General features: G+C 39.2%; 1 long non-coding RNA gene and 1 pseudogene across 1 annotated transcript; one reads left to right on the top strand and one right to left on the bottom strand.

The window, feature by feature from the left end:
• Nucleotides 1-78,927: 78,927 nt before the first annotated feature.
• Nucleotides 78,928-213,913, bottom strand: LOC100991208 (uncharacterized). Its single transcript, XR_008625282.2, has 5 exons — nt 213,794-213,913; nt 212,712-212,810; nt 192,720-192,778; nt 183,941-184,028; nt 78,928-81,829 (listed from the first exon to the last, which is right to left on the bottom strand). It is a non-coding gene; the product is annotated as an uncharacterized LOC100991208 (long non-coding RNA).
• A 61,048-nt stretch (nt 213,914-274,961) lies between these two features.
• Nucleotides 274,962-277,121, top strand: LOC100972406 (little elongation complex subunit 2-like; annotated as a pseudogene).
• The last annotated feature ends 11,237 nt before the right edge of the window (nt 277,122-288,358 follow it).

Here is a 288,358-nt window from a genome sequence, read left to right as displayed (position 1 = left end):
CATATTCTAGATTAAAAGAAAATAAAGAGACATAAAAACTAAACATCTGATTTTAGACTAAATCCTGTAATGAAGAGAAAAGTACTATAAAAAAGACTGATAGGTCATTTGGCCGGGCACAGTGGCTCATGCCTGTAATCCCAGCGCTTTGGGAGGCAGGGGTGGATGGATCATTTGAGGTCAGGAGTTTGAGACCAGCCTGGCCAACATGGTGAAACCCTGACTCTACTGAAAATACAACAACAAAAAAAAATTAGCCAGGTGCGGTTGTGCACACCTGTAATCCCATGTACTTGGGAGGCTGAGGCAGGAGAAGCCTTCGAACTAGGGAAGCAGAGGTTGCAGTGATCCAGGATTGCAACACTGCACTCCAGCCTGGGCAATGGAGTGAGACTCTGTCTCAAAAACAAAAACAAAACAATACAAAACCAAAAAGATTGATAGGTCATTTGACAGAATTAGAATACTGATGGTAGATTGGATTAAAAGATTTAATCTCATTTCCTGAAGTTGGTAACTGTAATGCAGTTCTGTCAGAGAATATCCCAATTCTTATGAAATATGCATGGGTATATTTACAGAGAAAGGACAGCCAAATGGAAAATGGAAATGGATAAAAATGTTAAAAATAGATGAATCTTGAGTTCCTCATGAAAAGAACTTGGAAGTCACAACTTTATTCTAACAAGTATAAACTTGAAAAAAAAAGTGAAAAATCAACAAGTATGCCAAGAGCCATAAGAAAAATTAGGTCAAACTGCTGCCTCCAGATTGAAAACAAAAAGGCATATACAGAGAATCACACCATACTGGAGCAAAATTCTCTGCAGGAACCAGTGCCAGGGTAAGGAAATCTGAAATTTAATTGATAAATTGTTGGAGGATCGGTGTGAACAAGTCTGAGAGTTAAAAATTCCATGAAGTTCCAGTTATAGGGAGCCCCCATGCTTTTGTATTCTTATCTCTCAAGGTTGACCAGGTTCACATAGTAAATATTGGAGAAAAATCCCCCAATGCTTCCAGCAAGGGGAGGGGAAAAGAAACCATTTTGAAGTATGCATGGCACTGCATTCTGCCTAATGACGTCTACCCTGAAGAGGAATGAAATAGAGCCTAACTTGACAGGGTTTTAACATAGTCTAACTAACCTGTGAAAGAGAAAATGCACAACTGCAGCCAACTTTAGCTTCCACATGAGAGCAGAGAAATACTCAACTATAGCCCATCTAGCCATCCTGCCCCCACTTAAGAGTGGGAAATCAGAAACATTTGTGAAGGTTACAGTCCAAAGGCATAGGTTCACCAAAAGACTGAGACCTAATTATAGGACTGTAGAACATTTACACTCTCCCAACATTTCACCACTACATTACAAAAGGCCTAATTACAGCAGCTCCTTTTATCCAATACATGTCTGGCTCTCAAAAAAAAAAAAAAAATACAAGGCATACTAAAAGGCAAAAAACAAAAAACAAATACAGATTGAAGAGAAAGAGCAAGCATGAGAACCAAGCATGATAAAAACGGTGGGATTATCAAACAGGGAATTTAAAGCAATTATTATTAATATGCTAAAAACCCTAACGAATAAGGCAGACAGCATGCAAAAACAGGTGAGCAATGTAAACAGAGAAATGAAAATCTTAAGAAAAAAAACAAAAAGAAATGCTAGAGATGAAAAAAAAATTCTGTAAGTTACAAGAAATACTAAAAGAACATGGTTGATGATGGCTCATGTCTATAATCCTAGCACTTTGGGAGGCTGAGGGCAATAGGCTCACTTGAGTCCAGGAATTTGAGACCAGCCTGGGCCAAAAATCCAAGACACCTGTCTCTACAAAGAATAAAAATAAAAATTAGCCAGGCATCGTGGCATGTGCCTGTGGTCCTAGCTCCTTGGGAGGCTGAGGTGGGAGGACTGTTTGAGCCCAGGAGGTTGAAGGTGTAGTGAGCAAGTGCCTGTAGTCCTAGCTCCTTGGGAGGCTGAGGTGAGAGGATTGCTTGAGCCCAGGAGGTTGAGGTGCAATGAGTGTTGATTATGCCACAGCATTCCATCCTGAATGACAAAGCATGATTTTATTTTCAAAAGAAAAGAAATGTTAAAAGAAAATCTTTAGGGAGAGGATGAATAATTTAAGTCAGAAACTGGAGTTTATAGCAAGAAAGGAAGAGCATTGATTAAATAATGAGTGAAGGTAAATTAAAATTCTTTATTTTCCTTATTTTTGATTGGCCTGAGATTACAATTTGTTCAAAATAACAATAGCAATAATGTATTTTATTATATATGCTTATGTATCTATCTTATGTGTGTATATATATGTATGTATGCTTATATGTAAGTGAAATGAGTGACAGCAATGATACAAGAAATGGGAGGGAGGATTTAGGATTGTTATTATAAGCTATTCATACTATTCTGAAGTGGTAAGTGTTGTTTCAAAATGGGTTTATATTATTTGTAAATGTGTATTGCAAACTCTAAGAAATGAGAGGAAATTGAATCCTATAAAATGCTCAATTAAATACACAAAGGCAGAAAAAGAGTGAAATACAAAAATAGAAACAAAGAACCAGGGAGGCCAAGTGTGGTGTCTCACACCTCTAATCCCAGCACTTTGGGAGGCTGAGGCAGGTGGATTACTTGAGCTCAGAAGTTTGAGACCAGCCTGGGCGACATGGCAAAACCTTGTCTCTAAAAAAATACAAAAATTGGCCAGGCATGGTGGCATGTGCCTGTAGTCCCAACTACTTGGGAGGCTGAGGTGGGAGGATCACTTGAGCCCAGGAGGTCGAGACTGTAGTGAGCTGTGATTGCGCCACTGCACTCACCTGGGCAACAAAGAAAAACCCTGTCCCAAAAAAAAAAAAAAAAAAAAAAGGTCAACAAATAGAAAGTATTACAAATACAGTTGATATTAATCCAACTATACCTGTTATTACCTTGAACATCAATGGTCTAAATGTACCTATTAAAAGACAAAGATTATCAGAATGGATCAAAAAATAAGACCCAAGTATATGTTGTCTACAAGAAACTCACTTTAACTATAAAGACATATAGATTAAAAGTAAATAGATGGGCCAGGCGCAGTGACTTACGCCTATAATCCCAGCACTTTGGGAGGCTGAGGTGGGCAGATCATCTAAGGTCAGGAGTTCAAGACCAGCCTAGCCAACATGGTGAAACCACATCTTTACTAAAAGTAGAAAAATTAGCTGGCCGTGGTGGCGGGCGCATGTAATTCCAGCTACTTGGGAGGCTGAGACAGGAGAATCACTTGAACCCGGGAGGTGGAGGTTGCAGTGAGCCAAGATCGCACCACTGCACTCCAGCCTGGGCAACAAAGAGAGAAACTCCGTCTCAAAAAAAAAAAAAGGAAGTAGGTGGAGAAAGATACACTATACTAGCACTAATCAAAAGAAAGCAGGAGTAACTCTGTGAACTTTAGGCAGAGCAGACTTCAGAACAAGGAAAGTTATCAGGAGTAAAGAAGAAGAATATTAAGTGGCGATAAATGGGTCATTTCTCCAAGAAGATGTAACAGTGCCTAACAGGCAGGAGCCTAACAACAGAGCATCAAAACGTGTGAGGCAAAAATGGATAGAAATGCAAGGAATAGGTGAATCCACTGTTACAGTTGCAGACTTCAAAAATAGATGAATATGCATAAAAGATATTTCTATTTTTTCTTATTTTTAAATCTTTCTTTAAGATTGATATTTTCAAAGAAAATATTCCCATTATCTATAAAACACCACATATTGGGGCTTACACATACACACACATACACATATATAGACAAATTTGTATTTTGTTTATTTTTCCTGAATATAGTATCTACATTGTACAGACTACAGTCATTAGAGAGGTGTCTGTTTTGACTTCAGTTGGACAAAGCTCACTTTGGGAAACTGTGAGGCATCCTAGGGCATAACTCACCCGAAGGGCATGAAAACTGTAGAGTCACAGCAAGTTCAAGCAAGTGAAAATGTGGAGAGATCCTGAGTACAGCATGGGGTCTATACAGAGGTCTAATGGGATGATAGAGATCCTGAGTACAGCATGGGGTCTATACAGAGGTCTAATGGGATGTGACAGAATGTGAGAGAAATGCAGGTCCGTCCCCACCCTCCCCTAACATGACAACGCCCTGAAGCTTCAGAGAGTCATAGCTGAATCAGGGGACAGAGGGTTCTGGTGCCCAATGGATGGCAGAAAGGGGAGAAAAAAGGAAATATGGGGCATTGTGTGATAGCTGGTAACACAGTTGGCTGTACTTGCTTGAATCACTCACCAACACTCTGAAAACTATGAGCACAGGGGAATAAAGTCCAGCAGAGACCATGATTACAGCCCCATTTAATACCCACAGGCAGATGACCTCTAGGGAAGCTTAGTGCATAGGTGGATGTGAAGTCTACACCTCTACACTTTCCTATGAAACAGGCAACTGGTGCCCCAGTCAAGAGGCAGGCCCAAAATCACCATGTGAAATACAGGCAGATTTTCTTAATTTTTTCTTTTTACATTTATAAACACAAAGGCTTCAAGCAGAACAGAAAATCAATGTAAAACGAGAAGGTGAATACAAGTCTCCTGCTTTTACAATCAAGTATTCTGCCCGGAGAACACTGCTTTGGGGAAAATAAATAAAAAACAATGAAAGCTATTCATCAAACAGACACCACCCCTCTACTCCTCCCTTTACAAGAACTGCACTGCACGGGAAGCTGCTTTCTCCCATCACTGATCACACCAACACCCACTGAAAAGAAATAAGAAAATCTCCTCAGCTTTTTATCACCTACCTGTGGGAAAGCTTTTAGAAAGACGCTTCCTTAGACTTATATTATTTGGGGAATGAGAATAAGGAAAGCTTGGAGAGAGGGAGATGGTGGTTTAAAAATATCAGGATAGGTAATTAACAAATATTGAAAAGAGTATTTCAACTGAGAAGAAGAAAGAAAAAATAAGAAAAAGGAGAAAAAGAAAATAAGATTATAAAGAAATTAATTTACCATGCCCTGGCCTTCTTTAAATTGATATTCTATTTAGACTGCCCACTGCAAACAAACAAAAAGAGAAAGGAAAAAAAACTAAAGTTTTGGCAAGACAGTACTTTTTAGTGTGCTAGAGGTAATTTTTAAATATCTTGCTTAAAAACTAATGAACTAGTGAGGCAAGAATGTGGGCTTCTTTCTGTTCCCTATGACTCTGCCTGAGTCAGTGGATTTATAAAGAGCAAAGGGTCGCTCCTGAAGTTTCTCCAATGATGAAATAACCACACATACCCATATTTATAAATCAAATGTTATTTCTTTGTGAGTTCAATTTATAAAATTAGTAATTCAACACATATTTACTAAGAAGGCCTGACTTATTTTTTAAAATGTTGCTTTTCCTTGGAAGTTAAGGGTTAGACATATCTACAAGGAAATCTGAAAAGTGATTTTACTAAAACTTTATATATCCATCTCACAACCTACCATGTGGCCATGAAGATACTCTAACACAGATAAGGTTGAATAAACTTGCAGTGTCCCCTTGGGTTGTTCATGTAAAGATGCTGGGCTCACCTAGCAGCTGTCTAACATCCTCCTCTAGTAACCATCTGACACACAGGAGTTATTGACCATTGCTGATGAAAAGCAAACGAGGAGAAAGTCAGCCCACTAAACACACATGGTGTCCTGCCTTTACCTGGGCCCTTACACACCCTCAATTCTATCATCTATACCGAACATGCCACACCATCCTACCATCAATAACTCTCCTTCCCTAGAAAAACTTTCACAAAACTTTAATATTGGCTCCTTTTAAAAATGCCTTCTAAGCCTCTTTTCTTGCAGAAAATAAGCCCATCTCTTTTGGGGGGAAAAATAAGGTCAGGAGGCAAGTCTCTGAGGTTTCTCCTTCTCCATCTCCCTCTATTAAAAAGGGTTCATATTGGTATCTTCTTGGTTGACGTTTCTCTTCAGCCCTGGGACGTTGTCGGTAGCCATGTTCTGTGACACAAAATGGAAAACAGAGAACATTGATTTACAGCTAGAGAGAAGAATGGAGCAGAGGTATATAGATGAGCAGGACTGAGAAGAAAGGTCTTCCCCAATTCCCTTTAACGTTGCTGTCCTCAGTTTCCTTTTGTTCATAATTTCCAACTCAATTCCAGGCGGTTCAAGAATCCTTCTCAAAATATTTCATCTTTGGTTACTTGGTTTTAGATTCATGACACACAATATCTTAACTACCATAGCCACTGTAAAATGTTCTATGTTTAGGAAATGTTACATGTTGAATTTTATTCTCCAAAAGATATGCTGAAGTCCGAATCCCCAGGACCTGTGAAAGTGGTCTTATTTGGGAATAAGGTCTTTGATGATGTAATCAAGTTATGATGAGGTCGGACTGAATTAGGATGGACCCTAATTTAATATCTGGTGTCTGAATAAGATGAGGAAAATTAGGACACAGACACATAGGAGAATGCCAGGTAAAAACAGAAAGAGACTCCCAGAGGAAAGACAGTGGAATGGTGACAGAGGTGGAGATGGGAGCAATGCACCGAAAGCCAGGAACACCAAGGATGGCTGGACATTGCCAGAAACTAGGAGAGTGGGGAGCAAAAGTGACCTCACCTTGATGTCAATCTGCCACGGTGACTTCTGATCAACCCCAGTCTTGTGAATGCCTCCTGATTCCTACTTTACGTACTGTCCCTCGTGTAAATGTCAACCTTGACATTATTGCACAAATCATAGGCTGTGACGTACCTGGCATTCTTGCCCCTTCTGGAGGGCTGCCTTTAGTTATTCATACAGACGATGTACACCTTTTCCCTATGAGCCCTGGGTCTGGGGGTAACAGGTGTAGAGATCTGCCTATCTGCCTGTCTTGCTGCCACCCAAGATTGCGCTTCTGTCTATAAATTCTCCAATAAATCACCCTCTACTGACAAGCTGGATTTGTCTGCCTCGCTCTTTGGTTTCTCAGCTGCTTTGGCATTTGCAGACCACTTTCCATATACAGTCCTTCCAGGGAACAGAGAGAGACATGGAATAGATTCTCCGTCAGAGTCTCCAGGAGGAACCAACCCTGCTGACACCTTGACTCTGAACATCTATCTGCCCGAACTGTGAGAGAAAACATTTCTCTTGTTTCAACCACCAAGTTTGTGGAACTTTTGTTACAGCAGCCGTAAGAAACTAACACAGGAGACATATTAAGAAGGTTTTCTGCTGGGACCCTGAGGCTAAACGTCAAAGTGACAGGCTCAAAGCAAAGTCACAGATCTGGCAAGTAGAAGGCCTAGTCCTGTGATATTTCTCAGATGTCATACAACTATTACATATAAATGACTCCAGCTGAATTTCATATACCTGTAGATTAGTCTTTGATTGACCTCCTGCTTCTAGGTAATACTAGTTTATCTTTATTTTAATCAGTCAAGTTTACAAAGAAATAAAAAAATTATTAAAAACAAATATGTTAAGCAAGAGGGTGTAATGTAGAATGCTATCACTGTCACGTATGACATTCTGTGAAACCTCAAGGCAGTACTTGGTGGTGACGATATTATAGGCACTATTGCCTAAGCGATCACTTTAAAAACAAACCAAGCCTCGCTGAATCTTTAAGGTTGTTTGTCTCGTTTTCTGATGGATTTTGGATTGTATTAAAGTTTTTCTTTTTCATGAGAACACAAGGCACATTAATGTTATGAGGGATACAGGCCAGGCATGGTGGCTCACACCTGCAATCCCAGTACTTTGGGAGGCCGAGGCGGGTGGATCACAAGATCAGGAGTTTGGGACCAGCCTGGCCAACACGGTGAAACCACATCTCTACTGAAAATACAAAAATTAGCCAGGCGTGGTGGCGGGAGCCTGTAACCCCACCTACTGAGGAGGCTAAGGCAGGAGAATGGCTTGAACCCAGGAGGCAGAGGTTGCAGTGAGCAGAGATCGTCTATTGCACTCCAGCCTCGGCGACAAGAGCAAGACTCCGTTTCAAAAAACAAAACAAAAAACAAAACAAAAAAACAAAAAATGTTATGAGGTATACAAATACAAAGAAAGGAGAGGACAACGATTGCTTGTGTGCAGGTTCTATACCAAACATTATGCTAAGCACTTTTATATCCTTATGTCTAATTTATGCAGTACATACTATTATTCCAACTTTATTTTATTATTTATTTATTTTTGAGACTTGAGTCTCGCCTTATTGCCCAGTCTGGAGTGCAGTGGTGCGATCTCAGCTCACTGCAACCTCCGCCTCCCGGGGTCAAGCCATTCTCCTGCCCTAGCCTCCCGAGTAGCTGGGATTACAGGTGCCCGCCACCATGCCCGGCTAATTTTTGTATTTTTAGTAGAGATGGGGTTTCACCATGTTGGCCAGGCTGCTCTTGAACTCCTGACCTCTAGTAATCTGCCCACCTCAGCCTCCCAAAGTACTGGGATTACAGCTATGAGCCACCGCACCAGCTATTCCCACTTTAAAAAGACCCTGGGTCTCACAAAAGGTATGTGATTGACCCTAAGTTGCATAGTAAGTGGTAGACCCGAGTGAAGTGTCTGCCTGAAGCCACAACCCATACCCATTCCATTCTACTGAGCTGACTTGGCATTTGCAATCAAGGCCAGAACTTAATACACAGACTTCCTGCTGAAGAGCAAAATGGAATAAAATAAATGTAGGTTTAAGAAGGAAAGTCATCACAGCACAGAAAAACCAGAAAGGGTGTTATGAATAGACTAGAGTCTTGAAAAGTTCTTGGAAAATAGCAGATGAGATGAGATTGATTTTTAAACAAAAGGTGAAGCCATAGCCCAAGACAGCAGAGAAAAATGTGGGTTTCCTCCCACTCTGGAGTAAATCCATAAAAGGAAAAATATAGGGCTATGACACAGGGTGACCAGGGGATGATTTAATAAAGAGACTTTTTGAGACAGTTGTCTCTCTTCTCTGTATGCAAACAGAATGTCTGGTAGACATTACTTGTGACCTTGGAAACCCCATGACCTGCTCTCTAAGGAAAGGAGGCTGCTTGTCCAAGAAGGCCTCTCCTGAAGACAGTGGGACCCACGGAAGAAGCAGAGCCTAAGAATACGGTTCTCCCCAGTAGAAAAAAAAACAGAAAAACAACAAAAAGAAAAGCAAAGTTTCCACCCCAGACCAAAGCTCTCCTTACTCTGCAAACTGAAAAGTCCCCAAATGGCTGCATGCTCCGATTGCAGATTGAAAGACTGACTCCCTGACTGCTGGGAGAGACATGCAGCTGTCAACTGCAGTTCCCCAGACGTTTGGCGAATTACCTCAGGCTGAAGAAAGCCACTTGCTGAAGTCCGGGCCCCCTCCCTCCGGCATCTGTCTCCCCATGACTAGCATATGCCAGGGTATAAAGACTCTCTCTGTTTGGCCTCCCTGGGCAACTGTGAAGAGCCTGTCCAGTTTCAGACTGCCTTGGGGGTTGGCTGAGGCTTGATGTTGATTGCGTCAGTGTCCAACTTCTCTCTCTACCCCACCGTATTTTCTTCCCTTCTCCCACAAAAGTTGATTGCCAGAGAATCTGAATGTGCCTGGGATGCAGGGCCAGCTCTCAGCACCCAAGACATCTAAAGATGAAAACCACAGCAATGGCTGTAGTAGAGCAAGGTGGTACCAGGGTTTCTAGGATAACGATAATTTATTATTCCTTGGGTTTGAAATTTCTTGTGTGTGGGTATTAGTGTCAAATAACTAAAATTTGAATTTCTTTAATGAAAATATAAATTGCTTTTATATGATGAATATAGCTACTCAAAAACACCATATGTTACAGAATTCAAGGATTTTCCTTGCTGACATTTTCTTCGAGGAAAAGCTATCTTTAAATGTATACCATACTTTTAATAAGTGTTTAAAGTTTTATTTAAAATAGCATAACAAAAGGACTTTTTTTTTTTTTTGAGACGGAGTTTTGCTCTTGTTGCCCACCCTGGAGTGCAATGGTGCGATCCTGGCTCATGGCAACCTCCCGGGTTCAAGCAATTCTCTTGCCTCAGCCTCCCGAGTAGTTGGGATTATAGGCATGCACCACTATGCCCGGCTAATTTTATCTTTTTAGTAGAGACGGGGTTTCTTTCTCCTTGTTGATCCGGCTGGTCTCCAACTCCTGACCTCAGGTGATCCACCCACCTCGGCCTCCCAAAGTGCTGGGATTACAGGCGTGAGCCACCACGCCCGGCCAAGGACATTTTTTTGAAAATTCAAGTTGTCATATTTTAATTGAGATTCCATTTAAAATTAATCATATCTAAATTTCTGACCAGAAATGTTTATTTTCTTCTTTTCATCACATACGAATATGATGTAGTTTTAGTTGGCCAAATTTCTCCTCTTTCAATTAAAAGCACTAGACTTAGAATCTGGCCGCTATGGGAAGTTTGTTTGCTGTCATTTTGTTTTAGTTTGTTTTTTCCCCAGAATATTCTGAAAAGACTTGATATTATTGGTCAAAACCTAATTGCTAATGTTCTGGCCAGTAAATTCAAACCAGGTATATGGTGGATCCAGCTTTGTTCTGTTCTTCATGTAACAAAAGTACATTGACCAAAAAAAAAAAAAACAAAACAAAACGGCTAATGTTGGATAATGGTTTTTGCTCAAGGTGTTCCATGTGTTTGGCTGTGGAATCGGCTAGAACTTCAGCAGTCGTCCAGGAAAAGCCTGCAGGGCAAGGACTGTGTGTGCGGACCGCTCAGCGGGCAGTTTGGAGCCGCTTTGCCCTGAGTGTCAGGCCAGAGCTGGCGCGAACCTGCAGGAAGCTCCTGCGCTCCAGCGGGGGTGCGCACTGGGGAGGGAGGCAAGAGCCGTCACCCGCGTCTGCTGTCATGGGGACACGCTGCCTAACTTCCCGATTGAACCATGAGCAATAAACCAGATAAAGCCAGGGTGCTCTGGAACGGACACGCGTAAGGAGCTGGCCACCTGCGCGGCTCCCTTGCGTCCTTCCGGAGTCGCATTGAACTCAGACGGCAGATCGCGCGCCCCCACGCGGCGGGGCGGGAAACCTGCTGTCCCGTGGGAAGGAACCACCCGGGGGCGCCGCGCCTGCCCAGCGCCTGCAGCCCGGAAGAAGTCCCCGTGTCCCGGGTCCTGATGCGGGATCTGAAGCGGAAGCGCGGCCGCAGGGCCCGGGATCCGAAAGGACGAGGAGGAGAGGAAGAGACCCTGGGGCTCAGCCTCAGCTGCCAGCAGTGGCAGCCTCCACCCCAGGGAAACAGAGCGGCCCTGGACGGCAGAAAGCTCAGGTGGAGCACGTTACAGCGATTTCAGCCCATTTGCTCCACTTCTTAATTGACGGCGGTTGGCCGGTTCCTTCCTCATTATACTCAATGAGTTGATATCTCTCACCAAAGCACCCCCGCTTTCTCTCTCGAAATTTCTTCCATTAAGAAACTCAGACTTGTTGCAACCTAGCATTTGTCACATGCCTGCTCTGTGTCTGACAGTGTGCAAGGGAGCGTGAGGATGCAAAATAAGACTGACATGCTTCACCCCTTAGGGAGTCTAGTAATTTTGGAAAGACATGATCCATGAAATCTTTGGAGAAAGATATAAGACAAGATATAATCAAGTGTCACGATGCAGTAGAGGAAGCAAGTGCCACAGCCCGTCAGACTAGGTAGAGATCTGGGCCAGGGACGAAAGAGAAGATGGGGCAGGGAAGGCACCAGGAAGGAGGAATGGGTCTGGATGAGAAAGAAATTACACACAATCCATTTAGGACGTGGGATTTTCATAGAGGGGGGCAATGAGGACCCCGGGATACCCTGTAGACTTCTGTGGGACACAAGGGAGAGGCTGCCTCTGCAAATCTGGTCACTATGAGTGATGGTTGCTACCTTTAAGGCTCGAGGTACATGTATCTGACCACTGAGAAGTCTGCTGGTCACAAAAAAATATCATTAATGAATAATATGGGATGGTCTATCTCACAGGTGAAAAAGCTGAGACAAAGAGATTTTATAAACAGATTGATGCTGCTTACTTTCTTCCCAATTTTATGTACCAAGATTTTTGGTGAGGAATCAGGTATCTTCCCTTAAATTTAGCATGCACTAGTTCTTGGCACATTAGAAACAGAAATAAATAATTAGTTGTGGATAACTGAATGTACACTTTGTAATACACTGAGAGCTATTTACTAAAAAAATTAAATTTTAAGTTCAGGCTTTTATAGAGGCAAGAAGTGTGTAAAAGCAAACATGACACCTCCCACTGCTGTCGTTCCCAGCGTGTCGTCATGTCCGCAGCCAGCACAGGGAAGCCTGTTGTGCTCCCTACGATAAGCAAACAACCAAAGAGTGGTCACTGTCGTTCCAGTCCACAAGCTCAATGGAGGCTTGAGCCACCATTCCTATAAACTGCTGACTCCATAAGAAAATGACTTTATTCCTGATCTTTGCAATAGTGATTATATTATCACTTTCAGATGTGATAATTATATAAGAAATCTATTGTTTTGCTACCGTGACTAAACTAGTGATAGCCTCAGTAAGCTTGTTGATGTTGCTTCTTTTTTTCTTACCTGTTGAGTGTTTTCCACGAAGACAGAAGAAATGAGTGTCACTTCTAGCCTTACAACAACAGCAAAACCCCAAATAAACGGTGAGTTAACAACTTTTCTGGAACCCACCAGAAAGCTGAGCAGGACAACCAACGGTCCTGAAATCTAAGGAGAGAGGAGCCTCCAGGGGGAGATGAAATGCCAGCACTGTTTTACCTGGGCAGATTGAGACCAGTGCGAAGAGCTCAGCACAGGTGACTGGTTGATTGATGGGGACTGAGTGTGCCTTGCTGAGGCAGAGTAAAGCACTAAGGGCCACATATATAGGGGAAGTCCATATCCTCTTGCAGAATTTTTCTACCTGAATCAGATGAAAATTAAAGAATCTTGAGAAAGTTTGTTTTGTAGTATAGACTGGGGAAAGAAAACTTTAACCACTGTAGGAGAAGCAAGGAATTTCACCAGGATCCTTCCCCCATGTCTCTTGTGAAACCAAAGTTTTTATCTGTGTATATGTGGTGAAATGGGGAGTGGTGGTGCAGGATTCACATGGAACCCAGGCCTACAGCAGCTAGAGGAAAAGTAGGGCACTGAGAAGGCTACCCCCCACCGACACCCAGGGGTTCACTGCCTGCCTAGGACTGAGGCCTATCCAGAACAACAGAAGTTACACCCATCCACACATGCACACTGCCAATGAGCAAGTCTCTAGCAATATGTAACTTACAAGAAGGAGACAAGCCAGGCCCAGTGACTCATGCCTGTAATGCCAGTGCTTTGGGAAGCCAAGGGAGGAAGCCCACTTGAGCCCAGGAGTTTGAGACCAGCCTTGGCAGCATAGTGAGACCTCATCTCTAAAAAAAAAAAAATAAAAATTAGCTGAGCATGGTGGCATGTGCCTATGGTCCCAGCTACTCAGGATGCTGAGGTGGGAAGATCATTTGAACCTGGGAGGCAGAAGTTGAGATCATGCCACTGCACACTGCAGCCTGGGCCACAGAGCACAAAGTGAAACCCTGTCTCAAAAAAAAAAAAAAAAAAAAAAAAAAAAAAAAGAAAAAAAGAAAGAAAGAAAAGAAAAAGAAAAGAAAAGAAAAAGACCCTCTCTGAGGCATAGGTGCATAGGTCACAGGGAAGACCAAAAGCAAAAGGAAGAGACATAAAAAAAATCCCCTGGCCCCTGGCAAAGCAGCCACAACCCTAAACCCAATGTATCTCCAGAGGAAGTTTAAACCTGTGGTACCTAAAAGTGACCGTAGCACAGCAAACCTAAGCCCAGTTCAACTCCTAATTAGATTAATAATTCAACTCTCCACACTAAAGACCTACAAGAAGGAAAGGCATGCTCATTTCTAAGCAGGAAAAAAAATTTCATGTTTACAGTTTTAAAGAAGATGCCCAACTTTCCCCACAAAACTTAAGATACACACAAAATAACAAGAAGAAAACAACACTCTCCCAGGGAGCCAAGCAGGCTTAGCTATGCACAAACCTTGGAAATTTATTAACCTTGATTAACATGTTAAAGGCTGTAATGGAAAAAGCAGACAGCATGCAAGACCAGAAAGGTCATTTCAGCAGAGGGATGAAGATTTAAAAAACAATTGGATGGAAATACTAGAAAAGAAAAACCTAATAGAGATGAAGATTGCCCTGAAGTGATTATTAGTAGACTCCAAACAGCTGAAGAAAGAATTAGTAAAGTTGAAAAGTCTGTAAAAATTACCCAAAATGAAATGCAAATAGAAAACATGGAAACAAACAAATAAGCAAACAAAAACAGAGTACCCATGATCTGTGAGACAACACAGTCTAACATATGTATAATCAAAAGCTCAGAAGGAGAAGGGAGCCAGGCACAGTGGCTCACGCCTGTAATCCTAGCACTTTGGGAGGCTGAGGCAGGTGGATCACCTGAGGTCAGGAATTCAAGGCCAGCCTGGCCAATATGGTGAAACCTTGTCTCTACTAAAAATACAACAAAATTAGCCAAGCATGGTGGTGCGGGCCTGTAATCCCAGCTGTTCGGGAGACTGAGGCAGAAGAATTGCTTGAACCTGTGGAGCAGTGAGCCGAGAGCATGCCAGTGCACTCCAGCGTGGGCAACAGAGCAAGACTCCATCTCAAAAAAAAAAAAAAAAAAAAAAGGAGAAAGGAAAACAAGGCAGAAGGAATATTTTAAGAACTAAATACCTTTTTTTAACTTGGAAAGTTAGTTCCTCTAAAGGCTGTATCTCATAAAACTTCACTCCATGTAATCTAATTTATTTTTTTTTTCAATGCTTTTCTCTCTGCATGTTCTCTTGGCAAGTGATAAATAACATAAAATCTAAACTACATTTCTAGTTTTGGTGTTAAATACACACCTCTTGCCACTCAGATCTTTTTACAGTGCTTGACAACTAATAATGATTCCTAAAGGAATTCAGTGGAACCCTAATCCTGGGAGATAATCTACTAGAAGAAAAAGTTATTCAGGACAATAAATTTGAAAAATTCTGATTACAATCTCTGTATGAGATTGAACACAAATCAAATGATGAAATGTTCTAAAAAAGCTTTACAATAAAAAAAAAAGGCTTAATGGTTTTAACCCAGCATTTTCTAAATCTGTTTGACCATACGTATTTCTTTCTTTGGAACATACTACTTATTAAAATTGTGTGAAATTGATGTTAAAATGAATCAATTTTAGGTAATTATAATCAAGGCCTTTGTTCTTTTCTAATTTTCTTTTCCTTTTTTCAGGTTTATTTTGGTCTATACAGACCTTCTATCAACTGGTACCCAGCCATTTCTCAAACCACATCTTGTATTGTTCTCCACTGTACTTGCCATATTTTAGCCGCAGTTTTGTTATCCCTTAAACGTTCCAACCTCATTTCCTCCGTAAGAACTTGGCACTTGCTGTTCTTTCGCCTCGGATGTTTTTCTGTTAGATATTTGTATGGTTTATTCTTTCATCTCATTCAGGTCTCTGGCAAACGTTACCCATTCAGACAAGTCCTCATTAGCCACCCTTTCTAAATTACCATCTCACTCTATCATTCTTTATCCCTTTATTTTCTTTACTTTTCTTCATAACATTTATTACTACCTGACATTGTATTTCACATTCTTTGCTTCTCTCTGACTCCTAGAGAAGAATGTAGATTTCATAAGGTCAGGGAATTTTTTTTTTTTTTTTTTTGAGAGGGAGTGTCGCTCTGTCACCTAGACTGTAGTGCAGTGGCGCGATCCCGGCTCACTGCAAGCTCCGCCTCCCGGGTTCACGCCATTCTCCTGCCTCAGGCTCCCGAGTAGCTGGGACTACAGATGCCCACCACCACGCCCGGCTAATTTTTTGTGTTTTTTAGTAGAGACGGGGTTTCACTGTGTTACCCAGGATGGTCTCGATCTCCTGACCTCATGATCCGCCTGCCTCAGCCTCCCAAAGTGCTGGGATTACAGGCGTGAGCCACCGCACCTGGCCAACGTCAGGGAATTTGTTTCTATCTTAAGGACTACACTCTTGATGCCTAGAATTGTAACTGCTGTCATTCTAGAATGACAGGCACTCAATAAAAATGTTTAAACGAATGAAAGACGAATGGATTAGTCTGAACCACCTCTATTGGATCTGTGTTCTTCTCTAATTTATCCCTAATTGGCCTAGCTAGCCTATGTCGTATCAGACTTGTTCAGCTTTCTAAGAGGTGATACACAAATTGAAAAACATTCTTTCTCTTAGTCTTAATTGTTAAAAGATAAGTCAGTATAAAGTAAAGACTGCCTGACTTCCACACTATAATTCTATCGGCTACTTCTTTTTTTCTGGATTGGTCTTGCACTAATTTATGTAATGTAGGGGCATCTGAAAATGTACTCTGCTAGTAAAAGATCTTAATGCTATGTAGCTTTGCCTAATTTTTAAGGAAAAAATATATCTTTCTCTGGGTGATTATCTCAGTCTCAAACCATCTTTACCAGTACTAAACAATTTTAAGCTACCAGTGCAAAAGAATTTGTGTGCATTTAGAAAATATGAACCTTATGCAAGCAATTCATTATCTTGGAAAGTAATTTTAAAACAACAAAGTGGAAGAACATCGAAATGTATATGACAGAAAAAACTATTTAAAGCTCCATATCAATTATGAGCCTAGGTAAACACACAGAGGACATCTATAATACAATATAAAATAGATCTGGTCTTCATCCCACGGTCCCATGTTTCTGGTACAGAGCTGCAAAAACCCTTGGAATTTCCAGCGTGATGGGAAAATTTCTGTTATGCTAATGAGGCAGCTCCCGGTGGGGATGGAGGGTGCCTAGATGGCTTCAGGATTGGGATTGATACCCAGAAAGGCCAAACTTGTGTTTAGAGAATTGGAACTCTGGACCAGCCTGACCTCTGGGGAAAGCATGGGTGCTGAAGGTTGAATTTAATCACCTGACCAGTGATTTACTCAATCATCCTAGGTGATGAAACCTCAATAAAAGCTCGGGCCATTGAGGCTCAAAGGACCTTCCTGACTGGTGAACCTGTAAGTGAACCAGGATGCTGGCATGCCACGACTTCCCAGGGACGAAAGCTCCTGGGCTCAGGACTCTCCTAGAGCTTGCCCTATTACTTCTTCATGTGGCAGTTTATGTATATTCTTTATAATGAAATGATCATTCTAAACAGCACTTTCCTGAGTACTGTGAGCCATTCGAGCAAATTTTATAATGAAATGATAATTCTAAGTAGCACTTTCCTGAATACTGTGAGCCATTCTAGCAAATTATTCAATCTAAAGAGATTGTGGGAAGCCCTGAATTTGTAGCTGGCTGGGCAGAAGTGTGGTAGCTTAGGGATACCCAAAGCTGTGGCTGGTGTCTGAAGTGGAAACAGTCTTGTGAACGACTTTGCTCTCAATATGTGGGTCTGTGCTAACTCCAGGCAATAACTGTCAGAATTAAACTGGATTACGGGACACCCAGTTAGTGTCAGCAAATTGATGTCAGAACACAGCATACTAACAGAAAACTTACTTATAAGATATAAATGTTTACACAAGCATTTTGCCTTTCATTCATAATAAAAACTTTTGATCATTCTTATAGTATATTAAATTATTTCTTCTAAAAGTAAAGATCAACCTTTTGTGAATTATTTCCTCATTCAAAAGTAAACTAATATGTTGCATAGACCTAAGGTAATGGAGAAAGTAAATTCTTTGAACTTTAATGAATTATTTATCTTTCCTAAAATTTAAGACCATTCAAAAACTAATTTGTTTTAAACATTTGACTCAATTTTTAAAATATTTTCTTTTATTTCAGCAGTTGAAAATTGTGATATTTAGATTTTTCACTTTCTATTGTTGTTTTAGAGTAACATTTTACAGCAAATAATTCCATGTTTCTCTCTAAAATAATATTGAAAAATTTGAAGAATTGATGGCATCAAACATACATTTCTCATTCTGCTGTTCAATATTTTCCTCTTAGTTATTCTTATTTTTATCCTGGCTCCTATACAATAAAGATTCAGTATAGATGGAAAAATAATGCCAAATCCAGAGGTTTAAGGATAAAGGTTTGTTACTCTAGAAGTAAGCAAGGAAAGTTAAAAATTACCATCTCAAATGGAATGACTCAACTAGACATTTGGAAAACAAACAAAAGTTAAAGATAAAAGAAGCTAACTCATTTTTAAAACTAAGCACATGTAAAACCTTGAAATAATGAAAAAGAAAATTCATATTTTTATTTTAAAAATGTATAATTTAAACTATATTTACATAATAAAATCTATATTATATATAACATATATTACACATGTATGCTGTGTAGAAGTGAATGAAAACTGCCCATGAATTTGAGCTGAGGATTTGAGACATTTTGAAATCAACTCTTCCTCAATTACAAAATTCAGCTTTTAGAATAATGAGAGTCAGCATAGTGTGATATTAAAGTGTAAGTTTTGAAATCAAACATTTTGATTTCACATAGATTCAGCTATGTGAATCTGGGCAAGTTACATTTCTCCTCCTTGGCTAAGCCATCTGTAAGAAGGGAGGATGTTATGATAATTGGGGTGCAGATTACTTATCATGCAAAATGGCTAGCTCATCATTGGCACCTGCAAATGTTAGATAATTTGACCTGAATAACCCTAGACTTCGCAGTCTGGGACTATAACTGATGATGTGAGAGAAATGCTTGGAAAAGAAAGCTGGATTTTTAAAATTGTTGTGAACAATGTAATTGATATATTTTAATCTTTCCATCCATGAAACAAAGAGTGAATGTTTTGCCATTAAGCTGTTTTTTCTAAACTCCACGCCTCTCTGAGCCTGAACCGCACACGCCCATGCTTTACCAGGGTCACGCAAGCAGATGCTGGAAATGTGCTTTGCTCCAACATCACTGTCAATCATGGGAATCTCCATTTCTACTTTGCATTTTTTTCTGGGAGAATCATGTCAAAATTTTGTGGGGAAAGTGAGAGGAAATCTCTAATGTCTAATATACCATTTTTCTGTGCATTCTAATCCATACAATTAAAGAACATGGGAAACCATTGAATTGGGTCTGTAATGGAAACATGGGATTGTCTTTATCCATGTCTGTTGTTCAATGGTTCATCATTATTGGTTATTGAACTGAGTCACAAAGGAAGCTGGATGGAGCCTGAGAAGCAGGCATATAACGTTAACCTGAATTTAAATAAGAGTCCCTGAAACAATACCCTCGGACATTTCTTAAAGTGTCAGATAATACAGCAAAGTCAATGAAAATGTCCTTTAAAATAGTCACTACCCACTCATTTCAGGGAAAATGCCTGGAGGAGTTGTTATGGCTACTGGTTTTATTTCTGAAAGTCATTGATTGCTTCTTGAAATGATTATTTTTCAAAGACAAACAAAATGTTTGGCACTTGTTTGTGAAATTAAATTTTTCATAGTCTGTGAAACACCTCAAAATCAAATGAAATATTTCTTAGGCTGAGTAGCTTTTCCCATTTCGGAAAGAATGTTAGGCTGCAAAATCTTATGTGATTTCGTTTTCATGGCATTTGCCAAGTTAAGTGAATCTGAATGTGAAAGTCAGTTGATATTAACGATCCTAAGAAGCAAACTGAACAAATCTGGATTTAGACTTCCTCTTAATTACTTTGCAATTTATCCTCTTGGCTGGGTTCAACTAAAACCCTGTAAGTGTTGTCAGCACAAAAAATGAAGCTCCCTTCTCTGGCTTAATCTTTCTTAAACTGTTCTAACAAATTGGTGTTACAGTTGGGGTTTTTTGAACAATCTTCACAGGCATATAAAATGTATCTTCTAGGCTGGGATCAACAGCTTTGCACCTGCCCGTAACTTTGTAAAGCTTCATAGTCACTTTCTATCTGTAATGAATGGAAAGAGCTATCAGTCTGGCAAGCAACAGCATGAAGGATATTGGCAATCCAAGCTCACGATGCAATCTGAATTTCAAAGTGCACGAGAACTTTTGACGAGGATTTTATTTAATTTTATTTTCCCCAAGTATAGTTTTTAAATCTATGCCGCACCTTCTGCTTTATTTATTTATTTATTTATTTATTTATTTATTTATTTATTTATGTAACAGCACAGTCTATGTTTACCTGAGTAAAATAAAATCTTCTACTTGAAAATTGGAATAAATCAAAGTCCCTTGGATTTCAGCCTCTAACTAAGAGAGATTTTGTTCTGCCTACAAAACAGAAAATAGCAGAAATGTTGAGCTGCATTGACATAAAAATCTTATTATAACTTTCACATACCTGACTGCCTCACTTTTGTTTCCCTTTCTTCAATATTATAATTTTCTCCCCCTCTGTAAACATATTACTCACAACACAACAGAAAGACATAAATCAGGACTACAAAATGAGACATGAGAGGTCGGGGCACATTAATCACGTGTGGGGCAGGTGATTTAGCAGAAAGTGAGGGGGATTGATGAGGTCTCAGTGCTGTGTGGTGTGACTGCAAGGCTTCAGGCGAGTCTTTGTATGCTTTTGTGCTCTCCTCTGGCAACGTGTGGATGAGAATGCAAAGACTGGTTGGTTACTCTGAAGAATCGATATGATTATAACTATGTTGGCTGCAATTTATTAAATTTGTATTGTTTGCCGAGGGACTATTATAAATCTTTACATCAATTAATTTTTAGGACATCCATATAAGGTGGCTACTATTATCCCCATTTAACAGATAAGGCAATTGAAGCACAGGGATTCAGCTCCTGTTCCTAGCCACTGTCAAGATTGCTTCTCAAAAATGCACTGGATCAAATGCCACTGGATCAAAATCCATGTTCAATGTTTGTTTTCTTTATGCTTTCACTCCAGAAAGGCCTTGCTGGATTTCTCCCCTCAGTCTATTAGCATTAGATCTTGTCCTTTTTTTCCAATCACATCTCTACACAATGGTCCATTCTTCATCGAAAGGAAGCATAAAAATAGCTTCCCCTGGGTCTTTAGGTCTTCATTTTTGAAGGCTCCTATCATGTAAAGCTTAGATTAAACAAAGTTGTCATGCTTGTCTCTTGTTAACTCATCTTTTATTATAGAAGTATTGGCCATGACCCTTGTGATGGGTGAGGCGAGGCATCACATCCTTTAGCACCTATAATATTCTGTGTTATTTCAGTCTCTTTAGAGTTATTGAAGCTTGTTTTACAGTCCAACAGATGGTCTGTCCTGGAGAATGTGCGTTGAACTTCCTTGAGAAGAATCGGTATTTTGCTCGTGTTGAGCAAAGTGCTCCATCAATGTCTGTTAGGTCTAGTTAGTTGACCATGTTGTTAACATCTTCTACTTCTTTTTGATCTTCTCCCTAATCACCATACTCATTGCTGAAATGGATATTAAAAACCCGGCTGTTGAAATGTACATTTTCCCTTCAATTCTGTCAGGTTTTGATTCATGTATTTTGGAACTTGTATATGTGTTTATAATTGTTATGTCTTCCTGATGGATTGACTCTTTTATCATCATGAAATTCTCTTCATTATCTTTAGCTACAAATTTTACCTTCTGGACTATTTTGTCTGACTTTAATATAATCACTTCAGGTTTATTTTGGCTACCGTTTGCTTGTCTTTTTCTATCCTTTTACTTCCTATCTCTGAATCCAAAGTGTGTCTCTTTTAGATAGCATACAGTTGTATCATTTGTAAAAATTTATCTGCTAGTGTCTGCCTTTAAATTGTAGTGTTCAATTCATGTACATTAATATAATCACTGATAAGGTAGAATATGTGTCTACTATTTTGTGGTTTGTTTTCTATGCATCTCATGTCTTTCCTTATATATTTGCTGACATCTTATGTCAATCCCATTGTGGCCCATGGGTGAGATTTATTTATGTATCTCATAGAAAATATGAACATGTCCAAAACTGAATCTATATTGATCTCCATTAGGTTCTCTCTTCAGTGTTTTCTCTTTTAGGAAAAAGTAATAGTATTCATTCGCTTATGTATGAAACCTAATTGCCATTGGTTACATTTCCATCTTCTTCACTCACCTCATCTGATGACTCACAAATATCTACACATTCTCCCTATTGAAATCATGCACCTTTCCTGGTCTCTGGCCCACTCACTCAGGTCTGACCACTGTCACAGCATGCCAGTTCTCACTCTACATTCCAGACTCAATTCTACAACTAGATTGATATTTCAAAAATGCAAGTATAATTATGTCAGCATAAAAATCTTGGTGGTTTCCCATTGCTCTAAATTTTGCAATCCTTGGCATGCTTTCAGCTACCCGCCTGATGCATTCCCTCCTTTCTGCCAACTCTCTCACCTTGAACCTTGCCCCTGACCTGCAAAGCTTCTTTCCATTATCTGATCACAGCCTCCTATCACATACAGCTTTTCCCTGAGAAACACTTTTCTTTTCATCTTCTCCTTTATCTAACCAGTTGCCCTCAGTACTTAAGGTTGTTATCTATTAATTATTTTGTACCCCCAAAATAATTTCCTGAAACTTCTATTTGAATTATCTTCTAATATTTACTTTCATAGAATTCTGTGCCCTTTTTATCATACCACTAACATCATTTTTGATAATATTTCTTGTCTCTAGTCCCCAAATAATCTCAAATTTCATGAAAGTATGGACTTTTAAAGTTTTGTTTCTTAATATATTTTAGCATTTTCCAGAACCTAATAGTTACCAAATAAATACTATGAATGGATGAATGAATTAATTAATGCCCTAATTTTCCTGAATATTTCATTTTAAACTTGTCATCCATAAGTTGTTTAACTTTTAAAAAATTCTCTTTAGAATTTCAGTTTGTACTGACTCTTGGAAAAAGAACCAACTCACTCAATTTTTAGATGATGTCTCTAATTGTGATAACATGGATGGAATGCGGTGCACAAACCTGAGTCTACCCTACAACCCCTACAGCTAATTTTTTCTGTTATTATAAAGTCCTATAATGTGTCTTCTCAACTCTCAAACTTTTGAATTTAAGAGTCATCTCAAGATTTGAAAGCCATTTCTAGATGGAATATGAATTGCCAATTCTGCTATTATTCTAGGAGTTAAGTTTCTTTAATTCTATTACAACTTTTTAAAAAGTATGGCTTCCCAGTAATTCATGTGAGAAGACATGAGTTTTATACAAAGTACATAACAAACTAAATTTTCGCTGGAGTAATTGTTCTAGTGACATGAAATAAAGTCTTCAATATACAGTGTGCTGTAATGCCTATCAAGCCCCAAGCCTGGCAGGTTGAAGACTATTATTCATATACAGGGTGGAACATGCTTCTTAAATGTGTGAGTCTACACTTATTCATGGTGAAACACATGGAGCTCAAAGCCAAACCTGCAAACTCCCGGGCTTCATTGACTCGACAGCTCACTTTTGAGATGTAGATTTTAACTATTGATAGTTAGAAAACGTAGAATAAAATTTCAATTCTACAAGCCAATCTTTCTGGAAGATGACTACCTGAAAAATCATTTCGGTGATTCATTTAAAATTCAAGTTTATGGGCTTGTATTAAAATGACAGTAGCATGGGCTACCAATGATCAATGTTTTGTAACATTAACAGAGAGAAAGGCTGTTAGACACTGTAGATCCGATACAACACTACTCTTTACGTGTAACTGTAGGATGTAAGATTTATCTTTGAAATAATTTTATTTATAAAAATTTTGCTATAATTAGTTTACACACAATTTTAACAAATATATCACTTTATTTGAAAAGTAGATGGCTCACGCCTGTAATCCCAACACTTTGGGAGGCCGAGGCAGGCAGATCACAAGGTCAGGAGATCGAGACCATCCTGGCTAACACAGTGAAACCCCGTCTCTACTAAAAAAATACAAAAAATTGGCTGGGCGTGGTGGCGGGCACCTGTAGTCCCAGCTACTCGGGAGGCTGAGGCTGGAGAATGGCATGAACCCAGGAGGCAGAGCTTGCAGTGAGCTAAGATCTCGCCACTGTACTCCAGCCTGGGTGACAGAGCGAGACTCCATCTCAAAAAAAAAAAATTAAAAAAAAGAAAAGTAGAATGGTGTGTAATATACAAAAGTTAAAGATAAAAGAATATAGATACACTGTATTTCAGCAAAGACTTATTGAGTTTCAAAATATCCCCAAATATGGACTCTAGCACTTGAGAAAAACAGCAGAGGTAGGAAGGTCACTGTGACCTCTCCCTGCTTCTTCTGTCCTGAAAACCCTCATGAGACAAGTGTCTTGCTGTTTAGCCAGAGGGAAGGACTGTCACATAGGGACTCTAGCAAGAATCCAAACAAACAGGCCTTCATAAGTTCCCCTAGTTTAGTGCCATTAGACCATACCCGTTTGTCCTCCAGTCACACTTCCGCATGATTGTCCATAAAAACACACAGTTGTCCCTGGGTTTTCAGGTCTTCATTTCTGAAGGTTCCCATGTCATGTAAAACTTATATTAAACAAAGTTGCATGTTTTCTCTTATTAATTTGTATTTTGTTACAAGGGTTTCAGCTATGAACTCTGTGATGGGTGAGGAAAATATATTGCTTTTTCTCTCCTACAGACTAAACATTTGGCCAAAAATTTATTTGAGATAAATTGCTGTCTTATGAGATTTGTTTACTAGAGCGATATTTTTCATTTAGAATACAATTTGCAGAATCCAGTTTGGAGACATGAATGTAAATACCCATTGTCATTTACACATTGAGAGCTAGACATATGTGTAAAAACCCATTGTCATTTATACTCGGAAAGCTTTCTTATTGTGTTTTCCAGAAAAACATCACATCAGACAAATTTGGTTTTACAAAACTGAATACCATATTTAACATACTCTATGTTTTAATGTATGTGGCTTTATTCATAGTATATATGAATTTGTGCAACACAGGCATGTTACAATAATGTTAAATGTTATAAAACAATTTCTTAATGGTGTAATAATGTGCGTTTATAATTCTGTCTATATAGGGCTCCAGCTTTTAGACCTTTTTATTTTAGTTTATTGAATTTTGAAATTTTACTATTTCTGCTATGGACTAGATGGATATAAAGTACATTGGGGAGAAATTGCAAAAAAAAATATTACTCCTTGTAAAATGTAATACTTGTGTGGCCTCTCAGGTGCAGGAAATACAGTTATTCTAGGTTAGCTTTTCCCCACAGGAAGGTGGACTCTGGAAATAGCAGGGGAGAGTTGGAAATAACTGGTAATAACAATGGATGGGTATGGCATTGTTTTGTAGTAGTTGTGAAAAGGGGTTGTCTTCTCATTTTATAATAAGAGGACACATTCTACATAAGGTTAGTTTGCCCTCACAGGTCTTCTCATTTCATTGACTCCTTTCTTCTGTCGAATACTCAAAATAAATAAACCAAGGATGGGAACTGAGTTCTATATGTCTGCTCCCTCTGTTGGAACAGTGCAGATACTAAACCTTTTGCAATGTAGGACCTAAACCTCTAAGTCTCTTAGGAACACCTTGACTTTCTTTCTTATTGTTGCTGAAAATTATTATAACAAATGTTATTTATCAAATGCTTACAACATGTCAAACCTATTTTCTGCATATTATATATAAAATGTCACTTAATCTTCATGAAGAACTTGCAACCTAGGTTCATGTTATTATCTTTAAATGGAGAAGTCAAGACTCAGTGAGGTTGTCACAATCATCCTGCCTTTAAGCTAATGAATTATAACACAAGGAGTTAATTTTGGTCTGTCAGACTCTAATGCCAATGATATTTAAAATTATTACCAAAACTATTTTTTTCAAAATTTTGCAACACTGAATTCTACATCAATGATTTTGTATGTTGGTCAAGATAGAAGAGTGACTAGCAGATAATTTCAAGCATTCTGCAGGTTAAAATGTGTTATAAATACACAGGACTGAAAATTGAACATTATCCAGCTGCCATGTGAAGAGTAGCAGCCTGTGGAACTGAGAAACTGAGATTCTAACTCTGTCACAGTCTTCCTCTGCTTCAAAAGTGCAAAGGATGAGTTCATGGACCCTAAAATTCTATTTAAAACTATTATATTAGAATTTTGGATTATAGAAATATGAAATAAAATTTTGCTAAAAATACCACAAACACACAAGATTTTACATGGCTTTTGATTTTGTCATTGTTTTACAGAATTTTAAATGCTTCTGTAGGAGACAATGGAAAAGTTCCTCTTTGCTCTTTGAAGATTTGCTGAAAAATCAACTCATAGAAGGCAGGCTAATAACAGAAAAGCCATACAAATTTATTAACATGCACAGCATGGAGATTCTTAGGACAATGATTACTCAATAGCCCAATGGGATACAGATGCGTATATGCCCTTCTTTTTATGAGAGGGGAGACAGGAGGAACATGGAAATTTGAGGGCTAGTGATTTTCAGAGGAAAATCAATGGACTTGGAGAACATACAATGGCCCAGGGCACGGTCAGTTTGGCCTAGAAACCAGACAATGGTTTGTGACAAAAATCTGTCCAGCTGTGTTGACAGACTTCAGTCCTTTTTCCTGTGACATGGGAGTTAATGGACCTCAGGGGAGAAACCAGTGGTAACTGCTTTCTTCTTGGGTGGATCTAAGCCTTGGGCAAATGAGGAAACTTCAGAGAACACTCCATCCTCTGCTTTGGGAGAGACAGAGGATTGAGAGTTGGGAAGGTAGCAGGAATTCAGAGAGAACTGAGGCTTCTACTTCAGTTCAACATGTCAAAGCGCTACATTTTGGGGTATCAGTTTCTGACCTCCAATGTTTTACATGTACTGTATATTGATTTATGCTATTTAAACTATTCTGAACATCAGGTAAGTGTTGGCTGAACTATTAATTCCTATGCAAAACAAAACTATCACACCTAACTAGGTTTATCACAAATTTACAAAGAGGAATCAACATAGTCCATTAAATTTATCTAAAATCCAGGCAATTTACTAATTAATACTTTATCTTTCTAAATTTTATTAGCAACCTGATTCTTAAGATGTAGTAGACAATCGAAAACTATTTTATTACAAGACTATGAGAATTTGATAGAAAAGCTGTCTTCCAATTGAAATAACAAAGAAAACTGTTTCTTTTATTAGCAAGTTAATAAAATGCTCCCTTTTGAAAATATACTTTAGGCGGTGAGTGGCAGCAATTGTTGAAGAGTTCTCTTCTTAGCTATTCAAATGTAATCTACAAGTAGGGAACCCATTGCTGGGGGAGGGAGTTTTAACAGGACTCCCTCTTACAGCATGTGCAAAGTTGGTCCCTATGGAAAAAGAAGGGACATTTCTTTGGGGAAAAGGGCCCAAACTAAGAAAGGGATTATGACTGCAACTACTTTTCCTGTTGATATTCAATGGGCTTCTACTTGTAGTCATGCTTGCGGTTTTCCAAAATCTGTGGCTCCACTTTCCATCATTATCCAGGCATCATCAGGGCAGAAAAAAACGTACGAAACTACACAGAACTGGTCTTCGTTAGTGACAACACACAGCTGTTTTAGAAACTTTGCCAATAGCAGACTGACAAGACACTAAAGTTTAGAGACAGTCAGTCCTGACTTCTTTTGGCTAAATAAACCCCGAAGATGTGGTAGCAGATTTTCAAGGAGGGGATACCAGGGTATATCTCTATCTCTGGGGTTCAGGACACACTACCCCAAAATATGGCACCTTGGCATTTGAGAAAACAGCAGAAGCAGGGAGATTACTCGGACCTTCTCCTGCCCTTCTCCAAAGCAGGTTGTATGACTTTCATTCAAAATGTGCCCTTCTATACCTGGAAGAAAAGAGCATCCTTATCTCTGAAGACACAAGGACACAGAGAAGCACATGAACAAATAGGCCTTGCTAAGTTCCCCAAACAGTTGTCCTCCAATCATATTTCTCTACAACTACTCACTCTTCTTCAAACCTAAGCATAACAATGTACAGATTTACCTGTATATTTCAATTTCCATTTATGAAAGCTCCATGTCATATAAAACTTACATCAAATACATTTGTATGTGTTTCTCTTAGTAATCTGTCTTTTGCTACAGGGGTCTTAGCCATGAACCTAAGATGGGGGAAAAATATTTCTTTTCTTCTATAATCTCCACCTCTATCTGTATTTATTTATATCTGAAATCTCTATGTAACATATTTCAAAAGAGGTACAATTGATTAATTAGAAAAATAACATTAAAATTTTACTGGATGATGAGATTACAAGTAATGTTTTCTACTGATTTCATTTTCCAAATTTTCTGCAGTAAAGGGACAAGGGTTTTCTTTTTAGTATTTCATTAAGCAAATGAGAGTGAGAGCAAGATAAAGAGAGAGTAAGGAGACAGTACGCAGAATACTTAAACAACATAATTAGCTGATCAAGTGAACATGGCGCCTAATAGTTGCATAATATACATTCTTTTTAATAACTCATGAATCATTTAAGAAAGTTGGCAAAAGGCATTTCATAAACAAAGTTTGCCAATTGTCAATTGATTTCTATCTCTAGACCAATGACATTGGGTTAAATTTTATAACAGAAAGATAACATACCTCTAAATAATTCACAAAACTTAAAAATTATAATGAAAATTAGAAAGTATTTGAGCTAAGTAATATGTACAATTGACTGTAATTCTAAATATGAAAACGTGATGTGGCTAAAACAATAGAGGAAAATTTATAGCATCAAATGTGTATTATAAAATGTATATTATAAAAGAAGAGATGGCAATAATTATGTATGCAATTTAAGAAATGTGAAAAAGAAACAAAAAGAGGAAAATGATATAACAGGAATCAATTGATCTAGGCATACGAACTGGCTCTGTGAAAAGACTAACAGATTAACAAATGTTTGCTGAAAGCACAAATAATACTAGAAAGTAAAAATAAATAATTATATATGAAGACATCATTGCAATCAACCAACATAATCAATTTTAACTGATACGTTTGAAATTTTGAGGAAATAGATAAAAGTGTGAAAGATTAGAAAGAAAACAAACTTTCTTTGAATATTATATAATTGTCTGTGTAGAAAATCCAAAGGAATCTATAGACAATTTGTAAAGTAATAATAAGGCTTAGAAAGGCTAGTGAAAATATGTCAACGAGTTGGTGGGTGCAGCGCACCAGCATGGCACATGTATACATATGTAACTAACCTGCACAATGTGCACATGTACCCTAAAACTTAAAGTATAATAAAAAAAAAAAGAAAGAAAGAAAAAAGAAAAAAAAAATGTATTCTATAAGTCAACAAATAAATATTTTTTAAGACTTCATTTTTAATAGAATTGAAAATATGGTTGTATTTAAAAACATGATATGTGATACCTATATAAATGTTTAAGTTTATTAAAAGATAGTAGGAAGACCTATTTCTAATAAATGAGAAGATATATCTCGTTCACGGTTTGAAAGAGTTAATGAATAATATTTCAAACTTCTCTAACAGTATCTATAAATTTAATGCACTCAAAATCCAATACGCTTTCAGTGTAAATTTATAAGCTGAATCTGTAATGTATCTCAAAGTATAAACATTCATGACTTATCAAAATCCTCTTGAAGAATGCTAACAAGGTGAGAGGGGCTGCTTTACCAATTATTTGTTATCAATTTATTATAAATAATAAAATTTATGACAGTATGGTAATGAAACATTAACACTCAAATGATAAAAGAGAATAAAGAGCCAAGAAATTACCTCATATAGAAAATTGAGGACTGCCATGGTTGTGCAGATCCATAGAAAAACAATGAGCCTTCCAATAAATCGTGATCATATGATTAGAGATATGACCCAAGAAGAAAAGAAAAGGATGAGAGACAGAGGGATAAAGTGGAAGGACAGGGAGAAGGAGAATGTGGGAGCAAAAAGGAGAGCAAAAGAGAATGGAGGAAAGGAAGGAAGAAAGAAAGGAAAGAAGGAAGGGACAGATGGAGAAAGGGCAAGAGGGAGGGAAAATTGAAGAGTAAACGAAAGAGCTTAGACTCCTGCCTAGTACTACTCACAAAACTCAATTTCAAGGAGACTAAAGACAAAAAAGTGAAAGTATCCTTTCGATCTTGAAGTAGGAAATTCTTTTAAGCATGATGTAAAAGAAAGAAAATATTGTAAAGTTAATAAATGAAGTTGAGTATATCGAATTAAAAATTATTGTTTATTAAAGAATATCACAAAGAGAATAAAAGAACAAGATGAACTTGGAAACAATGTAATTGCTTTTGACATAATTTACAAAGGAATGATTTCCAGAATATATAAAGAGATCCTCAAATCTATAAGGAAAAGACAGAAAATGTAATTTTAAAATGGGTAAAAGAAAAGAACAAGAATATTACAACTGAGAGATGGAAATTATAAACGAGAGGATGATTTTTTTAAATGCCAACTCTTTAGTGAACTGGAAAATGTAAAATAAAACCCCAATTACAATCAACTCTCACCAGATGCACTGTGATTAGTCTGACAGGATTAGTCTGGCCGTGTGTTTGAAGCACGGAGGAGAGATGTCCTCAAACTCACTGCCAGTCTCCCCTCAAGATGGCTGTCAGATTTTTAGCCACATGAGTAAAATCTCAAGAGCTAAATGAAAAATCCTCCAAAGACAATAATGAATATCCTTCCATCTTTGCTTGGTGGGGTGAGGAGATAGGGAATTGCCAGGCTCTCAATTAAAAAATTCTATGAAAGGCACATTCACAGACTAGAAGCAAACTAGAAATAGACTGAGTGGTGCTGAAATTGCCTCAGCACAGACCTGATTACATCATAGTGATCAGCTTGTCACCCTATCTTCCTCACACAGGAACAAGGAGAACTTCTAGGGAAAATTAAAATAATCTGCCATCTTTTATATATGTCGGAGGTATAAAATTAAAAATAACCAATTACCATACATATAAACAGGCAGAAAAATGTGACCAATAATTCAAAGAAAAAAAAAAGACAAAATCAGTAGGTCCATTGATGACAATAGCATTAGAATTACACCAAGAATTTTAAAATAACTAAAATAATTATTATAAATATGTTAAATAGAGGAGACAAAATAAATGAACAAGGAAGAATTGTGATGTATAAGTGGAATTGTAAGAAAAAAATAGATACACTAGAACCAAAACATATAATAACTGATGTTCATTCAATGCATGAATTAATTGATATAAAGACCCATTGGATAGTTTAACAACAGACTGAACACAACAGAAGACAATATTAATAAACTCTACAGTAGGTCAGTAGAAAATACCAAAGCTTAGTACAGAGAATAAAGAATGAAAAGAAGAAAACAACGCACAACAGACATATAAAATATGTGATCGGAATGTCTCATGTATGTGCACTGAAGTTCTAATGATGAAGGACCAAGAGAGTGAAGCATTAGCAGTATTTGCAGAGATAAAGGCCTTAAAACTGATAAAATACATGTGTTTATGAAGCTCGGCAACTCCCAAGCAAGATAAATACAAATAAAACCACACATAGGCGTGTCGTAGTCAAACTGCTGTAATTCAAAAGTAAAGAGAAAAATTGCGAGGACATTCATGGGAAAGAGGCACATCATCTTTTAAGGAGTATTGTTGCCTTGAACAAACTAAATACACAGAAAAGAATGAAATGGTATCTGTAACGTTCAGGAGAAAAATATCTTGTCAAACTGAAAGTCTAAATCCTGCTAAAATAACCACCAAAAATGAAGGCCAAATGACAACTTTTTTTAAGAAATTACAAATTGAGAAAATTTAAAGTTTACCAACAGATCTGAATTACCAAGAAATACTACAGGAAATATGCCACGCTGATGGAAAATGATTCAAGATGGAGGGGCAGAACCCTAGCAATGAAGGAAGGACAACTGTGTAGGTAACTTTAAAAGAATACTGACTGTAAGTGGAGTTAAAATGTTGTAGGCCACATACACTTTTTAACAATTGCTAAAACCATTATACTAATTTAGAGTACACTCTATCAAGTCGGAGGTGCATGCCGTAAAGAGCAACCACTAGAATTATAATGTAAACAACTAATAGAAGGGATAAAATGGAAGATTGAGAAGTGGATTAATTCAAAAGAAGGCAATAACAGTAGAATAAAGTAACAATTAGATAGTGCAAATAGATAATAAACTGAAACATTCTCTATATAAATCCCACTCTATCAGCAATGGCATAAAGTATAAGGGTTGGGCTACTCTTGGCACACTGCCTATTCGGTATCCCTGCTCTGCAAGGAGCAGTATATATATAAAGGAAAATAAAAAGTATAAGGGGTGAAAACATTCTACTTGAAGACAAAAGCTATGAGACAGGATACAATATAGGATCCAATTATGCACCATTTATAAGAAACATAAATATATGGACACAGATGGATTGAAAGTAAATTACACACACAAAAAAATTATATCTAGACACTAACCAAAAGCATGCACATAACACTTTATTAGCATAAATGCTAGGTTATACCAGTGCATGGATGTATGCAAAAAGTTATTGTAAAGATTTGTAAATATGTTCACAAATTCCTTGACACCTTCTCCTTGAAGAGTTAGAGCCTAAGTCCCTTTCCCTCGAACATCGGTGGGACGTAGTGGCTTGATTCCAATGAATACGTATAAGGAACGGTGGGGTGACCACAGGGACTAAGCCATAAAAAGCTTCCCCTTCACTTGTCCTCTATGGAGAGTTTGCCCACTCTGGGGAAAGCCAGATGCCATTAGTGAGGACACTCAGATAACCTTGTGCAGAGGTTCACACAGTAAGGTAACAGCAACCAAGTGACTTCTTCATTTTATAGCCATGAGAGTTCCAGAAGGGGATGCTCCAGCCTCAGTGGAGCCTTGAGATGACTGTGGCCCATGCCAGCATTCTACTTGCAGACACAAGAGACCCTGAGCTAGCACTAGTAATACCTGGCTGAGCGACTCAAACCCTGTCCCACAGAAACTGGGGGATAACAAGTGCCCGTTGTTTTAAGCCATAAAGTTCTGCATAAATGTTATACAGATATCAATAACTAAGATATGGGCATTGGGCTATGCATTCAATATCTGTGATACACACACACACACACACACACACACACACCCCTTAAATCTTACATAGCACCAAATAACTAAAATCAGCTGAAAACACAATCAGGAAACTGATAAAAGGGGCAACATTTTGGGAAGAAATAAAATTGTTAATATTGTGTTTTTAAAGGCCAGGTACCTAGGTAATGATGACATTGCTAATTCTATTATTCTTCATCATGGATAAATTTTAAATAATTCATAACATTTCTTCAAGCTGCACAGCCTAATGATGTTCACTAAATGTTGTTGATGGAGAGATCCAGCTAGGGTATTAATTGCTCACTAATAGTTTCTTTTCTATTTTTTTTTTTTGAGACAGAGTCTTGCTCTGTTGCCCAGGCTGGAGTGCAGTGGCACAATCTCGGCTCACTGCAAGCTCCACCTCCCGGGTTCACGCCATTCTCCTTCCTCAGCCTCCCCGTAGCTGGGACTACAGGCACCTGCCACCACGCCCAGCTAATTTTTTGTATTTTTAGTAGAGACAGGGTTTCACCGTGTTAGCCAGGATGGTCTCGATCTCCTGACCTCATGATCTGCCCGCCTTGGCCTCCCAAGGTACTGGGATTACAGGTGTGAGCCACCACACCCAGCCAATAGTTTCTTAATAATAGTGAATTATGGGAACATGCCTATTCTATCCAATTAGGGATTTTCTTAAGGGAGACTGTGCCAGAAATTTTTTGAGTACAAATTCATTTTTAGTTTTTAATATATTTGCATTAAAAAGAGACTAGAAATTTAACATATTTTTTGTCAAGTTGTCATGGCTTTTAGAATAAAAAATTATTGGTAATTTTTGGGAAAAAAATTACCATTTTTTGAAAATGCTATTGCCGATCGCAAATCATAAAATTGTTTCTGGCAACAAATGTACAAGCAGAGGAAGTGGTTGAAGGGAATTATATACATAGTATGTCTTTTTTTTCCCTTTTTCCTGTGGTTTAGCAAGTTGTAACAAAACTGCATAAAATTGAATTTAGGAAAGTGTATCTCTATTAAATTGAAATTATATAGAATTATTTTCAGCTGGTCAGGCCATTTTTGGTACACAAAACAACATTTCTAACCGAAAAATAGCAGCAAATGAGCACCTTGCAAATGTTCATAAACACAATCAACAGTTCATTATGATATCAAGTATCACACAGTAAACAGGATCAAAACCAGACACAGTAGATAATTATAGCAGTGAGAATCAGCTTAAGTCCAACCTATCTTCCCTGATGCCGACCTCCTTCCTGTTGCTTTTATCACGAGTAAGTAAAAGATGCCATTCTTTCCCTTTCTTCCTTTCCCTTCTAATTGTCACTAATTCTAATGTCACTGTTTTCTAATTCTAGTGAGTCACAGAATGCTGTCACCTAAAATAGAAAACGGTTATATTTAGGTTCATATTCTTTACATCCCTTCTTTCTCTTGATAAAGACCATGTGTGGGGTGGAAATAATCCTGATTCATTGTGTGAATATAATTCTGTATCGAAATTTACTCATTTTATAAAGTTAGCCTTTTCTGTATTAATTTTGAAGTGCTTGTGCCTACTTGGAGTTTCTCAATTGGTTTTGATGTTTTCTGTTTGCTTTTTGTAAAGGTTAGGGGGAAGAGAAATTTACATTTGTTTGGATATTTTAAAAGTCATTATTCTTGTGGTTTCTTCCTGGATTATCCATATTGAAAAAAATCCTCGTTCTTGTCTTAGCTTGGTCTACCTTTAATGTTATGCCAAAGTCTCTTATTGGTTGTCTTCTGACTTTTGCTAGGCTTAAAGCTCTCATTGCTGGTTTCGCTGAGATAAATAAGATAGCTGCAAGTATGTCTCTGCCTAGGCTGAAAATGAGAAACTTAGTAAGAAATTGTACCCATTTATTTATAAATTTGCAAAATTAAAAAAAAATGGTGAAGAGTATTTTTTATTCTTTTTGCCACATGGGGTTTCATTCCCATAAAAGTAACCAAATAGGAAGAAAGAAAAGAGTAATGTGATTTCTTCAGAGATGACTGAGTGCAAGCATGGTTTTGTGTCCGTGCTTGGTTTTGATATATAGAGGCAACTGTCATTTATTCTTAATTGCACATCTTGTAAAATCTAATCCAACATTTGTTTGTCTGGGTTAAAAAGTGGAGAATTAACCTGAAAATTGTAAATATTTGGCCATATCAGTGCAAACAGAGTTATCTGACTTTTTAAAATCCTGCTACTTTGTAGGCAGTAAAGACATCAGTTTGTAGGAATTCTTGGAAAAATGAACAATAAAAAAAATTCCTCAGATTTGCCTTGCAGAAGAACAGAAAGGGCAGAGTGGTACATTTCAGGTAGATTATCCCCAAAGTCCTCATCATGTGACTATTGAAGCCCTGTTTATAAAATAGCAAGGACATGAAATAAAACTATGTTGAATGTTTTAAAATATATCAAGCTTCATGAAGGGTCTTTGGTTGTTCGTTGTAAAGAATACAGGGCCAGTGAGGTTTATATTATAATACTGAGTCTGCTCTCATTACAAAATGACCTGCTGAGGAACTCTATATGATAATGAGTAACTTTTAACTCTTTAATCTAAGTTTTCTGGGAACCAAAGACCATTCTCTGCTTATAATTTTAGAAATTCTATATACTTAAGAAGAGCTGAGGCACCAGTTAAAAATAATCCATATGAGAAAAGAAAGAAGGAAAGGAAGGATGGAAGGAAAAAAGACACAAAAATAAGAAGTGAAATAAAAATAAGATGTTATGAATCATAATTGAGAATTTAAAAAGACAATATTTCAAATACTTTTCTATTGTTATTTTAAAATAAAAATACAAAAATTTCTTCACCTTTGGAAATATAATTAAGTATAATCTCATAATTACATATGAAATATATCTTCACATACATCATAGGATAATAAACATAAAAAAACTAGAGAAAAAGAAATTACACATTTCTCAGATAGCTGTTCTTAGAATATGTAACTCCATGTAAAATTTTATATGACAAGGTGCCAGTAGTACTGTTTTAAATGAAAGGTAAACTTCATATTCTTATAAAAGAAGAAATATCCCATTATCCTGGTTCTCATTTAAAAAATAAGTAAAAATAAATAAAATAAAGAAGAAATAAAAATAAGCATGTTTGGACCAAGATTTAATTAAGTTCACATAGGCGTGTTCTGAAAGATATCATATATCAGAATTACAAGTTAAATTATAGAAGTAGATTTTCCAGGTAGAACTAAAGAATAATTTTACCAATTGGCACTTTGGAATATAATGGTCCTAAAGGGACACTAGTGCCTCTGCTCATTTCTATACCACTTCTTTCTGTAAAGCATGATGTGTACTGTTTTCCAAAGTGGCCGAATGATTCTGATTCTCTTCACCAATGTCTGAGAATGGTGGTTGTTTTACTTCCTCATCGGTATTTGGGGTTTGTCAACCTTAAAAGGTTTAAGCTTTCTACATGTGTGGTGGTGACTCCTGGTGGTTTTTATGTGCATTTCCCTAATGATTAATGATACCGTACATCTTTTCTTGTGTTTATTTGCCATTTATACATGTTTCTTAGTGAAGTGTCAAACATTTTCCCCATTTCCTCTTTTTTTTTTTTTTTTTTTTTTTGAAACAGAGTCTTGCTCTGTCACCCAGGCTGGAGTGTGGTGGTGTGACCTGGGCTCACTGAAACCTCCCCCTCCTGGGTTCAAGCGATTTCCCTGCTCAGCCTCCTGAGTAGTTGGGACCACAGGCGTGTGCCACCATGCCCGGCTAATATTTTTTATTTTAGTAGACACAGGGTTTCACCATGTTGGCCAGGATGGTCTCTATCTCCTGACCTCGTGATCTGCCTGCCTTGGCCTCTCAAAGTGCTGGGATTACAGGCGTGAGCCACCGCACCTGACCCATTTTCCCTATTTCTTAATTGAGTTGATTATATTCTTCTAATCAAGATATATTATGTTTCTGGATACAGACCTTCATCAGATACCTGCTGTGCAAGTTTCTTTGAACTAGGGGTGGCTTACCTTTCCTTTTCTTAAAAGTCATTTAAAATTTTTTCCCATTTTTACTAATTCAATTTATCAATTTTCTGTTATAATTTGTTCTTTTTGTGTCCTATCTAAGAAATGCTTACCAAATCAAGGTCATGTTTTCTTCTAGGAATTATTGAACTTTAGCTCATAAATTTAATAATCCATGTAAATTTAATTTTTTAAATGGTATAAAATAAGGGTTGAAATGAATTCTTTTTCATATAAATAACCCAATGTCCCTGCATCATTTTTTGAAAAGACTATTCTTTCCTGTTAATTACCTGGCAACATCTTGAAAAATAACTACGTATAAGTCTGTTTCTGACATCTCCATTCTGTTCCTTTATTCTACATTTTATCTTTATAGAAATACCACACTGTTGTAAACGCAGAACTTTCTGGTGAGCCTTGAAGTGTTCTCAGCCCTGTGATTAGCTCTGTCTTTAGTGAGTCTATGCCTCTGGGAAGCCACAATGCTTCTCATCTTCTGCCCTCCTCTTCTTTTTTTTTTTTTTTTTTTTCAAGTCAGAGTCTTGCTATGTCACTCAGGCTGGAGTGCAGTGGCACCATCTCAGCTCACTGCAAACTCCACCTCCCGGGTTCATGCCATTCTCCTGCCTCAGCCTCCTGAGTAGCTGGGATTACAGGTGCCCAGGACCACGCCGAACTAATTTTTGTATTTTTAGTAGAGATGGAATGTCACCATGTTGGCTATGCTGATCTCGAACTCGTGACTTCGTGATCTGCCAGCCTCAGCCTCCCAAAGTGCTGGGATTACAGGAGTGAGCCACAGCGCCCGGCCACCCTCCCCTTCTTCTTAAGTGGAACAGAAAAGCTTGAGCAGCTGGGGTTGGGACTCTCCCCTTGCCCACCTCACTTAGGCTCTAAGAAAATCCTAGCAGGTTTGGCTCTGTTAGTTTCTCTTGAGGGGAAATCTTTTCCAAAACTGAATGTTCTGCCCTGTTTCCTATTTCAACCTGGTTCCTTTTCCCCACCCCCTGCTGGAAGTACAAGGGGATTTTTCCCTAATCTTCAATATCAGGTCCTGGTGAAACTCCTGGAGATACAAGATGTAAATGTACGGCTGCTTCTCTATGACTGGGTCCTCCTGCGGGTTCTAATTCTCACGCTTGTCCACGTCTACCTTACAGAAATTTGTCAATTCCAGTTCAGATTCCACCACTGATTCCCAAAGAGTTCTTGCTCTTGACTTTCTGCTCTGGCACACTGTGATTCCTGTATCGGCCTTTCTGTCTCTCCAATATGGGGGCAGTCCTTTTCCCCATGGCTTCACTTCTCTAATGAATCTGAGAAAAGTTCATTTTTCAGTTTAGCTTTTTAGCAATTGTTAGGACAAAGTGTCCTCTTTTTTAGTGCTTAATACTCTGTTTCTAAACTTATAAAATAAAAATAGAACAGAATAATCTGTAGAGGCAAGAGATAGCAACAGTCGTTGGAAGTGGCCTCTCGGATCCCTACATTTGTCTCTGTGTATCCAAAGAGCTGCAGCGCTGGCATAAGTGGTGTTAACCTGAGCATCATTTAAATCTCTGGAACAGCAAAGGGGTACAGTGGAGATGACTTCGTGTAACTCAGGTTGAATAAAAGATTCATCTTGGGATGAGCAAATTGGCACTTGGGTCCCTCAGGGCAGAAGCCACGAAATAGTCGAGACACATTATTCTGGGGACATGGCGATATTTACACGGAGACCAAACTTGGAGTAGAAGTAGCACTCGGGCATCGCGGTGAGGTCAACTGGTACAGGAACGTGGAGTACAGGTAGCATTCGGGCATTGCGGTGAGGTCAACCGGTGCAGGAACGTGGAGTAGAATTAGCACTCGGGCATCACGGTGAGGTCAACCGGTGTAGTAACGTGGAGTAGAGGCAACATTCGGGCATCGCGGTGAGGTCAACCGGTGCAGGAACGTGGAGTAGAGGCAGCATTCGGGCATCGCAGTGAGGTCAACCGGTGCAGGAATGTGGAGTACAGGTAGCATTCAGGCATCACAGTGAGGTCAACCGGTGTAGGAACGTGGAGTAGAGGTAGCATTCGGGCATCGCGGTGAGGTCAACCGGTGCAGGAATGTGGAGTAGAATTAGCACTCGGGCATCACGGTGGGGTCAACCGGTGTAGGAACGTGGAGTAGAGGTAGCATTCGGGCATCACGGTGAGGTCAACCGGTGCAGGAATGTGGAGTAGAATTAGCACTCGGGCATCACGGGGAGGTCAACTGGTGTAGGAACGTGGAGTAGAGGCAGCATTCGGGCATCGCAGTGAGGTCAACCGGTGCGGGAACGTGGAGTAGAAGTAGCATTCGGGCATCACGGTGAGGTCAACCGGTGTAGGAATGTGGAGTAGAATTAGCACTCGGGCATCACGGTGGGGTCAACCGGTGTGGGAACGTGGAGTAGAAGTAGCATTCGGCCATCGCAGGAGGTCAACCGGTGCAGGAACTTGCAGTGGTCGCCCTTCTTGCACAGCCCCCAGAACCGGTGCTTACACACCACCATCATCTTCCCTTGGTCATGCCAGAAGGGGCAGTTTCCGTTTCTCGTAGAGCCCTTTAGTGAAGAAGTTGCACACAGCTGAGCCCGACTTGTCCTTGCCCTGGAAAGACAGGAGCCCAGTGCCCTTCTGCATCTCATTGTGTGTTTCAAAAGGACACTTTGTCCTAACTTGTTGTCTAAGGTGTTATCTCAGCTCATTGTCTCATGACTGAGAAAATTAAGGAGCATGGGTGAAAATGAAAATGGTGAGGTTGGAGTGAAAGTGTAATGAACAAAAAATGAAAGCTCTCTGCAGGGGAGCGGGGAGCCAAGTGGTTTTCCGTTTTTACAGTTGAATCCCAAAAGTTTATATAAGAAACTCCTCTCAGTTCTGTAGCTATTTGCATAACTTTTCTTCATCTGAAAAGCTGTCTGCTCCACTCCGCCTTGTCTGTGTAGTTGTGGGTATGACTCTAGGCAAGCACAATGCACTGCTTCTCTTGTTTGTAAAACTGCGGGTTTGTTTTAGGGAAGCCCCCTCCTCCCTGTGCAAGTTCTCACCGAGCCCACTGCATACATGTCTGAAAAGAAGGGGAAACTTTTCCTTGGGAGCTGGTTAATCACACGAAGAACAAAAGGCTTCTGTGCCGGACCTTGCGTGCTTGTCTGTGCCGGTGCATCCTGAGTTTTCCCCAGGCTGCTCTATTTTTGCCTGTAGCTGCAATTTTTCAGGCAGGCTGCTTCTCCGAGGACCAGCCTTAACTGTTTACCTAACTGATTTTTCCTTTTCTTCTCCCTCATTACTTTCAAACTTCTTGTACAGAACCAGAAGTCTCAATTTTCTTTTTAAAGAGGCTAAAAATTAAGAACAGGGTCTTTTATATTTACTCACACTTTTCCCATTTTGGTGCTCTTTATTCCTTTGCATAGGTAAAAATGTCAGGCTGGGCTTGGTGGCTCGCGTGTGTAATCCCAGCACTTTGGGAGGCCGAGGCGGGCTGATCACGAGGTCAGGATATCAAGACCATCCTGGCCAACATGGTGAAACGCTGTCTCTACTAAAAATACAAAAAATTAGCTGGGCGTGGTGGCCTGTAGTCCCAGCTACTCGGGTGGCTGAGGCAGGAGAATCGCTTGAACCTCAGAGGCAGAGGTTGCAGTGAGCTGAGACCCCGCCACTGCACTCCAGCCTGGGTGACAAAGAGAGACTTCGTCTCAAAAAAAAAAAAAAAAAAAAAAGTCAACCTGTTATCATTCCTTTTGCAAGAGGAATCAATTCTGACATCATTTGTTGTGCCTATGTTTGATAAAACTCTTTTTGTTGACCAGGAAAAATCTTATTTCACCTTCATTTTTCAAAGATATTTTCACTGAGTATAGAATTCATAGCTAACATTTTTTAGCACATTAAAGAGGCCATGCAATTTACTTCTGGTTGATGTGATTTCTAGTAATAATTTTCCGCCACATTTATTTTTATTACTCTGTATATAATGTGGTTTTTTCCTGGTTTATTTTAAAATTATCTATATTATTGGTTTTCAGATATTTTGTGTTTATGTGCTCAATTAGTTTTTATTTAAACAAATAAATTTGCAAAATTGGGGTTATACATTTTTAAATATTTTTCTCCCTTGAAATTATCTATTAGAACTCCAATTGCAAATGTGTTAGACCACTAAATATTGTCTTAAAACTGAATGAAAGATTGTTCTTTTCTGTTCAACCTGGTTTTCTTTGCATTCTGTGCTTCATTTTGAATAATTTTGATTGGTAGGCTTTCAAGTTTGCTAATCTTTTAGATGCTTTTTCTATAATCGAATGTAATTGTCCTTTTTGACATGTTTTTTATTTCTCGAAGTTCCATTCCAGTCTTTTTATATCTTTTATTTTCTCCATATTATGTTTATCTTCATTTACTTCACTGAGCATAACCATAAGATTTATAATAATCTTTTGAAATCCTTTTTTACTAATTTGATCATCTTTGTTATTTCTGCATATGTTTCTGTGGGTTTATTTTTCTCCCGGTTATGAGCCAAATGTTGTTAGTTTGCATGCCTGGTAATTTTTTACTGGGTGGTAGACATTGTGAATTTTATGTTATTTGTGCTATTTTTTTTTTTACATTTTTTAAAGAGTTTTGGATTTTGTTTAGTCACACAGGTAAGAACCTTATGGGTCAGTTTTATCCTACTTTATCCTATTGAGCTTTGTTAGGTTGGGTCTAGAACATCTGTATTCTTGTGCTAGTTTAGCACAATTAACTAATTTAACCCTTCTACTAAGGGATGTGTCTTTTCTGGATTCTACACTAACCCCATATATTATGAAGTCCCTACATTCTGGCAGATAGGACATGAAGTATTCCTAATGCAGTTGCCGTAGAATTATTTTGCCTACTGCTTTCTTTCCCCAGTCTCATGGAATTTCCTCTCATCTCTATTTTGCAACAAAACAAAACAAACAAGCAAAACTGGAAGAGTCTCTTCTGAAGATCTTGAAAGTTCTCCCGGTATGTATCTTATTCTACCAAAGTACTTTACCTTTCAACTTCTGGATACCTCAGCCTCCTGAAATCCTGAAGCTGTTCAATCCACTGCTCTGGATACCTCAGCCTCCTGAAATCCTGAAGCTGTTCAATCCACTGCTGGGCTTTAGTTCAGGTTCCCTTCACTTTGCTATAGAAAATTCCTCCAGACATAAATCTTATCTCATTTGTTTTCTTCCCCCATCAGGTGTTTTAGTCTTGTGCTGTTTGTCACCTAAAACTGTTGCTTCATATCTTTTTTTCCAGGTTTCTAGTCAATTACTCTCAGAAAGCAATTTCTGTAGCTGTTAATTCTTCATGGGCAGAAGTGGAAGTCTCCACAGTGTGTCCAACTTATTTCAGTATAATCTTATTTAATGCATTTGCTTTGATGTTTTCTGATGTGTTTGATTTGTTTTCCTCTAAATTCTGCTTAAAAGTCTTTTCAGGAGGTGGTAGTGTTGAGCCAAAAATGCAGAGCATACAACTGAGATTCAAAATAGTATTGGGAAACAGCTACCTATGGGTCCACTTCACTTACTTGACAAAATTGTCCTCATTTTTCTAATCTGCAGAATAAGGATATTCATATCCATCTTGTAGGTTTGCTATATGGAATATAAGACATATTTTTAAGTACCTAGGGAACAAATTTAATAAGCTTAATATAGAAAAAAGAGATATTGTGTATCAGAAGATTGTTAGATAAAGTATTATGGTAAGCCACTAATTATTTTCAATATATACTAACTTAAAAAACCTACTTTATATATAAACACAAATTCCAAGAAGCAAAACCCTTATACTCTAGATTAGGCCAATGCAATTGACTGGACATTATAATCTTTTTGCAATTGTATCAGCGAAGAAAGCTGTTTGAACAATCATCATGATGTAACAGCTGATTTTGCTTATAAAACACATTTAGTGTTTCTTTCTCTCTCCCTCTCTCTCCTCTTTACCTATTGAGGGTGAAATGACAAAATTATTGAACGTGCATCAGGGCATTGTTAATATAAGTGGATGTGTTACCAAACCTGATTTGCAGTGTATTTATTATTGTAATGTTATAACTAAGTACTATATAAATTGATGCGAAATGCATGTGAACAGTTGTATTTAAGACTAGATTAAGTGCTTTGTAAAGACTTTAAAGGTGAAACAAACATATCTGTGATCAAATTTTTGTTGGCCAGATTGAAGAATTAGTGGGTAGGAGGTGTCAATAAGGAATCTTAAAAAGTGTGAAGAAATTTGTTCTTCACCCAAATTCCTATGTTTTTAGTTCTCATTAAACAATATTTTGGATAATACATTAGCTATGATTTGTGCCATAAAATAACACAGAACTCTTCTCAGCAGGTCCAGAGTCAGAAGAAAATCCATGACCTTAAAGTAAAAACTAAAAAAAAAAAATTTCAATCATGTTAAAATTTTCATGTTAGTCGTCTTTTTTTTTTTTTTTTTTTTTTGAGACGGAGTCTCGCTCTGTTGCCCAGGCTGGAGTGCAGTGGCGCCATCTCAGCTCACTGCAAGCTCCACCTCCCGGGTTCCTGCCATTCTCCTCCCTCAGCCTCCCGAGTAGCTGGGACTACAGGCGCCTGCCACCACACCCGGCTAATTTTTTGTATTTTTAGTAGAGATGGGGTTTCACCGTGTTAGCCAGGATGGTCTCGATCTCCTGACCTCGTGATCCACCTGCCTCGGCCTCCCAAAGTGCTGGGATTACAGACGTGAGCCACCGTGCCTGGCCAGTTGTCTTTTTTAAACAGAATTTACAGCTTATTCTAATGACATCATACAGATGTTTTATATTATTATATAAATGAAACTTTCAACACATTTCTCTACCCTTACTCTACTTCTCACCCACTTCCTTGTCTTTTTTTCTTGTACAGGTCTACCTCCCTAATCTTCAGTCCCATTTGAGGGGAACAATTCTTTTACTCAGTTTTCAGCTTTCATGGAATTTTACACTTAAAATTATTCCAATAGTGGTAAGTAAATGGTAGCTGCTTTTAAAGCATCAGACTCTTATGGAAAAAAAAATTATGAACTCCCAATGGCCAATCCAAGTACAAGTTCTTGGAGTGAGAGGCGTCACAATGAATAAGCACACAGGGGCTCTCAAATGTTAACGCATATTGCTGCTATTACCAAGCACTCAGGAGGTTATTTACTTCTTCCATATTGACCATTTCTGATGCTCTAAGCGTTGAAATAAATGCTAAAGATACCAAGTGATACATACTCCAGAAAGGATTTAAACAAACATATCAATAATTTTGGTAGTATGAGTTCTGTGATTACCAATTATATAGATTGGTAGGTGAGCTCACTGTAAGGACCCTTGACTCATTTTGATGGGTATTCAAGGAAGATTTCCTAGAAGAATTAACATGTAATATTTTTTGAGGAACAAATTACATAAAGATATGAACCCTTAGGTGCAGAGGTTTGGAAACTGATCCAAGACAAGACAGAGAGGGGACGGGGAGAACACGTGTAACACTCAAGGAGTGAAAAGTAGTTGAGTGAAATTGTGTCATAGACTACCAAACTGGCATGGGAGGTTAGACCATGAATCACATGACCTGGTGTTTTAAAATTACCCTAAAACTAAAAATCTAAAACTTCTGGTAAGAAAATGAGAACATACATTTTTTTGTGTCTGACAAAGATCATTTTATTCATTAACTACTGTCTATGAGATTAAGGTGTGTGAATCCTGAATATCTGAGGCAGGTCTCAGTGAATTTAGAAAGTTTATTTTGCCAATGTTCAGGACAAGCCCATTAACAGAGAGAAAGGCCCAAGGGGGTCAGAGCACATTTTGTTTATACATTTTAGGGAGATCTGAGACATCAGTTAACATGTATAAGATGAGCACTGGTTTGGTCTGGAAGGGCAGGACAACTAGAAGCAAAGGTGGGAGGACTCCAAGTGGGGAGGAGGCTTCTGGGTCATAGGTAGATAAGAGACAAATGGCTGCGTTCTTCTGAGTTTCTGATGCGCCTCCCCAAAGAGGGCAGTCAAGTATGCATTGATCTAGTGAGCAGGGGGGCTGACTTTGAACAGAATGGGAGGCAGGTTGGCCCAGCTTGACTTTGCCTTTAGCTTAGTGGTTCAGGGGCCCTAAGATTTACTTTCCTTCCACAGGTGTTACAATGATGTTATAATACCTCATGCCAGTTTTGATTGTCCTGATTATACTTTTTAAATATTTGTATGTGTATGTGTTTATAAGGAAGGCATGAAAGATACCTCGCACTGTGGCCCTCCTGAAAAGCACCTCCCCTCCACCCAATTTATAGATAATTCAAAGGAAATTCTTTTTTACCATATATATATATGCACATATATATACCATATATATATTTCACATATATACCATATATATATTTCACATATATATACCATATATATTTCACATATATATACCGTATATATATATATTTTACATATATATACGGTATATATATTTTAGATATATATATATACGGTATACATATATATTTTACATATATATGGGAAAAAAGTAGGAACCAAGAAAAAAACATGAATTACTTGTTTAGTTCATGTATTTATCCAACAAATATTATTTATTATTTGAGTGTCTACTATGTGTAGACACTACAACAGGTACTAGGTATTTAGCAATGACCAAAACCAAAAATTCACTTTTACATAGAAAACAATCTATTTATACACAGGAAAAAGATTCAATAGACTTTTCACACATGAAAAATGCAAACTAAAAGTTTTAGTATATCATAGCTTAATATATCACAGAACTTTTACTTCAATTCACATTTCTTAACATCTTGTGAGACCATAACTGCACTTTATTCTGAAAAACCTCTTCCAGGACGTTCATATACCACAGAGCCTTGGAAGATACAGGTCCCATTACCTTACAGAGAGAAGAGCAGGTTTGTTTACAGTCTTGAAAAATAGAGCTCCTCCTTCTGAAGCAGAGCAGGAATGCTGAATGCCCACGATGAGAAGAGGAGATTCCCACAGCTTCATTTGTGCTGTACCACAGTCTGCTTGGCAGGCAAGTGTCACCTGGCTCTCTTCACAATGCCCTGTGTTTAGGCTTCTGGGACCCAGAGTCAAGTGACTGGCTATTGCTTCCAGTAATAAACTGTTCTTTGCCTCTGACCCAAAACCTCCTGCTGTCTTGAAACAGTCATGAAAATGGAACAGGCTAAACTGTTAGCTTGTAAACAGGGTGAACTCTCAGACAGTCACAATTATTGATAACAAGTATCTCTTTATCTGTAGTTCAAAATGAATTTCACCTGGGTGACAAGTCCAAAAGCATCAAAAGGTGATAAAGCAATGATTTTAGGTTCTTGAAATTTATATCAAGAAAATTATAAAACCACATTGAGAGACAGAAATAATATCTGAATAAATGAAAAAACATACTAATAAATAATAATAAAACTATGTTAAAACTATAGTAATAGAGGAAGGTTCAAGATTATAAAAATGTGTTGTGCTCAAATTAACATTTTACCTAATTGCATATCAACTACAATTCTAATAAGCTATTCTATTTTATGGAATTCCTACTGGGAAATCAGAACTTGAGGGAGCAAGGGCGGAATAAGGGTGAACAGTGACACACCAATTTTTACACTTTCTAAATTTAATTTTACATGGAAAATGTTTTTACATATTACATATATTGCTTTATTAATTTTAAAAATAAGTAAAATGATTAGGAGTTGTTTAACACTCTTACAAATAATGAAAATGACTAAGAAACTATAATGTATTATTCTTGGCAATGAAGTTAGAATCCACTATAAATTATACAATAAGGCTTTCTTCTTCACTTTAAAAATGTTAGTAAAAATAGTCTACGTTTTTTTCATGACCATGAACTTTGATAGACAGAAAACACATATAAAGTTCATGTCAATGGTTATGATAACATAAGACATCAAAATGTTAAACTCAGTGACTAGGTTATTTCTTTTGCGATGTCATCAGATAAATTTAGTACATGAGATGGCACATTTTCTGTTTTCTATTTTATGACACATTTTCTACGTTTCTGTATTTTTTGTTTCCTATTTTATGTCATGCATTTTCTATTCATAAGAGAAAAGATGACAGTTTATTCTGCGTCTTACAAAAGAAGAGCAAAATGTTTCTTGTCATCTTTATTCATTTTTTAAAGAAGAGAAAGCATGTGCATTAGGCTTGTCAATGAGCTTTTTGATGCTCTGTTCTCTATTTATGAGTCTCTGACCTTCTGACAACTTTGATTACCATAAAATAAAATCCAGCAGAATACAATGATAAAACCATTTAAGCATTTTAAAGTTCTTGCTAAATTTCCTATATTCAAAGATTTCAAAATTCTAAGATGCCCAGAAGATCTAATTTTTAACTTTTAATTCCATTGTTATATTCAGCTTTAGAAGTCTGAGGTCGTATATTTATGTAGCATTTATATATATATTTATATATTTTATATAATATGTATATGGATATCTATATCTCTATATATTCATATATATACATATTATATATAATTAAATAAATATATATATTCAACTTTGAATTTTGATAAAGTTCACTGAAAATATCAAGGTATCAATTTCTCTTTGGTTTTGTATTTATCTTTTATCATATTCCATTTTATAAACTTTAATTTGCCATTGAAAATACATATGCACTTAAACCCAAAAATAGATATTTGACTTGAGTCAATATAACCTATGCATCTGATTCGAGCCTTAGGTCAGAACATTTGAGGAGCATGATCCGGGCAAGGGCAGCTGTTTTTAGAGATGCAGAGCTCTCACCCAATCTTCTCTTTTAAACTCTGTGCATCATTTTAAGTGCAGAGAAAATGGAGACAACTAGTGACTTCAGAAACCTACTAAAATCATAGATATCTCAAAGAGGAGAGAGCTATATTTATATATATATAAATTGACATATATCATATATGTATATCTAATATAACACATTTGGAGAAAAATCTTAAAGTGATTTAATAATAGCATGCAAATTTCCTGGAATTATCTTTCATCAAATTAGAATTTCATGAAACGTACAATTGAACTAGGACATACCTATGGAATTATTAATCTCAAGTCTTACTTTCTAGTTACTTACTGAGGTTAGACTCTTTCTCATTTTTTTCTTCTTTTCTAGCCTAATCTTATTTTCACCTGTCTTTCTTTTTCTCTTTTAACTATGACTTAATTCATCAAAATTGGTTCTACTCTTTTAGCAATTTACTTCTTCCCTTTCTTTGAACTCTATTTCGCTTTAACCATGCCTCAAAGCTAGTGAATGAAATAATTTAATCAAAACTTTTATTTAGAATGTAATATTTTGACACATTTTTAATCAGTTTAAAAAATAAGCTATAAATACTCTTGGATCCTTTAGTAAATTGCCAAGTCTCTATCTTCATTAGCCTATAATTTCTATTTCTCCTAAACCATAATGGTTATTTTGTACATGAGAGTAAATTTTCATATATTTTCAATCAGGTTACACTTAAGGAATTACCCTACTTTCTGGAATTTGGACCAAGCTTTGTTTTGATTCTGAGTGTTATTTCAGCATAAATCAAATCCAAGCAACTTGACCAAATCATTGTATACATTCAGTTAAAAGGAAAAACAAACTTATAAAATACAACCCAAATCACAGTTTGTCTTAAGTTGACATTATTGACTGAATGTAATTTCTGGATTATTTAACTATTTTGATTTCTTCCTCAGATGTTTTGCACATAGAAAAAAATATGTAGGTGTTAAAAACTGAAATGGATTTTTAAAAATTATCAGGAAGTCTTTTCCTATGTCTCAAATACAGGTGTTCCACAAAAGTTTGTTTCCATGATTAAAGATAAAAGTCATAATGCCTTCCAGAATTAACTTCTTTGAAAATAAATCTCTGGTTATATTTATGTAGAGTGAATTTGTTTATTTAAAAATATATCTTGTCTCCTAAAGTAAAATTAGAATTAGTAAGAAAATTTGTATTAGAAATATTAATTCTGTATATAAATACACCAACAAGTAAACACAGACCGAAATTATACAGTGTAATAGAAATTTTTAATCTGGACTGACCCTATTTATCCCTCAGGTGGTTGATAAGTTGAACATTAAGCTGTAGCTTAATATTTAGTTAAGATTCACCAGAAACTATCACTGCTCTATATTCTTATTTTATTTAATTTCTATAAAATATTTTAATTTTTTGGTTTCATTTCTAAGAAATAAGCTTATAAGTAAATTCTGCTTCAATTAAAAAAAAAAAAAGCTTAAAGCAGTGTGGTTCATACTGCAGATTACATACAGCCTGAAAGTTGCCCATGAACAAACATTGGTAAGTTGGGATCAGCATTAGAATAGAATACAATAGAAGAATAGAATAGAAAGAATAGAATAGAATAGAATAGAATAGAATAGAATAGAATAGAATAGAATAGAATAGAATAGAATAGAATACAAAAGGAAATATCAAAGTATCTGCCAAAGTAGTATTGTCTTGTGACTCTTTTACTGAAAGTATACATTTCTGCACTTACGTTTCAAGATGTAGTTATGTCTCTTTCAGAAGATTGTGGTCAAAAACCTTGAAAGCCACTGCTTGAGAGAGCAAAGTGGCTAAGGCTAAAAAAACAGTGTGATCAGGAAAGCATCTGTTGATGGTAGGCAGAGGTGACAAGCTAAGCCTCTGGCGAGGGACTGTTATTATCTACAAACATTCATAAGAGGTCTTAAGCAGAAGAATCTGTGCAACTCCAATAGGCCAAACCTCAACCATTCTAATACATCTCAGCAGAATTCTGACCTCTCTCTGGTATTTCAACTTCTCAGTTTAAGAAACACAACAATTTGGTTGGTCTGAGAAATGATACTGAGAAACATTTTTATGGGATTCTGTTTCAGTCTTCTCTGTAACATGGATTTCTCTTCTTGCTTTCACTTGTTCAGCAAGAAAATAGTAATTGCTTCAATCACTTGTGATCATGAAAAGTCTAAGGTGGCCCTTCTGAAAAATGAGGCTGGATTTGTTGATGTTTGGATGAGGTGAGGCTCTCGGGCAGTGAGGTGGTAAGAAGTTTTCCCAGTGCTCTCACTGCTGATGGGAAGATGACAGGAAGTTCTTAGCAAAGAAAGTAAGTGGCAACCCCGTCTTCATAATCCCCATGCATGGCCCCACAGGCGGTTCTGTAACCGGGTACCCACATTTTTCTAAGAGATAGTTTTTAAACATTATTTTCTCTTTTTTTCTCCTTTCCACCTTTTCCCTGTTTCTTAGCCCTTTGGAAATGTAAACACAACCTTTCACGGCCACCCGCCGCAGACATTTCCTGCAGAGCAAGTTTAACTGTGTGCTCCAAGAGGGATCTCTCCTAGAGAGTTGACAGTCTATTAATTTGCAGACCAAAGCACGGCCCCTGCAGCCTCAGAACTTTCATCCACCAAGAGGGCATGTGAAAAGCAAGTCCACTTGGCCACTTTGACAACTTATTTCTGCCCAGGAAGGCACCAACTCAATTGCCTGGTACATAAGGCACCAAGCTAGCAAGGGGGACCCTGTTCTTGCTCACCTCCTCCACTACCTTATAAAAGTACCACTTTCTGCTCCAAAGGTGAAGTGGCATATTTAAAGGCAGGACGCTGTGCCCCTTCCTCAGGCTGGCTTCGGAATAAATTCACTTGCTTTGTACCCAAACTTCACTCTTGTTAGTTGGGCTGTGCATGCGGCAAGCAAGTAACCCACATTTCAGTTACAGTTCCCTCAATGCCCTGTGAAAACGTAATATTGAGTCCAGGCCCCATTCTGACTCCTCAAGAGAATAAACCACTGTGAGTAGCTGGTCTGGGTGCCCGACGAGTCTCTTGCCTTATGCCTTTCTGCTTGCATTTTTCTTGGCTCTATTTTTCCCAGCACTGCTTTTTCCAGGTATGATCATCACTGCACAAATCATTTTACTTACATGGATGACAATTTAAATTTTAGCCAACTGCCTTCTCAACCTTTTTCAGCTGCACAGGCCATTCATATCCATGTGTCACCAACATGACAACTTTCTGCTGCTGGGAGCTCAGGAGCCTGAAACTCAGTCCCCTAGTTTGGGGATGCTCAACTCTCTCGGGATAGCTTCTTACCCTGGATCCCTTCATTATAAACCATCCACTATTGTTTACCCTTAAAAACAGGTTCTCAGCTGGGCACGGTGGCTCACGCCTGTAATCCCTGCCCTTTGGGAGGCCACGGTGGGTGAATCAGGGGTAAAGAGATCAAGACCATGCTGGCCAACATGGTGAAACCCCATCTCTACTAAAAATAAAAAATGAGCTGGGCCTGGTGGCACACGCCTGTAGTCCCAGCTACTCGGGAGGCTGAGGCAGGAGAATTGCTTGAACCCAGGAGGCAGAGGTTGCAGTGAGCCGAGATGGGGCCATTGAACTCCAGCCTGGGCAATAGAGGAGACTCCATCTCAAAAAAACAAACCAACAAACAAAAAAACAAAAACAAAAACAAAAAACAGATTCTCAAAGGCAGACATTAGACATTAGTAGTTTATTAGCTCTAAATGTAGTTCTGACTAATTCAAACCTTCCTTTGCATATCCATGAATACACAAATCATTCTAGATTTTAACTTCCTCTCTTGGCCTCTATTTTGTAAATAAAATCGCTCACCTCCATGAAAAGATCAAACAAAGAGCCATAGACATAGAGGTTACGCACTGCACCAGGTTGAATAGAAAAATAATTTAATCAAAATATGTTTGTTCTCTGTTGTCTGCCAGGATCTAATCGTTTGAGACAGCACTCTTCCAGGTGAGAGGGGCCACTGTCTTTATTTCAAAAATAAGACAAGTCTGATATTTCACACACATCTTTCATTTTGAGAATCCAATATCACTCTGTCAAAACCACTAATGGAATGTCATAATAATCTTTTTAAAGTAAAAAATTCAGGCAGAAAAAAAGAATTGAATGATTTCAGAATGCCTCTTCATTTCCACACAAATATGGCATGTGTGAGTCATAAAATAATATTGAACCTAAAGTATGTTATTTTTTAAATATCTCATAATATTTTTAAAAATACACTTTCCTTTTAATCCTATACTCTAGGTAACCTCTTCAGCCAAAATGAATGTAGCCAGTTCTAAAGTCAATGCAGCTTTCAAAGTCACATTCCAGAACATGGCTACATGGCCCCAGTGTCCTAGTCATTTTAGGGATATCTGCTAATTGAATATCAATTAGCTGAGAATCAAATAGTTTAATTAGAAATGCATTTAGGAATTTGGGTCTTATTTCTGCTGACAAATACAGAGCATTAAAGTTTGCAGCTTTGCTGCAGAAACCACTGAGTGCATGCTAAGCCTGAGGAGGAGCAGGGAGAGCACATCTTTTTAGATCCTTCAGCATAATTGGCGACACACAAACAGAAGCTTGAGCAGCTGTGAGGACTGTGATAATTCAACCAACCCCTTGCCTCTTGGGATCGTCCCAGGTCACGTCATCACCACAAGTTAGCGTCCCAAGTCATCTTATAGGAAGATGTACTTAACTATTGACAGGTCATGGTACTATACATCTATCATTATTCATGATATTCATTAAAATCCTGTCCTTAGTACACTGTCATCTCAGGCACCACTCTCCCTGGCCTCCCCTCCACTGTAGGGTCTTCACATCACTTGGGAACTGATGACTCCAAATTTTTCTTTTCTATCCTGGCTGCTTCTCTGAGCTTTAAAGGGACATCTCTGTGGGACAAATCTGTGGGATCTGCCAGCACATCCCACAGGCATGACAAGCTCCACATATTCAAAACAGAATTCAGCACCTTCTTTCTACATCAACTCCTTCTCCAGTTTCTCTTTCTCCATTAGGGAAATAATAACCCACTAGTCACCCATGCTGGAAAATGGAGCAATTCTTGGCTCTTTCTCTTAGCCTCCATATCCAATAATTCACCATGTCTCAATGTTTCTTAAATTGGACCTTCCATTGACCGGGCGCAGTGGCTCACGCCTGTAATCCCAGCACTTTGGGAGGCTGAGGCGGGCAGATCACGAGGTCAGGAGATCGAGACCATCCTGGCTAACAAGGTGAAACCCCGTCTCTACTAAAAATACAAAAATTAGCCAGGCATGGTGGCGGGCGCCTATAGTCCCAGCTACTTGGGAGGCTGAGGCAGGAGAATGGCATGAACTCCGGGAGGTGGAGCTTGCAGTGAGCGGAGATTGTGCCACTGCACTCCAGCCTGGGTGACAGAGCAAGACTCCGTCTCAAAAAAAACAAAAAAACAAAAAAAAAACTGGACCTTCCATCTTCATCTTCTTCATTTATTAAGTTCATGTTTACCGAATGCCTAATATGTGCTAGCACTCCTAAAGCTGAGTTTTGAGTTTGATTTGGCCAAGAAAACAAAGCAAAATCCTGCCTTTCTCAAGCTTAATTCTAGTTGGGGAAGACAGAAAATAAACAATGATTATAATACATTGGCTATCAGAAGCTGGTACCCAGGATAGAGTAAGATAAATGGAACAGGGTAAGGAGTATTAGGAATGTAGAGGAGATTAAAACTTTAAATGGAGTCTGGGCATGATGGTGGGCACCTGTAGCCCCAGGCAATTGGGAGGCTAAGACAGGAGAATCACTTGTGCTCAGAAGTTTGAAACTGGCATAAGCCTTGATCACACCACTACACTTCAGCCTGGGTGAAGGGGAGAAATCCTGTCTCAAAACAAACAACAAAAAGCAAAAAACAAAAAAAAATCCCAAGCTTTAAATGGGCTTGTCAGTGTAGGCCTCATTGATGAAGTCATAACTGAGTAAAGACTTAAAGAATGTATGAGCTAGCCATGAACAAATGGGAAAAGAGTGTCCCAGAAAGAGGAGGACCAAGTCAGGGTGGGTGTGTGGTTGGAGGAACAACAAGGAGACCAGTGAGGCTGGAGATCATGGCCTTAGGGGTGACCATCCTTCTTACTTAACTTCCAAATAGCCTCCCTCTCTACATTCTTACCAGCCATCAGGGTTATCTCTCTCCAACTACGATTATCATGATTCTCCCCTTTTTAGACCTCTCAATGGCTACCCATAGACCACAAGAAGCAGTCAAACTCTTAACTGGTGTATAAAGGTTTCCATCATCTGCTTTATGTTTTCTATAGGTCAGTCTCATTCTTCCTCCCATCTACTTTATGTCCAACAATACCAAACTCTTTGTAGTTTCATAAATACTAGTTTTTTGCCCCTATAGCTTGATGTTGTGCCTTCTATGCAGAATACCTATCCCTCTTCCATTTGGCTAAATATAATTACTATACTTCATCATTAACAATCCCTAATACAGATTAAATTCACTGAACCCCCTTTTTCTACCTATGCATATCTTCAACATTGCTCTTATTAACTGTTGTAACTACTGAGAGGCGAAGCTGGCCGGGCTTCTGGGTCAGGTGGGGACTTGGAGAAATTTTCTGTCTAGCTAAAGGATTGTAAACGCACCAATCAGTACTCTGTGTCTAGCTAAAGGTTTGTAAATGCACCAATCAGCACTCTGTAAAAATGGACCAATCAGCACTCTGTAAAATGGATCAATCAGCACTCTGTAAAATGGACCAATCAGCAGGATGTGGGCAGGGCCAAATAAGGGAATAAAAGCTGGCCACCCAGCCAACCCGCTGGTGTCCCTTTCCATGCTGTGGAGGCTTTCTTCTTTGGCTCTTCACAGTAAATCTTGGTGCTGCTTGCTCTTTGGGTCTGCACTACCTTTATGAGCTATAACACTCATTGTGAAGGTCTGTGGCTTCATTCCTGAAGTCAAGCGAGATCACAAACCCACCAGAAGGAAGAAACTCTGGACACATCTGAAGGAACAAACTCCGGACGCACCATCTTTAACAACTGTTAACACTCACCTCGAGGGTTCATGGCTTCATTCTTGAAGTGAGTGAGACCAAGAACCCACTGGAAGAAACCAATTCTGGACACACCATGTTATAAATGTATGCCATAGGTATATGTCATAAACATATGTCTGTATGAAAGTCTTTTATCAGGACCTGTCTAAGCTTCTGAATTACAAAAATTGTGTACCTTGGCTATAGTAGATGCCCAGTAAATATTGTAGATGAATGATTATTATCATGTCTAACTGCCTGTAAAACAAAATAGTGATATCTTAGGTGGACTTTAAGATGAACTTTTTTCCTATTGTTGCAAGATAAAATTACAGTTGTTTTCTGGCTGCCATAGGACTCAACCTTTTAGTCTCATTTAGCTGTCAAAATGTATGTGCATGTAAAACCACCTGTTTAACCATGTTTTACTAAAATTCTAAGCATAAGGCGTGCATTCCTTTTTAAGGGCACATGTGGTTTAACTTCTTTTTTTAACTTTTAAGTTTAGTAAAAGCGCAGGTTTGTTACATAGGTAAACTTGTTTTGTGGGGGTTTGGTGTACAGATTACTTCATCACCCAAGTTTTAAGCCTAGTACTCATTAGTAGTTGTTCTTGATCCTCTCCCTCCTCCGACTCTCCACCCTCCAAAAGGCCCCAGTGTGTGTTGCTCCCCTCTACGTGTCCATGTGTTCTCATCATTAGCTCCCACTTATAAGTGAGTACATGCGGTGTTTGGTTTTCTGTTCTTGTGTTAGTTTGCTAAGGATAATGGTCTGCAGCTCCATCCATATTCCTACAAAGCACGGGATCTTTTTCTATGACTGCATAGTATTCCATGGTGTGTATGTACCACAGTTTGTTTATCCAGTCTACCATTGATGAGCATTTAGGTTGATTCCATGTCTTTGCAGTTGTGAACAGTGCTGCAATGAACATATGTATGCATGTGTCTCTATAATAGAATGATTTATCTTCCTTCGTATATATCCCCAGTAATGGGATTGCTGGGTCAAATGGTATTACTGTATTTAGGTCTTTGAGGAATCACCACACTGTCTTCTACAATGGCTGAACTAATTTACACTCCCACTCCCAGTGTATAAACATTCTTTTTTCTCTACAATCTTGCCAGCTCTGTTATTTTTTAACTTTTTAGTAATAGCCATTCTGACTGGTGTGAGGTAGTGTCTCATTGTGGTTTTGAGTTGCATTTCTGTAATGATCAGTGATGTTGACCTTTTTTTCGTGGGATTGTTGGTTGCATGTGTGTCTTCTTTTGAAAAGTGTCTGTTCATGTCCTTAGCCTACTTTTTTATGGGTTTTGTTTCTTGTAAATTTAAGTTCCTTATGATGCTGGATATTCAACCTTTGTCAGAAAGCACACATTCTTTACATTTAAAGAGGTCACTGCTTAATAAAAATACATTGTATTTAAATATATGGTGTATATACTTCCCATTTATCAATAACCTCTTTTACATTTGTGAAACCCTTTCCAACATACCTTCCAGAAGCTGACTGATAATCCTGTCTTCCTTGTTTCCACAAACACACGGTGCTGGTTCCAGCCCCTGCACCACTGTGCTAATGCTCTCCTCTTCTCTTTCTTGGTGCATCAGCTTCTTTTTTCTCTATCTTAAGATTTATCTCTAAATGTTATCCCTCTTATAAACATAACGGAAGCTCTGCTGCTTCACTGAACCCCCTTTGCTACTCACATCCTAATGAGGTCTCTCTCTCCACCTTTGTGTTTCTATTCTTCTTTCACAAAACAGACTTTTGGGGTCACTGTTTGGATTTCCTATTTATCTTGTGTTTTGGCTTCATCTTCTGATTGTAAGATACAAGAAGGCAGAAATTATGTGTTATTTTCCATGTGGTCATCAGAGTGAATATTTGCTGAAGAACTTGGAGTGCCTAATACTAGAATGAGATAAAGAGTTTTGCTAGTTATTTGCATTTGGAGATGGTTAATTAAAGCATAAACAGTCATTGTCCCAAGCCAATCTGGAATTCACCTCTGTATAAGAAGAGTAATGGGCAAAATAATTCATTGAAGACAAGTCCAGTTTCAAGATTCTTACGTCAAGCTTCAAAAGGAAAGTAAATGAATATATCTTAATGAGAGCAAAAATCAATGGAAGAAAATGGCCATGTGATTTTGTCTATCGTACGAAGACAGCTTTATTTCCTTTCTATTTTTTTCTTTTTGTTTAGCAACTCTAAGTTCCAGTTAATCTCTTCTAATTGCAGTTGCTTAGTAGTGATTAATGATGATGCCAACCAAGGGGCAAAGTCAGGATTTCACCTCAATTTGAAGGGTTTATACTTCAGTTCTCTCTTTTCTTTCTCTCCTGACCTTTTCTGTGGAAGGTAGAATATTCTATGTACCCAGATGTGCCATAATTTCTTTGTTGAATACCAGAGTCCTTGCATTAACAATATGTAGAAATACAATAAATCAGAGGGATATTGCAGCATATTTTCCCCAAGAGGAACATTATTATGTGCAATAAACATGTAGAGAAGGACCCGCAGAGCTGGAACCCAATGAGCTGGTTTTCAACTGCCTGGGTGTGAAGAGCTAGTTCCTCTTTTAACTATCGTATTAGAAAAAGCTATGAAGAGAACAGTGTTTAAACACTGTTCTACCAAGTGGACATTGCTGACAATTACTTCATTTTGCAGGAGAAAAGCCCTACAACCTGATTTTCTCAGATAGTAAGTTTGTATTTTATGCCCCTTTATCATTTTCTAATCTTTGTAAAGTGAATTGATCTTAATGGCTATATGTGCTTATGAGTTGATTAATTTATCTTGAAGTGACTTTAAGACATCATGTTGTCTGTCTTTCATTGGTTTTAAGTCGACTACAACAAACCCCTCTCAATAAGTCAGCTCTATTCACTTAATCTGTTATAGATCTGAATGTCACCCATAGAATTAGTGTTAGCATTAAGCGGTCTCCCACACACTGTGTTTTGTAGCCTGGTCATTCCTCTGCACAATATGATTGCCTTCACACAAATACTAAATGCTTGAAAATTTACCAAGGGAAGTGGTGTGGTCCCGAGATCGAGGATACACGCTCTGGCACGAGCGCTTGGGTTACGTTCCTAGTTTCATTGTTGTTCACTTTCTCTTTGCCTTGCTTTTCCCACCTGTGAAGGGCAATAAGCATACTTATTCCTGAGGGTTAAACACTAAATAAAACAATATATGTACCTACTTATCTCTATACCACTATACCTGGTCAATAATAAATGCTTTAAAATTTGCTACTGTTACTATGATAAAATATTCATCGTTTAAAAAATTTAAGTTGTTTTAGAGGCGGGATCTCACTGTGTTGCCAAGCTGGAGGGCAGCGCCATGATCCTAGCACATTGCCTTCCTTCCAGGCCTGCGCTCAGCCAATCCTCCCTCCTCGGTCTCCCATGTAGCTGGGACCACAGGTGCCGACCACCACCCATGGCTCTCGAATATTCACCAGCTTCACTTACTGTATCTGTACCCTGTACTTAGTGACCATGTAGCTGGGACCACAGGTGCTGACCACCACCCATGGCTCTCAAATATTCACCAGCTTCACTTACTGTATCTATACCCTGTACTTAGTGGGAATAAAGCCTCAGACTTATTCACACCATGTTATTTTCCTATTCCATGAAATCGCATTGAATTACTTTTGTAAACTGTAAAGTGCTCTGTGAAAAAAACTTTAAATGTAATTAGCATTTGAAAGGGTAATATGAGGACAGAAATGGTTTTGACACAAGGAAACCGTAGAAAAAGATGGAAGGCAAATTCAACTCCAGCATCCTTTTTCCAGTTCCCTCCTTTATAATGTAGATTATATTTAGAGAATATAATCTAAGTTCATCTCTTTGTGGTTATTCAGTGAGAAAAGGTCCATGAGAGATTTCTCACCAAACAGGCTGAACTGAACAAATCCGGGCCAGTCAGCCCTTCACAGAGGGCAAAGGACACTGCTGCCCTGGGCACAGGCTTGGCCAAGTATGTGCACATCCTGACCAGCATGCGAAGTGTGCCTAAGGGAACATGCACGGCCCTGACCCTATGCCACACATGCCAGACCTGATGTTCACAACAGTTCTAGGTGCCCAGCTCCACTGTAAACAAATCCCAGCAGCTGTAGAGTGATTTGCAGAGGGCATAATCTAGGGTGGGAAAAAGCTTGAGGGACTTGGATCTATTTAAATTTTAAGTCTTAATGTACATATTACCTCATTTGTGTCTTTAGTGTGGAAAAATTTAGTTACTGATGTTTAGTTTTGTTTCTGGTTTTGCCCCAGTATCTCTTTTTTGTAGAATATTGTGAACCGCTGGAGAAAAATAATGCCATAATCATTTCTTTTTTCTCAATACCTTGCCCACATCCTGGCACAAAATAGCTGCTCAATCATTTTTCAGTTACAAATAAATACAAGAAATTTTGCAAAAGATTGTCTTTGGCATTTCTTCCAAAGGTATATATGGAGTGACTTCAAAATGTGGTCAAAGCTCAGATTTCACCGAGAGAAATCCTTAGCAACTTTCTGCTGTACCATGGTAAGGATGAAGAGGGGGACTGACAAAACAGCATGCTCATTGTGAACCCTCTAGCATTTCTGTCTCATTCTGAGTGATTCTGAGAAGATTCAAGAGGTTATCTTAAGACACCATTATTATCTTCCTTTCCAATCAGAAGACCTTTAGACTTTACCAATATTATAAACCCAGAGAAAGGTAATTATTCTATGAAGCACTATTCAAATATTTTTTTATTCATGATAAAACATTTAATATCATGCTATTTTCTAGGGACTTCATTTTGTTATTTGTCTGTGAGTGCCACATATTAAATACTCTAAGCTAACATAGTTTTAAACTGTATAACAACATACATATAATAAAATTATATTGATTCAAAAATTTTAATGTGTAGCCTGAACACTCTTATAGTTAGGCACAATAATAGATTTAACTGTATTTTTAGTTCATTAAACAAAATGAATCATAACGATTTCATATTTATGCACAAAAATTGCATTCTGTGCAGGTTATATGTATATGGACAAATGATCTCTTATTGAGACTGAGTCATCTCAAGAGGAAAATTCACTGTAAATTTGGTATGAGTGGCACTATGCAAACTGTATTCTGATATATTATTCATTGATAATAAAGCTGAATAAAACTTCCTTTTGTGATGTAGAAATGCTCCCTAAGTATATTTTGCTGTATGCAAACACAAAGAGACAGGTGTCCAGCTGATTATTGCATATGGCTGTCATTCTAAGAGCTGCTCATATAAGCTATTTACGCTTTTGGGTGTGGATCATATCTGCCTTGGAACATATGTCATCCTTAGAGTCTGTTCAGCATCTCTACAAATGGAAATTATTCTTTAATTTAAATTATTTGAATTATAATTGTATCAAAAGATATCATGACCAAATATGAGTACATATGTATCTCAGGAAGCCTTTAATTAAAAAAGAGAAGACAGCAGGTTGAGAGCCAGGCAAGAAATAATTACAAAAGAGACAGATATTTGATATTTGGTTTCCTAGTTCACCTCAAACTCAAAAATTTCTTAATGTTTTAGGAGATTTATAAAAATCAAATGTTCCTTATTTCCCTACTACAAAAACTTTACTTTTCTGACAGTAGATGAAAAGAAAAAAAAATTGGCCTGGGATCCAGTTTATATTTTACTATGGATTTGAGTCTTATTTAATTTATTTTCTACTCTGCCCAATTTATCCCTGAAATTTGGTACATGCATTCAACGAGTATTAAATACCCCTCTTCCATCTGAGCTCAGCTTTTCCTTCCCTCCTTCCTTTTTTTCTCGCTCTCTCTCTTCCTTTCTTCATGTTTTCTTCTCCTTACGTTCATTTCTTTCTTCCTTCTCCCACCCCTTCAATCCTTTCCTTTCTTTTTCTATATCTTCTTGCGTTTTTTTTTTTATGCCTTATATTCTTTGCAGTCCATCAACTGTTTTCAACCCTCGAGCTAGGAACCACAGCTTAATCACAACTTAAAGCTATCACTTTGTACCCCTCATTCAACAACTTCCCATGCCCTCCCTCCCTCCCCCTGCTGCACGACAGAACAACTCTAGTCAGTACTATACTGTATATTTCAAGATGACTAAAAGAGTACATTTCAAATGTCTCGCCATAAAAAATGATCGGTAAACGAGATGATGGATATGTTAATTAGCTCAATTTAATCATTTCACATTGTTATATATCAAAATATCACATTGTACCCCATAAACATATAAAATTATGATTTGTCAATAAAAATAATACTAATTTAAAAAACGCAAAACACAAAAGCTCTCACTTGACACATTCCTAGCCCCAGTGCAAAGACTTTTGCTGAGGCGGAAGTTCTGTTATTCATCTGCCAAGGCAATATTGTCAAAATTTCCAGATCGTAAAAATGACCTCGGGATCTAGCTGACACACAGATAGCCAGAACCAAGGGAAAATGTATTTTAACAAACTCCCTAGATGATTCTTACGAGGAAAGTGCTAGAAAAGGCTAATCTAGATCCACCCCTCAGTCGATGCAGGATTTTTCTTCTTGCCATTCTGACCTGCCGTCATACAATACCAGCTTCAGCACACCTATAAATATTTCTTTTAGGAGAAAGCCTATTCCATTGTTAGACCGCTCTAATTATACGGGAAACAAAAGTCTTCTTATGTTGTTCTTAACTCCATTTCCTATCTTGCAGATTACAGTTTTATCATGGGCACATACCGCTATCATTAAAAAACTAGACTAATTGTAGAGGAAATCAAAAGCACTGTAATACACATGATTTGACAGGAACAGGGCTTTGCTAGCAGGGAAGAAATGAAAATGGGATCAAGTCTTCCCAGCAAAGGAAATTAACCAACAGGAGTCTGACAATTACAGGCTTATTTTTAGAGACAGGTGATATGTTTTGAAAGTTATTAAGATGTAACCTCTTATTCATCTAGAAACCTAAATTTTTCTCCTTGAGAAAAAATCTTTAGGAAAGCTACAAAATGTTGTTACCTCTGACAGGTGAGTTCCCAGAGAATAATGCTATTATCACATGATTTTAATCAGAAAACTTCAGTTTAAATTTCGATTAAGACACAGTAATCCTGCCACCTTGAGTAATTGATGGAACTTCTCTTAGAATTAGTTTTTCATGTGTGATATATAATAAGGCAATTCTGACATACTTAGTTGTAATAAGGATAGAAGGTGCTATGAGGATGAAAAATTATAAACTTCGTTCAGTAAGTATGTGAGCGTTGTCAAGCAATGTCACTAAACTGGCTATAAGATGTGTCTCTGGTAGAATTCTAGTACTGATTAATTGAAGAGAAAAAAGAGCATAACAATCCATTGGCATGCAGCACGCATGTGTCTAAACTTACCTATCTCTAGAAGTCACACCTCATGTTTTTAAAATATCGTTCTACTCTCAACAGAATTTTTTTATCCTTATTAGGTTTCACGTATTTATTGGTGTGGGAGAATAGAAACAAGAAAACCAGGCAGAGAAAAGACTGAGACTTCAAACCGAAATCAGTCATCACTTCTCTATATTGGCCAAGCAAGACCATGGAACAATAGATTAAGGTGTTATGAATGTAAAAGACAATATAGGAAGCTGCATGAATTATTGAGGCTCCTGAAGTCATCCTACATCTGTCTGCCCAAAGAAAATGCATTCGGGAGAATTGCCTTATTGCACTTTGTGTGTGTCATTATACTAAAAAAGTCAATTTTTAAAGGAGACAAATTACATGTTCATTTTTCTCTTTATACACAATATATCAATGTACGTATTCAGGAGGATACATCAGTGTTGGATTTTTTAATAGGAAAAAACAGAGCCTCCCCCACCCCTGCCCCGGCCAACAAATTAAACCCTGGTTCTGACATTAGCTAGCTGTTTATTCTTGATAAAGACACAGATAAAGTCAATGATCACTGAAAGATGCATCTAGCTTCAACCTTGATTTGTACACGCATTTTTATTTAAAGAAAATGTTTTAAAATAGAGATAAACAACTTGAGCACTGAAGTAAAACTGAGGAAGGACACAAAAATAAACATGGAGTCGTATTTTGAGTTCATTATGTCAAGTATTCCTTTCAGAGAACAATGGCAGGTAAAAAACAGATTAGATAAGATTTCCGATATAACATTAGGACAAGTGATGTCAAAATTTTAAAAAAATTATTTACTTACTGTTGTTCCTGATAAAATATTTTTATAGTAAACCTAATATTAGCATTTCTCATTTAGTAAAACAAAGGCAAATTTGATTGCGGTTTGAATCTCTTTTAGTTTTTAAAATACTTCTAATATGTGTAAAAAAGAAGTTTAACCCTAAATTATGTATCTCATTTTAAACACGTTATTTAACATTGCTGAGGGCTGCAAAATATGAAGAGATTAGAATCAATTTTCTGAGCACCTTCCGTATCCAGGGTACCAGAGAAGAAAGAAGAGGTCTTCAAAGTTCAATGTATTGCTTATTGAACAAATACTGAATGAATTCCTCACACATGCCAGGGAAGGCTGATCTGTAGCAGCATTGTTATATAAGTGCTGTAAAGGAGATAAACATGTACTATGGAAAAAAATCAGATTAATTCCAGCTATGAATCTCTGTAAAGGTTTAGGTAGGATGCAACCGAAGAAAGCATTCATGAACTAAATCTGAACAACTCTACAAAATCATATAAATGAGCATATAAATGACGCTGAGCATATAAATGATGAAAATTAATGATTTCAGGGGAATATACAGCCATGTTTCCCATAACAATGTTTCAGTGATGAACCTCATATGTAATAGAGGTTTCATAAAATTATAATAGATATGTTTAGATACACAAATATTTACACTGTGTTAAATTGCCTGCAGTATTCAGCACAGTAACCTGCTGTCAGTGACATTCTGTACAGGCTCATTGCCTAAGCAGTAGGCTATGCCATACAGCCCAGATGTGTAGTAGGCTATACCATCTAGGTTTGGGTAAGGGTACCCTATTGTGTTCCCACAGAGAAAAAACCTCCTAACAGTGCATAAACTGTACGTACATTGGAGATGTTTTTCTGTATTTAATTTCAGAATCTATATGAATGACATGATTGAAAATTTCCAAATAAACTAGTTTACTAGACAGTCATCGCACCAATATTTTGTATGTTTCAAAACAATTTCAGCTGTTTGCTTAGGATGTTTAATGTAAGTAAAATTTTTCTGGGGAAAAACATTTTTCTGAATAAGAGGCAAACTTCTTATTTATAAAATTAATATTTTTATATTATTGACTGGGTTGGCTTTTCTTTCTTTGTAAAAAATTTCCATGAATATTTTTATAAACTTATAAATATCAGATTTTACTGATATGTTTTTCTGAACAAGCAAAATGGTATAATTAACATTTGAGCAATGATTTTGATTCCATTCCTCAATTGTGAAGTCAGTGCACAACACATGTGTCTCTAAATTTTGTGAGAATCATCTGGATCGAAAAATGTTGGAAGATTTGTATTCATAATTAACTTGTTATTCAAAAATTTAATTTCATGAAGTGACCTAATAATATCTTTATTTTTATTCACCTTTTGTTCATAATAATAATACAGTCATTATCATATACAAATCATTGACAGAGATAAAACTTCATTTTTAGTTTTTTGTCACTAGACAGATATGTTTTCATTTCTGAGCTCTCTTGAGTATATTCTAGTACTACCAATCCATAAAAATTTCATAATTTTGCTGATTCAATAGTATACCTCTGGTATAAAAATTAGATGGGATACTTCTCATTTGTATTTTAATATCTCATCTCTCGAGTTGTTTGTATCAATTTCTTTTCTTGAATTTCCGAAGCAGTCTCCTGTAACATTTTACTGCTTAAAACTTAAAACCCCCATTTCTTTGTTCTTGACTTCAAGCTTTGTATAACTCAAGTGTGACAACTCTAGATCCCAAAACTTATCTCTGAAAGGATTTATATGTTAGCAATTTTAAATTTTAATTTCTTCATGAACATTTATTGAGCACTTACTATATGCAGTGTACTTTTAACATCTTTCATCTCATTGTACTTCTCAGAAAATGATAGTCACACATCTTCTTAAATGTTTAAATTATTGTTGCTCAAATGACACGTCATAAAGAATTAATGGAAAGTACAATGAGATGAAAAGCATAATGAGTACAAAGAGAAAAGTAATGTTTGATGCTTGCCATTTTGAAATTCGCTAGAGGCAGTCTGTCACTGTGCTCATCATTTTCCCTTCTAAAGTGTCTCTTGAATTTACCCTTTCTTCTCGAGTCTGGCTACTGAGGCTGAAGCTCAGACTTTCACCCTTCATGCCTGGAATGTTACAGCAGCTCTTTAACTGATAAATCTGTCTCTACCCATTCCTTCTGGAATCCATCTTTCATGTGATAAGCTTTCTAAATCACTAATATTGTCATGCCACCCTTCTACATACCACACCCTATTTTCTTCTGCATAAAGATCAAACTCTCTCATCCAGCCTTAATGGTCACTTATAATTTTGTGCCGTTCTACTGGTGAAGCTTCATTTTCTAATTTTTCTCAGTCTGCATACACTACCTCTGTCAGATTTGACAACTCACTTCATTCCCAACTGTATTAGTCAAGGTTCTCCAGAGAATCAATCAATCAATCTGTCTGTCTATCTATCTATGTATCTATCTATCTATCTATCTATCTATCCATCTATCTGTCTATCATCTATCATCTGTCTGTCTAATCTATCGGTATGTGCATATACATATGCGCACACTAATTAACATGGGCATTGGCTCACATGCTCATGGAAGCTGAGAAGACCCACCATCTGCCCTCTGTGAGCTGGAGACCCAAGAAAGCCTGTGGTGTAATTCTGCCTGAGTCCAAAAGTAGGAGGGCTGATCATGTAAATCCCAGTCTGAGCCAGAGCCTGGGTGGGGAAGTGGGGGATGTGCTGGTGTACATCCTGGAGGTGGAAGACCCGAGAACCAAGAGCTCTGATCTCCAAAGGCAGAAGATGGAAGTCCCAGCTGAAGGGAAGACAGAATTCATCCTGTCTCTGCCTTTTTGGTCTATTTGGACCCTTAATGGATGGGATGATGCCTGCCCACATTGGTGAGGGCAAATCTTTACTTGATCTGCTGATTCAAAGGCTATCCTCTTCCAGAATCACCCCAGCAAACTCACCCAGAAACGATGCTTTATCTGCTCTCTGTGTATCACTTAACCCAGTTAAGACACAGAATTAACCACCATAGCAAGACACACTGTCTCTCGCCAAGCTCCTGCTTTGTAATTTGCTTCTTTGGAATGCTTCCCCTTCCCTGTAGCTATCCAACCACTAACCCATCCTGTAAAGCCAACACTGAACCTCACTTACTCTAACGGTTCCAGCACATCCCAATGTTCTTTCCCTTTCTGAATTCCAGTAACATTTATCATCAGAATCTCATGGCTTGTGACTCAATTGCTCCTGAAAAAGGCACTGGAATCAAACACAGGCACACTGGGTTCACAGTTCAAAGACACACATTGTTCACGGTTGAGCCTTCAGACTGTTGCTGCCTCCCTTGTCCTCTGGTATGGCAGTCACCACAGCCTCCCAGTGACGGATGATGTTTCCTTCTTCTCCCTTACTCTGGAAGCCCATGGGAGGCACCCTACTGGTGTTAGCTTCCCATGCCCAGTGCCCCCGAATCACTGCTGACACATAGCAGTCTCTCGATACATGTTTGAAGATTGAATGTCTGCCATGAATTCTAATCTAGGGCTGCCTTATCTGTAAAACAGAATGAAGCCCTGCCCTGCTTAGTTCACAAGATCATTTTGAGTAGGAAGAAAAGGAGGGGAAGAGCTTTGTAGTTGTAAGCACTATAGAAATATTATATACTATATGATATTGTGTATATAACGATGCTTTCCTAACTACTCTCTTTGAGGCTAGAAACTGTCTTATTTTGACACCAATGTGCACACTTGACTACTAATATTCTGTTGGCTGATGTCATACTTTTAGTAAAATTTATGCAAATTTGTTAATTAATTATAATTAATGTAATATTAAAATCATTCCTTTCTATACTGTTAGTATATGTAAGTGTCTCCTATACGTCACAGTGCTTAAAACAACAAAATCACTGACATTCCAACTCTGAACAACCTGAGTGTTTCCATGAATTATATTTGTATATGTTATATCCTCTGCACATAAAAATGAAAAAAGATACAATTTAAAACAAAATCATTAAGATAATCACCTCCTAGGATAGAAAACAGAGCCAGGGAACTCTTGTTTGGCATTAGGAGGAATCTCTACTTTGAATAGAAAGAGTTAGAAGAACTGGATTTTGATCTCGGTTCTACAGACATACTGGCTAGATGGTGGTGAGCAAATTACTCATGTTCACAGAACTTCACTTTCTTTCCGGGAAAAACATAAATTTCAATATAATTCTTGCTCTCATGTTGATATCACAGATTAATGTAAATAAAAGGAGAAAATATATGTTGATATGTTACTTTATGAATGCAAGTTTTTAAAAAATTTAAGTATCCGAATCTCACACTATATACTAATATATCAACAACACTATTAAATAAAATATTTTTATAATGGTGACTATACAAAAATACTGACTACATGAAAAACTTTGGGATGGAATACACATATGTTTGGGGTTATGTTTCTGAGTACTTTTGGTGAAATGCGTTGATTTGAGTAAATGACACATACAAACCATTTTTACAAATCAGAATGCCTTGGACACAAGGATGTTTTCCTTTTTCTTGATTATCTTTCTAAGTGGATTTAGCAGATTAGCTAATAGCAATTTATTTCTGCCTTGTGTGAAAAGTAGGTGTTAGGTGTGAAGAAGCCAATGAAAAGTAACTGTCAGCTTTTTTTTTTTTTAGACAGAGTTTTGCTCTTTGTTGCCCAGGTTGGAGTGCAATGGCGTGATCTTGGCTCACAGCAACCTCTGCCTCCCGGGTTCAAGCGATTCTCCTGCCTCAGCCTCCCGAGTAGCTGGGATTACAGGCATGCACCACCACGCCTGGCTAATTTTGTATTTTTAGTGGAGACAGGGTTTCTCCATGTTGGTCAGGCTGGTCTCGATCTCCCAATCTCAGGTGATCTGCCCGCCTCAGCCTCTCAAAGTGCTGGGATTACAGGCGTTGAGCCACCGCACCTGGCCAGTAATTGTCAACTTTTGATGGAACAACTTTAACAGAAAGTCATGACTCTAAAGCAAGTCCTGCTATAAAGAATGATAGAGAAAGTGAGTAAAACATGACAAAACCCCAAAACAACAAAAAAGTATATGTCCACAGTGTAGACATGAAGTGGAGGTGCTGAAATTAGCACATCAAACCTTATCATTAACTTTTGTCAAAACAAAAGACTTTAATTTTGGAGGTGAGGTGGGGTAGGCAATTCCTTCAAGTTGTGGTCCAGCAGGAGCAACATCATGTCTTTAGCATTGCATCCAATGTGGGGAAGGACACGGGTGTTCTGAGTCACTGTAATAAAGGAGGAGTAGTTGATATCACATTTTTCTTAACACAGCTGAATATTATGCTTCTTTTGTTTTTATAAGTTTCTAATGTTAAGTGCCTAATTGAATTACACAATACAGGTTGATAAACATGGATTAGGATAGACTAGATTTAATTCCTCTGGATTGCTGAGAAGGAATCTATCATCATCATCATCATGGCCAGGCACGGTGGCTCGCATCTGCAATCTCAGCACTTTGGGAGGCTGAGGTGGGTAGATCACGAGGTCAGGAGTTTGAAACCAGCCTGGCCAACATGGTGAAACCCCGTCTCTACTAAAAATACAAAAGTTAGCCGGGCGTGGTGGCGGGCGCCTGTAATCCCAGCTACTCGGGAGGCTGAGGCAGGAGAACAGCTTGAAACCAGAAGGCAGAGGTTGCAGTGAGCCGAGATTGTGCCACTGCACTCCAGCCTGGGCAAAAGAGCGAAACTCTGTCACAAAAAATAAATAAGTAAATAAACAAATAAAAATAATCATGCTATGAGGGCCCTTCTGAATCATTAAAAATAGAATGTATTTATCCAGTAGGGTCTGAATTCCATGTATTATTTACTTTGCAAAATTTGGCAACCCATGCCATATTTCACTTTGGGTACCAAAGACATAAAGTAGAAAATAACATGGTGTATATTTGGGAAAAAAGGGAAAAGACCGATCCTGAACTTTGCATTTAGCTGGATTTTCATTCATATCTAGTTTAGACCTTTCCATGGCAAGAAATCTTATTGCCATTGATTATCCTACTGTCTCTTTTTCATTTTCCTCCAATTAATGTGGGCATCCAAGACCCTTCTACCCATTAGTTTTTCAACAACCTACTTGGGCCCATTTTGCTTTGCATTCATTTATATGGTGCTACGATGTGAATGTGCCTCCTCCAAAGTTTATCAGTTGGAAACATAATTGCCATTACGACAGTATTAAGAGGTGAGGTGATTAGGATGTGCATACCTCGTTTTATTGCATTTTGCTTTATTAAGCTTTTGAGATAATTCATTTTTTAGAAATTGAAAGTGGTGGCACCCCTGCATCGGGTAAATATAGCAGTACTGCTTTTCCAACAGCATGTGCTTAATCTGTCTCTGCGTCACATGTTGCTAATTCTTGCAATATTTCAAACTTTTTATTTTATATCTGTTGTGATCTGTGATGAGTGATCTTTGATGTTACTATTGCAATTGTTCTGGGGCACCATGAATTGTGCTCATATAAGACACTGAACTTATTAAGTGTTGTATGTGTACTGACGGCTTCATCAAACAACTATTTAACTATTTCCCCGTCTCTGTCCTTCTCCTCAGGCCTTCCTACTACCTAAGACACAACAATATTGAAATTAGACCAATTAATAACCCTACAATGGCCTCTAAGTTTTCAAGTGACTAAGTGTTTTTAGTCTAGAAATGATTAAGCTTAGTGAGGAAGGCATGATGAGAGCTGAGATAGGCTGAAAGCTAGGCCTCTTATGTCAAGCAGTTAGCTAAATTGTGACTAAACAAAAAGCTTCTGATGGAAATCTTTTCCAATGAGTACACAAATGATAAGAAAGCAAAACAGCCTTATTGCTGATATGGAGAAAGTTTGAGTGGTCATGAAAGAAAACCAAACCAGCCACAATATTCCCTTAAGCCAAATCCTAATTCAGCACAAGGCACTACTCTTTTCAATTCTGCGAAGGCTGAGAGAGGTGAAGAAGCTGAAGAAGAAAGGTTGAAAGCTAGCAGAGGATGGTTCATGCAGTTTAAGGAAAGACACCGTCTCCATAACATAAAAGTGCAAAGTGCAGTAGCAGTGTTGGTGGAGAAGCTGCAACAAGATATCCAGAAGGTCTAACTAAGATAATTAATGAAGGTGGCTACACTAAACAACAGATTTTCACTGGAGAAAAAGCAGCCTTCTATTGGAAGAAAATGCCATCTAGAACTTTCACAGCAAGAGCAGTCAATGCCTGGTTTCAAAGCTTCAAAGGACAAGTTGACTCGCTTGTTAAGAGCCAATACAACTAATGACTATAAGTTGAAGCCAGTGCTCGTTTAGCATTCTGAAAACCTTAGGTCCCTTAAAAAGTACATTAAATCTACCTTACCTGTGCTCTAGGAATACAGTAACAAACCCTGCAAGATGGCACATCTGTTTATAGAATAGTTTACTGAATATTTTAAGCCCACCATTTAGACCTACCGCTTAAAAAAAAAAAAAAAGTGCTTCAAAATATTGCTGCTCATCAACAATGTACCTAGTTACCCAGGAGCTCTGAGGGAGATCTACAAGGATATAAATGTGGTTTTCATGCCTGCTAATACAACATCCATTCTGCAGCCATTCTTGTTCCATTCTGCAGTGCATGGATCAAGGAGTAGTTTTAAATTTCAAGTCTTATTAAGAAATGCATTTTGTAGGGCGATAGCTCCCATAGATAGTGATGGATCATTCCTCTGATGGATCTGGGCAAAGTAAATTGAAAATCTCAGAAGGATTTACCATTCTAGATACAATTAAGAACATTCATGATTCATGGGAGGAAGTCAAAATATCAACATTAACAAGAGTTTGGAAGAAGTTCATTCCAACTGTCATGAATGGTTTTGAAGAGTTTAAGACTTCGGTGGAGAAAAATCACTGCAGATGTAGTGAGAATAGCAAGAGAACTAGAATTAGAACTGGAATCTGAAGATATGATTGAATTTCTGCAATCTCATAATAACACTTTAATAGATAAAGAACTACTACTTATGGATGAGCAAAGAGAGTGGTTTGTTGAGATGAAATCTGCTCCTGGTGAAGATGCTATAAACATGGTTGAAATGACAACAAGTAAATTAGAAAATTACATAAACTTAGTTGATAAAGCAGTGACAGGGTTTCAGAGGATTGACTCCAATTTTGAAAGACGTTCTTCTGTGAGTAAAATGCTATCAAATAGCATCATAGACTACGGTGCAGTCTTTTGTGAAAGAAGAATCAGTTGATGTGGTGGCTTCATTGTTGTCTTATTTTAAGAACTACTACAGCCACGTTAACCTTCAGCAACCATCAGACTGATCAGTCAGCAGCTGTTAATATCAAGGCAAGATCCTCCACCAGCAAAATGAAAATGACTTGCTGAAGGTTCAAATGACTGTTAACACTTTTTGCCAATAAAATATTTTTAAATTTAAGTATCTATTTTTGTTGTTGTTATTGTTCTTTTTCTTCATTTTGCTCTCCTGTGAGGAGCCAGTTAAAAGCCTACTTTGATAGTCTGAGGAAAGCACGCTGTTGGCTTAGACCATGACGGTACTGATAGACATAAAGAAAAGTGGGTAGATTGGAAGATATTCTGGAGATAAAGCTAACAGGATTTTTTAAAAGTATCTAATTTTTTAATGTAATGATACTGAATATTTAATAGACTACAGTATAGTGTATACATAACTTTTATATGTACTGGGAAACCAAAAATTTTGTGTAATTCACTTTATTGCAATATTCACTTTATTGAGGTAGTGTGGAACCAGACCACAAATATCTCTGAGGTATGCCTGTGTTGACGCTGTTATCTCAGAACTGGGCTATCATGGGAGTTGGTTCCTGAAAATAAGGTGAAGTTCTGCCTCCTCCTGTTCTCTTACTCTCACTCTCTCTCTTGCTCTTCTGCCATGTGTGAGGTAGTAAGAACACCTTAATCAAATGGTAAGCAGATACTAGTGCCATCCTCTTGGACTTCTCAGCCCCCAGAAACATAAGCCAAATAAATTTCTTTTCTTTATAAATTATCCAGTTTGTAGTATTCTGTATAGTAGTAGAAAATGGATGAGGACATATGGTTTATACAACTGAGTGAATACAGAAGTAATTCACCCCTCTCTCTTTCAAACTTCTAGCACCTAGCATACCTGTTAGGGAAGATGGTAGTGTGTGAGAGGAGATTTTATTTGATTTGATTTATTTTGAGATGGTGTCTCTCTCTGTCACCCAGGCTGGAGTGCAGTGGCCTGATCTCAGCTTATTGCAACCTCCGCCTCCCGGGTTCTTGTGCCTCAGCCTCCTGAGTAGCTGGGATTACAGGCACACACCATCACACCTGACTAATTTTTGTATTTTTAGTAGCACAGAGTTTCACCATGTTGGCCAGGCTGGTCTCGAACTCCTGACCTCAAGTGATCCACCTGCCTTGGCCTCCCACAAAGTGCTAGGATTACAGGTGTGAGCCACCGTGCCCAGCCGAAGAAGAGAATTTAATATGCTAAGGTCTGTGCAGTTTACCCAGAATACTTTATGTATAAAGATACAGATTAAAAATATACCTATATAGGGAGATAAATATTTGATACAGAAAGATAGATATAAGAATAGATGTAACTATATATAATAACAGAAAGATGTAACTTTCTGTTACTTTCATTAATATTGAATTGGGATAGGAGATTTCCAACATTTCAGATATTCCCATGACTGTTGCTAATAAACATAACAGTTGACCTGGCAAAATATCATGTACTTAATTAGCTATAGGAGTGATTACATCAATATTATGTATAATATTATATATATTTATATACATATTATATATGAAACACTAATTCTAAGTTAACATTCTTAACTCATCAGATATCTCAATTCTTAGTCATTCTGAATCAATAAAAGCTTACCCTTTTGCTCTCAATGGGCGCTTGATCAGTATTACTGATTTTGAATTTTACGATTTTCTTTTTTAATAGATCTTACTTTCCACCTTTTCTGTGCCTTTATTAGCAACTAACTTGAGCTTTGTTCTCACTGTGAGGTCTACTCCCTTGAACTGGCCTTATAGTTCTGATTTATCAACCTCTGTCTGGCTTCACTTTTCTCCTTAACTTAGATTGTGAGATCCATATTAAGTTTATTTAATTGTCTTCTCACTGATGCTCTCAAATCTCTTACCTGTTGGACTTTCCATCCCTGTACTCTAATTAACCCCAACTCTGTGATCATTATGGTGTTTCTTCACTGCTAGCAGCCTATTTTAGCACTGCTGGAGAAAAGTGGATAAGAAAAATCATACTAATTCACTACAGATCCCTACTGTCCAGTCCTATTTCTGTAGCTCTACTACCATGTGTCTCCTGATTCGATATGACTTCATCGTCTAAAAGACTTTCCTCCTTCTCCTTATATCCTAATCTATTTTCTCCTTCTCAGGTTTGAAATCTCCACTTTTTCATTTGACCATGTATATCAACACCATCCGAGATAATCTGTATTAATCTTCTCTATACACAGGCATCCCGTATATCCAGCCTCTTATTCTTTTTTACTGTCTCAAAGAAAAGATAAAAACAGACATATTGCCTTCCTATTTTAGTGCTTAACTCACTATCTGGACTTCAATATTAACCCTTTTTTTCTGTTCTTTAAAACTTATTTCATTAATTAATCATTGTCCATATTTCTGCCTTTCTTCTTACATTTGCTCTGCCCACAAACGTGCCTTCATTTCTCTGTCTCCTGACAAAGCCTTTCCTCAGGCTGGCAGTCTCCCAAGGTTCAATTTGTCTTGTCTTCTTGCTACTAAACCTTGTGAAACAGTAGTTATGATTCTTTCCCAAAATCCTGTCATTCTTTCACTTCTTGCATAGTGACTTTCACTACAAATACTTGATAATAACCAGTCTGGAACCCTTTGCTCAGCCTTCACTTCGATCGACTTCAATATCTGACCAGGGTAAACATCCCTTGTTTCTTGAACCTAATTCACCCTTGATTCTGCATGATAGTTTTAACTTTGACCATTCCACTATTTCTGTAAGAAGAATGGACATTATCATTTATGAAGTTCTTGCATCAGTTTATATATATATATATTTTTCTGTTATTTCAGACAGTGTTGTAATTTTTTTTAAAGGGCAGGTAAATTTTTCTTTTTTTTCTTTTTTTTATTATTATACTTTAAGTTCTAGGGTACACGTGCACAATGTGCAGGTTAGTTACATATGTATACATGTGCCATGCTGGTTATATATTTTAAAAATGTGCTCTAACAACTATCATCCTCACTTAGTTCCCAATAGCAACCAACATCTTACATTCTCTATTGTTGGTGCTGCCAGTTTGTGAATAGATCTCATTTCTTTTTCATAATCTCAGGACCTCTCTCTCTTTCTTTCCCCCCGCCTTTTTTTTTTTTAATCTTTTTTTTGTGGAGACAGAGTCTTGCTCGGTGGTCCAGGCTGGAGTGCAGTGGCACAATGTCTGCTCACTACAACTTCCACCTCCCGGGTTCAAGCAATTCTCCTGCCTCAGCCTCCCGAGTAGCTGGGACTACAGGCACCCACCACCACGCCTGGCTATCAGGACCTATCTCTCAACCTCCAAACTCATATCTCTACCTACTTGCTCATTACTGTTACTTAAATATTTTGATATGAGCAGCATAACCAAAACAAACCTTATCATTTCTATGGCCCTTATCTCTAAATTAATTTTTTCTCCTTGCTTTGAAAATATTTATTCACAGACAGTACTTCTTAAAGGAATTGCAACTTGAAACCTAAAAGCAATTCTTGATGCCACTGTCTATTTTTTCTCCTTTAGAACATCTAGTTTTATTCTGTTTCTCTTTTTCGATGCCTTCCTTTTAACCTTTCTCCTTTTCCACTTAACTGCCACTTTCTTAGATTTAGTTCTCTTTTTTCTTTACTTGGATGGTGACCAAACTTTTTTTTTTTTTTTTTTGGAGACACGGTCTCTGTTGCCCAGGCTGGAGTGCAATGGCACAATCTCAGTTCACTGCAACCTCCACCTCCCGAGTTTAACTGATTCTCCTGCCTCATCCTTCGAAATAGCTGGGATTACAGGTGCCCATCACCACACTCAGCTACTATCTGTATTTTTAGTAGAGATGCGGTTTCACTGTGTTGGCCAGGCTGGTCTCAAACTCCTGAACTCGTGATCTGCCCACCTCGGCCTCCCAAAGTGCTGGAATTACAAGCGTGAGCCACCAGGCCTGGCTGGTGACCAAACTTTTTATACCTTATGTTGTGTGGCTTTATCAAGAATCATCACAAATGTTCTATTCCTCCATCCCACTATATTTTTCAATTCATGCATAATTTTATCATTTTATTTGCTTCAATAAATCTTTTCCAAAAAGAGAAATATTTGTAGGACTACAAGACTTCTGAAATTTCTTTTATTCAGTTATATTGTTTATGTGTCCTAAGGCCCCCCATGCTATTTGTTTCTGAAATATGGAGTGCCTTCTGGGTGAGTTTTCATGAAAAATTCAGGAAGCTACATTTGTGTTTTCTTCTTTGTAATGTAACTATCTTTTAGGTATTTTCCTTTTCTTCATGAGAAACTCTGTAGTGTAACTCTTAATTTACATAAAAATAATAAATATATGCAGGAAAGGATGAAAAACATTATTATTTTCCTACTGGGGAAAAAAATACAAATGTGAATAATTAAAGATGAATCCCTGTTAGTAACAGAGCAATAGCCCTTCGTACTTAGCTTGTGGATGGAGGGAGTCCACATGCCCTCACCACGTGATGTCCCCCGAATGAGCACTAATTGCCTTTTGTCTGGCGCTAACAGGCGTCTTCTCTTAAAACCATTTTCCTGAGGCTCAAGCCCAGGGATGAGCGTTGATCTGTCTCTTTTGTCTTGTTTCTTATTTAAAGGCGTGTACTGGCGAAAAGACGGAGCACCAGAGGGTTTTGTTTTTAGCTGCATGGCTCCTGGGATCTGTGACAGAAACTGACCTTCTAGTACACCAGACCCTTAAAGAAATATCTGCCTTCCTTCCATGTCAAGGATTGACTTAAAAGGTTTTCTGGGCTAATAGATTAAATTACTCTTTAAGGCCAAAGGGCTGAGGTATGGAATTATACCTGATGTAAGAAAGAAAGAAATTAATAAGAGGATATGAAGGTAATAAATCTTCCTTTATGCGTAACACATGAAGTGTGATTTTATTGCTGAGACTGAAATATTCACACCAGGTTTTTTGGAGGTGTGCACCTGACTCAGAGCTCTCCACATAATGCTGAAAACATGACAGCTAATGTTCATTGGCCTAATACTGGTGAAATATTCCTGACGGTGCCACCTCTTCTGATACACTATTTTTTATTAGGTACTTAAAAACTTCAATGGGCATAAGAAATATAATTGAGTGTACTCAAGAGCTGTAAAGGCTATTCTTTAAAGTAAGTGCACAACATCATAAAATCTGCACCATCATAAAATTGCCTTTATATAGAGCTTGGCTTGATAGAGAAAAAAATAAAGAAACACAAGTCTGTGAGATGGTCAAGAGCAAAACTTGTTGATTTTTGCTTGTTGATTCCAGCCCCTTGCCTAGAGTATAGTAGATATGCCAATGAAACTAGAAAAATTATTTCACAATCATCTTTCAAATATCAAAACTTAAGATATACTAGATATTACTGCATTGTCTCCTAATTTGCATGTCAAAGCTCAGCTTAAACCTTCATTAAAAGACCCTGATTTGTGTTCCTCTGATTAAGTTGCATAAGGAGCTCTTTGCATTTCTACTTTTCCAGTAAATCACAAGAGGTATGACTTACTAAAAGCATAAAGAACCAGTTTATTTTATAGTTGAGCATGCTGACACCACAATTTCTGAAATGGAAACACTCAACTCGGGCCCAATTAGGCTCAGAGAGGCTCTAAGAACAGAAAAGATGATACTGTCTCTTATCCAAATTTTGAATCTAGATTAATAACTCTGTAGAACAAATGTAATGCCGTCAGTTCCGTATTACTGATCTTACTCATGATGGGTGCCTTAGTGACATCAAGCATCAAATTATTCCCTGTATAGGGACGAGAGTGACTTCATTTTAGATGCTAATCCACCACGTGCCTCCTGATGAATCTCGAGCCCCAGAATGCCTCCAAGATATTTAGTTGATGTAAACTCTTTTTGTAGAAGGACCTATTTACTGTAAGTTTCGCCTTTCCTCCAAAACCAGCCTTGGTGTTGCTGTGTCCCTCATAGACTGTGGTGCCCACAGCATTCGCTCAGCCACCTACACATTCTTCCAGAACACACATACTTTTCCGCACGATGTAAGTTCTGGGTCTTGGGGATTTTAGTGCACAGATCTAGCTGTCTTGTGGTTGCCCAAGACCACACTTCTGTCTTTAACTTCTCTAATAAATAAACAGAATAAATCCTTTATGGGCAAACTGGATTTGTCCGCCTCTTTCTTCGGTTCCTTGCATTTGAGGGGACCACTTTGCATTTATGGCCCTTTCATGGAACACCTTATATCTGCATCTACATCATTTATATCTGCACCTAGACAGAGGTAGCTATCTCTCTCCATCTCTATCATCTCTATCTCTATTGCTCTGATGGAGCCCTCAGCATGTACTTCGTCAAATAATCCAGCTCTGAAAAGCCGCAAGCACAAGAGAAAATAGCTGATTACAGTTTGGATGTGTACATTGTGTTCTTCCCAGAAAAGCATTTTGGTAGTACCTAGAAGAAAAAGGAGTAAGTCTTTTTTCTTTTAGTTAAAAAGGCAAATAATTTAATAATCACAGAAACAAAAAATTAAATATGAAAGCAGTCTTTTAGGGTTTCTAAACAATAAATATTGATTATGAAATTCTAAATCATGTATTGGAAGCAGATCTTGCAAGAGCTTTGAAGAAAAATATATTCCTACTCACTTGAGAAACTATAATGATTCAGAAGCTATTAACTTTTGTTTGTTTGTTTGTTTGTTTGTTTGTTTTTGTTTTTGACATGGAGTCTCCCTCTGTCACCCAGGCTGGATTGCAGTGGCATGATCTCAGCTCACTGCAACCTCCACCTCCTGGGTTCACGCCATTCTCCTGCCTCAGCCTCCCAAGTAGATGGGACTACAGGTACCTGCCACCACACCCGGCTAATTTTTTATATTTTTAGTAGAGATGGGGTTTCACCATGTTAGCCAGGATGTCTTGATCTCCTGATCTTGTGATCTGCCCACCTTGGCCTCCCAAAGTGCTGGGATTACAGGCATGAGCCACCACACCCAGCCTTAGAAGCTATTAACATTTTTAAATCTCTATATTCATTTACAATTTGAAGATATTATATACTATAAAAATATTTGACATAAAATAGGGGTACATTTTCTTTCTCTTACTCATTATAAAATAAACTCACCCATGAAACCAATTATAATAATCATTTAAAAATCTGTGTTAAATGAAATCTAGAGTAAATAACAGTATAGATGATAATTAAGTGTAAGTTCAAACTATTCTGAGTAAGAATTGGTTTTTATTTCTTTTCTGATGAAATAAGGTCATCTAAAGGTAAGGTGAAAGTTAGTTTGAAAAGTACATTAACATTCATTCTCATAGGTAAGAATTTCATATTCTAGGGAAAAATTGACTTATACAATCTAAGAGCCCTTCAAATATAATGTCTTCATGTTTTAATTTATGAATTTCATTTTCTTTATTATTTTCTAATTTCTCTCCTCATGTTAGTTCTGTCTTTAAAGCAGTGGACACGAAGGTAAGGAAAGTTAGAAATCACATTATTATCCTACCATTTAAAAAACAAAAGAACAATATTAAATTATCAATACTTTCATATTATGATAATTTTTGTTTATTTTTTGAGACAAGTTCTCACTCTGTTGCCCAGGCTGGAGTGCAGTAGTGTGACCACAGCTCACTGCAATCTCGATCTCCTGGGCTCAAGTGATCCTCCCACCTCAGCCTTCCAAGTAGCTGGGCCTACAGGTGTGCACCACCACGCCAGGCTAATTTATCAATTTTTGTAGAGATGGGTTTCACTATGCTGTCTAGGCTGGTCTCATACACCTGGGCTCAAGAAATCCTCTAACCTCAGCCTCCCAGCGTGCCGGAATTATAGACATGAACCACCACACTCAGCCATAAAAAAATTTTTAATGCAATTTTCTGAAGAAAGTATTTAATTACAATTACAAAATACTATAAACTATATGTCTACATTTATTCCAGTTGTGCTGTTTTTTAAAATTGCAGATTTTTATATATATATACATACATATATACAAATATGTGTATATGTGTGTATATCTTTAATAAGTGGATGAAAAATGCATTTATTTAATAAATATATATACACACACATTTATATGTGTGTGTATATGTATATATTTACACATTTATATATGTATATGTGTATATGTATATATGTTTGTAGACATATACATGTATGCAAATGTGTGTGTGTGTGTGTGTGTATATATATTTATTAAATAAGTGCATGAAAAATGTTTAAAGCTCTTTAGGCTAGATTTGACATACCACTTGGATTGGCTGGGCACGGTGGCTCACACCTGTAATCTCAGCACTTTGGAGGCTGAGGTGGGTGAATCATGAGGTCAGGAGATCGAGACCATCCTGGCTAACATGGTGAAACCCTGTCTCTACTAAAAATACAAAAATTAGCCAGGCATGGTGGCAGGCACCTGTAGTCCCAGCTACTCAGGAGGCTGAAGCAGGAGAATGGCTTGAACCCGGGAGGTGGAGGTTGCCGTGAGCCGAATTCGAGCCACTGCACTCCAGCCTGGCAACAGTGTGAGACGTCATCTCAAAAAATTTAAAAAAATAAAATAAAATACCACCTGGATTAAGGTCTGTTGTAGAATATCCATAAACTCTCCATCAAGCTACCTTCTTTTCTGTGAGACTATCATAGGATGAGATCTAAAGCCTATCTTCAGGAGAGTTTCATTCTCGGTAAATTTCAGAAAGAAGCTCTGAAGTCTAGACAATATTCTCATGGATCAGAATACTCTAGATGTTACTAAATATGTACGGAAGAATCAGTAATTCCCACGTGACAATCTAAGGACCAGTTACTTCTAAATTACCTGAGAAGCTTTGAAAACATTAGCTTATGGGTCACAGCCCTGGACCTTCTAAAAGTGATCACTCAAAGATATGTACTTTTTTTTCTTTTATTTTTTCCTTTGAGATGGAGTCTTGCTCTGCCGCCAGGCTGGAGTGCAGTGGTGCGATCTCCACTCACTGCAACCTCCACCTCCCGGGTTCAAGCAATTCTCCTGCCTCAGCCTCCCGAGTAGCTGGAACTACAGGCGCCTGTCACCACGCCCAGCTAATTTTTTGTATTTTTAGTAAAGACGGGGTTTCACCATGTTAGCCAGGATGGTCTTGATCTCCTGACCTCATGATCCGCCCACCTCGGCCTCCCGAAGTGCTGGGATTACAGGCGTGAGCCACCGCGCCCGGCCAGATCTGTACTTTTAAAGGCTTTACAGGATGATTCCTGTGCACTGCTAGGGTTTGAAATCCGTTTCACATTTTGCGGTCCCACAAGAATCAGTTGCAATAAATGTAGGGATGTTAAAAATAAATTTTAAAATAACTGCTATTCACCATTCTCTCATTCAGTCATCCTCACTTGCTTTTGGCAATCACGTCTCAGGTGGCCTTCTCAAAAGTATCTAAGTATCTGCCATTATCATCCCTCATTGTACAACAGAAGCTGAGGCCTGGACTCCAGATGAGCTCCAGGAAAATGCACCTAGGAAGTGTACATGAAGGAGTCTGATTCCGTAAAAATGCATCTAGGAGGTGTACACGAAGGAACGAAGGAGTCTGATTCCATAAAGCAATTCCCGAGAGCCTTCACACTGTGCAGTTTCCAGCAAGGAGACATCTCACCCTCTTGTGTTCCATCTGTACAATTTAGTCATGGATTGAGAGTTGCTCCTGAAGGAGATAAGTTAATAACGAGTGCATTTCATTAGTCAGAGTCTGGAGCTGACCAGCCTGGTTGACAGAATTCGAGCTCTGTCAGACACGAGAGTTCTGGGGAAGAGAGCTTGGGGTAAATTAGAATGTTTAGAGGGAGGGAGGCGGAAACAGAAAAAAAAAAAAAGAAAAGAAAAGAAACAGGAGCCTATAGTGAGGTGAGGCCAGACCAGGTTCAGGACATGCCACCCCAAAACATGGTGCCTGGGCGTTTGAGAAAACAACAGAAGCAGGAAGCCCTTGCTCACCTTCCCCTCGCCCTTTCTCCCTGCGGCAGCCATGAAACCTGGGAAGGTGACTCTCTGACCTTCTCCCTCCCTTCTCTCCTGAAGAGCCTCCTGGGAGAGCATCCTGGCTTGTCCTATATCTGGGAGGAAAGCACGTGACATGAGGACACCAAGAGGAATGTGAACAGCCTCCCCTGTCTATTTCCATTAGACCATTCCCTTTGTCCTCCAGTCCGATTTTGCACAACCGTCCAAAAAATACACAGACTCCCTGTTTATTTGCATCATTTCTGAAGGCTCGTGTGTCATGTAAAATTTATATTAAATAAATTTCTATGTTTTTCTCTTGTTAATCTGTCTTCTATTGTTGGGGTCTCAGCCATCGATCTTGTGCTGCGCGAGGGAAATCTGTTACTTATTCTTCCCTGTAGACCGAAGGTCCGTATTGGCTCTGATGGAATTTTGCTCTTCATCGTTTCTATAAGAATCTATTTTCTCTATAATTACAAATAAAGAGGCTTACAATACAATATTAATTTGAAAATTCAACTGAACAATAATTTGAATAGATAGGCAGAGTAGAAAGGCAAGCACATAGACAAGTAATTAAAATACAAAGAAGGGTGTAATTTTCAAGGCTGCAATTCTGCTGCGTGCGATTGAAGACTATGTAGGAGGAAGCATTTGAGCTGAATGGGTGAAATGTTGACAGCTTGAATTTAGGAGAAGGGCGAAAAGCAGAGAAGTGGAAAAGTGGAGTATACTTTAAGTCAACGCCAGGATGTTTTGTATGCCAAAAATGAATTGTGGCTTAGTAAGATCATGATGTGAAAAATAAGACAAAAAAGACAGAATCATAGATCAAGTTAAAAAGTTTGCATTTCATCCTGTAGACAATGTTGAACCATGTGAAGTGTTCAGTAAGAATATAACATGATCAGAACTGTGCTTTAGGAAAGCCTGAGAAAGAACGGGGGTAAGAAAACCATGTTAAAGTCAAATGCAGCAGTCTGCATAAAAGGCCTTACAACTTACAACTAGAAACCAACCAAAACCACATATTATTATTTCTGTGTAACCACAGACACTCTTCGACTTACAACGGGGTTACATCCTGATAAATCCATCACATAACTTGAAAATATCACTAAGTTCAAAATTCATTTCATACACTAACCTACCACATCATACCTTAGCCTAGCCTGCCTTAAACATGCTCAGAACACTCACATTAGCCTACCGCTGGACAAAATCAGGTAACACAAAGCCTATGTTATGATGAAGTGCTGAATATCTCCTGTAATTTATTTAACATTGCACTGAAAGTGAAAAACAGAAAGGTTGTGTGGGTACTGGAAGTACCGTTTCTACTTAAAATGTACCACCTTCTCATTATCACAAGGTCAAAAAATCATACTTTGAAACATCATAACTCGGGGACCATCTGTATTGGACCAAAACTGGATGAGGGTTCAAACTATGACACAGACATAATGGATGAAAAGAATGGACAAGATTTAAAAGTCATTGCAGAGATAAAGAGAACAGCATAATTTGTAAATACCTTACCCTTGCTTGCTTCAGAAAAAAAAAAGAAGTCCTTATCATCTTTCTGTTTAAAACAGCTTTATTGAGATGAACTTTACATATCATAAAGCACAACAACTAGCTTAAAGTGGGAAACAAGAGTTTTTAGTACACAGAGTTGTGCATCCATTACCTAATTTTAGAACATTTTCATATTTGCCAAAAGTAATATCATACCCAGACTGGTTGCAGTGACTCACACCTGTAATCCCAGCACTTTGGGAGGCCAAGGTGGGAAGATCGCTTGATCCCAGGAGTTCAAGACCAGCCTGGGCAACATAGTGAGACTATCTCTACAAAAAAAAAAAATCAGTAAATAATTAGCTGGGCATAGTGGTGTGCACTGCAGTCCCAGCTACTTGAAAGGCCTGATGGGAAGATCACTTGATCCCAATAGGTGGAGGCTGCACTGAGTCATGGTCGCACCACACACTTCAACCTGCATGACAGAGCAAGATCCTGTTTCAAAAAGAAAAGACAGGAAAGAAAAAAAAAATCTCATACCCATTGGGAGTCACACTCTATCCCTCCTCCCTCTTCTAGCCATAAGCAACCACGAATGTACTCATCATTTCTTGCTTGTATTTTCTATTGAGCTCTAAGCTATTATGAAAGACTTAGTCTTTTAATTAATACACAATACTTAATGCTAAACATTTGTTTGTGGGCTGGGAGCGGTGGCTCAAGCCTGTAATCCCAGCACTTTGGGAGGCCAAGGTGGACGGATCACCTGAGGTCAGGAGTTCGAGACCATCCTGGCCAACATGGTGAAACCCCGTCTCTACTAAAAATACAAAACTTAGCTGGGTTTGGTGGTGCACGCCTGTAGTCCCAGCTACTCAGAAGGCTGAGGCAGGAGAATCGCTTGAACCCAGGAGGCGGAGGTTACAGTGAGCCAAGATCGCGCCACTGCACTCCAGCCTGGGTGACAGAGCAAGACTCCATCTCAAAAAAAAAAAAAAACAAAAAAAACAGCAACATTTGTTTGCGTAAAACATGATATTCAAGCTCATGTCCCTTCACTCAATGTCCATCTTACACACACACACCCCACAGGTATTTCCAGTGCAAGAGAAGAAGTTCTGCTTCTCTTGCTCTTGAGAAGAGCAGAAAGGCCCTGAGGTGGCTGCAGAGACCCGCAGAAGCCACCAGCTTATGCTGTAGGAACATAGAACGCCAGAGCTTAAAGGTCCCATTACTTTTTTCCATTTCTCACCTTGGGGTTTGCAATCTTGAGCTCTGTAAGGAAACAATGGAATATTACCAAATTGTGGACGGGGCTGGCTCTGGAGGCCTGGAGGCCCTCGGCCCACACAGACCATGAGACACACTAGAGTTGGCTAGAGTCGGGTCCAGATGAACCAGTTCAGACTAAGCCATGCTTGGTATATAGCGAAAGCCTCTCTTCAAGATTGTGATGGACCTTCCATAATGCTGCCAAAATTCCCAGCAGAATCTGAGCATCCAGAGGCTTCATGCTAAAGCCTCTCCTTTCCTCTCCTCTCCGTTCTCTCTTCCTCCCGTCCCCTCCCCTCCCTTCCCCTCCCCTCTCCTCTCCTCTCCTCTCTTCTTTCCCTTCCTCCCCTCCCCTCCCCTCTCCTCTTCTTAAGAAGGTGCAAGCTCAGGAGCTTTCTGACCTCTCCAAGCTACTGCTTGATCCTAGGGTTTTACAGAGCTTGATAAATTTAGATACATTGCTACATATTTTATCATCTTACTGGTTGATTTTATGATCTTAGCTTAAAAGGACAAGTATTATAGACACTGTCTTTAACTTTGAGGAAATTCATTAAGCAAGACGCAGCACATTGACAATAATGTTTTACCATCTTCCATATGAATTTACCAAGTCACTTAAATTTCTTTCAACTCTCAAGGATTTTCTTTTCAAGATTGTTTTGAAGATTGAAAACAAGACAATGAATGAGAACATAATCTGTAAGTGATAAGTGATACTCGGTATAAATGTGCTATTTCTGCATGAAATAGTCTAGGTTTCCTTGGACTTACTGACAGGAGGATTCATGTTTAGTTCTTTGAATTTTTCTGGAGTCTATGAAGCTTTCTAATACACAGCACACTACATTTCTTACTGGGAAAGTGGGTGTTTATTAGCGCTGCAGATTCCTTCTGAACCATACCACTAGCTCACCGTACACACTCACCATTTACACTCCTCTAAAAAAAATAGTCATTTGACAGTTGGGTCCAAATTCTCTCGGCCGCAGAAGGCAACACAACTCCAAAGTCACTCACTGTCTTTTTTATCTTTGTATGCAACGAGCTGTCATTCTATTGGTCCCTACATGTCAGCAGTCCTCTTATCTGTGTTTCAGAGTCGAAGGATTTGAAGAACATGATTTCATATTTCCTTGCAATTGTTCCTTCTGATTTCTCACAGGAATCAGAAAAAAAAGACAGTATTCACACATTATTTATAATTATTAGCTGGTTACAACACCTCTCTTGATGTTTAGCTTGCTTGCAACATGATATAGAATTATGGCAACTCCTGAATTCAGCAATGTAAGGCCCTTTCAAAAATGTGCATCCAATAATTGAATTGTTTTCACTTCTTCCCAGTGCTTTGAACCTGAGTGGCAAAGAAAGCTCAATCATATTCTCGAAAGAACAAACTATTTGGAGAACTCCAGGTTCTAAAAAATGTTATATTTTATTTTCTAAAATAACTTATTTTCCAAAATTACTTTTTTGTTGTCTTGAAAAATAAGCTGGAAACAATGCCAACTCTGGACTTTTCTTTTAGAGATGGCAAAGTTAAGTAATTTCTTTTATGATCGCAGAAGCCAGTATACACAAAGCAAATCATAATTAAAGATTTTATGTAAGAATTTTTTAAAGTATCAACTGTACTTAAATATAAATGCTTAATTTTATTCCTACTTAAGGTTTTCAACAATATTAGATGTTGAACAGTTGACTTACGTTAATTAGGGTTTCCATAAAGGTTTCAGAAGGAAAAAAAATTACTATAGCACTGTAGGATTAGAGTAGAAGAGAAAATGCCATATTTTTATGTTTATATTTGAATACTCATTTAATTTTTTACCATTATCAAATAATCCTTATTATATGAACTTGTACATGTATATTTTATAAACCCTGTCTACAGGGTTTAATGTAGAATTCAGCTGCACAGAGCCAACAATTAGAGCTTTTTCATAAATATTAAAGTTATAGCTTGATCTAATGCAGTTTCTATTTTTCCAAATAGATCTGTAGTCTCCCCAGCACAGAAACTACAAAAGCTGTAGGACTTGGCTATGGTTTCCACTCGGTCTCATTGAGCCTACAGAAGCATTTTCCCTTAAGAATTAGAGATAAACAAAGGCAACCCTGAAAACACAAAATGAGCAGGGCTTTCCATAGCTTGATTGCCTCTGCGAAAGCAGCTCTGGGCTGGGTTACGGCCACTCAAAGGAGAAAGCGGCCCATCCCAGGGAGACAGTAGATTGCTTCAAATGCAGAGATCTTCCAAGGTTGACCCCCAGCAACATGCCCTAAAGTCTCTGGGTGGAAGGTGAGGAGGGTGAACTGGAACTAAGTTTGCTGATAGCGTAAGAGGCACCCACTAGTTACAAAGCATTATGGACACTGTATCTTACTTGGAAATTGTCTTTTCTTTGGGAAAAAGAATGTTTTCTCTCAATCTGCAATGCTTTACTGCCCAAAGTCTATATTTTAGAAAACAATTTCTATTTCTTTGAAGCCATGTCTATTGATAATATTTCTTACTAGTTCTGTATTTTGGGAGTATACTGTCACATAATAATGCTGCTATTGTGTTTTGTGTGATTTTAAAATATTCTTAAATTGACAAATAATAATTATGAGTATTTATGGGGTACATAGTGATGTTTCAATACATACAATGTATGGTGATTAGATCAGGGTCATTAGCATATCCAGCAACTCAGACATTCATCATTTCTTTGTGTTGGGAACATTCAATAAGCCTTTTATTTCCTTTTACTGTTGAATACTTACTTTGTCTTAAAAACATTCCTTCTTAACTAATTTTGCTTCCTGCTCTCCTTCTCAAAATGGTTTCTTTACAAGGCAATTCATACCCTTATGGTTTTTTCCTATAGTTTTAATCACCTATTTTTTTGATACCCGAAATTGTCCTTTCTGTCCCTTTGCTAGTACAAATACTCTGCTCTCCTTCAGATCCACATCCCTGTCGAGTTAACCATACACCAAGTTCAAAATGCTGCCTTTGCTCTGGACCTTTCTGTAATAAATCAGGATTTTTTTTTTTTCGAGACAGAGTTTTGCTCTGTTGCCCAGGATGGAGTAGAGTGGGGCGATCTCGGCTCACCGTTACCTCCACCTCCTGGGTTCAAGCGATTCTCCTGCCCCAGTCTCCCGAGTAGCTAGGACTACAGGCATGCGCCACCACACCCGGCTAATTTTGTATTTTTAGTAGAGATGGGGTTTCTCCATATTGCTCAGGCTGGTCTCGAACTCCCGACCTCAGGTGATCCCCCACCTCGGCCTCCCAAAGTGCTGGGATTACAGGCGTGAGCCACTGTGCCTGACCACAAATCAGGATTTTTAGATATGATATCAAGAGATTTGAATGTGACTTTCTGTCATCAACCGGAACAGAGCTGGAATCACGTGTCCCAAAACTTAAGGGAGGTAAAACAACTCAGTTTTGTATTCCTAAAGTTGACTAAAGGGAAACATTAAAAGAAATAATAGTTCATGTTTTTCAGTATTCATAAATCTTTACATTTTTAGATAATTTCCCTTCAAGAACTAACCAATGCAAATTACTATGAATTAGCAAGAGATAAAATATTCATTTTGATAATAAGTACACATTTATTCCAAATCTTATCTTCAGTCCCAGTTTATTCACAAAATGGAAAGGAGAGAGCTCAGTAGCATGAGTATAGGGGTAAAGCAATCATGAAGAAAATGCCCAAAGGAAAGAAAGACCTTTCCTGTAGTGTCCTCAGGTTAAAGGGACACTTTTGCTGTCTGTTTCTAATCCCAGATGGTCTGACCAACCTTCGTTTCTGGGAAAAGATTAGACTAGTACCTGAAATAGAAGGAAGAAAGAAACACACCAATGCATACATTGACTCCCTATTAAATTCTCAAAACTTGGTAATGATGACTTCACAGGGACTGAGAATTTCCTTGCCAATAAAATCAGATATTACCTACATGACAACTTTCTGGAAATTCATATTTTATACTCATTCAACAACAATTCCCTAGCAACACAGCATCTGCTCACTTACCTCAAAATGCAATTATATGCTTGTTATTTTATTGATCATGCATCTCTAACTTTTTGTTGGAAAAAGGAAAAAGCAACACTATCATGAGGTTCCTTCCAGGCCTGAGTTCCTGCCTCCCTCTGCCCCACGCACATAGGGCAAAACAAGGTCATTATCCTCCAAAGGTTTACAGCTGAATTAACACATCTATAGTAATGTGAGTATGTGTTCCGCTTTGACTCATTTTTCTCAAAGCCTATAGATAATTGCTAGTTATGTAAGAAAACCACAATAATTTTTTTAAATAAATTATTTTAAAAATACATTAATAATGCTTTTCTCAGGTATAATTTTTTCTTATGTCAACATTTGGGAAAGTTATTTAGTATTAATTTTCTTAGATTCTTGGGCTTACTGAGTCTTTTTTTTTTTTTTTACAGAATATCAAATATATTGTAACTTATACACAATCCATCTTTCAAAATTATTGATCAAATAATCAGTGTCAACCTGGACAGGAGATGCCCAGCAGGTCTGTCCTCAATCATTTCTGGTTGCATGTCTTTATTAATGGCTAAGGGACTGGTAGTAATGGCAGGCTTGGGACATTTTTAGTTGATACAGATATGGACATACCCAGAAATAGAAAATAGAAGAGAATCAGTATTCAAAAAATTCTTAAATTTAACAACCTGTCAGCTCTGACTAGAAAGAAAATGTGACAAAGATAAAATATTTGGCACTGTTTTGGGTCTAAAATTCAAGAATTTTAAGATTCTTAAATTCAAGAATTTAGAATTCAGCATAAAAGAGTCTAGCTGTGTCTATGAATTCAGCATAAAAGAGTCCAGCTGAGTCTATGTGTGTTCAAGAATTCAGCATAAAAGCGTCTAGACACAGCTAAAAACCCAACTCTATAAAGGGTTTTGGTTGCACGTGAGCTCAATACAAGTGACGGCTGTGATGCAGCTTCCCCAGAACCATCTGTGGGTGAGGAAAGAGAGGTGGAGACACTCCCTGGCACGGCCACTCCAAACACTACACTTTAAAGGTGGCATCGAGAAACAAGAAACTTTTTTTTTTTTTTTGAGACAGAGTCTAGCTCTGTCGCCCAGGCTGGAGTGCAGTGGCACAATCTCTGCTCACTGCAACCTCTGCCTCCCGGGTTCAAGTGATCCTCCTGCCTCAGCCTCCTGAGTAGCTGGGATTACAGGCATGTGCCATCATGCCCAGCTAATTTTTGTATTTTTAGTGGAGACGGGGTTTCATGATGTTGGCCAGGCTGGTCTGGAACACCTGACCTCAAGTGATCCACCCACCTTGGCCTCCCAAAGTGCTGGGATTACAGGCGTGAGCCACTGCGCCTGGCCATGAAACTTAAAACATTTATGTGTAGCATTAAAGATGGAAAGAGAACTTGACATATATTCATGTTCAGAATTTATAATATTAACATTGAAGAGAAAAAACTAAGGACAGAAACTAATATTGTCTTTAAAATATTTATAGATCTCTCAGGTAGAACAGTAGTGATTCCATGTGGAATTCTAGCTCAAAAAGGAGAAGTCCCAAGAATACAGATTTTTGATCTGAGGCGTGAGGTGGAGGAGAGAGATAGTGAGACAGGGAGAGAAATCCTAGCTGTAGGGTTATGAAATGGGCAACTGACAACCTTGAGAAATATTTCACAGAACCTGGAGGGATTCGTGCAGAAGTCAATGTCCTCTGAGAAAGAAAGAGTGATTAGAAAAACTTCAAGCATTAGATGGCTGGCTGAACTAGACACAACGGAAAATCCAATCTAACACTGAAATGTTATGATGTAACAAATCTAACTCATGGCTAGGTGATTTGTCTTTTTCTCTTTGAAATTTCTCTTTTTTTTTTTTTTGAGATGGAGTCTCACTCTGTCACCCAGGCTGGAGTGCAGTGGCACAATCTCGGCTCACTACAAGCTCCGCCTCCCAGGTTCAAGTGATTCTTGTCTCAGCCTCCTGAGTAGCTGGGACTACACGTGCCTGCAACCACACCCGGCTAATTTTTTGTATTTTAGTAGAGATAGGGTTTCACCATGTTGGCCAGGCTGGTCTCGAACTCCTGACCTTGTGATCCGCCTGCCTCAGCCTCCCAAAGTGCTGGGATCACAGGGATAAGCCACCAAGCCTGGTCTGTCTTTGAAATTTCTATCAGGAGAGTTGAATTTTTATCCATTGGAACAGGAAAGCAAAATGCCTGTAATGGTTAAACATGTAAATTACTCAACAGAAAATTACATTATATCTATATTATTAATAAATGTGTTCCCAAATACCAGAGAGAGAAACAAAAGTGGCTGTCTTTGAGCAATGGGACTTGGGGTGGCGTTGTAGTGAGGGGGTATTAAATAAGTATTCAATAATGGTACCACTGATTTCACTTTATTCTCACATTATTATGGTTTCTTTATTAAGAGCAAAAAATAAAAATGACTTAAGGAAATATCAATTGAGAAAAATAAATATTTTAGATTTTCCTGAGCATTTCTTCTTATTTCAAAGGGACTTTGAATGTTATCTAGTACGTCTTAGCTTTATTGATTTTTGTTAATACTCAAACTGTAACCTCAAACAAGTCTATAGTATTTCATATGGATACAAAACTAGGCCATACAAAATACATTATCTTTGCCTTTGCCTATTGGTAGAACTTGCAGTATTTGGTCAGAGAAGAAGGAAATGCATAAAACTAAACAGCTGACCTTCAGGTTGCTTTTGAAAATCCGACTTGTTTGAGCTTTAACCAAATTTCTAACAGACACTGGCCAAATCCTACGAAGTGAAAAAGCAGGTAGAAAACTGGCTTCTGTGTAGTGAAAATAATAGGATCATAAAGAAAGAAGAAGTACTGGCTAAATTTCCTCTAGTCCACTGCATTTTCTGCACAGTAATACTCTAGAAGTTTTTCTCGGTCTGTGATGTGACTTCAACCCCGCTTTTTCTCATTATTTTATTCAGTAAAATATGATAATGTCTCTTCTCTGGCATTACCATCAGATCTATTTAGAATGGGTGGTAAATGGATAGATAATAAATAGAGAAGTGAGGTAGACAAGGACAGACACAGAGCCATATAGACACACATGTACTCCCCTTTGACAGCACCCACCTACTAAAGGGGGGTAAACTCTACCATTAGAAATGCATACTGTGAGTTGAACACGTTTCCATATTTGGGAACAACCTCTCATAATATAAATGCTTTGGGGGACTCCTAACACTTTACATTATCACAAATTAAAACCCCACAAAAGATTATAGAATCAACAACATCAGTGAACCTCAGGAAAAAGAGAAAGCTTTGATTGCAAGAAGAGTGTGGGCTTCCACTTACGGTCCCTTGTGTAGAAAGCCTAAGGAGGCGGAGTATGGGCATAAGATGGAAGAAACACCTGCTGCCTGTAGCCAGGGCTGAGGGAGACGCGGCTGCTTTAACAGTGGCCCCACTAAGGATGCGCGCCTCTTATGAAGGGCAGAAAAGCCCCAGTAAAAATGCAAAGTGCAAAGAGGAAAGAGAATTCAGAAAATCCTGGCCATAGCTAATAATGGGGATATTTTCCTTGGAAAAAAAACTGGCCGTTAACATGGGCCTGGTTTAAAATAAAACCCCAATCTGATCAGGAAAAAACGAGACCTGGGTTCATGTCTGTTAGGTTGGAAGAGGGTATATTAAAAATAAAATGGAAGGCGTCAAACCAAATGTGTCTTACTTTAGTCCAGAACTTGCTGATGTAGTTTGGATGTTTGTCCCCTGCAAATCTCATGTTGAAATGTGATCCCTGACGTTGGAGGTGGGGCCTGGTGGGAGGGGTTTGGGTCATGGGGGCAGACCCCTCATGAATGGCTTTGTGCCCTCCCTGCAGTTATGAGTTCTTACTTCCCGAGACCTGGTTGTTTAGAAGAGCCTGGCACCTCCCCCCTCTCTTGCTCCCTGTCTCACCATGTGATGCACCTGCTCCCCCTCTGCCCTCTGGCATGATTGTAAGCTTCCTGAGGCTTTCACAGAAGCAGACACTGGCACTATGCTTCCTGGATAGTCTGCAGAACCATGAGCCAAGACAAAAAATAAACTACCAGCCTTAGATATTCCTTTATAGCAATGTAAAACAGACTAATGTCCTGGCCTTCTGTTATCTACCTATAATAATAACTGCAATCATCTAGCGTGTTATGACCCTGTATGAAATTAACTGTTCTCAGTGATAGGCAAATTTCTTTTCTTTCTTCTTCTTTTTTTATTTTTTATTTTTGAGATGGAGTGTCTCTCTGTCGCCGAGGCTGGAGTGCAGTGGCATGGATCTCGGCTCACTGCAACCTCCGCCTGCTGAGTTCAAATGATTCTCCTGCCTCAGCCTCCTGAGTCGCTGGGATTGCAGGTACCCACCACGACGGCCAGCTAATTTTTTGTATTTTTTTGTAGAGATGGGGTTTCACCATGTTTGCCAGGCTGGTCTTGAACTCCTGACCTCAGGTGATCCACATGCTTTGGCCTCAAAAAGTGCTGGAATTACAGGAGTGAGCTACCCCGCCCAGCCAGGCAAATTTCAATGATGGTGTTAAAGTCATAATAACGTAATAGCAAAGGCTAAATATCCATTCAAAGAAATGGCTCAAAACCAAGAACACTGTGGATTTTTATTTTCTTTATTTTGTTTTATTATCTTCATCATTTTGCATTATTTTGCCAATGGGCATATTTTCTGTAGGCATATGGGAAAATAATACCTTCAAAAAGGAAAATGTAGTAAGATTTTAAAATAGAGGAATGATAAAAAAAAGTATTAAAGGTGTCATTGACATAAGAAAGAGTTTGTTTCCTTTACCATATTAACTGTATAATGGAGTTATTCATGTACAGAAATATAACTTTAAAATGGAGGAAGAAAACATTCGGAGAGAAACTATAGAAGAAGTACAGATTAGTAGATGAAGAAATTGGCATTTTGGCCGCTTGCTGCCATTTGAATTCAAATCCGTGGGGTTGTTGTCACGTAATTAGGACACAGCAATAATACCACTGGGGGAAGAGAAGCTTAAAGTGGTATATGATGGGCTGTGGTTTTGCTTGGATGCTAATCAGTACGTTAGGAGAGCACATGTGAGACCTTGGGTACAAGGAGAGTGACTTCCATGCCTAATTAACAAAATGTGATGTGCAGCTTGAACAAAGGCCGTTCTCTATACCTTTGAGTAGAATCCTCCAGTGAACTGGATCCCTAAGGGTCTTAAAATTTTAGATCATCTGGAATTAGTAGACTTGGCGTGGGTGTTGACATTCTCATAATGAGCAGTATCTTAGCTCTAATTCCTCAGACAGCAGAGCTAAGGCAAAGGCTTAAGGGCAAGTATTTTATCGAGGAGTGGAATCCAGGAAGCAGGGGAACAAAACAGGGGAGAAGGGAGGCTGAATATAAAGATACATTTTTAAGTTAGCCACAACTATTGACAACTGGTTTCTTCATTTTGTTGATCTCCTACGGAAGTCTATGGACTATGTCTCAAGACTTTCTGGAGAAGTTATAGGAAAATGTGTATCCATTTTCTCCCAAGTTCCTTTGGTCAAAAGATTTCTCTAAAGATTTAACTTCCCAAACCTCCAGGTAGCACATTCTTGAGCGCACAGCAGCTCACCATGACATTACTCTCAATGTGCCAACAGAAAAGTCTGGAACAGGAAGTCAGAGACGAACAGTGTAAGGTTAACGAGAGCAGTTCCGGTGTCACTCACAGGAAGAATGACAGATCTCTTTGTTTGGTCTGGGTTGCTGGTCTGTTGCGTTGACTCAAACCATCACCCCTAAAGAGTCGAACCCATACTTTCTTCCTCTTACTGGACCATGACTGCTATAAGTGCCCGTTCATTGTTCTTACTGAACAGATAAGTAACAGGAGATGGCCATATTAGTCTTTTTGGATTCTACATTTGTCACTGTCTCTCATAATAACCTGGACTAATTACCTCCTTAGCTGAGTATCTTCTTTCTTTACCTCTGAGTACGTTAGTATGAGAAACCCAAAGTAATCAGACAGCAGTTCTAACTTGAAGTAACTTTATATTATGTGGAATTCTTTCTATATTCCCTATAGAAGCAGTTCCTTCTTGGGAACCATTATCCCTAATCCAGGAGAGCCTAATGTTGTGAGACTGGAAAACACAGTGATTCTTCAAGTGGATACTCCCGTGTGATGGTGAGGGGGCAACTCTTTCACCCTGTGGTCCTGAGACCTGTGTTTTCTAGACATGTCAGTCTCAGCACCATGTATTGACTGCTGGCTTAGTAAATATTCTGTTTTCTGGAGGAGAGAGTCTCGAACATACAGAGCAGTGTCCCAAGTTCCACATGAGCTGAACCTATTACAGCTATTTGACCTTTCTAGCAGTTGCTTCTTAGCCCTGTGCATCTGACGGCCATGCACACACGTTGCCACACCTCCTTTATTCTAAAATGCACTCTTTGCCCTGAGCCGACATGCAAAATACCACAAATTTTTTCTTCCTCCATAGGTTGATCATAAGATGTCTCTCTTGACACCTTCCTTAGCTGAGGAGAAGACATTGGTGCTACAGAGGTATATGATATTGCACCTGGGCTACTCATGGCTACAACTTACTTGTGTCTTCTGGATCTTTTCAGGCCTAACTCTGTAGCAGGCAGACTCTAAGATGCCCCCATGATCTCCACCTCTTGGTGCTGAATGCCTTGTGCCTCATTCCATCCCCTGGAATGTCAATGGGACCTTGACTCGCTTCTAATCAGTAGAATTTGGTGAATGTGATGGGATGTCACTCACATGATAGTTACAGTATATTACCCTGTTTTGCAGGCTGGCTTGTCACAGAGGTTCTCCTTATTGGCTTGATGAAGTATAAGTGGCCGTTGGCAGGAATTGCCGGTGGCTTCTCAGAACTACTGGCAGCCTCCAGAAGCTGAAGGTGGCTCCCAGCCCCAGCTGGCAAGAAGCTGGAGACCTTAACCCTGTGACTGCAAGGAAATGAATTTTTCCAACTTGGAAGTGGATTTTCTCCAGTAAACTCTAGATGAGAAAACAGTCTAGTCAACACCTTGATTTCTCAGCCATTGAAACCCTAAGCAGAAGACCCAGTTAATCTGTGCCCACACTCTTCATCCATAGAATCTGTGAAATAATACATGTGTGTTGTTTAAGATGCTAAATTTATGGTGATTTGTTATACAACTATAAACATCAGTACAATACTTTTTCCATCAAATATTGTATAATATATTGATGTTGCAAACCCTCAGTGTCATAAACTGACAGATCTGAACATATCCAACTCATGAGGAAAGAATGATTGGAAAATCACTTGATATCCCGCATTACGGTGCTCAGTCTGCTGGGGTCCAGTTGCACGCTAAGGAAGGCATGGCTTTTATCTAAAACCCTATGGGTCTGTTCTGCAACCCTTATATTTGGGCTTGTCAGAGACTCCATGTAGCTTCATTATCTATTACAGATACATCTAGCATCTCTGGATTTACTGAGTCATGTGGCTTAAGAGGCATAACAGATTGTGCTACAGAGCCCTCTGTTTCTCTGGATTCCACTTAAAACTGATAGTTTCCAAGTTCCCAATGTATTACTCTGTTTTCATGCTGCTGTTAAAGACATACTGGAGACTGGGTAATTTATAAAGAAAAAGAGGTTTAATGAACTCACAGTTCCACGTGGCTGGGGAGGCCTCATAATCATGGTGGAAGGTGAAAGGCACATCTTACATGGCAGCAGGTAGGAGAGAATGAGAGCCAAGAGAAAGGGAAAACCCCTTATAAAACCCTCAGATCTCATGAGACTTATTCACTACGGCGAGAACAGTTTGGGGGAAAACTGCTCCTGTGATTCAATTACCTCCCATAGGCCCCTCCAACAACACGTGGGAATTATGGAAGCTACAATTCAACATGAGATTTGGGTGGGGACACAGCCAAACCATATCACCCAATAAATAATGCTACCTCCAAAATCCATGAAGATCTGGGCTTCTGCCTTAGTAACTGGAGGTGCAACATGCAACCATTTCTTCCCTACCTGTGGCATACCTCAATCCTCTAAGAACATCAATTTGTCAAGCCCCTGATTCTCCATGAAGTTTACCTACCATCTTCCATGATGCATGTATATTTCCAGGACATTTTGGATTATTTGTACTTTATTTTATCAAGGCTCATAAAGATGATGTCATCATTTAGTGAATCAGCATGATGCCTGCCTAATATCCAGATTAATGAAGTTCTCTATAGATTGCATTTTGATAAGGAACAAGATTGTTAACACAGACCAATGAATTTGTACTTCTGTCCTTACCAGGTACAGACAATTTGTTTTCGAACCTCCTTATTGATGTACGTTGCTCCTTCCTGGGAACTACCCTCTGGACTCACTAATCAGTAGCTCCTCCCACTTGGAAACCTTCCCCATCATCGTGCCCCAGGCTTCTGTTTCACGCCTGATAAACTTCCTTCACTTCTTTATATTTATGTCATTCTACCTCTAACTCATCCTCATCCCAAAATACATCATCTATTTTAATTTCATAGTGTACGTTTAAAATTTATTAAATCCAGGACTGAAATCATTAATAAAACAAAACTTGTTTTGCTCTATCCTCTTTCCTAGAGGGAAAGGAACATTAATCTTAAAACGCTGCAAGGAGTTTTTCTAATACAGCAAGAAAAATAAAGAAAAAAGAGACAAGTTTCCATATTATACATATTGAACATTCATAGTCTGTCACTGTTGTTTTAAATATTTTCTCTGAAGAAGAAATAGTTTTACAGAGTAGAAATGGTCTAGGCTTTGGACTCAGACAGCCTTGGATTTGGTTTGCAGCTATTTTACAGATTTCACAACAGCAAGTTATGTTACATAATATCCCTGTTGAGTGGTTGCAAGAATAAATGAACTATATATGAAAATCATATATCACATGGTAGCATTTCATCAAACTTTCCATCTACCTATGCATGTGTTCCCAATGCATATTAAAATTAATTATCAAAGTTAGACTGCTTTGTGTTTTTAGAAGAAAAGATATCATTTCTTAGGGAAAATATGAGTTCATTCTCAAATCCCATGAAAGCTGTATGGTTCAGTATTTTCAATCTAAAACAGATACATAATCCACAATGCTTAGAAATGACCCTGAAAAAGTAGATCCAGAAACGTGACTCCTAGGATATCATTATACAGCGCATATATATCGCAATTTTGTCAAAAAGCAAAAACACAAAAACAAAACAGAAACCACCTACTGCATTTGAAATAAGGACAATTTAATTTTTATTTTTACAGATTTAGAAGGTACAAGTGCAGTTTTGTTACATGGATATATTATGTGCTGGTGAAGCCTGAGCTTTTAGTGTAATCATCACCCAAATAGAGCACATTGTACTCGAGAGGTAATTGCTCATCCTTCACCCCACCCCCACCCTCCCACCTTTCCGAGCCTCCAATGTCCATTATTCCACTATGTTCATGTGTACACATTGTTTAGCTCCCACTTATAAGTGAGAATATGCCGTATTTGACTTTCGTTTCTGAGTTACTTTACTTAAGATAAAGGCCTCCAGTCCCACTTATGTTTCTGAAAAAGACATAATTTCATTCTTTTTTATAGCTGAGTATTTTTTCATGGTATATATATATATACACCATGGTGTGTATATATATATATATATACCATGGTGAATATATATATATATATATCACGAAAATGTGTTTTTATATATGTGTATATATATATATATAATAAAACATTTTCTTTATCCAATCATCCTTTGATGGACACTCAGGTTGATTCCATATCTTTGCTGCTTTGAGTAGTACACATATGAGTGCAGGTATATTTTGGTGTAATGATTACTTTTCTTTTGCGTAGATACCCAGTACTGGGATGACTGGGTCAAATGGTACATCTATTTTTAGTTCTTTGAAAAATCTCCATACTGTTTTCCATAGAGGTTGCACTAATTTACACTCCCACCAACAGTGTACAAAGCATTCCCTTGTCTCCACATCCTCACCAACATATTTTTTAATGCTGTAAGATATTATCTTATTATGGCTTTAATTTGATTTTTCTCTGATTAGTGATATTTAGCAGTTTTTCATATGCTTGTTGACTATTTGCATGTCTTCTTTTGAAAAACATGTGTTCATATCATTTGCCCACTATTCAATGGGGCTATTTGTGTTTTTTCTTGTTGAGTTGTTTGAGTTCCCTGAACAACAATAATTTCGAGTTGGGGATTGGCTGCAAGGGTAATGGAAGGGCTGAGACACCAGTGAAATCACTGAGAGAAAACCCAGATATCAGGAATCCCAGTAAGGAATTATTTCTCCGAGGCTAGAGTAGCAAAGAAAAGAGGCATTTACCAGAGCTCAGGCGCAGGGATTATTTGGTTAAAACTGAAGTAACAGTGGACCTTTCTGGACGGAGCCATGGAAAAATGTAGCCACTGTCTAAAGCCCTCAGACAGTGGGGAAGAGGATAGGGTCAGGGTGGATGGGTGGGAAGGTGTAGGGAATATTTACCTCTTCCCACTCTCCCCCGTGCTTCACAATATGAAACCAGATTGAAGTAAACAATATGAAACCAGATTGAACTCTGGGCAATGCAGCCTGCAAAGAATGCATAAGAATAAACACATTCCTGACCCAACCAGGAAATTCCCGTTAAGTGGCAATCGTATAGAGAGTAGGTAAGTAGTTTTAATTCCAGATGATGGGTTTAGAAATGTGCCATTGTGGACAAAGATGTGGACCTAAAATCAATTAACAGATAGTTGATATTAAAGTTGGAGACCTGAATGTAGTTGATGTTTTGATTTGTTTATGTTCTGATTTGTCAACACAGAAATAAATGCTGACATTCTTGACACTTCACCTGGGCTTAAATTTTAAAGACAATTAAATTATCCATCTTTATATTTGGAAATTAGTATCTAGACCATAAAAAAAGGTTATTAGCTAATTTAAAAAATTATTTTAAATTGTGGTAAGAACCCTTAACATAAGATCTATCTTCTTAACAAAATTTTCAATGTACAGTACAATATGTTTGCCTATAGGTGGAATGCTATACAGAAGATGTCTAGAATTTATTCATCTTGCTTAACAGAAAATTTTCACCCATTGGCTAATAACTCCACATGATATGGAGAACAAGGCAAGGTAATTGTCTGGAACCATTGTGCTGTGTTGTTAGAATGAACACTGGACACGGTGGTATCGGTAAGCTTTGATCATTATTGATCAACATATCTTTTATTGATTGATCAACATGTTTTTGATATTGGCTATATAGTATTGATGATTTCATACTTTAGATTAAATCTATAATCATGGTACTCACATATAGGGCACTATGTTGCCATCAGAGCATCATTTTTAGGAATTTTATGGCACGAAAAAATTAGTGCTTTTCCTTCTCCAGATAATAAAAGATTTCAGCAACAGCTTTACATGTGTGCAAAGTTTTTGCAGATGCTGACTGATGCCTATTAAAATGGTAAAACTCTCAACAGGATTTGGTGCAACCAAAAGGACTCTACAGTATGCAGCAAGTGTACACTTTGTGATTCTGCAGTTTCAAACTTTAAAGGTGGCTTATTAGAGAGAAAACTTCACAAAGGCAATGTAGGAAAAGAAGTTATTAAGAATAAATCCAAATACCAGAAAGTTTAGTTTTATCACAAACATTTAGAGTTTTGAAACAAATTCTAAAGTATATTAATTAATTATTAAATTTTCTTAGTGGCCAAGTAAATGTTTGCACTAATGCTTACAATTTGAGAATCTTATTTTTCTTTCAACAAATGCTTCTTGAATTCATACTAATAGCCAGGTAAAATGCTTAGAAATTCAAAAATATAGACCATATTTCCATTCTAGACTGTTGTATATTGGAGAAAGTATAACAAAAGAGTGAAATGCAAAGATTAAAATAATAATGAATGGTAAGCCAGCATTTTGGGACATCTATTATATTTCAGAAAATTTTAATTGATACTTTGCATTAAAATATTTTAGCTAACATCCACAATAATACTATGGATTGTCTTTATACTCCCTAGTTTACTGATGAGAAGCTGACAGGCAAGAATTTAGTTAACTTGTGCAAGGACACATAGCTGGTAAGCAGAAGAGCCCGGAAGCAACCCACACACATTCTGTTGTATTTCAACATGTATGTGACTGACCTCTACATTTCACAGCAAGACTTCTTAACACCATGAATTGGGTACAGATAAATTCAGTGAGAGTTTATGTGAGAGATAACTGAGGTCTCAAAAGTATCAGGTGTTTTTCTATGTAAAAATAACACCGTATTACAAAATAGAAAAATTTTTAATCACCATAGAAATTCTTCAAAATATGCTTTACTATCCACAATGCTTCATTTTAATAGTAAAAATTGAGAATATCAATAATAACCAAAAAGATTTAAAAACTATTAAAACCTAAACTAGAAAGTAGAAAACAGATAGATAGAAAACCCATTGGCTTAGAGGTAAAGGGCAGTGCCGGGAAAAAAAAGTACTTGTCAAATAACAAGCTGATAAAACTTGAAGTTTAGTTTTAATTTTCTAGTTTGATATAAAAATAATAATTGATTTTGAGGAACCAACAACTTCTTGTTCATTCTGTTCAATAAAAAACAAATTCAAGCTACAAAAAAGCAGAAAGAAGTAGAATTCAAAAATAGAAGCAAAGGGCAACAAATAGAAAAGAATAAAAAATATTATAGACAGTAATCCAACTATATCAGTAATCGCTTGGAATATCAATGGTCTAAATGCACCAATTAAAAGTCAGAAATTGGCAGAGTGGATCAAAAAACAAGACTCAACTATATATTGTTTGCAAGAAATCCAATTTAAATATAAAGATACCTATAGATCAAAAGTAAATAAATAGAGAAAAATACACCATGCTAACATTAGTCAAGAGAAAGCAGGAGTAGTTATGTGAATTCAGAGCAGACATTAGAGCTATGAGACAAAAACACTGATAGAACCGCAAAGAGAAACAAACAAATTCACTATTATAGTTGAACACTTTAATGTCCCTCTACCACAAACGGACGGAACCTGCAGGCATGTTCTCACTCACAGGTGGGAACTGAACAATGAGAACACATGGACACAGGAAGGGGAACATCACACACCAGGGCCTGTTGTGGGGTCGGGGGAGGGGGAGGGATAGCATTAGGAGATATGCCTAATGTAAATGACGAGTTAATGGGTGCAGCACACCAACATGGCACATGTATACATATGTAACAAACCTGCACGTTGTGCACATGTACCCTAAAACTTAAAGTATAATAATAATAATAATAAGACATTTTCAGTCTAACAAGTGATATTTACAAAAACATACAGCTAACATTACATTTAATGGTGAGAAAGTGGAAGCTTTTGTGCTAAGATGAAAAACAAGGCAAGGATATTACCTCTCACCACCTCTTTTCAACAGCACACTGGAAGCCCTAACTAATGCAACGAGAAAATAAATAAATAATAAATAAATAAATAAAAAATAAATAAAACACACCGATAGAGTAAAAAAGCTGTCTTTGTTTGCAGTTGACATGATAATTTATGTAGAAAATCGAAAATAATCAACAACAATAACTTAATAACACCAACAAAACCTCCTGAAACTAACTTATCACAAGGTGGCAAAACATAAAGTTAATATACGAAACCCTATTGCTTTCCTATATACCAGCAATGAACAAGTACAATTTTAAATTATAAGCATAATACCATTTACATGAGCACACCCAAAATGAAATACTGAAGATATAAATCTAAGAAAATATGTACAAGATTTATAGGAGGAAAATGACAAAACTCTGATAAAAAAATCAAAGAACTAAATAAATAGAGACATCTCATGTTCATGGATAGACAGGCTAAATACTGGCAGTTCTTCCCATCTGAATCTATACATTAAATGCAACCCCAATCAAAATTCCAGCAAGTTATTTTAGTGTATATTGACAAACTGATTCTATGGAAAGGCAAAAGACTCACAATAACCATCACAATATTGAAGGAGAATAACAAAGCTGGAGGACAGATATTACCAGATTTCAAGACTTACTATAAAGCTACAGTAATCAAGACAGTGTGGTATTGGTAAAACAACAGACAAACATGTCAAAGAAACAGAATGAGGAGCCCAGAAGTAGACCTACATAAATACAGCCAACTGATCTTTGACAAAGGAGCAAAGGCAAGACGATGGAGCAAAAACAGTCTTTTCTACAAATAGTACTATAACAACTGAACATCCACATGCAAAAATAAATAAACCTAGACACAGACCTTATACTCTTCACAAAAATTAACTCAAAGTGGATTCTAAAACTCAAAATTATAAAACTCCTAGAAGATAACATAGGAGAAAAATCTAGATTAGCATGAGTTTGGCAATGACTTTTTAGATATACCAAAAGCGTAATCTCTGAGAAATAATTGATAAACTGAACTTCATTACAATTAAAAAGTTCTGCTCCATGAGAGGCACTGTCAGAAGAATTACATTCTCATGTGGGAGGCCATATCTGATAAGGGACTGCTATTCAAAATATAGAAAGAATCCCTTAAATCTAAACGATAAAAAAAAAACTTAATTAAAAACTGGTCCAAAGACCTAAACAGACACCCAACCAAAGAAAATATACAGATGGCAAATAAGCACGTGAAAGATGCTCCATACCATACGTCCTCAGGGAAATGCAAATTAAAACAATGAGATATTACTACTCACTTATTGTAATGGCCAAGCTCCAGATCCGTAACACCAAATGCTAGTGAGGTTAAAGAACAATGAATTCTCTTTTGTTGCTGGTGGGAATGCAAAATGGCAGAGTCACTTTGGAAGAGAGTTTGGCCGTTTCTTACCAAACTAAACATTATTTTATTATATGATACTATAATCACTCTCCTTGGTATTTACCCAAAGAAGATGAAAACATGTCTACATAAAAACTTGCACTTAGAGCATTTCTATTCATAATTGCTAAAACTTAGAAGAAATTTAGATAGCCTAGAATAGGTGAAGGAATAAGCCGTTGTACATCCAGACAATGGAAATTTTTTCAGCGTTAAAAAGAAATAAGGTTTCAAGCCATAAAATCATGTGGAAGAAACTTAAATGCATCTTACCAAGTGAAAAAAGCCAAATTGAAAAGGCTACATAATACACGATTCCAACTATATGACTTTTTTTTTTTTTTTTTTTTTTTTTTTTTTTTTTTTTTTTCCCCGAGACAGAGTCTTGCTCTCCCGCCAGGCTGGAGTGCAGTGGCGCGATCTCGGCTCACTGCAACGTCGACTCCCTGGTTCAAGCGATTCTCCTGCCTCAGCCCTCTGAGTAGCTGGGATTACAGGCAAGCATCACCACACCCAGCTAATTTTTGTATTTTTGTTAGAGACAGGGTTTCACCGTGTTGGCCAGGATGGTCTCGAACTCCTGACCTCGTTGATCTGCCTGCCTCGGCCTCCCAAAGTGCTGGAATTACAGGCGTGAGCCACCATATGACATTTTTTTAAAGGCAAACTATGGAGACAGTAAAAATAATCAATGGTTGCCCAGGCTTAAGAGAGAGGGAGACTGAATAGGTGGAGCACAGAGAACGTTTAGGACAAGAAACCTACCCTGTGTAATGCCGTAATTGTGTGTACACATCATTATACATTTTTCCAAGCCCACAGAATGTCTAACACCTAAGGTAAATTTGGGGTGAGAATGATGTGTCAATGGAGGTTAATCAGTTGTAACACCTTTACCACTCTTGTGGGGGCTTTTGATAATGGGGGAGGCTATGCCTGTATGGGGGCAGTGGATATATAGGAAATCTCTATACCTCTGCTTAATTTTGCTGTGATCCTAAAACTGGTCTGAAAAATAAAGTCTGTTCAAAATAAAAAGCAAAGGCATTCAAGAGATAATGTTGAATTTCACAAATCATAGTTTTCTCCCCTTTGGCAATCTGTTTGTGTGGGGTTTCACTCCACGTTCTGGGAAACATCAATAACCACAACCCTGAGGCTTTGATGAAATATGCAGGATCTTCTGCAGTCAGAAGCCGCACAGATTTGCGCTGTGAGTTTGCACATCACGGATATTTTCTTTATTTCTACAGAAATGGATTCAGTGAGAGCATTTTTTGATGAATTTAGCAAAGGTCACTAAAAATTAGTAGCACGATGTGTCATTTGAAAGTTCATGGCATGCCTGGTGGTAGGTTTTGGGGAGTTTTTTTTTAAAGTTTCCTACCAGTTTCTTTCTTTCTTTTTTTTTTTTTTGAGACGGAGTCTCGCTCTGTCGCCCAGGCTGGACTGCAGTGGCGCTATCTCGGCTCACTGCAAGCTCCGCCTCCCGGGTTCACGCCATTCTCCTGCCTCAGCCTCCCGAGTAGCTGGGACTACAGGCGCCCGCTACCACGCCCGGCTAATTTTTTGTATTTTTAGTAGAGACGGGGTTTCACCGTGTTAGCCAGGATGGTCTCGATCTCCTGACCTCGTGATCCGCCCGCCTCGGCCTCCCAAAGTGCTGGGATTACAGGCGTGAGCCACCGCGCCAGGCCAGTTTCCTACCAGTTTCTTAGAAATATCAGCACTTTTCATCAGTCAGGGAAAGATCAGAAATATCTACCAAATGCCTTTTTACTGGGTTGAGCAAGTGTTAACCTCCAATCTTATAATTTTGTCTTCTTAAGAGAACACTATCGTTGCCTCTCTTGCATGACTGTGTAAATTCTTCACATTCATCCATCGAAAAAAACAGGAATAAGGTAGATTGCATGCTCACTTTACTGAGTACTAAACTGTTTTTCCCGTGCTCTAAAGAATAGCTGATAATTAACTGTCTTTAAATTTAACACTTGAGAAGAGCTTAGTGTGAGGAAAAAAGGCAAATTTAGGTTTTACAAAAAATAATTCTTTAACTGTATGTTCTTATTTTGTCAGAGAACAGGCCAGGACAATTTACATTCTCGAAAGCCCTGGGCCTTCATTGTAAATAGCAAAGGTTAGACAGAAGGTTGTGACCCTTTCTGCTTGTTTTAGCACAATCTGCCCATGTGATAGAATTATAGCCTTACAAAAAAATCTACAATGGAAATAGCTCCAATGTGGAGCAAATGCTCTGAAGGACAGAGTAAAATTGCTTTTTAATATGTGCCATTATTATAAAAATAACTTTATTAATATCAAGTTGAGAAAATAATAATTGCAATAAACTAATTTTGCTTTTTCTAACTCTATGCAATTTTATAATTTAATTTAAATAAACATATCAATACAAATTCTTATGCTTTTTTCTATACGTCAAGTACATATTAGAATTACGATTCATATCTGATTATGGTCATTGATATATTTTACTTTACACAAAGATTATTTTTCTCTGATTTTGAGTTTTAGAGAATAGTCTACATGCACATAGGCTCACATGCATGAATATATACATACACACATACATGTATCTAAACACACATATGGAAATATATACATTTGATCCTTGAACAACATGGGGGTTACTGGCACACAGTTGAAACTTTTGACTCCTCAAAAACTTAACTACTAATAGTCTACTGTTGACCTGTAGCCTTACTGATAACATAGTTGACTAATGCATATTTTGCATGTTATATGTATTATATACTATACTCACTATACTTTTACAAAAAACCTGAGACTAGAGAAAAGAAAATGTTATTTTAAAACATCACAAGGAAGCCAGGCATGATGTCCTGTGACCTGCTTCAACATCCCAGCTACTTGGGAGGCTGAGGCAGGAGGATCGTTTGAGGCCAGCCTCGGCAAAATAGAGAGACCCCCCACAACTAAAAAAAAAAAGAGAGAGAGAGAGACAGAGGAAATATATTGACTATTAAGTGGAAGTGGATCATCACAAGGGTCTTAATTCTCATCCTCTTCACACTGAGCAGAAGAGGAGGAAGAAGAGGGCTTGGTCTTGCTGTCTCAGGGGTGGCAGAGACGGAAAAAATCTGCTTATGAGTGGACCATGCAGTTCAAACCCATGTTGTTTAAGGGTTAACTGTTTATAAATATACATATATATATATATATATAAATGTGTATCTGTTGATGATTTCTGATAAACAACCATGTTCTCATACCATGGGCATTTATTGACATTCAGCCAAGTAATGGTTAACAAAAGTAGGATTTTCTACTTGGACAAATTCCAGTCTTTTAGATGCTGCCATTTAAAAAAAGGGCAGCAAGAACTCAAATGTAATTTATAAATGTATATTTACATATATAATATTTTGTAAATGTACATTTTATAGTTTATGGTTATATCATATATATAATGATATGATATATATATATATATATATTTTTTTTTTTTTTTGAGATAGAGTCTTGCCCTGTCACCCAGCCTGGAATGCAGTTGTATGATCACAGCTCACTGCAGCCTTGAACTCCTGGGCTTAAGCAAAACTCCTGCCTCAGCCTCCAGAGTAGCTGGGATCACAGGCATGCCACCATGCCTGGCTATTATATTTTTATTTATATTTTATAGGTATTTTGTGTGTTCTGGATTTTTGTCATTGTTTTAAATTATTTTTTATTGTACATGCTTATGGGATACAACATGATGTTTTGACATATGTGTACATTCTGAAATAATTAAATCAAGCTAATTAACATATCACACATAACTTATTTTTGTGTTGTGGGAACATTTAAAACCTACTTTCAGCAATTTTCAAGGGTAGAGTACATTATTGTTACTACATCCGCCAAATAGATCTCCAGAATGTAGTTCTCCTAACTGAAACTTTGTAACTTCGACCGACACATTCTCATACCATTCTACTTTCTGCTTCTACGGGTTCGACTTGTTTACATTCCACATGTAAGTGGGATCATACAGTATTGTGTTTCTATGCCTGGCGTGTTTATCTTAGAATAATGTCCTCCAGGATCATCTATGGTTTTGTGACTGACAGGACTTTCTCCTTTTTTCAGCTGAATTGTATTCCACTGTGACAAAGGGGCAAGGCCAAGACAGAATGTCCTGGGGGACCTGTCACCGGACGCATGCAAGGAATGGAAAAGAAATACATTTTGAAATGTACATAATTAAAAATTGAATGAATAAAGTATGAATTGAAAATTTTCTCTCAAGTAATGGAAATTCTCTCTTTTCAAAAATATATGATATAATAAAGCATATACAAAAATCAGTACATTAACTTTGGTGGAAAATTTCATAAAATAGAATTTATCAGAATTACTGCATGTGTAGGGCACAAATCTGAAGCAACTCCAAAAACAGCAAGCATGTAAGTAACAAACCCTGTGTGAAAAATGAGATCAGCCGGGCATGGGGACTCACGCCTGTAATCCCAGCACTTTGGGAGGCTGAGGAGGAGGGATCACCTGAGGTCAGGAGTTCAAGACCAGCCTGGACAACATGGTGAAACGCGTTTCTACTAAAAATACAAAAATTAGCCGGACCTAGTGGGGCGGGCACCTATAGTCCCAGCAGGAGAATCGCTTGAACCCCAGAGGCAGAGGTTGCAGTGAGCCAAGATCGCACCACTGCACTCCAACCTGGGTGACAAAGCAAGACTCCGTCTTGAAAACAACAGCAACAAAAAAAGAAAAAACAAGATTTTCCTAAATTTGAAAACAATCCTTGAAATTTTTATGTTTCATTAACAAGTTATAATGCTAAAAATACTTTTCTAAACACTGTTTAAAATAAATCAACCATACTAGTAGAAAAATAGAATTATCTTTCCTTTTTATAGAAAGTGACATTACAAAAGCGCTGCCATTGGAAGAGGAAATTAAATACTATTCAGCCAAAAACAGAGGAAAAGAAGGATTATGGAACAATATCCGGCAAAACAACATAAAAACACGTTATTTTCTAGACTTTGTGAAGATCAGATATTTGTTAGTTTTTCAAAAGCTAGAATTTATTTTTATTTCTCTTCTCATTCTAAATAAATATGCATTTCTCTATGTAATTTGGCATTTATGATTATGTATGTCGCAAATTGTACAAATACATCCTATTAGAACCAAATCTAATGTATTCTAATTCAATGTCTCATTAGCTGTGTCCCCAATACACTTTTTCATATCAACTAACATGAGATGAGTGGAAGAGGGGAAGTCAGAGTGAAAAAACCAGTTGCGGTTAAAATATCTTATTTTGTAGCAATATTTGACTACGTGAAGGCGCTTGAACAATGGAAGCAAGTCCATGCGCTCCTCCGTCCGTCCTGCTCTGCTGCACCTGCGCATCCGCCGGCTCTCTCCACAGTTCCACGGGCAGGTGCACAGGTACTCAACCGTCAGCGCGGTTAGTGCACATCAGGCACTGTGCTAGGTGCGGGGTCGCAACGGCAAGCGAAACCAATTCTCTGTTCTCACAGAGCTTTTCCGTCAAGTAGAGAGCAAGCAAATACGAAAATAACCATGATCACCGTAAATAGATAGTTGTATAAGCTTTGCGGAAAATAAAACACGGCGTGACAGAAATGACCAGGGCCATGCAGCTTCGGATGGTCTCCGAAGGGGACTCTGCCAAGATGATCTTCGGAGACTCCATAAACAGGCTGAACACACATAAACCAGCCCTGAGGATGTTTGAGGAGACATTGTTGCCAGTGGAGCAAACGGCAAGTGCAAAACTCAGGGGCGGGCTAGTTTTAGGGGATCGGGGGTGCAGGAACGGTGGAGTGGCCCCGGGCAGGATGAAGGGGCGCGGCAGGAGATGAGGGCTGAGCAGCAGCAGTGGGCTTTCAGGGCCAGGCTAGTAAGGCTTATGGATGTTATTCTAAACGCAATGGGCTAGTCCTTCTGAATGCCCCAAAGGCACTTCAAATTCAATCTATCCAAAACCAAATTCATCATCTTTCTACCACAGGTATATTTATGCTTCCATGTGGCTGGTATCTGTTAAGAAAATCATCTCCCCTCACTTGGACAACCTAAAAAAGTTCCTATTCTTCCCTGATGATTGATGCTAGTCTATTACCAAATGCTATCGATTGGTTCTTCCTCCTAAATGTCCTTCACTAGGAACTCTTTTACATGCCACTGCCCAAGCTCCAGCTTACCCGTCTCTTACCCCTCCCTCTCTCACCTGGATCTCACCTCAGTTTGCTCTCAAAAGGCCCACTGCTCCTAGTTTTACTGCCTTGAGTTCCGCCTTCCACAGCAGCTGCCACGAGCTTTTGAAACCAGCATCTGTCATCTCTCTCTGAGTATAGACTGCAGTCTGTACCCTCAGGCCTGGAATCCAGAGCCTTTAGGTCGGCCTCTTACCTACAGCTCCAGTCTCCAACCTGTCAACCTGTCAAACACATTCATTCTCCAACAAAACCTAAGTGCTTCCAATTTTCTTTATGCCCCACTGTTTCTAAACTCGATGCTTTTGTGCATGCTGTTTCTGACATTTGGAATCACCCACCCCCTGGCTGTGCCCCTGCAGAATTCATCCTTAAAAACTGAGTTTCAGTGTCACGTTTTACAAATTCTTCCCCTGAACAGTCACACTTTCTCTCCATCTCTCTCTCTTTCTCTCTCTCTCACACAAACGCACACACACCCCACCACCTCCACGTGCCTCCTCTCTGCCTCTGTGCCACCTCTGCTGTATTTTGCGTCCCGCATGACTTTAGCATTACAATCTCTCAGTGCTGATATCCTTATAATGATTCTATACCCCTGCCTCAGGCTGTATGTGATGAGGACCCTCAGAGCTTGTGCCTCAGCAGTACTACTATCAATCAGCATAATAAAATGTTAAACTTACAGGGAATGTAAAGACCATTAAGGCGATTCCTTCGTATTACAAATGAGGAAACTGAAAACCAGAAAGTTTAAGCAGCTAAGGTCGCCACGGTGTTTTTAGAACCTAGAATGGCCTCAAATTCCCTAACTGCTGAGCTTTCAGGCACCACTTTCTTGTCTCTCATCTTCACTCCCATGGATGACACCTTAAATGAAGGGCTGATGGACAGCTATGGATCCAGGTATTTTATTTATACCAAGAACTTGATCAATATTTGTAGAATGAATGAATGAAACAACAGGATTTGCTTGTAATAATCTAGTTGATTCCGTCAACAACTGAGGGTTGCTATGAACTCACTTAACTGCTTCACTCATTAATTGTTTTGTGAAATGCTTGTTCACCACTTTTAACATGTTTATATGCCAAATACCATACTTTGTGTAGAAAAGGAAAATCCAACAGGGAACATGGTCTTTGCACTCCAGAAAACCACAGAGAAATAGACACATAATCCAAACTTTAAAGCAGAGTTAAAAGGGTTGTAATAGAAGTGTGAATAAACCAAGTACGTATTTTTAGAAAAGATCGACAGTTTTTTAGAGAAGATAATATTTGAGCTACCCATTTATTATTGCCAAGCACTAAGCTTGTTAACAAAAATAAAAGAGGGAAACAAAAGCATAAATAACAAAATGATCAACCTGTGTTAGTCAGCTTGAATTAATCTCATCACTTATAACACTAACTTATCATTCTATAAAATTAAAGATGAGTCAGTGATATTCACATGCCCATGACATTTAGAATTACTTAATTTTCCACTTTATGTATTATTAGTCTAGTTTAGTCTTGAGCACTTCAGCTTTGAAGTTTAATTTTAATTTTCTTTCTGAACCCCTTGAAATTGGAATATGTCCAGAATCTGTTTCTGATTCCCCCTCTACTGATAGGAACAACATGCTGACTTTACTTGCCACAAGAATGTTGCTATGATGAGGTTCTACAAAAATTGGTTTGGCAAATTGAAATAAAATACAAATTTTCTTCTGCTCTTAAAATAAGACTGTATCCTGTTTCACCGTTTAACAAAGCCTAACATTTTTCACTTGGTTTTTTATATTTGTTTGCTTGATCTGTGTCCAAAGGTAATATGCACATGAGCTAAACCATTCTTGGTCATGAATTTCTGGAAATCTAAAAAAGAAATGATTTTTGGACATCACTAGCTTGATTTCCCAACATAAAAGTTTATAGTGTGTGCATTAACAACCCAGAACTCTAGCCATATATTTGAGTTTGGCTTGTTTATTGTACAGAGAGCGTCTCATCATTCTTCAACAGTCATTTTAAAACAATTAATTCTCTCACTTGTTCCTACTACTGAAGAGAAAGACGTCGTGGCATTTTTCTTCCTTTAATGTGAGAACCATTTCATAAAATGAAGAAATATTGTTGGTTCTAGTAATTGAACTTTTCAAAAGAACACATAAAAATATATTTAACGTAGAAATAGAAGAGTATAATCATCATTAGATATGCAGCTAAGTTATATCTATATACATATATAATGCATATGTATATAATGTAAGCATTTATAATAATGTTTAAAATAATGTATCATAAATCTGCATTATTTTTTAAAGTACTATGAAATGCATGCCTCAATATACCCTCACAATTCAGTTATTTATGTGAAAACATTGAAACTAAATGACTTACCCAAGGTCACGCAGCTAAGTTATTCACTAAACCGGGCTGTATTAAGACAATGTTTAGACCATGTTGAAGATTATTCTTATATATACAGATTCACTCCTTACGCACAATCTTTTGTTTTGTGATTAAATTTCCAAACGGCATTTTTGACTTTTACGTTGGCTTAGTTCTAGTGGAAATTAATTTCCTCTTGACAAGCATTATGAGTTTTTAAATATTCCCTGTGCACACATTTGCCGAAAACATCATTTGGATTACATATGTTCATGGCAGAGATATCTAAGCTATATTTTTTTTTATTGAGATGGAGTCTTGTTCTGTTGCCAGGCTGGAGTGCAGTGGCGCAATCTCGGCTCACTGCAAGCTCCGACTCCATGGTTCAAGCAATTCTCCTGCCCCAGCCTCCCGAGTAGCTGGGATTACAGACACGTGCAACCACGTCCAGCTGATTTGTATTTTTAGTAGAGATGGGGTTTCACCATGTTGGCCAGGATGGTCTCCATCTGTTGACCTCATGATCTGCCCGCCTTGGCCTCCCAAAGTGCTGGGATTACAGGCATGAGCCACCGCACCCGGGCCTAAGCTTTGATCATGGATACATATCTTTATATAACTAGCACTATTTGAAGTTAATGAGATCAGTATTCTATCGTGACTTTTGGAAACGAGTTTACAACTTTGTGGTTTTGCTATGTTTTACATCTTACTTAAATATTATTTTGGTCTTATATTTTTAATCTTGTACATTTGATAGCTGTGTGAGACAATTTTATATAAATAGCCATATCAAAAAAATCTCAAAACACAACCAAATGGTACTAATTCATGTAACTAAAAGTAGCTATTCGAGTCTGTTGTTGTGATCAGTATTTTAACACCCAAGCCCAAGTGCATGATTGACAGAGCTCCTCTGGACACAGCGCATGTGAGGACACAGCTGTGGAAAGCCGTCAGCACATGGCAACAGCACTTCTGTGGAGTAAGTTTCTTCATTCCTCAACTGTGGAACAAACCAAAATGCTGAAGCGTCTGGCAGGATGTGTGGCAGCTGGAAAGTCCCCTAACCACACATTATAAAGCCCTCAAGAAGCTTGTGGTTTAACACATAGATATCATTATTCTAACATCCACGAAAATAAAATTCAATTACACGTTACTGAATATTGACTTTATTCCATATCGGGATGATTTTGTTTGTCAAAATATCCTCAAATAATGTCCCAGAACTTCCTGGCATGCAAAGCAGAAAACCTGGAGAATAATTTACCTTGTTTTCTAGTTCAGTAAAGATTTAAATAAACTAAAAAACTTAAACAAAAGGCAAAATTCCCAAAAACTGATTATTCTTCTCATTTTAGCCTGAATTCTTCTTTTGTTAAAAACAATTTACTATTCAAAGAGTGTTTTATCTTTGCTCATAAAATGTAGTCTTCCTTTCCAGTGCAGCTTTGTTTTTAGGAAGAGAAAAGATTTCAACGAAATAAGTTAAATATGCAAATATATGTACATGTGTGAACATGCACATTCAGTAAGCTATTTTGTTGCTCATTTTTTGATGAGGAAGAGAAAGTGAGTGTGTATATGAGTATGTTTTAATCTTTTCAGCAGCTCCACAAAAACGGTTGTTTTTCACTTAAGAAGTCATATCCATCCTTCACCCACCCAGATAAGGATATTTCCATTTAAAAAAAAGAAAAAGAGGAAGACTCGGTATGTCCAGCGTGATGCCTTGTTTCACACGAGTGTTAAAGAAATAATCTGCTCAGATGTGTGCAGCTGTTTTCCTTCAGTGCGCGTGGTTCTCAGCAGGGGCTTCCTGCAGTTTCCTTGCTGATGACTTCCGAGCCCATAAATCACTCAGAGAGATGACGGTGCCGTGAGTGAGCACTGCACACTGGGATGTCACCGCAAAGCTGAGGTGGGCGAGACGACGGCTTTGGAGATGAACTCTTAAGACTCAAGGCAGCCCTAACCAATCTGACCCTTACACCTTGTTACTCAGCCTTGGTGGCATGTTTATGCTGGTTGGGTCATTTTAAATTTTATTTTACGTTCAGTGCTTTTAGTATAACATGAAACAGTAGTTAAGCACTGTTAATTCTATAAAATAGTTTCTTATTCCATTTCCCTTCTAGTGGTTATATAATGGTTATTATAGTCTGTTTCTAAGATGCCTTGCTTTCTTCTTCATTTTTATTGGAATAACTAGGGTGATAAACCCGAGTTTTTTCAACAAAAGAAATTCTTAAAACTTTAGGTGGTCTTATAAAGTTCAAAATAAGTAACTAAATAAAGGGTAGTATAAGAAAATAGAAAAGTAAAGAGATATTGATAGAAAAATGTGTGCATACACACACATGCATAAATATGCAGCCTCAGTGTTACTAAAAGTCATCTTCTAGTCTGGGGTAGCTTTTCAAAAGAAAATAGAAACATATGCTACTAATTTTATGGCATTTTTCCTTTTTTTAATATTGGCCAAAAAACAGGGTTTTTATAGAGTTTTCTTAAAAGAAATACTTAAAACCAGTATCAAGACATCTTCCTTTATAAGAGGAACTGCAATCTTCATACTTGAATTGTCTGTAGCCAAATCATTCTATTTTCCATTTGTGTATTGAATCAATACAACAGTTAACTCAGTGCTATTTTATCGCATAGGAAGCATGGGAGAGTCATTTTCTTTCCCTTAGACCAAATGAGTCTGGTTGAGAGTAAGAAGAGTTTTGTTTTAGTTGTATTATTAAGCAATTGAGAGAATTCCCTGTGTTCTCTGTATCTCAGGAATAAAACATATCTTCTCAGAAGACGATGATTCCCCAAAAGTGACAGGTGGCTACAAAGTTGTTCCAAAGCACAGGAACCATATTTCTGTTCTTCGTAACTCCTAGATGCCCAGTTCAGCCTCTAACAGACAGAGTGCAATTCAAAGCATCGCAACGATACTACACTTGCTGAACTTTCCATGCGATTTCAACAACAATTGGACTCTTTATGTCCTCGGGAAGCCCTGTTAAAAAGTCTTTTGCCATTAGAGATGGACCTTCCAAGGTGGAGCTCCCCAGCCATCTGGAAAATAATCATGACCACCTCTCTGTTACTGTTGATGACTATCCCACATGTCTCTCCTCTGCAACATCATTTCATTCATTTTGTTTACAGATTATCTAACATTTCAGACCCAGTTCTCAACTCTGAAAATAACAAAGATGAATGAGACACATTCCCTGAGTTTAAGGCATTCATGGACCGTGGGACAGTCAGACCGAAACACATGACCAAAACCCAGTATTGTAAGTAAGATGGCAAGCATCAATCAAAAGACATGAGACAAACAAAGACGCAGAATACAAACCAAGATCTGAACTAGTGAGGTGACTATTTCTGTGTTAAAGGATGAAGAGTGATTATCCAATTAAGGCAGGAGAATGAGATGAGACATTCGAAATTAAGGAGAGAGCATTAGAATAAACAACACAAACAGGACCCTGTGAACCTGAAGTACAGAAACAGTATTGAGTATAGAAAATCACAAATGTAACTGGCATATTGAACCAGCCACACTTGGGATGAAAGTATCACACAGCCTCTTCACTGCTCATGAGTCCTTACATTTACCTGGTGGGCCTAGTTCTTCCTCGGGGGATAACTGAAACTCAGATAGACCTCCTGATTTTCCCAGTCAGTTCTTTAAGTTAATTATTCAAATGACATAACATAATCAAAATTTCCTGCTTGATTTAAAGTTAAAACTTCTTCCCGTCCCCACCTTTGCTTGCAGATAAGGAGAGGGGTGTGCCAGTTTCTTCTCTCACACACAAGGTAAGGAAGATTGGAAGTTAATTTTGAAGAAAATCTAGAGCCATTGAAAAAAAACACTTCAGAGTCATATCATGGACTGAATTGATACATAAGACTTCTTTGGAAAACGGATTTGGAGAAAATAAGACTAGAGGCAGAATGCTAGATTTAGTGAGGGCCTGTATTAGCAAAGCAGCAGTAATGATGGAAAGAAAGAAAAGTTAAGAAAAACTAAGGAGGTAAAATCTGTGTACACTGGGTTAGTGTTTGGATGAGGGGAAACAGGTATAATTTGAGATCAAAGGTAAATCTCAGGTTCCAAGTTTGGATGAATGGATGGAATCTGTTGCCATCCACCTCTGGGGAAGCATAGCCAGAGGCAGAGTGAGCTCAATTTTAAACATGTTGAATTTGAGAGTACATGGAACAGAAGTAATGAAAGCCACTGGGCACTTGTATGTATTAGAATAAACTACATGGTGGAAAATGCAGGCTGACAGTACTATATCAGCAAAACTGTAGATACAGACACATGTTTAAGGAGTAGCCAGAGATTGAGTGGTCTGAAAAAAAAAGAAAACATGAGAATAATTAAAGGTTATGTTATCATACAAACCACACAATTATCTCTTAGAAATTTATTGATTTTTAAAATATCTTTAGCGTCTCAATTCTATCAAGATTATTTATTCATTTTCATTTCACTATAAATATCCTACATATGTGATAAAACATTTTTTGTAAACAGATTCATCATTCCATAAATTTAAAAAATATATTGCAGTGTAAATAATGCAAGGAAAAATAACCTTGCTTTTTAAGAAACTTCCATAACTGCCTGATAAATATAAATTACCACCTTTTTTGGAGGGTGAGGGGAGTGTTAGTAACTGTTTTGTGATCAGCACCTTTCCATTCTCTGCTCTTTACCATACGTGAATTAAGCCATTTGAGAAGCTGGGTTTTGTTGTTGTTGTCGTTGTTGTTTTCAGTTATAGGAAATCCGATTTTCTTTCAGGTGTTCTCTTGCACATCCTCATTCCATGGTTATATGTAAAGACCTTGGATTTATTTCCCTCCCTGGAACTCTGTATCATTAGGAACATAGGCTGCCTTGAAATCCTCACTAGAAAGTATTATATTGGTGGTACTTGTTTGCTTTGTTTTGTTTTGTTTTTTGAGACAGAGTCTTGCTCTGTCGCCCAGGCTGGAGTCAGTGGTGTGATTTCAGCTCACTGCAACCTCTGACTCCTGGGTTCAAGCAATTCTCCTGCCTCAGCCTCCCAAGTAGCTGGGACTACAGGTGTGTGCCACCATGCCTGGCTAATTTCTGTATTTTTAGTAGAGATGGGGTTTCACCATATTGGCCAGGCTGGTCTCAAACTCCTGACCTTGTGATCAACCTGCCTCAGCCTCCCAAAGGACTGGGATTACAGGAGTGAGCCACTGTGCCCGGCCACTTGTTTGTTTTAAATAGTCTGTAGTGTTTTCTTTTATACAAGAAAATCGAAAGCCTCTTTATCTGAGTAATTATATGAGGTACAAGTTGCTGGTTATGAGAAGAGACATTTAAACTCTACAAATAAAAGCCTTTCTGCGATGAGTCAATTATTTTTCGGGTTGAATAAGTGCTGTAGGCTTTATTGCTATTAATGAGAATGTTATCAGCTTAGCACTTGAATTTTGATTCTAACTGTGTTTGCAAAAGAAACTCTTATCTTTTTCTTTATAATTTATTTGAATGAATTAATCATTGTGAATAGAAACTGAAACATTTATTTTATAATAGAACCTAAAAGGTTTATTTATCTAATGAGCTATAATAATGAGTCTCTACTATTTATATAAAACCTACTATTATTTTGTTCAGAGTATTCAAGGAATAACATACCAAATTTAACAATAAATCCAGAAATGTTGAAGTACATTTCTATCTATATTATGGTATATTATGGTACATTTCTATCTATATTTTGGTATGGGATTATGGTACATGGTATATGGTATCTATCTATATTATGGTATAGAATGCCTGGAATGGATGAATGGATAGAGAGACCAACAGAGAGATGGATACAGATTAACCAATATCAATCATCAGGTGGGAGGACAAGTCCACTTCTGAAGCTGGTGAATAACCTGTCCAGAGTTTCGCACAGTCATAGCTGCCTGACTACTGGTTTTATAAACAGAGTAAACCTTTATCACTGTCCTCAAGGACATTTCACTCAATAGAGAGAGAAAGCTAACACATAAAATGAAAAACAATTTCTAAGAGGAAAAAAAAATCACTCTTCTCTTTTCCAACAGTAATATCATTATCTTAACCCAAAACTAGTGCATCAGGAAAGCCTCACAAGATAACAGAACTATCTAGTTTTACCAACTTGGACATTTTTAGGAAACTAGGTCAAGATATGGATCCGAAGCACATAATCCTGCTGTGTGGTTTCAGAGTCAGATTTCTAATACATTTTTAACCAAGTGTGGATATCTTTCATTTTTCCTTGCAGAAAACAAAATTGTGATCCCCATAAAAACAGACTACTTTATGCACCTTATACTACTCAGACATTCTCATATTGTGCCGAGACAGTAGAAGACATGACATTTATTAAATATGTCTGGAGTAAGAGTGTCATTACTGTCTAACTAAATCATTCTGCTGACCAAATTATTCTGCGTTAAGGGACTTCAAACCAAGCAGGAATTGGAGACAATCATAAAATACTATTGGAGAGAAATATAGGCCTGCCTCACATTTCTAAACTTGGGGTTATCTTTGTCTCCCAAACATACGTATGTAATATATTGTTTTTTATCTTCTTATTTTCAAACTGTCATCTTCACAAACATAGTGAAAATATACAGATCTTGGTAGTTTAACAAACATTGCAAAGTGTAAATAACTTTTTAGAGCAAAGTAGGTCTGAAGACATCTCAGATCATACCACATGGTGATCTCCTGAAAATACTGGTAGTCAACCTCAGCGAACACTCAAGATTTACATCATTTTAAATTCAACACTGACTATACACATGTTAATAGCAAATAAAGGAGACCAAAGTTTACACACCTCTAATACAGGTCTCTCCAAACCAGATTTTAATGCTGATTATTATAATCTTCATACTTCAGATGTTACAAAATCAAATTTAAAAAAATAATAATTCATTTACTTAACATGTATGTTTGAACATTAACTATGAGATAAGCCTTAATCTGAATGCTAGAGATACCACAGAGAACAAGGCGGACCAAATCCCCTATTTCCTTAAGGCTTGTATTTTTGTGTAATATCTATATCTGTCATAGCTTCCCTGCAAGACAAACTAATGTTCATTTTTATTGAGTTATATTATAAATATTCATCATAGGCTCTTTAAGAAAACATCTTACCAAATAAACTATAATGAAAGAAAATGGCTTGTCACAATAAATATTTGGCCAATTAATAAATCAATTATTTTCCCAAATATACATATTATTAAAAATAGTTCCCCTTACATTTTAGGATTTGGGTGTGAGTCAAAATTAATTTTTATGCTGGATTTTACTGAAACCAAATAACAGCATAATTTTCTTTGTATATATAATGTCATTTAAATATTCATAACTTTGACCACAAGTCTTATTACATTTCTTACATCAAATATGTCCTTGTGCTGGCTTTAAATTCTGCTATAAGAGCAAAAACCATTCACAATATATGGTCAGAGAGCATCACAAGCTCTATATTATATAATTACCATAAAAATACAGGGGAGAAGATTTTAGGCAGTCTTACCTAATATCATGTTTATATATCTGTGGCAACTAATGAAACATGAAATGATAACTTTCTACTAAAGGGCATTTTCTAAAATATTATGGCAAATTAAGTGACAGTGGAGTATTACCTGTTTTGTCAGCTAATAATCAGATTTCAGTTGGACTACTAACTTTACCCAAAATAGGGTGTCACTTACTTGTTTTATCAGCTGTATTCTAGTTTTTCTCTCCATAATTGCAGCTAAGCTTATTGTAATGTAATTTTATTCATCTTTTATTTTCTTCTCACTTCAAACTTTTCCTTCCTTTCAGTAGTTTTGTTATATCTTGGTAGTCAAGTGAGTGATGATATAAATAACAACAGGTTTTCTCAGCTGCAATCCAAAAGACTTACAGTAAGACTGATAGTTGAATTCTCCACAGAAATGGAAGAAATGGCAATGACTTCTTTAAACATAATTACCCATAGAAAATTCTGTGTTCAGTGAAACCCTTTCAAAGGTTAAATAAAGATACTCCTAAAAAATTAAAATAAAGAGTATTCACCACCACTAGATCTGCATTAAAATAAATACTAAAGGAGGGAGTCCTTTAAGTAGAAGTAAAATAATCCTAGACATAAACATAGAAAACCGTTAAAGTGCTAAAAATTAAAGATGAGAAAAATTTTGTTTAAGCACTATCCAAAAGAATTTTTGTGCATTATGACAAGACCAAACAAGACAGATTTTAAGGCAAGAAGAATCATCAGAGCTAGAAAGAGACATTTCCTACTGAAAGAGTCAATTCTCCAGAAAGAAAAATTCTAAACTTGCATACACCTAACAACAAAACTTTCAACTACAGTGGTGTTTGGCTTAACAGTGGGAACATATTCTATGAGGTGCATCATCAGGCACATGTATTGTTGTGCAAACATCACAGAGTGCACTGACACAAACCTAGATGGCATAACCTACTACACACCTGGGCTAAATGGTACAGCCTACTATTCCTAGGCAACAACCCTAGAAAGCATGCTACTCCACTGACTACCCTAGGCCAAGCTTGTCCAACCCGTGACCCAGCCTAAGATGACTTTGAATGCAGCCCAACACAAATTCATAAACTTTCTTATAATGTTATTAGAATTTTTTGCAATTTTTTTTTAGCTCATCAGCTATTGTTAGTGCTGGCGTATCTTATGTGTGGCCCAAGACAATTCTTCTTCCAATGTGTCCCAGGGAAGCCAAATGATGGTACACCCCTGCTCTAGGCAACTGTAACGCAACAGTAAGTATTTGTGTATCTGATCATAGCTAAACATAGAAAAGGTAAAATGCACTGCACTCTGACATTATGAAGGCTCAGACAGCAATAGGCTATAGGAGTTGTTCAGCTCCACTGTAACCTTCGGAGGCCACCGTTGAATATGCAGTCTGTTGTTGAAAGAAATGTTATTTGGAGCATGACTGTATATACAAAACAGAATGACAAAAGTAAAAGGAGAAATGAATGTATGTATAATAATAGATTTTAAAACACATTTTTCATAATTAGTAGACCAAATAGAAAAAATTCTGTAATCATATAGACCAGTAAGCATACAGAAGATCCATTAGGTTGAGGAGAAACCTGACCTGAAGGATGCCTGGGAAGTACTATAGTACAGCAGAGAAACACACTCAGATTCTATTGAAATTTACACGGAGCATTTTCCAAAATGTATTTTAAACTAAGCTATAAAGCAAGTCTCAACAAGTTTGAAATACTACAATAATTTGGAATCTGTTCTCCTGACCATGGTGTAGTTACATTGGAAAGCAATAATGAAAAAGTGATTGGAATATGTCAATATGTTTGAAAATTAAGCAATGTATTTAAAAATAACGCACTAGTAAAGAAAGACAACTCAATGAAAAATCAGAAAATATTTTAAACTGAATTTAATAAAAATACATCTCAAAATTTTAGAGAGGCAGGTAAAACTGCTTAGAGAAATGTATATCTATATGGGGGCCCGGGCACGGTGGCTCACGCCTGTAATCCCAGCACTTTGGGAGGCCAAGGTGGGTGGATCACAAGGTCAGGGGATCAAGACCATCCTGGCTAACGGGGTGAAACCCCCGTCTCTACTAAAAATACAAAAAATATTATCCGGGCGTGGTGGCGGGTGCCTGTAGTCCAAGCTACTCAGGAGGCTGAGACAGGAGAATGGCGTGAACCCGGGAGGCGGAGCTTGCAGTGAGCTGAGATCCCGCCACTGCACTCCAGCCTGGGTGACAGAGCCAGACTCCATCTCAAAAAAAAGAAAGAAAGAAAGAAACAAATGTATATCTACATATTAGCAAAGAGGAAAAGCTAAAGAATGTTCTAAAGTAGTTGGAAAAATAAGAACAAACTAATCCTAACAAAAATGGGAAGAAGGAAATGTAGGTTAATCCAAAAAAATTAAATTTAAATTTGATGAAGTAACAAACATATAGTAGAAAAATTAAAAAGTAAAAATTTATTTCCCTAAAAAGACTAATAATTTTTATAAACTCCCTATAACAATTGCTAGGATCAGGCCAGAAAAGAGAAATGAATAATATATGAAATTTTTAAAAAGGTATATCACAACAGACATTACATATATTAAAAAGATAAAGACATACAATTTTTTGACCTATATACCAATATATTTCAAAATTTAGATTGTCAAATTCCTAGAAAAATATAGCTTACCAAGACTCATTGAAAAAAATCTATGTGGAATATATTGTATCTATTAAAGAAATTAAATCTGTCATTAGGAAACTTGCCACAAAGAAAACTCTAAGCCTGTATGGCTTCACCAATATGTGAATTTTTCAAATGATTCCTTAAAAGAATGGTAAAGTAAGAACTATAACTGTCAATATTCACAGACAATGTAAACCATCAAGGAGGGAACTACAGAGCAACCGAACTGAATAGAAAGTTGAAAACCAGACCGACTCGATACTCAGTCACTTGGGTCACGACGTAGGTACCACCTGAGAGTGGCTGGAAAGAGTAGTCTTTTCATTAAGTGGTGCTGGATCAATTACATATTTATATGTAAAAAAAGAAAAATAAACTTTGACCTTCACATCACACACACACACACACACACAATTCTAGCTGGCATATAGATCTAAATTTGAAAGATAAAATAATTAAAAATTCTGGAGTAAAACATAGGAAAATATCTTCATAGTAATGGGCTTGAAATTATACTCTGTGTGATTTGTATCAATGAATATACACTTTCTTTAAATAAAGTTTTATTCAAGTTAAAAGCCATCAGGGATCAGCTACAGAATTTTTTTAAAAAGAAGGAAAGAAAGAAAAAGAAAAGAAAATATTTCGGCTGGGTGCAGTGGCTCACACCTGTAATCCCAGCACTTTGGGAGGCTGAGGCAGATGGATCATGAGGTCAGGTGTTCGAGACCAGCCTGGCCAACATAGTGAAACCCCATCTCTACTAAAAATACAAAAAATTAGCCGGGCATGGTGGCGGGCACCTGTAATCCCAGTTACTCAAGAGGCTGAGGCAGGAGAATCGCTTGAACCTGGGAGGTGGAGGTTTCAGTGAGCCGAGATTGCGCCACTGCACTCCCGCCTGGGCAACAGTGTGAGACTCCGTCAAAAAAAAAAAAATTCAAATTAAGGTCTACTTCAAGAAAACCACAAAGGTGAGAGATTTATTCAGAATTCAGCAGTCTAAGATTGGAAAGGAAACAGTAATAGTATTTAAGAAAAAGTAAATGCACAAGAAATTGATTTCCAACATTTTCCATTTTTTAAAATACTCACAGAAAGGCAGAATACTTCCACCATACTGCCCTCTATGCCTATCAAAGAAAAATAATGAGCCAGAAAAGATTAATAGAAATAGGGATATCTTTAGGGAGAAAAAAACCCTTTCTTTAATAATAAAATAGAGTGTAAATCCAGCAATGCAGGCATCTCTAGTGTTGTCAACGAACTTACTTCATTTTGGAGATTAGAGGAAGAAGCAGGCTGACAGTGGCTAAGCATGAGTATTTACTGAGGCTCAGCCCTCAAGAGGGTATATTTTAAACTATAAAGCACCAATATACAGATACCAATATGGTTGTAGGCATGGGTTTCAGAAGGCGTGTGTGTGTCAGTATGGATGGAGATACAGTTGTGCTCCACACAGTGACATTTCGGTCCACAATGGACTCTGCATATACAATGCTGGTCCCATAAGATTGTAACAGAATGGGCTTAAGCAGGTCTTCCGTTTTTTAATCTTTTATATCGAATTTGTACTGTACCTTTTCTACGTTTAAATACACAAATACTTATCATTGTATTACAATTGCCTGCGGTATTCAGTGCAGTAACCTGCTGTACATGTTTGCAGCCCAGGAGCAATCGTCTATACCATATTGCCAAGGTGACTGATGGGCTATACCAGCTAGGTTTGGGTAAGTACACTCTGTGATGTTCACCAACAGAATTGCCTAATAATGCATTTCTCAGAACATATCCTCATCATTAACGAATGCATGACTGTATAGAGATGTAATGTGCTAACTCTGATAGCCTAGAGTGGTGAGGTTGGATGAGGTTCCTGAAAGGGGCTGAATGATAGAATGAAGATGTTTCTCTCCTTTCACACTACTTATAATTTAAAAATCTTAATTATAAAAGTTTGATATTATTTTTAAGTCAAAACATTCCCTATTCAAAATAATCTATATCAAAACAGGGTTACTAGAAAAGTGCAAAGTTCCCAAGGTAGTCAAAACAACTTTGCAAAACAACAAAGTTGAGGATCTTGCACGCATAGCAATCAATAATCATTATAAAGCCACAATAATCAAGACAATGTGATATTTGCCTCAAGACCAACAAATACATCAATAAAATAGAAGAGAAAGTTTAGAAACAGATCTACACATATATGATCAATTCATCTTTTATAAATGTACAAAGGCAGCTTAATAAAGAAAAATAGTATTTTTAACTAGTACTAGAACAACTGGATACCAATATACAAAAGCAAAAGCAAACAAACCAAAAAGACTTTATACCTTACATAACATGTGAAAGTTAATTCAGAAAGGACTATAGACCCAAGGTAAAGCCTAAAACTATCAAACTTCTAGAATAAGATGTATAACAGAAACTTTATTACTTTGGGTTCGAAAGGTTGCTTCATAGAAAAACACAATCCATAGAGAAAATAGTGATAAAAGAAATTTCGTAAAAATAAGAACACCTGCTCTTCAAGAATATCGTTAAGAGAAAGAAAAGATAAACCACAGACCATGAAAAATAGGAATCATATATCTAATAAATTCATTGTATCCAGAATAATCTTCAAAAATTGATAAGATCAAACACGTAAAAATTAGACAATAGACAAAAGATCTGAACAGATGGTATGCCAGAGGCATGCCACGACAAATAAGCCTATGAAAGACATTTAGTATTATTAGTCATTAGGGAAATGTAAATAAAAAACCACAATGAGATACCACTACATACCTATTAGAAAGGAAAAAATTTAAAAGCCTAATCATACTAACTGTTGATGAAGATGTGGAGGAACTGGAACTCCTATATTCTGCTACTGAGATTGTACATAGTATGTTTACTTTAGAAAGTGGTTTGGCAGTTTCTTTAAAAGTTAAACATATGCCTGTTACAGGACTCGGCTGTTCCACAATTAGGTGTCTACCAAGAGAAACAAAAGTGTATCTCTGTTCAAATAGTTGTACATGTATATGTGCACATACAGCAGATGCATTCGCGACAGCCAAAAGTTGGAAACAATTAAAATGTCCATAAACAGGTGAATGGATAAACAAATTGTGATATATCAAGGGAGTACTACTTAGCTAAACAAAGGAGCAAAAAAATGAATGTTCAAAAGAATGATGAATAAACGCCAAATAATTATGCTGAAAGCAGCCAGTATATACCGCATGTATACAGTAAATACATTTTCTATAATTTGGGGATTTATATAAATTTATGTAAAATTTATATTAATTCTACAAAATACGGTCTATAGTGACAAAAGAGTTCAGTGGTTTCCTGAGGAAGGAGGTGGGACTTGGGATGGTGTGATGGGAAGGCCTTCAGGAAACTTGTTGAGGTGAGGGATATGTTTGCTATTTTTATTTTCAGATGGTTTCATGATTGTAGATTGGATCCGTTTCCTGGGGCTATTTCACCACAAACTGGTTGGCTTAAAACAACATAAATTTATTGCCTTACAATTCTGGAGGCTGGAAGCCCACCATCAGTGTTGTTGGCAAGGCGATGCCAGTCCGAGGCCTCCACGAGAGAATCCTTCCTTGCCTCTTCTAACTCTGGTGGCCACAGGTGCTTCTTGACGTGTGGCAGCATCACTCCACCCCCTGCCTCCTTGTCATGTGGCCTTCTTCCCTCTGTGTCTGTATCTGTTTGCCAGTGTCTTTCTTATGATGACACCCCTCATTTAGGATTAAGGGCCCACTCCACTCCACTACAACCTCATCTTAGCTAATTACACCTGCAATGACCCCATTTCCAAATAAAGGCCCTATTCGCAAATGAGAAACAGGGTTTAGGACTTTAACATATCTCGTGAGGGACATAATTCAACCCGTTATATGTGCTTATGTCGAAGTCCATCAAACTGTACACTGTACCATGTGTGGTTTATTTTAGGTCAGTTAGACCTAAATAAGTCTGTTAGGAATTTTTGAAAAAACACAAGGTTTTTATAAGCAAAATATATAATAGTAGGACAAACTCTAAATCAGATTTTTTAAAAACGCTACCCTGCAGTGTAAGAGCATCACGTGCATCACACAGAAGAAACTGAAAAAAAAAAAAAAAACCATACAGGGCACAAAAAAAGAGTGACGTCATTAGAGAATTCCCCAGGAGAGAAGGGAAATCTGTCAGGAAGACAGAGTCTTATGATTTTGTCCATGGGTGTCCCAGTACATGTGCGATGCAGGACAGGCTTACTGCTTGAAAAATATTCAGCTAAAAGAGGGTCCTACACAACACAAAGTTTTGAAAGCACATAACAATACTCTATGTGTTCAAATTTCAAAGCGTTCTCTCAGGGCATAGAATGTATTTCAAACTTCTACATAGAGGAAAGAAATTGGCATATTTAAGTATCTTTAAACATTAGCACCTGTAAAATAAGAAGGAAAATTTATATACAGAAGTTGGGCCCACAGTAACCATTAAAATAGTTGTATATAAATTTATGAATACATTTTAGAATTTGGAAGAGTTAACTCTAAAATAATTGAGAGAGTTTTTAGTTGATCCAAAAATTTTAAATTTTTTTAGATAAAGTATATTTAGAAAATGACTCATATCAGTAAATGTGCCTTAATTAGACACCACCTGGAAAGATTATTTTACACCAAACAATACAGAAATCACAAGAAAAACAAATTAAATATAGGTAGTTTAAAGCATATTCCAAGCATTATCTAGATTCCATTTCTAAGAAATATTTTACATCATAAATGATTGCCCACTTCCAAACTGGATTTGTTTTTTCTTCTTGATCATTATTAGCAATATCTTTCCAGGTATAATTTCCAAGCCTTTTTTCTTCCCAAGAGCTCCTCTGTTCTAGTTTATGATGTTACCTCTAAAATGTTTGCACATCTGCTGACTTAGCTCCTGACTGGTAGTTAATTTATTATCTTATCACAGTCAGTCTGGCTTGGCTCAGTCATTACCAAGTCTGCAACTGTACTCTGAGCGAAGGAAAGCCTGGTTTATCTCGGTATCCTTACATTCAGCGCAATGTGAGGCCGGGAGACACACTTTCTTCTGAATGAGGTGGAGCCGGGCTGAGAAGCGTTGGCTCTCGCCTGATGGGAGGCCTAGTGTAGAGCCAGCCAGGCTGGTCTGGGGTAGCCTGTGTGGGACTACACAGGGGTGTAGTCTTCAGCACTAATCTCTGGATTTATCTTTATGAAATGTCATTCCATGTTCCACGTGCCACTTTCACTGGGCAAAAATCTTGTAAGGGTTGTCTAAGAGTAAATGAAAAAAATATATATGTTATCTTCATCAGTCTTAGGAGATGAATTTTTGATTTATCATTCTTTTCTCTGCTCCTAGTTCTCCCAACGAAGCTTCAGTGATCATGAAAGTCAATTTATTCCAATTCTTATGCGTTTACCAATGGCTAACAGTCCTGGGGGCTCCTTTAAGATGACATTAACTGTAATTATCTGGTCTCAAGTGAGTAAGACTTTAATTACTTTTGAAATAAGGTGCCTGAATTATATACATTGAACATACATCCAATTTATTTTACTCACAAAACAACTAAGGTAAACATTCAGTGACAGAAATACAATGTATAGTCTAATTTGGTATGCAACAAATATTTTCAACCAAGCTAATCCAGTCTCCTAGAGAAAAGACTCATCTTGCCACCAGCACAACTGGTCAATAACCATATTTACATTTCTCATATGGCCCCTGCTATGCTCGCCAAGAATAAAATCACCAGTAGATATTAAATACTTAGGCATAATGAGGTTTAAAAATATAATATTCTATTTATCTATTTCTTAAAGCAAGCATGTAAGCTATTTCTGTGTTTTTTCACTAATTAAAAAAAATTAGGCACAGAGAGCTCAGGAATTCATCTAAACACAACATAAATTACAGCCGGTACTAAAACTAAGAGTTGTGGCAAGTCCTTGTATGAAGCCTGCAGTTTAGTGTGGAACTATAGCTTGATACATAGGAAAGCAATTTTGTCTTTTTTTTTTTTTGTCATCTTCATTGGGTTTCTAGTCCTTGTCTGATAAAAAGTTTGAAATTGAAAGATTAAATTTCATGTTTTTCTGTTGTATTTTTGCCTCCTTTTCTTTTTGTTTTCTCTTTCTGACTGCCTGATTGAATCCAATAGTTGGCTATCATACATGTGTATGTCTGTGTGATAGCAAATGAGTGACTTTTCATTCCTATGGGTAGTAACTATTTTTCCATTTGTTTTGTAGAAATGGGTCTCATGATGTTGCCCAGGTTGATCTCGATCTCCTGTCTTCAAGTAATCCTCCTGACTCGGTCCCCAAAGTGCTGGGATTACAGGCGTGAGCACTGCGCCCGGCCAGTATTAACCTTAATGTGTTTCATTTTAGATTTCTGTTCTCCCTTGGGCCATGTTTTATGTACATACTCTGACTCAGTCACTTTGAAGTCTGCAAATTGTCTCACAAAACTGCATGTGGCTCCTTACAGATTGAATCTTTCTTCCCCACGTCTCCCAGGGATAATTTCAAAACATTGATCAGAAGTCACAAGCTGGCGGCCCATGAGCCAAATCCATTCATCAGATGTATTTCTATTGTGTGGTTACTGTACATTGTATAGTTTTTTTCTATAGTATGTTTGAATCATTTCATATTTAAAAATTAGGAAATTTCCTGTAGTAGCCACATTTCCTGGCTTTTTCTGGAAATGTGTGAGATTCAGCAATACAGATTTTACTTCCTATAAGGCAGGAATCTTCTGCAGGTGAGTAGTGACTGACCCAGGGCAAGTACACATCAACTTATCACATACACCAACAATCGCTATTTTTCTGACCTTGACCCACTTCATTCACACATGACGTGCCTGTTCAAGCAGCCAGTGGAAAGTGCACCGTGTGGTTAATATGCACCAGAAAGCAGGTGTGTGGCTAATTCTAAAAGTTTTCTCTCCTCACTCTGAGTTTCACGCTGGGGAACTCATTTCCAAGTAAACGTGCCTTTACTCAGCCTCTCTTCTTTCTACTGAGATGGGGTTATTGTTAAGTTCAGGGCTGGTTTCTGGCAAAATTCTGAAGCTGTTTAAGTTTACTTTATATTATCCCCCTTCTAATTTCTATACCCATTGCAAACTATTTTAGTGTATGTGTATACGTATGACATAGATGTATGTATTTTATGTGTATTCAAACCCACATTCTATTTTTGTTTCTGTGCCCTAATATTTGAATTATAAAATAATGTTGGACCAGGAAAATACCTAACAAAAAGAGATAAATCACTAATAAACCTGAAGAAATATGGCAAGAGACCAAATGGTAGAGAGAGAACAACAGGTCTTCAGGAGTCTGTAAATGGTACATAATAGATGTGTGCTGTTGACCAGCTTGCTCTGAGTTTAAATCTTTCTGTTGTTGAAATATGTGGTTAAATAGGGTTAAATGAACCCAAAGGAAACATCATAGCAACGTTGATGACCCCTATGTTGACATAAATGGTGCCCAAGTTGTTTCCTGAGGTCAAGGTCCCTGATACCCATTCAAAAATTGTATTTAATGAAATGGAGTCTAGGGCCCTCCGAGGCCTTGAGTTTGTCATAGTTCCCCAGAAATGTCAACATAGGAGGAGCTTTACAATGAAATGATCTTCGATTTGATTCGGAGGGTTATCCTCCTGGCATTGGTGAAGTCAGGAAATTCAGAAATGTCACAGAAATGATTGAAAGGTTCTGAAATCAACTGAGGTTGAGATGTGCTGGGGTGGAACTCAGGCTCAACTGTGTTCTGGAGAGTGCAGATAGTAAAGAACGCTGCCTCAGATGACTGTCCACTTGTGTCTACAGCAAAAGAGCTCAGAAATCACCAAGAGGGCTGGGCAGCAGAGTGTGGAGGTCCACCGGATTGGATTTAGAGGATGGGGATGGGGTCATGTGGCCATGAAAGATAAGTCAAAGGGAACATGGAGGACAATCAGTAGTGATGAGAGGAAATAGCTCCTATGTCACGGGATCATGAGATGGGGTTTGTGTAGATGAGCCACTTAACCAGAAGCTTAAGGGACTTAAAGCCATATGCAAATTTCCTCCTCTTCCTAATCCTCCTCCTATTCCCCGCCCCGCCCCCCCATTCCTATTCCTCCTAATTCTCATCCTCCTCCTATTCCTTCTTCTCCTCCTCCTATTCCTTTTCCTCCCCACCCCTCTTTCTTCCTTTCCTGTTTCTTCTTCCATATTGAGAGCTCAGCATTTATACAAATACTACATGAAAAGGCCTCAGTTCCTTAATGAATTAGAATCCCAAACCTGAAGTGTAATGGGATTTGGATAAAGGAACTACAGGGTGTCTATGGCATCCTAGCACCCAGAAGAGCAGGTACTGGGCTAATTCTGTGAGACTGAGGAACTGTACATCCTAGAGGGAATTACATGAATGTTAAATTTAAGTCTTTAGATGAATCCTACAAAATACTGGAGGACTGTGCTTGGACTCATGGATACAATTTTACTTGGTTTCCATTAAATGATGTACCTGCCTGATGAACAATGAAAATCAGCACTCTGAGAAAACCTCCTTTGAATAAAATTTGAAAGCTTTTATCTATATAAAACTAGCTGTTTATTAATTAGAAAGGTAAATATGGATTAAACATATCTATATTTGCATTACAAGACAAAATGACATCAAAGTAAGACAGGGGAAAGGAAAGTTCATAAAGCTCAGTTTAGTTTTCCTCACGTGACTGAAATTTGTTTTTGTTACTGAATGATGAAGCCTCTTTGACTTTCCCATACACTATGGCTGTGACTAGCAGAAGCCAGAGTCAGCCCTCTCCCATCTGAAGTTCTGCTCTTGGCCATGAGTAACACTGCATCACGGCAAGGTGCAGCAGCATCAGTTTCACCTGGGAACCTCAGAGCCAGAGACCAAACCATCCCAGAATCTGGAGGGACTGAGAGTGTCTCTTTTTTCCAAATCTGCATTAGATCTGCCTGCCAGGGTGAAGGCTGACCTGCTGAAGGTGGCCTGCCATCCCGGCCGGCCGGCCGGCCTCCTGCTGGCCCCCTCAGGCTGCCTCCTTTTAGCTTTTCCCAGTGCTCATTTCTCTTTACTCTGAATGCTCAGGTGCACACCTAAACCCTCCCGACCTCATATCTCCCTTGGTCCTGCATTCTAAGCAGCAAAGCGTCAGCGCTCAGCTGCTCTCAAGAGTGTTTTTAATGGGATCCTCTTTGATGCCTTTGATGAGATTTGAACAGTGTATAACAGTTTTTAAATTTTCTATATCATCTTCTTACAGCATTTATCTCCTCTTCTTTCCATTGCCCTAAGGAACATGCGGTCCTGGCTGCAGTCTATACTGGCTCCAGATCTACCTTCTTGTTTCCTAACGCACTTCCTCCTGTCTACAATGGCTCTTATTACTACTTCTCTGGGATTTGACTGTAGATGATTTTGTAGAGCACTTGTGTACGCAATTTGAGAAGAAATGAATGGAAGGAGATGATGTCTGAGGTGCAGGCAAAGGAAACGCCACAGAAGTTAGTCACAAGTGATGGCTATTCAAACTTTAATTAACTGCTGAAAAAAAGGGCCATCAGCTAAGAGAAGCAAAGAAGAGAAGAATATTGATTATAATCCTTTATTCAAATTATAAAATACTAGGTACAAATAAAATTTTATTTTCATCAGGACAAAGTATACATAGAAATAACACATAATCTCTGACATCTTACAGGCTGGGGAAGCAAAATGTACCTGCTTTCAAAGCATTTCACTTCCGTGTGTCTTTTTAATACATTTCATCTAGAATGTACATGTCTTGAAATAGAGATTTCAGGAAGTGACCAAGAAGAATGATTAATTAGCTCAGATTATTAAGGGGTGGACTTCAGGCAACTTGGTTAATATTGTTTGAAGATTACTTTTATTTAAACATAGATTTACAATAGCAAGGTGAACTGGAATAAGAGGAGAACTTAATTTAGCATATTTAAAAAATCTAACATATCTATCCTTTACATAAAAGACTTTTTCCAGTATTGCAAATTAAATTTTTATTTGTGGGGTGTAGTGAAACAGACTAGAGCACAATAGCTAAAACTTCAGAGGCTTTGCCAACTCAAATTCCCAGGATTTTATTTTTTTATTTTTTCTTTTCATAGTTTTTATTTTAGGTTTGGGGGTACATATGAAGGTTTGTTACATAGATAAACATGTGACATGGGGGTTTGTTGTACATATTATTACATCACCCAGGTATTAAGCTCAGTACCCAACAGTTATCTTTTCTGCTCTTCTCCCTCCTCTCACCCTCCCCCCTCAAGCAGACCCCAGTATCTGTTGTTTCCTTCTTTGTGTTCATAAGTTCTTATCACGTAGCTCCCACTTATAAGTGAGAACATGTGGTATTTGGTTTTCTAATTTTTTTTTTTTCTGAGACGGAATCTTGCTCTGTCACCCCTGCTGGAGTGCAGTGGTGCAATCTCAGCTCACTACAACCTCTGCCTCCTGGATTCAAGCAATTCTCCTGCCTCAGCCTCCCGAGTAGCTGGGACTACAGGCATGCGCCACCACGCCTGGCTAATTTTTTTGTTGTTGTTGTATTTTTAGTAGAGATGGGGTTTCACCATGTTGGCCAGGCTGGTCTCAAACTCCTGACCTCAAGTGATCTGCCCGCCTCGTCCTCCCAAAGTTCTGGGATTACAAGCGTGAGCCACCGCACCTGGACTTCATTTTCTATTCATGTATTAGTTTGCTAAGGATGATAGCCTCCAGCTCCATAACGTTCTCACAAAAGAAATGGCCTCATTCTTTTTCTGGCTGCATAGTATTCCATAGTGTATATGTACCACATTTTCTCGATCCAGTCTGTCATTGGTGGGCATTGAGGTTGATTCCTTGTCTTTGCTATTGTGAATAGTGCTGCAATGAGCATTCACGTGCATGTGAATTTTAGGTAGAATGCTTTACACTCCTCTGGGTACACACCCAGTAATGGGATTGCTGGGTCTAATGGTATTTCTGACTTCGGGTCTTCGAGGAATTGCCACACTGTCTTCTACAATGGCTGAACTAATTTACACTTCCACCAACAGTGTTTAAGTGTTCCCTTTCCTTCACAACCTCACCAGCTGCTATTTTTTGACTTTCTAATAACAGCCATTCAGACTGGTGCGAGATGGTATCTCATTGGGGTTTTGTTTTGCATTTCTTTAATGGTCAGTGATACTGAGCTTTTTTTCACATGCTTGTTGGCTGCATGTATGTCTGTTCCTGTCCTTTGCCCTCTGTTGAATCAGGTCGTTTGATTTTTCTCCTGTAAATGTGTTTAAGTTACTTATAGATAGTGGATATCAGACCTTTGTCAGATGCATAATTTACAAATATTTTCTCCCATTCTGTAAGTTGTCTGTTTACACTGTTGATCATTTATTTTGCTGTGCAGAAACTCTTACGTTTAATTAGATCCCGTTAGTCAATTTTTACTTTTGTTGTGATTGCTTTTGGTGTCTTTGTTATGAAATCTTTGCCCGTTCCTATGTCCAGGATGGTATTACCTAGGTTGTTTCCCAGGGTTTTTATAGTTTTAGATCTTTAATCCATCTTGAGCTGATTTTTGTAAAGAAAGGGTCCAGCTTCAATTTTCTGCATATGGCTAGTAAGTTATCCCAGCACCATTTATTGAAAAGGGAGTCTTTTCCCTATTGCTTATTTTTGTCAGCTTTGTCAAAGGTCAGATGGTCATAGGTGTGTGGCTGTATTTCTGGGGTTTCTATTCGGTTCCATTGGTCTATGTGCCTGTTTTTGCACTAGTACCATTCTGCTTTGGCCACTGCAGCCTTGTAGTATAGTTTGAAGTCAGGTAACATGATTTCTCCAGCTTTATTCTTTTTGCTTAGAATTGCCTTGGCTCTTTGGGCTCTTTTTTGGTTCCATATAAATTTTTAAATAATTTTTTCTAGTTCTGTGAAGTATGTCGCTGATAGTTTGATAGGAATAGCATTGAATCTGTAAATTGCTTTGTCCAGCATAGCTATTTTAGTTATATTGAATCTTCCTATCCATGAGCATGGAATGTTTCTCCATTTGTTTGTGTCTTCTCTAACTTCTTTGAGCAGTGTTTCGTAATTCTCATTGTAGACATCTTTCCCCTCCTTGGTTAGCTGTATTCCCAGGTCTTTTTTATTTTATTTTATTTTATTTTATTTTATTTTACTTTTTCTGTGTGGTGGCAAATTATCTTTCTGATGTGGCTCTCAGTTTGGTTGTTGGTGGTGTACAGGAATGCTAGTGATTTTTATAAACTAATTATTAATTATGAAAATATCTTTCTGGTTTCCATTCAAACATCCCTACTACCACATTTAATTACCAAAGTGCATGCTCTTGGAAACACATAAAACAGACCATGATTTTAAAAAAGGTAAATATCCCTAAATCACCCAGAAAAACAATCTTTTATTGGACAGATTTGCAGTTTTTAAAAAACTATGCCCAAATATTCATATTCAAAGTATAATTAAAGTTTTAGGGATATTTACTACTTTTATGTTTTCTTTCTTTTCTTTTTTTTTTTTTTTTTTTCTGACGGAGTCTCGCTCTGTCTCCCAGGCCGGAGTGCAGTGGTACAATCTTGGCTCACTGCAAGCTCCACCTCCCGGGTTCACGCCATTCTCCTGCCTCAGCCTCCCGAGTAGCTGGGACTACAGGCGCCCGCCACCACGCCTGGCTATTTTTTTTGTATTTTTAGTAGAGACAGGTTTCACCACGTTAGCCAGGATGGTCTCGATCTCCTGACCTCGTGATCCGCCTGCCTCGGCCTCCCAAAGTGCTGGGATTACAGGTGTGAGCCACTGTGCCAGGACTCTAGTTGATATTTTTACTGATTTCCAATAGCTTACTTATTTTATCTCAAAGATCAGATCTAACTGGACGTCAAATAGAGCCTGTGGACTCGCTTGGCAGCAAGCGGGGGCTACTAGCTGCACCTTTGGAGAAAGGTCAGAGGCCTTGTGCTTACAGAAGCAAGTGACCAAGAAGCAGGGGAAAGATGCTTCATATCATGGCTAAGAAAATCCTACCTAGTAGGCCGGGTGCCGTGGCTTACACCTCTAATCCCAGCACTTTGGGAGGCCAAGGCGGGTGGGTCACAAGGTCAGGAGTTTGAGACCAGCCTGGCCAACATGCCGAAACCCTGTCTGTACTAAAAATACAAAAATTACATGGGCATGGTGGTGCACACTGGTAATCCCAGCTACTAGGGAGGGTGAGGCAGGAGAATCGCTTGAACCTGGGAGGCTGAGGTTGCAGTGAGCCGAGATTGCACCATTGCACTCTAGCCTGGGCAACAAGAAGGAAACTTTTTCTAAAAAAAAGAAAGAAAGAAAGAAAAGAAAGAAAGAAAGAAAAGAAAGAAAGAAAGAAAGAAAGAAAGAAAGAAAGAAAGAAAGAAAGAAAGAAAGAAAGAAAATCCTACCTAGTAAAGTTCCTCTGTACTAGTACCTAACCATCTTGATGTGGATCTGAGGCAGACAACTTTAAATCAGTGTTGCACCACAGCATGTGACCTTAGAGAGAAGCTGCCCCGTGCCCGCTGCTCCTGCTCTCTCCACCTCACATTGAAAGCCCTAGGGAAGAATTCTCATTAATAAGACATGCCACTGGCAGTTACTCTTCAGTAGTCTATATTTTTCTAAATTTTTAAATTTTACCCCTTTTGTTGTTTTAAATCTTACCTCTATTTGTAATACATAAAAATAGGAACAAAAATAAACATTATCTTGAATATCCATTTATATATCTCTGACATATGGAATTTGCTTCTTTGAAAGCAATTAATTACATAAAAGGGCATTCGAAATCTTTTATTTGGTTTTTCCTATATTGCTCCATGTGGACTAAATGTTCTAGTTTTCCATTTATTTTCCACATCATTTCAAGGGCATCAGGTGAAATTGAAATATTGATTAAAAGTACATCATTTAAGTCAATTATAGAGACTAGCTACCTTTGCGGGTAGAATTACTCATTTTAAGTAGCTGAATACAATCAGTACAGGAGACCATTTAGATGACTAAATTAAAATTTTAAAAATCTGAATCTTATATTCACATACAAATCTCACTCCTCTCTTTTACTCTATGTCAAGACTTATTTATATGCTTCAACTTATCCTAAAGATTTACATTTATTTGATAGATTTTAAATAATTATTTCATTTTACCAATATCTCCCAAGAGGCCTAGCACTGCAAGAATATTTGGGGGTCTGTCCTATAAAAGTCCTCTAAACTATGTGTTCTTTCTCTATAAAAGTCCTCTAAACTATGTGTTCTTTCTCTATAAAAGTCCCCTAAACTATGTGTTCTTTCTCTATAAAAGTCCTCTAAACTATGTGTTCTTTCTCTATAAAAGTCCTCTAAACTATGTGTTCTTTCTCTGTAAAAGTCCTCTAAACTATGTGTTCTTTCTCTCATTTAACTGCACAGATAGAGTTCTTTCTTTCTCTTTTCTTTCCTTTCTTTTCTTTTCTTTCCCTTTCCTTTCTTTCTTTCTCTCTCTCTCTCACTTTCTTTCTTTCTTTTGGTTTTTTTTTTGTTTGTTTGTTTTCAAAGTCTCACCCTGTAGCCAGGCTGAAGTGCAGTGGCACAATCTTGGCTGACTGCACCATCCACCTCCCAGGTTCAAGTGATTCTCCTGCCTCCGCCTCCCGAGTAGCTGGGACTACAGGCGCCTGCCACCATGCCCAGCTCATTTTTGTATTTTTAGTAGAAGCAGTGTTTCACCATGTTGGCCAGCATGGTCTCGATCTCTTGACCTTATGATCCGCCCACCTCGGGCTCCCAAAGTGCTGGGATTACAGGCATGAGCCACCGCACCCGGCCTATAGAGTTCTCTCAGAGGGGAATGTGAGTATAGTTTTTTATTTTAAAAGGTGAAAACCTATTGTCACAGAATAACAAACTCATGAGTCTATAGAATATTCCCTCAAAATATCACTATTGGCTAACTGTCATAATAATGTTTAAATTAAATCTCTATATTAATAATTTATAAAGGAACATACAGATCTCTGTGCAGATATCTCCTTATAAATCACTTACATAGATTTTTCATGTCACCAGGAAAATAAGGAAAATCCTTCCTAACATATATAATATAATTATGAGGCTTTGAGTCCACGAATAGAAATCATCTATCAAAAAACTATACTATCTCAGTAAGATACAATACCACAAAAGCTTTTACACAGTAAGCGTCATAATATGGCAGCCAGAATAAGCATATGTAAAATATTTTGACAAATAAAATTCCAATTCTCAATCATGTTCAAAATAATGTACTTACATTTTTTATGTCTTAAGTTTAGTTCAGTGCTTTAGGATAACTATTGGGTAACTGGGATGCATGCCACTTTCTACTGAAAATGAGAACCAAGTATCCTTCATGCCAAAGATGGCTTTATCACTTAAAACCAGAAAAAACCTCAGACACAATAGACCCTTTTTCTAATGCCTGTGCATTGAATATCAACCACAAAAAAAGCTGAATTTTTCTGAAATTTAAATAGGAAACACTAAGTTTTCCAACAGGACAGTTTTTATTTACCTGCATGATAATATATTTTGTTCGTGTCGTATCATTAACTGACTTAAGAAGACAAAGATCAACTGATAATGAAATGCTTCAGAAAAGTCGTATTGGCCAGTAAAAGAAAGCTATTGGCAAACTTCAGAAAGAGTTGTTAGACAAAATTTTTTTCTTTCATATTCTGGTAATCAAATTAAATATTTGTTTAAGAAAATTCAGTTAATCTTTGAGAAAGTACCCGAAGACCGGTCTATAGCCCACTCTGCAGAAATCAAATTACTCTGACTGAGAAAGAATCTGTCACAGTTTTCACATTTTTAATCATCCACAAACATTACGGATTCTTTGAACTTTACCAGTATTTCATATTTGACAGGTGCATTTTTTTTAATTTTGGGAAGAGTCTAAAAGATATATAATCTTCTTTCCAGTAAGTGACATACCAACATGATGCTACGATGTTGCCTGAAGACATTTTACTGATGCTTCTGTGTTACTTTCTCAACTTATATAAAGAAGAAACATTTGAAATGTCCATTTGAAGATACGTTTGTTTGTTCGTTTGTTTGTCTGTTTGTTTGTTTGTTTTTGAGACAGAGTCTCACTCTCTCGCCCAGGCTGGAATGCAGTGGCACGATCTCAGCTCACTGCAAGCTCTGCCTCCCGGGTTCACGCCATTCTCCTGCCTCAGCCTCCTGAGTAGCTGGGACTACAGGCGCCCGCCACCACGCCTGGCTAATTTTTTGTGTTTTTAATAGAGATGGGCTTTCCCTGTGTTAGTCAGGATGGCCTTGATCTCCTGACCTCGTGATCCATCCGCCTCGACCTCCCAAAGTGCTGGGATTACAGGTGTGAGCCACCATGCCTGGCCTGAAGATACTTCTAAACATTTAATTTTTTGGAAAAGCTAACTTATTTATGCTATTCATCACCACTTGCATAGGCCCAGCATCCTACTTAGAATTAACTGCTAGGAAATGAACTTTCTTTATCACTATATGTCAACATGTTTTGTCTTTACATTCGTTATTAGAAAACTTGGAGTGAAATAAGGTATTAACTACAATAAATGAATCTAAAATAATAAACTTGTTTATTTGCTTTTTGAAAAAGAATTTTCTTGTTTTTACTCAAAAGGCATATATAGTTTCATATATACTTTAGCTTTTTAATTTATCTTAAACTTTGTGATGTGGACAGGAACAATGTAATTTATTTTGGTATATATTGATCCCCAAATCTTACGTAGTACATACATCATAAATAAGTGCAAACATGCATATGTAAATAAATAGGACTATATTTCTGTAATGGGTATTTTTAGAGAACAGTTCAAAATATTAGACTGACAATAACTAGAAAGAACAATAGAGCAATATACCAATAGGAATTATGATGTAGTTTTGATAAGCAGTAAAATATTGCTAATGTGCAGAAATTTATTATACAATAAAAGTGGCATTTCAAATCAGTAGAGGAGGTGGTTTATTTTATAAGATAGATTGTAATAAATAAATCACCATCTGGAAAAGAAATAAAGTGAGATACATACCTCACACTTTACCCTAAAATAAATTACAGATGTTAAATACAGGATACAAGGCTAAAATAAATTGGGAAAAAAGAATTTTAAAGTTTGGAATTGGAGAAGGATTTTGTAATATGACAAAATGCTCCAATATATAAAATAAACATGTTTAATTGCATAAAAATTAAAATCTATATATAAAATAATTCCATAAACAATACAAAAAAAAAACTTGGAAAAAATTACAACCATTTTAATAGCTAAGGGGTTCATATTCTTAATATGTCCAGCTTTCATGAATCATCTGGGAAAAGACTAATAGTCTGGTGAACACACGGGAAGACCATACGAAAGTGGGGGAAACCTCAACCTCACTTATAAAGGAAAAGTTACAAATTAAAATTTAATTATATAACATATTTTATCTCTCAGGTTAATACAGTTCACAAATGTTGATGACACAGTGTGTGGGTGGCACTGTGAGGAAAACATGCAGTAATGCATTACTAGTGGAAATATAGATTTATATACTATCCACTGAAGCAATTTAGGAATATTTCTTAAAATTAAAAATGCATGATTTCTTTTGCCTAATAATTTTGCTTCTAGGAATTTATCCTATGGACATACTACACACATTCTAAATGATGTCTGCACAGCAAGATTCACTTGCAAATACTTTAAATGTTCAACCGGTCAAATCAATTATGATATATTTTTATGGCCATTAAAAAGACGATGGTAACTCTTTCTGTGCTGCTGTGGAATAAAGAGAGAGAAGAAAAAAGTGTGTGTGCATGCACATGTGCTTATCTTTGTGTGAATAGATAAGTGATAAAAGAAAGGCTGAAACCAACCTGTAGGATGAAATCATTTGTGTTAAAAAAAGAAAAGGAAAACGGAAAGAAATCATGCTCAATATCTTCTCTAGGGGTGTCACTGTTTGGCTGGACTGTTCACCTGGCTACCACACACAAGTGGAAAACAAACTTTTTTTTGAGACGGAGTCTCGCTCTGTCACCCAGCCTGGAGTGCAGCTCACTGCAAGCTCCGCCTCCTGGGTTCACGCCATTCTCCTGCTTCAGCCTCCCAAGTAGCTGGGACTACAGGCGCCCACTACCACGCCCGGCTAATTTTTTGTATTTTTAGTTTCACCGTGTTAGCCAGGATGGTCTTGATCTCCTGACCTTGTGATCCACCCGCCTCGGCCTCCCAAAGTGCTGGGATTACAGGCATGAGTCACTGCGCCCAGCCCCAGAAAACATACTTTTCAATTATGTGCTTTTATATCTTTGAAAATGTGTGCCGTGTGTGAGTGTAGGCAGGTGTGTGTATTAACTTTAGTAGTATTTCTGATCCTTCCTTTTAGATATTTACTAAATGTTGTTTATAGGAATTTGAATTACATTATACTTACTTTACTAAATTTATTTTGTTGTATACTGAAAGAAAATTTGATGCATACCCATACTAATAAGTCTTATATATCAAAAGGTATCAAAATACTTTCATAGAATCATGAAACAGATTTTTTTTCTTATACAGGATACCTACATAACTCAGGAAAACATAGCATAGAATACATGACCCAGTTATTCAGCTTATTATGTATGTTAACTACAACAGGTCGCTGAAGCTCCATTTCCTTATTGTTAAATAGCTAAAACTTGCTCTAACACTTAATATTGTAGAGTTCAATGATAAAATGTCTGTAAAATGTCTTCGTCATCCAAAAAGAAATACAAATGAAAACTATTGTTATAAAAAATGTAAATTTTGTAGAAGGAAAATGTAATAAAGTGTATTACTCTGTTTTCACACTGCTGATAAAGACATACCCAAAACTGGGAAGAAAAAGAGGTTTATTGGACTCACAGTTCCACATGGCTGGTGAGGCCTCACACTCACGGTGAAGGCAAGGAGGAGCAGGTCACATCTTACATGGATGGTGGCAGGCAAAGAGAGAGCTTGTGCAGGGAAACTCCCCCTTTTAAAACCATCAGATCTCGAGAGACTCATTCACTATCATGAGAACAGCACAGGTAAGACCTGCCTCCATGATCCAGTCACCTCCCACCAGGTCCCTGCCACAACATGGGGGAATTCAAAATGAGATTTAGGTGGAGACACAGCCAAACCATATCATTCTGCCTCTGGCCCCTCCCAAATCTCATGTCCTCACATTTCAAAACCAATCATGCCTTCCCAACAGTCCCCCAAAGTTGTAACTCATTTCAGCATTAATTCAAAAGTCCACAGTCCAAAGTCTCATTCAAGACAAGGCAAGTCCCTTCCATCTATGAGCCTGTAAAATCAAAAGCAAGTTAGTTACTTCCTAGATACAAGGGGGTTCAGGCATTGGGTAAATACAGCCTTTCCAAACGGGAGAAATTAGCCAAAAGAAAGGGGCTACAGGCCCCATGCAAGTCCAAAATCCAGCAGGGCACTCAGATCTTTAAGCTCCAAAATGACCTCCTTTGACTCTATGGCTCACAACCAGGTCACGGTAATGTAAGAGGTAGGTTCCCATGGCCTTGGGCAGCTCCACCCTGTGGCTCTGCAGGATACAGCCTCCCTCCTGGCTCCTTTCATGGGCTGGTGTTGAGTGTCTGTGGTTTTTCCAGGTGCACAGTGCAAGCTGTCAGTGGATCTACCATTCTGAGGTCTGGAGGACGGTGGCCCTCTTTTCACAGCTCCTCTAGGCAGTGCCCCAGTAGGGACTCTGTGTGGGGGCTCCGACCCCACATTGCCCTTTCACATTGCCCTAGCAGAGGTTCTTCATGAGATCCCCACCCCTGCAGCCAACTTCTGCCTGGACAACCAGGTATTTCCATACATGCTTTGAAATCTAGGTAGAAGTTCCCAAACCTCAATGCTTGACTTCTGTGAACCCGCAGGCTCAACACCACATGGAAGCTGCCAGGGCTTGGGGCTTTCACCATCTGAAGCAATAGCCCAAGCTGTACCTTGGCCCCTTTCAGTCACAGCTGGAGCATCTGGGAAGCAGGGCACCAAGTCCCTAGACTGCACACAACACAGGGATCCTGGGTCTGGTCCACAAAACCACTTTTTCCTCCTAGGCCTCCTGGCCAGTGATGAGAGGGGCTGCCATGAAGACCTCTGATATGCCCTGGAGACATTTTCCCCATTGTCTTGGGGATTAACATTTGGCTCCTCGTTACTTATGAAAATTTCTGCAGCCAGCTTGAATTTCTCCTCAGAAAATGGGAATTTTTTTTTTTTTTTGAGACCTAGTCTCACACTGTTGCCCGGGCTGGAGTGCAGTGGTGCGATCTCGGCTCACTGCAACTTCTGCCTCCTGTGTTCAAGCAATTCTCCTGCCTCAGCCTCCTGAGTAGCTGGGATTACAGGCACCTGCCACCACACCTGGCTAATTTTTTGCATTTTTAGTAGAGACGGGGTTTCATTATGTTGGCCAGGCTGGTCTCAAATGCCTGACCTCGTGATCCATCCACCTCGGCCTTCCAAAGTGCTGGGATTACAGGTGTGAGCCACCGTGCCCAACCAGGGTTTTCTTTTCTATTGTTTTGTCAGGCTACAAATTTTCTGAACTTTTATGCTCTGCTTCCCTTTTAAAACTGAATGCCTCGACAGTACCTAAGTCACCTCTTGAATGCTTTGCTGCTTAGAAATTTCTTCTGCCAGATACCCTAAATCATCTCTCTCAAGTTCAAAGTTAAACAAATCTCTAGGGAAGGGGCAAAATGTCACCAGTGTCTTTGCTAAAACATAACAAGAGTCACCTTTGCTCCAGTTCCTACAAGTTCCTCATTTCATCTGGGGCCACTTCAACCTGGACTTCATTGTCTATATCGCTATCAGCATTTGGGGCAAAGCCATTCAACAAATCTCTAGGGAGTTCCAAACTTTCCCACACTTTCCTGTCTTCTTCTGAGCCCTCCAAATTTTTCCAACCTCTGCCTGTTACCCAGTTCCAAAGTCGCTTCCACATTTTTGGGTATTTCAGCAGCACCCTACTCTACTGGTACCAATTTACTGTATTAGTCCATTTTCACACTGCTGATAAAGACATACCTGAGACTGGGAAGAAAAAGAGGTTTAATAGACTCACAGTTCCACATGGCTGGGGAGGCCTCACAATCATGGCAGAAGGCAAGGAAGAGCAAGTCACATCTTACATGGATGGCGGCAGGCAAAGAGAGAGCTTGTGCGGGGAAACTCCCCCTTTTAAAACCATCAGATCTCGAGAGACTCATTCACTATCATGAGAACAGCACAGGTAAGACCTGCCCCCATGATCCAATCACCTCCCACCAGGTCCCTCCCACAACATGTGGGAATTCAAGAAGACATTTGGGTGGGGACACAGCCAACCCATAACATAAAGCATGTGTTCAGGCTAGATCATCAGCAAAATTAATACAGATGTTCCTATTTCCCAGTTCCCTGGTTCTGCCTCTAGGCACGTGTCCTCACACTAGCTATGCATCAGATGGAAGCTTTACTGCACTACCCCTCTCTCTGTCTCTGTCTTAGGAGATCCTGAAGAACTTGGCTAATAAATTAATTGTACCTCTGTGTTTCTTTCAAATCTCTCCAGACTACCTCCTCTATGTTAGGAAAAATATAACAGGTTAATTCTATACTCAAGAAAAATGCATATTGTATTAGTCTGTTTTCACATTGCTGATAAAGACATAACCGAGACTGGGCAATTTTCAAAAGAAAGAAGCTTATTGGCCTTACAGTTCCACATGGCTGGGGAGGCCTCACAATCACAGCGGAAGGCAAGGAGGAGCAAGTCACATCTTACATGGATGGCAGCAGGCAAAGAGAGAGCTTGTGCAGGGGAACTCCCCCTTTTAAAACCATCAGAAACCCATTCACTATCACAAGAACAGCATAGGAAAGACCCACCCCATGATTCAATCATCTCCCACCAGGTCCTGCCCACAACACGTGGAGTTATGGGAGCTACAAGATGAGATTTGGGAGGGGACACAGAGCCAAACCATATCACATATTTACTTATTAATAACAATGAGATTAAACTTCTTAATAAGACATAGTATCCTTTGTTCTATAATTGTGTCAGACTTTCAGGGGAGCTATTTCAGGGCAGGGGAGTCTTAAAGAATCAAGGAAGATGCATGATTACCTTAGCTGACTTAACAGAAACTACTTGCATGAAAGTAGTTAAGTTCTAAAATTGAAGCACATGTGGATAATTTTTGATACAAAAAGGTTCCATATGAATATCAAATTTTCTAAATGGAAATGACCTAATGTGATGAAAGATTGAAACAATATCACTATTAAAGTGTAACATGATTTTTAATGTCTTCCATGAAAATCTTATCTTACTAGTAATGGCCCTGGGGTTATGAGAAAGCCATACACAGTCTTTAAAGTAAAATAATGTCTAAGTAATCTTATAATGTCTATTAGGACAAGTTTTAACATAGGCTATACTATTTTAGAAAATCTGCAGTATAGGCTAGGCACAGTGGCTCACGCTTGTAATCCCAGCACTTTGGGAGGCCAAGGTGGGTGGATCACAAGGTCGGGAGTTCAAGATCAGCCTGGCCAATGTGGTGAAACCCCATCTCTACTAAAAAAAAAAAAAAAATACAAAAGTTAGCTGGGCATGCTGGCGTGTGCCTATAATCCCAGCTACTCAGGTGGCTGAGGCAGGAGAATTGCTTGAACCTGGCAGGTGGAGGTTGCAATGAGCCAAGATGGTGCCACTGCACTCCAGCCTGGGTGACAGAGCAAGACTCCGTCAAAAGAAAAAGAAAGAGAAGAGAAGAAGAGAAGAGAAGAGAAGTGAAGAGAAGAGAAAAATGTGCAGTATATTACCAAGCTCTTAGAATAGCAGTACTCTGTGAGTATGAGCAGGATTACCATTGAATGGCTGCAATAGAGCTTCCTTTTGGTAGACAGAACACATCACAGAGCTGAGAACAGAATAAATGTGATTACATTGATCAGGTACATTCAAATTCAGTTTTAAGGTTTTAAATGTTCACTTTTCAGGATTGGCAGCATTTATCTGATGTGTGCAAGTTTTGTTTGGGAACAAGGGTCCTTGGAAATTGGTGACGATGTCCAAATGCAGGATGACAGGGATGCACTCTGGGCAGTCCAGACTCCCTTGCAGAAACACTGAGGTTAGCGCTCCACCCACTTCACGTACTGTTATGATATACGTTGTGTCCCAATGACAGCCTCCATTTCCCTCATTCTTATATGCACAACCAACTGCTTTTTATAACACCAGACCAGAAAGTTCAGAAGAGCAATATTTAATGTGATTTAATGGTAGCAATTTAGATATTTAGCTAGTTTTCTGTGAAGGGAATGGGAATTGGGGGTCAAAGACGTTTAGCCTTTCTTTTTCACTTATATGAGGGTACACCAGAGGTAAAACCCTGCCCCAGAGGATATCGACTGTTTCCTATAATAGTTACTGATCTCTGTAATTTAGATTATTGATTTCTGAATCACGTAAGACTTGGTTACGAAGACTACTGTGCTTATATTGTTATTTTCATCTTATCTAGTATCTCAGATCTGTTTCTAAACAATCTCTGGCATTCCATTTTCTAGGTGATCCTTAAAACCACCAGCCAGCCCAACATTGCTACTTATTTAATGTTCCTCTCTCAACCACGTGGGAAAATGAACAATTGAGTTGGTGTTAAACAGAAACAGAAAATAGAGAGTTCAGTTGGTGTTATCTTCATTTTGCTACTGTATGGTAAGCGTTTGCTATTCATGAAAGATGTGTCTTGAATTTGTAAATACCATTATTTTAGAGACCTACAATGAGTCATTAAGAGCTTAGCATGATTCACCGATGTAGTGGGTCCCACCTACAGACCAGCCCATGGGTCACATATACTTGGGGCATTCACATACATTATCACAAGAAACTTATTAAAAAAACCCTTGAGGCAAATGGTTTTAATACTATCCCAATTTACTTTGCAACGTAGATCTCAGTGCTGCCTGTGAGAAGTAGAAAAGGAATTTTACATCCTAAAATCAAAGAATGTATAACAGACTCAATATTCATTTTTTTTTTTAATTTATTTATTTTATTGATCATTCTTGGGTGTTTCTCACAGAGGGGGATTTGGCAGGGTCATAGGACAATAGTGGAGGGAGGGTCAGCAGATAAACAAGTGAACAAAGGTCTCTGGTTTTCCTATGCAGAGGACCCTGCGGCCTTCCATAGTGTTTGTGTCCCTGGGTACTTGAGATTAGGGAGTGGTGATGACTCTTAACGAGCATGCTGCCTTCAAGCATCTGTTTAACAAAGCACAACTTGCACCACCCTTAATCCATTTAACCCTGAGTGGACACAGCACATGTTTCAGAGAGCACAGAGTTGGGGGTAAGGTCACCGATCAACAGGATCACAAGGCAGAAGAATTTTTCCTAGTACAGAACAAAATGAAAAGTCTCCCGTGTCTACCTCCCTCTACACAGACATGGCAACCATCCGATCTCTCAATCCCTTCCCCGCCTTTCCCCCGCTTCTATTCCACAAAACCGCCATTGTCATCATGGCCCATTCCCAATGAGCTGCGGGGTACACCTCCCAGACGGGGCGGTGGCCGGGCAGAGGGGCTCCTCACTTCCCAGTAGGGGCGACCGGGCAGAGGCGCCTCTCATCTCCCGGACCGGGCAGCTGGCTGGGCGGGGGGCTGACCCCCCACCTCCCTCCCAGACGGGGCGGCTGGCCAGGCAGAGGGGCTCCTCACTTCCCAGTAGGGGCGGCCGGGCAGAGGCGCCCCTCACCTCCCGGACGGGGCGGCCGGCCGGGCGGGGGGCTGACCCCCCCACCTCCCTCCCGGACAGGGCGGCGGGCCAGGCGGGGGGCTGACCCCCCCACCTCCCTCCCGGATGGGGTGGCTGGCCGGGCGGGGGGCTGACCCCCCCCACCTCCTTCCCGGATGGGGCGGCTGGCCGGGCAGAGGGGCTCCTCACTTCCCAGTAGGGGCGGCCGGGCAGAGGCGCCCCTCACCTCCCGGACGGGGCGGCCGGCCGGGCGGGGGGCTGACCCCCCCACCTCCCTCCCGGACAGGGCGGCGGGCCAGGCGGGGGGCTGACCCCCCCACCTCCCTCCCGGATGGGGTGGCTGGCCGGGCGGGGGGCTGACCCCCCCCCACCTCCTTCCCGGATGGGGCGGCTGGCCGGGCAGAGGGGCTCCTCACTTCCCAGTAGGGGCGGCCGGGCAGAGGCACCCCTCACCTCCCGGACGGGGCGGCTGGCCGGGCGGGGGGCTGACCCCCCCACCTCCCTCCCGGACGGGGCGACTGGCCGGGCGGGGGGCTGACTCCCCCACCTCCCTCCCGGATGGGGCGGCTGGCCAGGCGGGGGGCTGACCCCCCCACCTCCCTCCCGGACGGGGTGGCTGGCCGGGCGGGGGGCTGACCCCCCCCCACCTCCTTCCCGGACGGGGCGGCTGGCTCGGCAGAGGGGCTCCTCACTTCCCAGTAGGGGCAGCCAGGCAGAGGCGCCCCTCACCTCCCAGACGGGGCGGCTGGCCGGGCAGGGGGCTGACCCCCCCCACCTCCCTCCCAGACGGGGCGGCTGGCCGGGCGGGGGGCTGACCCCCCCACCTCCCTCCCGGACGGGGCGGCTGGCCGGGCGGGGGGCTGACCCCCCCACCTCCCTCCCGGACGGGGCGGCTGGCCGGGCGGGGGGCTGACCCCCCCACCTCCCTCCCAGACCGGGCGGCTGGCCTGGTGGGGGCTGACCCCAACCTCCCTCCTGGATGGGGTGGCTGCCGGGCAGAGATGCTCCTCACTTCCCAGACGGGGTGGCTGCCGGGCGGAGGGGCTCCTCACTTCTCATATGGGGTGGTTGCCAGGCGGAGGGTCTCCTCACTTCTCAGACGGGGCGGCTGGGCAGAGACGCTCCTCACCTCCCAGACGGGGTCGCGGCCAGGTAGAGGCGCTCCTCACTTCCCAGACGGGGCGGCGGGGCAGAGGCGCTCCCCACATCTCAGACGATGGGCGGCTGGGCAGAGACGCTCCTCACTTCCTAGATGTGATGGTGGCCGGGAAGAGGCGCTCCTCACTTCCTAGATGGCATGGCGGCCGGGCAGAGACGCTCCTCACTTTCCAGACTGGGTAGCCAGGCAGAGGGGCTCCTCACGTCCCAGATGATGGGCGGCCAGGCAGAGACGCTCCTCACTTCCCAGATGGGGTGGCAGCCGGGCAGAGGCTGCAATCTCGGCACTTTGGGAGGCCAAGGCAGGCGGCATGCTTCGCCGGGTGGTCAGAGCTATTCGCCCATAGTCCGTAGCCCAGAGCCGGGGCTGCTCGGCTCTCCATCCCGGGGGGCCGGGGCCGGGCTGGAGGTGTGCGAGCCTCTCATCGCCGCCTCCCAGCACAGCCACCCGAGCCGCCGCCGCCGCCTCCCTCCATGGCTGCGGCGCCAAAAAGCTCATTTTTTATTTTCAGAGTAACGCGGTTATTTAGCTTCTTCTAGTGATGAACACTTTGAGAATCTGATGAACTAAAGTTATCAGACGGTCTGATGCTCAGAGCCCATTACCTCTAAATTATAAAGATCAATAAATATCCCCAAATCTTAGCGGTTGACATTTGTATAACATTTTCTACTCTTGAAGGGCCCTAGGTCTTTGTTCTTCCACTAAATATCAGTGTGACCTCCAGCAAATCATTGAGCTTTTATTTGTCTCCTATTTCTTATCAAGAAAAGTATGTGTTAAATCCTTTTGGCTCTAGCATTCTATGGTGTTATCTGCACTATCTTATTTGATCCAACATCCTTCTACTCCTCACCACTGTAGCTATTTCTATAGATCCTGCTGACAATAACTCTTCCCTATCTACCTCTGGTTCACTCTGTATAACTGAGAAATGACAGTCCAGTAGCAAGTACTCACACCCACGCAGCCTCACACAGTGTTCCCTGGCCTTCATTTAATAAATACATTTTTCATTACTTGGCCTTATTTTATTAATAAGCACATTTTTTTTTACCTTTTGTCAGCAACTCTAAAGTTTTGCAGAATATTTCTCATTGAAATCTCAAATCCTGCTAGACTTCCGTGAGATAGTCACCCAGCTAACAAGTAAGCCTGGCTATCAGCTCAGTATTCATTCCTTCACTAGCTAATGTTTGTATATTCAGTATTTGAATAGTACAAAGAGACTTTTTAAAAAAAGTAAAATTTTGTTTCATTAGGAAAAAATATTAATCAGTTGATAAATAAAGCTTAATACTTAAAAAATTTTAATGAACTACCATGTGAAAAATAACTTTTTTTTTTTTTGAGACGGGGTCTCTCTCTGTCTCTGGGCCTGGAGTGCAGTGTCTTGATCTCGGCTCACTGCAACCTCCATCTCTAGGGCTCAAGCAATTCTCCTGCCTCAGCCTCCCAAGTAACTGGAATTACAGGCACACGCCACCACACCTGGCTAATTTTTGTACTTTTAGTAGAGACGGGGTTTCACCATGTTGGCCAGGCTGGTCTCAAACTCCTGACCTCAAGTGATCCACCCACCTCGTCCTCCGAAAGTGCTGGGATTACAGGTGTGAGCCACTGTGCCTGGCAAAAGTAACCTCTTTTTTTTTTTTTTGAGACAGAGTTTCACTCTTGTTGCCCATGCTGGAATGCAATGATGCAATCTCGGCTCACTGCAACACTGCAACCTCCGCCTCCCAGGTTCAAGCAATTCTCTTGCCTCAGCCTCCTGAGTCGCTAGATTACAGGCACGCACCACCATGCCTGGCTAGTTTTTTGTATTTTTAGTAGAGACGGGGTTTCACCATGTTGGTCAGGCTGGTCTCGAACTCCTGACCTCCAGTGATCCACCCACCTCGGCCTCCCAAAGTGCTGGGATTACAGGCATAAGTCACTGTGCCCCGCCAAAATAACCTTTTTTATTCACCATTTCTAATCCTTGTCCACCTGAGACAAGTAACAGCATGTCATGAATCCTCTAGAATTGTTTTAGGGATAATGAGAAATACGTAATATTGTTTTTTGTGAAATGCATATAAAAGAATGTTTTGCACACATGGCATCAAATCATCAGATTTTGCACCTTGATTTTTATAATTGTTATGACTTCATGTCAGTACATATAGATCCTTCCCATCTTTCTAAATACTACATAGTCTTCCATAACGTGCTTAACTAAAATGTATGCGGTCCTCCCACACAGGGTCATGCACAACACTGTGTACCTGGCCACTGGAAGATGTGCCGCACTTTTCTCTGACACTCATGTTCACAGATGGAACCGAGTCATAGAGTGTATACATATTTCATTCTTCTAAATCTAATCCATTTTTTAAGAGGTTTTATCAATTCTCTTTTTATCTGCAGTTTAGGAGTACACATTTCTCCCTGCCCACTTGCCCTTGACATGATCAAACAACGATATTTGGTCATCAAAGAAATTCCATTTCCATTTTAACATGTAGTTCCTCAGATTATTAGTGAGATTAAGCGTATTTTTATAATTTTAAAAATAATTTTGTGTCTCATTGCACAGGTCTTTCTGAATTTGCTCTTGGTATATTTACTCATTTTCCCATATTTAGTGTCCTGTCATTTCCTTCGTAACTTACCATGTTATACTCAAAACAAACAATATTTTCTCCAGTCTGTTATTTGTCTTTAGTTTTGTTTATGGTATCTTTTGCCACGTAGAAAATTGTAAAGAATGTTGAAAAGGCATTTAATGTAGTTGGAGGATATGCAGTGAAAACAATTCTTGATCACAATGCGAGATAAACCCAAGAGCTTATCAAAACATATGGTTATCCGCAATATTGGTGATGTTCAAAGGTTTCAGAAGGTAACTCCCATAAATATAAAAGAATACATACATACATGTATTCCTCTTTCTAAATTTGTAATATTGACAACCAACCTCTTCATATTAACATTATCCTCAGGTGAAGGAAAAAAAAAAATGGGGCCCAAAAATTGTTGAGTCACTGATTCCTTCATATTTTTCACTAAATCATCATTGCCGTAGTAACTTCCTGTTATTTTCAACTTTGAAAATCCAGAGTGTGATTGAACAGGTCTTCATGAATACACGTATTTCAAGGGTCAACATGAAGAAAAGATTTAAGTCTGGGGACAGACAAAGAGGGTGAGTGAAAGCTTAAGGCTGCAGGTTGGTGACCATAAGGAAAGTCCACGGCCACGCCGCAAACGGCCTTGGTGGGCCCACAGTGGCATCTGAGGCATGAGAAAGGACAGCTTTGTCCACACGGAAAGTTTGTGTAAGTCCACGGCCACGCCGCCAATGGCCTTGGTGTGCCCTCAGTGGCGTCTGAGGCATGAGAAGGGACAGCTTTGTCCACATGGAAAGTTTGTTTTAGAGGATGGAGACAGACGGTATGGAAGTTGGCAAGTGGGCCAGGTGAGAGGTGTTGATGACTTGAACTCAGATTAAAGGAGTAGATATAACGAGGAGAGAATCCTTTCAGGACACATTTATGTGACAAGAAGAATCTCCCTCCTGTTTCCCCAGAGAGGAACTGGAAGAGAGATGAGCCTTGAGTAAGATAAAAGGAGAAAGCAGGTGAGGTGGGGGAAATTTCAGCCAGAGTTCTTCGCAACTAGAGTACTGCAGCCTTTGGTGCTATGTTCATGCCTCAGCAGTGGATTATTTTCCTATTCTCAGTTTGTGTTTGCGTTTGGACCAGAGTGAGGGGGTCACAGGGGGTACATGACCGAAAGCAGCTGGATGAAGGAGAAGAAACACTCTTCCACCAGCACTAACTCAGGTGTGGAAAGAACGTAGCAAAGTAGAGAGCAGTCAGGCAAATGGTCCCCTTCCTTTTCATGTGTTTAGACAAAAGGTCACAAACTCCTTACCCATTGACTAAATCCTCCTCACAGAAATTATTTGTTTGATCTGCACAATATTTAACCTTTTGAGTCAACATACAAGCAATTCCAATGAGGATTGCAGGCTTCTATTTAAGAACTGGAAGTTTTGGAACACTGGCCCTCCCTCCCACATAGCAGCAAGCAGTGAAGCTGAAGGGGCTACTCTCATTCCTCCCAGAGTTCTACACAGTTCCTCACACCTGGCCACACAGCTTCCTGCTTACACTTCACTACCTCAGTGAGTTTCTGTTTGCTGGTTTGCTGTTGTTGATTTTTTTTTGTTTCATCTGCCTGACTTCAGTAAGCATTTGAGTCTAGAGAATCCGTAAGATAAGGATCAATGTTCATCTTTGGGATATGTCTGTGTGTATAAAAATATATATTTAATAGTTACTAATAAATACAACATAAAGAGAAAGGTCTTCTGCTGACCATCATTCTCAAAGAGAAACAGGCTTTAAGTGTCTCTGGCTAACCTAGATGCTTCTGTGAAGCCGCCGCCCCACATGACAAGTGGTCTTCAGAGTGACACACAGGACCAGAATTAACTGCAGATGACCTGTAGAAGCTTTCCCCACCACTATCACCAGGGGCACCTTCTAGAATAAATAACTCGGCCCTGGGAACTCCTGCTGAAGAAGGGAGGAATCTGTGTCTGAGGCAAGTCTAGTCTTGACAGTAGGGAGCAGAGAGTCCTGATAGCAGGTGGTGAGTGTGAGGGAGAAGACAGAAACAGGCCTTCCGGAGGGCAGGGGATCAAGGATAGGAACCGAGTGTGCTCACTCAAAGACTCTGGAATGTATCAACTCTTGAGATGTTTTTACCCTGGAATATTGGCAAAAATCATATGTTCTGTATAGTTTTGTGTGTTTGGCGTTTTTGTGTACTTGCTTGTTGTGTTTTTTTTTTTCCCCCGAGAAGGAGTCTTGCTCTGTTGCCCAGGCTGGAGTGTGCAATAGTGCCATCTCAGCGTACTATAACCTCTGCCTCCCAGGTTCAAGAGGTTCTCCTGCCTCAGCCTCCCAAGTAGCTAGAACTACAGGCACGCCCAGCTAATTTCTGTATTTTTAGCAGACACGGGATTTCACCATGTTGGCCAAGATGTTCTCCATCCCCTGACCCTGTGATCTGCCCATCTCAGCCTCCCAAAGTGCTGGGATTACAGGCGTGAGCCACCGTGTCTGGCCTTGTTTTTTATAGGCACTGGGATTACAGGCGTGAGCCACCGCGCCCGGCCTTGATTTTTATAGGCACTGGGATTACAGGCGTGAGCCACCGCGCCCGGCCTTGTTTTCTACAGGCACTGGGATTACAGGCATGAGCCACCGCGCCCGGCCTTGTTTTCTACAGGCATGGCAGCATTGTGCACATCTGCATTTTAGTTACCTACAGATATATCTTGGCTGCTTTCTATATCCTTACACAGACAGGGGCCTTAACAATGTTTCCACCCCTTTTTATATTCCAAGTAGTAAATGAATATGCTGTAATTTACGTAACCAGTTTTTTTTTTTTTCTTAACAATGTGGGAACGGAAGAGGGCAGAAGGCCTCTTTGGTGCTATGATGTTCCTAGATAATCAGTATGTTTGTAGGAGACGCTAGACATCCCCTGCTAGACGGCAAGCTGGTATTGTGAAAGACAAAGCATCAAACTATAAAAAGACATGTGGTCCACTCTGACAGCCACCTCTCTTCTTGTAACATATCTGTACCCCTTCCTGGTGCAAAGAGTGTGCTGGTATGATTCTCTGGGAATATTCTGGTAACTATTAATTGAGGTGGGTAATTGGAAAGATGTGGAAGCAAGAAAGAAAAGTGTTCTAGAACCACCTCTAGGTTCTAGGCTTGGAGGATGTTGCACATTTGACGTGCCACTAAAACTCCTGCCCTAAATGGAGAAGATTCAGGATTCTTCCAGCTCCTCAGCCGAGGGACACACGCGATTTTGGCTCTACATGGAAGGAGTGTTGTTGTTTCTTCTAGACTGGGCACACACTCCTGGAGTCACTTTCTCTGCACGGGGTACAGTGGGATTGACTCTGGGCAGCATTCAGAGGATGAAATCGTTATTTTACTCCTCTACTCTTTCATGCATTTGTTAGCTACTACTTTCTTCCTAGACTTGCCATTTACATTCTTCCCAGTGCCTATGCATTCATGTTGCCAATTGCCTATGAAAATTGACCCGGGCTCATTCTCTGGAAGTGCCCCACTGCTCCAAATTCACATCTGCTTTCCACTGAAAACTCCACTTCTTTCCTCTTGACAAATCGCAGCTGAGAAGGAAGGTTTCTTGGAATGACTACCATATCTTGCTTCACCTTCTGAGAAATGCTCGCCCTTAATAGCCTACATGAATGTCATCATGGGTGCATCTCTGGCTGTGAGACAGAGGGAGGAGTTGTAGCAAGGGCAGAGACACACGGCCGGGCTCTAGAAAGCGTCCCAACTTCTTGAAATTGGCCCAAACTGAGGACATGTTTCTGGTCCTGCTGGCTCCCACCAGACTCTGCTGGTCAGTGCTGACCCAGCAGTGAGAACACCAATACTGATGTTACCCGTTGTACGCTCACCCGATTCACACGCTTTCAAGGATACATTTTCCAGTTTCTCCACTGTGCGGACACTTTGTTTATCACCCCCAGTTCTAAGTTCTTATTATTTCACTGTGAATTAACATCTTGGCAACAGGTTAAACAGGAAATAGAGCACAACATTGTAAACCCTGCTTCTGACACCAGCTCAAGGAAACATTCAGTAGCAGGAGGGTATGGTCACAAAAAAATTACTTTTGAGTATTTGCATATTTAAACTATAGAAGTTCTCTGAGTTCCCCATTTGGATAAGCAATCCAGAATTATTTACATTTGGCTCTTTGAATACTAAATCTAATCTTTTCTGGCATAAATGGTCTCAACATGTGTATGAGGTGTCATAGCAGTGATATAATAAATTCAGATGATTTGTATATTCAAAAAGGCTTGAATTACTATGTGAGAATTACAATATAATTGCAAGAATGTGGTATCAATGTGTGAGACTAAATTTTACTGACAGACCTGGAAAATAGTTACAATAACAATGTAAATGTATATAATGAAAACATTGACCTTGTTTGAAAAACAGGGAACATGTGTGACACGTAAGTGTACCAAGAATGTGGAAAATATGAAGAAAGTTATTCTGGCTACAAATGTTTAGAATACATAACTTTACAGATTCATGTATTCTACAGAAGTTTCATGGGTTCAGGTATTGTATTCATATATAATTAGATTTTTTTGTATTCTTAAAAGGCTAACATTTCAGTAACACTTTTTCATTTAGTTGGAATAAATTTTATTTCCTTTGCCTCTTGTTGACTCCTAAAAAACAGTCATTCCTTAGAGTGACTCAATCCCTTGTATTTTTTTTCAAAGCCATTTTCAATACCATTATCTCATTTTAGACATTTACATATGATATACATAGTAGGGCGTGTGTTTTCATTTTACAGATATAGAAATTGATGCCCAAAAAGTTATGTGTCTTGCCTGAGGCACTAAAATCAGTATTAGAACCTTATTTTCTCCTTTTTCCGACTGAATAAATTTTCCACGGGATTATATTGCATTTTGGAATAGCATTTCATTATATATAGAGAGAGAGAATTAAAATAGTATATGTATAAAGACCTCACATGTCTATCAAATATTATAGTTAAAATCTACTATTTGAGCTGTTGCAATAATTAAAAGAGTTTAATTTATTCACTTCTCTTTCTCTCTTCTTGTATTTCTCATGAATGCCCTTTATACCTACATTTCTCTTAAAAAATCCATTTTTCAGATAACATCTGTGTTTCACTGTATACAATTTTATTTTCTTGGTCTCTTTCTCTCTCCTTCTGCTTTATCGTTTTTAAAAGAAAAATCAAATATCCCATCCTGTGACTTATCTTTCGGCACAAAAAAAAAACTAAACATTTGCACAACTATGGAATATTATGTCACTTTGATTGGGGATAGTATTTAGTCATATTTTAGAAGACAAATATAAATGCTTTATCCGATCAAGCAACCCAGGAAGTTGAGATAATGTGCAGAGAAGTGTGCTTGAGATAAATACAATATATATTGTTACTAATGATACAACTAGACCCATAAGTAAATGCCTCCTCAGAATCACAAAGTGTTTTAAAAATAACATCTGTAATCTCCATTAGAAAGAAATACCCGTAATAGGATAAGCAGAGCTATAAGTGAATTATATGTACTTTTTCTCTTCAGTCACCTCCAAAATCTAGAACAACATCATTTTTTACCTGAACTGGTTTCCCTAATTCCATTATTACTTGTCTCTAAAATACTTTTATACTGGCCCTATGATGATCTTTGTAAATTGAAAGGTGATCCTCTCACTCTTCTTCAGTTATACATCTCAACATCAGGCCTAACTCCATTATCAGTTTTCCATCGTAATGACTAAATGTATGTTGCAGCTAACCTGAACCAATGGCTCCTTCTGACTGGAACACACACTCTCTTCCAGGACCTTATGCTATTAGCTCCTATTTGGACATCAGGTAATCTACAACATCTCTGTCTTCCAGGACCTTATGCTATTACCTCCCAGTTGCACATCACGTAATCTACAACACCTGTATCTTCCCGGAGCTTATAGTATTACCTCCTATTAAGAAATCAGGTAATCTACAACGCTCTCTCTTCCATGGCCTTATGCTATTTCCTCCTATTTGGACATCAGGTAATCTACAACACCTTTGTCTTCCAGGACCTTATGCTATTACCTCCTCTTTGGACATCATGTAATCTACAACCCTCTCTCTTTCAGGACCTTATGCTATTACCTCCTATTTGGACATCGGGTAATCTAAAGCCCTCTCTCTTCCAGCACCTTACGATATTACCTCCTATATGGACATGAGGTAATCTACAGCCCTCTCTTCCAGGACCTTATTCTATTACCTCCTATTTGGACATCCGGTAACCTACAACAACTTTGTCATCCAGGACCTTATGCTATTACCTCCTATTTGGACATCAGGTAATCTACAACACCTTTGACTTCCAGGACCTTATGCTATTACCTCCTATTTGGACATCAGGTAATCTACAACACCTTTGTTTTCGAGGACCTTATGCTATTACCTCCTGTTTGGACTTCAGGTAATCTACAACACCTTTGTCTTCCAGGACCTTACACTATTACCTCCCATTTGGACATCAGGTCATCTACAACCCTCTCTCTTCCAGGACCTTATGCGATTACCTCCTACTTGGACATCAGATAATCTACAACCCTTTCTCTTCCCGGGCCTTATGCTCTTACCTCCTATTTGGACATGCGGTAATATAAAACCCTCTCTCTTCCAGGACCTTATGTGATTACCTCCTATTTGGACATCAGGTAATCTACAGCCCTCTCTCTTCAATGACCTTATCCTATTACCTCCTATTTGGACACCAGGTAATCTACAGCCCTCTCTTCCAGGACATTATGCTATTACCTGCTATTTGGACATCAGGTAATCTACTGCCCTCTCTCTTCCGTGACCTTATGCTATTTCCTCCTATCTGGATATCAGGTAATCTACAACACCTTTGTATCCGAGGACCTTATGCTATTACCTAATATTTGGACATCAGATGATCTACAACCCTCTCTCTTGCAGGATCTTATGCTATTACCTCCTATTGGAAATCGGGTAATCTACAACCCTCTCTCTTCCAGGACCTTATGCTCTTACGTCCTATTTGGACATCAAGTAATCTACAGCCCTCTCTCTACCAGCACCTTATGCTATTACCTCCTATTTGGACATCACGTAATCTACAACCCTCTCTTCCAGGACCTTATGCTATTACCTCCTATTTGGATATCAGGTAATCTACAGCCGTCTCTCTTCCAGCACCTTATCTATGACCTCCTATTTGGACATCAGGTAATCTACAACACCTTTGTCTTCCAGGACCTTATGCTATTACCTCCTATTTGGACATCAGGTAATCTACAACACCTTTGTCGTCGAGGACCTTATGCTATTACCTCCTAATTGGACATCACGTAATCTACAACCCTCTCTTCCAGGACCTTATGGTATTACCTCCTTTTTGGATATCAGGTAATCTACAGCCCTCTCTCTTCCAGCACCTTATGCTATTACCTCCTATTTGGACATCAGGTAATCTACAACACCTTTGTCTTCCAGGACCTTATGCTATTACCTCCTATTTGGACATCAGGTAGTCTACAACACCTTTGTCTTCGAGGACCTTATGCTATTACCTCCTATTTGGATATCAGGTAATGTAACAAAACCTATATCTTCCAGGACCTTATGCTATTCCCTCCTATTTGGACATCAGGTAATCTACAACAACTTGGTCTTTGAGGATCTTATGCTATTACCTCCTATTTGGACATCAGGTAATCTACAACACCTGTGTCTTCCAGGACCTTACGGTATTACCTCCTATTTGGACATCAGGTAATCGACAACCCTCTCTCTTCCATGACTTTATGCTATTTCCTCCTATTTGGACATCAGGTAATCTACAATACCTTTGCCTTCCAGGACCTTATGCTGTTACCTTCTATTAGAACATCATGATATCTACAAACCTCTCTCTTCCAAGACCTTATGCTATTACCTCCTACTTGGACATCAGGTTATCTAAATCCCTCTCTCTTCCAGCACCTTATGATATTACCTCCTATTTGGACATCAGGTAATTTACAGCCCTCTCTTCCAGGACCTTATTCTATTACCTCCTATTTGGATATCAGGTAATCTACAACACCTTTGTCTTCCAGGACCTTACGCTATTACGTCCTATTTGGACATCATGTAATCTACAACACCTTTGTCTCCCAGGACCTTATGCTATTACTTCCTATTTAGACATCAGGTAATCTACAACACCTTTGTCTTCCAGGACCTTATGCTATTACCTCCTATTTGGACATCAAGTAATCTACAATACCTTTGTCTTCCAGGACCTTATGCTATTACCTTCTATTTGGACATCAGGTAAACTACAACACCTTTGTCTTCCAGGACCTTATGCTATTTCCTGCTATTTGGACATCAGGTAATCTCCAACACCTTTGTTTTCGAGGACCTTATGCTATTACTTCCTATTTGGACTTCAGGTAATCTACAACACCTTTGTCTTCCAGGACCTTATGCTATCACCTCCCATTTGGACATCAGGTCATCTGCAACCCTCTCTCTTCCAGGACCTTATGCGATTACCGCCTACTTGGACATCGGGTAATCTACAACCCTCTCTCTTCCCGGACCTTATGCTCTTACTTCCTATTTGGACATCAGGTAGTATACAACCCTCTCTGTTCCAGAACCTTATGCGATTACCTCCTATTTGGACATCAGGTAGTCTACAAGACCTTTCTCTTCCAGGACCTTATGCTATTACTTCCTATTTGGACATCCGGTAATCTACTACCCTCTTTCTTCCAGGACCTTATGCTATTTCCTCCTATTTGGACATCAGGTAATCTGCAACACCTTTGTCTTCCAGGATGTTATGCTATTACCCCCTATTTAGAAATCATGTAATCTACAACCCTCTCTCTTCCAAGGACCTTATGCTATTACCTCCTATTTGGACATCAGGTAATCTACTGCCCTCTCTTCCAGGACCTTATGCTATTAACTCCTATTTGGAACTCAGGTAATCTACAACACCTTTGTCTTCCAGCCAGGACCGTATGCTATTACCTCCTCTTTGGACATCAGGTAATCTACTGCCCTCTCTCTTTCATGATCTTATGCCATTTCCTCCTATTTGGACATCAGGTATTCTACAACACCCTGTATCACAGGACCTTATGCTATCACCTCCTATTTGGATATCAGGTAATCTACAACACCTTTGTCTTTGAGGACCTTATGCTATTATCTCCTACTTGGACATCAGGTAATCTAACAACACCTTTGTCTTCCAGGACCTTATACTATTACCTCCTATTTGGACATCAGGTAATTTACAACACCTTTGTCTTCCAGGACCTTACGCTATTACGTCCTATTTGGACATCATGTAATCTACAACACCTTTGTCTCCCAGGACCTTATGCTATTACTTCCTATTTAGACATCAGGTAATCTACAACACCTTTGTTTTCCATGACCTTATGCTATTTCCTCCTATTTGGACATCAGGTAATCTACAACACCTTTGTTTTCCATGACCTTATGCTATTTCCTCCTATTTGGACATCAGGTAATCTACAACACATTTCTATTCCAGGACCTTATGCTATTACCTCCTAGTTGGACATCAGATAATCTACAACACCTTTGTATCCCAGGACCTTATGCTATTGCCGAATATTTGGACATCAGATGATCCACAACCCTCTCTCTTGCAGGACCTTATGCTACTACCTCCTGTTGGACATCGGGTAATCTACAACCCTCTCTTCCAGCACCTTATGCTATTACCTCCTATTTGGACATCAGGTAATCTACAACACCTTTGTCTTCGAGGACCTTATGCTATTACCTCCTATTTGGATATCAGGTAATCTAACAAAACCTTTATCTTCCAGGATCTTATGCTATTCCCTCCTATTTGGACATCCGGTAATCTACAACAACTTTGTCTTTGAGGACCTTATGCTATTGCCTCCTATTTGGACATCAGGTAATCTACAACACCTTTGTCTTCCAGGACCTTATGCTATTACCTCCTATTTGGACATCAGGTAATCTACAACACCTTTGTGTTCAAGGACTTTATGCTATTACCTCCTATTTGGACATCAGGTAATCTACAACCCTCTCTCTTCCATGACTTTATGCTATTTCCTCCTATTTGGACATCAGGTAATCTACAATACCTTTGCCTTCCAGGACCTTATGCTGTTACCTTCTATTAGAACATCATGTAATCTACAACCCTCTCTCTTTCAGGACCTTATGCTATTACCTCCTACTTGGACATCAGGTTATCTTAAGCCCTCTCTCTTCCAGCACCTTATGATATTACCTCCTATTTGGACATCAGGTAATCTACAGCCCTCTCCTCCAGGACCTTATTCTATTACCTCCTATTTGGACATCAGGTAATTTACAGCCCTCTCTTCCAGGACCTTATTCTTTTACCTCCTATTTGGACATCAGGTAATCTACAACACCTTTGTCTTCCAGGACCTTATGCTATTACATCCTATTTGGACATCATGTAATCTACAACACCTTTGTCCTCCAGGATCTTATGCTATTTCCTCCTATTTGGACATCAGGTAATCTAAAGCCCTCTCTCTTCCAGCACATTATGATATTATCTACTATTTGGACATCAGGTAATCTACAGCCCTCTCTCTTCCATGACCTTATGCTATTACCTCCTATTTGGACATCAGGTAATCTACAGCCCTCTCTTCCAGGACAGTATGCTATTACCTGCTATTTTGACATCAGGGTATCTACTGCCCTCTCTCTTCCATGACCTTATGCTATTTCCTCCTATTTGGACATCAGTTAATCTACAACACCTTTGTCTACCAGGACCTTATGCTATTACCTCCTATTTGGATATCAGATAATGTACAACGCTCTCTCTTGCAGGACTTTATGCTATTACCTCCTATCTGGACATCGGGTAATCTACAACCCTCTCTCTTCCAAGGACCTTATGCTATTACCTCCTATTTGGACATCATGTAATCTACTGCCCTCTCTTCCAGGACCTTATGCTATTAACTCCTATTTGGAACTCAGGTAATCTACAACACCTTTGTCTTCCAGGACCGTATGCTATTACCTCCTCTTTGGACATCACGTAATCTACTGCCCTCTCTCTTTCATGATCTTATGCCATTTCCTCCTATTTGGACATCAGGTAATCTACAACATCCTGTATCACAGGACCTTATGCTATCACCTCCTATTTGGATATCAGGTAATCTACAACACCTTTGTCTTTGAGGACCTTATGCTATTATCTCCTATTTGGACATCAGGTAATCTAACAACACCTTTGTCTTCCAGGACTTTATGCTATTACCTCCTATTTGGACATCAGGTAATCCAGAACATCTTTTTCTTCAAGGACCTTATGCTATTATCTCCTATTTAGTCATCAGGTAATCTATAACACCTTTGTCTTCCAGGGCCTTATGCTATTACCTTCTATTTGGACATCAGGTAATCTACAACACCTGTGTCTTACAGGACCTTACGGTATTACCTTCTATTTGGACATCAGGTAATCTACAACCCTCTCTCTTCCATGACTTTATGCTATTTCCTCCTATTTGGAGATCAGGTAATCTACAACAACTTTGTCTTTGAGGACCTTATGCTGTTACCTTCTATTTGAACATCATGTAATCTACAACCCTCTCTCTTCCAGGACCTTATGCTATTACCTCCTACTTGGACATCAGGTAATGTAATGCCCTCTCTCTTCCAGCACCTTATGATATTACCTCCTATTTGGACATCACGTCATCTACAGCCCTCTCTCTTCCATGATCATATGCTATTAAATCCTATTTGGACATCAGGTAATCTACAGCCCTCCCTTCCAGGACTGTATGCTATTACCTGCTATTTGGACATCAGGTAATCTACTGCCCTCTCTCTTCTAAGACCTTACGCTATTTCCTCCTATTTGGACATCACGTAATCTACAACACCTTTGTCTCCCAGGACCTTATGCTATTGCCTCCTATTTTGACATCAGATAACCTACAACCCTCTCTCTTGCAGGACCTTATGCTATTACCTCCTATTGGATATCAGGTAATCTACAACCCTCTCTCTCCCAGGACTTTACGCTATTAACTCCTGTTTGGACATCAGGTAATCTACTGCTCTCTCTCTTCCATGACCTTATGCTATTTCCTCCTATTTCGACATCAGGTAATGTACAACACCTTTGTCTCTCAGGACCTTATGCTATTACCTCCTATTTGGACATCAGGTAATCTACAACCCTCTCTCTTGCAGGACCTTATGCTATTACCTCTTATTTGGACATCAGGTAAACTACAACACCTTTGTATTCCAGGACCTTATGCTGTTACCTTCTATTTGGACATCAGCTAATCTACAACACCTTTGTCTTCCAGTGCCTTATGCTATTACCTTCTATTTGGACATCAGGTAATCTACAACACCTTTGTCTTCCAGAACCTTATACTATTTCCTATTTGGACATCAGGTAATCTACAACACCTTTGTTTTCGAGGACCTTATGCCATTACCTCCTGTTTGGACTTCAGGTAATCTACAACACCTTTGTCTTCCAGGATCTTATGCTATTACCTCCCATTTGGACATCAGGTCATCTACAACCCTCTCTCTTCCAGGACCTTATGCAATTACCACCTACTTGGACATCAGGTAATCTACAACCCTCTCTCTTCCCGGACCTTATGCTCTTACCTGCTATTTGGACATCAGGTAATATGCAACCCTCTCTGTTCCAGAACCTTATGCGATTACATCCTATTTGGACATCAGGTAGTCTACAAGACCTTTGTCTTCCAGGACCTTATTCTATTACCTCCTATTTGGACATCCGGTAATCTACTACCCTCTTTCTTCCAGGACCTTATGCTATTTTGTCCTATTTGGACATCAGGTAATCCGCAACGCCTTTGTCTTCCAGGACGTTATGCTATTACCCCCTATTTAGAAATCATGTAATCTACAACCCTCTCTCTTCCAGGACTTTATGCTATTACCTCCTGTTTGAACATCAGGTAATCTACCGCCCTCTCTTCCAGGACCTTAGGCTATTAACTCCTATTTGGACCTCAGGTAATCTACAACACCTTTGTCTTCCAGGAACTTATGCTATTACCTCCTATTTGGACATCAGGTAATCTAGTGCCCTCTCTCTTTCATGCCCTTAGGCCATTTCCTCCTATTTGGACATCAGGTAATCTACAACACCTTTGTCTCCCAGGACCTTATGCTATTACCTCCTATTTGGACATCACATAAGCTACAACACCTTTGTCTTCGAGGACCTTATGCTATTACCTCGTATTTGGACATCAGGTAATCTAACAACACCTTTTTCTTCCAGGACCTTATGCTATTACCTCCTAATTGGACATCAGGTAATCTACAACACCTTTGTCTTTGAGGACCTTATGCTATTATCTCCTATTTAGACATCAGGTAATCTACAACACCTTTGTCTTCCAGGACCTTATGCTATTTCCTCCTATTTGGACAGCAGGTTATCTACAACACATTTGTCTTCCAGGACCTTATGCTATTACCTCCTATTTGGACATCAAGTAATCTACAGCCCTCTCTTCCAGGACCTTATTCTATTACCTCCTATTTGGACATCAGGTAATCGAAAACACCTTTGTCTTCCAGGACCTTATGCTATTACCTCCTATTTGGACATCGGGTAATCTACAACACCTTTGTCTTCGAGGACCTTATGCTCTTACCTCCTATTTGGACATCAGGTAATCTACACACTATCGTCTTCCAGGACCTTATGCTATTACCTCCTATTTGGACATCAGGTAATCTACAACACCTGTATCTTCCAGGACCTTATGGTATTACCTCCTATATGGACATCAGGTAATCTACAACACTCTCTCTTCCATGACCTTATGCTATTTCCTCCTATTTGGACATCAGGCAATCTACAACACCTTTGTTGTTCCAGGTCTTCATGCTATTACCTCCTCTTTGGACATCATGTCATCTACAACCCTCTCTCTTACAGGACCTTATGATTTTATTACCTCCTATTTGACATCGGGTAATGAAAAGCCCTCTCTCTTGCAGCACCTTATGCTATTACCTCCTATTTGGACATCAGGTAATCTACAACACCTTTGTCTTCCAGGACCTTATGCTATTTCCTCCTATTTGGACACCAGGCAATCTACAACACCTTTGTCTTCCAGGACCTTATGCTATTTCCTCCTATTTGGACACCAGGCAATCTACAACACCTTTGTCTTCAAGGACCTTATGCTGTTACCTCCTATTTGGACTTCAGGTAATCTACAACACCTTTGTCTTCCAGGACCTTATGCTATTACCTCCCATTTGCACATCAGGTCATCTACAACCGTCTATCTTCCAGGACCTTATGGGATTACCTCCTACTTGGACATCAGATAATCTACAACCCTCTCTCTTGCAGGACCTTACGCTATTACCTCCTATTGGAGATCGGGTTATCTATAACCCTCTCTCTTCCAGGACCATAGGCTATTACTTCCTATTTGGACATCAGGTAATCTACAGCCTTCTCTCTACCAGCACCTTATGCTATTACCTCCTATTTGGACATCACATAATCTATAACCCTCTCTTCCAGGATCTTATGCTATTACCTCCTATTTGGACATCAGGTAATATAACAACACCTTTGTCTTCCAGGACTTTATGCTATTCCCTCCTCTTTGGACATCAGGCAATCTACAACACCTTTGTCTTCCAAGACCTTATACTATTACCTCCTATTTGGACATCGGGTAATTTACAACACCTTTGTCTTCCAGGACCTTATGCTATTACCTCCTATTTGGACATCAGGTAATCTACAACACCTTTGTGTTCGAGGACCTTATGCTATTACCTCCTATCTGGACATCAGGTAATCTACAACACCTTTGTCTTCCAGGACCTTATGGTATTACCTCCTATTTGGACATCAGGTAATCTACAATGCTCTCTCTTCCATGACCTTATGTTATTTCCTCCTATTTGGACATCAGGTAATCTACAACACCTTTGTCTTCCAGGACTTTATGCTGTTACCTCCTATTTGGACATCATGTAATCTACAACCCTCTCTCTTCCAGGACCTTATGCTACTACCTCCTATTTGGACATCGGGTAATCTAAAGCCCTCTCTCTTCCAGCACCTTATGATATTACCTACTATTTGGACATCAGGTAATCTATAGCCCTCTCTCTTCCTTGACCTTATGCTATTTCCTCCTATTTGGACATCAGGTAATCTACAACACCTTTGTCTCCCAGGACCTTATGCTATTACCTCCTATTTGGACATCAGGTAATCTACAACCCTCTCTCTTCCATGACCTTATGCTATTTCCTCCTATTTGGATATCAGGTAATCTACAACACCTTTGTCTCCCAGCACCTTATGCTAATACCTCCTATTTAGATATCAGGTAATGTACAACACCTTTCCCTGAAAAATACACCGTGGGTAGAATGTGCCGGTAACACACGGAATGATTCCCTATCTTGCAGTTTATCTCACTAATTGGGATGATTTCCTTATCTTTTTACCCACTTGGCTAGAAGCTCTTCATGATTACACAATGACTTGTTCATCATTGTATCACGGAATCTAACAAATACACGTTCAATAAATATTAGATTAATCAATGAATGTCCATAGCTACATTTTATTTCACTGTTATGAACTGTGAAAACCTTAGCAAATACAGTTGCTATCTTCATCGTGGACACTGCATGTAGAGAATGTAGGTCACCTCTGGCCAGTTAAATTTGTGCATATTTATGTGATGGGGCATGGAGAGAAAATGAGGGAGGAGTAAAATTAAAATAATGTATGTATAGATACCTTGTTTGATATGTATACCAAGTATTATAGTTAAACTCTACTATTTGAGCTATTGCAATAGATAAAATAGTTGTAGTTTTATTCTCACTCTGAACTTTAGATGTGTGCTATATACATTACATTTCCCAAATTATTTCAGTTTTAATTATAACACAGAAGACAATAAAACCAAAGGAAATATTACATGAATTAATAATATAATACAATGAAATAGCATAAGACAACATATTTTAAAACAGGTATTTGTGGCTTAATAATAGTATTCCCAATCAGGTTTCTGTCAGAGCTAAACTGAAACTAGTAAAATAATATGTCTGCTTTATGGAAGAGTATTGATAAAACATTTTCATGACTGATGATAAATTTGAGCTAGCTTCCTAAAAAACAAATTATTCAGCTACACAGTGATGTTCCCATAGAACACGTTTGCATGATCCTCAAGTTCACTGCTAGAGAGACTCGAAATAATAATCAGGTCATAAAGCCAGAGAAAGGCATTTTAGATTGCCATATATTAATAATTTGCACTGAGAAGTTTAAGAATTACAATAGAGGCTGAGCTTTAGTAATCCTTCTTGGCTAAGAATGGCAATAATTAGGAAGGCTTCAAACAGTCTGTCTCTGTAAAGTTCAGCATCGTAAATGAGAGAGAGCAAGAACATCGGAAGTTGTTCAATGGCTTCAGTGAACAGATCTAGTCAAGCAAGTTTCACCCTCTGACACAAACTGGGTTTTCCTGATGAAAATTGAAGCTCCTTTTGCAAAGAGCATTTTGATTCTTGCATACTTTTCACCTGCTTGAACAAATCGTATTGCTAAGTAGTGATGTACCTGCCTTAAATCACTTGGCCTTTCAAATTTGTTATTCATTTAGAAGCAAACTGGAAATCTTTTCAAAGTGAGCCAAAAGACAGTATTTCAAATGTTTATATTAATTTTATAACTTTTCCATAAATTATATATGGAAATAATAATAATATAATATATATTATATATAATTCAAGGCAGAATCTTGATTATATTTGAAAAACTAAGTCATTCAATTGTCAGAGGAGCCTTGAACCTTGAAACTGAATTTCTGAAATCTTGAATCTGAATTTCTGAAACATATCACTATCGCTTCCACTGAATTATGTATGTCTTTAAGATATTTTCAACTAAACATGTTTACAGAAGTTTCATTTTATTACAGTAAATGAAACCCCTTATCTGGAGTTTTGCTTTTTGAGGTTTCAGTTACTAGAAGTCAGCATGGGCCGAAAATAGGTGAGTACAGTACTACAGTATACTTGGAGAGAAGGAGACCACATTCACATAATTTTATTACAGTTTTTTTATAATCGTCCAATTTATTAGATACTGTGAGTCTCCTACTGTGCCTAATTTATAAATTAAACTTTATTAAAGACATGTATGCATAAGAAAAAACATAGTATATATAGGGTTCAATACTGTCCGGGACTTCAGACAATTACTGAGGGTCTTGAAATGTATCCCCATGGATAAGAGGGGGCTACTGTATTCTACTCCAAAATAATCCTTATCAGCATTAGGAAGAACAAAATCAATTCGAGTTAATGTAGGAAACCACTCACTTCACAATTTGGATATCTGCTTTTTCACACTCTTGGCAACTTCAGAAGTGTGCTCCTGGCTTGTGAGCAAGACAGCAATAAATCAATTCCAACTAGTACTTGACATAACTCAGACCCAACCTGGAAATCTTATGACGAGCATCCAGTCACCCTGAGCAAGGCCAGCTGCTAAGGGACCTTTTCTGAGCACTAGAGTTACCCTCACGTCTACTGAAGCCGGATTCCGAAAGGTGTCTGCTACCATGCATGATTCACTCAGCACACTCACTCAGGAGCCCAGATCCATGAAGAAGGAAGCATTTTAAAAAGTCTTGGCCGGGCGCAGTGGCTCATGCCTGTAATCCCAGCACTTTGGGACGTGGAGGCGGGAGGATCACGAGGTCAGGAGATCGAGACCATCCTGGCTAACACGGTGAAACCCCATCTCTACTAAAAATACAAAAAATTAGCCAGGCATGGTGGTGGGTGCCTGTGGTCCCAGCTACTCCAGAGGCTGAGGCAGGAGAATGGCATGAACCCGGGAAGTGGAGCTTGCAGTGAGCCGAGATCGCACCACTGCACTCCAGCCTGGGCAACAGAGCGAGACTCCGTCTCAAAAAAAAAAAAAAAAATGTCTTAAAAGGACTATTCATTCAAACTAACCAATGCTAGCGATTTGACTATTACACTTTAAGCTCTCTAATAAGTTTGGATGATGTGAAGAATGTTCAGCTTTATTACATATATCTAAAAGTTGTAGAAAGGCTTTCCACATGTCCTCAAAAATAGGACAAGGCAATTTTGTAGCACCACTTCAGTAATTTTCACCAAGGCACTTATTGAAAATATTCAGGTTGAGAATTTTTCCTGTGCTTTTCTAATAAAGAGTAGTCTCTAGTACATAAGCATATCCTCCTTTTCTTCTTTCTTCTGAAAAATACAGGTAGGAAGATAAATACTTGACCCTTAACAAACTCTGTGTGTGTGTGTGCGTGTGTGTGTGTGTGTGTGTGTGCATACATTTTAGAAACACCTAACGGTTTTAGTTTCCAGGAGTAAACTAACACTGTTGAAATCAATAAGTGATACAGTGGCATTCCCGTCTGACATGGGATGTCAATTGAAAGCTTCTTGGATTAAGCAACGATTCAAGGAAACACAAACACACATGCAAAACACACTAAGGGAAAGAAGTAAAGAAGAAAAGAAGTAAAAGCAGAAATTGCTTTCTGTCATATTTCCCATATAAATTAATGAGTTATTGTAAAGTTCCTAATGGTTCTTTGGATGGTAGGTCTTATAATCCCAATAAAATATTTATTTCATTACGAGATTTGTTATTGTTTTCCGAATTTACCAAGATTTTGCAGTGGTGCTTTCTCTTAGTACTTCTTGGATGTGACTTATGGCCTCTCTATTAAATTTCATATATTTCAAACACGTAGATAATTAACAATAAACTGATACTTGACCAAAATCTCAGAGTATGATTGTCTATAGGAATAAGAATAGTACTTATTCTAGATCAATTATGTTTCACAATATGGGACCCATTAAATCTTTGTTATTGCATTTCTTCCAAAATTATGAATAAAATGCCTGGAGATTTCCTGTTAGTCCAATTTGAAGAGCTGTCAATGTTTTATAAGCTACTTATTCTCCACCTTTCTGATGCTACTAAATAGCTTCAGAGCACACACAAGAATATTATCCTTCTTGTACTTCTGAGTTAGGATTGCTTGAACAAAGAGCTACACAGAGGAGTTTCAGCAGTACTAAAGTCCTCTCTTTTTTTTTTTTTTTTTTTTTTTTTGACAGAGTCTCGCTCTGTCAACCAGGCTGGAGTGCAGTGGCATAATCTCAGATCACTGCAACCTCCACCTCCCGGGTTCAAGTGATTCTCCTGCCTCAGTCTCCTGAGTAGCTGGGATTACAGGTGTACACGACCAAGCCCGGCTAATTTTTGTATCTTTAGTAGAGATGGGGTTTCACTATGTTGGCCAGGCTGGTCTCGAACTCCTGACCTCATGATCCTCCCACCTCAGCCTCACAAAGTGCTGGGATTACAGGCCTGAGCCACTGTCCCTGGCCTAAAACGCTCCTTGAGGCTAAAAATACTTCCCCCGTGCCACCCGTGTTATTTTGAAGCTAAAATAAAGTTCCTTAGAAGACCATTGGTATGAGTCTTTCGAGAAAACAGGACACAGTGTCTCTAGAGTGTTATCTAAGTAGAATAAATAGTGTATATGGGGATATCTGTATAAACTCTTCACCCAGATAGCCCACTCTAGCCAGGGGCAAGTCTAGGAATTAGAAAGCTTTTTGGTATTTTGAATATAAATCCTCACATTTTCTTTCACATCCTCCATGTCTTTCTGTCTCACTTCACTCTTCTTTTCCTTCTGTCTCCTAAAATGTTCAGCACTGTCCAATCCCTTCATTCCATCACCATGTCCTGACGCGTTGTTCTCTAGGCAGAGACCTTTCACATTCCCCAGTATTCTTCCTCCCCAAATCTGGCCATTTCCCCACCTATCTCCTAGGACCATCTTCCAAGCCAGACAGTGCTCCCCCGCTCAAAGGATTTTCTTCATCTTCCACTTTCTCCAAGTCTTCCGGCTAGTCACCCTCCCCTTCTGAAACAGGACTCCCTCATGCTCTCTGGACTCTGGGCTTTCTTGCTTTGTCTCATTCGTCTCTGTCTTCTTACTGGTAAACCTTTGACCTGCTGATCCTTACTCATGGGAATCTTACAGGGTCTGCCCTGGGCCAAGCACTCTGTTTTCCCTATTAACATATCCACTTTCTTTACTCAAATGACTTTTCTACTAATATCATTTTTTGCCCTACCCTCACATCTGGGCCCCTTCACAATATTTCTTTTTCTGTTGAATATGACCTTGATATTTCAAGCTCAGCACATCCTGAACAATTCATTTTTTCCATCCCATATCCATCTTTCGAATGTCTCTCTTTTTTTTTTTTTGGTACTTCTATATTTGTCACAAGTTCCCTGGCCAAAAGACTCAGATTCACTATATATTATTGTGATTATCTTCCTTCATCACTTACTTTCCATTTGTTACTGGGTCCTGTTGTTTCTTCCTTTAAAGTTCTTTTAGGGATCAGGCCCTTTTATTTCATCTCCATTGCTACAACCTGGTGTCATACGCCAGTTCTGCCCAGTCAGTCACTATCATTCTGCACATTTGCCCAAATAGTCTAATTCAAAAGGCCACTTTCTGTATATCCTCCTCAGGATTCAGACCCCTTTTCTCAGATATTAAGACCTTATCCTTACTCAGCACAGACAATTTTGAACCTACATCTTCACTCCTAACAACAAAGGCACATTTGCTATTTGCTTTCCTTTCCTTATTATTATGTCTACATTTAATAAGGAATGTCTACATTTAATAAGGAATGTCTACATTCCTTATTATTATTATTTACATTTTACATCAAGTTTTTGGGGTGTGTGTGTGTGCATGTGTGTGTGTGTGTGTGTAAAACAGATGAGTCTGGCACCAAAGGGTGAACATTGGTCACAGGTTGGGGAAGAGAAACTATAAGGATTTGGTACATTGGTATATTTCTTTTCACACAGGAGTATGTTTTTTCTCGTTTGACTCTTTGTAGGAAATACAGCTTTCAAATCAAGGTTTGTAATAATGAGGTGTAAGGGAGGGAAGTCAGTGATTCTGATTTAAAACTCGTACTCAGGCTTTAAAATGTTTTAAACGTAATGATGTTTAAACATTCTTTAAAAAAAAAAAAAAAAACTTTCCAAACTAGCAACAGAATTAACTAAGAGCAATGTCAGATATAAAGATTATTTGCAATTTTGGTATTATTACTGTTTCCACATGAGACTGTATTCAAGTTCAAGAATAAATTCAGCAGAAAAATGGGTAGGTTTTGTGAGTATAACTCAGTCAAGATATGAGAAAGACTTTTAAAAAAATTCATATGTGTAAATGAAAGAGGAGAAATTAATGGTAAGTCCTTTTAGTTTCTATGTGAAAGTTGCATGACATCGTAGGAAGATCAGAGGGCTAAGAGTGACTTACGGCAAGGCATTTCATCTCAGCTTGGTGGCTTGAAAGGGTGATTATAACTCTTTCACGTTCCTCTCCAACCCTAAAATTCTATAACTTTTAAAATTTGGTCCTATTACTCACATTCACTTTTCAAATTTTTACCACTTGGTTTATTGGAACAACTGAAAAAAGATCCAGTGTGAAAGGCAGATGATAGAAATCGCAAGGGCGGGCTGGGCATGGTGGCTCACACCTGTAATCCCAGCACTTTGGGAGGCCGAGGCAGATGGATCACCTAAGGTCAGGAGTTCGAGACCAGCCTGGCCAACGTGGCAAAACCCCATCTCTACTAAAACTACAAAAAAAAAAAAAAGTTAGCTGGGCATGGTGGCAGGTGCCTGTAATCCCAGTTACTCGGGAGGCTGAGGCAGGAGAACCTCTTGAACTCGGGAGGCTGAGGTTGCAGTGAGCCAGGATTGCGCCATTGCACTCCAGCTTGGGAGACAAAGCAAAACTCTGTCTCAAAAAAAAAAAAGAAAAAGAAAAAAAGAAATGATAAGGGCAATGTATGGATTAAACTGAGTACTTAGGGATCCAGTGCCAGGAAGAAATGCAGGGAACAGAGGTTGGAGGGCTCTGAAAACTGGGTGGTAGTTGACGCATTGAGGAAGAAGACAAGATTTTGAAGTACTACCAAAGTGGAGGAAAGCGCCCTATTTGTCTGCAGAATTCTCCGGCTTGGATTGAAGGCAACTTGGAGACAGCAGCCTCTCTTTTAGCTCTGGCCCCCAAAGCTCAGAGCTGGGAGGGCCATCCACTATCCCAAGCTTGCCCCTCTCCTCTCTCAAGCCGCGCTCTGCAGGGTGAGGACTGTGAAGGCAGCAGGTGCGGGGAGCCTGAGCTTCAAGGCAGGGACCTCTCTTTCTAAGGTGGTGAGGAAAAGACTGGCTTCTTTTTCTCTGTATCTCCTGCTTGGAGCAGCCGCAGTTGCAGGATGTGCACAGCAGAGCTGAGTAACTAAAAGCCCAGCTTTCTGGCTAGATGATCAAAACGAGGAAAGGAGAAGCTGTGGCCGGGGAGATCCTGGAAAGGGAGGAGCTTGGGAAGACAGCCTCACAGTGTGGCTTGGGCAGAGGAACGGATCAATGGCACAGGATAAAGGAACTGGACATAGACCTGCATAGGTGCAGTCAACTTAATTTTTTAAAATGAAAATGCAAAGCAATCCCATAGAGGAAGATTAGAATTTGCAACAAAAGATGTTGGGAAAATTAAACACTGTAGGCCAAAAAAGAAAACACACAAACAAAAAGCTAGACCTAAACTTCACACTTTCTATAAAAATTAACTCAAAATAGATCATAGATCTAAATGTAAAGTGTGAAACTACAACATTTCTAGAAGAAAACACAGGAAAAAAACTTCCTGTGCAAGAGTTAGACAAAAAGTTGTCATGTCTAAGAAAGAAAAAAATTGGTAATATGGACTTCATCAAACTTTCAAACTTCAGTTCTAAGTAGGGCTTGTTAGGAGGATAAAAAGTTAGCTATTGCCTGGAAGAAATATTTACAAATCACATACCTAAGAAAGAACTTTTATCCAGACCATATAAAGAATGCTGCAACCTCAACAACAGGAAAACAGGCAAAACATTTGTTGACACCTCATCAAGGAAGGTATAGAGATAGCAAATAAGCACATAAAAAGATGTTCACCATCATTAGCCATTAGGGAAATGCAAATTAAAGCTACAATGAGACATCAATGCACACCTAATAAGTGGCTAAAATAAAAATACTGACAATACCGTGTGCTGACAAGCATGCAGAGCAGCAGGCTTTCTTTCTCATGCACTGCTGATGGAAATGGAAAACAGCATAACCATTGTGGAAGGTGGTATGGCTGTTTCCTACAAAGTTAAAAACATATTTGCAATGCAAATACCCAGGCCTCCTGGGTATTTATGCTACAGAAGTGAAACACACAGTCACACAGGAATGTGAACACAGATGTTCATTGCTGCTTCATGTGTAGCAGCCCACAACTTGAAACCACTCAAACATCCTTCAACCTGTGAATAAATAGACAAACTGTGACACAAAACAAAGAAACAAACTATCAATGCAGGCAACAGCTTAGGTGGATTTGTAGGGCTTTATGCTGAATGAAAAAAAAGCAATCTCAAAATGGTGCCACCTACATTATTCTACTTATGTACCATTCTTTTTTTTTTTGTTTTTGAGACAGAGTGTCACTCTGTCACCCAGGCTGGAGTGCAGTGGTGCGATCTCAGCTCACTGCAAGCTCCACCTCCTAGGTTCAAGCCATTCTCCTGCCTCAGCCTCCCAAGTAGCTGGGACTACAGGCGCCCACCACCATGCCTGGCTAATTTTTTGTACTTTTTTTAGTAGAGACGGGGTTTCACCGTGTTAGCCAGGATGGTCTCGATCTCCTGACCTCGTGATCCGCCCACCTTGGCCTCCCAAAGTGCTGGGATTACAGGTGTGAGCCACTGCACCCTGCCCTTACATACCATTCTTAAAGTGTAAAATTAGAGTGTAAAGACCTAACAGCTGGTGCCAAAGGTCAGAGTCAGGGAGAAAGCGTGACTGAAAGGACAAAGGAGCATCTTTGCACTGCTCCTTTCAGTCACACCTTCTCATGAGACTGATGAAGCAGTTCTGTACCCTGATTCTAACTGGGACTGGGTGGTGATGGCTGAACACATCTACAGAAATCTGTGGAAACATCTTTATCCAGAAAGATTTTCAAAGGAAGACAGAAAAAGAACTATACACACAAAACAAAAGACAGAAAGAAAAAACTGAACTTAAATGCTGTTGAAATCTGTATGTACATGTGTTAATAGTATTGTACCTCTTAACAGCTTCCTCATTTGGACCATGCACTGAGGTCCTGGAAGATATTTTCATTAGGGGACACTGGCCTAAGAATACGCCAGAATTAAGTCTGGGCACAGTGGCTCATGCCTGAATCCCAGCGCTTTGGGAAACCAAAGCAGGAGGATCCCTTGAGGCCAGGAGTTCTAAATCAGCCTGGGCAACACAGCGGACCTCATCTCTACAAAAAATTTAAAAATTAGCTGGGCATGGTGAGGGGTGATTGTAGTTCTAGCTACTCAGGAGGTTGAGGCAAGAGGATCGCTTGTTCCTGGGAGGTCGAGGCAACAGTGAGCCATGATCACACCACTGCCCTCCAGCCTGAGAGACAGAACAAGTCCATCTCTCCAAAAAAAAAAAAAAAAAAAAGAATACACCAGAACTCACTATACCATTTTGCAATGTCTGGGAGGCAACGCATATTTCAAAAGAAAAGCTACAATAAAAAAAAAAAAAGAAAGGGAAAATGAATACTTAGGGACAATTAAGAGTCTACCAAATTCGATAAAATTACTTTACTGGACAACAAGGTCACACTTTCAATTTTCGTATTTCCCTAACACTTAGTAGAGCAGCTTAAATGAAATTGCATTTAATAATATGTGAATATCAGAGAAAACCAGGTAATTTAAAATTAAATTGCCAACTAAATATCTTAGTAGGATGCCAAATAGTAATTATCCTATTATCACCTTTTTATTACTTCTTAAGTTTAAAGTTTTACTACTTAAAATTATTAGCATAGGTTCCTTAAAATCAGTATGTTACTACATGCTTCTCCGTTTCTGAAAGAATTCTTAAGAAAAAAAATTAGTTGAAAAATGTAATATGTCTGTATTAACTAATCAGATAAGATATCAAATTTTGTGAGGGATATTTTACTCCTAAGATTCTAATGCACCATGTTAAGCTTTATCCACAAAGATTTTCAAAGGAAGACAGAAAAAAAATCTATTTCATATTCAACATTCTGTCAAGGACTCCATATAAACTTCTCTGAAATGAAACATTTTCATTTTCAGACCATGTGAATAACTGGTTGAATTTGGACACTCAACCCTGACCTCGGGTCCTTAGGTATATTTCACATGTTTCAGACGTGACTGATTGCCTGTTGAGTTCAATTATTCCTCCAACGCCTGAAGGATTCTGAAGAACCCTAACATTTGCAGGAAGTGACCTTGCTCCCACTCCATCATGCAACAGCTGTCAGAGATGTTTCTGTGGCCCACTCTGTCAGACGAGAAGACGATTTATCAGGTAAAACCTCTGTTGTTGGACAGTGAAATTGCAGGGCTTCATTCTTTTAAGACTCTTATTTTGGCATAAAAGAGTCCAGGTGACAATAACAAAGATAAGTGTTAGTCGTTACAATGTGAGATTTATAGATGGTGTCTGTGTCCTGCAGTAGTGGAGATAGTTGGAAGATATATAAATCCTACAAATCCTACATTTTTGCTGTATTAATAAATATTTGGATGGAAACCAGGAAACATTTTCATTGTCAATTACTTGACATTAGACTGAAAATTCCTCATGGACAAAACTTCTTATGAATCCAATTGCCCCAGCCTTGTGCACACAAGATGGCACTAGCTTGGGGGCCTGAATGGGGTTGCACTGGTGAGCAAATTAATGACAGGAAACCTACGGGAAAGGGGGTTATCAGTTGCTTTTTCTTCCCAGCACACGAAATGTACGTTTAGGTCATACTATTCAGTTTCAACTTGGGTAAGGAAGAATAGCCTAGGTGAATATATACATTTCCATTAAAAAGTAATCTTAATGCTTCTCTTTCATACCCCTGGTTTTCCTCAAGCATTTGGTGTTTTCTGCCTACCTGTCACATTGATAACTAAGCGATTACAATGTATGGCATATGTAACTGGCATAGGTTTCCTTGACAACTATGTAGGTCTCCTTCCTCATAGTCCATTCCCAGAATGAGGGTCCCGGCAGCAGCTCTCTGAAAATGAGAGTGGGGAATGCAGGGGGTGTCACCTGTAGGGTGACTGACTGAAGAGCAGGCAGGTTGGAGGCTGGGAGTCCATAGAGTTTCCAGTTTCAGGAGCACTTTTCTCTGTGGCCCAAGGGCTTGAGTGCATTTCCTCTTCTAAGAGAGTTGCTCTTCACATGTTTTATTTTTGCCTCCTTGCCTTTTGAGGAAGTTCTGCATTACCCAAGGCTGTGCTCAGCCTTCTCTCAGAGTCCAACATCTGCACCAGGAGCTTTCTACACGTAGAGCACCTGCTTTACTTCGAGGACAATTCTCCAGGCTTAATTCTGGGGACAAAGGCCCGTCGTAGCCAGGCACCATTTTGAATCAGTACCAGTCTTTGTCCTGTAATTTCTTTCTACAAATTTGAGTTATACTGCTTTACAAATTATGTCTGTATCCCCATGCCATTGACTTTATTTTCTAAAAGGCATTTCTAATAGATGCAAGGTATTCTATTTACTGTCACTACCAAAGTTTATTTAGTCATGCTCCTATTAGTGACCACTTGAGTATCCCCAATTTTATCATATTTAACATTGTAATGAAAAGCTTTATATAGAAATAGTTGCCATCTATAATTATTTCCTAGAAATAGAACTGTTGTTACAAAGTGAATGAACAATTTGATTGTAACACAGATTGACAAATTGTATTCTAATAGTTTATACAAAGTTACCCTCCCACTAGCAGTCTAAAAGGCTCCCTTTTTCCCCATTTTCTTCTGTTCACTTTATTTTGGTTTTTCTCCCCATCAATTGTATCAGTAGAAAATAATATCACTTTATTTAGACTTTTTTATTACTTATGCAATTAAGGTTTTTGCATTTATAGGCCACTTTTATACAATTTGTAATATCACTTTATTTAGACTTTTTTATTACCTATGCAATTGAGGTTTTTGCATTCATAGGCCACTTATATACAATTTGTGAATTGGCAATGCTATCTCCTTTTTTAAATAGAGAAATTATAATTCTTTACACTGATTTGTAAGAGTACCTTATGGAAAAGAATAATGACACTCATTCTTGTTTATAATAATGTTTGTTTAGTCAAGTCTATCTATTTTTTTTTTTTTTTGCTTTTCTTTTTTAAAAATACATATTTCACCAACAGCATCCAGGCTGAGAGTGAAATCAAGAACACAGTCCCACTTACAATAGCCACAAAGAAAATAAAATACCTATAGGCATACAGCTAACCAAGGAGATGAACGATCTCTACTAGAAGCACAAAACACTGCTGAAAGAAATAAGAGATGAGACGACACAAATAAATGGAAAAATATCCCATGCTCAAGGATTGGAAAAACTAAAGCTGACCCAATTGTCCCATAGACAGTTTTATTCTGGTGTTTGTTTTTTTTTTTGTTTTTTTTGGTTTTTGGTTTTTGTTTTTGAGATGGAGTATCGCTCTGTCACCAGGCTGGAGTGCAGTGGTGCAATCTCAGTTCACTGCACCCTCCGCCTCCCAGGTTCAAGCAATTCTCCTGCCTCAGCCTCCCAAGTAGCTGGGATTACAGGCGTGTGCCACCATGCCTGGCTAATTTTTGTATTTTTAGTAGACATGATGCTTCACCATGTTGGCCAGGATGGTCTCGATCTCTTGACCTCGTGATCTGCCCGCCTCAGCCTCCCAAAGTGCTGGGATTACAGGCATGAGCCACCACGCCCAGTCTAACAGTTTTTTTCTTTTTAATAAACATAGAAATTGACCCTTCTGGTCTTAAAGCTTGAAACTTATATTTGTTTTATCTGAGTTCCTTCCTGAGGAAATGACCTTCAGGCCTCTCACAAAAAGTGTCAAAGAACTGAAACTCAGTAGATCATCACATCCAGACAATGAGATGTTGGACCCCTCATTCATCGCGATTGCTTCCTGACACCTCCCTAGTTCCTGTTTTCTTACACAATGTTACATTCCTTCCTTGTTATATAAATCCCTGGTTTTAGTAGGTCAGAGAGATGGATTTGAGACTGAGTTCCCACCTCCTCTGCTGCAGCACCGGATTAAAGCTTCTTCCTTGGCAATACTTGCTGTCTCAGTCATTGGCTTTCTGTGCAGCAAGCAGCAGGACCTAGACTGAGCACCTGGTGTTTCAGTACCAAAACCACTATTGTAAAAATGGCCGTATTGCTCAAAGCACTTTACAGATTCAATGCTATACCTATCAAATTACCAACGTCATTCTTCACAGAATTAGAACATTTACTTTAGAAAATTTACTAAAATTAGAAAACTACTCTAAAATTTGTATTGAACCAAAAAGAGCCTGAACAGCCAAAGAAAGCCTAAGCAAAAAGAACAATGCCAGAGGCATCACTCTTTCCAACCTCATACTATACTATAAAGCCACAGTAACCAAAACAGCATGGTGCTGTTACAGAAACAGACACATAGACCAATGCAAAAGAATAGAAAACAAACAAATAAAGCTACATACCAACAACCATCTGATCTTTGACAAGGCCAACAAAAACAAGCAATGGGAAAGAACTCCCTATTCAATAAACACAGCTGGGATAACTGGCTAGCCATATGTAGCAGAATGAAACTGGACCCCTCCGTTTCACCTCATACAAAAATTAACTGAAAATACATTAAAGATTTAAATGTAAGACCTCAAACTATAAAAATTCTGGAAGGCAACCTAGGAAACATTCTTCTGGACATCAGCCTTGGCAAATAATTTTTAGCTAAGTCCCCAAAAGCACTTGCAACAAAAACAAAAATGGGACAAGTGGGACCTAATTAAACTCCAGAACTTTTACATAGCAAAATAAACAGAGAGTAAAAATCAGCACAGTAAACAGACAGTCTAGGGAATGGGAGGAGATATTCGCAAAGTATGCACCTGACAAAGGCCTAATATCCAGAATCTATAGGGAACTTAAACAGTTGAACAAACAAAACCCAATTAACCCCATTAAAAGATGGGCAAAGACATGAACAGACATTTCTCAAAGAAGACATACATCAAATATGTGAAAAAATGCTCAGCATCGCTAATCATCAGAGAAATCCAAATCAAAACCACAATGAGATACCATCTCATACCAGTCAGAATGGCTATTATAAAAAGTCAAAAAAACAGATGCTGGCAACATTGCAGAGAAAAGGGAAAGCTTATACGCTGTTAGTGGGAATGTAAATTAGACCAATCCACTGAGGAAGCAGTCTGGAGATTTCTCAAAACTTAAAACAAAGCTACCATTTGACCCAGCAATTCCATTACTGGGTATACACTCAAAAGAAAATAAATCATTCTGCCAAAAACACATTTACACTCAGATGTCCACTGCATCACTATTCACAATAGCAAAGACATGGAATCCACACAGGCGACCATCAGTAGGAAATTGGACAAAGAAAATGTGGTACATATACACCATGAAATACTATATGCCATAAAAAAGAATAAAATCATATTCTTTGCAGGAATATAGATGGAGCTGGGGCGATCTAAGCAAATGAATGCAGAAACAGAAAACCAAATACCACATATTCTCACTTATAAATGGAAGCTAAGCATTGAGCACGTATGGACATAAATATGAGACACAATAGACACTGTGGACTACTAGACGGTGGAGGGAGGGAGGGACGGAGGTTAGGTTAAAAAAGACTACCTATCAGGAACTATGCTCACTACCAGGGTGATGGGAACCGTACTTCAAACCACAGCATCATGCAATAGTCCATTGTAACAAATCTGCCCATGTACCTCCTACATCTAAATTGCAAGCTGAAATTTTTTAAAAAAGAAAAAACCCTATACAATAAAAATACATATTTGGTTTGAGATAAGTCAAATATTTTCCAGTATGTTAGTTAATTTAGAAAAATATTTCACTGATTAAGCCATTCAAATATTATTTTAGTTTTGCATGTGACATAAAAAAGGGAATCTGATGTGTGTGTGTATCGGAAATAGTTATCCAATTTCCTCTCATGGTTTATTAAATTTTTCATCATTCTCCACGTGTTTAAAATGCCAGCTGCACACTATACATATGGCATACATATTAATATTTTTCTAAAATGTATCTCAGGTTCCATTGACCTATCTATTCTCCTTCTAATGTCATAATCTGGCAGGGCCAGATTATGTACTTAGCTCAAATCTTACTCTGATAGCAGTGGGAGGGTGTGTATCAAAAGGCTAAGACCAGGTAGGAAAGCAGGAAGCAAAGTTGTAAACATCAGCAGACATTTGGGAGCTGGTCGGAGGGTGTGCGTGTCTGAACTCAGTGTCCGCCCTCCCTTGCAGGCTGCAACAGTCTCAAAACAGTGCTGGTGGGTTCTCCAGAGCTACGGGTAAATGTGGTTTTGCCTACACTCAAAACCCACTTGATATGTCTCTCTCTTTCTGTTATCTCCTGTGTCATTTCTGTATCTCCGCTCAGACCTTTGAGTAGCTGTTTGGCTGCACTGGGTTCTCCATTTTGCCTTTGCTCCATAGATGTCCCCTTTGAATAAACTGTAGGTCTATGTGACCTCCATCTGGTACCCTCTTACCCAATATCCCATTTCAGGAGGAAAACCATATAGGTAATAGCATATAAAAAATGTTAAACAACAGAAAATCATTTCTTAAAAAGATACTAATGATTGGGGTATTGGGAGGTTGGTAAATGAGAGATGGTAATTTTTATAGGGAGGGTAGAGAAAGCAGTCACCTCCTGCAATTCTGCCAGGACAACAGGACAAGAGATGGTATCACTCACTGATTTAGAAAATGCATAAGAAAGAACTGGCCTCATACTTAAGGATCATAAGTTCAGTTTTGCGTATATTAAGATGGAATTGCCTTTTGGTGATTCCCTGAAAGGCAGTTAAATATGTGAAGCTGTAGAAAGAGAGCTGGGAGTAAAGAACATATTAGCGGTAGTTGAACCCATAGCAATGGATGAAATCACTTAGATAAATCTCATGGAATAAGAAGACGGGAAAGGCATATGTGGAAATCTAACTTTGCAAGTATGGGCAAAGGAAAGGGAGCATAATAAAGTGTCTGACAAGCAGTGCTCAGAAACTCAGCAGTAGGATAGCAATTACTATCATAAAAGCCCACCAAGAAGAAAGTACTCAGAAGGAGGGAGTGATAAACAGCTTCAAATGCAAATAGCATGTAAACTGCCACATGTTCATCAGAATAGGCCACTGCAAAGTTCCATCTGTGACACGGGATAAAGGGCTTTCTGCAAAATTACTCAGCCAGAAAGCTGGATTAAATGGGAAATGATGAAAGGAGGCATTGCAGGCTATTCTTTAGATTAGATTGCCTGCATTAGTAGGTTAAAAGATTGAGGGGGAGAATGTTTATCATTAAAAAATAAAAGATGTTGTTTCTATATTGAGTAGCATAATCTATCAATGAAGCAGAGATTGAAGATGTGGAAGAAAGTGAGTATCATGAGAGAGGCTATTCTCCCAGGAAGTCCAGAAGAGACACACAGAGAACAGAGGTTGGAAGTGACCCAAAGACGAAGTGAAGGATGGCAGCTCCTCTCAGGCCCGAGGAATGATTTGGCGTTGATGAATGGAACAATGGTAGCATCTTAAAGAAGAAGGATTTGATCTTTAGCAATATGGGGTGAGAGAAAAAATGTTTTATCAGTCCTAAACCAAAAATAAGTTACAGTGATGAGAAGTATGTCGTTAACAGACTTATTCATTTATTCAAGTCACATTGATTATCTACCACGTACCAGACACTACTATTTAGACATAACAATTAAAATCTAGCCTATAAAATTAATAAGAAATTAATTATGAAAAATAACATTTTAAAATAATAAGTCTTTGGTGTGATGAGTGTTACCAAAAAAGTAGTATGAGAAATCAGGTTCGATGACTTTTTTAATAATTTTTTATTGAAAAATAAAAGTTGTATATATTTATCATGTACCACATGATGTTTTAAAATATATACACATTTTATAATGCCTACATTGAACTAAAATAATTCCGATACTACCTCTTTCTTTCATATTGTTAACCAGAAGGAAGAGAGTTGGACCTGAATGCTTGCTATTTGCACTTTACTCTGTGCGTCCAGTCCTCAAGTACAACATAGAGTCATAGGCAGAGTGAGACATCTGAAACTGTAGAAATGTCTGAAATAGTTGCTGGCCCAAAACTACTTTGATGAGAGAACAGATGGGTGACAGCCTGGAGTTTCTATAAGCAGTTAGGAAAAATAGTCAATGTTAGCAAACAACATCCATAGTAACAAGCCTGAAATCGCCAAGAGAATATTTTTCATTACTGATGTGTAAACATTTGCCAAAGTTATGACGAGCAGAAGCTGCTTCTCCTAACCTCGTGGTGCCCACTCCGCTGAGTGTCTTTCCAAAAGCATTTCACTGAGCTCATGGTACCTGTAGAACATCTCGTCCAGGGAGCCTTACCTTATCAAAGAGTATGCGACACTTTACCTCATGGGTGTGCTTCTAAGACATGTGTCCCCAGTCGTATAGGCTTCTTCCTTTCGGGTTCCTGAGGGAGACAACAGAAAAAACAAAATATCAGTGGATTCATAAGAATTAGTACAAAAGCCCCGAAAAACAAAAATTCATTTTGTTTACAAGGTAGGATTTGAGAACAAAAGAATAATAAGTAATTATTTCTGTGTGTAATGATATTTACGTGAATTCCCCTTCTACTGGTTTTCTACTGATACTGGAACAAAGTACTACAGACCTTGTGACACAAACCACCAGGAATGGATTATCTTCCAGTATGTAAGTCGGAAGCCCAACAGGGATCTCCTGGGCTAAAATAAATGAATTAGTTGGACTGTGTTCCCTTCTAGGGGCTTTAGGGAGACTTGATTTTCTTGCATTTTCCAGTTTCTGAAGGCCAACAACAATCCTTGGCTCAAGGCCCCTTTCCTCCATCTTCAAAGACAGGAAGGTTGTATCTCTCTGACCATTCTCACATCAGCACGTCTCCTTCTGACTCTGTCCTCTGACTCCTTCTTATACCTTTAAGGACCCTTGTGATTCCACTGGGCAGGACCCTCTCCCTAACTCAACGTCATTACGTTTAATTACATCTGAAAGTCCTTCTGTCATGTAGGGTAACATATTCACAAGTTCTAGGGAATACCCTGCCTACCATGGCCCCATTGCTTAATTAAAAAGTTGATAACAGGTAAAATGGAAAAAATACAAAAATAATTTAGTCAGGCTCGATTATTTTAACATGTATGTTAAAAGTAGATTTTTATCAGTGGGATGAAACCAAGCTGTATATTCTACGTGGCCTTTCAGTACTCTTCTACTCAAGTAACAACTACGGAAGCTAGAGAGCATACAAAAAGATGGTGTAGGAAATGGTCAGTGCACAAGACCAGAAACTACACACCTGTGTAGTGGTATTGGCTTTTTTATGTGCTGTGAAAACTAGGAAAAGTCATAATTTTAAAGGTCTTTTAAATATGTAAAGTGGGGGATATTAGGCATCGTTATTGGCATATACACAAATACTTTATAAATATAATTTCTCACTCTGCCCACTCAAAACATAAAAATCACATGAGAAATCTGCATGTGAAAGTTCTTTGTAAATTGTAAAACACCATGTAATTATGAGGGATTTTTACAAGTTTTTGAAAGCTTTTCACATGGATTAATTATCATTGATTCAAAGAGAGTTATGATGTATGTAGGACAACTGTTATCATTCTCTTTTCAATTATACAGCAATTGAGACTGACAGGATGTTTGTTGTCCCAAGCCAAAACGGTAACAGATTTGAGATTCCAAAGACTCATCGGGAGTCTTTGCCCTCACCTCCTGGGTATGCACTCCTACATCCGCTTGTAAATTAAGGGATTAAACACTCAGGCAAAAAGCACACAATATAATTTCAGTCCGTGATTGAAAGCTTGGCCTCTAACAAAATGACGACTTGAAGAATCATGAGAAAGAAAGAGACTGCCAATGTGAGCAGAGGAACCTCGTCAACAGTGACTTGACAGGAAAGAAAAATTTTAGATGTAATTAATTTCAAAGATTTATAATCAGCCTATGGGTGGGCAGAGGAGTAGACCAGTAATCCTGACAATTGGAAGTCAGATTTAGTGTTTGTTTTTGTGTAGTGTTAGAAAAAATTGTGTAGAGTGTAGAACTACGCCACTATAGTGGATACCTGTTGTACAATGAAGAAAAATTCCCACATCATCACAGAAGTATAAGATGCTCAATAATAATTAGTGACTAATTATCAGAGAAATGCAAATCAAAACCAATTGCAATGCAATGATATATCACCTTACTCCCATTCAGATGAATACTACCAAAATAAATAAGTAAAATCACAAGTATTGACAAGAATGTCGAGAAATCGGGACTCTTGTGCACTGCGGGGATTGTAAAATGGTGCAACAGCTATGGAAAGTGAAGTATTAAGGATTTACCTAAAAAGACTCAGTTATTCCAAAGTAATCATTTAAAATCGAATGGGGGGTGTATTTTAAATAGATTCCATATTTAAACTGAAGGGAGACAGTTGAAACTGGAAGAAACTGTAATATTGTTCACTGTAAATTCTAACTTATTCAGCCATCTGTTGAAACATTGGCTCAAAAGCTATAGTGGTTTTTCAAAAAATTGAATATATGATCTAGCAATCTCACTTCTGAGTATATACCCAAAAGAATTAAAAACAGCATCTTGAGGTCTTTCACACCTACGTTCATAGCTGTACTATTCACAACAGCCAAAAGGTGGAAGCAACCTAAACGTTCATCAGCAGATGAGTGGATAAACAAAATGTGGTATAGGCACACAGTGTGTTATTATTCTACCTTAAAAACAAAGGAAATTATTTCACATGCTATAACATAAATGAACCTCGAAGACTCTGGGCTAAATGAAATAAGTCACTTACAAAAAGGCAAATACTGTATGATTCCACTTATACAAGGTATTTAAAGTAGCAAAATTTATTGAAACACAAGATAGAATAGTGGTTACCAGGGTTGGGGAGAGTTGAAAAGTGGGAATTGTTGTTCAATGATTATAAAGTTTTACTTTGGCAAGATTATTCAGGTGACTATGCTTAACATTACTTAACTACACAATTTAAAAAGAGCCCAAATAGCCAAGGCAATCCTAAGCAAAAGTAACAAAGCTGGAGGCATCATATTACTGGACTTCAAACTATACTACAAGGCTACAGTAACTAAAACAGCATGATACTGGTACAAAAACAGACACATAGACCAACAGAACCAAATAGATAATCCAGAAATAAGACCAGACATCTAAATCATCTGACCTTTGACAAATATGACAGAAACAAGCAATGGAGAAAAGACTTCTTATTTCAATAAATCGTGCTAGGATAACTGGCTAGCCATATGTAGAAGACTGAAACTGGATTCCTTCTTTACAGCATACACAAAAATCAACTCAAAATGGATTAATGCCTTAAACATAAAACCCAAAACTATAAAAACCCTGGAAAATAACCTAGGAAATACCACTCTGGACATAGGAAGTGGCAAAGATTTCATAACAAAAACACAAAAAGCAATTGCAACAAAGCACAAATTAACAAATGGGATCTAATTGAACTAAAGAGCTTCTTCACAGTATAAGAAACTATCGGCCAGGCACAGTGGCTCACGCCTGTAATCCCAACACTTTGGGAGGCCGAGGCAGGCAGATCACGAGGTCAAGAGATCAAGACCATCCTGGCCAACATAGTGAAACCCCGTCTCTACTAAAAATACAAAAATTAGCTGGGTGTGGTGGCACATGCCTGTAGTCCCAGCTTCTCGGGAGGCTGAGGCAGGAGAGTGTCCAGAGTGACACTCCAGGCTGCTGTGTGGATGCAAGGACCCACTCTCCTCCTGCAGACATAGAAAGGGTACTCCTCATAGACACAGCCACCAACCTGGAGAAGTAAAGGAGAGTGAGGCTGGGTGCAGTGGCTTACACCTGTAATTTCAGCACTTTGGGAGGCCAAGGTGGGCTGTATCTCTACAAAAACTACCAAAAAAAATTAGCCAAGTGTGGTGACACATGCCTGTAATCCCAGCTACTCCAGAGATTGAGGCACGAGAATCACTTAAACCCAAGAAGCGGAGGTTGCAGTGAGCCAAGGTCACGCCATTGCACTCCAGCCTGGGTGACAGAGTGAGACTCTGTCTCAAACAAACAAACAAACAAACAAAAAAGAGTGAGAGAAGTGAGAGAAAAGTAGAGTATTAAAGATTTATCTGAAAGGACTCAGTTGTTCCAAAACAATCCTTTAATATCTAATAGGGAGTTGTATTAATTTTAAATACACCCCATATTAAACTGAAGGGAGACAGTTGAAACTGAAATATTATTAACTAGAAATTCTAAACTATGCAGCTATCTGCTGAAACATTGGCAAGAGCAGGCCCACGATAGAGAATAACAAAACTATACGTTCTGTGGATACCTAAGTTGGAGTGCCTGTTAAATGGGTATTCTCTGTCTCTGTTTTGACTGAGGCCCAAAGATAGTAACTGTCAATGCTACTCATATTGCAGAACAATCTGTGAATCCATCAAAGCAGACCTTGCCAAGGAGGCGGCTGGGAATAATTTGGGGACTCTCGGAAGACCACTTGCCTCCATTCTTTTAGAAATATTGGACAGGAAATTAGAAAGGTTTTTTGTGGGAAAGATATTGGTATGCTGCTGTTCCACTACTTGGCCTCCAGGACTTCTCTGAGGGACAAAGATGCCTGCTAGGGATTCACTTTATATCTGTGTCAGGAGATGATGGGTCTGTGTTAGTCTGTTTTATGCTGCTGTAACAGAGTACCACAGACTGGGTAATTTATGATGAATAGAAGTTTATGTGGTTCATGGTTCTGGAGGCTGGAAGTCCAAGAGCATGATGCCGACATCTGACAAGGGCCTTCATGCTGCATTATGTCATGACAGAAAGTGGAATGGCAAAAGAGGTCAAGAGCAAGAGCAAGAGGAGGCTGAACTTGCTTTTATAACAAGCCTACTCTCTTAATAATGAACCCACTTCCACAATAATGGTGTTAGTCCACTTATGAGGGCTCTGCCCTCTTAAAGGTTTCATGTCTCAAAACTGTTGCACTGGCAAATAAGTTTCCAACACATTCAGACCAAAGAAGAGTCCTCAGATCCACCCAGAGTCCAGAGGTGCCCACTGTGGAGTGGGCAGATTGGTCTCATTTAACCCTTTGTTGTGACTTGCTGGCACCTGTTCCTAGAGCCCATGGCTCTGACCATTTGACATGCATTTGAAGTCCTTACCAGCAGTGTCCTCTTTATTGTGATTCCAGATGTGGCAGACAGAAAGAGATAGAAAGTGTGCCAGTTTGGGGTTGATCTCAGATGCTACCCAGGAAGACTACCCAGAAGGACTTGTCAAGAAAAGGGTGAGTCAGCAGCTTCCTAGGAGCTGAGGGAGGAGACAGAAATGGTTGAGGTAAAGAGATACAATGCATTTCTAGCACCACGGCCAGAATGGAAGCAATACTTGATTTCCTGAATGTCCAAGGGCATATGCTCTATGTGACACCAGGGGTAAAAAGAGAGGGTGCAGCTGTTGAAATTCAGCAGTCACTGGAGTTGAGCATCGTGGCTTACTCAGTTCCTGGGGAGGAGAGGTGTGCTTGCCTGCCAGGCTTGCATTGCAACAACTAGCATTTCCTGTTCTCTCTGCCCACTAAGAAAGAGCTAGAAGAAGAAGGGAAAACTGCTGCATTCAGAAAGTGGAAACATTTATGGAAGCAGAGATTTTACTATGTCCCCCAAAGAAAAAATTGGTAGACTGAAAATAGCTGCCAATGTCCACCATGTGAATTAGCATGAACCACCCCAATTAAATAGAGAAATATTTCAATAGTGATTCTAAACATACACATCACATCGAATGTGTTCATATGAATTTTAAGTAGTCTGCTCTCCAGAAAGCACTAAGGGCTGCTTTGTACAGCACAAGAAATGGCCCTGAATGCCAAAAAGTTCCTTCAAAAACCACAAAACTACTTGATATACAGTTTATCTGAAAAAGATTCCCACAATGTATAAACTGAATTCCTTAAACACACTGCCAATAGATGAAGAAAATAGTGGTTTAATAAATACTGCATTCCTTTCTATAAAAGTATATCCAAAAGGAAAAAGTTGAAATTAAAGATGTTATATTAAAATATGCCATTGTAAGTTGAAACATTTTTGCATAAAATTTTAAAATTCTCATTCAGAGAAAGAAGTATGTGAGAAATTATCCATAAAGTGGCTGATATGGCATTCTGAATTTTAAAATTGGGTATAAAGAAAACAAGTTATTTTAACTTCAAAATGACTATTTGTAAAATTAAGCCCACCTTATACACAGAAGACTTGGAAATTTAGGGCCCATCAACAAAAAGGGAAAAGTAGATTTACTCAATCAGTCCATTGGTTGCATCTGATTATTTTACAAAAATTTAAAAATCATTAAGAATTGAGGTTGTCTCTTTAAAAAAAACATTCCTGAAATGTGTATAGAATTGTGATGCTATCATGCGACCTAACTTCAAACTATACTACAAGGCTACAGTAACCAAAACAACATGGTACTGGTACCAAAACAAATATATAGACCAATGGAACAGAACAGAGGCCTCAGAAATAACACCACACATCTACAACCATCTGATCTTTGACAAACCTGACAAAAACAAGGAATGGGGAAAGGATTCCCTATTTAATAAATGGTGCTGGGAAAACTGGGTAACCATGAAAGCTGAAACTGGATCCCTTCCTTACACTTATACAAAAATTAATTCAAGATGGATTAAAGACTTAAATGTAAGACCTAAAACTATAAAATCCCTAGAAGAAAACCTAGGCAATACCATTGAGGACACAGGCATGGGCAAAGACTAAAACACCAAAAGCAATGGCAACAAAAGCCAAAATTGACAAATGGGATCTAATTAATCTAAAGGGCTTCTGCACAGCAAAAGAAACTACCATCAGAGTGAACAGGCAACCTACAGAATGGGAGAAAAGTTTTGCAATCTACCCATCTGACAAAGGGCTAATATTCAGAATCTATAAAGAACTTAAACTAATTTACAAGAAGAAATGAAACAACCCCATTAAAAAGTGGGCAAAGGATATGAACAGACACTTCTCAAAAGAAGACATTTATGCAGCCAACAGACACATGAAAAAATGCTCATCATCACTGGTCATCAGAGAAATGCAAATCAAAACCGCAATGAGATACCATCTCACACCAGTTAGAATGGCTATCATTAAAAAGTCAGGAAACAACAGGTGCTGGAGAGGATGTAGAGAAATAGGAACGCTTTTACACTGTTAGTGGGAGTGTAAATTAGTTCAACCATTGTGGAAGACAGTGTGGCAATTCCTCAAGGATCTAGAACTAGAAATACCATTTGACCCAGCCATCCCATTACTGGGTATATACCCAAAGGATTATAAATCACGCTACTATAAAGACACATGCACATGTATTTTATTCTAGCACTATTCACAATAGCAAAGACTTGGAACGAACCCAGATGTCCATCAATGATAGACTGGATCAAGAAAATGTGGCACATATACACCATGGAATACTATGCAGCCATAAAAAATGATGAGTTCATGTCCTTTGCAGGGACATGGATGAAGCTGGAAGCCATCATTCTGAGCAAACTATCACAAGGACAGAAAACCAAACACTGCATGTTCTCAATCATTGGTGGGAATTGAACAATGAGAACACCTGGACACAGGGCGGGGAACATCACACACCGAGGCCTGTTGTGGGGTGGGGGGAGGGGGGAGGGATAGCATTAGGAGATACACGTAATGTAAATGATGAGTTGATGGGTGCAGCACACCAACATGGCACACGTATACATATGTAACAAACCTGCATGTTGTGCACATGTACCCTAGAACTTAAAGTATAATAAAACAAAATAAAATACAATACAATATAATAAAGTAAAAAAGAACTGTGTGTTCTTTTAGTAAAAAGAACTTCCAGGTGTAGTTCTGGACTTACTCTTCCATGCATGCCGGCACCACATAACAGAGTTTCCATCTAGTGCAGATTTGTTTACAACAATGCTTTCTTGGGGACTGCATATGTGTTTGTCTTTTATGGACTTCCGGAATGCCAATGTGGACAGGCTCCTTCCAGGACTGTGAATGTGCAGGAGTCCACTGTCACGGGGATATCATTCAGATAACTGTCTTGAGACTTGAAAGAATCATACCAGAGTCTCAGCAAATACTTAGCAGACACTGCCTTGGTCATTTTGATGTCCCAAGGGTAACCTGAAATACAATTCAACACTCACATCCTCTCCTGTCTCCAAAAATAAGGATAAAATTCTTGGCATGCAAAAGCAACAAATATTTAGAGGCCCTAAAGCAAGTCTGTAGTGAGCATGAGTTCTGGAAAGTTAATATACAAAGCCCAAGACCAGTAGGATACTGTGGAGCAGACCAGCTGAGAGATTCCAGAGTGATTTCACAGCAAACCTTCAATACATATAGAAATACACCAAAGACCAAATTCTCCTGTATGAAGAGTTTTATCATTTATTACCTAGAAAGCAAGCTATGCATTTACATAATAACACAGTCCTCTCAGAGTGGGATCACTGTGGAAGCATGTTGGATGATATTCAAATTCTCTGAACTGGGTATGCATTGAAAGCTGTGGGGCATTTCATTTAAAATTTAAAAAGTATAAAAGTACAATTTTCTAAGAATCGTGGATTGGAAGAGTTACTTTCCTTCCACAGTAACTTATCTTGGCCAAAGGAAAACCTTCAGCTTGGCAGGACCCACGGTATCATAGATCCATACCCTTTGGCATAAATATCTAAAATGTTTTGACTACCTTTGGAAACAAAAAAAGCTGTGAAGGCAAGATGGAGTGGAGAAGAGGAAAGAATTGAGGAGAGATTCTGCTATTATTATTTTTAAAATCTTTGTTGATTGCTTTCTTTGATTTTGTTTTGTTTTAAAGTAACTTTGCAATAAGTAATAGAAGAAAAAGTATATAACTTAGGACAAAAGAAATAAAAATGATATTTAAAGTAAAATTTTGATCAGAAGCAGATTTCCCCTCTTAGTACCAACCTATATTGCATATTTTTCATATTTTAAACATGGAAAATAAGTATACTTTATCTAATAATTATACTTACTAACAACTGTCTTCTGTCAAACGGAAAAAGATGTAAGTAAACTGCATTCTTCAGTGTTACTGTGAATAGATAGAGAAAAATATTTTTAATAGAACAATGTTTCCTAGTTTCATAATTTAAAAAAAATTGGCCAGGCACGGTGGCTCACGCCTGTAATCCCAGCACTCTGGGAGGCCGAGGCGGGCAGATCACGAGTTCAGGAGATCAAGACCATCCTGGCTAACACAGTGAAACCCTGTCTCTACTAAAATACAAAAAAATTAGCCGGGCGTGGTGGCGGGCGCCTGTAGTTGCAGCTACTTGGGAGGCTGAGGCAGGAGAATGGCGTGAACCCAGGAGGCTGAGCTTGCAGTGAGCCGAGATCGCGCCACTGCACTCCAGCCTGGGTGACAGAGCGAGAATCTGTCTAAAATTCTTATTTAGTCTTGAGCACTAAATAAATGTGACTGATAATATTTTGGAGAATAAACATAACTTAAGTAACTTTACTAAAAATTAAAAATTCATACAAAAGTTATCTCGTTCACATAATTTTTCATTCAAAAAACTGATGAGTAAAACATAACTTTGCTCTTGAACTGCAATTTTTCAAAATATTTAACCAACAAAAATCAAGACTTTCATTTTATAAACTTAGAAACAAAATCAGCACACCTCAAATTAGTGATGAAACAACTTCTGTTATTTATTGCATAAGATTATACTCAGATATCAAGACACATGTAAAGCTCCACCTTAATGAACATAATGGATTAGGAGACACAGCATTCTTATGGCATAATGCACTAAATTTCATAATGTGAACCCAAATTATATTTCAGATTCTGTCTCTAATAAGTCACATGGGATAAGCACTTCACCACTCTTACTTACTTTAAAGAATTTATTATCTCTTCTTCAGCAACCCAATCCCAGAGTCATACTTTGGGTAATTTCATCACCTACTTTGCCTTGCCTCTTATCACTCTCCTTCTAACTTCCGTATTTCTATTTGTTCTCCATGAATCCACTAAGTCCTCCAACCTCTTGCCTCCCTCCATTTTCTCCTAAGCTTTCAAGCCCTGCTGTTTTCACTTGTTTCTGCACTCAGCCAGGACCAACAATCTATGTATTATTTCATCCAAGAAGCCTCGATATCCTTAGTCCTTCCCTATACTACCCCTGAAAATTTCCAGTCCTGGAGCCAGTAAAGTGTAGTTAAAAATGGAGAGTTTTTTGTTTCACTTAGGCCAGATTTATATCTGCCTCACCATTCAGCAGAGTACTTTCCTGCCACAATTCTCATTGATTCCCCATAGAGTGGTGACAATAATGTATAGATTGCAAGAGCTGTTGCAGAAATGAACCATGTGAGCTTGGGCCACATTCTCCAGTGTCTGATATGACAGCGGCTTAATCAAGAATAGCACTTTTCTACTTCTTTTTAAAATTCTCAGGCTGGGCACAGTGGCTGACACCTGTAATCCCAGCACTTTGGGAGACCAAGGAGGGTGGATCACGAGGTCATGAATTCAAGACCAGCCTGGCCAAGATGGCGAAACCCCAACTCTACTAAAAATACAAAAAAATTAGGCAGGCATGGTGGTGGGCACCTGTAGTCCCAGCTCCTCAGGAGGCTGAGGCGGAGAATTGCTTGAACCCGGGAGGTGGAGGTTGCAGTGAGCCGAGATTGCGCCACTGCACTCTAGCCTGGGCGACAGAGCGAGACTCTGTCTCAAACAAACGAACAAAAATTCTCCAAATGCTAAGCACAAGAGGAGGAAGGCACACACCCTACAGCTAACAGTGCTATGACAAAGGCATTGTTTCCAGAGCTGCATTCCTGACATTGTGCACGCAAGAGGATGTTTATTTGATTAGTTACCATCTTTTCTGATTATCTTCAGCTATCTTATCAAAGCTTTTCCTTCTCTAGTCTCTTACCCTCTGTCAGTGCTCTGTAGCCTCAGCAGGTGTGGTTGACATATATTTTACAAAGATGACCAGGACAACCTTCAAAGCATCATAATATCTCCTGCAACCAGCCCTAGCCATCGATGAATACTATAACCTTCCACTGCTGGTGTCTTCGGAAGCTGCAGGAAAGTGTCCATGTCAAGGAATCTGTGTTTATTGAGAAATACATTTTCTTTCTCTTATAAATGATTGTCATGCTTCTTATTTTTTCCATCAAAATAGTTGAATGTTTGTAATATTAGGAGTTAAGAATTTTACATCTGAAGTTTAGATGTTGTTTGGATAGTTCTACAGTATTTACAGGGTCCGTGGTAGGAATGAATACAGCCCAGCAGTGAGGCCTACACTTACGTGCATAAGGTTTATTTTTGTGTATTGAAAACACAGAACACTGTGTACATTTCTGGTCCTTAAAATACCATTTTCAAAGACATAAGTACATTGAAACTCAAGGTATAATTTTGATTATAGCCAAAACATTTGAGTGTTTGGTTCTCTTCTGTGCGTGCATCATTACATACCAACTGGACACATTATGCAGAACGGGGACTGCAAATACAGCCTGGGGGCTGCCCATGGTCTTCTGACATGCTATCTTCTGTTATTCTACTCATTTCATGACTCTAGACGCTAATGACTCTCTAAATGCCCTTTTGAGGAATGATTGATCAAAATGAAAATGGCAGCCCCCATTCCCGGCTGCATGGGATGATAGAAGGATGTACGGCCAAAGTAACAGGACTAGGAGGAAAAGTTCTGTGCTGCCTTCTGGAATTTGACCTTATTTGAACTTTATGCATGTTTTACATACCAGGGGCTTCTCCACCATTGAAAAAGAAGAAAAGAATGCTAAATGATGACTTCATGTGGAAAACAGAAAAGGAGACACTTCTTGGGTCTGGATTGTGACCTGGCACCTGATTTCTTCTTTGATTATTGAGAAGCTCAGCATGTACCAGTCCACAAGCAGCAGATAAGCTGTAATAATGCATGAAACGAGTAGAGCCAATTAACCAGCACATACTGTGTGTTTCTGCTACTGTGGCCACATGCTGGGCTATTATCTAATCACAAAAAGATCAAGGCCACCATCATTAAGTAAGTACATCTCTAAGGTCATTTTGGAAGCCAATTCAAATATCTATTTATGAAGATAAATATCATAAATGATGTGATTATATTTCTGCTTAGAGTCTGTACAAATTGTAATAATCTAAATGTATTTATAGCTTCCTGAAAGAATAAAATATTACTATTTATATCCTGTCTCTGATATCCCCTATGTAGAAAAAAAGGGTAAAAACAGGTGAGAGAACTGATTTTAAAATACTGTAGGAATCACTGTGAAAAATACCTGACAAATACAAGAACATCTGGGCCAAACTGAAGAAGTACAAAAAGCACAAAAACCTTACCTTTTAGACCCTGAATATGGTATCAATGTCCCTGAGACCTCCAGGGACCTGAGAACCCAGAGAAGAATGTCCTAATCAGAAGAGAGACTTAGGGGTGCGATAATGCCGTGGGAGAAGTGGAGAACATTGCTCTGGAGTACTCCATTCTGAGAGAGAAAGAGAAAGAGGGGGTATCCAGATTTAAGGGTGACTCCGCAGGTTATTACAATTCTTTACTTCAACACAAATCCTAATTTAGGGGTCAAGCACAGAGAAGAAAAATTACAAACATTGAATAGAGAAGAAAAACTGCAGTCAGCTTTGCACCGACCAGAAACAACCGAGCTGAAAACAAAAAGGCTGTGGATTAAAGAGCTTCATTGAGAGACATGCTGACATTTCGTCTGAGGGTGATCTGCGCAAACCGAAGGAGGCTGTAACCATCTGCAGAGAGACGTGTCCCTAGAAAACAGGCCCAAGTGGCTGTGCCCATCAATGATAGACAGGATAAAGAAAATGTGGCACATATACACCAGGGAATACTATGCAGCCATACAAAAGGATGAGTTCATGTCCTTTGCAGGGACATGGATGAAGCTGGACCCCATCATTCTCAGCAAACTAACACAGGAACAGAAAACCAAACCACATATTCACTCATAAGTGGGAGCTGAACAATGAGAACACATGGACACAGGGAGGGGAACATCACACACTGGGGCCTGTCAGAAGCTGGGGGACTAGGGGACGGAGAGCATTAGGAGAAATACCTAATGTAGATGACGGGTTGATGAGTGCAGCATACCACCATGGCACATGTATACCTATTTGTAACAAACCTGCACGTCTTGCACATGTATCCCAGAACTTAAAGTATAATAAAAGAATGAAAAAATAGACCCAAATTGAAGTGCCCTAAATCATTCCTATGTCCCACTAAAGTATCTATATATTAAAAAATAAAACTTCTTTTTTTGTTTTTTTTTGAGACAGGGTCTTGCTCTGTCACCCAGGCTGGAGTGCAGTGGTGAGGTCTCAGCTCACTGCAACCTCCACCTCCCGGGTTCAAACGATTGTTCTGCCTCAGCCACCCGAGTAGCTGGGATTACAGGCGCGCACCATTACACCCGGCTAATTTTTGTTTTTAGCAGAGATGGGGTTTCACCATGTTGGCCAGGCTGGTCTTGAACTCCTGACCTCAGGTGATCCCAAATTGCTGGGATTACAGGCATGACCCACCATGTCTGGCCAAAAAACAAAACATTTTAAAAGAGATAAATTAGAGTAAATATGTACAACATATATTAACAACAGAACTAATTTCCTGATAAATTAAAATTTCATGAAAGTCAGTAAGAAAACAAACCAGTTATTTAATTATAAATCTGGTTAGAAGAAAAAACCAGGCAAGACATATAAAAGTAGTAAAAGGGGGCCGGGCGCACTGGCTCACACCTATAATCCCAGCACTTTGGGAAGCCGAGGCGGGCAGATCATTTGAGGTCAGGTGTTCAAAACTATCCTGGCCAACATGGTGAAACCCCGTCTCTACTATAAAAAAACACAAAAATTAGCCAGGCGTGGTGGTGCACGCCCATAATCCAGGCTACTCGGGAGGCTAGGCAGGAGAATCGCTTGAGCCCGGGAGGTGGAGGTTGCAGTCAGAAGAGATTGCACCACTGCACTCCAGCCTGGGTAACAGAGCAAGACTCCGTCTCAAAAAAAAAAAAAAAAAAAAAAAGTAGTATAAGGGTGGGCACAGTGGCTCATGCCTGATTCCCAGCACTTTGGGAAGCTGAGGCAGGAGGATCACTTGAGCCCAAGAGTTCGAGACCAGCCTGGTGTTCTCTAAAACAAACAAACAAACAAACACACGATTAGCTGGGCATGGTGGTTCACACCTGTAGTCCTAGCTACTCAGGAGGCTGAGGTGGGAGGGTAGCTTGAGCCCAGGAGTTCAAGGCTGCAGTGGGCTATGATCATGCCATTGCACTCTAGCCTGGGCAACAGAGTGAGACCCTGTTTCAAAAAAAAAAAAGTGGTAGTATATGAGAAGATGATGCCCATTCAGAAAGTGAGATACATTCAGTAGTCGTGTATGAGAAGATGATAATCCTCATTCATAAATTGAGATCCATTCATTTAAACATTCGTTAAGCTTATTGAAGTGAGCCATTTGGCAAAGTCAGAATCCAGCTGCGTGACCATGTTAAACAGGTTGTGGGACAATGGGCAATTATTCTATTGATATTACCATGTGGGAATGGAAATTGAAACAGTTTTGGAGAATCAGCTTTGGAGACAAGTTATATTTTATCCAGGGATTTCACTCCTAATAGAAGCTGGAGCTACACTTGCAAAGAGACTTGCTATTAAAAATTACGGTACATTCATATAATAATACAATATATTGTCACCAAAAACTAATTAGGCAAGTATGTATGTAATATATATGTAATACTTGTGAGAGTATAGATATGTGAGATACTCGAGATATTGTTTAACTTAAAAAGTAACTGTCAGAGTGTGTAGAGACTAGTTCATTCATGATAAATTTTATATTGTTATATATAATATACTTTCTATGTATAGAAAATAACTGGAAGTCCGTGCAAGAAACTGTTTCCTCTGAGAACTGGAATAAGAGTAAAAAGGGACATTTATTTTTCACTTAATCCTTGTCTATTCTGTTCCCAAAATATTTCTTACCAGCATACGAAACTCTCAGAGGAAAAACATTTTTTGGAAATATTTGATGTACTTAAGATAATTTTAGGAAGGCATCCTTAAATATTACTATCTTCCAGTTTTATAATTTTTGTCTCAAGTCCAACTCTGAGAAAATAAAACACAGTAATGTTGAAGTTGGTTTTCTCTACTGAGACATACAGATGCATATGAACTGGTTAACTTACATAAGTGATGAAAGTAATAAATTTGATAATATTTAGATAAAAACTTTTTTCTCTTAAAGAAAAATATATTTTGCTATGACAAAATATTTAACAATAAACTTTTATTTCTAATAATCTTCTGTGAATCTGCAGCCATTGCAAGCCTGTTTTTGTTTTTATGGTAATAATATCCAAACAAACCAACCAAAAAATATAGAGCAGGGCCAGGATTTGAAACTTAGCACACTAATGATGAATGTCTGTTAAGCTATAAAATCCCAGTAGAAAAATGATACTATATTAAAAATGGCATTATATAAATAAAAATGTGTATTTATTATTTAAATTATTATTTTACTTTAAAAGGGAAAACATGTTAAACCAATTGATTTGATAGAGGTACCAGACTCTTGCTTTCTTCTGTTCCAGATAGGTAATTTTAGAAACCCCTTTTACAAGTGACATTATTTCTTCGTTACTTTAGAAATCTTGGCAAGAAGAGTTTTTGTTTTGTTTTTCTTTTATTTCTTCTACTTTTTTGCCAATCACCTTCATTGTGTCTAGGTGTGACAGGAATCAAAGAGGAGCCGTGCTGAATAAAACTCCTGGCATGGGCCTCTGGTTTTGCAAAAACCGCAATAAATAATAATCCTACTTCTCTCTGGTAGCACTTGCCATATGATGAGATATACTACATTACTACAAACAGCAGAAACTCTAAGTTTCTGCATTTGCTGAATAATGAAATTGACAAAAGAGAAATTTATTAAGAAATATAAAACAATTGATGACATTTAAAACATATTTTTATTTAATTCACATATATTTATTATAACCCTCACCAGTTTTTGTTTTTGTTTTTCTGAGATGGAGTCTCTCTCTGTCCGCTGGGGCTGGAGTGCAGGGGCGCGATCTCGGCTTACTGCAAGCTCCGCCTCCCGGGTTCCCGCCATTCTCCTGCCTCAGCCTCCCGAGTAGCTGGGACTACAGGCGCCCGCCACCACGCCCGGCTAATTTTTTGTATTTTTAGTAGAGACGGGGTTTCACGGTGTTAGCCAGGATGGTCTCGATCTCTTGACCTCATGATCCACCCGCCTCGGCCTCCCAAAGTGCTGGGATTACAGGTGTGAGCCACCGAGCTTGGCCCTCACCAGTCTTAATAATTATTATTATTCCCCAAAATGAGTAAGTTGAGGCTTTGAGCGTGTCTGATGTTACACAACTAACAAACAGCAGGACTGAGTCTGTCTGACCCCAAGCCATCTTAATCATGGGGCCACATTCATGGAGATGAAGCCTTGGTCTACAAACCTGTAAAACTCTACCTTAGTTAATAGGAAAACAAGAACTCCAAAATGCTCATATATATTCTGATTATATGCCAATTAAATTTACTTTTTTTTCTGAAAGAGCTTTTCCCTTTATCTATTGGGTGATCAATTTTTATCTCCCATGTCCCATATTGGTATGTTATTTACTATGTCTTATACTTTTTTCAGAATAAATGATGCTTAAATGTCCAAATTTTGGTACGTTTTGCAAATAATAATGCAAATTTAAGTATAAATTAGAGAAAAATGGGCCAGGCGCGGTAGCTCACGCCTGTAATCCCAGCACTTTGGGAGGCTGAGGTGGGCGGATCACGAGGTCAGGAGATGGAGACCATCTTGGCTAACACCGTGAAACCCCGTCTCTACTAAAAATACAAAAAATTAGCCGGGCGCGGTGGGGGGTGCCAGTAGTCCCAGCTACTCGGGAGGCGGAGGCAGGAGCATGGAGTGAACCCGGGAGGCGGAGCTTGCAGTGAGCTGATATAGCGCCACTGCACTCCAGCCTGGGCGACAGAGCGAGACTCCATCTCAAAAAAAAAAAAAAAAAAAATTAGAGAAAAATGCTTTAATCATATTTATAACTAAACCAAACTTTTAATTAATTACATTTAAGTTTCCAGTAAATTTTATTACTTAAAAAGTCCATATAATTCTGGACTAATTATGTTAGCTGATTACCAAAACCCACACTGCTATTAACATGCCTGTGTCAATGATATTTTTTTAACAGTTCATTAGCATGGACTATTACATAATGTTCTTCTTGAAATAATCCATTGTTGCTTCTTCCTTTAAGGAAATTGGATAAATTCATTGCAACAAAATATTTCTATATAATCTGAGTAACAGTTGATACCAAACTGTGTCAAATATGTACAGAAGTGAAAGGGGTATTTAAGTGTGATTTTCCTAAAAAGTAGATATCTAAGTCTGTATAAATAAAATGAATATTTCAAAGATTTACTTATTTGCTTCCAGGCATCAGAATTAATTACCACAGTCCATTTTAAGAAGAGTAAGAGTTAACACCTTTCTCGATGTATAAAAGCAATTCAGTGTGAATAAAGTACCCAGTGTATCCAGAACATTGACACTTGAGCTAGACAGAAGTGACCAGCATGATTTCCAAATGATCATTTTTATTAGATAACTGAAGTATTATTAAAGAGAATGTTCCAGTCTTTGAAGTGTAAGTGTCTGCCAAACCAGAAGCCCTGCCCCTTTAATCTGCATTTAATTATATTTTCTTCATGGCCCCTTGGTCTGCTCTTTCTCATACTTAAATAATTTTATTAGCTGTAATGCATCATGAATCTAAGCGTACATCTGGATGTGAAAGTATCACTAAGAGATATCTCAGCTTAATTCTTTTCCGGGTCGACTCAACATAATTTTAGCAGTTGGGTTTGTTTTCAAAATACGTCCCGAATACATTCTCATAACTCCTGGAGTTGCATATTTGTCTTTATTTTCTATTCCTACTTTACTAAGCACAACTTCAGATAAAAAATCATGGCCATTTTTTCTTTAGCATCCTCACAGTCACCCCATATTCCATTACAGGGGGCCTCTCTATTGCTGTCTAATGAGTATAACTTATCACACTCGCTATTTGGTTTTGACTTTGGAAATTTCTGCACGGTGAAAGTTCTTGAATTTGGGTTTGCTTATTTGAAATCACCAAATATTCACTTAAAATAATAAAAATCAAAGTATGTTTTATGAGTATTCAGAATGATGGAATATACTTGATAATTTGGACTAATCTTATGGAGTAAATTTGTCTTTGGCATAATGATCTCAAGATTTTCCTTTACACTTGGTGCTGTCTTAAAAAAAACACTTGATAGCAAGACAATTTGAGATTAATCAAAATTAATATTAATTGGCCTAAACTTATTAAACTGAACATTTTACTGTTAAGCAAATTACACCTCAATGTTAAATTCATCCATTTATCCACCCATCCATCCACCCATCCCAAGTCTTCTTCACTGGAGACCAGTCTTTGATCACAAGCTATCTGGGAATTCCACTCAAACCTGCCTCTGCGTGTTGGACACAGTGTACGCTACTGGTGGCAAGTTACTAGCATCTGAGGAGTCTGCTGTTGGCTCTGTAAGTTTTATTCTACTCAAGGGAAACCCCTCTTTCCTCTCGGCCACACACGTCCCCAAGTAAAGGCAACCTGCATCTGAAGTCAGGTTGGGTGTAGTTCAAGGAAGGGGAGGATCTTTTATTGGCTGCATTTTCATAGACTTTGTTCTCTTCTTCAAAGGCCTCTATGAAAATTCATATGTGAGAATTGCGCCTTAAAATCTGGGACTGAGTAACAACACCTTATAAACCAGTTGGCCTCAATGGTATGTTTCTTGTTTTCTGTCTTTCCTAGTTAAAATTGTTCTTTTTTATAGAAACAATATACCTTCTTAATTTCTAGCTTCATGCTAGATTTCTCCATTTACCTGTCTTACTGAGCATGGGGTACTTAAGAGCATTTAATGATCAAAAATATAAGTTAAATAAAAGATAATGCAATTTTTCAGATGAGAAAACTAAAAGTCAAGTACTTGAAGTGCATATACATAACTAGAGTAGCATTTAGAGAGAAAAAATATTAATTGACCTGATATTATAAATATATTTTTATACTTTTCAAAGTGCGCACACACACTTATGCACATAAAATTTAACCAACATTTGCATATGTGCCAAATACTGTTTTACACGCTTCATAAATATTAACTCGTTTAATCCTCATGATAAACTAGAACACAGATACTATTATTAGGCAGCTTTACAGATGGAAGTGTGAAGAGGTTTGCCTATGGTTATGAAAACAGTAAGTGATTTGAACCTCTATGTCATACTGAGTATCATGGTCTAGAAAAAGGAAGCTTACAACGTAGGCCAGATAAATATTATCATCTCCATTGGGGAAATGCAGAAATCCAGGCAGGGAGCATTTAAATGTTTGGCTCAAGGGTACTTGAATAGATTGGAGCTATTCCAGGAACCCATAATGAAGGTTAGTTCTGATTCCTGTCCAATTTTTTTCCCATTATGTTATATTGCCAAAGTTTCTGCAGTCTTGATAATCACACCAAGCAAATATGAGTTTGTTAAATTATTTCTCCAAGATATAATTTATTGATATTAAATTTTGGCATTAGAATAAATGTTTACGAAAACACAATCAGGATGCAAAATAAAAAAAAACTGAATTTAGTACATAAATGATATGAACAAAATGCATGAAGTACCAAGCTTCAAATGCAGTATTTCAGATCAATAGTTTATACCATTTTAATTCAACAAATGTCTATTGAATGCTTAATATATTCATGGGCTATAGAATAAAACTAAGAAACAGAGGAGATCTAATCCCTGACTTCAAGTTACGAATCATCAGACAAGCACATAGGATTCTATCATTTTTTTTTAATCTTAGGAAGGAAAATAAAATGATTTTGAAGACACTCAGCAACAGATATGGTTTAATATAGGGCTTGGATTACTTCTTCCTTTCCTAATTGTACCATATAAATAACGATGAAATTGAATTAAGAAAATATGGTGTTGAATCACAGCAATATATGATCTTAATCAAATCCTGTAATCTCTTTTATATTCAGATCATCCATTGTTAAAATATGATTCGTAATGCTTACCTCAAAAGTTAGGAAAATAAAATACTATATAAAGGATTGTGTAAACCATAGCATGCTGTAAAAACTGAATTAGATCATCTAAGTGAAATTAATATTTACATTTAAAGCATAGAGACCTATTTGTAGTCAATTACACCTTACTATTACCTGAGGAAAATGGAAAGGAAGATTCATTGCAGTGTACCTGTGGAGAGCCACAGGCTGTGCCAGAGGCTGTAAATAACATAATCTCAATTACTCTTCATCATGCCTCTATAAGTGGTCATCGCATAATATGAGGAAGCTGAGTGTCAACGTGACTCTATGACATCTCTGAGGTCATAGCATTAGAACGTAGCAGAACTTAGGTCTCATTTCAAACTTAGGTCTTTCTAGCTTGAAAAGCTCTTTCCATACCTCCATGCTGTCTCAGCAATTTGGGTTGGCTGAATTTCTTAAGATGTGTTAATATTTTTAAGTGTGATAAAATATACCTATATAAAAGTTACATAAGTTATCTGAGGTCAGGAGTTTGAGAACAGCCTGGGCAAAATGATGAAACCTCGCCTTTACTAAAAATACAAAAATTAGCCAGATGTGGTGGCAGGTGCCTGTAGTCCCAGCTACTTGGGAGGCTGAGGCAGGAGAATCACTTGCACCCGGGATGCAGAGGTTGTAGTGAGCTGAGATCGCACCACCACACTCCAGTCTAGGCGACAGAGTGAGACTCTGTCTCAAAAAAAAAAAAAATGTTATAAGCCAAGTGCAGTGCCTCATGCCTGTAATCCGAGCACTTTGGAGGCCAAGGCGGGTGGATCATGAGGTCAGGAGTTCAAGATCAGCCTGGCCAACATGGTGAAACCCCATCTCGAACTAAAAATACAAAAATTACCCAGGCGTGGTGGCCCGTAATCACACAGGTGGTAGCCTGTAATCCTAGCTACTTGGGAAGCTGAGGCAGGAGAATCTCTTGACCCAGGAGGTGGGGGTTGCAGTGAGCCAAGATGGCACCACTTCACTCCAGCCTGGGTGACAGAGACTCCATCTCAAAAAAAAAAAAAAAAGTTATATAAATTATCATCCTAACCATTTCTAAAAGTACACTTCAGTGAACATCATTACATTGTTGTGCAACTGTCATCAATATCCATATCCAGAACCCTTTCAATCTTGTAAAACTGAAACTCTAACCATTAAACAAGAACTCACCATTGCCTCTCCACCAGCTGCTGACAACCCCCATTCTATTTTCTGTCTCTGTGAATGTGACTACTCTAAGTACACTGTGTAAGTGGGATGATTAGTGAAACACCAGGAGTTCAGTCTAGGTTCTTCTACTGGCTGCACAGAAAGCCAAGAACTGAGACAATGAGTATTGCCAAGGAAGAAGGCTTTAATCGGGTGCTGCAGCCGAGGAAACAGGAACTCAGTCTCAAATCCATCTCTCTGACCAACTACAACTAGGAGTTTATATAGCAGAGAAGGAATGTAGCAATGTGTAAGGAAACAGGAATTAGTGAGGGGCAAGGAAGCGATCATGATGAATGAGGGGTCTGGCATCTCATTGTCTGGATGTGGTAACTGGGTGAGTTTCAGTTCTTTAATACTTTTTTTTGAGAGGCCTGAAGGTCATTTCCTGAAGAAGGAACTCAGAAAAAACAAATATATATTTCAAACTTTAATACCAAAGGGGTCAATTTCTATGTTCATCAAAAAATTTTTTAAAAAATGGGACTCTTCAGTCTGTTTCAGAATCATGCAGTATTTATCCTTTTATGACTGACTTATTTCACTCAACATAATGACCTACAGTGGTAGCATGCGTCAGAATTTCCTTCCATTTTAAGGCTGAAAAATATTTTATTGTAAGTAAATGTCATATTTTGTTTATTCCACCAGCAATGAACACTTGGCTTACTTCCACCTTTTGACTATTGTTAGTAATGCTGCTTATGAACATAAGTGCAAAAATATCTGTACAAGTGCTTCATTTTAATTATTTTTGATATATACCCAGAAGCGAAATCACTGCATCATATGGTAATTCTATTTTTAATTTTTTGAGTAACCACCATACTGTTTTCCATAGTGGCTGTACCATTTTATCTCCCACCAAAAATGCAAAAGTTTTCCAGTTTATCCACATCCTTGCCAATGCTTGTTATTTTCTGATTTTTTTTAATAGTAGCAATCCTAATGGGTATCAAGTGGTGTCTCAGTGTTTTGCCAGTCCGGGTTTTGACTTCCATTTCTCTAACAATTAGTGATATCAAGCATCTCTTCATGTGCTTATTAGCTATGTGTTTATCTTTTTTGTAGAGATGTCTATTCAAGGTTTTTGTCAATGGTTTAATTGGGTTTCGTGTGTGTGTGTGTGTGTGTGTGTGTGTGTGTGTGTGTCTTGTAAGAGTTCTTTATATATTCTGAATAATAACTCTAATCAGCTATATTATTTGCAAATGTTTCCCATTTTATGGGTTGCCTTTTCACTCTGTTGATTATAGCCTGTTTTGCACAGAAGTTTTTAACTTTGGTGTAGTCCAATTTACTTATTTTTCTTCATTATCTGTGCTTTTATTGTCATATCCAAATAATCAATGCCAAATCCAGTGTCATGAAGCTTTCCCCTTATATTTTTGTTTAAGACTTTTATAGTTTTAACTCTTATGGGTTAGGTCTTTGATCCATTTTTAGTAACTTTTTGTATATAGTCTATGGTAATGGTTCAACTTAACTCTTTCGCATGTGGTTATCTTGTTTTCTCAGGACGACTGGTTGAAAAGACTGCACTTTCCCTATTGAATGTTCTTGGCACCCTTGTTGAAATCATTTGACCATGTATGTGAAGGTTTATTTCTAGGCTCTCTATTCCATTTTGTTGGTCTATACTCTTGTCTTTATGACAATAACCACTGTTTTGATTACTGTAGCTTTGCAGTGAGTTTTTAAATCATGAAGTACGAGACCTCTAACCTTGTTTTTCTATTTCAAGGTTATTTTGGCTATCATAGATTCCTTTAATTTCTATTTGAATTTAACAATGAATTTTTCCATGTCTGCAAAAAAGGTCGAGATTTTGATAGGGATTGAATTGAATCTGTAGATCATTTTGGGGAACACTAATATCTTAACAATATAAGTCTTCTAATCCATGAATATCGATGTCTTTCCACTTATGTATATATTTCTTTCATAGTTTTCAGTGTACAAGTCTTTTGCCTCAGTGGTTAAGTTTGTTCTTAAGTGTTTTATTCTTTTTAATGCTATTGTAAATTGAATTGTTTTCTTAATTTCCTTTGGGTTGCTCATCATTAATACATAGAAATGCAATTGATTTTTGTGTGTTGATTTTGAATTCTGCAACTTTGCTGAATTCATTTTTATGTAATAGTTATGGTTTTCTATACATAAGATTATGTGATCTGTGAACAGAGATAAATTTACTTCTTCCTTTCTCATGTGGATGCCTTTTATTGCTTTTTCTTACCTAATTACGCCAGGTAGGACTTCTAATACCAAGTAGAACAGAAACAGTGAAAGAGGGCATCCTTGTCTTGCTCCTCTTGATCTTAGAGGGAGACCGTTCAGTCTTTAACCATTGAGTACGATGTTAGTTCTGGGTGTTTATATTTGGCCTTTACTGTGTTGACAAAGTTTCCTTCCATTACTAGTTGTTGAGTGTTTTGTAATAGAGCATCTTGTCAAATGTTTTCTTTCTGCATCAGTTGAGATCATCACATGGTTTTTGTCCTTCATTCTGTGAATGTAGGGCATTACTTTGATTTTCATATATTGAACCATTCTTGCATTCCAGGACTAAAGCCCACTTTGTCATGATGTAAAATCCTTTTAATGTCTTGTGAATTCTGATTGCTAGTATTTTCTTGAGGATTTCTGCATCAGTATTAATCAGGGATATTGGTCTGTACTTTGTTTTCTTGTAGTGTAGTTGTCTGATTTTGGTATCAGGGTAAATCTGGTCTCGTAGATTGAGTTTGGCAGTACTCCCTCCACTTTGCTTTTTATTAAGAGTTTGAGAAGGATTTGTTTTAATTGTTCTTCAAATGTTTGCTACAATTATCCAGTGATGTCATCTAGCCCTTAGCTTTTCTTTGCTGGGAGGTTATTACAGAGTTAATCTCCTTACTGTAAGTCTGTTGAGATATTCTGATTCTTCGTGATTCAATCCTGGCCATTTGTGTGTTTCTAGGAATTTGTCCATCTCACCTAAGATGCTCGGTTTGTTGGTATACAATTGTTCACAGTACTCTTTTACAATCCTTTTTATTTCTGCAAAATTGGTAGTAATGTCTCTTCTTTCACTTCTGATTTTCAGTTTTTTGAGTCTTCTTTCTTCCTTAATCATTCTAGCAAAGATTTCTCAATTTTGCTAACCTTTTTAAAGAACCAATTCTTTGTGTAAAAAGTTTAATATTTATATTAACTTTACTATTTTGTTTTTATTCAAATTTATTAGCTTGATAATACATTTGTGTATTAAAATTAAAAGATACGGCTGGGTGCAGTGGCCTATGGCTGTAATCCCAGCACTTTGGGAGGCTGAGGCGGGCAGATCGTCTGAGGTCAGGAGTTCGAGACCAGCCTGGCTAATGTGGCAAAACCCTGTCTCTACTAAAAATCCAAAAAAAAAAAAAAAGCTGGATATGGTGGCTCATGCCTGCAGCCCCAGCTACTCGGGAAGCTGAGGCAGGAGAATCGCTTGAACCTGGGAGGCGGAGGTTGCAGTGAGCCAAGATTGCACCACAGCACTCCAGCCTGGGTGCCAGAGCGAGAGACTGTCTCAAAAAATACGTGTGTGTGTATATATAATACAACTAATCACACACTTAGTAAATGGCACACCCAGGATTAAACACAAGCTTTCCTGACATAAGTGCCATGATCTGCTCACCCAACATATTGTATTGTGTCTGGAATTTATTCCTTCGGGTGGGTTCTTGGTCTCCTGACTTCAAGAATGAAGCCACCTACTCTTGCCACGAACGTTACAGCTCATAACGGTAGTGCAGACCCAAAGAGTGAGAAGCAGCCACGATTTATTGTGAAAAGTGAAAAAAAGCTTTCACAGGGAAAGGTACCTAAACCGGTTGCTACTGTTGGCTCTGGTGGCCAGCTTTTATTCCCTTATTTGGTCCCCACCCACGTCCTGCTGATTGGCCCATTTTACAGAGCGCTGATTGGTCCATTTTACAGAGCACTGATTGGTCCATTTTACAGAGGGCTGATTGGTCCGTTTTTACAGAGTGCTGATTGGTGCATTTACAAACCTCTAGCTAGACACAGAGTGCTGATTGGTGCGTTTATAATCCTCTAGCTAGACAGAAAAGTTCTTCAAGTCCCCACATGACTCAGAAGCCTGGCTGGCTTCACCTCTCAGTATGTAGCTTTCTAACTCCACTTTTAAAACCTTAAATGTCATATTTAATAAAACTGATGGTATGGTAAAAGATGAGGTTGTTTAAAAAGTAAAATCATCACTCAGTGAACATGCTTACTTTTAACACGTAACTGAGACAACAGAGAATTATGAAACTACCCTGATATGTAGATCCCAGGGAAGAGGAGGGACCAACGACTTAGAAAGCAAGTCAGTAAAAATGTTGTTCCTAAAGACAGACTAAGTCTATACTAATGTATACATAGGGGGATGGGAGAGGTTGATAGGGCTGTGTTTGCCTCTGCCATTTTGGGGCTCCATCCCCAGTACCATTTTTCTTAGCAATAGTGGACCTATTCCTGTGAAATGTCAATTTGTTCTACAGAGCAATTTCTCTCCAAAACTTTATAGACAACATTTTCCAGGATAAAATGAATAGTTACAGAATAAGTATTATAAGGCCAAATCTGTAAAACGCCTCTTAAAAATCAGGCAAGCCTCCATCTATATGTGTATGTGCCAGACCTGTCATTTCTTTCAGTATTTGTCAAAGGATTTCCAGACTATTAGCATAGTTGGCATTTGTTTAATTAACACTGGAGGTTGTAAATCAAAGTGAAGACTTAAATGTATCCTGTGAGACTCATGTTTCTCACTGCTAAGAATAATTGCACTTTCTAAAGAACTGAAAATTGGCAACTAAGAGTACAAATTTGGATAACCTCACAATAGTTGTTATGCCTATTATCTTCTTCTAAAAAATACATAAAATATTTTATTATCTACAATTAGTTGACACAAATTTTTTAGAATTGGGAATATTGATCTTTGTATCTTAAATTTTACGTATTTGGTTTATATTCATATTACCCAGCAATTATATTTAAAAGCAGAACTTAATCCTCACTCATCAAATCATATAATCATTTAGTTAGGAGGAAGATTAGGGGTTTTCTTATTCTGCTTGGAGAGATCTACTCACTGTTTTAATATAGTCTTATTTAAAAGGCTCTTCAGTAACCAAAAATTTGCAGCCTCTTTTTTTTTTTTCTTTCCAGTGCTAAGTCATTTTAAGGTCAGTTTTGTACCTTTATCAGATGGGCATTCTTTCTTTCTATTATTTAATAACATGTTCTCAAGTATTTTTGTGTTTTTTTTTTTTTTTTTTGGAGACGGAGTCTCGCTGTGTCGCCTAGGATGGAGTGCAGTGGAGCGATCTCTGGTCACTGCAAGCTCCACCTCCGGGCTTCAAGCGATTCTCCTGCCTCAGCCTCCCAAGTAGCTGGGACTACAGGAACCTGCCACCACGCCCAGCTAATTTTTTGTATTTTTAGTAGAGATGGGGTTTCACTATGTTGGCCAGGCTGGTCTCAATCTCATGACCTCGTGATCCACCCGCCTCGGCTTCCCAAAGTGCTGGGATTACAGGCGTGAGCCACCACACCCAGCCCGTGTTCTCTAGTTTGTGGAGATTTCATAAATTTATCAGCGTATCCAGTTTCGAAGTCTTTGTGCTGCTCTGTGCCAGCAGGGGGCGCCAGTGAACCTGATCCAGGGGTATCATTCAATCCCAGAGCCTGGCGTGAAACAGCGCTGGAACGTGTGAGGGAAACGAGCTTGCTCAAAGATCACCATCCCTTAGATCTGTTCTTTCTTTGGCTTCAGTGGGGCAAGTCACGGGACCACCATTCTCCCAATCATCAAGCTTGGGTTCAGCGTCCTCTTTTCTCCTTTGGACTCATATGTCATCGGCTCTAATTTACCGGATATTGCCTTCCTCCTAGCTGTTCACATTGCCATTGTCTTCACCCGCCCCTGCTTGGCACATGGCAGTAAACACTGAACACATCTCCTTTCTTTGGCTTATGTCTCTAATCAAGTCTTCACGCTTCTTAGTGTGGATTCTTCCTTACTCTCTATTTTTGCCTTTATTGGTTGATTGATCTTATTGTTCTTTGCGAGCCACAATATGTTTACATTTGAAAATTAATTACCAACTTGAACATTATGAGTTTTGCATGAAATTCTAGATTTTTAGGTTCTTAAAATGTAACCAAGTACCCCATTTTTCTTTTTCTTTTTTCTTTTGTTTTTTAAGATGGAGTTTTGCTCTTGTTGCCCAGGCTGGAGCACAGTGGCACGATCTCAGCTCACTGCAACCTCCACCTCCCGGGTTCAAGCGATTCTCCTGCCTCAGCCTCCCGAGTAGTTGGGATTACAGGCGCCTGCTGCCACACCCAGCTAATTTTTGTATTTTTAGTAGAGACAGGGTTTCACCATGTTGGCCAGCCTGCTCTCGAACTCCTGACCTCAGTATCCGTTGGCCTTGGCCTCCCAAAGTGCTGGGATTACAGGCGTGAGCCACCGCCCCTGGCCCCAAAAGTTGTCCCTATTTTTCTACGGGTGGTTTAATTATATTTTTCCCTCTCACTCTATTTTCTCCTTTCCCTGGCTCTCTGTTTTCTGCTTAGCTCTGCTGAAATGCAAATATAATCTCTCACCTCTCCCTCACAGGACATTGCCTACACAGCAAGTTCCTCTAACTTCGTGCTCCAAGACAGGTCTCTCCTCCAGAGCTGATGGTGGATTTACAGACCAAAGCATGTCCCCATGGAACTCTCACCTCCAGGGGCGTGCCTCGGAACTGCCATCCTCCAGGGGTGACCTAGGAACTCACACGCACCAGGACAGCACGTCGAAAGCATGACCACTTGGCTACTTTTACAACTGAACTCTGCACAGGAAGGTGCCAACTCAACTGCCTGGTAGGTAACTGACCAGAAGCAGTGGGACCCCTGCCCTTGCTCATTTCCTCCCTTACCCTATGAAAATGCCCACTTTTTGCAACAGAGCAGAAGCAGCACATTTAAAGGCGGGATGCTTTGTGCCCCTTCCCCCAAGCTAACTTCGGAATAAATTCACTTATTTTGGATCAGATTTCCCTCTCGTTAACTGAACTGTACGTGCAGTGAGCAAGTAACCTGCATTTCAGTTACAAATTACAGAAGACCTGGTCACTCAGAGTAGACAGCGTCATCTACTTTCAGATCAGAGAGAGCAATGAAAGTTTCTGCTTTTTTAAAAAACAAACAAAAAAAACCTGGCTTGTCTTGAAACTAAGAGAATCAGGTATTCTACCCCTTTTTGGCATGACTTTAACTTACTACCAGTGTAAAGCCTTAACTCGTTCTCAGATACAAACAAGCTCTTAAGAGCAAAGGCTGCCTGAGCAGCTTATTGCACGGAGGAAGCAGGAGAAGAGAAAAGATTATGTGAATATCATGCAAGTAGTAATGAAGAATAAAAACAGGAAAGTATTAATCGAAGATGTGATTTTCCCTATGTAATCAAGAATTTTGGCATGCTTACTCCATGAGGCAGGCAAGTACGGAGGAAGGTAACAGTGACCAGAAGATTCCCTTTAGTAAACATCTCCTCAGGGATCTGTGAAGTCAGGAATCTCAGCTCCTGTTACAAATAGAAGGCCATTAATTACCATGGTGTCTGAAGTTGTCAATAGCCCACCCCTTTAATTCCCACATAATCACTTCAATTATTGTGCTCATTGTATGTAGTTATTGCTTGTCTCCTCCCACAGAATGTAAGACCCATGACAGAAGAGACCATATCCATCTTTTTAGAAAAGTCCTTGACCTATAATACTCATTCAAAAATGGTTATGGAATTGATGAATTCTACAACCTGAAAAAAAAGTTAATACTCTGTCTTCTGAAAAACAAAAACAATACAAAACAAGTGCATTATCTTCAATGGCCTGCAGTATAATAATATTAAAAACTGTAGCCTTATTTTCAAGGTCTTGAGGACCTGAATGATCTGTTCCAAATCTAGTATCCTGTTTCTTTCCAAATCCTTCTGTCTAGACATCCTGTGCTCCAGCCACAGAAAGTACTTTCATTCCCTCGGCTTATTCTTTTTTTTTTTCTTTTGAGAGGGAGTCAGTCTCTGTCACCCAGGCTGGAGTGCAGTGGCGCGATCTCGGCTCACTGCAACCTCCAGCTCCCAGGTTCAAGTGATTCTCCTGCCTCAGCCTCCCAAGTAGCTGGGACTACAAGCACGCGCCACCACGCCCGGCTAATTTTTTGTATTTTTAGTAGAGACGGGGTTTCACCGTGTTAGCCAGGATGGTCTCGAACTCCTGACCTCGGGATCCACCCGCCTTGGCTTCCCAAAATGCTGGGATTACAGGCGTGAGCCACCGTGCCTGGCCCAGGTTATTCTTTTAAACTGTTCAGACCATCTCACATTGCATCCTTTGCTCATGCACTGTTTTGCTCAATCTTTACCTTTTCTCTTCCACATCATCTTACAAGAACCACCCAGGTGGTATGTTCTCACTGACGTTTCCACCATTCCCCTTAGAATGAACCTCTCTCCTCTGATTTCCTATGGTATATCACAACATGCATTTTAATCTTTTCCACACTTACTGTGTTGTATTACTCTCTCCTCCATCTAACTGGAAACTCATTGCGAAGAGAGAGATTTGGATATCCACCTTCCTGTTGACTTGCCCAGATGTCTATCACGGTGCCTTCCGTATCCCAGGGGGACGTTGAACATTGGCAGGCATGCCTAGCTGAAAGCTGATGCAGTGAGAACATTGGCAGGCATGCCTAGCTGAAAGCCGATGCACCGAGGCCTGCTCCATGCTAAGGCTGTAATTCTTCACCCCAAGAATCTTCATTCTGTTCTTCAAGTATTCAAGGTAAACAGTCAGTTGTAGGCAATAATGTTATGTGACTTCTTCTGTAATTCCTTCTTCTTTTGTATCTACTTTTGCCTGGGTGGGAGTGGGAGAAAGGGGTGTGAGAAACTCAGGTCCTGATGTCATGGTTTGCTCTTCCTTTTCAACATTCATAGACCCCAGGTCCCAGTGCCCAAAGAGTCTCTTTCTTTTATCTACTAATTATTAACTGGGGATGCAAAGCAGAATCTCCAGCTTGAGGCACCCAGACAGGTGTCTCCTGTCAGAGCTCCATTTCAATAGTACATGTTATGGTTTGAATGTGTCTCCAAAAGTTTATGTGTTGAACACAGGAGTAAATTCATTATGGGGTGAGTGGGTTTGTTATAAAAGTGAGTTCAGCCTCCTCTTGCTGTGTGTCTTATGTGCTTTCTTGCACTGCCACCTGGCACCGTGGAAGAATGCAGTGAGAAGCCCCTCACCAGATGCTGGCCCCTAAATCCTGACCTTCTCAGCCTTCAGAACTGTGAGGAAGCAAATTTCTGTTTATTATAAATTACCCAGTCTGTGGCATTCTGATATACCAGCGCGAAACAAAGACAGCACTCCTCTGTCTGAGCGTCCACACTCTCCTCCCTGAATCCTGATGAGCATATTGTCTGTCCTCCCTCAGGCACAAGTGAAGCAGCCTACTCTGCGACACAATGGCTCCTGGCCCTTTGGCATTAGGGAGGGAAACACGGAGCAGGGAACCCCTGAGTGTGCTGCTTCACAATGCACAATCCCCAGGTGCTGGGAAGGGCTGACAAGTAAGATCAGAGGGACAAATGAGAACATGGGGACAAGTTGTGAGATGAGGGACCTGTGGCTCTGGAATTTTATTTCTGGGAAACTGCAAGGAAGCTGTGTGTGTGTGTGTGTGTGTCTGTGTGTCTGTGTGTGTCTGTGTGTGTGCAAGTATTTGAAAGAAAATAAAAATAGAGAAATTCAATCATACTAGTATCTCCAACTGCTTCTGAGTCTGTGACTAGACCAATGATAATAAATGATAAAGAACTACCATGCATTTATTTATTCAAGAAACATTTATTGAATACCTGCCCTCGTTCAAGTAAAAGACTTAATGGTAGGAAAGTCATATGTTAAATAAATTCAATTTTTGTTACAAAGAAATACAAGACTGCCATTAGAGAATACACAGGGGACCTGATATGTCTGCTCTGTGGGGGAAGGTTCTCCCTAAATGTAAAGTTTAAGATGAAACCCGAGGGATAAGTAGCTGTTATGAGAGGGAGGATTAGAGGAACATTACAGTGTAGGGGAAATCTTTGTATCAAGACACATTTTGAGGCCGGGCAAGGTGGCACATGCCTATAATCCCAGCACTTTGGGAGGCTGAGGCGGGTGGATCACCTAAGGTCAGGAGTTCGTAACCAGCCTGACTAACATGGTGAAACCCCATCTCCACTAAATACAAAAAAATTAGCTGGGCATGGTGGTGCATGCCTGTAATCTGAGCTACTTGGGAGGCTGAGACAGGAGAATCCCTTGTACCTAGCAGGCAGAGGTTGCAGTGAGCTGAGATGGCGCCATTGCACTCCAGCCTGGGCAACAAGAGCAAAACTCCCTCTCAAAAAAAAAAAAAAAGAGAAAGAAACATTTTGATCAACCACTAGAATTGTATTGTGGTTGGAGCAGAAAGTAAGAAGAGTGATAGGGCTACTGCGGTGGGTAGGACTGGAGCATGGAAGCTGTTCTGCAATGGACTTGGTCTGCATCCTCGAGGACATGGGGGCCAATAGAGATGCTTAGCAGGGAAATGACAGGGGCAGGCTTGCATTTTTAAAGCTAAATCACTATAGCAAGGCAAGGGAGGCAAGAGGACAAAACTAAAATTATGTTTCAGAAGTTGAATAGCAACACCATGGCAAAGTGTGTGAACTGCAATGCCATTCAAGCCTATTTGCTTTACCATATTGTAAGTTATGTGTGTCCTTATATATATCAGATTAACAGTATGCTTGCTTGCTTGGCTGCAGTGCTAACCTCTGAAAACGTGTACTCAGCCTGCATCCATAATATGGTAGTGGCAAGGTATTAACACAACTAGGTGTAGGTGAAATGTCTTCTGAATTTTCCTCTTGTTTCCTCTCAAGATTGTGATCCAGCTTCCCTCATCTAATTTATTTGCTCCACTCATTCATATGGATGAGAAATCTTTATTTATTTTTTAAGCCTATACATGACTGATTATTTGTAGACTTAAGGAAACTGTCCCAGAAACTCTTCTGCTCAGTGTAAGGGTCAGATAACAGCTATGAAAACATTACTGACTGCAAAAAAAGTACATGTTTCCTGCCCAAGAGAAAGAGCATAGTGGCCCCAATTCAATCTCCTAATACAGCTATTAGAAAAAGAAGAATGAGTTTTCTGCTCAGAAAATATTCTTTCTTCTCAATAGCTCACTCCATGGCTAACTGTCCACTTTGTACAGCAAAAGTTAGTTCTGTCCAAGTATTTCAATTTGGCAGAACAGACTTTAAGGCCAAAATAATTTAGTAAAAAATTCACTAATCTTCCATTTCATGGCAGGGAATATTGAAGATCAATTGATAAAAAGAAACATTATAAATGTTAGGTAACAACTATCAGGAATTGAACTGTGTGATTTGTTAAGGGAATTCACATATGCCTTATTTCTTCTTATAAACTGAAATTCAACCACATCTCAGACTTAGAAAAATAGAATTTTAAAGATTATAAGATTTATAATAAATAGAAATTTCAGAATAGGAAATACAGAATCTTGAGATTGAAACAAATGAGCACTAGTCCAACACCATCTGATACTTCAATCTTCTCACAGGCATTCTAATCAATTGGTAGTTTTTCCTGTGTTTAAGGATTTGAAGTGTCAGAGGTCTCAATCGTTTCAGAAAAGGACTTCTAGAGAGAGCTGCTATCTCTTCAGTTACCCCCGAGATCAAGCGAATCGAGTGTACTTCCTCTGGACCTAACAGTCTCGTGGCACACCTCCAGCTCTCCACCTGGGCCACACTGGACACGGTAGTTACTTCTCGTTTCATCCTAGCTGTGCTCCTGCACATGAAAACTTCATCTGCTCCCTGCAGCTTCCTTGATTTTGCCAGGCCTGACTTTTAACGCTTACTGTATAAGCAATTAACAGGATTTGAAAGGTCAAGGGGAAACAGATCTTCAAGAGCATTCTCTGAATACCAGCACCCCGTGAAGCGGTTTTAAAATGTGCAGCATCGCCCTAGAGACACTCTGACCCCAGTCAATTATTAGGGGGATTATGAGAGTCCAAACAGCATTTATCAAACTGACAGAAAAAAACAAAATCCCAAACTAGTACATACCTTTTATAGCAAGTTATTTTAGTAGAAGAAGTTTTGCTTTTGAAAATATGGATGAAACTACAGGTTCATTTCTCTGCTTAGTCAGAATATGGAATAATAATGAAGGGGCCACTTTTTACAGCTTTCCAATAGCCTCACTTCCTACTGCTCCTCCTTTTCACCCCGAGTCCTAAACTAACTCCAAAGATAAATTCCCAGCCCTGGGCAAGTAGTCTCCCAGAGGGTAGCACCGTTACAAGAAGATAGAACATATCATAGGTGCTTCCTCATAGCGTGGCCCTCGGGGACACCTGATGTGTGCCCATAGTGTTGATTAAAAATTCCCCTTCCATCCTATAGCACCCTTAGCCTTGGGTTATTTCAAATTAGACCTGCTCTTTTCCCAATTGAAAATGGAGTACCACCTGTAGACGCTTTTTTCTCTTGTTAGCATGGTATAATGATTTAATGAGAATCGCTGGGTTACAAATGCACAGATGACTTTCCTTTTATTCCTTTTTTCTATTTGATAAAATTATCTCAACAGAACGACACTAACACTTTTATTTCCTTTGGGGGGAAAAGCGTGTCCTTCTACTGATCAGAATAGCTAACTTCAACTTTCCTTTGTCATCGTCCTGGTATCTCTTTAAGCTATGACAATCCAGTACATACCTGATAGCCTCAGTAATTGTGGTAAGTTGAATAGAAACGGTGCCTTCATCTCAAAAACTGTTTAACATTTTACCGTTCAATGTATTCTACTACTCATGGGAGTACCAAGAAATAAGATTTTAGAAATCATTATCAGAAGAAAGATACTCATCAAATATATAATCATTCTTAAGGAGAAATAGTGGATTGATTTTTTTCTCATTTGAAGCATTGACTCTAGACTCATTTATAGCAAAATGATTTATTTATCATTGCTGAGCAGAGGAAATTGCTTTTTAAAAAATCAGCACTCCTTTATTTTCTAAAATAATCATGGTAGCACACAAGACACTAAGAATTTGCACTGTCACCTGAATTCTCTCCAGCCTCCAAACCTGCCATTTCCCTGGGAGCCTTAAGATCAGCTTGAATTGACTTTCCCAAGAGTTGTTTTTCTGTCTTTTCCCTAATTTCCTGAGGTTTCTGTATGTATGCCTAAAAGCCAATAATTGTCTTGAACAGACCGACATAAAAATAAATGAGATGTCTAAAATTCATTTTTATCTCATAAATGTTACACCTTGTCAATTAAAACAAATATCCCTTTTCTGTGCCAAGAAAACATTTTCTGTTACATTCACAATCTGCTTCAACTGCCATCGGGTACAAGAAAAACCTCTAACAGATGGGAATTGGTAAATGGCAATTGCAGCTAGAGCTGACGATATGAATAACAAATGGAAGATGTATTCTGTGAGTTACCTTGGAAGGCAAATATGCTTATGAGGGCTTTGTACGATGTTGTGACATCGGTTCTGAGAATAAGATTGAGGCCTGCAAATTGAATCAAAGGAAATGTTATATATATGTAAATAGATGTAATATATATATACACACACACACATACACATCCTGTGTGTATATATGGTGTGTATGTATGTACATACACCATATATGTATAGATATATGCACACATATATATGTATATATGTGTATATATACGTATATGTGTGTGTGTATGTGATGTGTATATATATCGCCCTTTATCTCACATTCCATAAAGTCATCAAGGTTGTCAAGACCTTTCTGTTGTTTTTAGAAATATTTTGGATAAGTAAAAAAGGTATGACAACGTTCAAAGCTAGAAGGATTATACAGTCATCCTAAATTTATGGGCTGCAATGTTCTTACATTAACCTTTAACCTCACTTTTCATGAGAAATGGATAGAAATATTTAGTTGGGTAAATGCAGTGATTATTCTCTTTCTAGGAGCATAAACTGCTGTAAACTTGGGGCCTAGAGAAAGGCTTAGATCACAGTCATTCTCTTGGCTTTGATTCCGGATGTTTGTACAGACTCAGTAAAGTGAAGTCTCTGTCCTCTTTCGGGACAAAACCATAGGATTGTCCATCTCTGCTTTTCATTCCTCCCCAAACCCGCTGCCTGCTGCTCCTCTGACACTTTTCTTTCGAGTCTTCCCAGCACTTGCTTAAGAATGCCAGTGGCAAGAGGCGTGCAGCCCATGAAGAACAGTCCTGGGTGAAAGCTGGGCTGGCCGGGGGAAGAAAGCGCAGGTGGATTTCCTCCATGGCTTTTGCTTTTCCCCATTCACCTGTGCTTATGTAATCACAGCCTGGAGTTTTCAGGAATAAAGCAACTAGTTATCACTGCTGGTTACATGGGCTGGTCCCAACCTGAATTCTGTACTACCCTTTCAATGAGAGACGCAGGTATGGGAGAAGGGACTTGACAGGAGACGCAGGTTTACTTTTCTCCTAGGACCTTTTGTTTGTTTTCAGAAATTAAAAAAAAAAAACACAATAACCACAATCATATAAGATGTTTAAATTCAATATATGAGCATGCCATTATTTTCATTGATCTTTGAAACGGATTCAGTACATTCCTATGAAGCAATGGAACACAATTTGGGATGAAAATTTCTCCAAGTGAGATTCACATTATCATTATGGCTGTCAAGGATTTAGAAATTAGGTTGTTTGCTGATTACTCTTCAATCATTCAATCAACAAAAAGATATGCTGGGAATATAATGAGTTTTCTTAACCTCAAATTGATGATGAACATCAGTTTGTTTTTTATTTTTTTTGGTTTCGTACAACATCATAATTGAAGAGATCATCACAATCAAAGTATGTTTGCATTCAAAATCATCATCATCATCACCACTTAAAAATACTTTTTCAAACTTTATCATGCTTTTCTATCCATGCAGTACCCATGTATGCTGAGTCACACAGATAACTAAACAGAGACCCTGATTTTCCCTATCGTCTCCCCATGCTGAATCACACAGATTAACTACACAGAGACCCTGATTTTCCCTATCATCTCCCTTGTGTTTTGTTTTTCAGTTTCTTCCCTTGAACAAGTCTCCTTCTATTCCCAGGGGCCCCCTGTCCTCATGCTGTTTCCTGACTCCCCAGATGCCCTCTGTGTGCCTTGTCCCATCTCTCTGTGCCCCTCACGGGGTATTGCCCAATGGCTCAGCAGATAATGCTAAACCAACCTGTGCTTTGTAGAGCTTCATAAATGTGCAACCTTGCTCAATTGTATGGTGCTTATGGCCCAAGTGAACATTTTTAGGAAACTCCTTACATTGGTATGGTATGTTTCTACCACCCCATCTGGGAATGATCTGTAAGACAGAGTAGGTAATATTCTTTATCTAGCATCCTCCCCCATGTACAGCATAGGTGCACCTGCTCACACACCTCGCAAGAACACTTAACTACAGGCCATAGGAAAACTTTAACTCGTAGAAATATAGATACGTATTATAAAGATTCCATGTGTTGATTACATGTAGACAATAACATGCCCATAAATCACGTCTCCATTTTGAAGTGACCTAGCAGCACTGCTCAAGATCATCAACCGACAGAGTCTTCCTTGTCCTTGGTACCTTATCCACAGGCCTCTGATCTGCTCCGTGACTTACGCATCCTACTCTTCACAACTTCTGAAAATGTTTTGCTGATGGTCCCCTGGAGCTCATGCTCAATTGTCCTTTGTCTGTGAATGTTGTTTCCTCACTTCCTAAAGTTAGGCAGGAGCAAAAAGCACTTTAATCTTAGGCTAGAAAATAACTAAATGCCTACTACCTCATTTTTTCTTCTCTTTGCATCCCAAAACCAGACAGACAAAAACCCAGCCTACAGATTATGTGTTCTTTTCTTTGTTTCTTTTCTTTTAAGTTTGTTGTTCAAACCCAGTGTCACTGCTCCCACTTGCAATCTGCCCAGCACTATTTTACCAGAAAATTCCTTACATGTAGATTGATAAAGACATTGTGGCCAGGCGCGGTGGCTCACGCCTGTAATCCCAGCACTTTGGGAGGCCGAGGCAGGCGGATCACCTGAGATTGGGAGTTCGAGACCAGCCTGACCAACATGGAGAAACCCCGTCTCTACTAAAAATACAAAATTAGCCGGGGTTGGTGACACATGCCTGTAATCCCAGCTACTCGGGAGGCTGAGGCAGGAGAATCACTTGAACCCGGGAGGCAGAGGTTGCAGTGAGCCAAGATCACGCCATTGCACTGGAGCCTGGGCGACAGAGTGAAACTCTGTCTCAAAAAAAGAAGACATTGTGCTATTCTCCCCAATAAATTCCTGTTCTTCTAACAAGGGCTTTCTTGAAATACATACCTTGAAACATGGAGGAGTGTCACTAATGGTGGAAGTTAGCTATCACTTCCAGATAATGGGGGGATGTTAGCTATCAGTTCCAGATAATGGGGGGATGTTAGCTATCACTTCCAGATAATGGGGGGGATGTTAGATATCACTTCCAGATAATGGGTGGATGTTAGATATCACTTCCAGATAATGGGGTGATGTTAGATAACACTTCCAGATAATGGGGGGATGTTAGATATTCACTTCCAGATAATGGGGGGATGTTAGCTATCACTTCCAGATAATGGGGGGATGTTAGCTATCACTTCCAGATAATGGGGGGATGTTAGCTATCACTTCCAGATAATGGGAGGATGTTAGATATCACTCCAGATAATGGGGGGGATGTTAGATAACACTTCCAGATAATGGGGAGATGTTAGATATTCACTTCCGGATAATGGGGGATGTCAGATAACACTTCCGGATAATGGGGATGTTAGATATCACTTCCGGATAATGGGGGATGTAGATAACACTTCCGGATAATGGGGGATGTTAGATATTCACTTCCGGATAATGGGGGATGTTAGATCTCACTTCCGGATAATGGGGGATGTTAGATATCACTTCCAGATAATGGGGGGATGTTAGATATCACTTCCAGATAATGGGGGGATGTTAGCTATCACTTCCAGATAATGGGGGGAAGTTAGATATTCACTTCCAGATAATGGGGGGATGTTAGATATCACTTCCAGATAATGGGGGAAGTTAGATATTCACTTCCAGATAATGGGTGGATGTTAGATATCACTTTCAGATAATGGTGGGGATTTTAGATATCACTTCCAGATAATGGAGGGATGTTAGATATCACTTTCAGAACACGACCCCTCCAGTGAGGCTGCATCTAACCCTCCCCTGCCCAGCATCTAGCCATGGCTCCCTCTGAACCTTCACCTACAGAATTCTCCTGAATGGAAAATTTCTTGACACCTATTATAAAGATTCCACATGTTGATTACATGTAGACAAGAACATTCCCATAAATCACATCTCCATTTTTAAGTGACCTAGCAGCATTCTCTCTCTTTCTCTTATGTCCATAATATTTATTAAAGATAGCAACCATAGGCCGGGCGGGGTGGCTCACGCCTGTAATCCCAGCACTTTGGGAGGCCAAGGTGGGCAGATCACGAGGTCAGGAGATCGAGACCATCCTGGCTAACATGGTGAAACCCCATCTCTACTAAAAATATAAAAAATTAGCCAGGCGTGCTGGCGGGCACCTGTAGTCCCAGCTACTTGGGAGGATGAGGCAGGAGAATGGCGTGAACCCAGGAGGCGGAGCTTGCAGTGAGCCGAGATCGCGCCATTGCACTCTAACCTGGGCAACAGAGCGAGACTCTGTCTCAAAAAAAAAAAAAAAAAAAAGATGGCAACCATATTCCTCTGTAACATCACATAATCATTTTGGTTGCTGTTGTGGTTTAAAATCCACTTTTATAACAATCCTTTAAACTAATATATAAATATTACCAATATATAAATATATAATATAAATAATATGATATAATATAACAATATCAAAGAGAGAGAGAGACATCCCTCTGTATCCATGTGGAATTGGTTCCAGGACCTCCTGCTAATATCAAAATCCGTGGATGCTCAAGACCCTGATATAAAATGGCATAGTATTTGCATATAACCTATGCACATCCCCTTGTATATTTTAAATCATCCTTAGATTACTTATAATACCTAATACAATGTGAATGCTACGTAAATAGTTCTTATACTGCGTTGTTTAGGGAATACGGACCAAAAAGGTCTATAGATATTCAGTAAGGATGAATTCTTTTTTTACAAACTGACATTATTAGCAAAGAAAATAAACTTTTTACACCAAAAAAGAGTATTTTTCACCACACAAACAAAAGATGGTATATATATGTGTGTGTATATATGGTGTGTATATGTATATATACACACACACACCATATATATACCAAATATATGCACCATAGATATACCAAATACATATATACACACACTATATATATGCACCATATATATTTATATTTATATTTTTATATATATACATATATATGGTGAGGATACACAAATCCTTCCATATAAGGCTAGTCAGTAAATCTCAACAATTAAAAAGGTCATTTTCAATGGCCGATTAATCACAGAACAATTTAAAAACTATATAAAATTAAACCTACACACATATTAGAAATACAGTCCAATTCACTTATATACCCAACACACTTTAAAGTGGACACAGAAAAATGTTATTTACTGGCTTTAAAAAATATGTATTAAACTCATGTACTGTTGTTTAAAGAGTACCCACAAAATTCTCACCTCAATGTTTCTTTGTAAAAGAAGTGGAAATCTATAATCCAAAGACCCTTTTCAAAAATGAGCTACTGATAAACGCAATGGATTTATAACTTCTGTAACATTTCATTCATGTTGTGAATTTTCTTGAGCATTATATTACAATTAACTTGCAGATGCAATTTTTAAAAAATATTTTTATCCTTGGTTGGTTGAATCCATGGATGCAGAACCCGTGGATATGGAGGGCCGACTGTATTTTTTTCACTACAGAATATGAACCTGTTAAATTTAATCGCTATTTGAGGCAGATAGATACCTTCACACCTTCAAATCACACTGTGCAGGTGGCCACCTGACTTACCTATATGCTCAAGCACTACACAGAAAGTGCTTCTACTGAGAAGGCAACATAATGAATTCTAATGTGAAAATGCACAGCCACTTAATTATAATAGTCATATTTATATTCGCCATATACCCTAAGAAAACTGACACAATAGAAATATAAACTGACATATTCCAGGGCCCCACACACGCTGGTCTTTGTATATTGTCAGTTTCACGGAAACAGCAGAAATGGATGAATAATGTAAAACTTTGCCGTATTTTTTAAGAGCATGACGTAGAAGGATCGCGTAGTGCTTGTGTCTCTCGTGTCCAGTTAGGAAAACAAAACCAATTCTAAGCATTTCAAACACATTGGATTTGAACATTGGTTTTAAACGTCACAAAAAGCCAGGCAGGAACAAGAAGGGGATGAGGCTCCCCAGAGACTGGTACCTGAGGAACTGCTGTTCGTAACTGCTGTTCGTAACTGCAGGATGCCACAACCACCCCATGAGCCAAAAACAACCCCAAAGAGCAATGATGTAGCCCCAAGTCCACGCGGCTGTGGGCTGAGGAGGCTGGAGTCCTACTTTAGCCACTGCCGGGTGCAGTGAGCACTGCCGCTGCCACTGCGCAGGAAGCCAGGAGCTCACACTCCTGATACAGCAAGAGCCAGGGCCCAGGAGTACTGGTGCTTACAAAGCTGTCAGAGCAGCCGCTGCTGCTGCTGCCATTAGATCTGTGCCACCTTAGAGGGAACCCGGGCTTGCATCCACTTGTCACTGTGGTTACTGCTGCCAAGGGCACCACCAGGAAAAACAATGACTAAAAATATGGATTTGCCCTTTCTCCCACCTTCCCATTTCTTGCCAGTGCCTCCCATTATCAAAATCTTATTAAATATCAGTCAGAAGGGAGTGTGGAAAATGTAGCTTGCAGATATCCAGTCCCCTGTGATACAGAACAGAGTACAGAAGGGGGGTGCGCACCGACAGACAAATCACTGACCTGGCCCTGTGGGTGTGGAGCTCTGTAAGTAGACATCTCTGTAAGAAGCCTGCCTGGACACAGGTCCCTCTCCCCAGATTCCAACTCATCTCACTACCAGATGCTTTCTCTATTTCTGTGCTCCTTACTCTTCCCTCTCTCTCCTCTCTCTCTCTTTTTGCTACCATTCTCTATCCCTGAATCCACCTAGATTTCCACTCTTTTTTTTTTTTTGAGACAGAGTCACTCTGTCGCCCAGGCTGGAGTGCAGTGGCACTATCTCGGCTCATTGCAAGCTCTGCCTCCCGGGTTCAAGCAATTCTCCTGCCTCAGCCTCCCGAGTGTAACTGGGATTACAGGTGCCCACCACCACTCCCGGCTAATTTTTTGTGTTTTCAGTAGAGATGGTGTTTCACCGTGTTAGCCAGGATGGTCTCAATCTCCTGACCTCATGATCCGGCCGCCTCAGCCTCCCAAAGTGCTGGGATTACAGGTGTGAGCCACCACGCCAGGCTGGATTTCCACTCTTGTTCAGGAACTATGTCAACCACTCTAAGACACCTGGAGGGCCCAATGGCCACTTGCCACATTTTCTCTTACTCCGTTGTCAGGAAAATATGTGGATGCTCATAGAAACCGTAGTTTTTTTACTTTATCCGGTTGGTTCCCTCACAAGAAATCCACCTTATTATAGTAAGAAAACTGGAATTGGAGATCAAAGACTGGCTCTAGTATCATATCCACTGATCATGTGTAATATTAACTTGGGAAAATCTTTTCACATTTTGAGCATCAGTTTCTTTATGTGTAAGATCAAGGAGTTGACTGTGAGATCTATATTTTTTTCCCACTCAGTGTTATGAGGGTTTGTAAAATTCAGTTGTTTAAAATACCTGATTACTGTCTCATTAATTTTAAAAACTTTACACAACTAAGTCTATAACAAGGTATTGCTCCTCACACTTGAGGGCATTAGCTGCGGGGGTCTGCCCATAGACCCTGACCCAAACGACAGGTGAATAAAACGTACACTGACACAGATATTCTGCTTTGCCAGTCCTGCTGAGTGTCCGACCGCCTGCACACCAAGAGTGGTTTGTCACTGTGGCTGGCCCTGAGCAGCTGGCACTCCAGGCATTTATTTGGTATACAATTAACAACAGAAGCTCTGAGTCAACACACTTGTGGATAATTAACATTGTTAAGAGAGTAGTTCTAGGAATGAGTAAAGCTCAGGTACCGAGGTCTAAGGTAAATACCATTAGGGGGCAAGATCCCTAGTCAGCCTCCCCACAAAAGGGCCATCTGGCTCAAAGGTTAGTTAATGGAGGTAGGGTAAACAGACTTAAGTGGGGAAGCCTCTGTTGTCCCTAGTATTTACCCTAAGACCTAATGCTCTAAGGTAAGAACCGGCTGCCTCAGCCTGTTCAATTATTACAAGCTATGTAACCTTTCAGCCTTCCAAAAGGTTTGTGACTATTCCCTATAACTTTCCCTAGTATTTCCCTTTAATATTTCTGCCACCATCTGAGTGAATCCCAACACTACAACATATAAGAAGAAAAAAAAACAGAGACCGAGACCAAGAATAAAAGCTATAAACCCATCATATGATCAAATACATGCTTAGAGTCCAAACCATGGTGCAAAATATCCCGCGTTTCCTCATGTTCTCTCTCGCTCCACTGAAAGTCTACTGTTACGGCCACAGAGGACCCGTCTCTCTGGGCTCCCACGTTCTTTCCTCCCTACCTTACAGTTCCTAAGTCTCTTTGGCCTTGTACCCTTACCATAAGATTTCACGTTTTTCTTTTTCTGCCCATCTCAGCAGGCTTGTCCTTCAGTTTTGCCTGGGCTTCCCCTAGGAAGGCCTAGTGAATGGTCTCAGGTGATTGTGTCCAGAGGATAAGGGGAATATGACAGCCACCTGCCCTTTCTTTTAGGGCTTATAGGAACACATCTACCAAGCAAGGGACTTCTTGCCAATGTGGAACATACCTTATAGCACAACCTCAGGGCATTATTATTTCTCTGGCTCTTTCCTCATCTTTTCAAAAACTTTATGTATTAGCTTACATTTCTATGACTCATGATGCAAAAGAACAGGTCATGTTAGAAGAGGAAAAGGGTGAGAAGAAATTCTGACCTACCTCAGTACACAGGGTGAATAGGATTAACTACATCATAAACTGTAAAAGTCAGAACAACAGATGTCGAAAGTTTTCTTTCTAAATGCATAGCACAAGTAAGCGGGGGGGAGAACAAATTTGTTTCCTTAACTCTTTGGCCTGGAAGCCGTACATTTCAGCACACATGGTTATGTCATTTTTTTCTCTTGATGGTAAATGAATGCTTCAATAAAATATATAACTCAAGGGAGTTGAGAAAAGGCAATTAAGACTGTTAGAAAAGGACATTAATATTTACTGGTAACACTGAAATCAGAATTATATATTAAAATGAAGTTTCTAAACTAATTTCCATATTTGACTAGAACAAAAACAGCTTCTTTGCAAGACAATACCACAGATTTCCAGAGCTCGTCCAGGATTCGTAACAGCTGCATGTTTTGTTGTTTAGAATCAGTATTTTGGTCACTGCGTAAATCAATACTTTTAAAAATTGTTTCTATTAAGCAACATAATAAAACAAATGCTCATTTTTTTTGCATATCCAAAGGCCTTGAGGAATTTTAAGCAAAAATAGAAGGAAGGAAAATTATAATAAACAATGGCAATATGTTCATTTCACATATTTTGAGGTCCACCTGTTTAAATGTTTCCAAAGCCATTAAACACATCTGTTTTTTTTTCCCTTAGATAAACAAATTATATGAAAAAGTAAATATACGGTTTCTAAAGCCAGTTCAGATGGGATTTTTGGGCACTTTACCTCCCTGTGTGCTTCATTTTCATCCTCTATAAGAATAGGTTTCTCTTATTTACCTCTCTGAGTCCTGTGAAGTGTTCTTGGTCCATGTAATGCAAGGACAAGGCACAGAGCCATCCCTCAGTTGATAATGGGCGTGATCATTAGAGCGGGAGCAGCAGGTGGGGGTGGTTCTCCATGCGGGCATTCATGCAGATTTCCTCTTTTCATATCTTCAGTCTTGTGGAGTCTCAACAGGCTGCAGCTTCTCTCACTAGAATATTCAAAAGAGCATTTAAAATTAGGAGATGGTCTCTAACGTGCCTTGTAGCTCTAATATTCTGGGAATCTTTGAGGCTGTATCCTATACATTGTTATTTTTGTTTTATTTCTATATAACTATTACCTGCCTTCTACCTGTAAAGATATTCCACAATCAGGAACACATCGTTTTTTTAGGTATAAAGCAAGACTCCTGAATGGCATTCTTGCATTAGCATTTATAAGCGTCACCTTGATACTAATCGCGTTAAACTTCTGTGGGGAACGTTCTATTTAATATCACTGTATCATCTACGTGGGACTCTGTTCTATGGGCAGCTTCTCTTCTGAAGAAGACATTGCAGAGCAGTTCTCATTATTTCACTTTGTCCCTCCCCTCAAGAAAGAAGACCTGGCCCGGCATGGTGGCTCACGCCTATAATCCTAGCATTTTGGGAGGCCACGGCAGGTGGATTTCTTGAGGCCAGGAGTTCAAAACCAGCCTGGCCAACATGATGAAACCCCACTCTGCTAAAAATACAAAAGAAATTAGCCGGGCATGGCGGCGGGCACCTGTAATCCCAGCTACTTAGGAGGCCGAGGCAGGAGAATCACTTGAACCCAGGAGGCGGAAGTTGCAGTGAGCCGAGATGGCGCCACTGCACTCCAGCCTGGGCAACAGAGGGAGACTATGTCTCAAAAAAAAAAAAAAAAAAAAAAAAAAAAGACCTACTCTAACCAGCATTAGTGAGAAATGGGTATTTTACTGAATATATCTTAAAGAAACATGAATGACAGTGAATGATAGAAGGGTACAACACTAATAACACAGCAATTCACCTCCCTTCAAAAATAAAACTACCCATTAGATATTATATCGGTCTGGACCCTTTGAGAAGCTGATATCAGCACAGGATTAAACATGCAAGGATGTTATTAAGAAAACTACTGTAAAAGGAAACGGTGAAGGAGCCAGAGGGGTCTGCGAGAAAACATCTTAGGCTGCTTTCCAGTCTATGGAAGGTTCAGCAAAGCTACTGGAAGTCCATGAGTCAACCTCAGCCATCAGAGGAGCTCATGGCTCCCAGGACAGGCATCCCTGCTTCCAATTCAGTCATTGGCTGGAGAGCAGCCCATGGGAATGTGGTTACAGCACAAGTGCACGATGGATTTCAGCTCAGTGGCCAGGCTCTTGGTCAGTAACTCCTGTCAGTGGAGATCTGCAGGGTGTAGTCTCTTGGCCAAATCTCTCTTCCCAAACTCTGTTCTGGTATCCACCGCAAATTCCACCCACTGTCCCACTGAACTGCCCTTTAGTATTTCAAACATCACACACTCAAGAATTCTCCCTTCAGAGCTTTTCTGTTTTCTTTTCTTTCTTTCTTTCTTTTTTTTTTTTCTTTTTTTGATAGAGTCTCACTCTGTCACCCAGGCTGGAGTGCAGTGGCACCATCTCAGCTCACGGCAACTTCTGCCTCCCGGGTTCAAGTGATTCTCCTGCCTCAGCCTCCCGAGTAGCTGGGATTGCAGGTGCCCGCCACCACGCCCAGCTAATTTTTGTATTTTTAGTAGAGATGGGGTTTCACCATGTTGGTCAGTCTGGTCTCGAACTCCTGACCTCACTATCTGCCCGCCTCCACCTCCCAAAGTGCTGGGATTACATGCATGAGCCACTGCGCCCAGACCCCTTCAGAGCTTTTCTATACCTGTTCCTTTCTCTTGTCTCTTCTACAGGCTTATCCAAAGTTGCATCATCCATCATTATTCTCGGGCATATTAAAGCCGTGACTTTGCTTGCCCTCAGGAAATTAAACATCTGTCAGTCACCAGAAGTCACAATCCACAGAAGACAGTGAGTAGGAGGATGCCACAGAACCCATCGTGTTTCCTGCCGTATCAAAGCAGGGCTGTGCTGTCATCAACCCGCGATGTGCCATTTATTATGCAGCACCCCATCATCTGGCTTCTGTCTCAACCAACATACTGAAACTGCTTCATAAAGTCATCAGTGTATTTTTAATTGCCAAGTTGATTGGACATTTCACAGCCATTATTCCTGACATTTATAAGCATTTGACATGACTGATCATTCATTTCTTGAAATTCTGTTTTTCCCAGACGGCCGTGATAAACACTCTGAACATTGTTCTTGCGCTTTCACGGCTATCCCATTTCTTTTTTTTCTAATGCCTTTTGTTCCTCCCCATTCCTTGAGTATGGGTGTTCCCCAGACCTGTTGCTTCAGTCGTGTGGTCTAAATACATACTTTCCCTAGGAACTGTATTCCCTAATGTAGAAGAATAATGTTCCTTTACTTACATATGTTGTATTGATCAAGCTTTTAGTATGACAACATGTACTATATTAAGTTCTGAGGATAATATCACAGGGAAAAATCTCTGGCTTTAAGGAATATACTGTCCAATGGGAGAAACATAAAAGCAAGCAAGCAATTACAAGGCAATGAACTACTGTGATGATGGGGATGTACAGGGTTCAGGGCACACACAGGATAGCTAACTTACACTTGGGAAATTAGAGAAGATTCTCATAGGGAAAAAATCACCAATGTGTCATCATAATAATAACAGAAGCAGTAGGGCATTCCAAGCCAAGACAGCACCGTGCTTGAGGAGCTGTAATTCAGCTACATAGTTCAGTAGATCAGCTATTGAATCAAGGACAATAGGAGAGGTTGGGTCACACAGATGCTGAACAATCAAGCTACTGGGATGAAGGACATTGTGTGCACCACTGCAGCCTTTGGTTCTCACGCTGACAGCCGTGAGGATTCACAGACAGACTTCAAAGAAGAGCATGACTTAATGTTTCAGAAGGTTTTTGGAAGCTCACTCCATACAAAAGAAGGATTAGAAGTAGGATATACAGTTAGCAATCAGCACCCATGGGCTCTGCATCCATGGGTTCAACCACGTGCAGATTGAAAAGGCAGTTAGGCCTGTGATCATTGCATCTCTACTGAAAAATGTACAGACTTGATGTTATTCCCCAAACAATACAGTAAAACAACTGTTTCCATAGCATTTACACCACGTTAGGTATTATAGGCAGTCTAGAGATGGTTTAAGTACACGGAGTATGTGTGTCGGTGACATGCAAACAAGACACTGTTTTGTATAAGGGACTTGAGCATCTGTGGATTTTGGTAAAAAAATTCATGGGGTTCCTGGAAGCAATCCCTAGCAGATACCAAGGGATGACTGAATTTGAGGTAAGAACAATATCTAAGAACTCTCCAGCTCAGTTTGATAAAATATTACTTAAGCCTACTATGTACCAAGCACTTTAAAGTGCTGAGTGTTAAAGGCTTGCTTAAGAGTAATATGTATAGTAAAATCCCATTAAATCAAAGCCAAACATCAAATAAAAACAAAAAAGAACTCTAATGTTCTTTTAAGTATGTATGTAACCTATGTTTATACATGTAGTATTATTCTGGAGTAAACTACTGTAACTGGGCTGGGTGCGGTGGCTCGGGCCCGTAATCCCGGCACATTGGGAGGCCAGGGTGGGTGGATCACGAGGTCAAGAGATCGAGACCATCCTGGCCAACATGGTGAAACCTGGTCTCTACTAAAAACACAAAAATTATCTGTGTGTGGTGGTGCACGCCTGTAGTCCCCGCTACTCGGGAGGCTGAGGCAGGAGAATCGCTTGAACCTGGGAGGTGAAGGTTGCAGTGAGCTGAGATCGTGCTGTTGCACTCCAGCCTGGGTGACAGAGTGAGACTCCATCTCAAAAAAAAGAACTGCTGTAACTCAGTTACCCAAACCAAAAATGCTTCACTCTTTAGTTTCCTCTACCTCGTATCCAGTTATCCCATCTGTTCCAATTCTAAAGGAGCCCTTGTATACTCTTATTTTTCTATCTGCATTGCCACCGTCCCAATCTACACCACCACCACCTCTTGCCTAACCTCTGCCATTAGTGTCTTAACTTGCTCTTGGGTTTCTATGCTTCTTCCCCTATGATCTCTTCTCCACCTGGCAGACAGAATAATCTTCATGTGAGTGAGTCCAACTGTATCATTCCGCACCTGAAATCCTCCAATGACTTCTCACTGCATTTAAGATGAAGTGAAACTCTGTCCCACGCCCTATAAGGCCTCATGTAATCTGACCCCGCACACTTCTTTACTCTCTTCTTATGCTGTTCTGCTCCACCCACTTCCCCAACTATATTCACTCAATGATTCAGCAGTTTTTAGAATAGGCTGTGATATTCTCACATATTTCTATCTATAAGATACATACTTTTCACCGCCTCCACCGTTACCACCCTGATCCATAACACCACCATTTCGTGACTGGCTACTCAATTTCTTATCTGGGCTTCCTGCTTCTGTTTTTCCGTACAGCAGCCAAAGTAACTCTGTCAAAATATAAATCAAATTATGTTGCTCTCCTGCTAAAATCCTTCAATAGCATCTCATCACATTTAAAATAAAATTCAATACCCTGACACTAATTAACCAAACCTCACATACCTAACAGGCTCCTCCCTAGCCTCCGCTTCCTCCTGTGGCCCCCATTCCACCTCGCCGCAGCCACCTGGACTCCCCACTGTTCTTCCAACATAGCAATGCACCTAAGATCCCCACTGCTCCCCTGCCAGGAGCACTCTGTCCCGAGACATCTTCAGGGCTCTTGCCTTCATGTCAATTTTCTAGTCAAATAGCATCTCCTTAAAAAGACCTTCCCTGGCCATCCCCACATCCTTACACTTCCCCTAGTCACTTCCTTTTTTTAAAAAAAAGACCTTTATTGAGGCTGGGCGTGGTGGCTCTAGCCTGTAATCTCAGCACTTTGGGAGGCTGTGGCGGGCAGATTACTTGAGGACAGGAGATCAAGACCAGCTTGGCCAACATGGTAAAATCCCATCTCTACTAAAAATACAAAAATTAGCCAAGCGCAGTGACGCACACCTGTAGTCCCAGCTACTTGGGAGGCGGAGGCAGGAGAAGTGCTTGAACCCGGGAGGCAGAGGTTGCAGTGAGCCGAGATCGTGCCACTGCACTCCAGCCTGGGCAACAGAGCAAGACGCTGTCTCAAAAAGAAATAAAATAAAATAAAATAAAAAGACCTTTATTGAGATATAATTTACATATCATAAAATTCATCTAATTTTCATGTATGATTCAATGATTTTAGTAAACTTGCTTAGTCTGCAACCATCACCATAATCCAGTTTTAGAACATTTCCATCTTTCCAGTAAGTTCCCTCAGGCCAGTCAGCAGTGAATCCCCATTCCCTCTCTCAGCCCTGGGTAAATGAAACTGACCCAGTGGTCTCATAGATATTTTTTGATAAATATAGGAATTGACCCTTCTAATCTTAAAGCTTGAAACTTATATTTGTTTAAGCTGAGTTCCTCCCTCAGAAAATGACCATCAGGTCTCTCAAAAAAAAAGGATCAAACAACTGAAACTCACAGATCATCACATCCGGGCAATGAGATGCCAGACCCCTCATTAACCATGATGGCTTCCTTGCGTCTCCCTAGTTCCTGTTTTCTTACACACAGTTGCATTTTTTTCCCTGTTATATAAACTCCTGGTTTTAGTGGGTCAGGGAGATGGATTAGAGAGTGAGTTTCCATCTCCTCAGCTGCAGCACCTGATTAAAGATTCTTCCTTGGCAATACTCGCCATCTCAATCATTGGCTTTCTGTGCAGGGAGTAGCAGGACCTTGACTGAACCCCTGGTGTTTCAGTAACATAAACACTAATCTACCTTCTTTTTCCATAGATTTGCCTTTTCTAAACATGCCGTATAAACAGAATGGTTAAAATATGTGGTCTTTGGAACCTGTCTTCTTGGTATATTATACTTAATGCGTTCAACTAATTCTATTGAACTTTCACTCTATGCCATATATATAGTAATATATATATATATATAAAAGATTACATATATATAATCCCATGCTCTAGTGAGGAGAATAGAGTCAGCAAATCATCATACAAACAATGCCAAATTTCATGGAAGTTTCATGATGCTCTGGGAGCATGGCTGGGAGTGGAGAAGGCTTGCCTGTGGAGCAGTATTTGACTGTGACTGAAGAATAGCAGTTAGCTAGGCAAAGGGCAAGTGTTTCAGACAGAGGGGTCAGGACATGCCTAATAACAGAAGGGAGTGTGTTTAACACGACTGCTGGAGAAAGCACTTGGCTGGAGCTCTGAGAGGGAAAGAAGGACGGTGGAGACAAGGCTTTCCCATCACTTTCTATCCCTGTATGTATGTTATTTCACTATTCTCTCAAAAGTTATCACTAGCTGACATTGCAGTGTGTATATACTGTTTGCATCCTTCATTACAACATAAACTCCTTGAGGGTATAAACTTTGATTTGTTTTATTACTATTATTCCAATATTTAGAAGCATAATAAGCATTCAATAAATACTTGTTGAATGAAAAAATTGAATAAGAGATTGGGGAGCCCTAATAATTAACATATTAAGAAGGCAGACATTTGTTAATTAGAATAAATTAAATAACTTCTGAGAGCCGTCTGACACAACATCTTAATACAGCTAAGCTATGTTCAGATGAGAGGAATTCAGTGAAATAATGAATTTGGGGGGAAATACTAGCAGATTTACTTTTTAACTAATAATAGACTGGAAATATTTAAAGTATAATGAACTACTTAACATTGTTATATGTTAATAACTTCTTTAAATTGATCAATGATTTTTGTTAGTGATATCTTTTGAATACTATACTTATTTCATTCTTTTTTGACCTCATAGATTTCATAAATGCAATCAGCTGAATGTAACTTAATAAAGATGTGGCTTCCAACATTTAAATGTTGTCAGGAAGAAAAACAATGACTTTCTCAGTTATTTTCATAAAACAAGATGACTTTCTGTGGTGTAATTCTCATAAGAGAATAAGTACAGGGTGAATAAAATATGCTAGAAACATGTATCTATTTCAAAAGTATATTTAAATAGGATTTTTTAAATAATAGACCACATTTTAGGTCCATGGATTTCAATACACTTTTTCTTTAGAAAAAAATCAAATTTTTATGACTTCATTTAGTTTTAATAAAAATATTTTATTTAATAAAATTATATTGTATAAGGTCATTCATACTATATTGATGATTGCTCCAATTATGAAGCCTAGCCAAATTTAGACAGGTTTCAAATAAATCAGTGCTTTTAAAAAAGTAAGCCCCAATTGTACATTGTGTTATAAACTGAAAGTCTTATGTTATGAAACAAAGATGTTACTTCCCAAAAACAATGTAATTATCATTTCAAGGTGGCAAGTCAATCTAGAAATCAGATTCCATTGAGATGCTGTAAAAGTTCTGCTTATCACAAAATAAGTCAACAGATTCAAAATCGTCTCTAAACAACAAATCGATAAAAATGCCTAAAAATATCATTTAATTTATTCCAAAGTATTTCCTGAGGACGTTCTTTTCAGGAAAGTCTGCTTGCTTTAGGATTCCAAACAAACGAAGCCCAGAAGCTTCCCGGAAAGCCCTGAAGGTGCTCCTGGAAGAATGTGCTCTCCGCAGCTGTGTAAACAATGATGTTGACGCAGAATTGGAAATGCCCATTTTTGAAAGGGACCTGCAACCAACCATTTGAAACCAGCACGTTCCCTGATATTCCCACTAAATGTCTAGTCAGTAAATGTTAGTAAGAAAAATACTTTCCTCCAAAGGACAAGTTAGAGCTTTGTATAGTGTCAGTAGTTAAAAGTTTTTCTGTATAACCGCAAATCATATCGTCCCCAACTATCAAATCTATTTTTACCCCTTAGGGTCATTCAGGAAGAAAAATAAGCTCACCTTGGGGACGGACTAGTCACTGGAGGTAAAGAAGAGAATGGAATCTAGGGTGGCTCTTAGACTTACAGCTTGTATTTATATGAGACTGTGCATGGTAAATACGGTTTTATTTAAGTGGCATGTGTTATAGTTGTCAAATTTGTAGAAACATACAGATTGATGCATTATAATTATTCTGCCTTTAAACAAAGTGCTTAATACCACATTTAAATTGCAAATGTTGACTTCAATCGAATCTCCTGATGTTAATAAAATATTAGAAACTCTATCAAATATAATTCTTATGATTATGATAATACAGTTTTTCAGAGGCCAAATTTTCTTCAGTTCCAAGAATCCTACAGCACGTGTATGAGGAATATTTCTATCTTAATAGATACCTTTGTATCCAGCAGTAGAAAAGCATCCACATGCCACTTTGCAGTAAGTATAAAATAAAAATATAAAGATGCAAACACTTCACACAATGCAATGTCCTTCCTTGATTTTTTGTGAAGAAAACTATACATGTGTTTGTGGACTAGCTGTGTATATAATCAGGTCCTTAAATTAACAGAAAACAAAAGAACTGCGGTGCAAACAGGGAAAAGGGAAAACAGACAATGCAAGAAAAAGCTGAGGATGACAGACAGCAGGGAAGGCTGTCCAAAGTGACACAAAAGTGATAGCATGGCTCAGTGAGAATGCTGAGAACCACAGACTTTAAAAACAGAAAGCCTCTTCTGAAAGTATACAACTTGAGTATCTCTGAGAGTGTGTGGGTGAATGTGTTTGTGTGTCATGATAGTGAATGGGGAGAGTTCACACACAAAAATTTAAAATTAATTGTCCCTAAAGTATGTATTAGCCTGCTATTGCTGCCATAATAAATTAACACAACACCTATTTATTATCTCATAGGTTCCATGAGTTGGAAGTCTGAGTACAGCATGGCTTGACTGGGTTCTCTATATAGGGGCACACATGGTGCAAGTCAAGCTGTCAGCTGGCCTGGGCTCTTCTTTGGAGCCTCTGAGGGAGAACCTGCTTCCAGGCTCATTTAGATTGTTGACAGAATTCAGCTCCATGTTGCTACAGGAGTGAGTGTCCTCATGATTTTGCCAGCTATTGGCTCAGCTTTTGAAGCCACCCATATTCCATGGCTTTTGGCCCCCTTTATCTTAAATGCCAGTAATGACATCTCCAACCTTTTCAATTATAATCTCTGATTTTCTCTTCTACCTTCCTCTTCCGATGTTTAAAGAGCTCATGAGATTAGATCCAGCTCACCTGCATAATCTAAGTTAATCTCCCTATCTTAAAGTCAACTGAGGAGTAACATTAATTACATCTGCAAAACCTCTTTGCCATGTAACATAACAGGATGTAACGCTAGGTGGCTGAGATCACGAGGACCAAAGTTCTGCCTACCACAGGGTAGCAATACAATATGTTAAAGATAAATCAGCATGTTGGTCAAAGGATGCAAAATGCCACCTAGACAGTAGGGACAGGTCTAAGAGATCTATTGTACCCCATGGTGATATACTTGAAAATTGCTGAAAGAGTAGGCTTTAAGCAGTCTCACCACAGACCAAAAAAAAGTATGTGTTTAGCTAGATTTATCCATTTCACAATATATATGTATTTCAAAACCTCATGTTAGGCCAGGTGCAGGGGTTCACATCTGTAATCCCAGGGCTTTTGGGAGGCCAAGGCAGGAGGATTGCTGAGCCCAGGAGTTTGAGACCAGCCTGGGAAATATAGGGAGACTTCTATAAGAGGGCTCTACAAATAAATAAATAAATAAATAAATAAATAAATAAATAATCCAGGCACAGTGGTGCATGCCTGGATGGCCCCAGCTACTTGGAAGGTTGAGACAGGAGAATCACTTAAGCCCAGCAAGCAGAGGCTGCAGTGAGTGGAGATCATGCCACTGCACTCCAGCCTCATTGACAGAGCAAGACTCTGTCTCAAAATAAAAAAAAAAAAAGAAAAAGGAAAAACCACACACTGTGTTGAATGCCATAAATGATACAATTATTTGTCAATTGCAGTAAATAAAGCACATGTGTATTAAAAAAAGACAAATCAACAGTGCAACAGAAGTGACTAAGAAGGGACACAAACATAGAGGCAAGGTAGGACAGTGAATAAGAAAGGGAAAAAGCAAGACTGACCTGGACTCAAGTGCTGCCTGGGCCACTTATTATCCATGGGACTCTGAGCAAGTTATGCAACTTCTGTGAGACAATTTTCTCATGTATAAATACAGAATAATGAGAAGTATCTCACAGGACTATTGAACACCGAGCAATAAAAGCTCAAGAAATAATAAATATTATATCGCTAGGTATGCCTTCTGGTTGCCTGACTGCTCTTCACTGGAGGCACAAAGCTATCTTTTACACTTTTGCTTATAATATCCAGAGAACTGAAGCATACTTTTATTTGACTTGGATTATCTGGATAAATTGTCTTAGATAGCTATTTGGTTTGAAATGTATAGAAAGAATCATTTTCTTACTTGTGGTTTTATTGTTTCCTAGTCTCCTAAGATCATGGTATGGTAAAAGATCAAGTATAGATATGGGCAGCATGAAGTAGCAAATAAAAATTGACTTGGATAGATTTAGATTTCAGTTCTAGCATACAATTTTTTTCCTAGTATGTTTGAAAAACTGACTTATTTTCTGAGCCTCACACTTCATATCTTTAAGATGGAAATAACCAAGCCTCAGTGAGTGTAAAATCTGTTAATATATATAAAAGCATTTATAGTCTTAAAAGTGCTATAAAACACTGTTGTTATGATGTTGATAATGGTGGTGGCGATGGTACACCTTATCCATGTATCAATAGTTGGGACTAAAGAATACAATTTTTTTTCGGCAGCGGACGGAATTTTGCTCTTATTGCCCAGGCTGGAGTGCAATGGCTCGATTGTGGCTCACTGCAACCTCTGCCTCCTGGGTTCGAGTGATTCTCCTGCTTCAGCCTCCCGAGTAGCTGGGATTACAGGCATGTGCCACCACTCATTTTGTATTTTCAGTAGAGACAGGGTTTCTCCATGTTGGTCAGGCTGGTCTCTAACTCCCGATCTCAGGTGATCCGCCCTCCTCGCCCTCCCAAAGTGCTGGGATTACAGGCATGAGCCACCGCACCTGGCCCAGAATACAATATTTAAATTGAAAAATTCACTGGATTTAAGAGCATACTCAAAACTGTGAAAGGAAAGATCGACATACTTGAAAATATTGCAACAGAAACTATCCAAACTGAAGCAAGGTGAGAAAAAAAGACTAAAAATAAGATACAAAATCAGTGAACAGTAGAAAAACAGCCAGCAATCTAACATACATGCAAGTAGAGTCCGAGAGAAAGCAAGAGTAGGATGGGGAGGAAGGAGGTAGGAAAATACTTAAAAGAAAATAGCTAAACATTTTACTGGTTTAATGAAAGCTATACACTCACCAATCAGCTGACTAAAATCAGGACAAACCACAAAGAGAAGCACCACAAGCTATATAAAAATGAAACTACTGTAAACTAGTGGTGAAGAAAAAACTTTAAAACAACTGGAGAAAAAATACATACTACACACAGGGGAACAAAAATGAGAATGACTGAAGTTTATCAGAAATGAAGCAAAAACAAGGTGTTAGAATTTTACTTTAAAAATTTAAAAACTGTCAACCTAGAACTGTAAATTCAGCAAACAGCAAAACCATCATTCAAAAATAAGGATAAACTTTTTAGAAAAAAAAAGCTGGGGTAATTTGTCAACAGCAGACTTACACTACAATAAATGCAGAAATAAATTATTTATAATAAAAGAAAATAATATCAAATAGATACTTGGATTTAAAATATGCAAAAAAGATAGAACACAAGAATGCTACCTTGGGGGTAAATTCAATTTTTTTCCTCATTTAAAAAAATTATTTAGAATAAAATTAACAGTTTAAAGCAAGAAGAAAATGTAATGTGAAATTTATAAAATATGCAGAAATGAAATGCATGGTAATTCTCCAAAAAAGAGAAAAATGGACGCATACTGTTGTTAAGTTTCTTATATTATTTTCAAAATGGATAATATTATTTGAAGGTACATTGTGATAAATTAAAAATGGACAGGAGACAGAAAGTACACTGTTTCACGGTCTTATATGCAAAGTGGTAAAATATTATTTGAAAGTATATTGTGATGAGTTAAAGATTGTAAACCCAAAAACAACATGTATAAAATAAAATAAAGAGCTGTAGCTAATAAGGCCATAGTGTGCAAAAATTAAATAATATTCAATTAACATGGAAAAAGGTGGAAACCCAAAAGAAGTAAGAAAAATATGGAACAAATAGAAAACGAATAGCAAGATGGTAGATTTAAACCCTACTATGCCCATAATTACATTAAAGGTAAATAGTCTAAATACTAAATTTTAAAACAAAGACTTTTTTCATAGACACAACAACATTCTATCTAAAAGAAATTCACTTTAAAAGTAGCAGGAAGAACAAAAATGTACTACATAAGTTCTAATAATAAGAAATCTACTGTGGGCATATTAAATCAGGAAAAAGAGGGATGCCAGGGTACAAAAAGCCATTTTATAATGGTGTTAATGCATCAAGAGGACACAAGAATCCTAAATGCAAGCATCACATAACAGCTTCAAAATATATGAAACGACATTTGATATAAATGAAAATAAAAATAGACAAATCCAAAATTAGAGCTAGAGAGGGAAGAGAAGGCAGAAAAAAAAAAAGTTTAAAAGAATTAATTTTTTTTATGCTTTCCAGCTTCCTTCTGGCATAAGTTTTCAAGATTTTGTAGTTCCATTGACGTACATGGTATCTCTTCTCAGAGCAGATCTTCAAGCCAAGAGCAACTTAGGCAGAGGTGATTCTGGTTACAAAGAGCTTTCAGGAGATTGGTGGGCTAGAATTTCTTAACTTTATCTCGGTTTGCCATACTAAATCTTAGGGTCCTTTTCCTTTACAATCAGTTGCTCAGCCATTGCCAAACTGAATCAATGGAATTATGCATTTAACAGGTACTGAAACTACACAATCAATGCAATTAGTTTTGATGTTTTCTCCCTTGTGTAGCTGACTTCAGATACACAAGATATATTTTAACATCACCACAGTGGCTTTCTAATTTTCCACCTGCATCTTGAGTGGAGATTTCAAAACCTAAAGCCTATCTTTTGGTTTTCCTTTCTGTATGTTTTCCAGCACAGCCAAAAGCAAGCCTTCTACCATATCATACAGTAGAAAGTAAAGCGAAATTAGACAATGTCTTCTCTGCTCCATTGCTCCTTTGCCATTGTTTCTCTGTGGACAGCTGCATTCCTCTGCAAATTCAGCTACTCCTGGATAGACTCTCACAATTCCGGCCTTATGGAACTTCAGTAATTCTATTTCCACATGCTGTCAATGCAGCTCTGAGTAGCTCAACATCCCCTGTGTCTTTCCTCAACCCTGCTTCACTTCTGTAAGTAGTCCCTCTATTACGTTCTGTTTATTTGAACTATTTGAGTGAATCCAGTCTCCTGTTGTAGCCATGACTGACAATCAGTTGGCATCAGGAGTTGGTATTCTCAAGATGGAATTTGCATCTGAGTCACTCATATATTACATAAGTAAATAAATAACTTCCTTGTTGAGGAAGTCAGCACTGACAATTTGTGGCATGCAGTGACTTCTTTACTAGTCAAATTATTGGTGGAAGCAAGGAATGGGATGCGGATAGAGGGCGAGTCTTTGATGATGAAGGGGCTGTTGAGTTTGATAACTGGCCAGGCCAACAAAGGTGATTTAACAGCAGAATCTAGATAGGATGCTTTTGGAAGGATCATCCCTATGGTGTAGAGCAGAATAGAGAATTACAAGATATACAATGTGAAAGGGCTGGGCAAGGTGGCTCACGCCTGTAATCCCAGCACTTTGGGAGGCCTAGGCAGGCAGATCGTGAGGTAAGGAGATCGAGACCATCTTGGCCACCGTGGTGAAACCCCATCTCCACAAAAAACACAAAAATTAGCTGGGCATGGTGGTGTGTGCCTATAATCCCAGCTACTTTGGAGGCTGAGGCAGGAGAATGGCGTGAACCCGGGAGGCGGAGGTTGCAATGAGCTGAGATCGGGCCACTGCACTCCAGCCTGGGCGACAGAGCGAGACTCTGTCTCAAAAAAAAAAAAAATGTGAAAGGCTTTAGTATTTTTGCTATATTGTTAATTGAAACAATTCAATAGCCTTTTTCAGCATCAGCTATATATATATATAGTCAATGGCCCTTTGATATTTAGCTACACGTTAGATAAAAAGGATAAGAATATATTTACAAGAACATGTGAAAACAATATATTTTTTCTCACAGTCTATGTGACGTTTTATCTTTTTCACATTTTTCACATGAAAATAGTCTTTAATCCAAATTTTGCTAGTAGATAATCACATTTATATAATTTTGCATTGTCATTTTGCCTCATAGATGTAAAAGGAATGAATAAAAAATAATTTTTAGGTCTCTTTTAATACCAAATAATTATGAACTATAATTTTTTTCACCATATAATTGGTACAGTAACTCCCAAGTTAGAAGTTAGAGATATAATTTCTAGGACTAGCCAAACTTGCTTATTTGTTAAGACATTTTCCTCAAACTTAATAAATTCAAATGGATGAAAAAATGTGTGGGGGATTTCGATTTCCACAAACATGACTAACTACGGATCTTGCATCTCTCTTGATTTTTATTCATATAACAAATCAAAATGCTAAGTTGGGACACACAAATGGGCATGCATAACGTGTAAAGCATGGATGAGCCTGCATGAAGGTGAAGGAAGTCCATGTGGGCAGGACCTAGGCAGGAGCACAGCATGAGGAGGAAAGCTAGCATTGAAGCCACCAGACTCCCTGGGACCACACCCAGTGTCCTGTGGCCTAGAGTTCAAACCTGAGACCATCTGCATAAAGCCAGACCCCTGAGAATGGAAAAACAATCTACCTAACTCCTGTCTCAATTTTCATAAAGATGGAGAAAAAGTAAAAACTTCACCCCTGTTAATGTGGTACCCACTGGGCTGCCATGGTTGGGAACCTAAGCCCATACTGTTTATGCGAACCTCAATACACAAGCCAAAATTGTACTATGAAGAGGACCTGCGTCTACAGTGCTCAAAGGGATCTAGAAGAAACAAGCGCACATCCTACGAAGGAACAGTCAGACTGACAGCTAGCTGAGCCACAAAAACAATGAGCAAAGCAAGAACACAGTGAAACGCCCTCAATGTGTTCAGAGAAAATAAAGGGCAATGGAGAATAGTTTATACGGCTAAAGTATCTTTCGAGAATGAGGACAAAATAAAGACAAATGAGCAGATTTTGAAAGAGTTTACTTCTAAATAAGCCTCATAAAACAGCTTCTAAAGGTTGGGCTTCAAAAATAAACAAAGAATAAGGTCCCATAAGGAAGGTCTGAAATGTATCAAGGAAGAGAGGCAAGGAACACAGAGGAGATCTGACTCTTGCTTTTGTTCAATATCAAACAATGTCTAATTTGTGGGTTATAAAAGCAAGGCAGAAATTTAAAAAATACAACAACTGCAAATGTGATTTGAAAGGAATGATGAGAAATAAATCATTCTTAGGTCCTTGAATCTGAGGGTGAAGAAAGTAAAGACATTGATTAACTTTAGGACTTACGTTTTATACATACATTCAAATTTTAAGGGTGACTATTAAAATAGTATAACAAAGGACATAGCTTCCAAACAGTAATGGAGATGTAAATTAAATACTATCTTCAAAAGGAGCCATGAGGAAGGGGAATGAGGTGACAAGAAATACAGGAAAAGCAAGGCACATAGAAGTTTCAGTAATACTCATAACCAAGACTCATATATATAGTGCTCTGAATATATAGTGCTCTGAATTTTCCAGACAATGTTTGACATGTGTTAAATAAACCAATTCATTTAATGCTCACAGTGAACTTGTGAGGTGGGTACTATGCCCAGTTTTCTAGAGAATTTGTCTTACTGGATTGGAAAATAAAAACCTGTCCACTTAGAAGAGATTTACCTAAAATAACATGAGATCTATGTTGTTGATTCATTTTCCCATGTCTGTGATGTGATGGACATTTGGGTTGCCTCTCTTTTGGGGCTATGGTGAATCAAGCTGCTGTGACCATTTCTAGGCAGGTATTTTTGTGAACCATGTTTCAATTCTTTGGGACAAATATCTAAGCCTGAGAAACTGCCAAACAATTCTCCTAAGTGGTTGCACCGTTTTATAAACCTGTTCAGCAGTATATGAGAAGTTTTGTTGCCCCATATTTTTGCCAAATCTTATTACTATTGGGTTTTAAATTGTAATCATTTTAGTGTGTGAATGGATAAATTGCTGTGCTTTTAATTTGCATTTTCCTGATAACTGATGGTGTTGAGCAGCTTTTAATCTGCTTGTGGGTCATGTATCTTCTATTTTCAAATGTATCTCAATCTTTTCCATATTTGCAATTTTTCTTTATATTGTTATTATTTAATTGCAAAAATTATTTATACCTTTTGGATACAAGTTCTTTGTCAGACATATATTTTACAAATAATGTCTCCCAGTTGGTGGTTTGAATTTTCTTATGAATGTGAACTTTAAATATTTATATAAGAACATAAAGAATATGTCATATTTAGAGATAAATTTAAGAAAATAGGTGGAAAATGTCCACACTGAAAACTAAAACATTGCTGAGAAAATTAAATTTCTAATAAATGGTAAGGTATACTTTGTGATTGGATTGGAAAACTCACTATTTTTAAATATTAATTTTCCCCAAATTAATGTAATAGATTCAATGCAATTCCAATCAAAATATCAGCAGGATTTTTGTGTGGAACTTGGCAAGGTGATTCTAATATTTAAATGGAAACACAAACAATGATAGAATAGCTAGAATCTTATTTTTTAAGTAACACATTTCCATCTTTATTAATTTTATTTATAAAAATTCCATTCAGTGTATTAACTATATTCTTGGAACAATATTCTTTGATTAAATTAATTAAAAACTATTTTATGGGAGCTCTATGGAGGTATGCGTTCTTTAACAGATAGAGCTAAAGAGCATAAAAGTTCAAGCAGCCGATAACTGGGAATTGAATAACTTACGGATGTTTTGTTGAAGCTAATGTACAGTGAATTACACCTTTGTGTAAATGTAAAATTATTTTTATGAATATAATATTATACTATTTTGTCTTTTTTTTTTGAGATGGAGTTTTGCTTTTATTGACCAGGCTGAAGTGCAATGGTGCAGTCTAGGCTCACTGCAACCTCAGCCTCCTGGGTTCAAGTGATTCTCCTGCCTCAGCCTCCCAAGTAGCCAGGATTACAGGTGCCTGCCACCATGCCCGAATAACTTTTGTATTTTTTAGTAGAGATGGGGTCTCACCATATTGGTCAGGCTGGTCTCAAACTCCTGACCTCAAGTGATCCACCCATCTCGGCCTCCCAAAGTGCTGGGATTACAGGCGTAAGCCAACACACCCGGCCTATTTTGTCATTTTTAACTTTAGCTTTTATTTAATATTCTTATTGAAACAATGTGATTTAATTATCAAATATTTATGTAGCTATACAAAACCAAATCAGACCTGGCCCCACAGCTCCTCTTCATACTGCTGATGATCGCCATGTACAATTCTGGGAGGAGGGAAAAGAGATTAGAGACAATGAATGCTTTTCCTTTTGCTCAATATCGTTGATCAAATAATTTGTCTGTGCCCATATAACAGGCCTGAGAAAATGGTGTAGTTTTATTAGAGGTAACTTTCCAGAATCAATAACTTTGCTAATGAATATAAAAGCCTGGGTGCCTTGCAGCCCAAATTCATGCAATTGGATGGCTTGTTGTAATCAAGCACTGGCATTAGCGTTCTGTTGTGATGAAATAAGTGCTCCGTAATTTAGTCCTCAAGTGCTTCTGGCATTTCAACTCTTTGTTGGCATATAAAGCATACGTTTCTCCTGTAGTAAAAAGTAATTTATTGACTTTAAAAAAAACTTTATCACCTGTGATGAACAGACTATTGGCCTCATAAGCCTTTCTATTCAAACATTACTGGGCAGAAGTTGGCTTGCTCAAATCTTAGCAAATTGAAATTCAATCCAGATCAATAAGGTTTTTTTAATTCAGTTTGGTCCTGGAATGGAAATAATCATCACATTTTATAGTAAGTGTGTCTAATTTCAATTTTCATACTCTGTATTTATTCTGTATAATCAAGCATAACTGCTGGCCTTGTTCCTTTGAGCTGACAAATTCGTGGGATAGATGTGCGCCTAGCAGGTAACTCTTTATTTGGGAGGTAGTAGGGAAGACTGTGCTTAGACATAATAATGAAAATTTGATAAATGTCAACCTACAATTTATAAGTGTCCCTAGGAATTTAAAACAATTCTATTTTCTCATTGTCTACATAGGTAACAAAAACGTATGCATAATGGTGCATTATTTTACTTAAATAGCAACTAGTTTGTCTCTATGAAATGCTTCCAACAGAAAAAAATATAAAGGACTATAAATTAGATGAAGTAGTTCTCAGCTAAAATATTCTGTGATGGGCTATCAGAATTGAAGTAGTTAAATGCACTGTGTCAGTTAGCTTTTGCTGTGTAACAAACCACTTAACCTTACTGGATTAACATGACGACCATTTATTAGCTCATTCTATGAAAGCAATTTCAGCTGCACTCTGCTTGGAAGTTCTGGTCTGGGCTAGACTCATGTGAGCATCTGTGATAACCTTGGTCAGCTTGTGGATCATCAGAGACCACCTGGCCACTCAGATCACTGGTGGTTAAACCATGGTTGGCTCAGGGTTAGGCACAGTGGCTCACGCTTGTAATCCCAGCACTTTGGGAGGACGAAGTGAGTGGATCACCTGAGGTCAGGAGTTCGAGACCAGCCTGACCAACATGGTGAAACCCCATCTCTACTAAAAATACAAAAATTAGCCGGGCATGGTGGCACGCTCCTGTAGTCCCAGCTAGTCAGGAGGCTGAGACAGAAGAATTGCTTGAACCTGGGAAGCAAAGGTTGCAGTGAGCTGCGATCACACCGCTGCACTCCGGCCTGGGCAAAAAAGCGAGACTCCATCTGAAAACAAAAACGGAAACAAAAACAAAAATAAAACCATGCTTGGCTCAGTTGTTGGAGGCAATCATCTCATCCTCCAGAGGGCTGGTGGGAGCATATTTGCATAGTGGTCTCGGGTCTCTAAGTGTATCAATAAACATGCCTCAGCACATGAGCACTTCTCAAGTTGCCGCACATCTCATATTTGCTAATGTCCCGTTTGTCAAAGCAATCTGGTTTCCAATCCCAGCGTCTGTGGAAGAGGACACTACCAAAGTGAATGGAGGCAGAGAGTGAGAGCAAATTGGAGTCACTGCTGCCATCAACCTGCCTCTGCCTGCACTACCAAAGTGAATGGAGACACAGAGTGAGAGCAAATTGGAGTCACTGCTGCCATCAACCTGCCTCTGCCTGCACTACCTCATGAGCTGTTCTTTCAGCACTCCCTCCTGCATATCCGTAGAGCACCACTTCCTCATTTCTAGAGCTGGGTTGTATTTGCGAATATTTCCACAGCCTTTGCCTAATTCCTGATAACAAAATAAAGGTACATTTATGAAAATATTTTAATTACCTTGCTATAATATAAAAGTTCCAAAATTTTTCTAATATGTTAATTTTGAATTTTCAGTTTATTCTCTAGCTATTTTTCTAATTCTAGACTTATGTGACCATGCAAGACGTCCTATGTATTTTAGATATATTTGCAACATTCTAAAATTATTTCAAGTTTTGACTCTGTTTAAAATTGCAATCCCAAACGATGTAGTTCCTCTCCTCCCTACCTTTTACTATTTTCTTCTCATGACATTCATCCTCCTTTAAGTTCTCTGTAAATTATTGTGTTTATTGTCTGGTTTCCCCACATTGGGATGTACGTTATTTATACAGCCCAAAGCCTGAAATGAGGCCATTATTTGGTATGTGCTCACTAGATGCTTTTTGAGATGAATTAAATTGAGCTCTGCCAAAACACCATATACAAACCAGATGTACTCAACATTCATTCTTAAATTTAACTTAGATTGGATAGAGTTAGGCGTTGTAACTCTGACGCTTATGTAGACAGTTGGCTTCCTCTAGAAATTCTTGATAACTATTCTTTCCCCAAATAAATACACAAATTATAAGAGTGACAGGGAAAGAGAAATCCAGGGTAAGGAACATGTATATATTCATACATACATGTATATGATGTTTAGCTTTACGTGCCCACTTGACTGGGCTAAAGGATGCCTAGAAAACTGGGAAATCATACTTTTTGCGTGTGTCTGTGAATGTGTTCCCACAAAAGATTAGCATTTGACTTAGTAGACCGAGTAAAGGAAATCACCTTCACTAAGCAGCTGGGCACTCCCATCCAATCCACTGAGGGCCCAAATAGAGCAAAAACACAGAGAAAGGGAGAATTTTCTCTCTGTTTGACCTAGGACATCCATCTTCTCCTGCCCTGGAGCACTGGTGCTCCTGATTTTCTTTTTTCTGTTTTAGAGCTAGGGTCTCTCTATGTTGCCCAGGCTGGTCTCCAACTCCTGGTTCAAGTGATCCTCCCACTTCAGCCCCCCAAATCGGTGGGATGACAGATACCGACACCACAGCCAGCTAGTGTGGTGGTCCTAATTTGTGGGCCTTTGGACTCAGACCTAATTATACCACCGGCTTTCCTAGTTCTTCAGCACATCATGGGACTTCTCAGTCTTTAGAATTATGGGAGCCAATTCCCATAATAATCCTATAATAAATCTCTCTCTCCCTGTCATTCTTGTGTGTGCACGCTCTCTCTCTCTCTCTCTGTCTCTCTTTGTATATATACATGGAGTCATGTGTCACTTAACAAGGGGGGATACATTCTGAGAAATGCGTTGTTAGGCAATTTTGCCTTTGTGTGAACATTCTAGAGTGCATTTACACACATCTAGTTGGCACAGCCTCCTACACACCTGGACTAGACAGTAGAGCCTATTGTTCTAGGCTGCAAACTTGTACAGGAGGTTACTGTGCTGAATACTGCAGGCAACGGAAACACAATGGTATTTGTGTACCCAAACATAGAAAAGGGACGGTAAAATTATGGTATAAAATATAAAAACTGGTATACCTGTGAGTTCACTTCACATGAACAGAGCTTGAAGGACTGGAAGCTACTCTGGGTAAGTCACTGAGTGAGTAGTGAGCGCCTATGAAGGTCTGGGTAACAACTGCAAACTTCATGAAAACTACTTAGAGGCTACACTACATCATTAAAAAAGAAACGCTCTTCCTTCAATAATAAATTAAAGTTGGCTGATGTAACATTTTCACTTCATAAACTTTTAATTTTAACCTTTTGACTGTTTTAACCTTTTGACTATTTTATAATAACACTTAGCTTGAAACATAGGCATATTGTACAGCTGCAGAAAAATATTTTCTTTATATCTCTATAAGTTTTCCTCTATGTTTATTAATTTTTAGTTTTTTAAACTAATACACAAACACACATTAGCCTAGGCCTACACGGGGGTCAGCATCATGAATATCACTGTCTTCCACCTCCATCTTGTCCCACGGGAAGGGCTTCAGGGGCCAAACACACATGAAGCTGTCATCTCCTGTGATAGCAATGCCTTCTGGAAGAGCTCCTTAAGGAGGTACCTGAGGCTGCTTTACAGTTCACTATTTTTGTAAGTAGAAATACACTCTACCATAATGATAAAACATACGATATAGTAAACACATAAACAGGTAACATTTATTATTATTGTCAAATATGTACTGTACATAATTACATGTGCTATACTTTTTTTTTTTTCAGATGGAGTCTAGCTCTATTGCCCAAGCTGGAGTACAATGGCGCGATCTTGGCTCACTGCAACCTCCGCCTCCTGGGTTCAAGCAATTCTCCTGCTGCAGCCTCCAGAGTAGCTGGGACTATAGGCACGCACCACCATGCCCGGCTAATTTTTGTATTTTTAGTAGAGACGGGGTTTCATTATGTTGGCCAGGCTAGTCTCAAACTCCTGACCTCAGGTGATCCACTAACCTCGGCCTCCCAAAGGGCTGGGATTATTGGCATGAACCACCGTGCCTGGGCTGTGCTATACTTTTATATGACCGGCAGCACGATTTGTTTACACCAGCATCACCACAAACATGTGAGTAATGCGCTGCACTATGACTTTATTCTGGCCACAGCATCACCAGGCAATAGGAATTTTCCAGCTCCACTAGAATCTCATGTCATGGTACCACCATTGTCTATGTGGTCTTCTGTTAACTGAAACATTGTTATGAGGTGCTTGGTGGGGTGTGTGTGTGTGTATGTGTGCATATATATGTGTGTGTGGATGTGTGTGTGTGCACCAGGGTGTGGGTGTGTGTGTGTGTATGTGTGTGTATATGTGTGTGTGTGTATATATGTGCGTGTGTTCTGTCTCTGGAGAACTATCCCTAATACGCTGTATATAACATATACATTTATGGGTATATATGTAAAGACATGCATAGATACAGATGCGTGTATATGTAATATACACAGACATTTAAATCTGCAGAAAATGTATTTTGGATGAAATTCATTTTTCCATTTTTATTTCATAATTAACTTCATCATTCCAAAAGGCCCCACCCAGGAAACAACATTTGTAAAAAGTAATGAAATAGATTTAATCTGGTTGAAATTAGTTTAGATCCAATAGTTTAAAGAGCCCTTGTTACTAATTCTCAGTGTTTTGGAATAACAGCTCTGTGTCTGGCTATATGCATCGTGGTTAAATGCACAGATTCTAGAACTGAATGGCCGAGGGCACATCCCTTGCTCTTTCACTCACTAATGTGACCTAGAGCAAGTCATTTACCACCTCCATACACTCATCCCTCTGTATCCACAGGGGAGTGGCTCTAGGACCCCCAGACACCAAAATCTACAGATGCTCAAGTCCCTGATATAACAGGGCACACTATTTCATATAAGCTACACACATCCTCTCTTTTTCTTTAATCATCTCTAGATTACTTAGAATACTTAATACAATGTAAATGCTATGTGAATAGTTGTTATACGGTTTCGTTTAAGGAATAATGACAAGAAAAAAGTCTGTACCTGCTCATTACAGATGCGATTTTTTAAAATTTTTGAATATTTTCAATCTACAGTTGGTTGAATCCAAGGATGTGGAGCCCACGGATCCAGAGAGCCAACTGTACTCAATATGATTTTTTACAGATTCTTCCATATTTCAAGCAGTGTGCAAGGCACTAGAATAGAACAACAGACAAGACCTACAAGAAGCCTCTTGGGGCTGGGCGCGGTGGCTCACACCTGTAATCCCAGCACTTTAGGAGGCTGAGGTGGGCAGATCACAAGGTCAGGAGTTTGAGACCAGTCTGGCCAACATAGTGAAACCCCATCTCTACTAAAAATACAAAAAATTAGCCGGGCGTGGTAATGCGCACCTGTAATCCCAGCTACTCGGGAGGCTGAGGTAGGAGAATCGCGTGAACCCAGGAGGTGGAGGTTGCAGTGAGCCAAGGTCACGCTATTGCCCTCCAGCCCAGGCGACAGTGTAAGACTCCATCTCAAACAAACAAACACAAAACAAAACAAAACAAAAAAGAAGCCTCTTGGACTTAGTCTGGTGGTAAATAGACAATGACAAGGCAATGATATAAGTGTTATGGTAACACAGTACCAAGCGCTATGGGATACTGTGGACACACACATAAGGGTTTCTTCACTTAAACTTATGAATTTATGGAAGATTTTCCCAAGTCTATTACTCGAAATGAAGATAAAAATGAGGAATAGAAGTTAACTATATAAAGTATGGGTTGTAGGTAGGAAGGAAAAATGCTGTAGAGAAAAATGCTTGATGCTGGAGATGACATGGTGTGGTTTAGGAACCGAGAACAGGGCACCTGGACTGGAACTAGATTGAGGGCGGGCAGGAAGAGTGGAGTCAAGACTGAATAGTACAGAAACAGTGTGTAACATAGAGACGTTCATCTGAGCTTTATACATTCTGACTTGCCTTTCATAATCAATTACCTTAAAAATAGCTAATTTGACAGCCAAGCGTGGTGGCGGCGCCTGTAGTCCCAGCTACTCGCGAGGCTGAGGCAGGAGAATGGCGGGAAGCCGGAAGGCGGGGCTTGCAGTGAGCCGAGATGGCGCCACTTCACTCCAGCCTGGGCGCAGAGTGAGATTCTGTCTCCAAAAACAAAATATATATATATATATGCTCATATATATATAATTATGGCCAGGCACAAAAACATCTGGAGTCCAGAGGATGGCACCAAATATGACTTCCCTTTTCCTCTCAAGCAGACAACGGTTCGCCACAGAGAGCCCACCGAGACGAAAGGGCATCAGGAGCCGTGTCTCCTGGACGTTGCCTTCCACTCCCTGTGCTTCCTCTCATCCAGCTTTTCCTCCCTGCTTCATGTCTCCTCAGTCGTTTCTATTCCTCTATCTGCCGCCAAAGGGCGGAGATGCCTTCAGGTCGTGTGTAGAACCCCCAGACGGGTTTAGTGAACCTGAGAGCACAGGGTGTGCCTGAATCCTGAGGAGATTCCAGGAAAGCGGCAGCGCCCCGTGACCCCGCGCGGCCCAGGAATCAGCGAGCGGAGCGTCTTTTTCGTTTGTCTCAGCTGTCAGGTGCCAGATTCACAGAGACCCACACCTGACGGCCTGAGAACCCTAGAGGGCCAGGGAAGTCGTCACGTACTTCAGCTTGCCAGAGAGGGATGGAGAAGCCGCTGATGGAGGCCTGTGACCATCAAGCGGGCGTGTGGCCAGAAGAGAGGGTTCCTCTGGGAACTGGCAGCGGAGACCAAACAAAATGGCGGACACCCCCACAGACGCCCCTGTGCGGAGAAGACGATCGCCAAGGGCGAGAAACCTCCCCCAACCTCACACACGTGGCGCCAGGAGGGCCGCCAAGAATCTGACTTGACTCTGGACAAAGAGGGTGCCTAAATGGCCAGAGGAGACTCTGAATATTATTAATATGTGAGTTTTCACTACTTGGTGGAAAAATCCACAAAAAAAAATGACATTCAGCTATAAAAGAAGTAAATTGGCCACTTTTCACCCATGAAATTTGTCTGGGAATCTTTATCTGCTCTACCCGCAAAGCCTCTGCTTCCGCCTTGTCTCTCTCTCTCTCTCTCTCTCTCCCTCCCTCTCTCTCTCTCTCTCCCTCCCTCTCTCTCTCCCTCCCTCCCTCTCTCTCTCTCTCCCTCTCTCTCTCTCTCTCTCTCTCACCCCACTCCACCAAAGCAGAAGGGAAATACAGACAGTCGGATGAGATGCATAGAAGATCATCCTGTCAAATAAAGGCAATTTTCAGCAATGGAAAAAGGAATATTTTTATGATCATTATTGTAGGTATGTTTTTGTATCGTATTCAAAAGCGTATCTTGGCTACAATAATTAATGTAACATCATTAGGAAAAGAAAACCTCAACATGCCTCCTCTTTCTTTACTCACAGAATAATGGAATAAAAATGTCTGTGAATAAACTCATTCTTTTGCCAATGATAAGAAAGCATTTTCTTAAGAAAAATTAGAATCCTCTATTTTCCATTCCTGCTAATTATTTGAATTTAACTCTTGGGTCTGCTATCTAAACAAGTCTACTAGGATGTACTGAAGACAAATATAAGGATTTAACAAAAAATATCATTAGTTAATCTAATTCCAAAGAGCAGAACTTTCTTGGAGAAATTAACAGTGAAAGGAATATTCTATCAAAGGTATTTTTAATTTTAAAATGCTGAAGTCAAAAGACTGATTATATCCTAAAAGGAAATAAAGAATCAGCAGTAGCTTTACTGACTGCTTTTTCTTAAGTTTTATTATTGTTTCAAAGAACTTTTTTACACGTTATCAGAATTTGAGAGAAAATATTGATTTATTATCTTGACCCACTGAAGCTAAAAATATATTACTGAAACTATTTTAATCAAATGTTTGCAAATTATATATTGCTTGAATTTTCAAAAGACATTCGCTTTAATAAATATTGATTTTTAACAAAAGCATTTTATTTCTTGAAAGTTGACAGATACTTTTCATTTCTTTTCTTAAAGACAATTAAATACAACAACAAGCTTTGTGGAAAGAAAACATTGGCAAAATTCAATTAATTATAAATATAGCCAACCTCCTGAAAGGAATATTATGAAGACTAACAAAGTCAGAAACAAGCAAATGCACAGTGGTTATTATTCCAGTCCAAATTATGATTACAATTGTGTACAATTTCCTAGTCAAAACCAATTTCTTATTTGTTCCCAATTCCGGATAGAAACCTTAAAGTAAATTACAAGTATGAGCTAAGTTTACTTTGCCAGTAGTGTTTGGCAAACAATTGCCTTGTGATCACTGTAGATGATCAATTTAATTAGATGTCAGAATCAATGAACCACAGACGAGTGAGGTGAATTGCAACCATGAAGTCTAACCCTTTTTCCAAGGCAAAGATACACTGAATTTGAGGTGTTTATTGTTTTAGCTTTCCATGATTTAAGACTATCATCAGAAGGCATAGCCTTCTCTCTTTAGAATCTACGGTTCTGCAGCCTACAAATTGTAAATGACATATGAAGCTTTCACAAATTTGCTCTGAGTTATTAGGTATATAATCCAAGCCCATGTGGAACTTTCCCTTATGGAACTCCTCAGGGCTGAGTGCTCCCCACATATTTGCCAGCATGACTGAACTGGGGTTGTACAGAGAAGTGAGGGCCTAGAAATGTAATGGATGGACTTTAGCCACAACCTGTCTGATATGAGCACACAATTCCAGAGTCGGTAAGTCAGGCTGATTAATGGAAGTGAGCAGCTCAGAATAAGTGGCAGTTCAAAGACAATAAATCTCGCAGTGTAGCCAAGCTCTAGCCCACTCTTTTTTTTTTGATGGAGTCTCTCACTCTGTTACCCAGGCTGGAGTGCAGTGGCGCGATCTTGGCTCACTGCAACTTTCGCCTCCCGGGTTCAAGTGATTCTCCTGCCTCAGCCTCCCGGGTAGCTGGGACTACAGATGCACACCACCATGCCTGGCTAATTTTTTGTATTTTTAGTAAAGACAGCATTTCGCCTTGTTAGCCAGGATGGTCTCCATCTCCTGACCTAATGATCCACCCGCCTCGGCCTCCCAAAGTGTCAGCATTACAGGTGTGAGCCACCGCGCCTGGCCTTAGCCCACTCTTTTGAAGATGACAGGGAAGCAAATATGTGGCACAGTGAAGACTGTGAGAAATAGAACTGTCTCAGACAAGTGTGCATACTCCAAATACAAGTACAGAAAACATCCAAGACTACTAACAGAAATCAGGAAAAATATCAAATCAGAACATGGAACACTGCAACTTCTCATTTTAGAAAAAGACAATGTAGTTATTTGAAGTAAAAACATTTCCAAATTTTCAATGTATTGTTTTAAAACATGAATGCACTGAAGACAAATATAAGGATTTAACAAAAAATCTCAATCTGATTCCAAAGAGCTGAACTTTCTTGGAGAAATTAACAATTGAAAGAATATTCTATCAAAGATATGTCTAATTTTAAAATGCTGAAGCCCAAAGACAGATTATATCCTAAAATGAAATGAGCTATACTTCTTTTTGTCTTGAGGGAGGAAAAGTTTTTCAGAGATGAAAATCTTTTCTGAAAAATTACTATGTGTAATGTTCAAATAGCACACACACATGCATACTTGCTAACTGCTTTTTTGTTGATCTTGGCTTCTCCAAATGCTATGATGATATAATAATCCATCTGGGGAAAGAGGATCTTCAGTTTCTTTACATTCTGAACTGGGATTGATAGATTTCATTTGGCTTCCCCAACACTGATACTGGGAGATGCAAACTTTCAGCGGAAGTGATCTGGTTGAAGGGGCAGAATGCAACACTCAGCACTAGCTGAAACACGTTAACCGTGTACAAGGCCAGAAGCCTGGGGATATTGGAAAGCAGGAAGACTGGAAGTTCGGACTTTGCCAAGCCTGTGGCCCTCTCCCTCTCTTCCCAGACAATGATGTATCCTGTGATTACTGGGAGTCATAGATGGGAGGTTGGTAGGGTCTCCCCTCAGACACAGAGAATAAAGAGCAAGAATAAATGAGTTAATTCTCTTTTAAAAATCTATTTTTTTTTCTTTCTTAAGAACCAGAACAGCTGGAAAATATTTAAGCAGGGCTTAGTCAGCCCTGAAAAATCTTTTCTCAGTGTCCTAGGGAAGTTTTATCAGAGCAAACGTATGAAAGCAGCACGGAATTGCAGAGTATATAATCCTAGAATATCCTGGCAAACTTTAACATCTACACAGATGATAAAAATGGTCACTACTTATAGAGCACTTCTTATCTACCAGGAACATTAAGTGCACTGTATCATTTAATCCTTTCAACAACTCTTGGAGATAGGATCCCTGTCCCAGAGATAAAGAAGTAAAGTGAGTTTCCTACTTTCCCAAGATTATACAGCTGGTGAGACGTGAGGCCTACATTTAGGATCAGAGCAGCTGATTTCAAAGAATGTGTGAAGGGATGCTTACGTGGGGGAAGACATGCTCGGGTCGGAAACATCTCCAACCTAAAGCACTTGGAACTAACATTTTAAAATCAAGCCAGAGAAAAATTAATTCTGTACTTATTTTTTACATTTTAATTTAATTTTAATTTTGTGTTATTATTATTTCTGTACTACTACTCTCCTTCACCTTTAAAACAATTAGAAGACAGAGAAATAGGCAAACAAAGAAGAGAAAAAAGCGAATCTGTTGCTGGTCTGACTGAAGTCCAGATCCTAGGGCTGCAGGCAGTGTTCTAACATGGCAGAAGCAGGTGCCATCAGACTCAATGATGCCAACGTACCCTCTAGGAAGGAGTGATCATTGCAAAAGGCAGATTGCAGGCTATTCTGTGAGCAAGCAGTTGGGGTTTGTGACCAAAACAATTTACATTTGAATTACCCACACTAAACAAAATGAGTACAAATGGGGGGAGAAGGGAACATGATATAAGGTTAATAACCTCAACTCTAGATGTCCTCAAAAGATAGGTGGAACAGATAGAATGAAGGTGACAGCAGGGAGGATAGTGCTGGTGGCTAACACCTCAGGAACTCTTGGTTTTAGAATCAGATTTCATTAATTGAAAGCAATAAAATGGGGCAGTAAAACAAACGCTTCGGGAAGAAAGAAACCCGTATTGGGTAAAGCTCAAAGTCCTAGTGATGCCAAGATATTGAGCTAATTAGGTTAGGAAAAAAGTATTCATGAATAAGGTAATTGAACACTACAACTTTGTACCCTTTTTTTTTCTTTGAGAGTATCTGATCTACAGTGTATCATTTGCAAAATCTCATATCAACCAGTGGAAATGAAATGGTAGAGTTCCCTGACCCCCCTCACAGGACATGCAACAGGGGTGTGGCTCGTATGTTCTGCCACTGCACACTCAAACCCCTTATGGGAGGGGGGCACACAGGCAGGTGCAGGAGCCAGGCTGAGTGTGTTTTGGGCTCTGGCCCCATGGTAGCATCTAAGGGTGGGTGCCTGCAACTCCCAAAGCCCAAGTGGACGTGTGTTACAGTGCACTCTTAGCTTTGTTGTTTGCAGATGGCTTAAGTGTTAGCCAGCTCAGTGCCCTCTCAGTACCCAGGTCCTTGTCCAGAATCCAGGAAGAATCAGATTGTACACAGACTTGAAGGATGAATGCGGGGGTTTTATTGAGTGGTGGAGGTGGCTTTCAGTGGGATGGATGGGGAGCTGGAAGGTGGATGGAGTGGGAAGATGATCTTCCCCTGGAGTTTGGCCATCCAGCAGCCGATCTCCTCTCCAACCATCCCTTGCTGAACTCCTCTCGATGTTCAGATGTTCCTTCTCTTCTCTCTGCCACACCATTCTGCTATTCTTCTACTCTTCTGTTTGTTACTTCCTCGCCTGCTTCTGGAGCCTGGGGATTGGGGTTTATATGGGTACAGGATAGTGGGGCATGGCAGGTGAAAAGGCAACTTTTGGGCAGGAAAACAGGAATGCCTGTTGCCACTTAGAGCCGTGGGCTTCCAGGCTTGAAGGCAGAGCCTTTGTCAGGGCACCATCATCTTCTACCCAGTATTTCCCTGTCTCCTGTCTGTATCAGAAATATAAATTTTTGTTCTGTATTAATTCAATGGGGGAAAAGGCATTAGTTAAATCTTCCAATCTTACAGTTGAATGTTAACATTTAATTTTGCTACTAAAATAAATGATTAATATCACTACCCTGAAATTTGATAAATTTTAATATTATATCTCTGCACTCACACAGACAGTTACAAGTAATAACAATACTAAAAAAAAGAAAAGAAAAAAAAACTTCTAGAAAGAGAATGGAGGAAATGGGAAACTCTTATATAAAGTTTTATTTAAACTATCCCTGATTGAAATGTTGGTTAAATGTGGTAGTGTAAGCACAAATGTTATCTGCTCTGCCTTAAGAAAATCAACTAAGGCCAGGCGTGGTGGCTCACGCCTGTAATCCCAACATTTTGGGAGGCCAAGGCAGACAGATCACCTGAGGTCAGGAGTTCGAGACCAGGCCAGCCAAGATGGTGAAACCCCGTCTCTACTAAAAATACAAAAATTAGCCAGGCATGGTGGCGGGTGCCTGTAATCCCAGCTGCTCAGGAGGCTGAGGCGGGAGAATCACTTGAACCCAGGAGGTGGAGGTTGCAGTGAGCTGAGATCGCACCATTGCACTCCAGCCTGGGGGACAGAGCAAGACTCTGTCTCAAAAAAAAAAGAAAGAAGAAAGAAAATCTACTAAGAGGACAGCAAAATAAATTAAAACATCCTTAAGCCCACTAGGACAAAAGAATGGGAGAAGTAATATTAGAAGATAAAAAGTTTAATATTTCTTTGACATTTAACAGACTAGTAGGCATTGATTTAGTACAATAAAGAGAGCTACAACCTAAGAAGAAAATAAATGTGATTCACTCAGAGAATCTCAGAAAGTTTCATAGCTAGGAGTCAGCAAATAAGCAACCATGGGGGACTGGGTGAGGCTTAAATTCAGAAATAAAGTGATTACATGTGTTCTAATTGCAGGCACACAAGACCATTCCCGTGGCTCCCAGAAGGCTGCGGTCAGACCTTATCTCCAAGGAGGAAATTCTCCTTTAGACACTGGGGTCAGGTGATGCCCAACAACAAAGGTCCGCTCTGTTAAGGGGACCACTGGCCAATACGCTATCCCATACGGACTCCCAATCATCTCCCAGTGCATCACACTTAGTCATGAATGCAGAGCCAAGGACCACTGGCCAATAGGCCATCCCATACGGACTCCCAATCATCTCCCAGTGCATCACACTTAGTCATGAATGCAGAGCCAAGGACCACTGGCCAATACACCCACTCCCTATGGACTCCCAGTCATCTCCCAGTGCATCACACTTAGTCATGAATGCAGAGCCAAGGACTACTGGCCAATACGCCATCCCATACGGACTCCCAATCATCTCCCAGTGCATCACACTTAGTCATGAATGCAGAGCCAAGGACCACTGGCCAATACACCCACTCCCTACGGACTCCCCGTCGTCTCCCAGTGCATCACACTTAGTCATGAATGCAGAGGCAAGGACTACTGGCCAATACGCCATCCCATACGGACTCCCAATCATCTCCCAGTGCATCACACTTAGTCATGAATGCAGAGGCAAGGACTACTGGCCAATACGCCCACTCCCTACGGACTCCCAGTCATCTCCCAGTGCATCACACTTAGTCATGAATGCAGAGCCAAGGACCACTGGCCAATACGCCATCCCATACGGACTCCCAGTCATCTCCCAGTGCATCACACTTAGTCATGAATGCAGAGGCAAGGACTACTGGCCAATACGCCCACTCCCTACGGACTCCCAATCATCTCCCAGTGCATCACACTTAGTCATGAATGCAGAGGCAAGGACTACTGGCCAATACGCCCACTCCCTACAGACTCCCAATCATCTCCCAGTGCATCACACTTAGTCATGAATGCAGATGCAAGGACTACTGGCCAATACGCCCACTCCCTACAGACTCCCAATCATCTCCCAGTGCATCACACTTAGTCATGAATGCAGAGGCAAGGATCAGGAGGCACTGGGGACAGAGTTTTCATGTGAGTGGAACAAAATCAGTCTGACAGATTAAAGGAAACACAAAAGAAGAGAGAGAGTGCAGAAACAGAAAAAGTTATATTCGGAACCCTATTTCTAAGTATCTTTGAAGATACAAGACCTACAGCAAGAAAAAGATAGCAAGGAGAAGCAGCTCTTTCGTAATGCATATATAGGTGGTAAAATTATAAACACAGCTAAGACATGATGACACTAAAGGCAGAAAAGTGTTTGACTCCTGGGGGTACTGGGGTAGGAGCATGAGGAAGAGTGTGGTGACTGGAGAGGGACACCTGGGAGACTGCTAGGTTTTGGTAAGACTTTATTTCTTTACCTGTGTGGTTGCTGCATATTATATGGCTTTATAACCACTTGTTAAATATACATTTACATTTTGCACATCTTTCTATATGTATGCTGTATGTCTCTCTCTCTCTCACACACACACAGTGATAAAGGGCAAAAATGGAGAAATTGAAAGGGCTCTTGGAAAATACAACTCTGACAATACCCCACCCTCCTTCCAAAAAAAGAAAAGATTGAAAGTGGAAGATGGAAAGTCGAGGTGGGAAATGAGGAAGCCTATTTGCAGATGATATAAAGAAAACATTCTCCCAAAATCATCCACAGAACTTGAAATAGAAAGGAAAAGTCTACTTTTAATGAAAAGAGGAGTGAGGTGAAATGCCAAACCTCAACACAGAGAAAAAGCCTGCCAGCCCAGGGCAAACTGAGCAGGGCTGCTTGTGGGGAGGAGCAGAGTACTGACACTGAGGCCGCAGACACCGTAAAGCCCAATGTGAGGGGCCCGTCCTAGAGGGCTCGCCACAGTGGCACTGGAGGCATGGGCTGGCTACTAATTTCCCCCGGTCCTGGGTCACAGTCTAGAAACAGAGGTAGTGTTAGACGTGGGCCACCAAACCCACCACAGCCAGATGGCAGGCTGGGGCAGAGCAATGGCCGCTGGATACCAAATATGACTGTGAGGCTCTACCTTGTCCTAGCCAGGGACCTGGCCCTCCATGAAATGCTTCCCTCTACCTACAGGAAAGAGATGGTTCAGGAGAAACAAAACATAGCCCAAAATGAGGAATCAGAATTAATTATAAATGCCTTAAAATAATGCAAAATAAGCAGAGTTACACCAGCAGAAAATGCATGTCCGATCCAGAAAGTGCATCCGAAACTGTAAAATGTGGCCACTGAGAAGCTGCACCAAATATTTTACCACTATTAACAACAGGCAGGCGCAGTGGCTCACGCCTGTAATCCCAGCACTTTGGGAGGGCGAGGCGGCTGGATCATTTGAGGTCAGGAGTTCGAGACTACCCGGGCCAACATGGTGAAAACCCATCTCTACTAAAAATACAAAAATTAGCTGGGCGGTGGTGGCGCTCACCTGTAATCCCAGCTACCTGGGAGGCAGAGGCAGGAGAGTTGCTTGAGCCTCAGAGGCAGAGGTTGCTGTAAGCTGAGATCACGTCACTGCACTCCAGTCTGGGTGACAGAGTGAGACCCTGTCTCAAAAAAAACACAAAAAACAAAAAACAAAAAAAAACAAAAAACAACAACAACAACAAAAGAATGCAAAATAATGAAACAATCACCACGCGGAGCCAGAGGCAAATGGCCAACCACCAGACCACAGGCAGACTATGACGGGCTAGTCGCCCTCTGCCATCCTGCTAAGGCACTGCAGTCATGTGAGCAAGCCTGGGCAAGATTAGCCGGAGCCAGACCATAGGAACTCTTCAGCAGATCCTTAGGTTAACAAACTGTTGCTGTTTGAAGTGACTAAATTTGGGGATAATTTCCTAATCAACAGAAGCTAACAGACACACTTGGAAATTACAGATTTGAAATGGATGTGGAATGTCTCCCTCATCACCTATGTTCCATTGCCCTTGGAACAGGGGGGCTGTGAATCAATATGTGGCTTGTAGCTTTGTGTCTAGAAATAGCATAAAAAATTGTTGGGAAATCAAGGCGGTGGCTTCTGATTATCCATGTGGCCCGCAAGCACCCTGACTCTTGTTTGTGGCAGCCACATAGGCCCTGGATAGGTGAAAGGGCAAAGGGAGCTGTGGGTGCGCCAGGACACCAGCTGTGTCTCCCGGCCTGTATCCTCCTTTAAAGCCCAGTAAATGTAGCATCAGATTAAAGCTGTCTGTGTCTTGCAAGTCTGATGGCCAGCTTGAATCTGTAATCACAAGGGCTGTGTGTAGCAGTATTCAATACTGAAAGAGCTGAGACCTGTGAAATTTTGCACCAAGAAAGTGAAACCCAGAAATTTTATACCAACTATTATTTCAATCAAGTATAAACGCAATACAAACTGATTTTTGAATGTTCAAAGATATGGGAACATTGTTTATATGGAACTGCTTGGAAAATCTAGCAAACAACAATCATCAGTGAACCAAATGTTGATAGGGTATGAAAAGTTGCAGCCAGGAGCCTGGTGACAAGCATGGAACCTGCCTGATGGTAGGAGAACTCAGTGAAAGAGACAAGAACGGGAACAGAATGTCAGCACTACAAATGTTAAAACCATCGCTGTGATCTGACTACCACGGAGTGTTTTGTATGGCATCACTGATTTTCTTCTCTTTAAAACACAGGGCAGAAAAAGCATAGAAGTAAGAAAAAGAAGCAGAAAAGAAAAAATAAGTGTGTGATTCACAATGAAGATATGCCAGTTATGAATTCTAGAGATTAAATAACAGAGCATCAATGTTCTTAAAACAAAAAGTAGGCTGGGCGCGGTGGCTCACGCCTGTAATCCCAGAACTTTGGGAGGCCAAGGTGGGCGGATCACAAGATCAGGAGATCAAGACCATCCTGGCTAACATGGTGAAAGCCCGTCTCTACTAAAAATAAAAAAAATTAGCCAGGCGTGGTGGCGGGCGCCTGTAGTCCCAGCTACTCAGGAGGCTGAGGCAGGAAAATGGCATGAACCTGGGAGGCAGAGCTCGCAGTGAGCCGAGATCGCGCCACTGCACTCCAGCCTGGGCGACACAGCAAGATTCTGTCTCAAAAAAAAAAAAAAAAAAAAAGTAGAGCATGCATAAGGAAAGACACAGACACAGGAGCACAGCAGGGAAAATTACATCACCTCTATCAGGCTGTGACTGCTGAAGAGAGCAATAGTAAGTCATGATGTAAAAATGTAAATCACATAGTTTTCTCTAATTGACAGATAACAAACTTGGCCCCTTAAAAATATAGAATGCTCTTTTTTTTTTGATTCCATAGATCATAAAAAAGACTATATTTCAGACCACAAAACTTCAGTAATTTCTAAAAAGCATTTTTAATTATTTGATTAAGATGCAGTGAAATTAAATAAACAATAAAACTCCAAAACACTAAAAAACATACAGTTTTTGGAAGTTTTCTTATATCATTAAGGGCCAAAGAGAAAAACGTTGAAGAATATTTGTAAAAGAACTGACCACATATGACAACATCTGTATGACCCAGGTAGATCTGCACTCAGAAGAAATTCTAGAGCCTTAAATCATATTAATAAAAACAAGAAAAAACTTTAATATATCAACAAAATATAGACAAAATATATAAAATAGACAGAAAATTAAGGCAGAACTTACTGACTAAAGCAAAATGGTAGTAGTAGTATTTTTTAATTTAAGAGCTGTATCTTTAGCGAAGAATTTAATATGTAAACTACCTTATTCAAGAAAAAAACAGAGAATGATAGTACATTAAGCAAGAAATAAGTAAAGGTCAATCACAGATAGAGACCCCTGCAATAGACCACTAAGACTACTTAATTTCATGCAAAGATCGAACAGAGGCTTTGCCTAATCTCCGGGCCGTGGGAGTCTCAACCTGAGAGAGGAAGGAGTCTCTTCTCCTGGACCTGATAGTCCAGGGGAATCTGTGGGTTGAAGGTTCTGTTCACATGTTCCTATCTCACATCTCAGAGCCCTTCTTTCCATTGAGTGCCCTCACTTTGTGTAGGACCCCTTTTAGGGCTGAAAATTTAGCCTATAGTGAGTTAAATCATGGTCTCCAAAAAGATATATCCATGTCCCAGTCCCCCTGTGACCTTATTTAGGAAAATGTTATTTGCAGATATAATTAAGTACCTCAAGATGAGATCATCTTGGGTTATCCAGGTGGGCCCAACATTCAATGACATACAGAAGAGAAGACACACAGAAGAAAAGACAGAGAGTATAAGTCCATGTGAATATCCAGGCAGAGATGAGTGTTGCAATCAAGAGTCCAAAGAAGAGAAGACAAGGGTATGTTCCAAGCACACTTACCCAGTTTCTTGTTCTAGGCAATTCTGTGTTGAGCTCCTCTGGGGCAGAACAAAAGAGTATTGAAAGTATTGTTGTCTCTGTGGACCAAAGCCTGTACTGACCACAAAACAAAGCCCTTCTTGGATTCACCCTCAGCCCACACTCAATCATGTGGGTACATGGCAAGAAGAGACATGAAAAGATAAAATGAAAGAAAAGGGGCCTCTTTGTCTCAAATCCCAGTGAGCTGAAATCATGGCCTTCCTTCCAGATCAGGCTGAATGGTGGCCCCCAGGGAGATGAGTCCGTGTCTTATTCCAGGAACCTCTAATTGAGACCTTATTTGGAAAAAGAGTCATCAAAGATATAATTAAGGCTTTGAAATGAGATCATCTTGGATTATCTGGATGGGCCTTAAATCCTTTGAAGACACACAGGAGAGAATGATGTGGTCAGTTTTAACATGTAGATTGTATTTTAATTCAAGTATAGTGAGGCTGTGAAAGGAATATAAAAATCTCAGGACCCCAAACTCACTATGCCAAAGGGAAAAGTGAAGCTCAGTAACTGCGTCATGCAAAAACTGCCTTCCATTTTGTTCCTAAGTAGATAGCTGCAAAGACAGAAGGCCACATGTCTCCCACGGTGGCCTCCTTCACAAATTGCTCACAAGGAAATTCCTCGTGGGTCCCAAGAGCTTTACCCTAAAACAGAATGCTGTTCTATTTCACCTTGACAATGTAAACTAACAGCTTATCTTCACCGGTACCTTGACAAAGACAGGCCTAGAGGGCATCCCTTGGCTCACCTGAGAGGAATGCATATTTGAGCACCTCCTCTGTTTACTTTATCTTATGCAAAAATGCAGACGCACTGAGCACTATGCATAATTCACTGTTTCACTACCCACTCCTTTCACATGTAAAATGTAGATTCAGTAAGTGCTAATCAAAGACTCCAAAGACTAACCACTTGCCTGTTTTGTCTACCTTCTCTCTCTTTTTTTTATCCTCTTTCTTCATCTGCCCTCCCTTTTTCCCTTTAAATCAGGAGTGTCCAATCTTTTGGCTTCCCTGGGCCACATTGGAAGAATTGTCTTGGGCCACACATAAAATACACTAACACTAACAAAGCTGATGAGCTAAAAACCAAACAAACAAACCAAAAAATGGCAAAAAATAAAATCCCATTATTTTAAGTAAGTTTAGTAATTTGCTAATTTGTGTTGGGCCTCATTCAAAGCCATCCTGGGCTGCATGCGGCCCTTGGGCTGTGGGTTGGACTAGCTTGCTTTAAATATTGAAGTCCTTAAACCCTGTTGCATGGCCTCACTGGTGATCTACCTTGCTTTATATATGAAGTTAAGTTTGTAAGTATTAGTGAATATGCCTAATAATTTGATTTATTTGTAGCATCTGCATCTAGAGAATGCTTTAAGTCTCAGTTTGTTAGCCAATGGTGTAGTCACTAACTGTATTTTTAAAATAAAAAATGCTGTTGGTAAATCGTGACTACTGACCTGGCACTAAAAGTGTTTAAACTTACATATTTTTGTCCCAGGAAAATGGTGATACTTTTCTAATTATGGAACAGAGACATGTGTATCCATTTCCTGCTTGTTATAAAGACCTACAGAATGCTGGCAATAGATTGAAACTATCTTCAGGAACTGTTACTGCTATTACTACATAAGTCCATGCGATTGAGTCGAGAACTGACCAGCGACTCCTGTCCTAAGTGGAGGTTTCCCTGCAGTCACATCCCTATCCTGTCTTACAGCTCTCTGTTAAATGCCAATCTTTCTCTTTTGCAGAGAAGAGCGTGATTAAAGAGCTCTTGTCTCCATATTGGAAACTGGCCCTGATCACTGTGGCAGCACACTGAAGTATGTGATAAATAATTTATGAACCTCGGAGGTCTGGTGTGGGGAGATGTTCACCTTTTCTCCATCCGGGCACCACACATCATGCGTCAGCGCCAACACGGGCACATGCAGTTCTGCCTCAAGGTGGGTAAAGCTACACGTTCAACAAACGCCTGAGTAAAAGTGCACCAGGGGAGCTCTGCTGCTGCAACAAGACCACTTCTGGTAATTTGGGAGCAAACTGCTTTGACCAGGAATGTTGGGAGATTATACATAGAAAAGAGGTGTTGGAATTCCTTTTTATAAATGGTAAATATTACCACAAAAGGATAAAAATGGAAGATGGTTTTGAATGTCGGCAAAACTGCCCGAGAACTTTAATTAGGACAATGTCGCCACAGCGACTGCTTTCAAAACCATAACTTTCAGAATGCTCTGGGCACCGCACGTGCCGCATGAGACTTGTTAAGGCAATTTCCATTGTAACAAACAGCCTCAAAAAAGATAAAATAAAATAAGTTGCACATGCATCAAATTTGCTTTTAAAGTTATACAGGATTTAAAAGAATTTTATGGCCAGATATACTGACCAGAGCAACAACTTTTAACAGAATACAGAGAATAAACAGAAACTATTTATTTATACATTATTCACAAATATTCCAAGTTCTTGTTTATATCATTTGCCTTTCATCAAAAGATTAAATAATAACACAGTGTTAAGAGAAAAACTTCAGTAGAATTAAACTTTTGGGTTTTTTGAGACGGGTTTTGCTTTTGTTGCCCAGGCTGGAGTGTAGTGGCACGATATCTGCTCACTGCAACCTCCACCTCCCGGATTCAAGTGATTCTCCTGCCTCAGCCTCCCAAGTAGCTGGGATTACAGGCATGCACCACTGCGCCTGGCTAATTTTTGTATTTTTAGTAGAGATGGAGTTTCATCATGTTGGTCAGGCTGGTCTCGAACTCCTGACCTCAGGTGATCTGCCCTCCTCAGACTCCCAAAGTGCTGGGATTACAGGCGTGAGCCACTGCACCCGGCCAGCTGAATTAAATTTAAAGGACTTTACTTCAGCAATGAATGATTCGTGAATCAGCTCCCAGAATCGCAGCAGATTCAGAGAGACTCCAGCACAGCCACATGGTGGAAGAAAATTTGTAGACAAAAAAAGGAAAAAGATGTACAGAAATCGGAAGTGAGTTACACAAACAACTGGATTGGTTACAAGTTTGCCTTACTTGAACACAGTTTGAACACTCAGCAGTGTGTGAGTGGCTGAAGTATGGCTGCTGGACTGGCGATTGTTCCACGTACATACTCCTAAATTAGGTTTTCAATCTTGTTGACCTATTAAGTTAGGTTATGGTTCCTCTACAAGGACTCAAGTATAGAAGTATAGAGTCCTTCCCAGGCCATATTTAGTTCGCTTTAACAATAGATAATTCTTTTTTACAATTTGAAGTGGCTGTGTTCTTAAATTATGAACTATTCCTTACATTTCTTTATATTAGAAATTCCTAGTCTTTAAAGTAACAAACAATACCTTTAATTTATTTTCATTAGTGCTTTCTGGCCAACAATACTGTAGTATTTATTAGAAACTCATAAATTAATTTCATCATAAAGAATTATTTGATAATGCTTACTTGATAAAATGTGATTTTACATATAACTACACATTAAAATTGTAAGTGCCTTAACATATATAATATTATAAAAACATAGTGATTAAGAAATGTCCAAAAGCACATTGAAAAATGTGGGGCATTTATGATTTTTTTCAAAGTAAGATTCACTTCCATAATTGTAAGAAAATCAGACATGTCTGTTTAGGTATTTGCTTATGATGTGAGCAAACCTTTATTGTGACAATCATGGGATAAGTAAAAAGAAGTAAGACACAAATCATCTTAAAGGTGTTCTATATATGTGTGTGTGTGTGTGTGTGTGTATATATATATATATATATATTTTTTTTTTTTTTTAAAGACAAAATCTCGCTCTGTCACCCAGGCTGGAGTGCAGTGGCGCGATCTCAGCTCACTGCAACCTCCTGGTGAGCTTTTCTCCTGCCTCAACCTCCCGAGTAGCTGGGACTACAGGCACCTGCCACCACGCCAGGTAATTTTTTGTATTTTTAGTAGAGATGGGGTTTCATCATGTTAACCAGGATGGTCTTGAACTCCTGACCTCGTGACCCACCCACCTCAGCCTCCCAAAGTGCTGGGATTACAGGTGTGAGCCACCGCGCCCAGCCCTGTTCACAATACATTAACAGACAGATTGTAAATAATATTATAAAGTGATAAGATGACAAAACAAAACTACAGATAAAATTCTACAGGAGCAGCCAGTAGAGAGTGATTGATCCTAACTGAAGTTTAGGAAAGACTTTATTGTAAAAACATCACTTTAGGGAGCTTTTGACAAGTCAGTCGAGCTTCATACACAGAGAAACTGGGGAAAGGGGAGGGAATAGCATAGAGATGAAAAATAAGGCGTGTTTTAGTTACTACAAATATAGAATTTGAGTTAATGCATACTGTAAAATTTGCACACTACCTACCTAATGTACACAAATAGCCGTAACTGAATAAAAGGGCTAAAGAAAGAAATAGTGGTAAAATAAAAGTATTAACTTATGTCAACAGTGGGTTTTTTTTTCCTATTTTATTTGTTTATTCCTGGATGGATTTAGTGGATTCCTCTCTATATCCTTTTACTCTAACCACATCAATGCATACCTGACTGATTTGTAAATGCCAGCATGTACATTTTCTGCACGAGGGCTTTCTCTGACTCTGAAACCTTCTTGGCTACTTTTTCTAGGCCTGAAATGCTGGAGAGTGATCACTCATAGGTACAGCCACGACCAATGGCTGATGGAAATTGGTGTGTAAATATTACAATTCCCTTGGCCCACGGGTGGGATTACTCAGGTACACATTTTACCCTGGCTTCTCAGTTTCCGCAGTAGGATTAAGCTCCAGTTGTCCACAGTGATAACGCCCTTGAAAATAAAGCCTTTTTTGTCATTATTTTCTCCCCTATCTCACTTCCTATTCTTTTCGGATCATCTACAAAATAAACCCCTCGCACTTGAATGGCTATTTTGGTCTGGGTCCCAAATTGAAATGTACATTGGGATAAAAGTACATGAAATAAAATTAAATTACACAAGCAAGAAATAAATTTTATTTATTGTAAGCCAGTGAAACTTTGAGGTTGTTTGCTGGGAAGAATAACAGGATCTGCAATGACTAAACAATAATCTATTAGAGAAAAGAAGTCAACTACAAAATTGGAATAAAAAGCATTGTGTTATAAATAACAAAGAAGGCACTTGGAAAACAGTTGCTTCTTTTACTGTCTGAATTCACCATGGAACACGGGTTGGGCCAAAATGTGGAAATTTGGAAAAGAAAGGAGAATAATACAGGTTGTTCAGCAGAAAAACAATACAACCAAATTTTGGATGAGTGTGTTGAAAGAAAATTAAAAGGAAGTGAATCTGTATAAAGATGAGGTCAATTTCTTAATTGAACCCACCACTAAAATCTGCTTGTCCACTGAATCTTCTGTCTCATTAAACATAACCACTATTCTCTCAGTCACCGAAACATCCCTACTCAATGGGCGGATCGTACCAATTCTACTACCTAGGTATTTCTCAAATTTAGCCCTCCTTTTCACTCCATGCCTGCTCTCTCAGTCAGATCCTGACTTTCTCTTGCTTGATCCATCATAATATCTTGGTTCCTACACTTCCCTCCTTGAATCCTGCGTCCCTTAACTCTATCTTCCACTGTGAGAAGTGATTGAAAACATAAATCTGACCAAATCATCATTCCCTGTGTTAGCACCTGCAAGCAGACTAAATGTGGCCCTCAAGGAGAGTGAGAAAACAATCAGTTGAGGTGTAGAAGAAAATATGAGAAACTTTATCTATTTTTTCTTTTTTTGAGATGGAGTCTTGCTCTGTCGCCCAAGCTGTAGTGCAGTGGCGCGATCTCGGCTCACTGCAAGCTCTGCCTCCCGGGTTCACGCCATTCTCCTGCCTCATCCTCCCGAGTAGCTGGGACCACAGGTGCCCGCCACCACGCCTGGCTATTTTTTTTTCTTTTTTTCTTTTTTTTATGTTTGTATTTTCAGTGGAGACAGGGTTTCACCGTGTTCGCCAGGATGGTCTCGATCTCCTGACCTCATGATCCACCCGCCTCGGCCTCCAAAAGTGCTGGGATTAGTCATGAGCCACCGCGCCTGGCCAACTTTATCTATTTTTATTTCGTTTTATAAAATACTAACATTTAATATATGGGGAGACCATACAACGTGTAGAGAAATTTATAAATACATATAGATATATTAGAGGTGACTGCTTGAGAAAGTTTTACTAAATACATGTATAATCAGAAAAGCCTAAGGCCAGCTGCTCACACCTGTAATCCCAGCACTTTGGGAGGCTGAGGTGGGTGGATCACGAGGTCAGGAGTTCAAGAACAGCCTGGCTAAGAGGGTGAAACCCCGTTTCCACTAAAAATACAAAAATTAGCCAGGTGTGGTGGCAGGCGCCTGTAGTCCTAGCTACTCTGGAGGCAGAGGCAGAGAATTGCTTGAACCTGGGAGGCGGAGGTTCCAGTGAGCCGAGATTGTACCACTGCACTCCAGCCTGGGCAAAAGAGTGAGGCTCCGTCTAAAAAAAAAAAAATCTGGAGGCAACTGGCATAAAGGCTAAAATCTGAGTTCCTTAACGCAGCATGCATGGCAACCTCCAGCTTCAACTTCCTACTGCTCCACACAAGGAGCTCCACAAACTATAACAGCAGTTGGTGTTTAGTTCCTTGATTCACATCGTGCTATTTTATGTTTCTGTATATGTCCTTCCGTCAGAAACACTCTTTTCACATGTTTTTGAATGATCTTCTCAAGGATATTTGCACTGTGAACAGCCTCGGAAGGTAAGGTAGCTTTTCAAATTCAATCTCCTGCAAAACCGCATTCAGTGACCATCAACTTCAAGAACCCTCTCTTGAACTTTCACGACAGGCTAAGTGCACCTCAGTGTGCTCTCAGAGTACCCCTTGAATGTTGCTGTCATTGGCTGGGTGTGGTGGCTCACACCTCTAATCCCAGCACTTTGGGAGTCCAAGGCAGGTGGATCATGAGGTCAGGAGTTTGAGACCAGCCTGGGCAATATGGTGAAACCCCGTCTCTACTAAAAATACAAAAATTAGCTGGCACGTGGTGGCATGCACCTGTAAACCCAGTTACTGGGGAGGCTGAGGAACCAGAATCGCTTGAACCCGGGAGGTGGAGGTTGCAGTGAGCCGAGGTCACACCACTGCTCTCCAGCCTGGGTGACAAGCAAGACTCCATCTCAAAAAAAAAAAAAAAAGTTGCTGTTGCTGTCGTCACTTATATCCCATGCTATGAAAAATACTGTTTATGCCGGGCACAGTGGCTCACACCTGTAATCCCAGCACTTTGGGAGGCCAAGGCAGTCAGATAACCTGAGGTCAGGAGTTGGAGACCACCCTGGCCAACATGGCAAAACCCCGTCTCTACTAAAAATACAAAAAATTGGCCGGGCGTGGTGGTGCACGGCTATAATCCCAGCTACTCAGGAGGCTAAGGCAGGAGAATCACTTGAACTCGGGAGTCAGAGGTTGCAGCGAGCTGAGACTGCACCACTGCACTTTAGCCTGGGTGATGGAGTGAGACCCCATCTAAGAAAGAAAAGAAAGGAAGGAAGGAAGGAAGGAAGGAAGGAAGGAAGGAAGGAAGGAAGGAAAAATACTGTTTCTGTGTCATGCGTCTTTATGCATTGTTTCTTCTATTCATTGGAAGCATTTTGGGTCAAGAATCATGTTTTATTTATCTTGGGATTTCTAGGATCCGTAAGAGTATCTGTTACAAGATGGGGACCCAGTAAATGTTTGCTGAACTCTTATATGCTACAGAAGAAATAGCTAGAAAGCTATTGCATGTGGGCGGCAAGCCACCCAGGTGCTGAGGCAAGAGACCAAGGCAACAAGCTGTTCCAGTATAATAAAATATATAAAATAAGAATAGTTATACTAGATATAGATCATAGATATGATTATATATGAATATCATTAATAATTAGTTTGTAGCAATTACTCTTTATTCCAATATTATAATAATACTTGCTCTATAATAACCTAGGAAAAACCAGGCCATACAGAGATAGGAGCTGAGGAGACATAGTGAGAAGTGACCAGAAGACAAGAGTGCGAGCCTTCTGTCACGCCCAGACAGGGCCACCAGAGGGCTCCTTGGTCTAGTGGTAACACCAGCGTCTGGGAAGACGCCCATTGCCAAGCAGACTGTGGTCTAGCAGTAGCATCAGTGCCAAAGAAAAACACGCACTACTTAGCAGACTGGGAAAGGGAGTCTCCCTTTCCCTGGCAGAGTTTAGAGAAGACTCTACTCCTCCACCTCTTGTGGAGGGCCTGACATCAGTCAGGCCTGCCCACAGTTATCTGGAGGCCTAACCATCTCCCTGTGATGCTGTGCTTCAGTGGTCACACTCCTAGTCTGCTTTTATGTTCCATCCTGTATGCCTGGCTCTGCCTTCCAGAGAGCAGTAGCAAAATTAGTGAAAGTACTAAAAACCTCTGATATGAAGAAATAATGGCATAGGCTGTGTCCTCTCTCTCTCTGTCTCTCCACCTCGGCTGCCAAACAGGGAAGGGCCTCCTGTCCAGTGGATACATGACTCATGTTACCTTGTCAATCATTAGAGATGACTCACACTCCTTACCCTGCCCCTTTTGCCTTGTATCCAATAAATAACAGTGCAGCCAGGCATTCGGGGCCACTACCAGTCTCCGCATCTTGATGGTAGTGGTCCCCCAGACCCAGCTGTCTTTTCTTTTATCTCTTTGTCTTGTGTCTTTATTTCTACAATGTCTCATCTCCATACATGGGGAGAAAAACCCACCGACCCTGTGGGGCTTGTCCCTACAATTGTAAAAGCCCAGATGTGAAATATAAGGAGAAAAAAACAAAATTCTTGGTGCCTTCATTTTTCAATTTCATGTAAACTGTGGAGAAACACTCAATTATAAAGGGTCTGAGGTTTACTCTACTTGCAATCTAATGAGTTACATTGTCATTGTTTCATGGATGTTGGCAAAAGACACAAGACTCCTAGGTTAAAAAAGGGAAAAGTTGTATACTGAGTGGATTTTCTTCATAGCTATGGAAGCTGGAGCTTAGGAAACTCCAGTCATTTATAATGGACCTTGTATTAGTCTGTTTTCATGCTGCTGATAAAGACACACCTGAGACTGGGCATATACAAAAGAAAGAGTTTTAATGGACTTACAGTTCCACATGGCTGGGGAGGCCTCACAATCATGGCTGAAGGTAAAAGGCACATCTCACATGGCAGCAGACAAAAGAAGAGAACTTGTGCAGGGAAACTCCCCTTTGTGAAACCACTAGATCTCATGAGACCTATTCACTATCACGAGAATAGCATGGGAAAGACCCATCCCCATGATTCAATTACCTCCCACCAGGTATCTCCCACAACACATGGGAATTGTGGGAGCTACAATTCAAGATGAGATTTGGGTGAGGTCACAGCCAAACCATATCAGACCTCAAGTAAGTTTGCTCAAACTTTGTCCTAAAAGTAGTCATTATTTTAATTTTCCTAAACACCAAGAAAACCTTCCCTCTACCGCAGAGGGAAAAGCTACCTTAACTTCCAAAGCTGTTCACAATGGCGATATCCTTGAAAAGATCATTTGGAAGAAAAGCTGCCAGAGTCTCTGTTTACACCACATGTGAATGTATGAAATACTCCTGGGGAATCATCTCCCAAATACAAGTAAAGTATCCTAAAATATACGAGAAGGTCCTAGAGCATTTGATTTGACCAAGTTTGTGAGAGTCTACTTAAAATGAACTGTTCTTATTCTTCTGTTTTAACTGGACTTTCTCTCATTTATTAAGTTTAAAAATGATCCTCCCAGTGATCCAAAATTAATTTGAAGCTTTGAAATAGGAATTACTTTTATGCTAGAAAACAACTATTTTTACTTCCCTCAAACCCAAGTTATTCAATAACTATATTATATGTGTATATATTTACATCCTTAAGAACAGGGATCTTTGACTCTCCCACCAGGCATAGAAAAGAGATTTATCCTTGAAGAGTTTATATCTGAATGGACATGTCCTGTGAAGTAGTGAGTGCCAAAACATTGAGACTCTTGAAAACTTGTATCTGGATTTTGATGGTGATGTTACAAAACTTGAAACTTTTGGAGTAACCACCACCAAAGCATCAAAGCCAACAAGTCCAGCAAGTACTTCCACAGTAACTAACGTGACAGATGCTCCTACAGCCCCCAAAGCAGGAACTACACCTGTGGCACCAAGCGCACCAGACATTTCTGCTAATTCTAGAAGTTTATCTCAGATTCTTATTGAACGGTCGCAAAAGGAGAAACAACTGGTCACTGGTATGAATGGTGGCCCTAAAGAGTGCAAAAATAAAGATGACCAGGGATTTGAATCATGTGGCAAAAAGGTATCAAATTCTGACAAGTCTTTGAGGCAAGATAGTGACTTGAAAACATCTGATGCCTTACAGTTAGAAAATTCTCAGGAAATTGAAACTGCTAATAAATATGATATGACTATAGATATGGTACATGTTGATGCTGAAAGACCCAATGTTCTGGAAAACCTAGACAACTCAAAGGAAAAGACTGTGACATCAGAAGCAGCTAAAACTGAAGATACAGTTCTCTGCAGCAATGACACAGATAAGGAGTGTTTAATTATTGATACAGAGTGTAAAAATAATAGTGAAGGAAAGACAGCTGTCATGGGTTCCAACTTAAATTCTTGACCAGCTAGTCCAAATTCTTCCTCAGGACAGGCTTCTGCAGAAAACCAGACTAATACTGCTTGTAGTCCAGAAGAGTCATGTGTTTTTATTTTTTTACTTTTTATTTATTTAATTTTTTTTGAGGTGGAGTTTCGTTCTTGTTGCCCCAGGCTGGAGTGCAGTGGCACGATCTCAGCTCACTGCAACCTCTCCCTCCCCGGTTCAAGCAATTCTCCTGCCTCAGCCTCTCAAGTAGCTGGGATTACAGGCATGCGCCACCACACCCAGCCAATTGTGTGTGTGTGTGTGTTTTTAGTAGAGATGGGCTTTCTCCACATTGGTCAGGCTGGTCTCGAACTCCTGACCTCAGGTGATCTGCCTTCCTCAGCCTCCCGAAGTGCTGGGATTACAAGCATGAGCCACCACACCTGGCAAGTCATGTATCTTTTTTTAAAAAAAAACTATCAAATGAGTATATAAAAAATTTGATCCTGTTGGAGAAATTTTTAAAATGCAGGATGAGCTCTTAAAGCCAATTTCCAGAAAAGTACCCAAATTGCCCTTAATGAATTTAGAAAATTCTAAACAGCCTTCTGTTTCTGAGCAACTGTCTGTCCCTTCAGATGCCTCTAGTTGGCCGAAATTGGATGGCCTTCTGCATTTCAGAAGCCAAAAGGACGATTGCCGTATGAACTTCAGGACTATGTTGAAGATACGTCGGAATACCTAGCTCCTCAGGAAGGAAACTTTATTCATAAGTTATTTAGCCTGCAAGACCTGTTGTTACTCATGTGCTGCAGTGTCCGGAGGATGGAGACAAGACCACGTTCTAAGAAACAGAACAATTTCCAGTTTATGTACTACCAGAAGTAGAGTATCAAGCTGGTTATGGAGTTGAAGTTCTGACTGAAAGTGAACGTTGTCGCTTGTGGACTGGAAGTTGATTGCATTCCAACAGATATTTTACATTGGCCATATCGATGCATTTACTTCAAAGCTTTTTCTACTGGAAGAAATTACCTCAGAAGCATTAAAAGAAAAGCTTTCAGCACTCAAGATTTCCAATGTATTTAACATTCTCCAACACATTCTAAAGAAATTAAGTAGCTAGCAGGAGGGTTCCTACTTGTTATCTCAGGCAGCAGAAGATTCTTCACTCCCAATCCATAAGGCCTCTGATGGAAAAGTTACTAGGACAGCATACAATTTGTATAAAACACATTGCAGCCTTCCTGATGTACCTTCCAGTCTCTCAGTTCCCTGGGTCCCATTAGATCCCAGGCTGTTATGACCATATCATATCCATCATGGAAGAATAACTTGTACTTTTCCACCTAAATCACTGGATACCACAACACAACAAAAGGTTGATGGAACAAGAATACCTACAGGCAGCCACAGGAATCCAGTTTCCATAGAAACCAAAAGCAGTTGCTTGCCTGCTCAGCAAGTTGAAACTGAAGGAGTGGCTCCGAATAAAGGAATAACTTGAGGACTGCACCGTGGAAAATTAAATTTCAAAAAAAAAACCCAGTTATAACAATGTTTAATTTAGAAAAGTTTGAGGGAAAATATGACTAAAAGCTCAGTAGGCAAGAGGAACATTTTTCCTGTAGTATCCTCACGAGTTCTTAGAGTGTCTTGAAAAAATATGTTGGCTATGTGAAAGAATGCTTCAACTAAAATGGAATGTTATGCTGTTCACTCCTAAACTTTGAGGAGCATCTTGATATGTTTTAATATTATCATGGCAGGGAAATATATAAAGAAGAAAAATATTTTTACATTAAACCTTTTCTAAAAATTGTAAATAGAAAAATAATTTGATTTTTTATCAAGAATGACACATCAATATATATTATGTTATATTGCCAATCTGTTGAGATTGACTCAAAAGGTTAAATATTGCCACTGTTGAAGATAATTATGAGTATCGCAAACCTTGTTTCTGACCCATTTTGATAGTTTCTATATACGCCTTTAAAATGATGAATGTTGCAGGTTAATAAAGTTAATACCTTTAAAACTTGGTGAAATACCATTACAGAAGCCAAAAATAAAAACTCCCTGCCTCTGAAAAAAAGGGAGGTTTTTCTTCCCTTCCTTTATTTATTTTTGGTTTACATATTTAATTATAACCTATAACACTATATTATTTATTCAAAATTGCTTCTAGATATATTATTGATCAATATTGTCCTATCCAGATGTCATCAAGAAGGCTGATTAGAGGTGCCCAGTGCTCTCCTACTCCACAAAGGACCAAAACAATTAGAAAACAACACATCAAATAGAGTGTATAGGAGAAAACACTGGAATTCAGCAAGAAAGTGATAAAGACCTTCTGATGCACAGAGACTGGAGATGGCAGCATAAAGAGGAAAGTGAAGAGCCTGGCTGGGATTGGCTCATCCCAAGAGACACTCCTTACCACAGAGAAAGAGGTAAGTTGATCCCCAGGAATAAATTTATAGAAATAAATGCCTGCTTTAAAAAAGTAGAAAGATTTCAAATAAACAATCTAATAATGCACATCAATGAACTAGTAAAGGAAGAACAAACTAAACCCAAAATTTAAAACTAGAAAATAAATAAATAAAGATCAGAGCAGAACTAAACATAGTAGAGACTAAAAAAAAATTGCAAAAGATCGATGAAATGAAAACTTGGCTTTTTGAAAAGACAAACAAAAATTGATAAACTGTTAGCTAAACTAAGAGAAGAGAGAGAAGACCCAAATAAATAAAATCAGAAACAAAAAAGAAGACTAACAACTGAGACCACAGAAATACAAACAATCATTAGAGACTATTATGAACAACTATCCACCAGCAAATAGGAAAAACTAGAAGAAATGAATAAATCCCTGCACACATACAACCTACCAACATGAAACCATGAAGAAAAAGAAAACCTCAACAAACCAATAATGGGCAATATGATTGAAGCCATCATAAAAAGTCTCCCATCAAAGAAAAGCCCAGGACCTGGTGGCTCCACTGCTGAATTCTACCAAAGATTTAAAGAACTAATATCAATTTGACACAAGCTCTTCAAAAAAATGGAAGAGAAGGGATCATTTCCAAACTTATTCTAGCAGACCAGCGTTACTCTGCTACCCAAACCAGACCAGAACACAAAAGCAATAGTGACAAAACTACAGATCAGTATCCCTGATGCACCTAAATGCAAAAATCCTGAACAAAATACCAGCAAACTGAATCTAACAGCACATCAAAAAAATTATACACCCATGTTCAAATGGGATTAGTCCTAAAAACACAAGGATGTTTTGGTATACCCAAATCAATAAATGTGATACATCACATCAACGGAATTAAGGGCAAAAGCCATAGGATCATGTCAATAGATGCAGAAAAAGCACCTGATAAAACTCAACATCCCTTCATGATGAAAAATTCTCAATAAATTAGGCATGGAAGGAGTGTACCTCAAAATAATAAAGGCCATATGTAACAAACCCACAGCTGACAGCATACTGAATGGGGAAAAACTTTTCCTCTAGGAGCTGGAACCAGACAAGAACGCCCATTTTCACTACTCTTATTCAACACTGTACTGGAATTCCTAGCCAGGGCAGTTAAGCAAGAGAAAGCAATACAATACAGTAAAATTGGAAAAGAGAAAATCAAATTGTCCCTCTTTGCAGATGACATAATCTTATATAGAGAAAAACCTAAAGACTTCACCACAGAACTCTTGGAACTGATCAATGAATTTGGTAAAGTTGCAGAATATAAAATCAACATATAAGAATTAATAGGAAGTCTATATACCAATAACAAACTAGCTGAAGAAATCAAAAAAGCAATCCCATTTTTAATAGCTACAAAAAAAAATAAAGCACCTAGAAATAAATTTAACCAAGGAGATAAAAGACCTCTACAATGAAAACTACAAAACACCGATGAGAAAAATTGAAGAGGACATACCCACCAAAAAAGAAAAATTCCATGTTCAGATTGGAACAGTCAATATTGTTAAAATGACCATCTTAATCAAAGCAAGCTACAGATTTAGTGCAATTCCTGTTGTTACCAAAGCACAGGGGTTCAGTCTAGGTCCTGCTGCTTGCCACACAGAAAGCCAGTCACTGAAACAATGAGTATTGCCAAGGAAGAAGGATTTAACTGAGTGCTGCAGCAAAGGAGATGGGAGATTAGCATCAAATCCATTTCCCTGACTGGCTATAACTAGTGGTTTATATAGCAGGGAAGAAATGTGACAATGTCTAAGAAAAGGGAGGAACTAGGGAGGAGCAAGAAAGTAATCATGATGAATGAGGGGTTTGGCATCTCATTGTCTGGATGTGGTGATCAGGTGAGTTTCAGTTCTTTGATGCTTGTTTTTTTTTTTTTTTGAGACGGAGTCTCACTCTGTCGCCCAGGCTGGAGTGCAGTGGTGCGATCTCTGCTTACTGCAGGCTCCGCCCCCCGGGTTTACGCCATTCTCCTGCCTCAGCCTCCTGAGTAGCTGGGACTACGGGCACCCGCCACCTCGCCCAGCTAATTTTTTGTATTTTTAGTGGAGATGGGGTTTCACCACGTTAGCCAGGATGGTCTCGATCTCCTGACCTCGTGATCCACCCGCCTCGGCCTCCCAAAGTGCTGGGATTACAGGCGTGAGCCACTGTGCCCGGCCTCTTTGATACTTTTTTTGAGAGCCCTGAATGTCATCCTGAGGAAGGAACACAGATAAAACAAAAGCAAGCTTCAAGCTTTAAGAACAGAGGATCAAATTCTATGTTTATCCAAAAAAAAAAAACTATCTATGGGACTACTGGACTGGTTTCACTATGAAAATACCAATGATATTCCTCACAGAAATAGAAAAAATATTCCAAATCTTGTATGGAACCACAAAATACCCTGAATAGCTAATGCAATTCTAAGCAAAAAGAACAAAGCTGGAAATATTATACTACCTGTCCTCAAAATATACTACAAAGCTCTAGTAATCAAAACAACATGACACTGGTATAAAAGCAGACACATAAACCAATGGAACAGACTAGAAAACCCAGAAATAAATTCTCTTATTTACAGTCACCTGACTTTTTGACAAAGTCACCAAAAACGTTGAAAAGTGGATATGCATATGCAGAAGAATAAATCTAGACCTCTCTCTCTCTCTCACACCATACATGAAAATAAATTCAAAATGGATTAAAGACTTAAGTTTAAGACCCAAAACTATACAATTCCTAGAAGACAACATGGGGGAAACACTTTAGGACTTGAGACGGGGTGAAGCTTTTATAGGTAAGACTTTACAAGTACAAGCAACAAACGTAAGAATAGACAAATGAGACTATATCAAACTAAAAACCTTATGCACAGCAAATGAAGTAATCAACAGAATAGAAGACCACTGTAGGATGGGAGAAAATATTTGTGAACTATTCATCCAACAAGAGATTAATGCTCAGAATATACAAGGAATTCAAACAACAGCAAAAAAATTAAAAAGCAAAAAAAAATCTGATTTTACAGTGGCCAAAGAATCTGAAAGACATTTCTCAAAAAAGGACATACAAATGGGCAAAAAGAACATTTTAAAAAATGACATCACTAATCATTATGGAAATGCAAATCAAAACCACAATGAGATATTCTCTTGTCCCAGTTAAAATGGCTACTATCAACAAGACAAAAATAACAGACACTGGTGAGGATGCAGAGAAAAGGGAGCTCCTACATACTGTTGGTGGGATTGTAAATTAGTATGGCCATTATGAAAAACCGTATGGAGTTTCCTCGAAAAACTAAGAATAGAACTACCATATGATCTAGCAATCCCTCTACTCGCTATTCATCCAAAAGAAAGAAAATCAGTATCTCAAAGAGATATCTGCACTCCCATGTCTACTGAAGCACTATCCACAATAGCCAAGATATGGAGTCAGCCTAAGAGTCTATCATCAGGTGAGTGGATAAAGTGTGGTAACTACACACAATGATATACTATTCTGTCATAAAAAAGAATGAAGTCTTGTCACTCACAGCAACAAGGATGAGCCTGGAGGACATTATGTTAAATGAAATAAGTCAGACACAAAAAGATAAATACTGCATGTTCTCACCCATGTATGGGAGCTAAAACATTGAGCTCTAGAAGCAGAGAGTAGAGTTATGGTTACTGTCAGTTCGAGACTATAGGAGGAGAGAAGGATAAGGAGAGATACAAAATTACAACTGGATAGGAGTCAACTCTAGTTTCTATGGCCCTGTAAGGGTGATGATAGTTAACAATAATTTATTGTGTATTTTCAAATAGCTAGAAAAGAGGATTTTGAATATTCCCAACCCAAAGAAATGATAAATTCTTTGTGTTATACATGATAGATACGCTAATTACCACAATACGGTAATTATACATTACATCCATGTATGGAAATATCTCTTTGTATTCCGAAATATGTACGATTATTACATGTCATTTAAAAGCAATTTTAAAAAATAAAATTAAATTTGGGAGCAGGGGTGGAAGTACAGGTTGCAAGTGACAGGAGCCAAAGTCCAACTGAAGGAAATTCAGTGGCGAGAAGATCCACGAGGTTTCACTGCCAAGGTACCTGGAGTTGATCCAGTCCCTCCCTATTCTCTACTTTACCACATCTCCATGAGATAACCTAGTGTTCTCCCAATAGGTTCGCTTAGATTCGCTTTTTGTTTTAATCTAGTCAGAGTTGGTTCATTTGCTTTAAACCAAAAGAGCAACTAAAATACACAGCAAGTTGGAATGAAGCAAACTGAAAATGAATAGTAGCTATTGATAAAATGCCTTCCTGGGTTTTGCAAACAGCTGTCAATAATACCTAATCTAATATCTTGAAATAAAGTGTGGCATTTAATTAACAAAAAGTATCCTCTCTGCTGTCCAGGATTATGGTTCTCTCACCTTCGTGTGTATGAGAACCACGTGAAGTAATGGGTACAGCACGAGTTCCCAAGCCTCCAAAGGCTCTGATTCCCCAATCTTAATTGGGGTCTGTGTCTTCAACAAGATCCCAGCTGGGCACAGTGGCTCATGCCTGTAATCCCAGCACTTTGGAGAGGCCGAGCAGGCGAATCACTAGGTCAGGAGATTGACACCATCCTGGCCAACATGGTGAAACCCCGTCTCTATTAAAAATACAGAAATTAGCTGGGCATGGTGGCATGTGTGCCTGTAATCCCAGCTACTTGGCAGGCTGAGGCAGGAGAATCGCTTGAACCAGAGAGTAGAAGGTTGCAGTGAGCCGAGATTGTGCCACTGCACTCCAGCCTGGGCAACAGAGCATGACTCCATTTCAAAAAAAAAGAAAAAAAAAAACAAAACAAGATACCTATATGATTCTGAGATAGCATTGTACTTTTAAGACTACAGACACAATTATTACAAATTAAAAAATAATAATGTGCCATGTTTTAGGTGAAATAACTCTTAACAGATTTTTTCTTAATGGAAAAGTCACAAATGGTAACACAGAAGCTAGAAGCCTTGGGAAGAAAGCAGAGGAAGAGTTAAAGTACAGTACTGTTGGTTCAAATATTCAAAAAGAAATATCCAGAAGACAGCTTGGAAATCCTAGATTGGATCACAGCGTGGAGGTCCTGCTGGCTACTTTGATTTGAGAGTCGTGTGTGAATGACACCCTGAGAACAAGGATCTTCTAGCAACCGTAGTGATGGATGAGAGAGGAAAGGTGGACCTCAGCAACACCATATAGAGGCAGGAGCATGGGAGAAAGGAGCCTAGGATTGATAACGGCAGGTAACAAGAGAGGCAGAAATAAAACATAGCAGTATGCTATCACGGAAGCCAAAAGAGGGCATGCAATCAAGAATGGATGATAGGGCCGTGCGCAGTGGCTCATGCCTGTAATCCCAGCCCTTTGGGAAGACGCGGCGGGTGGATCACGAGGTCAGGAGTTCAAGACCAGCTTGGCCAAGATGGTGAAACCCCGTCTCCACTAAAAATACAAAAAAATTAGCTGGGTGTGGTGACGGGCGCCTGTAATCCCAGCTGAGGCAGAGAATTGCTTGAACCCAGGAGGCGGAGGTTGCAGTGAGCCAAGATTGCACCACTGAACTCCAGCCTGGGTGAGAGACTGAGACTCAGTTTCAAAAAAAAAAAAAATAGGTGATACCTGTAGCCTGTTATTAAATGAATAACTAAATAGGTGGAAAGGAACATCTCTTTCCTATAGTGGTTTCTAGTCCCAGACCATGCTCTTCCTATTCAAACTTTAAATTTATCACCTCTAACATCTTGTTATAAAGCTGTTTTTTTTTTTAAATCAAGTTTAGTTTTCTTCTGGGTTGAAAGGCACTCAAAAACTAATAACAAAAATATAACATTTCATTTATTTTGATGCAATTAGGATTTCTTTCTAATACACAGTTTAGGGCCTTGGAAATGTTCACCCATCTTAGATAATAGAATTCTAAACCAAACTTCCATAGGTGTGATTTAATCATGTAATTTTCCCCTTAAAATACCCAGTTGAATCAAGTGATATTTAATTTCCTCACTTTGTATGAAAACATTTTCCTCCCATGCTACCTTTCTCTTTATTCCATGAACACATTATTCTAAAGCACCGTGAAGCCTGCAAATGAAAGCCTCGCACAGACATGAGGAGCAGGGACCATCCCCATCCGTGTCCTGGTGCACCTGTCCCTTTCTATGGAGCAGGGACCATCCCCGCCCGTGTCCTGGCGCACCTGTCCCTTTCTATGGAGCAGGGACCATCTTTGCCAGTGTCCTGGTGCACCTGTCCCTTTCTATGGATGAGGGACCATCCCCACCCATGTCCTGGTGCACCTGTCCCTTTCTATGGAGCAGGGACCATCCCCACCCATGTCCTGGTGCACCTGTCCCTTTCTATGTGTGCATCATTCATCACTAGGCTTAGTCTTCCCATCTCTTTCGAGACAGCCACTATTTTCTACATGGTTCACTCTGTACTATAAAAGTTAAAAAAGTAAACGTGATATTATGGAAAGTGTTTCCTTGGCCAAAGCAAAGATATTGAGCACAAAAAGCCCTCTGCATTCTTGGTTCACCCTGTTGTGGGACTGATGGTTACCAGCATGTTGAGGGAAACGGCGACACTTGGTACCACAGTGAGATGCAAATGATTCCCTTCGAGAAAGAAAGACAGACTTACTGTGTAATTTTCTTTGTTTTGATGGCCATTGGCGCCATTAAATTGATAGTTATTCCTAACAGACGACTGCTGTTTGAAAATAGAATAGCCAACAGCCTTGTTCATAACCAGTGGTCAAAGTACCTTAGGGGGCTAGGAAAAACAGGACATTAGAAACCGGGAAACGGCCATTTGCAGTGACTTTGCCCTATTACACAGTAATGAAAGAGCAGATATTAACAAGCCTTGCCCAAAAAGGATCACACTGTAGGGACCATTACCTCTTCAGATGCATGCGGCGGGGTCAGTCCTAGTCCTCTGAGGAAGCATGTGAGCATTATTTATCTCTTGACCGGAATCCTAGAATGCACAGCTCCAGAGAAATGCCACCCAGAATCACAGTGTGCATTCACAATGCTAGGTAAACAAGAGGGCTGGGAGTTGAGACTCTGCACAGGGCTCAGACAACTGCATGCTGCACAAATACAAAGCACAGAGCAGGGCAAAATGAGAAGGAAAAGTCCATTGTGAAAACCTAGAAGATCCACAATCTTAGTAAACTCAGAGAGAGGGCAGAGCAGGACTAGAGATGGAAGACTGAGACCTTGAAGAGGATTCTCAGGCTCCGAGAAAACCCAGGAGTGAATTTCTCCCTGAAGACTCTGCTGAGCACAGGGGCCTTCTGTGCAGGCCAAGGTGCTCACCAAAGGGCTACGGGCTACACTCAGCAGAGTGTAAGGCCCTGTCAGTGGCACCCTGACAGGAGACCAGAAACAAAAGTATCAGACCCTTGCATGTCAAACAATAAAACTCAAAGCTCCGTACACGCCTCTCTGACTTCAGTCTTTCTCCTTCCATCAGATACAAGCCTCTCTGACTTCAGTCCTTCTCCTTCCATCAGATTTAGAGAGGTCACGCTGTGATATGAGAAAATACAGGGCAGTAGAAGAAGACAGATCTAGTGGACACCCTCCCACTAACGATGCCACCATCCTTCACAGTGGGAGACGTTGTTTCTTTCCCCTTGTGTTTGGGGACGAAATCCGAGATGATGTGCATGCTCACTTGCCAGCTTGGCACCCATTGAACAAGACGTCAAGATGGGCCATCTTAAAGGTGTAGGACTGGCTAAGAATATTGGCTAATGACAATTTATATTAAACTCTCATTCCCTGAATATTTTTCAAAAGAAAAGAAATAGGGTGAAAGACCTTGGAAATGAGTCCCTTGGTGAATGAGTGCCCCGTGGGAGGAAATATGAAGATCTAGTGCATTATTTTGTGGTAATTAAGTTATGCAGTAGAGGGGCTGGGCACAGTGGCTCACACCTGTAATCCCAGCACTTTGGGAGGCCGAAGGATCACCTGAGGTCAGGAGTTCAAGACCAGCCTGGCCAACATGGTGAAACCCCGTCTCTACTAGAAATACAAAACTTAGCCGGGTGTGGTGGCAGGCACCTGGGATCCCAGCTTCTAGGGAGGCTGAGGCAGTAGAATTGCTTGAACCTGGGAGGCAGAGGTTGCAGTGAGCCAAGATCGCACCACTGCACTCCAGCGTGGGACACAAAGCGAGACTCCGTCTCAAAAACAAAAGAAAAAAAAAGTTAATCACTGTAGAAAATCAACGTGCAGGAACCATCTTGGGTTTTGCTCTAACGTAATGGTTAATTATCACTCTCTCCTTCTGCATCCTTCGGAAGTCCAATAACCATAGCTAGAGCCTCTGTGACACTGTACATCGTGTGTGTGTGTGTGTGTGTGTGCGCGCGCATGCACATCTTTCAGTTAGTGTCTTATGAACAGCTACTTAAATAAAATTTTCTTTCTATATTGTAGATCCTAGATTTGAAGGGGCACCACCAGGAAGACGTTTGTGAGTAGGACACGTCTGTGGTGTATTCAGAGTGCTTGGAAAGGCAGCGTGTTGACCCACAACAGAGCAGGCGGTTGGGGTTGTTCTGTGTGGAGACACAGGGCTGGAAAACGCTAACAGAAGCAGCTATGTCAGGTGGGAGGCAGGGTGTTCTGTTTCAGAATTTTAGATGGGGTTTTCCATGAAATCAGCATTGTTCATTCATTTGTGTCACAAAGTGACATACTCCCCTGCCATCTCCCTTCCACGCTACAGAATTTTAAAGTAATAATGCATATGAACTTCGTGAAGATGCCTAAATTTCAAATCCAACTTTCCATTGTGATTTTCCAATAACTTCTTTACATTAGAAATGTCGTCCATTTTTATTCATTTATTTATTTAGAAAATATTTATCAAATGCCAACTATGTTCCAAGTACTGTTGTAGAAGCTGAGAACACAGCAATGAACAAAACAGATAAAATGGGGAAATGGGTTTCAGCTCATTGGTAACTACATAAAAATCTATAGCACTGACTTCTTTCATACGCCCCTCCTATTTCTGATCGAACCCTAATCTCAGTTCCCCCTTGAGGACCATGCTTATGTTTCATAACTCCCTGTGGTAGGCTGGACTCTACCACCCACCCCAGGATAGCCAGTTCCTAATCCCTAGAACCTTAGAACCTGGGAAAATTGCCTTATATGATGTAATGAGTAGTCTGGCCTCCCTCCATTTTTTTTTTTTTTTTTTTTTTTTTTTTGAGGAAGGGTCTCACTCTGTCACCCAGGCTGGAGTGCAGTGGTGTGAGCTCGGTTCACTGCAACCTCTGCCTCCTGAGCTCAAGTGATTCTTCTGCCTCAGCCTCCCAAGTAACTGGGATTACAGACTACAGGCATGTGCCGCCACCCCTGGCTAACTTTTATATTTTGGTAGAGACAGGGTTTCACCATGTTGGCCAGGCTGGTCTCAGACTCCTGGCCTCAAGTGCTGGGCCTCCCAAAGTTCTGGGCCTCAGCTTCCCAGCTAGGATTATAGGCATGAGCCACCAGGCCCAGACTGGCCCCATTTCTTGATGTTTGACTCCTGACAGCTTCTAGGCCTCACCCCTTGGTATTCCTTTATGCCCGCATCTGGATAAGCCAACAGGGAAGATGGGGAGCCCCCTCCCTTGGCACTGGTGGGGGAGTCAAACCATATGAGCCCTTCCTACACATGGGAACTTTGACCCCACCCCAGCCCCACCCCTAACCACTATAACATCTTGGGCCAGTCTTCTTCCCTTGCTTTCTTAGGTCACATTGGATCTGCTTGTGAGGCCCACCTGCTCTCCCCAGAAGCCTGAAGTATGTGAGTAATGAACCTTTCATACCCCCTTAGCTTGTGTGTGGCATCATCAGCCTCAACATTCAAATCAAACCTCAGGGGCCCATACGTCTTTGCAGGTGACCATAACATATGGCAAGAAAAGAAAGCCTTTGCAGATATGATTAAGTTCTCAAGATGGGGAGATTGTCCTGGATTGTTCAGACGGACCCTGAATGCAATCACACATCACACATATTCTGTTACGAGACAAGGAGGGAGATTTTAGGGCACACAGAGGAGAAAGAGATATGAAGACAGAGCAGAGGGAGATCAAAAAATGTTGACCCTAAATATTGGAGTGATGTGGCCACAAGCCAATGAATGCTGGCAGTCACCAGAAGCTGAGAGACAAG

This window comes from Pan paniscus, chromosome 3 (genome assembly GCF_029289425.2).
Source record: "Pan paniscus chromosome 3, NHGRI_mPanPan1-v2.0_pri, whole genome shotgun sequence".
In the NCBI taxonomy this organism is placed as follows: Eukaryota; Metazoa; Chordata; class Mammalia; order Primates; family Hominidae; genus Pan; species Pan paniscus.
This window is presented reverse-complemented; position numbering and strand designations above follow the sequence as displayed.